This window comes from Brienomyrus brachyistius, chromosome 15, assembly GCF_023856365.1.
Source record: "Brienomyrus brachyistius isolate T26 chromosome 15, BBRACH_0.4, whole genome shotgun sequence".
Classification (NCBI taxonomy): Eukaryota; Metazoa; Chordata; class Actinopteri; order Osteoglossiformes; family Mormyridae; genus Brienomyrus; species Brienomyrus brachyistius.
In genome coordinates this window covers 23688080-23976437 of record NC_064547.1, presented here as the reverse complement: position 1 = coordinate 23976437, position 288358 = coordinate 23688080, and the positions used below count along the sequence as shown (strand labels likewise).

The following is a 288358-nucleotide window of genomic DNA, read 5'->3' as shown; positions in this document are numbered from 1 at the left end:
GACCCGTTTTCGGGCAGGTATTTGATTAGTGATAAACAACCAAGGAGCTTGTTTGAAAAGACTCCACCTGAAGATCTCAAGATTTATAATACTCTCAAGTCCTTAGTGGATGTCCATGTTATCATCCTCTCTCCTGGTGTAGTGGTCATTACTTATCCTGTTCCCAGACTTTCGTTTTTCATGCATAAAAAGACTTTCTTGAAATAAAACCTTTTGAGGACTAAATATAAGCTAGTGTGAGCAATTTTTAATTTCTGCTTATTATTTTTCAGCACCTCCAAGATGTTTTTGTGCTTCTGATATACAGGTTTTGAAATCTCTCTGTGCCAGATTTATGGGTCTCTCTGGGGAACACACACACACGGACTTACAAAGGTAATATGCAAAGAAAAGCCCAGTCAGGAAATCAGGCGAAAAGTAAACAAAATGAAATTAGAAACCAGTATCTTTGGGAGACTTTAAGCAGAATTACTTCATTTTTATTGAAATTCAAGATTTATCATTTTTTATAGCAGGTGTGAACATGTTGATCTTCAGCTTTGCCAAGACCAATTACTTTTGTTTCAGGTGCAACATTGTTAATAATTTCAAAATATTTGAATTCTAATTTCTCAGTATTCACCTTAGCGAAGTTACCTATTCTGCATGATACTGGCTATGCATTTTCAGTTTCCCTTACCAACATAATAAAAGGACATGTGTCCCAAATGCCTAAAACCTAATAATATAAATCTTAAAACCTTCATTTGATTTACAGCATATCATTTGTGATAAATCGATTCATAAATCGATATAGTGAATTTTGGTTTCTAGACATGACAGAAGACTGCCACATGACAGAACACTGCCAGTTTAATCAAATTTATTATTCTAATGACAAAAAAATCACTCGAAAAATGCTGCCTAAACTGACCAATGGGAGATCTTGTGGAGACACCAAATGGCCCCCTGCCATGCTTTTGTGGTTTAATGTCAAGCCGGAAAAGTCCTAGCTATAGCTGACTGAAAAGTGCATGAAACCCAGTTACGATAGAATTGTTAGACAGGTCATTTGTCACTTTGGGCCACAGGTTCTTTTCTCTGAATGACCATAAGGGGTTTACCCCCCATTGTCTGCTATAGTACATAAATAACTGAAATGAAATACAGGAACCAGGGGGTCCTTGTAACCACATGTTAAAAATAATTATCACAACCTAATTCACATGCCGAACAAGGAATATATCTGCAGCAGGAGAACACCCCAGCCCCCCATCCCTGTGCTTCGGGTCTTTAGCGCTTAATCCTTGAATGGTTTTTAACTGCTGTGAAAATCACAAAAACTATTTGCAATGTTGTTGATGTAAAATTTTAAGTCTGAATATGCACTAATAGTATTCCTTCACAAAATAACAGAATTCCCTTTAAAATGTAACCTATTATTAAGAATTTTAATGTGAGAGTAATGCATAGGTCAAAACCTGGTTTCTGTAAGTATTAATATTTTTGTCTGGAAGGATTCTAGTAGGCAATTCAAACATGCACACACAGTAATTAAATGAGCATTTATTAGTGACATAAAAGTCATTTAGCTTTAAGAAATATATCCAGCCTCACCGGAGGTGCTTAACACTAAATGGATGCCTTTCAGTGGTCCAAAGATCTGACTCAAATCCAATCGGTATTCTACAGCAATAGAATCCTGGAAACCTCACTTCTCAAATAATGTGGTATGATTCTGCCTTGTGTTGGTCAAGAAAAATCAGGCAAAAATTACACCAAGGCGATAGAATATATATATATATATATATTTTTTTTAACACATTTTTTATTTCTTTTATTCATCCATATTTCATCCATACATTATCCATAATCTTATTTAAATTCTGCATGCAATAAGATTGCCTGCTGATGCACTTATCCTGATCAGGGCTGTTGGGAGGCTCCGTACGATGGCCCAAGGTAGGGGCACATATACACATCGCAACTAGAGGAAGAGTGCCTTGCAGCCTAGGGTGAACACACAAACTCCGTGCATTTATATTTCAGGGAGTGCAGTCAGTGACTGGTTATTTCATATACATACTGGTCCAGATATAGACCACTCTTTGCCTATTCATAGAACTGATAATGGCAAACTGAGTCTTTCAGGACTGGAAATGTATAGGAAGGATCCTGCCATTTAATTTAAATGTCACAGTATAAAATTGCTCTTGCTCACAAAAGGTTAATCATATCGATAGACAGAAGACAATCTGGAAAATGTGACAGCACCTCTCACTGACACCAAGATCAGAAAAGCACCGTTTAATAGCAGGGCACCTACCGTCACGGAACGGGGCGGTTCGGGCACAAGAACGAGGCATGATGCCGACAGAAATGGTGGACAACCCACTTGAAGCTCACAATCCAAAAACTGGGTTTATTAAATGAACTTCAAACACAAAAACACACTGACAAAACAAAGGACCACGAGGGGTCAAAAGTAAATAGGAATAAACAAAGACTAATAACAAAAAAACAGGTAAGCAGAGTATACATCTAACACCGAGAATCACAATCGACAGAATCATAACAATCAACGAACCACTAGGGAACAAGCTGGGGCACGAGGAACAAAACCAAAACCTAATACAAAATCACCAGACACAGGAACTAGAAAAACTCATACAAATGAAACACTTGTTAATTGAGTAAAATACAAAAAACAGAGGAAGTGGGATTTTACAGAGGGGGTACAGAGAGGGGTACAGAGAACCGTGCGCTCAGCAAGTTGACCCCTGTGCCTGACAGGGAACAGAGTAAACACTACAGACTGACAACAGGGGAGGACAGGAAAGACACGTGGGATGGGATGACCAACGACCCCTGCTGGCCAAACGGGAAAGGGACACAGAATGGGACAACGGGGGCTGACCCTGACACCTACCTTTCTCCACGGACTTCCAGCACAAACTGCAACATCACTGCAGTGTAATTAGATGATTATATTCCATATCCAAAATTCTAATCAGTTCCACTCATTAAATTATTGTCTTAGGTTTAAAACATTGATTTATCATTTGTAACTGTCCCCTATAAGAAACTGTACAGGGATGATGAATGTAGCAACCAAAACGCCATCTAGCTAAAGTCTTGTTAAGACTTGCTATGATTGTTGATACAGAGAAAGAAATGCTGTCCTTAACCACTCCCCACTGTGGCTTCTTTTCCTACCTCTAACACTGATGCATTAGCTCAACTGCAAGCAGCCCATGTTTAGACTCAAACCCTAATCTTTTATGACAAATATAGGAAGCCTACTGTAACTGCACCACCAATAGGCCAAAACTTTGTTATACGCCTTCCAGGATTGCTGGAATATGTCGCTGGGTCAAATGGTATTTCCTCCCTCCTGCTCCACACAACCCGTACAACAGGAAAAAACACAACCTCATGCATTTCCATTTTATCCGTCTGCCTATCTAGTATGGGGCCTATTTGATGAAGCACAGAGCAAGGGCTTTCACTAAATAGGATGACAGTCCTTTATAGGGTTCACATACATCGTGCTCTACGGGCAACAAAAAACTCATAGAACCTGAAAACCCCACACAACGAGGCCTGGACTGGCCATCTGGCATACCTACAAAAGTTAGTGCGTGGGGGACCCCCGTCCAACTCAGCAAAATTCATCCAAAATTCATTATGGGACACAATCAGCAAAATGTATCAGGAGGATGAATGTATGGTAGGCCTGTCTGGACAAAAATTCTAGGACCAATTTTTAATCCCAGTCCAGCCCTGCACTCAACCCAGGAGGGACATGCAAAATCCCTGTCTGCATCAAGAGAAATGTAGGTGGACATTCATGGATGGACTGCATGGTCTGATGTGAACCTCTGAGACCCAGAAAACCACTGCAATCTCAACATTCTAGAACTGGTATAAATAAGTTACTCTCAAAATCTGATGCAATTGTTACGCATGTTCAAAGGAAGAGTATAGGCATTATCTGTAGGCATTGCCTTGGGTGCATCTCTAGTAAATGTCTGAACAAAGTATCTTATTTCATAATCAATAGCATGCATGTGGTAAAGGTCGATATTTTAATACTTCTACTGTTTTCAATTTAGGTTTTTTTTTTATTCAGATCATTTTAACCTGCTCCCTTCACATGCGGTGCTATTAGTGGCTGTAGTACAAATTCTGGAAGTTTTCTTTATGAAAATACATCATGTTTCTTTTATCCTCTTCATTATCATTACGTGGCGTCTGAGCAAAATTACTAAGATATGCTTTTCATTGATGTAAAACAATCTTTATTTTTATATGCTTTGATCATTATAGCTTTATGAATATGTACATTCATTTTTTCCCTTAAAATGTTTAACTGAATTTTTTTTACAGAAAACAAAAGAAAAATCTCAAATTATATCACTTTTATTGTCACAGTACTATAATGGGTGAACTAGTGAGTGAAATTCTTAGGTCACGAGTTCCTATTTGCCTACATTAAATAAAACAAGCTGTAAGTAAAAGTAAATCAACAGCGTACTGTACATAAAGACTGTACATAAAACAACTGTACAACAATATACAACTCTACATATACACAAATGCAACAGTGTCATACACATACAATACAGCATACATACAGTATGCATACAATATGCCATGGGGCAGACAGACAGACTGTAGGTGTAATGCAATACAATGTAATGAACAAGAATCATTCACTAGTGCAGTGGGGACCAGGGGATGGCTGACATCAGTTGGAGTTTGGCATCCTGGTGACCTGGTGTAGAAGTTGTTCCGGAGCCTGCTTGTCTGGCTGTTCATGCTGCGGTACCATCTGCCTGATGGTAGCAGGGTGGGGCAGGGTGGGGCTGGGTGGGGCTGGGTCGCTGGGGTCCCCCATGATTTCTGCAGCTTTCCTCCAGCACCGGGTGGTGTAGTCGGCCTTCAGGGGGCAGTAGCTCCCCTCCAATTACCTGTTTGACTGAACACACCACCCTCTGAGAGGCTTTGTGGTTGAGGGCAATGCAGTTCCCATAACCAGGCACTGATACATCTGGTTAGGAGGCTCTCAATATTGCATCTGTAGAATGTCCTGAGGATATGGGAAGTCAGGCCAAACCTTTTCAGCGTCCTGAGGTAGAAGAGGCACTACTGTGCCTTCTTCAGTGCCTCAGTGCTGTGCACTGTCCATGTGAGGTCTTCTGTGATGTAGACTCCGAGGAACTTAAAGCTGCTGACCTTCTCCATGGTGGTCCCATTGATGGATATGGGTGTGTGTACTCCTCCCTGCCTCCTGAAGTCCACTATCAGCTCCATGATAGTGAGGCAGTTCTCTTGGCACCAGTGGGTCAGCACTCGGACCTCCCCTCCTCTTTGTAATGTAGAAACGTTGTTTGGTAAAACATATCAGTGATGTGTGTGGGCCGCCAAGTAGTCAAAAAAAGTGAAAGACGGGCCACTCAACGTTGGGATCATGAGGAAGTTGTGTGCCTTGGAGAGTAACTTAGTTTCACTGAGGCTCACACATCTGGGTCAGGTCAACAGTTTCTGTGCCAGACCATCAGGCATATAAGATGGCTGGGTTAGCTGTAAATTTACAGTGTTTATACAGAAGATAATCTTCTAGGTCAGTGGTCCTGAACCAAATGATGAGATCTAGATGGTCTCTCATTCTTCCTCGGAGACTCAGGGTATCAAATGAACTTCTGCTTATTTCCATTATAGGACTCATTGTTCTGTTTGTTTATTTTGTTTTCCAAAAGAATGAAATGTTTGCCGGTCATCAATAGCTCTGTCCTTCCCTCTGTCTCCTGGGGGGGTCACATACTCCCTCATCCTGCTAGTGTTACATGACTTTGGTGACGATTTTACAATCGTTTTATGAAATTTTCCATTGACCGAAATGCTTTGAGACTTTGAATATAATAAAATATCTGTTCTCCTGAAAATACTGGAAAAGAATGAATTATAAACAAAAATTGTTTAGCTGAAAATGCCTATTTAGCAATCAAGTACCAACCTGGGTCGACACACTTGCAAACTTGTATGCTGAATATCACATTAAGTTACGATTCTAAGCAGAAATGTCTATGCAATAAAGCAACAGGATGGTTCAAATATACAGAGACTTTGTGAACTATATGAGCCCTGAATGCCTTCAAAACCAATTCTAACAAGGCTACAATCGAAGTCACCCAAGTACCAAACACCAAGCAGCCATCATTACCACAGAGACACACTGCGGACGAGTAGGGATTGGTAACCTACTTTTAAGTCTCAGTCCATCCATCTTACAAAATTGCTTATCCAGTAGAGGGTCGCGGTGAAGCCTAGAGTCTATTCCAGAAAGCACAGGGCATGTGACAAGAAACTCCTTGGATGGGACAGCAGGCTATTGCAGGGCATCAAATCTCAAAAAAGAAAGAGATAAAATAAAAGAATAAAAAAGGAAAATGCCCATTATAATGTGTGATATTTAGTTTAAACTGATGGGATGATGCTCTCAAACTTTCTGCAAGATGACTGTGTAATCGATGTTTACCACATTTTTCCGGTTGATTACAGAATTATTGGTCACTATTTGATTAAACCAGGCCATTCATTTTGGGCTTGATGCTGCCGTTCTGAAGTTTGAATGGCAAAAACATTGGGAAATCGGGAAACAATAAGGCTTCCCATTAAAAGATTAATTTGGCTTTTTGTGGATAGAAGCAAAATATACTGCGCAATTCAATTAAAAGGAAAAACACTGTGTCCCACTTCAAATAACGTTGCATTTATAAAAATGATTTTAAATTACCAGAATCCATCAACGCTAACAATATTAAACTAATTACAGCTGGGTTCCTGAGCATTGCTATTAAGTAAACAGCTTGATAATACATTAAAATTAAATAACAACTAAAATAAATTTGAAAGGAATAACTTTCCTATCACTAGTTTATTTCCTGTCACTAGCAGGTCAGTTTAAAATGTCCCTTAAAAATTAGCTGAATTTCCTCATAGGCATCATATATGCACCATTGGCCTGTAACAGATATCATGTGTAGCTGAGATGCAAAGGAATGCAACAGCCCAAGTGGGAGCAGTGAACAAGTACAGCCTGCTTATGTAAGAGAGTCAGCCCACTTTGTACCTGCATGACACCTTATAAAGTAATAAAAAAATAGTAAAAGGTGTTATATAGTGTGGGTGGCAGGGTGGCCTTACGACTCCCGAGTTCAGGCTCTGTTTAACATCCCTAGATGCCTTCCAGGATGTCCCCTGCCTTGTGGCCTGCACTTCTTGTGACGTGCATTGCATCCCTGTACTGGATACGCAGAACGTTATATAACGTTATGAATTTTACACCTCCTCTTCAACGCAATTAAGTTCCTGTTCCTCACACTTCGTACACATCATCAAACCACATGTACACAATATATATACGCCCATTTCCAGCTTGTTGGGGTTGACAGCATGTATGATTTGTCCTAGAAACTTGTGTCCCAAAAGCATCGGCAAATCATGCCATAACATTTAGACAGGAATTTGTTAAAGTGATACATTCCCGTGAAGTTTGTGTGGAGATTCTGCAACCCAGAAAATCCTACTTACTGTATTTCCAGATCTTACCTGTAGTAAGTAATATCAGTTAAACTATAGTTTTAAGTTATTAAACCATATACCCTTAATAAACAAAAATGCCTGGGTGCAGAAAAACAAGAACCCATGAGATTTTTGCATCCTTCTTACACGCACAATAACGTTGGTTTAAATATTTTTAAATATATACATTGCATCGCAGTCACTCACTTTCAGTTCTGAGTGGACTGGCAAACAACAGCATCATGCTGGGCTGCAGCAGTCATATCCAGTGAAAGGAGCCTGTTGAGCTGCACTGCTATGGAGTTTCCTATACAAGTCGTCCGGACAATGCTATTGGTTCTTTACGATTTCTTGTTCCTTTGCATTTGATTGCAGGTGTTTGGGAAGGGAGGAAGAGCAAGATAACCATATGGCGGTATGGCATTATAACAAATCCACCAGTAGTAATGGCCAGAGGCATGTTATCTCAATAAGGAGGGCCACCACACACTCTGCATAAACACCCTATGTGATTGTATCCGGGCCACAGCAGGATATTTTATCAGCTTTTACATGTTCCCCAAAGTATGCAATTTAACAGTAATGCACTTACACCCACACTAAAATCACTCTGCATTCATCCATCCATTTCCATAACTGCTTATCTAGTGAAGAGTTGTGGTAAGTCTGGACCCTATTCTAAGAAGGCAGAGGACATAATCACACACTACCCACACTACAGCCATCTATTCACCTCACCTGCATGTCTTCTGACCTGTGCATATATACAGTACAGCTAGGGTATTAGGTATACCTCCTTGCCGCTTCCTACTCCTCCAAACAGCAAATCTTTTGGCAGAACTGAATGCATGCAGCACACAGACAGGGTCAAGAGGTTCACCTACTGTTCAGCTAAGCATTAAAATGGCCACGATTTCTGATCTGAGCTACTTTGAATGTGGTGTGATCGCTGGTGTCATACGCGGTGGATCCAACATCTCAGAAACAGTCGCCCTCCTGGGATTTTCACGCGCAACAGTATCTAGATTTTACCGCGAATGGTGTGATGAACAAAAAGAAACATCCAGTGAATTTCTGTGGGCGAAAATATCCTGTTAATGAGAGAGGTCAGATGAAAATGGCCAGACTCGTTAAAACTAACAGGAAGAGCACAACTGCAAAAATAGAACATACCCTTAAAACAGCTATAGAGGCGGACATGGGTCTTACCCAGTACTAGCTAGATGCCAGAAGTAATGAAGTGGCCACTAACTGCATATTGCACCACAAGTTTACTTTAGTGCTTACGGGTCTGAGCAAAGTCCACATGGCCTGGCCCTGAACTGGAAGTAAGGGTGCCAAGTCCTATTTAGAATGAGTGGCGAGCTCTTGTCCGAATTTGTCACTTATTGAACGGAAAACACCATGCTTTGTTCTGTTTGCTGTTTCGATGTTCTATTAGCCAACATCTTGTTTTGCGGCTTTATTCTGCCAGCATTCCGTAAGTGTTGTGTCAGTTTTCAGGAGTCTTTTATAAGGTGGACGGTATTATGTGTTTGTTGATTTTTTGTATTTTAGATTCTCTAATCCCAGTGCCCTGGTTCCCATTCCTATGTTCTTCAAGATCCCTGTATCTGAGTTCTCCTCTTTGCACCCCATGGATGCATATCACTGTGGTGTCCTACCCAGCAGATCGCTAGGTGGATAATCTGGCCCTGTGGGTGTGAGGGTGTAGGCTAGTCTTTGCTTATACTAATATATACTGTACATATTCCATTTTATATGAGGTGCAGAGTATAGAGCAGACAGAGCTGTAATAGAGCTTTACATCTGCTGTCATGGAGAGTGATTCGCCGACATAATACACTACACTAACAATGCGTGAATATAGAGCAATGGAGTTTCATTAAAGAGAACGCTGAGGTGAACGTTTCTGAACGCTGAGGTGTCGCCAAAAAAGGAGGAGGGAATGAGAAGATGCCAGCAGTACAATCATGCAGCAGAGTGGCTCTACTGTCCACCTAAACTATATAAATTGGAAAATAAGATTCATGCATGACGTCTGTTTTTTGTCATGCGCACACATACAGCTACTATGGCAGCCTTGCAATTTCACTATGAAATGATTCTGCCAAGTATAAGCATCCCGGTTTTGTCAATGTCTGCATCAATTTTGGGAACGTCTGGCACATCCAAGCGTCATTTGGAAAAGCAGAGCAGCTATGTTCTGTAAAATAATTACGAAACACTGCTGAGGGCTTCACAATTGAGCGTCCTATTTTAATCATGTAGACTTCCGAAGCCACCGAAAATGACGCCATATGCCAAACATCTGCCCTTTGAGTCCCTCTTGCCACAAAATCATCGTTGCTCATCTCCTCCAAAGTAGAAGATTTGGGTCAGTATCATAATACAATTCCTCTGTAGTGTCGTCTCTCAAGCCGACAGGGTTTCTTTTAGAAATGTGTTCTGGTACAAGTACTAAAAACCTTTTAAAATCGTAGCCAGTAACCTAGTCCAAGAATCACAGTATTTAAGTAACATTACCCGACTACTTTCCATTACTTTAGGATTGTCTAAATTCCAAATGTGCACAAAAAGATAAATAGGATGACTTTTACTTATGTAGGTATTTTTTAAAACAGCAGAACAATGTAAGATGACCTCGGGAAAGCAAATGGAGGCAGGCATCAGACATTTTAATGCCTCTATAGGTATATGGCCTCAGAGCACCCTTAGTCTTTACTTAAGAAAACAGATAGTGAACAGAACTTTCACAGCTCTTTCATTTCTTAGACCTGTATTATATCTGCAGTGTTTATAATTATGGACAAGGCCTCTGATGTTGTTTAAGACCAAATCAATGCAAAACAAAAACATTACTGCAAAAAAATAGACATGAGATTGCTGAATAGTTTACCTGTGCAAAAGCAGGTAGCGAACTAGCTAGCTGTAGCTAGCTGAATAAGAAAACATTGGCTTGCATAACATTGGGACACTTTGCCTTTTATATCACGTAGCAATCAGTTATTGAAACCACAGGGCATAACTGGCAGTCACAGTAATTTATAATGCCTTTGAGTAATTTAATTAGAAACCCGTTAAATTCAGAGATTTTGTGTGTTACTGTCAATTCCATTTTAATATCTGGATTCCATGATTTGATCCCTGTTTTCCTCATTGCCATCATAGGGCTTTATATGATCTTCTTATACCATTACAAGTGGTACAAGAAACACTGCAACAGAAACATTGCATATGCGCTCACACACATGCGCACACACACACACAGGTATGCAATTATATCTTTGTGGCGACTCCATTCATTTCTATAGTGAAAACTCTAATCCCAACCTGACGACCTACTGTAACCCCTACCCAGCCCTAACCTTAAACATAAATAACATTTTTTCTTAATTTTTGATTGCATTCACAGATCTTTGTGGGGACCTGAAAAATGGTTTTTATCACATTGTGGGGTACATTTGGTCCCCACAATGCAATGCAATATAATGCAAACAGTGCCAAAATTTCCAGGCACTGAAAGCACTATTTACAGCAGCTGACATGGAATGTTTCACTTGAGAAGAGAGCAATGTCTTGAGAGAAGCGTTGAGTGCATGTTGTGTCTACAGAAAATCGTTCATTGTTTTAAAAACTTACTGCAATAATTATCATCCCAATTTTTTGTAAATATATTCATTCTTTGTGTCTTCTGACACTTGATCAGCATATGACATCATCTGTCCAGACTATTATTTCTGGAATGTTCCCAGACTCACTTTTTACCTTTCATTGCCTTCTGGTTCTCACAAAGCTTTGAAGTCTGAGGTATTCTGTATACTGGTGATTAATTTCCCTATAAAAGGTTCCTTGTGCAAAAACATAGATATATAGAGAGTCGACTTGGCTACAAATGAAAGTGCTGAGCAGTTGCCTGGAGATGTTCATCTCTGCATTCTTCTTTCTGCATATGATGGGTGACAGCTCACCTGCATGGCCTCCCAGGTGGGTGTTGATATTCATTGACATATTTCAGATATTCTATTAACTTCATTCAAGCTGACCTGAATCCAGATTTAAACGGACATTTAGTGAAATACTAGGGCTAACCTGGGCGCAGAAAAGAACTCCTGAGAGATTTTAAATAATTTTAAAAATAATTCCATCTTCAAAAAAAGTAAAAGGAAGTTTTTATATATATTTCAATTTATAGATCATGCACTTCCCAAGAAATAACAGGTTGTTAGCAATAAATTCTGCTTTCTTGTCCCCTTTTTGCATTCTACAGCATAAGGACGACTTAATGGTACCATTCAATGTGCTGTAGAGCCATGTCCTGCTCGTTATCACTGAAGACTGTCAGGTTCACATAACCCAGTAAAAAATAAATTAATAAGCAAGCTGACTGTCTGCAGCTTTAGAAAAACAAAGCTATAAACATTGCTTATGACAAGATATTCAGATGAAAGCATTCAGTAAAACACCGTATTGGGTTTATTCCATGAGATGAGCATAAAAACTGCACTATACCGACAGCTATAAAACTTTGCAGACACAGAAATAGTTTCCCAGCTATACATTATTTAAATGCTGAACTGCACTGAGTAGGGGTTGACATGCCAATTATATGTGTATAAAAAAAGATAAGTAATAGGTATATTAGAAAAATACATATATACGTTCATAAGTAAGAAAACTACTCTGTAATTCAAAGCAGTGTTAATTTTGACAGCAAATATTTATTTAGTTTTATTTAGTCTTTTCCTTATGTTGAACACAGAAAAAACAGAAGTACTGGTAATTGGACCCAAGGCTGCAAGAGTTTCACCATCTCAACATTGATGGCCTTCCTACACAACCTAACACGGTGGTTAGAAATCTTGGCCTTCTTGTCGATTCAGATCTATGCTTTGATGCTCACATAAGAAGTATTACTAGAACTGCGTTTTATCATCTACGGAACATAGCCAAGCTTCGTAAGATGCTCTCACTCCATGATGCAGAAAAACTAATACATGCCTTTGTAAGTTCCAGACTGGATTACTGTAATGTCCTCCTTTCTGGTTGCCCGTCTGGATCCTTGCATAAACTTCAGCTGGTACAGAATGCAGCAGCCAGAGTTCTAACAAACACTAAAAAATTTGATCGCATCTTATCCTCCCTTCATTGGCTACCAGTTAAGTCTCGGATTGACTATAAAATACTGCTATTAACCTATAAAGCACTGAATGGCCTTGCACCAGAATACCTTAGTGATCTGCTGACCTCATGCAACCCTTCACGCCTGCTTTGCTCTCAAGCCATGGGATATCTGTTAGTACCCAGGGTAGAAAGAGCTACGGCAGGCTGCAGAGCTTTCTCCTATAGAGCTCCTCAGCTGTGGAATGGTCTTCCACCGGATGTGCGGAATTCAGGCTGACTCTCGGTATTCAAGTTTAAATTAGAAATGCACCTGTTTAGTTTATCTTATAGGGACACTAGTTCTAGCTCTAACTAACTCCTCACTCCCAGTCAGACCTATAGTGTGAGGTATAGAGCTGGGTGGGGATCGGTGCCATTGGCTTTGGATAAACTGAACTGTCAGTGCTGTCACTCTAGCTTCACAATCCCTTGTGGAATTGGAGTGCTGACATTTCAGGGACTCCCCATGCCTGCATTCCCACTTGTCTCTCCCTCCTACTTATGCTGCCATAGCCATATCTGCCGGAGCTTGTACATTGCACTTCATATTGCACTAACCTAACTGTTAGCACTGTGGAAAACTTATGGCAAATCTATATTATTCCATTATAAACCTATAATTAGCTACGTCAAAAGTGTATTTACATGGTTAAATACAGAAGCAGACTATTTACAAGGTAAGAACTGTTACATACAGTATGCGTGCAGCAACTCGAACTGAAAATCCTACTCCAGTCAGCTGGCCGAAGTTGGCAACCCCACGTTTTATATGAAATGAAAAGTAAAATGGGCTGTTTTCCCCGAAACAGCCCCTCATTGCCTTTGCGTTGTTACTCCGACAAATACAAAGCTAATATGAGAAAAACATAACATATGTCACGTTTTATATCTTTTCAAAATAATATGATCGCCCATATCCTACTGTAATAGCGACTGAAGTGATAAATTTATATGTATTTATATTAAAACGAGACTTTAATTTTATTACCGATGTGGGATTATCGTAACCAATACAGAAATCCATGAACATTGAAATATATGACATAAACGCAACTGTATTAGGGTTTTACAGCTTAAGTTAAGAACTTTATTTAAACATGCACAATCTTCACATTTTATTTATTTTCTCTTACATTGAAATGCAGCCCTACTTTTGAAATGTCCTTTTAAAACTAGTAAATGAGGAAACATTATATATATATATACATACATATCGGCAGTCATACATATATATGTTCAGCTCTATTTCATGTGACAATAAATAAATAAATATTTTCAAAAAGTTTTTGAATTGTACTGAATTAATTTGATTTGACAGTCAGGTATTGATTACATGCAATGTTGATATATATATATATACATATATATATATATATATATATATATATATATATATAATCACACTAAATAGTTAGACATAATGATTTTCCAGACCTTTGCTTCAAGAAATTTTCTCTAACTACAAATGTTAGTTGATTTACTACATTAGATCTGATTGTATCTCATCTCTGGCAAACATTTTCGTCTCGTTTTTATTCACTGACGAAAGTGTTAATAAACTTTATCATAGTCTTATACCTGGCAAAATCATTTTTATTTAGTTATCGTCTCATTTTAGTCTGAAAATAATGGTCGTTGACGATAACGTTTTTTGAACAAAATTAACACTGATTCAAAGCCTCAATATAACAAACAAGAAAAACATAAATGGATTTAACCATTAAGGAGTAAATATCCATTTGCAATATATACAACTAAAAAACAATCACCTGCAAACAGCTGATTACTGAAAATTATTCTCTAAATCAAAATATTATTGTTAATGGGGAGATTCAGCATTCCTGGTGAATAAGAAAGCAGTTTTGAATATGGATTCGTAGAAAATAGAAAAATAATATTAGCAGAACATAAACAGATAAATCTTTTGTATCTTATTGAGCACATTTTTACATTTATATTTCTGCATTGTAGTGAAGAAGATGATACAGTATATATAAACAATGTAAAATATGAACTAACCAGCTTATTAGCTGATATCTTTGTCTTATGGCTCAATAGGTTACCATCAAGGAACTCCAGGAGAAATGAGAGGATAGCCGGCACATCACACATCATCAGATCGATAACACCTGGGGGAATGAAGTTGCTTTCACTCTTTCCTGTGCTGCAGAAAGCGTTTTGTACATGGGGCCACATAGTTCTTCAGTCTCAAGTTGCGGGTTACAGATTGATCTGTTTATTTGAGTCTCCTAGTCTGCCTTGCAAATAGTGCCTTTTGTGTGTTAATGGAGAAAGATTTCTGGGTTTGAAAAGACACTGTGTTCTCTCATTACAAACCACGGGAGCACAGCAGAGTGATGCTGTATTCCAGCAGAGACATGGATTCCCAAAACCATTTACTCCCAGATTCCTGAGCTGATATCCACAGGGGCTAACAAATGGTCTTATGGGACGTAAAAGGAGGGTAATATCTGCCACAGAGCAGCATCTGCAGATGGCCTTCTTCGCCTCTGGGTGGAAAGACTCCAACCCCAAGCAGACTTGATGTACGACCTGGCTGGTAGCATGACACTAAAGTCCTACCGTCCATCTGGACTAACACATGCCCCTACTGCATCATTGTGAGTCAACATCTCAGGGCAAAGTAAGTCCAGGTGATTTATGTAGTTACGTTGACAAAAGGGGTCCCAATGACCCCAATCTACTTGGTACTGATCATCCATATATTTCATGCGTTTCAGTACCAGGGTTCGAGATGACTGATGGACGACACACAAAACCAGAGGCCCCTGGGTGCCAAAAAGGTGCCTTCATCCAGTTGGTATGTACACCTTCTTTTTTGGGGATCTTTTTTTTTGACTAATCAATCATTAGTCTTGTAGAATGTAATCTGTTTTAATGGTATATTCATATTAATATCCTAAATGTTACACTCATTATTGTAATATAATAACAATAATGGAACAGTAAAAGATAAGGCAAAAATTATTTTAAAAAACGAATAGAGATAAGAGAACTTTGTCAGCCTTCCGAAGCAGCGCACAGGCAGCAAAGTAAACTTTCAATGGAGTTCCGGGATAATCACTGTAGCTAGAAATGTACTTTGCTACAGACATGTAATTTTCTTTAAGTTCTGTCGGATATGCTTAAATTAAAGGTTTATGGCGGCAACCTCTTCGAAGATGATGTGATATAAACGAGGAAAGGCAACTATGTGAAACAAAAGCGTTTGAGGAAATATTAAGATTCACACTTGCGTCAGAAGCGGTTCCAGGCGGGCAGAATAAAGGAGTGATAGAGGCCTCGTTTCCAGCTTCCCGTCTCCAAAGCTTTCATTTTCTTCAAATTGTAGATATGAAGTGCATGAAGAATGGACGCTTTACATAGAATTTAGCTGAATGCAGTGACTGTCATTCCCATAACCTTTCATCTGTTTTCAATAGCCACTGCCCAGTCACTGTCACGGAGAGCTAATCCCAGTCGGACTGGGACTCTGGGCAGGGCAGCGGTCACAGGACACATACTGTACACACAGCAATATAAACACATCAGTTTGGCTGAGAAGCCTTTTCATGCAAGAAGCCTGGAGGAAACCTGGAGGCCTGATCTGAACCTGCAACCTCGGAGGGCTGAATCAGCCGCTGTATTCACTAAAGCAACCCACCCCAATCCACAAACAATCCACGAAATTGTCCACAGTGGCTAGTGGGTTTTAGTGAGCTTGCTTGTACAAATGTTCCAATCAATATTGCTTTATAGTAATGGTATCATAGCAACAGGGGGTGATTCCATGGGTTACTTGGTTGATTCAAGGTATCTGTTACATGTATCGGGACTTTTCCATTAAATCTTTAGGTGTCATGTAAGTAAAATGCTTGCAGAAAATTTCAGTAAAATACTAGAGGGAGATTTTTGAAAATTGAGTTTTTTGAACCATTTTGACAGAGTTGTGTGTAAGTTGCTGCCTAATGAAAGCACGTATAATGTGAGTGAAGATGTTATAACAGGAGTTTGTCTTTGAGATTTGCTGGAGAACTTAATCTGTGGTGCTTCCCTGAGAAAAAGGGGAAGGTGCAAAGTCTGTGAGGCCGAATGGAGTGTAAGCAGGGAAAAGGGATGGGAATAGCTCTCAATTCATCAGAGCTTGTTGGGGGGGGTGACCCGAGGAGCCTGAAAAAGCCGGTACCGAGATCCCCAGATGCGTGCAGCAGCAGGGCAAGGGAGGAACCGCAAGACAAACTGCTGACAGGTTATCCTCAGGTGAGCCTGCAGAGATCGCCTCAGTGTCACGCACAGAGCAGCGAGACAGCAGATTCTTCAGAAAGATGCAGCAGTAGACAAGCAGTGGCACACTCACACTTTTACATTATCACTGACATGATTTAAAGCGGGAAAGTCGGTAACTGCGATCTGTTAAAGAAACGGAAGTTCTCAGGCTTCAAAACGACTGAGCTGGGAGGAGAACGCAGCCAGCTGCCAGTCTGACCTGAGAGTGTCACAGCCTGTGCATTCACCTCACGTCCAGCATAGTACAGCAAGCAGCAGGCCTGCCTCTCATTTTCCTGAGATGGAAATATAAATAGAAAATCATGAGTTCCAGCAGAACAAGCTGCTAGATAAAGATGTCATGCAGTAGTTAAGGGGTGAAGCGGGTGAGGAATAAGGTCTGCTCTCTGATTGGCAGCTGGGTTCTGATGCCTGGAATAAGGTCTGCTCTCTGATTGGCAGCTGGGTTCTGATGCCTGGAATAAGGTCTGCTCTCTGATTGGCAGCTGGGTTCTGATGCCTGGAATAAGGTCTGCTCTCTGATTGGCAGCTGGGTTCTGATGCCTGGAATAATGTCTGCTCTCTGATTGGCAGCTGGGTTCTGATGCCTGGAATAAGGTCTGCTCTCTGATTGGCAGCTGGGTTCTGATGCCTGGAATAAGGTCTGCTCTCTCATTGGCAGCTGGGTTCTGATGCCTGGAATAATGTCTGCTCTCTGATTGGCAGCTGGGTTCTGATGCCTGGAATAAGGTCTGCTCTCTGATTGGCAGCTGGGTTCTGATGCCTGGAATAAGGTCTGCTCTCTCATTGGCAGCTGGGTTCTGATGCCTGGAATAAGGTCTGCTTTCTGATTGGCGACTGGGCTCTGATGCCAGGAGTGTCGGACAGCAAGGTCCCGAGAGAAGAGCTGCTCAAGATCAGAACAAGACTGCAGTACGCAGTACAGTTTCACGAGACCCACAGCTCTGACCTCCCTCCCCCCCCCCCCCCCCACACACAAACACACACACACACACACACAGCCAGGGGAGGGGCATAAGAACTCTACAATGCAGGATGGAGGGGGGGGGCAAGCAGCACTGACACATGTGCTCAGACAGACAAACAAGCAACAGAGACACATAAGCACATGAAACACATGCCAACATTTCAGCTCAGGATTCACTTTGAAAGGTGCATATGCAGTATTGCAGTGACAGTACTTCATTCCTACTTTTGAAAATATACATCAGAAATAACTATATATACTCTGGTTTCCATCTGTAGTCATGCAGGCAAACTGGTGTCTCATGATCGACAGGCATGCTGTCCAGTGTATCCAGTGTGTCCTGCGTGCCCAGTGTGTCCTGTGTGCCTTCTATGTCCAGTGTGTCCTGTGTGCCCAGTGTCTCCTGTGTGCCCAGTGTGTCCCGTGTGCCCAGTGTGTCCAGTGTGCCCAGTGTATCCCATATGCCCAGTGTGTCCTGTGTGCCCAGTGTGTCCCGTGTGCCCAGTGTGTCCCGTGTGCCCAGTGTGTCCTGTGTGCCCTGTGTGCCCAGTGTCTCCTGTATGCCCAGTGTGTCCTGTGTGCCCAGTGTGTCCCGTGTGTCCTGTGTGTCCTGTGTGCCCAGTGTGTCCCGTGTGTCCTGTGTGTCCTGTGTGCCCAGTGTGTCCTGTGTGTCCTGTGTGCCCAGTGTGCCCAGTGTGTCCTGTGTGCCCTGTGTGCCCAGTGTGTCCTGTGTGCCCAGTGTGTCCTGTGTGTCCTGTGTGCCCAGTGTGTCCTGTGTGCCCAGTGTGTTCTGTGTGTCCTATGTGCCCAGTGTGTCCTGTGTGTCCTATGTGCCCAGTGTGTCCCGTGTGCCCAGTGTGTCTTGTGTGCCCTGTGTGCCCAGTGTGTCCTGTGTGCCCAGTGTATCCCGTGTGCCCAGTGTGTCCTGTGTGCCCAGTGTGTCCCGTGTGCCCAGTGTGTCCCGTGTGCCCAGTGTGTTCTGTGTGTACTACAATAGGCTCCAAGCCCACTGTACCCCTTTTCTTTATAAGTCACAGAAGTCAGATGGAAATTTTCCTCATAAGCATCTAACAAATGTAGAAATGCACATTTTGATCCTTGGCAAAATGTTTTGTACATTACTGTATTACATATGCTTCCCTACCTTACTACAAACACTACACTTTGTTACTATGCTACATCATACGCTACTCAATGTTATTACACCATGGTGTAAACTTCTCTAGGTTAAATAGTTGCCAACTTTGGGCAGCTGGCTGGAGTGAAAATTTTCAATTGGAGACAAGTCTGGGTTAGCACAGTGGCGGAGTGGTTAGCTGTACGAGCTGTAGGTTAAAAACTGTGTGTATGCACTTTATTTTCTCTGCCTGTAAAGAACATATCCTATGACCTACTGTGGCTGGTGTTTACTGCAGTAAGTTTTAATCATTAAAGGCAAAAATGATGGACAGACATGGACTTGACTTGGACTTGAGGGCAAATGACTTGAGACTTGACTCAGTCTGCAATGTTTTAACTTGAGAATTGACCCAGACCCAGGAATGACTTGTTCGCATCCCTGGTACATAGTCTGTAGGGTTTGCAAACTACCCTTATGCTTTTGATGTAACTAATTTTAGATTTATAATAGAATAATATAGGTATATATTAAAATATAGATTTTTTGTGTGAGCCTGAGAACTTGAAAGCATGGGTTTCACACCAGATGCATGAGAGATGGCAACCCTGAGGTTACCATACCACATCATACGCCTCTTTACATTACGGCACTACATCATACGCTACTCTACATTACCACATTGCATCATATGCTACTCTACATCTCTGCACTACATGGTATGTTTTTCTGTTACTATGCTACTGTACATCATATGCTTCTGTGTAACTATGGTATATCGCACATTTCTCTGCGTTACTATGCTGCGTTGTATGCTTCACTGTTAGAACATTACGTCAGATGCTTTTCTGCGTTACTACACCACGTCTTCACTCCTGTACAATAATGCATCACATCATGTGCTTCTCTGCCTACATCATGCATTTCCATACATTGTTATGTTATGGCGTGCATTTCTTTAAGTTACTAAGCTACTTGGTAAGCGTCTCTGCCTTCCCATGCTATATCATATGCTTTTCTACATTACTATGCTGCATTGTATGCTTCTCTCCATTAATTCATTACATCATGTGCTTCTATATGTTACTTCATTGCTTCATAGGCTTCTCTATATTACCACGCTATGTTATGCACTTCCATACGTTTCTATGCCTGCATTACTTTGTTACATTGTAAGCTTCTCTACATTACTGCATGATGTCATGCACTCCTCTACATTACTATGCTACGGTGTACACTTCGCTACGGTGGTCGTTGATAGGGCTGCCTCAAAACTGTGACGTTTTATTTTTGCCATGCATTTCATCAGTGGTCCTAAACTTGGAGACATAAACCTTAAGAGCACTAAGATACTCATTCTCCAAAACATGTGCGATATATTTCGAGTCACAAAAATATGTCAGCCTTTTAGCAGAATATGACACATGTGTCTGTTAACAGGTAGATAGATGATACCTCAATCTCTACCATTTCTCAATAGTATATCTGCTGTAGATTTTATAAGTGTCATTGCGTTATATTTTTTTAAAGCAGTTCGTATAGGATCTGTCACATCTTAAATCTAAACTAGCAATTTTAAAAACTTGCATGTAACAAAAATATCCATGTCACCCAGAGGCAAGGACTTGACAGCACTCTGTGCTTGGGAAATTAGAAGCGAGATTTAAACTTAAATATAAACAGATCATTTGTGTGTGCTGTCATACACAGGTTATTTGATTATTTATAGAAAACAGTCAGATTATCACCTGAATTATTTTTTTCTGCCATTGCATTCAAGGAATGCGAGTATAATTAATTAATAGTGCGTGAAAGTCTACAGATTGTCACAAATTACAGGTTAAAGTATATCACATTATGAATTGGGGTGCTGATATCTCAGAAACAGAAAGCATTAATATATTGTCATTGCCTGTGTAATACCTTGAACACATTCTTTTTCAGTGTGGTTGCAAGGCTCATTACGTGAGAAAAAGTTTGTCATCGTTGTGGTATCGTTATTTGGCATGTTTGGAAAGTCAGAGGTAAAAGACATCACCAGTCAATAATTAATAAACCGGAATGTACTGGTTTACTTACATCACCAGTTCAAAGTCCTTCCCTGGTATGTCTTAAAGGTGAGGATGGTCAGGACTGATATCCTGTAGGCATTCCACAGCTTCTCTTTTTCAGATAACCTTTCAATCAAGTTACGTCCTTCTGTTTTGTTCATCTTTGCAGTTCTCCCAAGCTCTCTGTCAGAAGGGGTCTCTTTCGTGAAGGTGACAATGGCCGAGCATAATGTCCTGTTGGCCTACTGCGGCTTCTCCTTCTCAGAAAGCCTTTCAATCAGTTGACCTCTTTGAATTTTGATCATCATCATCTCTTTGGTTCTTCTGAGCTCTCTGACTCAAGGGCTCTCTTTCTTAAAGGTGAGGATGCCCAGACACAATGTCCTGTCGGCCTAGTGCAGCTTCTAAGACAGCCTTTCAGTCTCTTGAACCTCTTACTTTTTGATCATCATCTCTTCAGCTCTCCCCAGTTCCTCTGTTTGCTCACTCACCTATCTTTTCTTTGACTGACTCTTGGCTTCTTCCCATTTTGGTTAGTCTCTTTCTTCCGCTTTCTTGGGCATTCTGTCGCCCTTTGTCTCTCTTATCTTTTTGCCTCCGGTCTCTCCTCTCAGCCTATTTTTCCATTTTCATTTTACGACTGTAAAGCTTGATCTGTAAATAGCTCCATTACGGCGCATGGCCTTCAGCTTTTCTTAATTGAATGTTTTCCGAGATGGTCACTGAAGCTTTGTATAAATAATATTTGCATCCGATATTGTTTTTCTTTGATTTTTACGTTTTCATGGTTTGTTGACTTATTTGTAGAAGCATTTATTGTGATACATTGATGAATCCCAACTGCTCTGTCTTGCATATTACATACAGTAATTCAGAAACTTTTGGATGGATTAAACTGTAAGAACATTTGCTATGCTCGCGCCCTGTTGCACATAATTATTTAAATCTATGGTTAATGAAGAGTTATTAAGGATCTCCCTGAACGCCATGTTCGCAGTAGTGAGTGACACGCAGGGAATCTTATGATTCATGCAGGATTCACTGGTAAGCTGTTCAGGTAAATTGAAATCTCACTAGAGGTGTAATCTGTAACTTGGCATTCATTAATTTTGCCTGACACATATACTACAAATTAGAAAATTAAGCAACCTTATGATGGGGGACAAAATGAACTCAAATTCCACGATAGTGTGAAAAATTTATATTTTATTACACTATTGTGCTTGCAAGCTAATTTTATAGACTGCAATCTGTACAGAGGATGCACCTTTATCACATTAATTAAAGCAAGTCCATGTCCAGATAACAGTAATTTAGCTGCTACTGTACATTCAACTAAATGTATCTATTTCTTTGAGACATCTTTATTCATGCAAATAATTGCCATTTGTGCTTATTTATTTGTGTATTTGCTGTGAATTGTATTATGCAGTGTTATCCACAGGGACATTCCTTGCTTGTGAGTGAACTTCCAGCACATATGTGAAGGAGCCGGTTTCGGGGATTTTAAATTCTCACTTGCTGATTCTATCAGCACGCTCTGCAAATCGCACGGGTGAAACGCTTTTGTTTTTCTCTTTCGGGAAGCTGCAGAGGAAAGTGGCAGAGTCATCACCCTGCCAGGGATCGTTTGCCTTCCTTCAGCGTGATGCAATGAAGCCCAAAATTTGCAGCTGATTTATTCTTTTCTTTTTGCATTTTGAACCTTGGAGATGATGACAGCAGGTGCCCTCACTCACTCGAGACAAATCGCCACAATTAACGCCCCGTGCCTCCCTACACACTGTATATTTAAGGTAATCTCCATGTTATACCCTGAAAAGCCCAGGTCAGGGGGTCAGACCTTAATCTGCTGCTGTGCTGTTTGCCAGACACTAAACCTCATTTATTGATTAGGATCATGCGCAATGGGTCGCCTGTAAAATCAGGCTCTGAGGGGGGTCATTTTTATCTGACACCCCCTAAAAACCATCTTGAAATGTGTGACCTAGACGATGCAGAGCATTCTCAAAATTAATATGATGCCATTCACAGCCCTCCCTGCGGAAAAGCTAATCATATAAAATGCAGAAACACAATTATATGTATTAATACATAAATAAGATATACGCCTAGGGTGCTTAAGTACGTAAGGTTTAAAATGCAGACATGCGGCACATAACGAGGTTTTGGTTAACGATGGACGGCATATATGATGGTCGTCCCATAGGATTATAATGGAGCTGAAAAATTACTATCGCCTAGCTGTCGTGGCCGTAGTAACATCGTAGCTCAATTACTCATGTGTTTATGGTGATGGTGTGAACAAACTTACTGTACTGCCAGTTGCATAAAAGTATAGCACATACAATTATGTACAGTACATACTACTTGATGATGATAACTAAACTACGTTACTGATACTGTGCTTTTTATCGCTATGCGGGCGATACCTTATACCCTAGGTGTGCAGTAGGCTGTACCATCTAGGTTTGTGTAACTACAATCTATGATGTTTTCACAATGGCAAAATCGCCTAACGACACATTTATCACAATGCATCCTCGTCGTTAAGTGACACATGACTGAAGTGGCTTTCAATTTTATTCAGTATAAAAAATGTCAACTGCATCTACTCATCGTACAGTATGTCTTCTTTACCAAAGTGAAGCTCTTTGTCAACCTAGATGTATGTTTATAAATGGAAAGAGTATAATTTTCTATGTCAAACATCTGCACAACGTTGCCGATCTGAGTGTCACCTGAGAGCATCAGACTCACAATGAGTATTAAATATTTTAATGATCATTCTTTCATTGTTTGGAAAGAAGGGTAAGGGGGGCATCCTTTGTTACCACTGATGATTAAAAGGCTTCAGGAAGCTCACTTGGGATATCAATGCAGTAACGATGTTCCTTACTTCTGACAACTCTACAAATGTCCTGTTAATAATGAATTTTTGGCTACTTTCTCTGTCATAAGGAGAAATCAAAAGACTCCCAAAGCAAGAAAAAAAGGTATTATCACAGCGTCGTCACAGAAGAGCTGCGATATCCCTACAGGGAACTGAATTTAAACCTTTTTCTGCAAAATAGCTTTATTTCACCCCGCAGACCGATAAGCATAACAGGAAATACCCAGGGATGCAGTAGCAGTCGCTGTGACGTTTTCCCCAAATTTATTTCAGATTCTACACAAAAGTAATTTAAAGGCAGGAGGCAGGTGGTGAAATAGGCATGTAAGCTAATGGTTGCTTGGTTTCTTAGTCCCCTTGGCGTAGATGTTTTTTCTGTAACTGCTACACTAACTGGTCTTGGTGTGGCATGTGGTAAATAGCTTTGGTACAGATCTCGGCGGTGAATAAAGGCGAAGACCTGCTGGCATCTTAGAAGGATGGGTGTGTATTTAGTTCTGGGCCCTATTATGCAAAGCACAATGCCATAAATCATCCACTTTGCTATTAGCACACTATGGGTGTCTATAAATTGCCCATAGTGTGAGAGCGTGTGCATGTTGTGTTTGCCTGTCATGCCACCCAGAGTGTCTCCTGCCTCGTGCCACGTGCTTCTAGGCCCATGTTACGCCACAGGCCTGTACTGAATAAGTGCTCTGGTAGACGGATGGCTTAATGTATGGATGTCATAATCAAGAATTGGAGCAATGGAGCAAGAGAAAATGAGAATTAATCTTAATTTTAAAGCATTCAATGCTTAGTTATGCTTAGTCAGAGCTGCTGCACTGTATGCAAAATTAGTTTTATTTTGGAAAGTTTTCTAATTCACAGGCCAGGAAATCCAGCTACAGGTCCTTAAGTAGAAAACAAAATATGTCAGAAATTCTACAGAAACCTGCTATGTGACGTATTGTTTCATGCGGCTTCAAACTAGCACTTATTCACTTCAAGTAAGTATTTCCAAACCTACAGCGGAGGACACGATAGCAAATATAAATCGATAGATACAAATGTTTTTTATTGATGTGAGAGGCTCTATCTAATCGCTTCGGGGCTTGTGCATGGATTCGCTATTTGCCGAGAGATTCTCTTTCCTGCATTACAGTGGTTGGGAACCGGACCCCCTTGCAGTTGGCAGTTAAATAGGTGTTGATAAATGACGGGGGCCCAACACAGATACGTTAAACAGGCCGACCTCCCACTGGGTTTGTTTATCGCAAACTGGGGTGAATAAGCAGTGTGATACAAAGACACAACTGCCTTGTTTAAACACTTAACACTCAACATAATCTCCGTGAAATAGATGGAAGGATGAAGCATCAACTTAATATGCTTTCTTCATATTTAAAGCTTTTAGAGTGAAATCCCTTTAGGTTTTTCTTTCCGTAAGAAAAAGAAAGTTGTTTTTCTTGGGTTACGCAAATTACTTAATTAATAATTAAAATTAATAATAATAATAATAATAATAGTATTGCAGTGGTTAGCACTGTCGCCTCACACCTCTGGGACCCGGGTTCGAATCTCCGCCTGAGTCACATGTGTGTGGAGTTTGCATGTTCTCCCCATGTCGTCGTGGGGTTTCCTCCGGGTACTCCGGTTTCCCCCCCACAGTCCAAAGACATGCTGAGGCTAATTGGAGTTGCTAAATTGCCCATAGGAGTGCATGTGAGAGTGAATGGTGTGTGAGTGTGCCCTGCGATGGGCTGGCCCCCCATCCTGGGTTGTTCCCTGCCTCATGCCCATTGCTTCTGGGATAGGCTCCGGACCCCCCGCGACCCAGTAGGATAAGCGGTTTGGATGGATGGATGGATAATAATAATAATAATAATAATAATAATAATAAATGTACTCTTCTATACAGTATTAACGTGAAAACATTTATGTCAGTGACATTACAATATTATAGTCATGGTAGAGATTTTGGGCCCCATGAATAAATACCATATTGGGCCCCCCAGTCCAGACCAATCCAGTTATTTTCCAAATTTTATAGGCCCCCTGTTACCCAGAGGCTCTTGGAATAGTCCTAACTTTCCCCCGCCTTACAGCGCCCCAGAGGGCCATGGTCACTCATGGTTGTCTAGGGTCTCGATCAGGTGAAACTCTTTCCATGGATGCCAGTGATTTTCATCATTTCTTCTTGGCGTGTATTGAATCTTGGTGAGCTGTGCATTACATCTGCTCCTGCATCTTTCCCCTTGGTCTTTCTGCCCACACGTAACCCCCGCTGCTGCCACAGTATGTAGTAATCGCTTGTCTCTTCTCTGTCTTTTTTTCACTTTTGGATGTTTTAATCATCCTCCCTGATTTTCCTCTAAGTGGCTTCTCCAGCATCTCTGTGAGACCTCTTTCTTTCTTCCTCTCTTTCTGTCAGAGACGCACTGTACTGTGTTTGTTATCATGTTCATAATTGATTCCAAGAATAAAAAAACGAGGGGAATGGCAGGCAAGTGTGTTAGGTTTATTTGTTAGCAATGATGGGCACAGTGAAGGCTTCTTATTTTTAAAAAAGTATAAATAACCTAGAACACACCAGCTTGACTGCCTCCAAAAGTCTCTTTAAGAGAGTCAGTGAAGGACAAAGTTTGTAAGTCAGGGCTGTGGACTATAAATATTTATAAAAAGCAGTGGTCATATGAAGCCCTGGGCAGTTGGAAAAGTGAAATGGCACCTTAGCTTGTTGTACAGAATCAGGTCCTACTTATTAGCAAATCTCCAAGTGCTGGCGGTTTTTTATTATTTATTTGTTTGGGACGGCAAACCTTTGCCGATGCAGTGGCCCCTTTGACTTGCTAAGCATGGGAGGGGTGGGTGTTGACAGTTATGTTGCCGTTTTACCGAACGTCTTTGAAGCCTACCAGGTGACCTGTCATCCCACGTGGCTGCATAACCATCAAGCTTCAGTCCTGTCGGATGGACAAGTAAGCGGCTTAGCGGTCTGACCCTTTTTTGTTTCGATTGTTATAGATGCATGGATTTGTTTGCGGGAAGCGGTGTTATGAAACCTAATATATGTATGTCACCAAGCAGTCAGAAATGGAAAAAGCGAAGCAAACAGGGAGAAAAAAAGAGTTGACATGTTCTGTTCTATTCTATTCCAATATAGACTTCAGCCATTTTTTTGGTAATATAGCTGACAGAAATAAGCATTTCAAAGAAGATTTTCTGCAAACAAAGCATAACTGCTTGCAATCATGATTAAATACAGTCAACTGATCCACGGGGGCACTGCAACATACGTCACCCTCAATGGTCAAATGGTTCATGAGCCTGATTTATTCTTGATACCAAAGACTGGCAGCATAAACACCAGCATATCTTGCCACAGATCATGTACTGTGAAGCTGAGTGCCCTGGGCCAACCCCATGCCAGTTAACAGCAGAATAAGACCTCCTTCAGGTCTTCAGACCACCTAAGTCTATAGCACATTTATTGCTATAACACTTACTGTACATTTGCATCCATTTATTTAGCAAACGCTTTTGTCCAAAGCAATGTATGAGTGAGGCAAATAGCACACTGCAAACATACAGCTGTCAAGGAGCCAACTGGGCAAAAATGCAGCCAAGGCGAGCTTCCAGTGAATACCCAGTGAAAAGTGCTTGATTACGTTTATGTGCCACACAGTGATTCAATGTGCTCCAATTGGAGCATAACTTGTAAAAATGCACTATTTCGGTCCCTGTGAAGTGTCCTGAAATGTAGAGAAGGAAGTCACTTTGCCATGGAAGTTACTGTAGTCAAAGCTCCTGATAAAATGCACAGGGCTACCCTTGACAGCAAAACCCCTATTTAATGCATGTGTGGTTTTACTGTTGCCCCATGTGCCCATTTCAATTATTCACTAAATAAATTCAGTGATGCCAGAGCTTAGGTGCTACAATAGATGGTCTCCTAACCTTAAGTCCTGGTACCAAGCTTCTCATTTGTGTTTTTTTGAATTGTCTGGCCTCCCCCCCCCCCTCCACCCCAGAGCTTCAGAAGTCCATGAATTTAATTTCCCTGTGAAGTCCAAAGCCAGCAAACCCCTTTTCCCTCACGTTTGCCTCTCCAATGATACTTAGCAATTTCACAGTGTGTGCCCTAAGGCCCTACCTAGGGCCCAGCAGAATGATTACCCAGCCATCCCTGCCCTGCTCTTGTCACTTCACTGGGCTCTTTGTTCGATTGAAAAAACCCTTAAAGAACATTCACTTTTATTCTTTTTCTGTAATTTCAGCAATATAACTTTTTCTTTGTTTTCTTAGCCAATAATTTTATCCCGCAGAATTTTATACAGACCTCCATTTTACCCATTTACACATCTGGGTGAGACAGTAGCCTGACTCACTTTTCATACCTTTACCCGCACTGTGGCCCAGTGGGTAACACTCCTGCCTCACACCTTCACGGTCGGGCATTCACACTCTGGCTGTGTATGTGTGCAGTTTACATGTTCTTCTTCAATTTGTGAGGCTCTCCTCTGGAAACTCTGGTTTCCACCTGCACTCTAAGATCATGCAGGCAATTTGGGGACTATAAATTGCCCATAGTGTGGCTCTGCATTGGACTGACATTCCATGCAACCTGTCCCTGGGTATCCTGAGATAGACCAAAGTCTTATATCAATCCTGTGTTGGGTACGTGATACGGACACTGGAAACCTTCCTCAAGCTTACAACAGCGTTGATCCTCTGTGAACTTGACCTAACAAACTTCAGGTTAATCTCCAATCTTATCCACTATAGCATATGTGTATAACTGACAAAATAAAAAAGCCATTGATTTTTTTAACCGGTAATGCAAATCAAAAACAGGATGTCCAGCTGGTCAAGATATCGAGATGAGTATGGGTATGTGTATGAGTAAGATGTTGTGATGTGTATGGGTATGTATATGAGTAAGGTGATTTGTATACTGTAGGTATGTGTATGAGTAAGATGTTTGTATTTTGTACGTTTTATTGGTGAACCTGTGATGCTATAATGAAATGTCTTATGATTATGCTACAAATCAATCTCTCCATGGGGATAAATAAAGAATGTATGCATGTAAGTATGTACTGTACAGTATCAGTCAAAAGTCGGGATACACCTACTGAAAATCAATTGTTTTTCAATGAGGTAGTGACCCCAAGCATGCCTCAAGGTTAGGTACTATCTTGTGAACAAAAACAAAGATGCTATGACAGATGACCTGGCTCCCACAATCCCCCGACCTAAACCCTGTAGAGCTGGTCTGGGATCAGTTTCAGGACTGTTGGAGAAGCATTCCAGGTGGCTACATCTGGAAGCTGGATGAAAGAACGCCAAGGGTCTGCAATGCTGCCATCGAAGCAAAAGGGAACTATTTGTAAGAGTGTAAAATATGAGAAAATGTTAAGATGCTGAAGTCTTCTCTTGGACATCGCAATATTTGACTTTTGACTGGTCCTGAATGTATGCATGTATGTATACACATATACATGTACATTTCCAGTCAAAGGTTTTTGCATACACTGAGATTTTCTACATTTGCATGTCATTCACTTAACATTTACTAAACTCTACACTCAATATTCTTTGCTAACAAATAAATTTACAGTATGTTCACCATCTTAGTACCTTTATTAGCAAGAAAATGTCCATTTTTTCATTCTAATCACTGCAAACAAATAATAATTTCATAACTAGACACCTTTCCAATCCAAGTCCCATTAAACAGCAAGTTGCCATCTTGCTCCTGCTCCACCTGAGTTTTCATGGAGCGGATTTCACAGAATGGATTCCGCTTCCCTGAAGCTGGGCTTGTGTGTCATTCGAACTTCAGTCACTCACACCTCACACATTATATACTCAGCGAGAACGAGGGCTATTGCAGTAACTGTATTTCACTGCTAATACACTTTCTATCAATGAAAATGACTCATACAACTGGATGTTTTCTCTTCAACCTTTTATGGTACATACTTCTCTAAGCTGTCAGAGCCAAAATGTTCAGCGCATGGCATTGCTAGGTCATCCTATCAGTTAAAAGTTACCTCAAAACATTTCCTAGTGAGCTAATGCATTCATATGACACACTGCGTTGTGAGGATTTATTACAGATCATTACTTTAGCAATGTTTATGATTTGCTAATATTCATGCGTGTAGATCGGATGCTTCTGATGGATTACAGCCATCATTCATATTAAACCAACATATTTTTAGATCAGATGAGATAAATTGATACTTTGCAACATTTTTTTTTATTGTTTACATATATTCATGCTTTTAATTTATGTTCTTTGCAGGCTCTACCAATAGTGATCTATAAAGCTTATATCTTAAAAGTGTATACCCATTTATTAAGCCTGATATTGGCTGTTATAATTAAAAAGTAGTTACATTTCATAGACATTCAACAGCAACTTCTATCTGTAAATCTGAGCCTTCAAATTTAGAAATTTAAATATTAACCCACTTGCTCCTCTCAGCTCTGCTACACGGAGGCTGAGAATGTTTTTTTGTGTGTAAATGAGACTGTTTCGTAACTCTGGCTACAGTGTAGTTGTCTGTCCTGTGTTGGACTCTGCTGTCGGTGGCAGCTCTCTGCATGGCAGGATGCATCAAAGTCAGGACTTTCGTTTAGTTTTGTCTTCCCTGCCAGGATGATAGAGTTATAGGTTACAATAACACAGGACTTGGGCTACGACACAGTGCAGCTAACTCTGACGGTCTGAGCAGCATATGTCTTGGTGGCCCCCACCCCACTCCCACAAACCTACAGGAGGAGGATGAGTGTCTCCAGCTGAGATGTTCAAGCTGACTTGCATCCCCGTGCCTGACGCAATTATCACAGTTATGTTTCACTTCTGTGTAACTGGTGATAGAGTTCTGAACTTTTCCTTCAGTAAAAATCAGTTATATGCCTACCTTTTAAACAGGGACAACTTCCAATCTAGGTCTTGCACAATTCTATGCACAATCAATAATAAATATAACTGAATTCCTAGTTTGGTATGGGGAAGTCTTTAGTAGATGATAATACAGATATATGTAAGTGAGGCTCAGAGAGCAGGATCAGCCGGTGTCAATTGACCTATTGGGGTTAAGGGCATTAGTCAAGAGCCAAAAGGTGACATCAATGTGCCAGCCCTGGGATTTGATCCAACAATCTACTGATCACAAGCAGAGAGCCACGCATAGTCCCAAGATATATGCCGTATATACTGAATACAGTGGGAGGGGAGTAATAATTTTCTATTGAGCTAATAGTATCCACATTGTGAGGCTTCCTAGGATACAAACAGTTGGTGAGTGTTGTGATTTTGAGCAAATTGCTTGTCCGCTACTATATTTAAATTCAACTAGATAACCATTACTACAGTACATTGCTGTGGAAGTTATGGCCATTGTAGGAGCAAGGCCTCTTTCGACTTGTGCCATACAGGGTCATCGGTCAGCTCGCCTGCTGCTAGCTTTGGAGGCTGTGTGAGGAGTTATGGCTGCCTTCTGAAGAGGGGCAATAAGAAGTACCCTTTCTTTACGTTTCATCAAGCCAGAGGTAAGCTTTAAGATGACATACATGCAATGGCATAACTCTTAAAACATATTGAATCACTTTGCATGTTTTAACTCAGTTTTCCCATCCCGCTCCTCAGGGACCCCCAGACAGTCCACGTTTGTGCTCCCTCCCAAAAATGTGGACAGTCTGGCAGGGAGCAAAACTGTGGACTATCTGCGAGTCCCCAAGGACCAGATTGGGAAACGCTCTTCTAACCAAAGCTGAAGAACGTGAATACATCAAATCTTAAAGCTGCTTGGCTCCTTCTAAAATGTTCTTAATGCCCTCAAATTAAGAAAAATACAGCTAAGTATGACTAAATGTTAATCCCCACTGTTCAAGCGGTGTCGGGTTGTGGCTGTGCTGCTCAATGACCCCAACCTCGCATTGCATTGGATAAAAGCAAGGGCTAAATAAATGCTAACAAACCCGTGAAGACCTATGAAGGTTTGTACGCAAATAAAAAGACACTAAATTTGGTTGCAAAAAAAAGTATAAAATAAAGTCATATTTAAAGATATTTTTTAGTTCATTCTTTTGTTTAATTGTGAGATTTTTTTTTACCAATTTACATAGAACTCTGATTTGAGCATTAACAAGCAGAAAAATAGGCCATTCTGCTTCTATCTGTAATACCTATGACCCTATTCTAAGCAGTAGTGTTCTGTGCAAAACCAGGAAGTTCATGCACATTTATCATTGATTATTGGGATTTGCGGGGCTTACTGTAACCACACAGGTTAATCTTTCATTCAGACAAATGCTCTTGCATTCTGCCTAATCCTTTGACGGTTTCAAAATGAAAAGTGCTTCCGATGCAATACAATGATAATCACAACAATATTTCTCAGAAGAGCTATCCCCGAGCATCCGTGTGACTCATCTTTTTCATTTGTTTTGAGTTTTTTTTTTTTAAAAGAGTGATTCCTTCTCACTTTCCAGATGCCAGTAATGAAAGTAGTTACACCGATAGAGTAGGTGTTAATCTGTCTCAGGGGCGACGGAGTTCGCGTTAGACGTTTCCGTTTTCCACGATAGCTGTTGACTGACTGTCTGTACTCACAGATGCCCCACTGAGAGTTAAAATTCACCTCCTCTTGCTGTGTACAGCTCATATTTCCAGTGCTGATTCTTGCCAAATGCCAACAAACTAACCATAGCACTGGAATTTTAGTTCACTGGTAATAATTAACAATAGTAACTGCAAATAGACACAAGCAGTGGTAGGTTTGATTAAAGTTAGCGTGAAGGTGGGTGGGTCTGTGGAGCCTGATAATGAGTCTAAAATATGGCTCCGATGCCCAGGGACTTCATGATACACAGTGCTGCAATTGTACATCAAATAAAACTTATTTAAATTTTTATAAGTAATAAAATTATTCTTAGTCTAGTTTGCTTCCTGTCGAGCCGATCACACCCACCCATTTCCTGTGACCGTTTTTTGCATCATCTGAAGCACTTCGGATCTTTTCATAGCACCGAAGATGCATGTGAAGCAGCATTTCCAACCACACGGAGGCTTTTTAATGTCATTCTAGCAGCTCGGGATCTGCTCCCCTGTGTAACTCCCTTAAGTGTTCGTGTACAGATGTGGAAACAGGCTCTGCCAGGCCGCACATCGTGTGAGCAGATGGGAATAAAGGAGGCTGAGATTTTGGCTCAGCAAGCCCTGCATTTGCTGATGAATCTTTCTGCATAACATATGTAAGTGATCTAAAGATAGTTTTAAGGTAGAATTTCCCCAAAGTTTTGAACAAATACTGGCTGGGTGCATAATTGTTTTTAGCAAAATGTTAGTGCTTGAAAACCATTAAATTCAAGGGAACAGGTGACATAGACATGGAAGCCCGTGGAGATGCAGAACTATCCCATAGGAGTCTCCCTTACACATTCAACAGTGTTTTCACATGTCATTTTTGGGTAAATTTATACTTCTAAACTAGCAAATTATACTAAAATTAGTAGTTGACTGTATGGCAATTAAACTTTTATATTGTACTTAAATTCGTACACGTTATAGTCATCTTACTGTATTCCAGTACTCTTGACAGAGTTTGGTTTCCACTCTCAGATTATTTTGCTAATCCAAATATGTAACAGTGTGAAATAAACAGGCATCAACGTTGCTAAACCTCGAAGCACCTAGGAGAGTGACAGCAGTTAAAGAAGAAAGGCAAAGCAAAATAACAAGGACTGCAACGATTATAAGCTGACAGCTTGACACCTTTAAACAAAGTAACAGCTGACATTAAATCTTAAAGTCTCACATAGAGGGCAACAGTTCAGCTCAGATTCACGTAATGCCACAGTATTAAACTGGTTAGTGAACAGCAGGAAAATATAAGACCTACAACAACATAAACAAGGACTTTGGAAAAACAGAACTGCACAAAAACAACATATAGCAGAAATCTCTGAAGGAGCCATACTTTAATATGGGATCCTCAAAATTTCTTTTCCCACAATAAGATGCACCTGGGTTTATGATCAAAACAACAGTGTCTGATGTCCCATGTAGCCTGTTAGCTGAAAAACAGGCAACTGCATAACGGCAAGTAACACTCTAAAAGGATCACTTTCACATGCATAAAAAAAAGCCTTTGCAGTATATAATTATCAATTTTCCATGCTAATTGCGTGGCTGATACAGAGATAAACACACTACAGTACATCTTCATTCATCTTCGCTAAGTTTTCAGAAGAAAGTTATTTAAAACTTTCGAACCTAACTCTGATTCAGTCTCTAATCATGAAAATGAGGCGAGAGAGACTCTTATGTAAGAGTTTTAAATTTGAATAAACCGTGCCTGCTTCAGGCAGATAACCAGGCAATTTTCAGCTGTGGAACAATGGCCATATATAATTGTGTTGTGATAGGATGCCAGGAAAAGCCAATAGGAGAGTTTGTTGTCCGCAGCTTTGCTGAAACTCCTTGAGGTTCAAAGGATACAATTTATTTTGTTAGAAATTTATAGCGGCACATAGTTTTACTGATGTTCACATCCACTGATGATATCAGATAACTGTGTGGCTAGTTAAATAATATGCCATTAGCATGCAACTACATATTTGTTAGAAATGTCCAGTACAGCCTTGACTTGCTTCACACACATATCTGGTTCTCTACATGTACCTGGCAACTTTCTTTCTGCCACTAACAACTTTAGATAAAAGAAAGTGATGAAACATAAACAAGCAAATGAAGATAATAATGCAGTAATTAGTTAATTGGATTTAATTTGTCACTTGAGCCGAGAAATCAGAGGCCCTTTAATTCCCTTTCCCTACGCTCTCACTTCCACAGTGCACGCAATTTCGATAGTCTCTACGTGGCGTTTCTACTTTGAAGGGTGCCGTGCGTCACAGCACACGATAGATGCTCTCTCTCCCTCACCGCCGTCATTTCATGATAAATGATGAGCACACCATTGTTAAAGCCACTCTCTAAACTCAACTTTGCACCCATGTCTTCATGATTAAAAGACATAGCTTCCTTTGCTTCTTCTGCTGTCCCCAGTGTGTCATCAGTTATCATTTTTTCTTCTGGGCCAGAAACATCATGCTCATACCATCTCGTCTGTCATATGTACGTCCACTTTAAAACAGCTCATCCTGATCATCTACATTTGTGGCCGTGGAATATGTAGGCATGTCATCGCGCTCGTTTACCATCGAACACGAGGTCATCTTGATCACGCAGTAGCTTAGCAACTTGCAGAGGAAATCACATTTGCGTCATTGTTAACATCTTAAGTTGCATGGCACGATAAAACGTGAGAGCTGAAAAATCACATTTGAATGGCACTTAGCCCAGATGCTGCCACGTGAAAGAGACCACAGCTCTCCTTTAATAACTATGGCACCCTGTCTTTACATATCAAATATCAACAGATTACTGGAATACTGCAAAAGCTGTGGCTACCTGCAACTGTTGTATTGGATCTGTGAGTCAGCCTGAAGAAGAGTGAGAGGTGCTGCACCCCCATAGTATGTCAAACACCATATGTAAGCACTGTTGGTCAAATTACAACAGGATTTTATTCATAAATATTGCTTCCTCCTCCGCATCATAAGAAAAAACTAATAAAAAAGTACTATGCAGTGGGATATAAGACTTTTAGATTTTTCACAAAACAACCCCATTTTAACCTCCATTCTTCTCCTTCTTCTTCGTGAATCAATTAAGGATGTGAATTAATCGCACCCAATATTTAAACTTACAGCCAATTTTTTTTTTTTTACATTGAATCCCCAAAAGAATTTAGAATTAACACAAATGGGAGGTTCTCACATTGTTTGTTTTGTTACATTTTTGTAAAGTGATCTTGAGCTGTGGAAAGGTGCTATATACTGTAAATTAAACCTATTGCTATTATTACTATAGCAGATTAATGTTCTCTAAATTTTAAAATAAGTTTGAAGACTCAAATCATATAACTTCATTTTCTAAAATTTTGATTTTGCTGTTACCCCTATGTTCCTCGTATCGCATAATGATGGTGTTCTTATTGCTTCATGGTTATTAATAGCCCACACCCATACCTCATTAGTCCTCGTGATTAGTGTGTGTGTGTGTGTGTGTATATATATATATATATATATATATATATATATATATATATATATATGGCAGCTCTTGTCCTCTTCCTTTTTCGGTCATCGTAGGTGTACGTTCTGTACATACTTGTTGGTCATTGCTCTCCGCTGTTTGTCTATCTTTAAGCCAATTCCTCTATCTTTCTTCTATCCTCAATTCCTCTATCTTTCTACTTCTAGTTTTCATTAGTTCATGTTTTGTCATCCTACTTTTGTTAGACCTCTTGTGGGCTCTTGGTTCTCGCTCCTGTGAGTCCAATAGAAAATAAAGTTTCCTTGTTTCGTGAGCTAAAACTGCATCATGATCCTCATATCGACATGACGCATCCAAAAAGAGCTGAAGGATTTAACTACATTTTAAGTATTTTGTTACAGATTTTTTTGGATACCTATTGGGGGAAATGGTTAAATCAAATTAAAACAGAGGAACAATTGATAAAATTTTAATATACCTAAAAAGTGAAGGTAATATCAAGTGCTCTACACAAAAACCAAACACTGAATTTCAAAATCACTTTTTTAAAAATAATTCTCAAGTTGTTGATAATGTTTGATTTACGTTGTTTGCGTAATGGTTTAACTTAAACGTCTGATGTACAGATTATTTATTCTTAAGCCTATTTGGCAAATTGCTTTAAAACAGTAGCATGACAACCACTGAGAGCACACTTTATAACATGAAAGATCCTAAAATTTTAAGGTATGTCTTCAATAAAAATGAAACTAATTACGATGTTCTTATCTTATGTACGCCTCTGTCTAGGGATTTTGTGCAACGTCACAACCCAGAATCCTATGTTGTTTACAAGCGGGAAGGAATACTGTTGGTCTCTAATTCAAAATCTTTAAAAGAGCCCTAATGTTAACACGGTAAAATTATATTGATATAAATGGTATTCAGAGTTCTAGTCATTTTATACTGAACAAAAATATAAATGCAACACTCTTGTTTCTGCTCCCATTTTTCATGAGATGGACTTAAAGATCTACAATTCATTCCAGATACACAATATTACCATTTCTCTCAAACATTTCTCACAAATCAGTCTAAATGTGTGATAGTGAGCACTTCTGCTTTGCTGAGATAATCCATCCCACCTCACAGGTGTGCCACATCAAGATGCTGATCTGACATCATGGGTAGTGCACAGGTGTACCTTATACTGCCCACAATAAAAGGCCACCCTGGAATGTGCAGTTTTTTGCTTTATTGGGGGTCTGGGGACTCAGAACCGGTCAGTATCTGGTGTGACCACCATTTGCCTCATGCAATGCAACACATCTTCTTCGCATAGAGTTTATCAGATTGTCAATTGTGGCCTGTGGAATGTTGGTCCACTCCTCTTCAATGGCTGTGCGAAGTTGTTGGATATTAGTGGGAACTGGTACACGCTGTCGTATACGCCGGTCAAGCACATCCCAAACATGCTCAACGGGTGACATGTCCGGTGAAAACTGCACATTCCAGGGTGGCCTTTTATTGTGGGCAGTATAAGGTACACCTGTGCACTACCCATGATGTCAGATCAGCATCTTGATGTGGCACACCTGTGAGGTGGGATGGATTATCTCAGCAAAGCAGAAGTGCTCACTATCACACATTTAGACTGATTTGTGAGAAATGTTTGAGAGAAATGGTAATATTGTGTATCTGGAATGAATTGTAGATCTTTAAGTCCATCTCATGAAAAATGGGAGCAAAAACAAAAGTGTTGCGTTTATATTTTTGTTCAGTGTATATTTCGTTTTGAAAATGTATCAGTCATTGACCCCAGAAACCTTTTGTTGTGTTGTGAGCAGATTTGAAGAGTTTTTTTTTTTTAATTTTATTTATTTTGCATGTGTTTTCAGAATTTGCAGCGCTTTGGAACTTACTGGCCACTTTTGGTTAACAAAATGTGACATACGTTCATGTGATCAAAGAAATAAATTACATAATAATACGTTATAACTTTAAAAGTTATACAATGCAATATTTCTATTGTCCATCCATCCATCCATCTTCCAAACCACTTACCCAACTGGGTTGCGGGGGGTCTGGAGCCTATCCCGGAAACAATGGGCATGAGACAGTGAACAGCCCAGGATGGGGGGCCAGCCCATCGCAGGGTACACTCACATGCCATTCACACCTACGGGCAATATAGGAACTCCAATTAGTCTCAGCATGTTCTTGGACTGTGGGGGAAACCAGAGTACCCGGTGCAAACCCCACAACAACATGGGGAGAACATACAATCTCCACTTCGGAGACTCGAACCTGGGTCCCAGAGGTGTGAGGCAACAGTGCTAACCACTGCACCACCATGCCACCCCCTATATCTATTGTTATTATTATTATTATTTGTAGAAGTAGTAGTGGTTGTAATATTATTGTTGTTCATGCTGTTGATGGTTGTCATACTGGTCTCACACATTCTGGGTTGAGGATTTGACTTGCCTCTCTAAATCGCCTATAGAATGCGATTACGCGTGTGTGTGTGTGTGTTGTATATATCCTGAAATGCATGTGTTCCCTGATGCATGCCCTGTTCTTCATCATTTCATCTGCAGTTGACATGATCTTTAGCTGTAGATGCTGAGAGGACAATGCATAGGTAGACAGGTGTACCTTTAAGAATGTAATATAGGTGAGCCTTAATTACCCTATTCATCACTGTTCTGGTATGTAAAAGGTCACACTAATGTTAAAGTTGACTGACTGATTTGCTTTCAATAAGATTTATCCTCAGTGTCATAGTCTCACATTTTAATAAATATAGAAAAGTTTGCAAACTAGCAATTAGAGTTATTATACATCTGGCTGTCTGAGGATAAGCACAGAAAATGGTAGGACCTTGTTATAAGTAATATGGAAGCGCTCTTTATCATAAACCATAATTTTAAAACTCTTGGAATGTTCTGTAATGAAACAATTCTTGATATCGAGGCTTGTGGGTTAATAACAGTCATTACTGGGAGCCCTTCTATAACAAATAAGCCTTCCAAGAGCAACGTAAATCAAACCACCAAAGCTCTGTTGAAATACGCTTTCCACCAAATTATACATTATTCATTCACACACTTCAAGCATGTAGCCATTAATAGCTTATCCTCCAAATAACTGTCAGTCAGGGTCCCAGTCTCACTCTCTGTGCCACCAACAATCTGATTGTTTGATTCATCCCATCCTTGCATATTTTGTAGGTTTGTGTTTTTAATTCACATGCTATGTTGGAAAGTGTTTCACATCTTATCGTCATAGTTGGATATTGATACATTTACAACCAAGAAATGAGTTTACATAAGAGTGTCACACATGTTGAAGGACTCTGAATTCAGCTTTATTATAGCACAAAAAACAACTTTTTAAATTTATTATAAATTATTATAGCTTTTAGAAAGTGTCTGGATGCTTTCCTGATTCATTATCTAGCATCCATCCATCTGTAAGGGGTCGTTGTAGTCTCTAATAAGTCCATCCATCCATCCATCCCTCCATCCTCGAAACAACAGGTTCAAGGCAGGGAATAACCTAGGACAGGGTTAGGGTTAGGGTTAGGGTTGGGGTCGACATCTAACAAACCTTTTGTGGCAGACATTCCTCTTGATCGTCCAATTGCCATCAATACTGTATCAATCGATTAAGTACATACACTGGTAGTCATGTTTATATCGGGTGACAGTTATGGTGACAGTCAGACAGTATAAGATGCATGTAGAGACAGACAGATGATAAAGAGCTGCAGAGAAGGAATAAAATAACTAAATGTGGAGTTATAGCTTTGGCCTCACTTTAAAAGCAATCTGTTTGTGACTGCCACGCTAACGGTAGGTCGACGTTCGGGGGAGTGTTCCAGAAAGCGGGTTAGGAATTTAACCTGAACGCTGACTTAAATGAGACATAAACAATCAGGTTCCAGAAATTTTGTTTATGATTTCGGGGATTGAGTTTACTAAAGACCGAATACGTTAATGTTAACTGAAGCTCGACCTCCCAGAACAACAAAAAGCCATCATCAGTGGATGGCTGAAGAAAGAAGTTGCCATGGAAACCCACTGGAATGGAATGCAAGCCCATTATGAAGATATTCCTCATGTCCTGTGCATAAGTGAAAGTACGATATTTAGAGACTCAGGATTAACAATGTTAATGTTTGCTTCCTAGTTGCCTTTTAAGGAACTACGCTTGGAGAAGCAAATAAAATGTGCAGCACATTAATCTTTTAAAGAGAAAAACTACTTTGGAAATTGAACTGCTGTGATATCAGTTAAAAGTGAATTTTGTGGTTTTCTAAAATTGAATGATTTTTAATTGCTTTGAAATGATCAGTAAACTTGCGTGTGTCATTTTTATGTTTAGGCAATAAAGATGACAAACATGAATAACACTGCAGTGCATTTGTCTTTATTTCATTTATCTTGGTCATAAATGATTACTAAGAAAAATGGTTAATTGTACTGGCGTCCCTGAGAACTCTGCCATCTTTGAGGACTGCAGGGCGAAGGGGTTGTTCCTCCTCTGGGTCAGTGTGTGGGACAGCTGGATGGGACCCTCAATTTAAGCTACAAATAAAAACTCTACGTTCCCTGTACAAATTTGATGTACAATGTTCATTCCCTATTAAGCCATGAACCATACACAGTGCCTGGCCATTTTGCCTGTACACTGACTACCATTTGTATGATCTTGATAGTGGACACTGGTAGGCCCAAATAAGCCACAGTACATTGGTAAATAAAGCCTTGAATCGGAATAACGTGATCTGACACGACCTGCACCTTAATCCTATGTAATAGTTGCCTGTTCACATAATCTCCTTCATGTAGTTGTGAATTCCATCAAGGCATTCATGGCATTAGTGAATCCTGCAACATTGAGACAATTATAATTATGCTTTGTGATACATCATTAAATGCTGTCACCAATAAACATTTTTGGAATTACTGATGAATCTGCCATTTGGTGGAATTATTATTATTTATTATTATTCTTGGAGGTTTTTGTCTGGGAAAAATATGCAGTAGCCTTTTGAATACTTTGTGGGCAACCTGCTAATGTGTTTGGCATGTCCTATATAATATTGAAGGCTCCAATAGGAGGGCAAAAAAGGGGGGATTACATAAGGTTTGTACGTAAAGCTGCTCGGTGTGTGATGTTTCAAATGAAAGGCTGAAAATGGGTGTTTGCTGGTCCCAGAGGAACATTAAGCTCTTGAAATGGTAGCGTTTGTGAAGATATTCACTTAGGAAAGACAAAGTCCAGATGGAGAAGAAATGGGTAACCAATCAAATCGCTGAACTCTGCTGACGTAACCGCAGCCCTGCCCTTTAAATCAGGGGTGGCCGGTCCTATCCGCAAAGGGTGGGTGTGTGTGCAGGTTTTTGGGATAACCTTTAGGTCAGCTGTTCAAGCCCAGGAGTGAGGACCCTTCAGCCAGTCAGTCATCTAATTAGGGAGTTGCAGTGAAACCCCACATACACAGTGGCCAATTCTGTATAAGATTGCCACCATTTTAAATCCTGAATTTCATTTAGCTAAATTGCTATCGAGTCAGTTAAGTCGCAAGCTTTTGTTACCATGGAGATTGCCTGATGCTCAGTCTAATCTAAACCCGCTTTGTGGAATAATCCCCTGGGGGAATCCTGAATCTGTGGTTGCAAGGAGTCAACATCAAATTGAAGGAACCTAGTAGTAGAAGTAAAAATAATAATAATAATAATAATAAACTAACTTTCCCCACTAAACAGATAAGCCAGAAGATGCTTATCTGTTGTATCCAGGCAGCAGGCCCTCAGTTTGGTTCAGGACATGGACTTGAACCTGAACTTAGCTAATTCGAGTCCCCAGAGAGGTCCTGCTTCAGTGCCCTTGTACCAGGCGCCTAACCTAAATTGCGTCATTAAAAATATACAGACATGTAAATGGGTAAAAGTGAAAAATCACTTTGGTCTAAAGTGTTGGCTAAGCAACTACATGTAATGCAATCTGTAGATTTGTGAGTAAAAAGGGACCCGTTGCCTTACTGTGTCTTTTGTTCCCTGCAGATACATACTTTTCCCCATGATTGCTGATGTTGAAATTGCTCTTCTGTTAGTTATATGAGAATAAATAAAGATCACATATTTTACCTGGCCTCATTTTGCATGTGACCATCGAGAACCACCACTTTTCACACAAATGAATGTCTTTGCCCCGGAAGAGACCCATGTCATATGGTGAGAACATGTAAATTCCGGAAATACAGAGCAGGGGACGGATTGGAACTGCCAGCGCTGGGGCTGTGAGGCAAGCTGTCCTTGTGAATGGAAAAGTCTGATAAATGTGACCCATCACCACGAAATGAGTCTTATGGGTGAAGTTCTACCAGTGCGACTTAAGACCCATTTAGTGGCGACGGGTCACATATTTGAGCTGCACTGGAATCTTGTTTCGACCGGATGACAAACTCTGCTTTAATTGACTCCATCCTTAAAACCAAACCCTCGTTCTTAGGCCTTTGGGCATCACTGCTGTAATCTGCAATCTGGTCTCCACCGAACTCCAAAAACAAGCCGCAATTTTTAGTCTTTTGAAGTCCTCGCCTTTTCCATTGCCCATGTCTGTCAGTGATTTCTGTATACGGCTGTTTCCTGGCCTCCTGGCTAAATTCATTGGTTTTTCAGATAACTTTTATGGTTTTGGTCTGATTGGCATCACAGATGATCATACTACACTTTAACACTCATATGAAAAACACAACGGATGGTGAAAGGGCCACTTTTGCGAATGTTTGTGAATCTGTTGGTTCTGCTCAAATTGTAATAGGTCCAATTCATTATCATACTCTTGCTCTAAATATTGTACGAACCTGTAGATTGAATATTCAAAGAATTTTTATCCTTCTGCATAGGACTGTCCAACCAGACTGTTTTCTCGTTACAATGGAACTGCAACTGAGACTATTTTGGGTGCCTGATTACCTCTGCACATAGTTCTTACAGATTTGATTTCTGATGCTTTCTTCTTGAATCGTAAAGCCCATAATTTGAATAATGCCTCATCAAGCACAACACCAGATGAATCTGGTGAAATAACTTATGAATTTCCTGCCACTGTAAGTGCTACAATGAATACGATAACTCCCTAAAAAATAAACTAAATGCAAAAACGTATGCCTTCTGGCATAATGACCACACTCAGGCTTTCAAAGATTAGGTTGCAAATGGTGTTCTACTAAATTAGCGATATTTCATCCTGCCTAGAATATAGCCAAGTCATCTATTAAAAAAATCTGCATTGCAAGATAAGCATACTTCTTCCGTCAAACTGACGATAATAAGGACAAGGTTTGTCTAACTTTGCTGAACTGACAAAGAATCCCACAGCTAATATTCAACAAACATATGTGTTGTTTAAGTGCAGACTTCAGGACTTTCTGTGACAAAAAAATACCATTGACAAGATCTTGAGCTATGAGTGTCTTATATTTCATTTATTGCTTGTTTATCCTTACACTAATTCAAACAGCTTTTCTGGTTTTAAAATGTAATTTTTTTTGTCCTGAGTCCTCACAGACATAATGTAGGAGTTACTGCCACATTCTGTATTCTCCATCTAGTCAAGCCCGTATAAGGGAATCCTAATGTGTATCTCAGTGATCTGCATAGCTAAAGACCTACCTCAGAACATGCACCGTTTCCTAAGGCCTTAGAGAGACGTGCTCCCCAGCAGCTGTCAGTCTTCTTGTAATCCAGAAACGCCTATGATATGTTCCCATCTGGGCTGAAACAACAAGCACTTTGATATAGTTATTCACTTGTCAGAGTAATGAATGACTTACTTCTCTGTCCTCTGACTATGGTAATGTCTGTTGTTGTGCTTTTGGACTGACTTGGCACTTCTCAGCACCATGGATCGCTGTATCTCTCTGGGGCAGACCAGGAAATGCTGTTGGTCTCGGTGGACAGGTGCTTTTTCAGTTGGCATGTCGGTCTTAGCTTCCCTGTCAGAGTGTTGCAGTTTGTTTGAGTTAAAGATGAAAAGGTGAAGGATCTAGGTCCCACAGTGACTGGTGTTAGTCTGCTCCTCTCCCTATACATGTTTCCCCTCGAAGATATTATTCACAAACATGCTGTTTGATTACCTCTGCTATGCTATGCTAATGACATATAGCGCGATATATCAGTTGGACAGGGTGAAATATTTCTCAAAGCCTGAAAATTCTACAAGCATCTGTGTCAATGTGGATGACTCAATAAAAGACCTTGATAGTACTATTGACAAGGGTAGTTGGCTCTCACATTTGAAATATATCTAAAGTGTCTTTTTTTCCATCTGCAAAATAGAGTCAAGGTCAGAAACACACTGTCCATGAATGATGCAGAAAAGTCTATGCATTTATTGGCCCTTATTAAAGAGATGCTTTTCTGACTGGCTGCACAATTGCTTCTCTAAATTATGTACAACTGCTACAGCATACAGCTCGTGACTCGCTGGCTTTTTACTGGTACTGTGAGTTAATAGTTAATTTTCTCCCCCTAACGATGCATGTGATTACCAGCGTTAGCTCTTCCATGCTGTGTCCCGGTGCTGACTCTCACAGATCGCCCCCATGCGTATGTATATCCAGTATAACCTATTTTTCAACCCGACTCGTGGCTGTTTTGGCAGCTCTCCTTCCTGCCTGGCTCTCAGGTCACCTAGGCCTTACGTCCATCAGCTGGGTCACTGAACTGTGATTGCTTACCATGAGTTGCTGCCTTCCATCATCAAGATGTTTTTATATACACTTTACAATTGCATTTGTTATTTTTGCCTTCTGTGAGTGCTGTTTACCACGTGTAATACTTGAATTTTCACCCAGTTGGTATTTTTTTAGGTTCAAGATTCCCTCTACTGGACATCTCTATAAAATACTTTGCAAATCCTTCCTTGTAAAATCGTGCTCTGCTAAATAATATTGGACTGATTGATAAAATGAGTACAGCAGAGATACAACATATATTCAGTTCAATGTTCAATATTACCATTATTATCTCTTCTCATGAGTTACCACTTATTGCTGGTCCACTAAAAGGGTTACAGTTAATCCAGAGCCTGCCCAGGAAAGGTGAGGAACCAGCCTGGAAGAGATGACACTCCACTGCAGGGCATAACCACATGACACACCATATCTGTGAGAGTAAGAGCTCGCAGGGCGATGCAGCATGAGCCGGCAAACTCCACCAGCACAAAGACCAGGCAGCAATCAAACCCGCAACCCTGAAGGTGTGAGGCCACAGAACAGCCCACAGAGGCACCACATGGCCTGTTTGCATTCATATTTCTGACAGGATTATTGCCGAACTGAGCTGAAAATAAGTCCTCTTGGGGCTTTCTCTCTCTTTGTTGTCTGATGCATCGCTAGGGTGTTGCGTTACTTTGGTAAGTCTGTCACGCTTTGATCTTTGTTTACCTAATTGGTGCCCCATGTGAGGAGCTTCTCCAGCATACGTTGCACCTACATTTATCATTTTCATAAAGCTTAGCCAGTGTTTCATACAGATGCAAGTTTTAACCGTATACCTGATTTCCTCTGATCGCTCATACGTTACCATTTACAGGAACTGCAGACCATATCCCAGATGGTGGGGCAGCTGTTTTAATTTCCATGTAGGCTGGATGAATGTGAAAGGCATTAAAACATTTATGCTATTTACAAAGTAATGTCTTATATTGTGCATTACTTCATGGCACAGTTTTAAAAACAATATCAAAGAAAGAGACGCTGTTACGCCAACCCAGACGAGCAGGATCGACCGGCAGCACTGGCCAGCAATATGTCCAAGCACTTTAATAAATATGGACACAGGAAAGTAACCCAAACAAACAAAAGCGGACTAACAAGCGGCCTGCTCCGGGTTGCCACCTGCTGAGGAGGCCAGCCTTCCTGTCTGCAACAGACGCCTCTCTCAGACAGCGGACAGGGGTGGTTAGTTTGGACGGGACTGGGACCGCTGACAGGCAGCTTTCTCAACCCTAGACAAATTGTGCGGGACCCAGGTGCGCTGGGAGGAAGACAAAAGAGGAGCACGGCAAACAAAGGAACAGACCGACTGAGCTGAGGGTCAAAGTAACCGACTAGCCAATCAGACAAGCCAAGCGCTCGCTGCATAGCGACACAAGCAAAGATGGAGCAGCGAGCTCCAGTGGCTCCCTTCTTATATATAGACACTGGATCTCATTAACGGCTGGTGTCTAAGGGCTGCTGGATTGCGTTCCCTCCTGGAATTCCCGACCCCAAACACTGCACTATATAACATATAGTGTATATGCACACACACATACACACACAAATATTTATTATTTTTTTCTGTATGTGGGTGTGTGTCTACATGTATGGCATAGCTTAATAATTTAAATACAAACGATGCATGTAAATCTGAATATGAAACATAAAATTACAAATGCTCAATTAGGCCATCGTGTCTCTGACACTGCTGGAGATTATACACACACACACACGCACACACACATTTTTCAAAAGAACATTGTGCAGCCTTGGAGCCCCTTTAGTCATACGGGGGATTGTTCACAGCAGCCACCATCCGGTACAACCAGGCCTCACCAGACGTCACTGTTTTATTGATACTTACAGTATTAATCTTTTTCCGAATGTTACATCTGTGTACAGTGGACATTTTAAACTTTATTCTATGTCTACACCTTGTGTACCGTCATGAATGTTACCTAATTTAGCACTATTTCTTTGTTTGTCTGCACTTCAGCTACCTTGCTGCTGTATGCAAAAGAATCCCCCATGGGATCAATAAAGTACATTTTATCTTATGTCTTATCTTACAGAATATGTGACTTACAGACACGGAAGAAATTTAGAGGCTGCAGAACAATTATTTGTTTCACGCACTTAATTTATTGGTATGTGTCTGTGAGTAATACAGTACATATACGTGCGTGTGTGCATATACAGTACATATATATATCCAGCAATTATCCAAACCACTTAGTCCAAACTGGGGTCGCCCTGAGCCGATCCCGAGAGCATCAGGCACAGGTGGGAACCAACACACCACAGGGCGCACACACACGCACACTCACATTCACATAACAACAGGGCCAATTTAGACACGCCAATCAGCCCTGCACGCTTTTTGGACTGTGGGAGGAAACCGGAGCCCCTGGCGAAAACCCACACGAACACGGGGAGAGCGTGCAAACTCTACGCAGGAAGGACTCAGGATCGAACTCAGGCCTCAGAACCTTCTTGCTGTGAGGCAGCAGTGCTAAACATATATATATATATATATATATATATATATATATATGTGTGTGTGTGTGTGTGTGTGTGTGTGTGTATACAATATATATCTGTATATACATATGTGTGTGTATATATATCTGTATATATAACTTATTTTATTTTTTTTCCCAAACTGCAGCCTGGTTTTTCTCGGTTTCTCATTCATGAAGGGCTTCTTCCTTGCTTTATGGAACTTCATTCCTACTTCTAGGAGATACTTGCAATGCACTTCACACCACTTAATGTTTCCCAATTCCTTTTGAAGGTCACTTGATGTCATCTTTTGAGTCATGAGAAACTGTCGGGTAAGTTAACGGTCATCTCTGGCATTAGAGAGTCGCTTCCGCCTTTTACCTGGCTGGTTTCTGGTCGTTCCCAGTGTCTCCTGCTTCACCTTAATCTTGTGTACTGCTGTCTTACAAATTTTGAACCTTGCAGCATCCTGCAGCTCATTTTAACCTTCTGGCAGCAGAACCAGGATTAAACCAGGATTAAAAATGCAAATTTTTAAAAATATATAGAGTGGTTTCTTAATTTTGTCCTCGGCCATATATGTATGTATACCTTACAGTACAGCATGTATACAACCATCCTAGCTTTCAGAAAAATATCCATTCCACTCACTTCTAACCTTGCAGGTTTAAATGTGAATAATAACGTTTTAGATAGATAATGAAATGAAAAATACAAGCTACTAAATCAAAGCAGTGGATAGCTGAAATGGAGCGATACCATACAGCTCCATCTACTCTAATACAGCGAGTGAATTGACACAAACAAGCATATTATTCTTCAAAAAATAATCTACAGCAAATGCATGCTTGAAAACCAAACTGCACAAACAATGGCACACAAAGACTTGTGCTGTTATTTGATGAGTAAATAAAGGCTGTTTAATTGGTATCTGTTGGGTGAATGCATCAACATTCTTTGCTACCTTCAAGGATACCGTACCTTTCTTAGCTTCACACATGACACGCTAAAAATGAGCCTAACATTGACAGCATCCCTCATCGTACTATGATCTCTTACAGAAGGAGACAACATAATGAAAAATGTCAGGCATGAGAAAATGTGACTTTAAATAAAGGTTCAAAGCAAAGGCTTGTTTCTGGTTTAAATGGAAAGTAAAAGCTTACATAATTAGGTGTAACATTTTGACTTTAACTTTCATAAAATGTAATCCGCACTTCTACATTTTCATATTTGTCATGCCCGGCTCGTACGATCCTCGTGTGTGCCACGCCCCCTGATTATCCACGTGTGCCTCCCCGATCTTGCCCAGCTGTGTCCACTTATTTTCGCCCAGTCTCGTCTATTTCAGTCCATGACTTGCCTTAGTTTCTTGTCCGTCATCGATGTTAGATGTCAGTGCTGTCCTGAAAATAAATCCCAGTTTTTCCTCGTATTTCGCCTCCTTGCCCGCTTCCTGCCCGCTTCCTTGCCCGCTTCCTGCCCGCCTCCTTGCCCGCTTCCCGCCCGCTTCCTTGTCCACTTCCTGCCCGCCTCCTTGCCCGCTTCCCGCCCGCCTCCTTGCCCGCTTCCTACCCGCCTCCTTGCCCGCCTCCTTGCCTGCTTCCTGCCCACCTCCCTGTCCGCCTCCTTGCACGCTTCCTGCCTGCCTCCTTGCCCGCTTCCTTGCCCGCTTCCTACCCACTTCCTTGCCCGCTTCCTGCCCGCTTCCTTGCCCGCCTCCTTGCACGCTTCCTGCCCGCCTCCTTGCCCGCTTCCTTGCCCGCTTCCTACCCGCTTCCTTGCCCGCTTCCTGCCCGCTTCCTTGCCCGCCTCCTTGCCCGCTTCCTTGCCTGCTTCCTACCCGCTTCCTGCCCGCTTCCTGCCCGCTTCCTTGCCCGCCTCCTTGCCCGCTTCCTGCCTGCCTCCTTGCCTGCCTCCTTGCCCGCCTCCTTGCCCGCTTCCTTGCCCGCTTCCTGCATGCCTCCTTGCCTGCCTCCTTGCCTGCTTCCTTGCCCGCTTCCTTGCCCACTTCCTGCCTGCCTCCTTGCTTGCCTCCTTGCCCGCCTCCTTGCCCGCTTCCTTGCCCGCTTCCTGCCCGCCTCCTTGCCTGCCTCCTTGCCCGCTTCCTACCCGCTTCCTTGCCCACTTCCTGCCCGCCTCCTTGCCTGCCTCCTTGCCCGCCTCCTTGCCCGCTTCCTTGCCCGCTTCCTGCCCGCCTCCTTGCCTGCCTCCTTGCCTGCTTCCTTGCCCGCTTCCTACCCGCTTCCTTGCCCGCTTCCTGCCCCTCGCTTACCCGCTTACCCAGTGACCCTAACAATATTCCTGTCTTATTTTAAATTTATAAATTTATTTTTTTTTTTGCTAGCTATTATAACATCAAGGGCGTCTCCTGCCTTCTGCCCTGTCTTTCCATTGGAGAGTCTTCATGCCCTCTGTGTCTGTCTGTACAGGATCATGTGGTTATCAAAGATGGATACTGGATATACTGTTTCTTCTTTGTTTCAAATGACTACAGTGTTTAAGCAATGACACAAAACAATGGTAAATTAATCTGGATGCTTTGGTTTTAGTATGTTAATCTATTTAAAATGGTATAAGATCCCTTGTGGTAACATCATAAAGAAAATTTGTCAGACAATAAAAACTAATGGCAATAACCACAAACTTTAATATAAGGAGCATTCATATTTCAATTATTTATTTTCCCTTCACAAACTTCACCCTGGAAGCAACTCCGTTACATTCTAACTATTGTTGCTTTAATGGGATTTACGTCATGTGACTCATTAAGCGTACAGCTGCAGTTTGGCATGCTTGGGCCAAAGGGATGTGTTTGAAATGCATAGGCCTACTTATGCCAGCCTCCTTCGATTGCTGAAAGCTAAGCAGAGTAGGGGGCTTGGCAGGACTTAGATGAGATGATTAATACTGTTGAGTCGCTACGGCTGCTTGTCTTGTCTTGGAAAAGAGCATTAAAATGCCCATAAGCAATAACAGAACATCAGACCAGAAAGACTTCTTGTGCTGAGGTGTAGAAATGGCTAACAGATGCCTTATTAGCTGTAAGAATTTCACGTTATTTCTATAATATAAACTTAATTTAGAAAATATTATTTGAATCAGGAATAAATTAGTTTTAGTTGCTTCTAACAGTTTCCCAGTCATGCCTGGTCACTGTCAACCAGCTTGTTAATTGCCATCCACTCATAAAAAACAGATACCTGTGAGATAAGGATTTAAACATTTGTTATATTGCATACTAAACTCGAGACCTTTCGGGGAAAACCTCTGTGTCATCTCTTTATTTAATAAAACTATATTATATTTAATTGATTACATCTGCCATGTAATATTTTAAAAGTTTAAGCAACCTTCTACATTCACATAACAAAGCAAGTTCTTAGCATAAACCCCCACCCCCATATCTGCGGGTTTAAGCCCCCCCGCCATATCTGCAGGTTTAAGCCCACCCCCATATCTGCGGGTTCCACAGATTCAGCCAACTGTGGGCGTAAAAAAGAAAAAAAAAACATAAACGCGTAATTGTATTTTAAATATTCTGTGTGGAAAGAAAGAGAATGTTATTGCTGATGTGTACCATATGTCTGTACTGAACATATCTTATCACTATTCCCTAAACGATGCAGTATAACAAGTATTTAAACAGTATTTACATTTAATTTGTTATTATAAATAATCCAGAGATTTAAAGTATACAGGAGGATGTGGGTTGGTTATATATGCTAATTGTATACCTTTTATATGGGGGCTTCTGTGGACTTTGGTATCTGCATGGGGTCCTGAAGACAATCCCCTGGGGAAACAGAGGGCTGACTGTGTATGAAAATGCATATAAAACTATTTTTGTAATACTGCCTTCATTCACATGTAAGTGTGACAAAATATAGCCCTCAACTAATAAAGAAATGTAGTGCTCACTTGACCTCGACCCTGTCTATTCCACTCCAAGATTTCACATGCTTCAGTTGAAGATTTGGATTTTCAATTCACATCCTGTCTGAGAATCGCCTATCTGGTCTTGTAGGTGTTTGACTTGGGGCTGCCAAAGGTGAGTCCAAGGGATTATGCTTTAGGATTGCGATGAACTAAGATGAAGGAATTCCCAGCACCACATACATGCAAGTCCATCTCATTTCTCAGCCTGAGTGGGCGATCTTCATGCAAATATTACAATACCAATGAGTTCTACTTTGTGTTTCACTGTGCCAGTATTGCACTAACACAGAGAGAGCTTGCGTCAACAATAAACTCCAGTTCCTCTTATGATAAAATTGGATATTACTGGTTCAGTTATTGGTGCTCTTTATGCCATCAGAGGGATTCATTGTGCACTGATGACCTGAACTCTTGGATATTTTTCTTTGCAAGGTCACATAGAGGATGAGTGATTTTTGAGCAGTTCAGAATGAAATGCCTAATAATGTCTTATTCTCAGGAAGCTGCATTTCAGACTTTTCATGGATTCACATGCTTCTGATGTCCTTTATTTTCGTTCCATCAGCGTGAAAATACACATTTGGCAAAACACAAGCATATAGTCCAAGAACGCTTTGTGGCCATCACAGTGGATTGAGGGTTAGGTTGCTCTGATTGAAACTTTACGGAAAATATGAAGATTTAAAGTGCATCTAGTGCAGGAATGCCATTCACTGTAAGGCTTGATATCAAGAACTCTTGAGTGAAGATTTTATAACCCACACAATCAGACTGTAAGGATGGGTTTATGTAGGTTTTCATTCTTCTTATTTATTTCTCTTAAAAATATTTCAACTATGGGTCCTCATTTTTGGTAAATATTCATCCATCACTCTCCCACCACTGCTTATCTAATGCAGGTGTGCAGCGAGGTTGGAGCTAATCCCAGGAATAGCAGGATGCACGGAGGAATAATGCCCAGATGGGACATCAGTCTTTGCTCTAAGGAGAAAAGGGGGTGTGGTCATCAGAGAAGTTCGAGTCACATGACCAGGGTTTTTTGTGTTGATTGGTTCCACATCACCTTCCGTACCACAAAGGTATAAATTGGCATGTTGTGTTCGTTTCACCTCACTAACCCCTAACTCAAAGGCAACACCTTTGTTTGCGTGTGCTATTTTCGTCCCTGACTCTCCTCTCCGAGTTTCTGCTTTCTATTTTTTGTTATTTTGGTTCTGTTTACCAAAATAGCTTCTATATTTTTTGTGTTTGCGTTTTTGTAGTTTTGAAACTATCCCCACTGTGCCCAGAAAACCCATTTACCCTAATAAATCATTATTCCCTATTCAGTCCCAGTGCCACACTAGACTGTTTGCCAAAAGGCTGCTCGGAATGTGCAAAAAGATTTGACACTTAGTCTGGACTGAACATCGGATTGATGCTCTTTTGCACAGAAGAATCATTTATCCATTTTCCAAACATCATCATCTGCGCTAACAGTTAAAATGCTGCTGGTTAAATATGGCAAACTCCACATATCCGCCTCACGGTTTAGCTTTTGTTTCAGTTAATGTCAAAGTAAACATGTTGGGAAGGCGAGCTTGGCTCAGGCACAGAAGCACATGACACGGAGGCCGGGGGAGCTGGGGGAGCGCTCGCAGGGCTTATTAATAGGGCAGTTTGCCTTTGTCAGGGTGACGGGCGTGGGGGCGGGACAACAGAAGAGAAAATGCAAAAACGACATTAAAATCAGAAAGAGGAAAAGTTCCGGGTCAATGTGGACGAAACTGAACATTTGTCTTCGGTATGGGCAATCAGAATTCAAATACTTCTCTTTTGGGCTTCCTTGAAAAAAAAATTTTTGCCTGGACAGAGAGACAGAGCCCCCCCTCGCACACACCAACACACACACACCTGACGTTAGCCTTAAAACAAGATCCCTTTACTTGATACCTGCAGTCTTTTTAAATTCCAAATAATCTTCCAAATAGTCCACATTGGTACAATGTAAAAATACACGTCATATATATATCTAATGTGGACACTAACTATTAAAGCACACATTCTAAGAGTTCTTCCTATATTGTAAAAGTATTAACATAACCACTGATCTATAATGCACTGTTGTACCTATGTAGTGTGTACATACTATTATTCCATGACACAACGATTTAACCAGTAATTCCCTTTTTATGAAAAGAGTTCTGCAGCATATTGTTGTGTTTAAAACAAAGCTTGGGAAGAGCAGCATCTGCTTGTCACTTAAACATACTTTGATGGTACCAACTGTGCAATGCTTTGTGCAACAGCTGTGTTTATCAAGTAGATTTTTGCAGAAAGGTCATTGGCAATATTTGGGTTTTTTTACCAGCAATAATTTGAATCATATTCAGCATGCTAACTAAGCACAAGTAATTAAACCAGACTATAAACGTACATATTAACCCTATATATATATGTGAATTTGTATTAAATATATATTTCATATATATTTCCATTTTATACTTATATACAGGTGTGTGTTTGTGTGTGTGTGTGTGTGTGTATATATATATATATATATATATATATATATATATATATAGTATTTATATATCTTTACAGTATGTGTGCGTGTGTGTGTCCAGGTATACCTTACCTTGTGGGGACCAAATGTCTGTACAATGTGATGAATACCCATTAACCTTATGAAGACCAGTTTCCTGGTCCCTATATGGGAAAACCCAATTTTATACAAATCCGTGACTGCAATGAAAAAACTAAAAATGCAAAAACTCTTTTATTTTGTTTGGTTACTTATGGCTACAGTTAGGGCTGGGTAGGGGTTAAGGTTGTCATGTCATAGTTAGCATTAGCATTTTTCCCATAGAAATGAATGAGCACTAATTCTATATTTAGATTAATTGGACCTCTCTAAACTGTTTCTGAAGTGTGCTCTCTTCAATTCACCACTATTATACTATGTGTTTTTACTATGTATTTTGCATTGACTGAGAGATCTGTATAAGAATTCCAGTGTCTTGTACCCGAGCAAATGGCAATTAAAGTTTTGAATCCTTGAATCCACTGGTGTCAGTGGCCAATGCTTGTCAAGTCTTTTCTTTGAGGTGTGTCCGCAAATTCATTGCTTCATATCTCGTTCTGTTGCTTTGAATAACATTGTGTTGAATCGCACTGCATCACAAGGGGGGTGAATCATATCAAACCGTATCGCATTAGTAGTTGCTTCATATGCATCTTATTATAATTTATTGGATCGCTGGCAATGCATGGAGATGTGTATCGCATTGGCCTCGCTGATGGAGACGAGATCAGAACTGTCCATAGTTTATCAACGTATGAACAATCATTTACTATAAAAATAAGTGCTTGGTGTTTAACTGCAAGACAATGGTCATGATCGTGAAGAGGAGGACGACCAGGTAGAAAAAAATGGCCCAATATTTTCCTGGGAAAGTCACATTTCCATAGATTTCACACTTACCTCGTACCACGAAATGACATCCACGCATATCTGTGCGTCAACAAAGAGAAGCCAATTTCTCCGTTCGTACTTAGTGTTGGAATTTACAAAAAAAGCATCTAGCCATGGAGTACCTGCAACTCAAGAGCGATACAACCCTCTGGAAGATTTTCTGAAGAATTATGCAGCTTTTTGTTGGATATCCGCCACGGTACATGTCTGTTTGGGCTGGATGGACTGTACAGTTTCATGGCCATTTGGAGAATCATGTTTGTAGTCTGTAGCCAGTGTGACACCACATGTGATCCTGAGTGCTGGTTATATGGGAAAATTGGCATGAAGCTCATGCCGACTGTGTCACCCGCTTGAGTGAGAGGCAGTAATAATCCAGTGCCCTTGATTATAGCAGTGCTGTAATGCTGCATTCTGTTTTGGTAATGAGAGAGAACGTTCTCATTTTTGTGATTTTTTTTTTTCCCCAACATTTTCACTTGCATCGACAATCATGGCAATTAAAATTCAGCGCGACTGTAGAGGTATTTGCATTCTTTGCTACTCCGGTTGCGTAATGGCTCTGTTGACAGTCTGTCTGCTCGCTTCTCTCAGAAATATTACAGGAGATTCATTATTTTGGAGGGGGGGGGAGTGTCTGCCTTTCAGGGCTGTTAATGTACAAAAGAGAAATCTGTTCCTTTGATTATGCGACCGCCTATGTCACTTTACTGCCTTAAGTAAAGAAATAACTAAAACATTAAGCCAAAGCCTGGCAAAAATAAATTGCTTTCAGGTGGATCATGTGCAAGTCTTACAATATATGTCTGCACAGCAGGAATGGATTTTGATTATTTACTGTAGATGTGAAATTTCCCAAAATGGGGCCAAAACAATGTGTTATTAGATGCATCTTGCTGCTATGTGCAGTGGGGTGGCAGCTACACAAAGCTAGCCCTTACTCCACCTCTAGCTTTCTGTACAGGGCTAAGTAAGCACTAAAGCCCACTCAAACACCAGGTCATGATCAATACTTGTCACCCAGGTTTGGAAGACGAGGAAAGGTCTCAATTTCTGGGATCTCCGCTGGAAACGTTATGCCATGAAACATTATGCATTCTCACACCTGCAGCTTCCTAGGAGAATGCCTGTGAGTGTTAATGCTTAATTTAAAAATTGCAAACTAGTGCTGTGAATAGTAGTTATTTAAAAAAATAAACACAAACTCAATAAATTTAACATATTTTTGAAAACACTTTCATCCAACTCAACAGCTGAAACCACAATTTTCTTCTAAACGTCCGTCCATCCATCCATCCATCCATCCATCCATCGTTCAGCTGCTTATCCTGGGTCAGACACAGTCCTCTCCCAGGTACCACAGGGCACATAGCAGGATGGCACCTGGGACTGGATGCCAGTACATGACAGGGCGTATACACACACGAGGTAGTTAGACATGGGAGTTACTCTCCGTGTCATTTCCCTTTGGAAGTACCCAGGCCCCCGTTTAAGCCCACGGGACACAGGCAGCCCCCCCAGATCCTGAAGGTGTGAGACGGGAGTGTTGCCCCCCGAGCTGCCACCCACATTTTAGGTATTCAGTTCTTATTCAGATAATAATTGAGGCAGTCAAATCCATACACCTCTGCCAAATCGCCTGATCTGAATGTGTGCTTGTAAAAGGAAAAATGGCCCATCTATAATTACTTTTTTTTTTTCCATTTTTTATCACATTGTAGCGTTCGCTGCCAGCCTTTGGTGATACGCACTGTTAGCAGGCACCCTTTTCCCGCCCACTCCAGCGCGGCACAAACAGGGACATCAATGGCCATGGAGAATCAGAGGAGGCTGTTCCCATGTCATCTCACCCAAAAACAAAATGAAAAGCCGGCGGCTTTGGGTCACGCAAAATCTTTACCAGGGTGTGGGTGAGCATGGTAGGGTCTGTGTACTGTGATTCATTATCATATAAGTGGGATTAAGGAGCAGGTTAACTCAGGCAGCATGTACTCATTCAGACTTCAGGCTGCCTCTCCCCTGGGGCAAGGGGCAGAGCAGGGGGCAGAATAGGGGCAGCATCAGCAAAACTCAGAAAGTAAACACAAAAGAAAATGGGGCTAGTGATGCCGAAGAAAATATCATCCTAGGCATGTCAGGCACACCTTGTTACTACAGCTGTCCGTGACATTAGTGGGACCTGGATCACAGCTATTGCAGCAAATCAAAGGGCAACACAATCATTTACACATTTTCCTGAGAATGAGGGAGACTGATGTCACCGGTACATCATGAAACGGTCAGATGCCCACCCCATCCCTAAAGACCCCCCATTCCTCAGATCTCCTTTAGCTACCTGTATTTTTTATTTGGAGAGCACAGGGCCAATTTTTTCCATTTAATTTTTGCTTTGTCTTTTTTTCACTTGCTTAGACAGTTGTCTTTATTGTATTATTTAATGGTAAGTATAAGAATCTTATAATTATTTCACAATATTGCAGAAAAGGTACTAATAAAATGACTTAAAATCACTTTCCTTTTGTATTTCCATAATCCATGACAATATGTACAAACACAAGCAGGGCACCCATTGCAGTGATCCTCCTCACTGCAGTGATCATCCTCACTGCAACGATCGTCCTCACTGCACTGCAGCCCTCCTTTCACTGTGTGCGTACACTCGGACCCCCCTGTTAGCCATGTGTTTGTCTTTGCCTTTTCTTGCTAAAGAAAGGTCTTGCCTACACATCTTCACGCTGCAAGGTCTGATTGCAACAGATGTCAGTTATTCTCAGGCTTTATATGCTTTTTTTGCTCACATAAACTGTCAATTTTTATACTCAAGAGTATAAAGCCCATGACCTTTGGTCCAATAACGCAGTTCTTATATTTAGTGTATATATAGAGATGTCAGCACAATTCTGATGAAAGAGGATGATGGGTTTAGATCAGCTATTGTTCAGAGGATATCAAGGGAAGATATATATTTCTGGAATTTACACACGCGCACACAGAGCGATAAAGAGTAATACTCAGGTTTAAGTGCTGACATATTCTGCATTATTTCTGATGGATGCGAAAACAGTTTTTGTGGGCTGGGACTGTGGTTGCCGTGCACGTTCGAGGGTGACAGGACACAGTCCAATTTGAAACGGATCACATCAGTATAGCCGTCAGAGCTAAGGACGCCTCCCAAGGAAGACACGGAGTCATTTGTTGATATTTGGCCGACGGGAAACCATAGCTCAGCCACTAACGATGAAAAAGCACTAGTGAAATAACAAATATTTATTGGGATGTCATAACACGGGACACTTCATAGAGCAAATGGCCTTGTATATCATTCTTTTAACAATGATTTGTTTCTCACTTGTAACCCCTTCGGATCATGATTCACAGCTTGTAACGCATGAGACCGTTTTTGCTTTGCTGTAATTATGGAATTATTATTTATCAAGCAATGTATTCCATTTATATATATATATAGCACCTTTGCCAACAGTGACTTCAGTGCAGTTTGTTTGTGATTTAGACATGGCATTGATGTCTGTAACAGGATTACAGACATATGTGAAATTACAAATTGCAATCGATGTTAAACAGTATTAAAAGGCAAAGGGCAGAGAAAACTCCCAGAGTAGGAACGAGAAAACACTGACCTGCGACGAGATTCACTCTGCATGCAGACTTCAAAGAAGTCACTAAAGAAATAGACGAACTAAATGCGAAATGGTCGCCAGCATTTGAGTGCAGCGGGGGGGGGGGGGGGGGGGGGGTCGGTCAGCGGTAGCATCGCATCCGCCATCTGGACAAAATGACTTGGAAAGTCTGCAGATCCATGTAGGATGTGTACACATGGGCTTTATTAGCAGAAACAGAATGTTCAACGTAGGCGCGGAGGCGTCTGGGGAGGCGAGGGCAGCAATGAAAGACATAGAGGATTCGTCTGCAGGTAGCAATCTGACAGCACTGCGCTCCAGCAGCCTGAGCTAACCTTTGCTGGACTAGATATTTGGGTCGTCATGAAGATTTAAGCAATGAAAGTGAAGCAGCTTCCCTCACATAAGTGGGTGGACCTCCTCACTGTTTAAAGACCCTACATGCCAGGCTTTATCGCCTACAGCCCTTTGTTTTATTCTAGAAATTACAGGAGAGACTGAGTGCAGTGACTTGAGAAGATGGTCTGGCTTGTACATGCTATTAACCACAGCTAGATAACTGGGAGCTATATCTTTTTATGTCTTCCAAATAGAAAACAAAAAAGAATTTTGGAAGCATATGTGAGATTGAGAAATAACAATTTAAGTCCCTGTAAACACAGATGAAGAATATTTCCCAAGACCCCCAGAAATACTGAGTTCAGAGACTAAACTATTTTCTTGATTCAAGCAGTTTTCCAGGAAATAACTTATTTTGAGTTGTATTAATAATAAAGATTTTTTTTTTCATGTGTCGTATATTGGAATAAGAAACATATGCTTGTTCATGCCACAGTTATGACCTCCGTGAATCCTAACATCTAAGAATGCTTATTATATCAGGAAAGCTGTAAAGTACACTTATCAGATTTTGGTTTGTACTACAAATGATTAGTTAAACAACAGAGTAAGTGACATGGAGATACCCTCAAAGAAGAAATGAGAATAAAGAATATTTGCAGATGAAATTGCATTTATTTATTTATTCGTTCTGTTTCAAACAAACATGAAATATAGCGAATTCATCTGTCCAGCTTTATCTCATTTTCCTCTGACCAGCTGGTTTGTCATAATACTGATTTGAATGATATTGAAGGTCAGATGGATGGATGGTTTTTAATTGGCAAAGCACATAATATTTATATTAAAGACTACCTCTCTATAGTAGAAATATTGTTTTGCTTGTACAGTTGACCCTTCTCCACTGCAACTTTCCCCATCGCAGTTTCGATATTTCATAGGATCGGCATATGATTTTTTTTTGGGAGTTTTGCAAAAGCTGTAGATGACACACAAAACATTTAGTAACTCATAAATACATATATACTGTATGTGCAGTGCTGATTTTGAGGATGCCAAGAATGTTGACATGATATCTCACAATGATCTCACAGTGATCTCGCAGTGATCTCGCAGTAATGTTTATATCTCTCGTTTTTCGTATCTTTTCATTTTACTTTGCTTTGCACGCCAAGTGGACCAAAACATTTTACATGGTTTTTACAGATCTCGGTAGGCCTGCACCCCTTAGCCCACCATGTGGTGGGTCGACTGTAATCATCCATCCATCCATCCATCCATCTTCTCATGCTGTTCTGGGTCATAGTGACGCCTGGAGTCTACCCCAGGCAGCACAGGACCAGTTTGAACGGGTCGACGTAATTTCACTTTTAGAATTAAAAATCCGAACTTCAGAGAACACAAGAATCCCAGCAACTCTTTGTACCTTCCATTTAAATATCACTCTGCAGCTAAGAATTACGTCCATGTGGATACAGTTCTACTTCTGAGACTTCAGTGAAATTGCCTTCTGAACTTTAGATATAAGAGGAATTACAGGTGATTTCCAAGCTGCAACGATGTTACTGGAGATTGCTCCTATTAAATTTGTTATTCTTGGCCTTCCTGGAAAACTGGGTATTGTCTTAAACAGGCACGCCACCAGGTCATTAATTGACCAGTTCATTCTGCATATAATGATGTTCATGCTGGCTTCCCCTACGTATCAAACTGGCTTTAAGCCCAGGACCTGGTCCAAACAGCTGTGTTACATCTAAGTCATGACGTCAGTTTTCAGAAAGCCCTGAACAATGAAACTGAAACTGTTCTTCATCTCAGCAGTGCAATACTTTATACCAACACGCCTTGCTACCCAAATCAATAAATGTAATAAAGCAGTCATTTTTTTTGCTGCATCGCTGTAAATCCCATTGAAAAGACCGGATGTAGGTTTATGGCAAAAATGGAAACGTCGCAACATGAAGACTCACCAGGCTCTGGAAATTTAGACCTGGCTTGTGTGTCCAAGCAGAGACACAGTGCTTTATTAAATACTGAAAGGTAGTGCTAGCTCCATAATTATATGGGTTAGACTTCATAAATTATTATTTAATTTACTCATTCATTACAGAGTGTGGTCAATTCAACTGGCTTTTACACACTTCTGAGTGATTACACGCACTCCATGGTGTAGCAGTGGTGTTCTGCTGGGAAAAAATAGTCTACCGCAATTATTTTTCTACAGGTCGAAATTCCCTAGCTGTTATTGATTAGTTTTATGATTTAGGACCATTGTGCTTTGTTTTTTTTTCCCAAAGTTTGCAGAGTAGCCTTGAGAGGATCATATTAGAATGGTTTCCATGCCTTTGAAAGAAAATTGTATATCAATTTTTTTTGGTTCACTAAGTGCCGCTTTTCTTCTTCTAAGAGATCCTCTGCTCAGTGCTGGCTTCCTCACTGATAAACTATGGAAAAGTCTCTCAGCAAGTAAGAATTATTTATGACTCATTGTTAGTCTTATCTTCAACCAGATTTCAGAACACGACTGCAAAAAATGTCAGAAATAAATTGCTGTCCCCGGTGGATACATCAAACACTGCTGTTAATAAAAATATGATTCATCTGCGTTATAAATGTGCATTTAGAGTCAGACAGCTAGGCCGCATCTGAAAAAATGCTTTGCTTTAAGTCATACCCAGCTATTAAAATGTATTGTATTGGGGTTTCATGTCTTTTATAGGGAACATAGGAATTACAGGTATCAGAGCCACTGTGATTTTACCATAACATTTTTAAAAGACGACAAAAAACTCCTACCGATTAAACATTTTGAGACAGTGCGATTTTATCACTTCTGTTTGAAACTACATTTATCAATCCAATCACTTAAATGGCAGCTAGCATTCCATTAACAATTCATGAAAAGTATCTGCGTGTTGTCATGAAGTTGCATTGAAAATAGAATGTAATATTTCTCTTTATTAAGTTCATTAAGTTAAAGTTGTTTACAGCTGTAATCCAGTGCTATAAGTAATTTCTATCACGTACAAGGTGAATTGTTCTTGCTGAGAGCTGAATATAATAACAAATGTTTAATTTTCCTCCCTCCCAGATGAGTTGCAAATCAATCAGGTATAAAATATGGCAGGGTAAGGGGCATATCCATGCATAATTCTGATTATAAAACAACAAAGCCTATTTCACAATTGTGTTCATGTTGTCCAGACTGTAAGCTAACCTTGAACTGGTTTGCCACAGGTGTGGTAGAACGTGCAATATTTATGTCCGTAACATGTACTTGTCTGTGTTTCATGTACTATATTTCCCACAGGCTTGAAACTCTGGGAATTTAGCGGCTGATAAAAAGTAGAATTTCAGATGACAGTTACTGATTGCGCCGACATCTGACCAGACATGTATGGGCAAATCAAACAGATGGGAAAAGATTATATCATTTTCAGCATTAGCAGCCAGCTAGCATAACTCATTTCATGTCAGTGTTCACTAATTTCTGTTAATTGCTAATTAGAACTTAGCCATTGCTGCAGTACGGAATGCAGCTGACTATCCAATCCTGGTGCTCATATATGTAAATGGGATTTCAGTGTCATTTATATTTCTGTGTTTTATATGAATATTTATATGCTTTTCAAGTGCAACAACTCTCAGTTCTTTTGGATTATCCTGCACCATTTCTTCCCATTATAAAAACATACATATGATGCTTCTTGAAACAAAGACTCTGATTCTTTCCTATGTTATTGCAAAATATACTGTATTTTTAGACCATGATATGTGTGTCTGTTGTATGGTTTTAGTTTTAACACTGGAGCTCTTCCAGCATTAATAGACGGCTTACTAATAGATGCGCAGACTGGATAGAAATGTCATCTGTCAGTACTCCCCGCGTCTCTACCTGAACAGTGCCTGCTGGCTAAAAGCTACATTTTACACACTTTACCGTTCCTCTGTTAAAATGCATTTATTTGTGATGCGTTGTAATTAGGAATGTAAAAATGCAGCCGCGTGGTCTTTCAAGCAGTGATTTACCCGAGTGCGGTTCCCGCAGAGGTGTGCAGAGGGAAGCCATCGCCTTTTCCATTATGCTGCGTAATTTCCTTTTCCGAAGCCAGCCTTCTTCTTTTTTAGTACCTATTACCAGATTTAACCTCTAGCCGCCCCTCACATTCTCAAAAAACGCCCTTAAACTTCCCAGCTCCTCATTTTCCACCAAACCTTTCCTGAAACATGCTCATCGCCTGTCTCCAGAGCCCCCCCTCCATCCTACACCGTCTCGCTCACAAACCTTTAGTCCTTTATGTGTCACTGATTTCGCTACCCTGCCTTGTCTTTGACTACCTCTCTATTCCCATGCCTTGGAAGCTCTGATATCCAATCTTGCTTTTCACTACATCTTAACCCCCAGTAGCATATCTGCCAATCTTCCTCCTCACCTCCGTGTTGCCGTGCTGATCCCCTGAAGCCGTCACAGCCCCACTCCCTCCCTTCACTCACATAACGCTCCTTCCATAACAAAGTCTATCGCCAGTTAAGTCCCGTCATGGCAGGTCTGTATTCATTCCCAGTCCTATTCTATAATTACTTGCCGTTTTCCACCATCGTGGCTACAAACCTCTGTTCTTTGCACATTTTTTAATTTACTTTCAGTTTAATAGAAGCTTATTTTAATTTTGTGCGATTGTCAAGTGTTTGGTGCCTCTCCTTCACTTTCTGATGTCTGTCTGCGTCAAACGGCCTTTTCCCCCTCAGGTCCCCCCCAGTCTCACCTGCCTCACAAGCTCAAACATTAATATTTATCTGCAGCTGAAAAGCACAGCTCAATAGCTCCGCTAAGCTGCCTTGATTTTGATGAACTTCTTCAAATTAACTGCCCCTGATAAGGCCTGGAGTCTCATTAAAGATCTGGGACATCTTGGCATCTTCCTTCAATTACATTTAAAAGTCAGCTGGTTCCCTACTTGCTTTCTGCTCTCTACCTATTCTTTACCTGCATAATTTTGCTTTATTTTATCCACTGTCACCAAATGGACCAAATCACAAACTTCTTGCATTTGCATTTATTTCATCCCTGCCAGAGTTATTAATTTCCATTCTTGCCCAAAGCCCTTATTATTCCCAGGTTTAATCTTACGCCTCTTTCCTTGTTACTCATAATCCCATATGATCCATGCATCCATCTTCTATAACTTATCTAATACGGGGTCATTGACGTGACAGGCTGTCATCAACAGGAACAGAGCCAATGACAGGTGGTGCAGGGCTGTAGGCAGCGGACACTATGGGTGGGGCTCCATTCCATCATTCCGACTCCTCGGACATCCAGGACCTGTGTGGTACTATTCACTTGATGAGTACTGTAGCTTTCCTGTGGTTGAATTCTCCTTTTTGATTTTCAATAAAATCAGTATTATGCATAGATGGGATATTTTTTTTTTGTCCATAGATTTTCATTGTTCATGTTCATCCATTTCATTCACTTTCACCCAAAGCAACTGAAATTTCGTGATAAACATAAAGTATGCAAATGTAAATCGTACTAATGTGCAGCTTTCCAGTCTGTCTTTCAAAGAACGAAGTTCATTACTACTCAGTTGGGTAAAGGATATGAGGAGATGGGGCTGTGACTTCACAGCGGGAGGACAGTCAGATCTCTTGATCTCAACAAGCGTATGGGCATTAAGGAGGGGAGAGGAATGATGCAATTTTGGAGGTAACACAGAACAGCTCTGCATGTAGGCTTTTCTCAAAAGATGTTAAAGTCTTAGGTGACTCCAAAAACATGCTTAAATATATCTATGCATAAAACACTTTTTTACCAGGGGGTCTGGAGTTTCCCTGGGTCGTACTGGAGCCTCATAACTGCAGACATGTGGGTCACTTGCAGTACCGGTGTGTTTGGAGTTTGCATGTGTTTCCTCTCGGAGTCCAAATCCATGTAGTCCCTAAATGACGCATAGGGTGTGAGTGTATGTGTGAGCACACTCTGTGATGGGCCAGCACCCCATACAGTGTGTCCTCTGCTCCGTGATCCCTGGGGTAGCTTCCAAGCTCAGTATAATACTATGCTGGATAAAATGGATAAACAGTATGAGGATGTAAGAAAGCATAAAGGATATAAGAATGTATGCTTATAGGGGAAGGGAATTTCACTTAATGTCCAGACAAACAAGTCAAAGTCAACATCATTGTAACTGTATCGTCAACACAATGCACAAAAGAATGAGATAACTTCACAAAGCAAAAACTATCATACAGATCAGAATGTTATAAGGCTACTTCATGGCCAGAAAGTTACAGATACATTTATTAACTCATTTGTTTGTACTTCAGACCCAAGGTTATTGATTCCATTCCTCAATAAAAACAGTAAATGGTATAAATATTTGGTGATATTTCTCTAGTGACCCATACTCAATTTAATTGTACAATATATGTACAGACATCTTAACAGTAGGTTACGAAGTTAGATGAGAGGTGAATTGTATGGTCTATGGAGAATGACCTCGACACATTAAATTGAGGATATAAAAATCCTACATGAGGTTTCTGCAGATGTGCCACTTCACACGACGTTCCTCCAGTCTTGCATCTTCAGCCCTAAGTGCTTTTCCCCTTTTCCTATCCAAGCGCACCTAAGAGTGAAACACAACAGGCAAAGAAATGGCGACTCATTCCATTCCTCTGTACTTCATGTTAAACTGCCAGGATCACCAAAGCCAGTGTTTCCCAAACCAGACTTCAGGGACCTCCAGACAGTCCATGTTTTTGCTCCCTGTCTAGGGTTGTGGTTCTCCACCTTTTTTGCACCGCGACCCAATGTTTACCATGCCAGCTCACGATCAAGTGTTATGATCAAGCACGCAGTGCACTCTGCAATTTACGTCAATCAATGCCTATCACACAAATCTGATCAGTGAATTTTAAATTAAGCATCTGTGGTTTCGCGTCGTGGATTGGTTGAGTGTTCACTCGCCTTGCACTAAGCATTTGTAGACCTAAGACCCATTTATATAGGTTAAATCTAGGATTGGGGCCAGGAAATCTGATCCTGGATCAGCATTGGAGCTTGCTGGTTTTAAAATGTTTACATTTCCAACTCTGTCTCGCCACCCTTTCAGAACTTGCCATGACCCAAATTTGGGCCGTGACCCATGGGTTGAGAATCGCTGCTTTGAGGGGGGTGCCCAATGACCGGGTTGGGAAACACTAAAGGCACCTAGGGAATGAAACAATGACATTGAGTCAGTAAAACGGAAACACAATGGCAAGCTCACTATTCCCCTATGAATATCACCCAAAAAGCAATATACATTGGCTCAAATACATTTCAGATCTGAACTACAAAACAAGTTAATCTTTTAAAAACAAAATACTTCATCTTCAAGTTGCTTACGGTTTCCTTCTATATAGTACGCAATTTTTAAATACGAAACCAAACTGCTGCATTGCTTTATTTTCTTTTCATGCCCCACCCTTAACAGCATGGTTGCCTCGAAATGTTCAATATGAAAAACATGAGCAAGATCAGCGGCAGAAATAGCATTGGACATATGCATAAAAATGCAATAATTAATGTCACAATATTTCAAAATATGGCAGACTAAAACCTGAGATGGTGACAGGGGAGAGATAATTCCTAGTAGGTAGGACCGGGACAAAATACAACCTTATCCAAGGACAAGGCATGTGTGCATGTTTTTGAGTGAAATTAGCATAAATAAGATTGAGTTTTAGGTCAGCTGATGAGATTCAGCCAATGGCAGCATTCCATCTGCAGCAGGTCAGGGTCTGTGAGGCTACTTAGCCAACGTTTTCACGGCTTCAGGAAATATGCATATTTTATATATATATATATATATATATATATATATATATATATATATATATATATATATATATATATATATATATATATATATATATATATAAATGTGTGTATGTGAATAAAACAGCAGCAGATATACAGCTTTTACTAAACTAAAGTACTGAATTTTCAGTCTAGATCAGTTGTGGCCAATCTTATCCACCAAGGGCCAGTGTGTAGGTGATTACTGGGATAACCTTCACGTGTAAGAACTCTTCAACTAATCAGTCCTCTAATTAGCAATTAACTAAGGAGCTGAAGCGAAAATCTGCACACACAACGGTGCTTTTTAGATAAGATTAGCCACCCCTGGTCTAGATACTTAGATGCTATCACCTAAACTCTGTTTTTCACCTAGGAACTACAATCCAAGCTGTGCCATTTGAAAGTTTACAGGGGTTTTGCTCATTCGCTTTTAATTGAACCTGTTTTTAACTCATCCACTCATTAGCTCAGTTGCTCATTTCATCCACTACTTACTGCTAATAACGGACGGCCAAGTGTGTCAAGCATCAATGCAGCTAAGAGCACTGTGTCTTAACAATGAATAGGTTTGTCACCTGTAGTCAGCAATGGGAAGAACCTTGCTATGTTTATTATATATATATTATATAATAGAAATTATAATCTAATTTACATTATTAGAAGATTTAAAAAAAAAAAATCTTCTTTCTAGACATTGAGGGCTGTATAAATGTCATTTATCTTTTGTGTTTAAAAATATATGGATACTGAAATGTCACTAAATAGCCAGAAGACAAGGGTAACATGACCACAAACGGCGGCAAACAACTTCTTGCAAACACAGGAGTGAGAGAAACACATCCATAGATGCTTAAACTGTCTATCAAATGCAATCCAATGACCACTGAAACAACGATGCCCAACATAGTTATGCATACGCCCATCTTCAGGCTTCTAGGGCAATGGTCCTACTACAAAGAGAGATTAAACCCTACAGACGACAAGATAATGGACAAAAGACACTGTTAATGCTAATATGTTGTGAATATCTGAAAGCGAAAATGCTAAAACTTTTACAATGACAAATAAAATGCAGAGGACGTTGCGCACATATAAGGTAATAAATAACCCTGAGCAAAATACAAAACTTTGCATCCAAATCATTTCATCAAAATACAAAACAATCAGCACCTTAAACTCCACAATAAATGGACCCCATTGGCAGCTGTCTCAGGTAACCTGTTCCCATTCTCTCATTCCCTCAACTTCAAGGAAGTTATAGTGACTGAATGAATTATGCACTTTGTTCATAATTCATGATTTATAAAAGAATCTGACAAAAGCTGGGCTTGTTGCGGCAAGTGGCAGAATGCAGTTACAAAAGACAATTCAATGTGTTTTAGATAGAAAGCCACCCACTGGATTCCATTAAAAATATTTTTGCCTTGACACGCATGTAGGCTTACCTTTTATCCTTTTGAGACTGCCGGATGACACTGGCCACCTGGCTCCACAGCTTTTGTAATAGTTTCTAGGATGATGTTCAACAACTGCCAGGTTCCTGGATCCTAAAGCACATCCATGTAGTGCCCTCCCTAGTGCATACTACCTTTTGGCATGAAATGAAACGATGCTTTTTTTATTTGCCTTTTGGACAAGTATGAGTACAGTTACATTGAAATGCTTCTTTCCGTATACCCTGTCTTGCTTTCCTTTGAGACATACACACACATCAAGGTGAGTGCGGACCTTGGGGTCTGAGCCCTGCATCTGCCGGCATGCAGCGTGCCTGGAGCAATCAGGGGTTAAAGGCCTTGCTCAGGGCCCCAGAAGTGGCATCAGTCTGCCAGACCTGGTATATGAACTGGCAACCTTCAGTCCCCAATGCTCTGAGGCAGCGGCCAGTTCAGAAGCCACCCTGCACCAGTAGAGGGAAATCAGCATCACGCAGGCTAGCGGTAACCGTTGGTTTTTCTCGCCATCACCCCCAACAAAAGCCCATGGGACATGGCTGGCCACTGATGATTGCCCCAGCCAAGGGATGGGGCAGTCACTCTTTGCTGGGCTTAAAACCTGTGCTGGGAAGATGCCACAGAGAGGGGAAAAGGAAGCCAGTCATGTCTGTGTGCTCCTGCAGACGGATATTGGAGGATAAGCATCTTGAACGGACCATCATCTCGTAACAGACCCCTTTTGAGTGATGTTCCCTTGGGAGGACACTAGTCTGTACCCTTATTTCCTGGGTCTCCTATGCCTGCCACAATATATTTTTGACTCCTGTGCAAGTAAAAGAAGGCAGCGTTTTGATCTTTATCACCAAAAACCTGCACACATGCCACACACACATACATCAACAAAAGAGCAAGAAGAAATTGTTTTCTGATGGTTTGTGTCAAGTAGCCATTACTAAAACGTTTATAAACTTGGGAATTACACCAATGAACATGCCTCAGTATGTTTATACTCAGGACAGGATGGTAATATTAGCTTAGCTTCTCCGATTCTGCCATTTGGTTCATTTAGTTCTGTAAATATAAAATTTTTCATTTTTTTATTTATATCATTCAGTGTTGACGTTTATCTCAACGTGATTCACTATTTATTTACTTCAATGCTTCACTTTTACTTAAAATTCCCTCATTATTGCTCATAAACAGATTCATTAATTTATTGAAAAATAAAATACTGTATCCCATTTTTACCCAAAATGGTATACAATTTGTCCTGTATATTTTCAGATTGAAAGCAGAAACCCTACTTTGTAGTGTCTGTGACTGTAAGCGCTCGCATCCTGTATGTTCTACTGGATGGCAATGCTTCCTGTGGTGAAATAAGTTTGGAATATTTCCAGGTTGGAACAAGTTCTCAACTGAGTTTACAGTACTCAGATTCAGTTTACAGTACTCAGATTCAGTTTACAGTACAGTACTCAGAATCAATCTGTCGCGTGTCGAACTTTAAACTGCAAAAGGTACCACCACGCCTCAAAAGTCTTTTTTTCCCCTTGTTTATGCTGAACTGTCGTTTTCTTTACCGACACTTCAAGCATCCTCTAATGAAATGCTCATGCTCATTAGCATATAGCATGCTCTGCTAACTCAATCAATCTCGCTGTGTATTTGCTTGGCATAGGTTACCCATCCTTAAGAGCCTACAATACGATTGGTTAGAATCACTTTTGTTTCTGTGATATGATAGGCTGACGTGTCTTACCAAGTTATATTCCTTATTGACGGTTTATTGAAGTTTCTCACTTTTTGTGTACATGTGTAGCTAATACGCGGTGGACGTAAAATGGTCGACATATTTCCATTATCAAAATATTACGATGTCTCTCCGCTGAATTACACTGAATGTATTGACAGATGTAATCTGTTTCACTCCACACTGCAATTTGTCTTTGGACCAGGCAGAAGATGACAGAATGATGCCATAAAATATGGGACATGATGACCTTCCCTGGGATGCAGTTCAAAATCTCAGGGGCAAGAGAGCAGAGTTTGGGGAAGTACGTTCATTAGTGATCTATTTCTGGAATTTAAAAGAAATTATTTTTCATCACACATTTTATAAAATAGGGAACACAGTCATGTACGCTGAACACCTCCTATCACAAAGCTGTCAGACCATGGAGAAGGTCCCTGCAAGACTGACTCTCCAAATTCTCATAACTGATTCTTACTGCTAAAGAAGTCAAGTGTGCAAAAAGCGTAAGTGGCCAAGAAGATTCTGCAAGCATTTTGATTTTGCTGCAAGTCAGCTGTCTGGGTAAAGACTTCCTGCAAAAAAGTCGGAAAATCATTCCCCAATTTCTGTTCTATTTCCTACATTTCTGTGTCCCAGACGCTAAAAAATTGGTTTTCATTGTATAAAGTTTTTTGAATATAGACCAACCCTTTTAGAAGCTGCTTAAAGACAAACTGCTGTATAGGCTATATAGACCTATGCTATGTGGGTGGACATCCTTTCCATTCAGATTAGGCTGTATTAAGCTATGTGGCTGGATATCCTTTCCATTCAGATTAGGCTGTATTAAGCTATGTGGCTGGATATCCTTTCCATTGAGATTAGGTTGTATTAAACTATGTGGGTGGAAATCCTTTCCATTCAGATTAGGTTGTATTAAACTATGTGGCTGGACATCCTTTCCATTCAGACTAGGCCTGTACTAAGCTGTGTGGCTGGACATCCTTTCCATTCAGACTAGGCCTGTACTAAGCTATGTGGCTGGACATCCTTTCCATTCAGACTAGGCCTGTACTAAGCTATGTGGCTGGACATCCTTTCCATTCAGACTAGGCCTGTACTAAGCTATGTGGCTGGACATCCTTTCCATTCAGACTAGGCCTGTACTAAGCTATGTGGCTGGACATCCTTTCCATTCAGACTAGGCCTGTACTAAGCTATGTGGCTGGATATCCTTTCCATTCAGGCTTGGCATATATTAAGGCATGGCGGTGGTTAGCCTTTAGCTCCTTGGTGAATTGTGCACTGAACTGATTTTTTAATGATAATATTTTTTTTCTCCATGTATAAGAAGGAGTCATGTTGTGGTAACAGAAGTACGAACAGAATTATGAATGATGGTTCCCACAAACTCCCCTTTTTCTCTATATTTATATAGCAGCTATTTTGGGAACCTGCTTTTCACTTTGCTGAAAAAAAATGCTAAAATGTCAATCCATTATAACCTTTTTCCATGACTTTTTTTTCAATCTGGACCTCAGTGATTTATTTTAAGATAATAGCAGGATGACAACACCCACCCATTTCCCATAAGAACACTGTGTACAGCGCATAGGATGCTCTGAACAGACATGCATTCTCATCCACTGTAGGTCAGACACACGAGCACAAGCTAAGGGTAATTCTGGCAAAGCCATGGAGAGATTTTGTTTTAACTTTTAAACATTTATCTGTATATTTCTTTGCATATTTGTCTATTTATTTATTATAGGAAAGTTACTTTTGAAATATAATATGCTACAGATTACCATGTTAAAAACATAATAATAAGGTAAGTATTTTTGATTTCGTTATCAAAGTAATGTAATTTGTTTGATTACGTTTTGATTACTTTTCTATCAAACGTTTTAATACGGCAGTAAAGCTGAAAATCTCAATGGCTTTGCTGACCTGCTTTGTCTGAAAATATGCCAAAGGTGGCATTTCTGCGTGGTAAAAAGATGCAAGCAACAATAAATGTTGTACTTCACATATAAGCTTTTTACAAAAAGGAATATATTCAGATGTAACTCCCTTGTAGTTTCTAACCTCACCTATTTTCATGAGCTGTGGGTAGTGACCGAAAGAATGAGATTGTGGATACAGATGGCCGAAATGAGGTTTCTCCGCAGGGTGTCTGGACTCTCCCTTAGAGATAAGTTGAGAAGTTCAGATATCCGGGAGAGTCTCAGAGTAGAACCGCTGCTTCTCCACATCGAAAGGAGCCAGTTGAGGTGGTTTGGACACCTGCCGCAGATGCCTCTTGGGCGGCTACCCGGAGAGGTTTTCCGTGCATGTCCTACAGGGAGGAGGCCCCGGGGCAGATCCAGGACACACTGGAGGGATTATATCTCTCAGTTGGCCTGGAAACACCTCAGCATCCCCACCGAAGAGCTGGTAGAGGTAGCTGCAGAGAGGGAGGTCTGGGTATCTCTCCTGAAGTTGCTACCCCCACGACCCGGATCCTGGACAAGTGAGTGGTGATGGATGGATGGTAACTCCTTTGTAATCATCAACATTTTAATTAGTAACTAATATAATTACATATTTTCCTCATAAACTGTAATGGATTACAATTTTCTTTGTTTTGTAATCAAATTACATAACTCAGTTACATGTAAGTTGTTGCTCCGTAACTCTTATCATAGTGCATATTTTGTTCTTGTTTACTTATTAGGAAGCCAGGACTGAATCCTGTCTTTATAGCATTTGAAGTTTCTTATTTTCCACCATATATTTCCTGTAACAGTTTGTTCTGTTCAGGGTTGCTACAGGTGCAAGGCAGGGAAAAACCCAGGATGGGGCTCCAACCCATCACAGGGCACACTCGCACACCATTTTCTCACACAAGGACATCAACGAAAAATTTCCTACCTTCATTTAACCTCACCATGTTTTTGGACTGCTGAGGGAGACCAGAGTACACAACAACATGGGGAGAACATGCAAACTCCACTCACTTGGAACCATCAAACCCTGGTCTGAACCCACTGCACCACTGTGCCTCCCCTTCTGTTATGCCCTAAAAACTAATTGCTAGTAGATATCATGGTTGCTATGGGCATAGTAATTTGAGGGTTGCCAAAGGTCTGATTCCACCCCTCAGACCGGTGCTTATATGTTTATATGCATTTTAGCTCAGTTAAGAAGCTTTGCGGCTAGTGGCTCTATCAGCTGCCCTCTGTACACTTTAGGGAACAATTTGTTTGGCCAGAGAGCAAAGAATTCCTGTAATCTGCTTTTGGGATTATAAATGCAAGGACCATTTTTTCTGCATTATTCATAGGCAGTATTTTTCTCTTGATTGCTATGTTCCATTGGTGAAAAGATGTTTTACAGTAGATGTACTTCTAATATATTTGTTGACTGTTTTGTGTAACAGCAATATCTTTTATTGAGGTCATCCAGATTCGGCAAGAAGTCCAAGTGACTTACACAATTACACAATTTCCATCTTATCGAGGCAGTAGCAGAAGGAAATTCTGTGTCGTCCAGTTCAGCAACGTTAGCAGCAGGTGTATCACAAACCTGCTACTTTCTGTAAGAACCCTGCAGAATATATTGAATCTTATCTCTGATATTAAGAAATTTGCAGGAGGTGAATTAAGTAGTCATCACTTTTATATAATGTATTTGTTGATTATTATCTGTGAGAATACCTGCTAGTTCAGCAAATCTATGAAAAAAAAATATTTAGGGTGGTTTCCATTACTATACATTTTTAATGCCTACATTTTTCCAGGAGATTAAACATTTACAGGAGTGCTATTTTTCTTCAACAAACCTGATTTTCACCTGAATACACGAGTTTAGATTTAAATAGATACATAAGAGTTGCGGCAAATTTATCAGTTAATTTTTCAGGCACAGCTTGTGCTGTGCTTGATGAGAGATTATACAAATTAAGGGCTTTATGCTTCATGGAGAACATATCAGCTAAGCAAATCTGCAAGGATTCTAATGGTAGCAGAGGTAATCATGCACCTAAATACTATATACATACATATATATATATATATATATATATATATATATATATATATATATATATATATGTATGTATATACAGGGCTGGACATCTTACAGGGTTTTGCAGTTGCCTTGTATAAAGAAAGTGGTCTAACAGAACAGAGTTATTAAGACATATAGAAACACTGAGTCCATCAGTTATATTGGTTAAAATCTAAAGGTGTAATTATGCTAATGAGGAAAAGCCTACTACATTTTGAACAAAGCTGACACATTTTATAATTCTCAAATGAAAAACTAATCTGAAAAGATTTGATCCTTTCTAAACTACATTAAGTTTAAACAAAGCATAATTTCCTGGTGTGCAATAACTAAAGGGCCATTGGGCTTGGATATGATTATTAAGCATTCTGCCATGATGAAAGGATTTATAGGTAAGGAGTTCCTATAAAAATAAGGATATTACTGAATAATTTAAATAAAGGTAAAATTCTGCTATATGTGATAGATATATCAGCATCTGGTGATCAACAGAAAATACCTAGCTAACAGTCACAGTACTGACATATTACTTCTAAAAGCACCATGTACATTTTCCCTCCTTTGGAAAAATGGAGTGAATAAATGTAATCGAACAGTTTCACTGCATAATAGATTTACCTGCAAGTTGTGATTAAAATGAAATACATCAAAAATAAATTCTCACATTTTCTTGGTCTGAATTAGGGAACAAATTTAAAAACATGTTTACAATTAAAATCTAATTCACGGTGTACATGGCAAATAATACGCGTAGGAATGAAATGCGGTTGCCACAACAATTAATCAGTGAGATTCTCGGCATCCATCTTTCTGGTGCTTTTATAACCTCACTTAAATATGTGTTTATATAAATATTGGATATTGATGGTGGCTAATCAGATAATTTGTTTGTGTACATGTATGTGTGAAGCCCATCACAAATGAAGAATGAGGTTATTCAGAGCATGGGGTTGCAAGCAGCTCAGTCCAGGATGGGTAGACGTTCAGATACTCAGATGCTGAGTTTCAACCATGCGGAGGTTGAGGAACAGCTCAGAGAGCTTGACTGAGCTCTTGCCAGTTACTAGAGCTTTTTAATTTCCCAAACTGTACTTACTACTATGTAGTTTCAGGCCATTGGAAAGTCTCATTATTATTGATATGGGTTTATTTGCAAGTGTTTCTCCATTTGTAAATGACTGCAATAAAACAGAATCAATTTCTTGTGTTGAAACACAGATAGATGCAAAATAGCTTATAGTTCACAATAGTTTATATTGTATGGAAGAAATATTGCATCCATGAGTCCATGGTTTTATGATATTTTATAGAAATAAATTCTGAGAAATCAGTTTCAGGTAGAGCCAGAAGGCTATATCTACTCATTATAGTACTTCGAAGTACCCGAAGTGTATCAGCACAACAGATTTTGATGGAACCCATTAGTTGTTAGTGGTTGTTGTGTAGACCAGTGTTTCCCAATTCGGTCCTCAGGGACTTGCTGATAGCCCATGCTCCCTCCTACAGTAGCTCCCGGTAAAAACGTGGACGATGCACATCCCTGAGGACCAAGTTGGGAAAGACTGATGTAAACATCCCTGATGGAATTCACTGAAAAGACATTAATTACTGCATAATATCACAACAATGCATGTTATTTGCATTGTCTGGGCATACCATGATTTACAAAAAATTGTTCAGAGGGATGCATAAAGTGCAATTACTTGACACGAAATGACCATTATGTGCATGAAATTTGACTTCTGCTGGACTGTTATATGCATGAAAATCCAATTTCATGGCATTAAATAAATCATAACATGATCTTTGCGTGCACAAAATGATCAAATTGTATACTAAATAATTACTGCATGTAATAAAACCCAATTTTATGTCTTGGAAAGTAAATAAGTATGACAAGGGTTTGTGGTGAAAAATTTCTGGTCACAAAGTGATCACACTAGATATTTGAGTAGAGATTACTGGTTATTTGTACTTTTGTGGATGTAAAATACATTATGAATTTTACTGTGATCACAATAGCAAAGTAAAACAAAGCTCTTCTGCTTCAAAAGAGTGACCAGATGCTAAAATCAAAGCCTACAAAATCCTTCATTCAGCGTACAATGGTGATTAGTTACAATCCAAACTTAATGATGCATTATTATTAAAATATGCACTATTATTAAAATATTTGTCTTAATAATCCTTTTCAGCAAGCATCATTGATAAAGGTTGCCAGTTTATTTTCTAGAATAGACCCAAGCACATTTTGTGAATTGATTCAACTCCATTTCCACTTGTGTATCTGGATTAAAATAGTAAACGATTCTGTCTTTCATTCTGTTGCATGCCTGCATGTTACTGAGTGTAACCAGCTTCAAGACAGCCATCTCAAGGTAGCACAAAGATATGGCTGCTATTCCACATGGCTTTTTCTTCTGAGAAAGACTCTAATGAGCCACATTCAGAATGCGGCTATCGGTTTTAGTGCATTCTCAGCAGTTGCTGTCCTTTCTACTAGGGATCATGTCAACAGCATAAGTAATTGATCTGCAGTCTAACACAATCGAACTTCCTCTCTGCCCAGTAATTGCTGAAAAGCACATGAATGTCACTGTCACATCTGTCTACAAAACCATCTCTGAGCTAAATAAATGTCTCATACACTGTACATAAAACTGTAGTCATTAAATTACATTATAAATACAAATAGTGTATGCAAACCACACAGTGAATTACTTTTGCCTGTGCAGGTCATTGATAACATTTTCCCCATAATCGAATGAGAATTCAGCAAAAAGTGAATCTGCTAACAGAATTTTTCTTGTCTGTATTCTGTTGTCTTCATTGTTTGTATGAGTTAAATAATACTACAAATTGCACAATTGCAGTAAAAATGCTTTGTAATATTCATGTGTTAAGATCTCAGTGTAAGCTTACCAGTATGTTAGTTAGGTACTTTTACTGGTAAACCTGCTCTTAATAATCATTTAATTCTTGTGTTTTGTTCTATTGTAGACCCCATCTACTGTATGATGTCTAAGGAGAGAATTAAAACAGCCAACAAATGAGTTGGGAGTCCACAACATTTTGTAGTTTTTTTGTTTTTTTTTAAACTTTGATAGTATCTTTCTTTGATTTACATCAGTCTGTCAAGACACACTGCCATTCACATTAGAAGAATTATTTTGAAAATGACAGGTATTGAACTGTGCTGAACTGTAAAATACCAGCCTGGAATAGACTCATTAGAAGAGCAGTATCGTTTGTGGTATTTAACGAAATTTGCTGGTACATTTTTTTACGTCTTTCCTTCATTCTTTGCAATGAACTATGAGCTTTGTTTGATACTTTGGCTGTTTTAAAATGTTGATGAGTTCTTGTAATGTCTGTTCTTTGGAAACAATGTTTAAAAACTTCCTTTAAAGAAGTAAACAAACAGAATTTGCAAGTTCATCAAATTAAATCCTTGTATGTGCACTGTGACACTGTCATACTGTTTTATTCTAATGTGCCGTGACATTTAAAGATAATAAATGGAGCTAAAAATTAGAATATGCAAAACAGACTCACTGCTTTAATTATCAACAGGGGGGCTCTCCTCTTCTCCTGGTAGCAGCAAAGCCTTCTTTAAGAGCCTGTTTTGTCTTTTCAAATTTTGAGCACACCAAAATAATTTATGAATTTTTTGCCACGAAGACACTTTCATCCAAACCAGTTTTCACAGCTTACAAATTTCCCATTTGTTGAGCGACTTAATTTTAAGTCTCCAACAAAATCCCATTTAACCTTTTAATTCGCATCCATAATCGTTGTGCTACCTGCTGCCTTGTATAATACAAAAAAAAAATAATAAAAAATTTCAGTCATTCAAATAACCTAAGACAACTTCTGCTCTAAAAGGGTGTATTTATTTTCAATTGTTACCTAATACTTTCAGGTAATTACACGTTCTATTCCAGGAAGAAAAGCTAACAGAAGGCTGCATTCAATGCACCGGGAAGATTAGCACTGTACCAACCTGTAATTCTTTGCTCTTCAAACAGGAAATATGGCATTATGACTTATAGAATTGCTCCTCTATACAGACTTTCCCATCAGACTTCCCTAGCAACCAATCACATTTAAGTGTTGGGTACAAAGACTGCACTGCTGCCCTTATATACCACCAATTGTGATACACAGCAAAGATACAGGACACTTAGATGGATTACCATGGCGCCCTGCCAGTAACTAAATACTAAGAAGGCAGAACACAATCAAGTTATGCCAAAAGGATGTATGACCATGTGTGTTATAAAATGGATCCCCAGCAATGTGGACTTTTCAGTCAAAACCAGGGGGAAAAAAAATAGCTGAGGATGTGCTTTTTCTGTATGAAGGTGTGTTTAAAAATGTTCACCCTGTCTACACTGTTTCTTAGGCATTCTGCTTCTGCTCATCTTTTACCAGGAAGAACCACTTATCACCATGCGAGAGGCTCTGAATTACTGCTCCACAGATGATCTACATGACTCTTCAACTGCGGTACAGTTCTCATTTATCCTACAAATGGCGATGTCGTTCTTCTATTATTTATGCTGGCCAGGATTGGGGTCAGAGGATTAATTTATATACAGAGACAGGAAGTTATCTTAAAAGCAGCTTATCTTTGCATAGCCAGTAACAGCACTGGGTACTGGAACAGTAATGCTGTTGATAGTTGATTCCTCCATCAATCCATCCATCCATCTTCCAAACAGGTGAATGTGTTGCTCATTCTTTTGTTGCCGCCTTCATACTGCTCTGTGACAGAAACTGACTGTAAAATTAATGGGAAACATCAATAGCAAAAAAAAACTGCTGAGTTATCGTGGGAGATCATATTTATATGCTAATCAGTTGTATTTTGTTGATAGTAACGCAGCGTTCACATATGACTAACACAGCATAACACTATACTAACCCCAACAAACCAAACATTCGTTTGGCTAAAGGACTTTAATTTGCACTGTGTGAAGGCGTGGCAGAGAGCTGCAGCTGAAGTGCCATTTGGGGCTGACTCATAAATTCAGGCCTTGGAGTTATTAGTCAAATGAGGGCTGTGCAGGGTCAGGGAAGTTCATGGGATTACCAAAAGACCAGAAAATTACATTTATTCGTATGACTTTAAAAGCGGCAGTATAATAGGTACAGACTCTACAATTTTTTCAGATTATGACCTGACATCATAAAAAGAAAATACGTAGGTGACAAAAACAAATGGAAGAGACCAGTCTAAACACCTCTGCTCAGATTAGGGTGTTGAAATGAATGGAGTCCCCACAAAGATAGAAATGTATGAACTGTGCGTGTGTGTGTGTGGATCTGTGTGGTTCCCTATGCTGCATGGGATAGACTCCAAGCTCCTGTCCAGGATAAGTGGTCGGAAGTTTGAGGGAACCCTCCGAAGAGAAACTGCCACCTCCCCGCTGCTCAGAATCCCCTTGGTTCTTCCAGAATCTCTGCATGAGATTCATAGTATGTTTAATCTGCAGGATGCCTTCTGCAGCAGTGAAAGCCCTCCCTGCCTTCCATCACCATACTGCAGCAGTCTTTACCACGGTGAAATGAAGGTGCTTAATTAAACTGAACCGGCTTTGCTTTTCCCAACACCACTTACGAGTTTAGATTAATTACTTCAATACTGTACATAATGACACTTTTGCTAATTCACTTAATCAGTTTCTGTCTATCCTGAATAGTAGCTATTTCTCATATATCATGCTAAGGAAAGAATGCCAGCTGACACAGATGATGGAAAATGAATTAATGTATAATCAGATTTAAATCTGCTAAATGAGATGTAGAGATATGAACTTCTACTATTATGGCACTCAATGAGGGGAACATGGAAAGAGCTAGAGAAGAGATAGAATAGACAGATCAAGGAGGACAAGTGCAACCATCCGGGCAGCAAAACTGCAGAACAGCAGGAGGAACTGAAAGGAGAGAAGAGAGGAGCCAAAATCAAAAGCATAAGAGGCTCAGAATAAACCAACCAACCATCCATCCATCCATCCATCCATCCATCCATCCATCCATCCATCCATCCATCCATTTTCTCTATCTACTTGTGCTATGCAGAGTTGCAGGGGTTCAGAACCCATCCCAGCAGAGTATAACCTATGTATCGAATTTCTTACACGTTTGCATGTTGTGTGAAAAAAAAATGGTTAAACTTGAATTCTCTTATTGACCTTCCGGGAAGACCCCCCCCCCCCCCCCCCCCCCCACCACCACCCCTGACCATTTTATTGGTCTGTGACATAAACTGGTCTGCGAGCATCGAAAGGTTGGGAGCCCCCTGCTCCAGACAGCCGTAATTAACGTGTCCCTCTTGACCCCATCCCACGGTCTTCTTCACCGGATCAGCAATCGTCTTCATTAGTTCAGTTGTATAGTTTGTTAATCAACTCATACGTGAGCTCAGTCCTCTTTTCACTTAGTGCCAGTCTAGAATCCAGGAGCGCTATTTGAATCAATTACGATTTGAACGTGATTCCTTTCCATTAAAGGAACAAACTAAATACTTAATGAAACTTAGAAGCTGTAGCATTAACCTCAATTTAAGGACATCTTTGTAATGCATTAGTGACAGTAAAAAGCATTTGTCCATAGACAGTACAGTGTATGATCATAAATGTGTAAATATTTATGTAGGTTTTATCACTACAAACTAGACACTGAAAGCAGGTTGTAGCTATGTGAAAATTAACCGGAAGGTCTAACATCTGGTCAGACATTCACTGGGTAGGCACTGATGAACGATGTATGCAAATATGCCGCAACGGCCTCAGGTTTGTCTTTGAAAATCCCCATGTATAGGAATAAATCAAGTCAATGACTAGAAAGATTCCACCCCATAGTTTAAAAAAATCCCTGCTGCAGCTCAGGCTGTTTAAACAAGCTGTGGAAGGTCATTCCCTACAGCTTTTATCCTCATTTGACCACAGCATCATTTTTCACATCCGTCGCCTCGTTTGTAGCGTAAACATCTTGTAGTAGAATCAGTAGCTGACTGCCACATTATAGGAGAAAAATCTGTTTTTTGTTTTTAAACATTTTTTCTGCTATAGAAAAATATTATTCAGGTTATTTTTCTTGCTTTGGCACTTGAACAGTTGATTTTAATGTTTGTTGATGGTCCTTTTAATATTTTTATTTGCGTTTGCATGGGTCTTCTACGTAACCTTCGATAGTGAAATCAGAAGTAGTGAGGCAGAGTTACTCATTCGAATCCCAGCAGCTCGTGTCGCTGCTGGTCACGTGAAGCACCTTCCTTTTAACGTCCTTCAGTTTTCAAATAAATTGAGCATCCTGTGATTCTCTATCGAACCAGATAGGAGAAATTGGTGCATCCGCCCCATATTAACACCCCTGTCGTCCTTCTTTCTTTTTCCCACTGTGAGTCAAATAGCATCATATGGTAAAGCTAACGCCCAAATGGAGGATTGTGCATCCCTGATTGGAAGAACTGCAGTGACCATTTGAGGAAATTTACCAGGCCTGACTTGTGTTCAGCGTCTACAGGATCCTTCTCCACTGAAGAAGATCGCAAACTGTGGGATACACACTGCACCTGGGAGGAGACCCTGTGGGATACACACTGCACCTGGGAGGAGACCCTGTGGGATACACACTGCACCTGGGAGGAGACCCTGTGGGATACACACTGCACCTGGGAAGAGACTCTGTGGGATACACACTGCACCTGGGAGGAGACCCTGTGGGATACACACTGCACCTGGGAGGAGACCCTGTGGGATACACACTGCACCTGGGAGGAGACCCTGTGGGATACACACTGCACCTGGGAGGAGACCCTGTGGGATACACACTGCACCTGGGAGGAGACCCTTTACTTGCTAGACCAGCATGAATGATGCCTTGTAAAACTGTTAATAAGACATACAGCCAAGGAACATTTTGTTATCCATATATATATATATATATATATATATATATATATATATATATATATATATATATATATATATATATATATATATATGTCACTCAATCGCACAAGCCGCTCCTGCGAGTGTTCGGTTTTGATGTCAATGGCCACGTTCTCCTTCTGCATGTGTGCATCCTGTGCTTTCCTGCTCTGATACACAGGTCCACTCTTTAGTTACACAACCAAGGCCTTTTCGCAGACTAGAGCCTCTGGGGTTTTCGACGGTGTGTGTGAAGTGTGGAGAAGCGGCAGGGATACAGACATTGGCTGCAGTACATCAATAGGCTGTCTGATCTCAGCTGATCGATATGCCTCATATGGCCATTTCTCATATTCATATAATTTTTCATAATTATACATGAGTAATGGTACAGAGCAACAAAAAAATACATTTTTAAAATATTGGATTATTAATGCTTCTGAGGCAGAAACAGCTGAATGTCTTCGATGACCCAAATACAGCATCTCACTGGCCCTTACATATTTATTACAGCAACGATTCTACAGTGTTCGTTATATGTCTCCCAAAGACATTTAGTTTATAAGGTCAGCTCCTGTAGCTGATGTGGGTTGAACAACCTGAGAATAGTTACGTTTAATCTGCACTGTCATATGTGGTTTCTAATCCTGTAATGCATGCTATGCTTAACATTGTCAGGGATTTATAGCTTAACCAAGGTTACAAGTGAAAGTACTTTTTACCTGCATTTAAACTAACCAAATAAATAAACAAACAATATATGCAGTTATTTTGTTCTGGTTTAGATTTACTAATGGTTTGCTTTCCGGCTTGCATTTAATTTGTACTGTGCCTCTCAAGAAAATGCCCATTTTCTGCACAGGCTTTTAATGACATTCACCTTTAATCCTGCTTCCTCGGAAATGATTAAGGTTGCTGGTTTGAAAAGTTTGTTTGATGTTATTCTGGTAAGTTTAATGGCATAAATCGACAGCAGTTAGTGCTCTTATAATAAGCTCTATCTGAAAACATGTGGAGGTGCAGATAAAAAGTTATTTTATCATATTATTTTTCTTTTATCATGTTTCTGTTTCTCAGAGAAACAGACCAGCACTGTTCTTTCAGATACAAAGGAGCCTTTTTATATTGGAGACAGAGACTTAATAAACAATGCTTCAGTGTCCCTGACCTTTCCTTTCCCTCAAGGTTGTGTTAAGCTGTGCCTGAACAGACAAGTGTAGTTAAAAACAGAAAGACGTAGTTACTGCTACTATGGAGGAGCAAAAGCTTTCGGTTCTTTAAATTTTTCATTTAAATCGATTTAGCAGTTTTGTCAAACATCACAAACCTCTTTCACCACTGAGTTCGGATAGCAGAGAATGTGTTCTGGGGAGGGAATTCTGGGAATTAGCGCCCATTTCAGGCCTGCCAATTGTAACGAAGGGCAGTGCTGTAGGTCCTGATGATGTCACCCAGATAATTCAGTGCTAAGCCTTTTTGTGGTGGATAGGCCCAACTTTGATCTTAGTCATGAATGGCAGGAAATGGCAGGCCATCAAGTGGATGGTCGAAAACCAGATCGACAGCTGTTTTTTATCAGGAAAACGACATGGAGTAAGACCAAAGAGTTCAGAAAACTTTAAGTTTAAGTTTAAGCACTGCTAATTCATAGGACAGACACACATTCATAGGAGAAAACATTCATAATATGGATTCCTGAACAAAACTCAGATTTACTGCAGCCTCCTGAAGTAGATGTTCCTCATTTATGTAGTAAGGTTTACATAAACATTTATTTCATTATATTCCAAACATTGGAGATATAATTCAATTCATTGCTGTAAAGAAGGCAAAGAGATCCATGTGAGATGGGCAGTGGCTATGATACAGCCCCTTTATGTACACCAGTGTTTTCCAATCCAGTCCCAGGGGACCCTGAAACAGTCCAGGATTTTGTTCCCTCCCAGTTCCCTGCCAGACAGTCCACATTACTGTACAAGGAGTTGGGAGATAGCAAAAGCCTGGACTGTTTGCACTAATCTACACTATTAAATGCTTTGTTTTTCAAAACTCTCTACGGAATATGTAGATACCATTGACTGAAGCTATTGGGTCCCTAAGCTGTATAATGAGCCTCCCCCACCCCCGAAAAAGATGCACTCATACACATTTTTATATTAAAAAATGAAATAGTGAAAGCGTGATCGCCCACACCATCTGCATGGTAGCTTGGAACACATTCATGTCAGAACATAAGTGTACTTTCGCATATATATTTAATTAATTACTAGGCCACAAATATCTTTCGCGTGACATGAAATTCACAATTTCTTCTTGCCTGTATATAAGCACATTAACACCATGTACGTGACAACTTAAGATGAAGTGGCAGCAACCTAAAAAAAATATAAAAATCTTTCTTTTTTTAATTACTTCTGATGCTTTATATGAAGTTTCTATTCATATTTCTGGACAGCAAAGAAACTTCGACACATAATGATGGGTTATTCTTAAGTATATCAGTTCAAATGTCCTCAAATGGGGAGCTCTAACAGTCAATTAAGAACCATCATTTCCACAATATTACATTTTGTCTTTTCATTTGGAGTATTCTTACAAATTGCTTCTTAATCTGAATAAATTACTTCTTCTAATGGCAAGACTAGCCTGATTTGCATTATCTCTATACTAGTTTGCCCAGTGCAATTCAGTATTATAGCATCCAATCAAGTTTCAAACTAATTTTGGTTATGAAAATTAAGGTATTCAAACTAATTGTCACCAGTTTGTTGCAATTAACCATTTATCCTCTTGATAGTCTTGCTCCTTTTTGTATATCTCTTCCTCAGGAATTGAAACTGCAAATATTAAGAAAAACAGTAAATATCCTGAAAATTTGCTAATGAAAGGTAAATCAAGCTTATTAAAGAGTCCAGTAGAGTCCTTGGGAATTGGATTTGTTGTTGACATACTGCAAAAGGAGCCCTACCAAATATTTTTTTACTGATATAAAACCACTGTGTAAAAAAATATCGTGAACCTTGACCCTTGAACTTGGGCATACACAAAATACTACAATTTGATAACAGCCTGCTAGTGATATGTCTAGACCGCATGTTATGGCCTTTTCTGTAATTACAGCCGTATTTTGGTGGGTTCTTGCTAATGATGGTGCTGTGTTGAACACTGTTATTCCCTGTCGTTGATACTCTCAGTGGCACTCGCACCTACGTCTAGTCAAAAGTGTGCCGTGTAATTTCACCTTTCACCAAACATTCGTTAAAACAGCCTTTTCTTTACAACATCGTGAAATGTTTATCTCCTAAAATACTGCATGTCATTAAAAAGAGTAATTTTGGAATTACCATAACCAATGTTAACTAACATAGAAATGTTGCATTTTAACTCTAATTATACTTTAACACTTTTTTTTCTGCCAGTACCTTGATGGCCCCCCCACCCACATCTCCACCATTGAGGGTGGAGTTTATATGCTTATCTGAGCTTCCACCAGGAATTCTGGCTTCCCCTGTAGCCCAAAGACAGAGAGTTCGGCTAAATACATTTTTAAATTGCCTGTAGTGTATGTGCCCAGTAATGGACGAGCACCGTGCCCAGGGTGTACCTGGGCTTCCGGGAAAAGGTTCCAGGCCTCCTTAAGAATCTGTTCTGGATAAGAGGTCTGAAGAGGATAGGTTAATAAAAATAATAAGCTTTATTACTGCATATTGCCTCACATCTCCTGCTACCACTCTGTTTGCATGAAGTTCCCATGTTCTCTCCATCTTCTCAGGCTTCCCTCTGAACACTTCAGTTCCTGGCCCAACAACATGCAATTAGGCTGACTGGAATCCTTATATTGCCCATAGTGTACGTATGTACAGTTAGATCCATATATATTTGGACACTGACACAAGTTTTACTATTTTACCTGTTTACTAAAATATATTCCAACTGAAGTTATACGATGGTCATGGACATAAAGTGCAGACTCTCAGATGTCATTTTAGGGTATCCACGGTCAAACTGGATGGAGGGTTTAGGGGTTTCAGCTCGTTAACATGTGCCACCCTCTTTTTAAAGGGGACAAAAGGAATTGGACAATTCACTTAAAAGCTATTTTATGGACAGATGTGGGCAGTGCTTTCATTCTTTCATTATGAATTAAGCAGATTAAAGGCCTGGAGTTGATTTGAGGTGTCTTGTTTGCATTTGGAAGATTGAGGTGTGAACATACAACATGTGGTCAAAGGAACTCAGTATGCAGGTGAAACAGGCCATCCTTAGGCTGCGAAAACAGAAAAAAACTATTCGAGAAATTGCCGCAACATTAGGAGTGACAAAATCCACAGTTTGGTTCATCCTGTAAGAGAAAGAAAGCTTTGATGAACTCAGCAATGCAAAAAGGCCTGGACGTCCACGGACGACAACTGTGGTGGATGATCGCAGAATCATTTCCATGGTGAAGAGAAACCCCTTCGTAACAGCCAAGCAAGTGAACAACACTCTCCAGGAGGTCGGTGTATCAATATCCAAGTCTACCATAAAGAGAAGACTGCATGAAAGCAAATAGAGGGTTCACCGCAAGAAGCAAGCCACTCATAAGCCTTAAGAATAGAAAGGCTAGATTGGACTTTGCTAGAAAACATCTAAAGAAGCCAGCACTGTTCTGGAACAGCATTCATTGGACAGATGAAACCAAGATCAACCTGTATCAGAATGACGGAAAGAATAAAGTATGGAGAAGGGTTGGAACAGCTTATGATCCAAAGAACACCACATCTTCTGTAAAACATGGTGGAGGCAGTGTGATGGCCTGGGCGTGCATGGCTGCCAGTGGCACTGGGTCTTTAGTGTCTCTTGATGATGTGACACAGGATGGAAGCAGCTGAATGAATGCTGAGGTGTTCAGAGACATCATGTCTGCTCAAATCCAGCCAAATGCAGCCAAATTGATTGGCCAGTGTTTCATAATACAGGTGGACAATGACCCAAAACACACAGGGAAAGCAACCAAGGACTTCATTGGGGCAATGAAGTGGAATATTCTCGAATGGCCAAGTCAGTCACATGATCTCAACCCCATTGAGCATGTATTTCACTCGCTAACGACTAAACTACAGAAAGAAAAACCCTCAAACAAACAGCAACTGAAAGCTGCTGAAGTAAAGGCCTGGCAGAGCATTAAAAAGGAGGAAACCCAGGGTCTGGTCATGACCATGAGTTCAAGACTTCAGGCAGTCATTGCCTGCAAAGGGGTTTTCAACTAAGTATTAGAATCTAACATTTTATTTGCCGTTATTTTAATTTGTCCAATTACTTATGAGCCCCTGAAATGAGGGGATTGTGATTTCTATGCAAAGTTAGAACAATAACTTCAACTGCATCTGACTTGTTTCTTTTAAAATGTATTGTGGTGATGTACAGAACTTAAGAATTGAAAAACTTGGTCTCTGTCCAGATATTTATTGTCCTGACTGTATCTGCGTGTGTAGATTATGTTTATATTACATTGTGGGGACCAAATGTTCCCCACAATCTAATAAAAACCTGTTATTTTGATGTCGTGGGGACCATTCTTCAGGTTAAGGCAGGGTTGGGGACATGGTCGTCATGTTGGGAACAGAGTTTTCCCCATTGATATGAATGAAGAGCCTCCAATAAGATATAATTACAAACCTGTGTGTGTGTGTGTAATGTATATATTACATTGCGGGGACCTTTAAAACCTATTATTTTGATGTTGTAGGGACCACCTTTTCGGTCATCACAATGAGAAACTCAATTTTATAAAAAGCTGTAACTGCAATCAAAAAACTAAAAAAGGAAAAAGTCCATTTTGTTCAGTTACTTATGGTTAAGGTTAGGGCTGGGTAGGGATTAAGGTTGTCAGTGGTGGGATTAGCGTTTTCCCCATACAAATAAATGGAGAGTCCCCACAAAGATATAATTACAAACCTGTGTGTGTGACTACGTGAGTCCTGCCATAGACTGGATAGTCTCGAATCTCCACTACTCCCCCAAGAAGATGGATGGCCACATGGGTACTGTTATGATTTAGCATACGATCTTATGCAATAGTGTTATATAACAGTATGACTACTGAAACAATTCAGGTTAGAGTACAAAGGAAGGGGAACAAAGCAGGAACCTTTTTTTTACACAGCATGACATTTCCCACCTGCATTAAGCAGTTTAAGCAATTCTGTTTTAGGATGCGACCTAAAGTTATCCTGCGAATTTAACTGACAACATATTGATCTCATTTTCAGATCCCTCAACCGCTATTCTACCCCATGCCTGCTGTCACTAAGCACCTCATTTGTACTCTCACCTCTTAGCACCTCTTACCCAAAAACTAGGATTTAAAAAATATTGTTTCTCTTTTACAACATTATTTTCACAGTCATTGCAGAATTTTCACCTATTGTTTGGAACAGACTTTTAAACAGATATAAATAACAAGATGCAATACACTAAAATAATATAAAACAGTGTGAATGCAGATCTACCGTGACATTATGAAATAAAGGATATTGGTTAGAATTCAGGAATGGTAGATTGTAGGCGGGCAGCTATGGCATGGGTCTGTCTTCACATGTTCATCAGGTTTCCTGTATGTACTTCACTATTGAATTTTGCCATCTTCTGCATTTACTTCACTGCATGAATGTGGAGGGGAGCCTGGATACTAAAGTGGGAATCAGCCCTTTTGGGAGGGTTTGGCGTATGATGGCTCCTCCACCCAGAGCTGATAGATGTTTTGCTGCAATGAAATAGGCAGAAATGTGAGTGTGATGTGGTTACTGGGAAAAGGGATAATCCCAATCCTCCTTAACAGTGCAAAACTGAAATAAACTAAATGTTGGCAAAGAAAAAAGTATCAAAATCTAGGTAACAGTATTTAGGATGGAGAGTTATTTCCTGGAATGACTTTGTTACAATAATTTTTACAGTAATATTCATGCACATTTCCATGACTATAAAACAGCCTGTATTGTATCTATTTCAGGATGTTACGAATTTAAGCATGAAATTTTTATTGAATAGTGTCATTGTTATACCTGTAATTGAATCACCATGAATGCTGCCATTTTGCCCATTCTGGGGGTGATGAATATGGTCGCTGTGACCTCAACCTGACCTGGAAATAAAATGTCTATGTGCTATACAATGATGCCAGAAATCCTTGTTCAGGGCTCAGCCTTATTGGTCGTCCTCCAGACACGGTGCCCAATGGATAACTTGCACAGATTTGTTGTGCACATGTTTTATTACAGAGCTTTCTCACCGGTCAGTAACCCTCCATCCCAATGGTTACCTGTCTCCCCCAGTGCGTTTCCCTCTGGACCACTGGGCAGAAAATTGGGCATGATTAAGAACCCCTGTTTCATTTTGTCTCTGCTTCTCATCAGATATTAGATTTGATAAAAACAAGTTGCATCATGTTCTCTCGGCCCAGTGTAGCAGTACATAGACTGCTTACATGAATCAAATAGCAAAATCTGAAAATGAAACAGAGAAAATATTTATTTATTTATACGATTAGTACATATACATCCTTAGGAAGAGCTGGTACGAAACTTAAGTAATCAGTTATACAGTGTTTGCATAAAATACATGGTTTGCTAGCTTAACTTATTATGTGAAGGAATTATAAAACTATAAACAATAAATTACACATAATGCCTTTTTTTTGTTTTTAATTGACACACCAGGGATTTACAAAACAATGGAGGCACAAACACATACAGATGTACCAAGAGTCAAATGTGGGGTTAAGGTACTAATGACACGATATACTGTATGCATAAGCCAGAATAAGGGAGAGAAGGAAAGAGGTTGAATGAAGTAAGTGTGTATGTTGATTGTGAGCTTAAATACTTGTGTGTGTGTCCGTAATAAACCGGTTATTTTGACATTGTGGGGACCATTTTTCTGGTTCCCACAAAGATCCGTGAATGCAATCAAAATGCCAAAAGTCTTATATTTTGTTTGGTTACTTATGGTTAGGGCTGGGTTGGCGTTAAGGTCATCATGCTGTGATTAGCGTTTTCCACAATAAAAATGAATGGAGTGTCCCCACAAATATATAATTACAAACCTGTGTGTGTGTGTGTCTGTGTGTGTGTGTGTGTGTGGGTTGGGGGGTGGGTGGTCAGGGATATATGGGCAATGGTAACTAAATCTGTCTTACGGTGACATAAATATAAACCCAACAGAATCAGAGTGAAATGAAGACACCGAGAGGGACGCAAAATATGAGAGTAGCATAGATTATGTATATAAAAGCAGGGCCCAGGTGCGGTTATAGACCAGGGATTTGGTTTTATTTGAGGTGGGAAAACATTCCAAGCTGAGAAAATCAGTTAGGAGCTTTTTTCCAATGTAGGATCTTTCCTTTCTTGATTGTTTTCCAGTTCAGAAGAACAGTTTTCTTAGCAACAGCTACAGCTAAGACAGGAAGGTGGATTCTTCATTCAGAATGACTGCTGATGTATCCCCTAGCAGACAGAGTACAGATGACAGAGGGATAGGGCATCCCAGGAAAAGTGATCATGAGTTTAAGATTTTTTCCCAAAAAAGATGAATGGTTGTACAGAGCCAGAAGGCGTGTAGGGGTGTAAGTAAGTGTCCTGAGTGTTAAGAGAGCATATACCACACTGTGTCAGTCTTATTCTGAACAATTCATTACCGGTGAGGTGAACTATGTGAGGGAGCTTGTATTGTATAAGCTGAATGTTTGTGTTGGTACTTATTCGAAAGGTGTTTTTATGTTGCTCCAGTAGTCGAGGTTTCCATAAAAGAGAGATCTTGGTCCCACTTAAAGGTAGGGAGGGAGATCGATAAAGTGTGATGTAATAGATCTTATAGATTTTAGATTGCAGTTTAATTCTTGAAGTGATATTGAGAAAGCTTGAGATCCGTGTTCTAAATTGGTGTCACTAATATTTATTTAATATTGCTTGCTAGCTTAATTTATTATCTGAAGGAATTATAAGACTATAATTAACAAACAACACATAATGCCTTTGTAGACAAACACTCAGCATATGTACAAAGGATACATTAAGGATGAACTGAATGATTGCTGTATTTCCTAGCTAATGAAGGAATTTGTATTCTTCACAATTTCCTGCATGAAAAGGTGTTATGTGTTGGGATGTGTCCAGCTGATCTGCATTAAATGAAAAAAATCCCTGTTGTGGGGGTCAGAAAATGACCTAGAAATATTTGGAATTTGAATTTTGCATGATATTCAAGTTTTACTCTGCTCTACCATATCGTTTTATGGCTATGTTTTGTGTATACAAACCATATAAGGATAATTTTTGGAAATTACAAATGGCACAGCCACAAGTGCAGTACAGCATTATGAGAGACAGAATTTTAGATTGAGCCTAATCCCTCCTTTGGCAGTGTAGCGGGGGTGTTTAGCTTACTGGCTATACTTCCGTAGTTCTGGGGTTCATTCCTACATGTTTGTTTCTGTGGTCAGGCTCGAGTTTCCTCGCAAAAACTGCTTACGAGTGTGTGGCCTGTGATGGACTGGGAGAGGTTCCAAGCTCACTGTGAGCGGTTACAGGAAGCAGATGAGCCAGTAAGACAGCCCAGCACCCAAGGTTCAGATCAGATACAGGAACACCAGCTAACCTAGCTTAGCTCCATCTGCCAGATCACCGACAGCAGTCTCCTGTGTGCTTGTTAAGATGCCTTTTAAATATTAGCATCTGGGATATATGAGGCAGTTGGACGTTGGAAACTTCACAGGAAGTCTAGACCCTTATGCCTTGCAGAGAGACAGCTGGCCTGGCAAACGAAGGCACACCAGTATCGTTCATTTTCATTAGCTTTTCCCCCCATCGATAAAGTGTCTCTGCTCTACTTTTAATCTTATTTTTTGTTAATAAGACTTTTTTTGCTCCCCCTGTCTGTTTTTACGCATCCTGCTCTGGCCCATGCACTAATTTAATGCATTCGTCATCAACAGTGCTAAATCCTCCATGTTCCATGAGAGAGATTAGTGTCTACTCTTCCCCTTATGATGTACAATCGATACTTCGCCTTGCTGTTCTATCCGTGGCCTTCAGACAGGTCCGAGTGCACCATGCTTTCAAGTCCATTCTGCTAAAATAGTCCTTTTCAGACGGCTAACTCGTTTCCCTGAGTGCTATAGCCTGTAACCATCCTTACACTGTGGCGCTGTCCTGCAGATAGAGGAGCAATAATTATCTGCTTCACCCCAGAATACAGTACATTTTAAGGCCACAGAAAATGAAAGATGAGGCGTGAAATTGGAGTACACACTCTAGAGCTGTCAACAATTTTCATAGAATAATTTTCCTCCAAAACAAAATAAGTAGTTTAAAGTAGGAGAATCTAAAATCCTTATATTTCACATATTTTTGCCCAACATAATGTACATATAAAAAACAACTTATCTTGTATGAGCAAAATAAATATATCCTTTTTTTTATTATCCTACAAAGGAACAAACTGGTGCTATACACTGCATGCCCTTCCACATGTAGTAAATTACTACATTTCATCTATAACAGAATACAATTGCAAATGCAAAAATGTACCATAGAGGTATCCCTTTAAAGAATTACCCAGTTCTCTCCCAGTCCTATACATTCACTCCTAACAATGTGAATATTGTCCAGCTGCTTATCCAGATCAGGGTGGTGGTGTTTGGCAAGGGAGCCTGGAGCCTATCACAGGCAGCATAGGGCAAAAGGCTGAGGTACACATTGGAATGGATGCCAGTCCATCACGGGTTACACACACATGTGCAGTTACAGTGCTTTATAGATAGCCTATCTGTATGTCTCAGGAGGAAACTGGAGAATTCTGAGGAACTGCACATGTAATGGGGAAACATGTGAACTCCACACAAGCAGGGAGGCAAGGCAACAGTGCTACTGCACACAAATAGATTTTAAAATACTTCTTACTGTTGCTTTGACTTTCACAGACTCTGAATTTAAGATTCTTTTATTTCTGGTATCTTTTATGCATATGGCTTTGCATTGTATCTATATATGTATATATTTTTATTCATTATTTCTGAATGTGGTAGAAGTGCTTCACGAGTGTGTGTGTGTATAACAGGCCTAAAATAAAATGTTTATTACTGGTGAAGCAATTATTTTACATTCAGAAATAATGAATAAAAAATCCCACAGTCACAAAATGTCTTTTTTCCGGATGAAAAACAGCTTAACAGTGTAACAATAAAAATTGTTGCACTGCCGAAAATAACTTTGTTTTCTTTTGGAATTTTTGCTTAGTCTGGTGACCCTGAAAACGTATTGGATTCAAAGAAATAAAAGTGCAAACTCTTGCCTTGCATGTGTTTAATTGTAGTTTTAATCTTCTGCATTCCATACCTGGCTTAATGGCTTATATTTAAAAAGTTACCCCCAGTGTCCACTCAATAGCGGATAAACACGGATGACGTCACTGACGTCGATTAAACAGGGGTAGTTTTTGCCATGTTTGCCCAATTTAGCTTATTTTTTGGATAAAATACTATGACGGATATCGATCAATGTTGTACGAACAGTGTTGCCTGGTCTAGCAAAAATCTCCAGCCCAAGGTCTGCTTAAAATCTGCCCAATAGAAGCTGAAACTAGCCCAATAACTGAAATCCCAGTATACTTTATCGTAAAGAAATAAACCAGCATTTTGCATGCTGATCAAATTCAAATGTTCAACATCTTAAAAATCAGTTAAACATAATGACGGACACGTCTTCTTCCCAGGTTTGACAACTTTGGTCAGCTAGCTGGAGTGAGATTTTCATTTCGAGGCTAATCTGCACACGCATTCACATGTGCAAATAGTTGTGAATAGAATGCAAACTACCCAAACGCTTCTGGTGTAGCTAATTTTATGTTTATGATGGAATAATATAGATTTGTCGTAAGGGTTCTTTTAACAGATTCATCGCTCGCACTGTTAAGTCCTTATTCGGGTGATGCTTTTCTACTAAATTTTGATTATACGAGTGAGGCATGCCGACTGAGACCGAGCATGGGAAACGATTACCCACAATCCCACAGCGAGAGAGTGAGAGAAGAACCATCGGCTCAGTAATTACGTGACATTACGCAGGCAAAGCGTATACTGTATGTAATACTCGTATTGCAAGATCTCGCAGGTTTATCAAGTTAAAATTTATTTCAAATTTTTGCTCGTCTTGCAAAACACTCGCAAACCAAGTTACTCCCAATAGAGGTTTGATTGTATTTAAAAATAAGCATGAAAAATTATTTTGCTTCAATTTCTTGTGAGTTTTGGAAGGAGTAAAATGGATAGTAAATTGAGGTAAATGGACTGAACTGATATAATACAGATTACAGTTTCCATCCATCCATCCATTTTCCAAACCGCTTATCCTATTGGGTCGCGGGAGATTACAGTTTCATTACTCAAAATAGAATTATAATGGATACGTAAACAAAGAACAAAACGTATTGAGCCAGCCTTTGCCTCGTCCTTCCCTGCCTCCTACCCGCCTACCTGCCCGTCTACACCCGCGAACCCTGACACACAGTGTATAGTTTGGGTTTTATTTCAGCCTGCAGTCTAATCACATATGTCTGCTTCGGATTTTCAAGGCAGGTAGCCCCAGAATGACCCTGTTTCCTCCAACACTTCAGGTGCCTTAGTGACTTGACTCGCAATAGCCCCTAAGCTGAGATTTTGTGATTGTGTGTATGTGTGCTCGTGTGTGTGTGTGTGTGTGTGTACAACAACGCCCTGTGATGGCCTGATCCTTCACCTCGCATCTGACTGACTTCCCAAACCTCCTACTATACACTCTGGCCACCGCAAACCTAATTAGATGAATGGTTACTGCAAATGGATGGAAGTCATATATCACCATAAAATTAACAGCAACAGGCTTCCAACTATGGATATTTTTGGAGGAGCTTCTCAAGGCTGCCAATAATCATAAAAAAGTCCTATCAAATTACTTATAAATTATGCATCTGAGTACGGCTGATTCTGATAATGTGATGTGCAGTTTTGACAGGCTTTGTATAGAAATCTTTATTGCTTGGCAGAAATGCCTATAATTACAGAAGGTCATGGTAGAAAGTAGAAGCTGATTGACTTTAGAAGACATTAGCCTGTGATGGGTGGGCATCCTGTGCAGGGTGTTCCCAGCCTGACATATAGGGACCCTATATCAGACCCCCCCATGGACTGGTACTGGATAAATGAATGGAAGAGGGATGAGCTTTTGGAAATTTGGTAACGCTTTACATTAACTACATTAACGCTTTACATAATGCCTTTAAAATGCATTCAAAGAACATTCCTAAGCAGTATGTAAGTATACCTTAACACCGTAACATACCTTAACAGTTTTAGTATAAATTAATAACAAGCATTATATGATTCTATTATCATATAAATATGTACATTCAAGCTGTTACGGTATGTTAACATGTGAAGGTGTACTTATATGCTGCTTATGAATGTTCTATGACTGCATTATGAATGTGCACTGAATGTTCTACGAATGCATAATGAATGTACTATGGAGGTGCAATTAATGTAAAGCGTTACTAGAATTTTTGTATCTAATGTATTTTTTTCATAAAATTATAGGTTTAACTTGAAACTAAATGTAACCTGTCATAAAAGTCCTACATTTTCTTGTTTGACAGGATGAATTTGTTTGATCTGTAGTCAGACCATAAAGAGCCTCAGCGAATACAATTCAAGACAAATGTAGCTCCAGCCTTGTCTGCACATTCTGTACCAATTCTAATATGTTTTGAGAGACATGGTGTTCATGTAAATTGATCACTTTATGAGATATGTGCACATGTGACTGAGAGTGAGACAGTCTTTAACACTGGAGCCTATGGGTGCAAAGTAGGAAGTAACCCAGGATGGGGCACCAGTCCATCACCACACTCCCAGTCACTCACATACACAGGCCATTTCATAACTCCAGTTCACCTTAACATGATTTAGACTGTGGAGGGAAACCAGAAGACTTGGGGGAAACTCCACGATGATACGAGCAGAACGTGCAAACTCCACACACAGAGCCAGGGCAGAAACTCAAACCCTGGTTCCAGAGGTGTGAGGCAACAGCGCTAACCACTGTGCCGTCGTGCTGCTGGAATTTTTTACACTTATCACGCCGAATTATAGGGATTGTTCGAGTCAAATTTTCCCTCGCGCATTTGTAGGGTAGTGCTTGTTGTCACTGTATTATGACGCTTCGTCTTGTGCTTGCAAAACATTCTGTGAAACAAATCAGATGCAGCATTTTACCAAGGTCTCCTTCAGGAGGCACAGTGAATCTTGTGCTTCAGTACCAGGAAAGCACAGTCACTGTGACAATGCGTGAGGCTTCATAAATACCTACCGCCTTGCTTATCTTTCTCCTCTTACATGCAATCAAGGTGAAGGTGGCTATATAGTCCCTCGCTGTAGTAATCATGCCATTCCCTAGATGCTGTGTAGATCTCTCCGTGCATAACAGGCCAATGGCCGCCAGCATTGGGTCGAATGGCGTTTAGAAAAACAGCTAAAGTCCTTAGACTGGGCTTTCTGTTGTACTATTGACTTCACTCGCATATACTGAGGGAAAGTACTGTAGTCTGCTTTGGATAAAAGTACCTGCTTTCGTTTTCCTGCCTAATGCTGAACAGATTGTGTGTCAGTAAAAAGGGGAATATGGATGAGCTGTTTTAGCCTCTGTCTGCCCTTCCTCTTCTCTTTATCCGGCTTCATTTGCTGGAAATGCACTAGCGAACAGCATGTTCAGATTGTTCCACTGAAGGTGAATTTACCGCCCCCCCCACCCCGCTCTGTTTGCATTTCCACTCATTTCAAAGGTATTCTGGGAAAAGTCCAGGCACTTAGGCAGACGTTTCTCAAATCGAATCAGAAAAGAAAGTAGCGTCTGCAGACAGTCCCCTTGTTCCTAAAACCTTTAACTTGCAAATTCCAGCGAAAATGAACGTCAAGAACACAGTATAACACTCCAGTTCAGTGAGGAAGCGGCTGAGACTCATCACATCTCGGACGTATAAATGAGTGTGATTCCCGTGTGTGTCCAAAAAAGTGAGTCCATCCGAGGGAAATTGTATACTGTATTTTTGCCAGCGTATATTGAGATGTATCGAATTTCCGCTTCTCATCTTCTCAACAGTAAGCCTTTTGCTAAACATTCAAGAAAGCATTCTGTGAGTAGAAGCTTCCTGGATTGGAGTGCATCTGATGAGATGTTCCTTTAAGCATGTGTCAAGGCAATCAGGAACTGTCTGTTTCGTTACAACACACCGCAAATTGCTGCATACCTGAGAACTGTCCAATTTTATCGCTTTCAAAATGCAAATCCCCATGTGTAAGTCATTTTCCATGCAATGCTAATGAAGAGCACTTTGTGTCAGCTCAAGTCTAAATGCATTCATGTGAGTTTATCATATATGTGGTATATTCCACAATAAATACACAAAGATGCTATTCGTCAGCCATGATTTAGCCAAAAATTGTGTGTTTTTTTTTTTTAAATATATATTAAAGGGAAGGAAATCTTGTTTTGGAGCCTCAAGCAGTGGCAAAAATGATGTAATAGTAGGCTTAGGCATAAATTATGGGGTGGATGGGGGAGTTGTAGTCCAGCAGGACCAGCAAATACAACCCCCTGGACCCCTTCAAATGGATGGAGATCTCACCCTCCCCAATGTTCAATCCAAAGCTATACCCTTTAGTAAGTGTTCATCTTTGACTCAGATCTGTACATGCGGTTGAAAGAAACAAGACAATTTAAGGCACAGGACACGATTAACTTATATTGAGTGCATCTGTCGGACTGATGCATTTGTTTTCAAGAAGATCTTTTCAAAGATGGACATACTTTTATTTGTAACCAGAAGAAGTGTCCTGTAAAAATTAAGAATGGTGAGGCCCAATCTTTTAACATTTAACGCATCTCATTACCTATGTAAAGGCAGCAGTAAACATTGTCTGAGTAAACTGGTATTAATTCATAATAAGACACATTATGCTGAACCCAGATTAGACTATATTATTGTCTGTGCATTCTTTAAATTGGCTAACTTGCACTAAATTTAATATGTAATGGTTGTGATGCAAATAAAACACTGTGTGACCTTCAGTTGACCCGGTTTTGGAACTGCACCTCACATTCTAAAAAATCACTGCTCAATATGCAGAGCTGCGTTATGCCTAGTAACTCCCTCTGTCATACCCGATTTCTGTTCTGCACTTTGGGGGCGACTATTGTCATGTAGCTACAAAGTATCTCACAGGTTTCGCAGAAGCTGATGTAACGAGTCAGCACTGCAGTTGAAAAAATGAAATATATGCTGATAGAGTTGACAAAGAAGGCAACGGAAATGATCTCTACACCAATCACGTGCTTGGTAACTACCCTATTACGACTGATCACATCTGCCACAGGTCTGGGGTCATAAGTGCTAAGAAGGGAAAATATCTCGTGAGCATTTGTGTTTTCAATGCTGGAATAAAAGTGAAAAAGTGGAATTTTCTTCTTACCATCCAGTTAAGGCCAAGTGGCTTCAATTTCATAGCACTGTAATTTGATATCCCCCCTGGTTTTCACATTTACGGGTTGTGAGAAAAACCACAGGGAGACAGTAGCGAAATGTCAGTCAGACGACCGCGAGGCTGGTGAGAGCTGCCAGGGCAGAATGGGGACAATTCTGGCCAAAGCCCCTTTCCAGATCAATTTTTATGACATTGCATTTGTCATATTAATGTCATCTGACTTTTCCCGTTACCACCGTAATAGTTATGCATAGAAAATTCTATAATTCCTTAATTCCTGTCACTCATGTTTAGACAATATTCTTGTGAAATACCTACCTAAACCTTTCTGACACTGAAGCAATATTAAATTTACTGGAAAATGCAATCTAAGGCAACAAAAAGGCAAATGCCTAATAAAACATATTCAGCTAAGCAGATACATTTCTACATTTATTACCACTTTCACACTGTAAACCATTTTAACCAGTGAAACATTTACCAAAATGGCATCTTTATCAAAATTAGAGTTCCTTCAAGATTCCTTCAAACAAAGTCTTCATCTCTTGCATCAGGATGCACTCAGGTGCTGATTCCTTAATTATTAGGTGTATTTTTATAATTAATCATATGAGAAGTCCTTATTGTGAAAGTAATTTAGGAATGCACATAATGATGCAATGTTGTTCATTTATTAATTGCATATTATTGTATAATCATTGATTTAGTACTGTTGTAAATAGACTCATATAGCCTATAATACACTTTTACCAGTGTGATCTGAGAGGAAATTCACTTCATGGTCAATATCAGCTTTACACTTTGTGCTGTACACTACTACACTTGAAAAGGAAAAGACCTTCGGACATTATTTCCAATGCAGTTCATAACTCATCCTGACAGAAAATAGCCTTCTGAATATAACATGTAAGTGGCTAAGCATTGTACAAAATCCACTTTTCATAATTGGGTCATATTCACATTGCTTTAAATCAATGTGCTTCCTATTTCTTATATGCAATCAAATGATTATGATATAATCTTCATCAAAATATGGCCTGAAAACATATCAAAGACAGCAAGACAATCATTCTTTGTTTAAAAGAATGGAGCCTAATGAATCACTCAATGGCCCCAATGCAGAAAGATAAGATAATATATAGTACAAATCAAATTATGTGAAATTTTCTACCACAAATAGTAAGATGAAAAATTCCAGTCTGTCAAAGACTAAAAAAATTAGCAGGTGGGGTCATTCTAGGAGCGACATGTCATAGAACACGGCTCTATGTGGTGACATCAAGCAGAAGCTGAAAAACAGCAAACATAAGATCAAGGCAATATTAGGACTAATCAGTGACAAAGTCACTGAGCAAATGTGGGAAGCAAGTCTCAAGCTTCCTAATCTTTGCAGAATAATCCTGGCTGACCGTGTTTATCCTTAAATAGTTAATAAATCTGAACAGGACTTGAGCTGAGTTTCATTAAGTCAAGCTAGCATTAGCACGAAGTTCTGGCTTTAAAAAGTAATTAAAAAGTGATTTAAAATGTAATATAGAAGCAGTTAGTTTTATTTTGTCGCGATATCACCGGTTAATGGTGTTACAAAATATTTCACTCCAGGGGCAGTTAAAAAGAAAAGTATCAAACTCTATAATTTCATATGTTACACAAATTGTATTCCGTATATTCTGGGCCGCACTGAGGCACAAGGTTATCTACAGAAATATGACTTTATACTCTATCAATGATAATGTCTAGCATTGTTCTGCTGAAAGTGCCTGCAGATATCAGAGAAATTGTGTGGTGTCTGATGAAAGCAATACATATTCCAAGGGCTAATTGTGCTTCGGAAAAATCTCTGACACATAAAATTAGGGGAAACTATCCAAGTGCACTAAATGACTGTTCTAAATATAGAATATATTATACATTTCCACTTAACCGTAAGACTGCATATCAGCTTGACTAAGCAACATCTACAGCTATAAACACGGGGAGCTTTTAGAGAACTATGCAAAACGGTCATTGTTATTAACTTCCATTCTGTAAAAGATTATGTGTGTGGAATATAAAATAATGCATTATAAAAAAGTTATACTGCAGTTCATTGTCTTTCAATTTGTTCATTAGTTTTTTCAGCTACAATGTGAAATAAGCTGCCATTCCTTACATTTATATATTATGCTGCCCAAAAAGGGAGTCAGAGTAATTATAACTCTTTCATGCATGGCTAGGCAATTTGAAGGTCTTCTAAATGCCCCTTCATTCCTTAAGACAAGTAAAGATGACATCTGCCGGGGAAAATGAATAATAATCACAAAGTCCTTTATTACTTCTAATACTATAACCTTAATACTATAAGCGTTTTCATAAACGCTGCCGTTTAACTAACAACAATAATAATAAATAATAATTATTATTATTGGTTGGATAATAATAATTATTATTATTGGTTGGCACAACACTGTTGTCTGACACTACAGGGTAGTGGGTTTAAATCCCGCCTCCGCCCTATCTCTGTGTGTGGATCTCGTGGGTTTCCTCCGAGTACTTCGCTTTACTCCAACATTCCTAAGATATGCAGATATGCTAATTAGAATCTATGTTTTGCCCGTATTGTGTGTGTGTGTCGCCTACGATGGACGTACGTCCCTGCATTGCATCCTGTCTGCCTTAATGTGCTATTATATTTTTTAAATCGAATAGAGAAAACCAAAACTAACCGATCCAACTCTTTGTATACTATTAACTGTGTAACATAATTTTACCAATGTTTTGGTCTGAGTTAAAGAATAAATTTTGATTTTTAAAAAGATACAATATAAGTACGATGCTCGCACGTACATGACACGCCAGAGAACACAAACAGGTCATTTGCATATATCCCAGCATTCCACACGGCGATTACGTCGTTACAGTTTTACTCTCCGTATTATCATGTCGTCCAACGCGTTCATATTTAACAAATTTTAATTTTGTCGAAGAGGTGTGTTTTAGCCATATAAACAGATACACGTTTAAGTAAAATGAAATACAAAGTTGAAAAAAAAACCAAGTTGGATTTATAAAATGTAAAAAGTGAATTACATAATATTAAATTGATCCAAACGTAGGCCTAATATTTATTCGTTATTTAAACGACTTAAGCAGAAACCAAGTCTATAACATATTTTTCAGTGTTAAAATTATGACTTAAGGAAATTGAGCTTAAGAATATGCTAACGTTGTTATTAATTTTAATTAATTCAAATAAGTCGAATTTTAAATAGCAGCCTACTTCACAAAGTAATATACGACGTGCTAAACTAAACTGGTTTTGAGTATAATATCTTCAGTATACCTAAAATGTCGATAATTTATTATAACAGCAATGCACTCGAAAATTCAATTATGCCACATGCTCTGCAATCACAATATTTGCGATTGGTAGATTATGCTGCATATTTAAATTGATTGATGCAGAAGCCATTTAACATTTTGTCATTCTTGGGAGATAAACAAAAAAGCTCTTCCCATCTTGGCAGGTAGCTATAGGGTCGGGACGGTCCTCGATCCGTTGCTGTCGTTAGCTGGTCTTGTGCTGGTTCGTTGTATCAATAGCTACCAGTTTTAACAGCTCCATCACCAGCTACTGGGAGCCGGTTGCCTGGGAAACGGCCGCATGGCAACGGGATCAGAGCCCGGGGGTTGTGTCTGCCGCGCGGTCCGCTCTCATTTTACATCACATTTCCTCACTAGATGGTGTGCAAGTCACTGGAGAGTAGACTTCTTCGCGTAGTACACCTCCGACCAAACAAAGCTGGAAAACTCTCCCGGAACGCCATTTCGTTAGCTTTTCAAAGGGAGTAAGAGCTGGAATAAAACCTTTGCGTACGGGGTTTTTTCTGTTGTGGTTGTTGAGGACAAGAGACACGTTGCAGCTGTGATGGACATGATGATGATGGCGCAGGATGCGTGTGCCTCCGGTCAGTGGCTTACCGCTATATTTCTCAGTCTCTGCTGCTTTCTGCCCTCGTGTTTACCTGCTGGGCAAACGGTGGACTATGCCTGGATGGGGTTGGAAAACGTGGTCAGCAGGCAAGGGGACACGGCTCTTCTTAGGTAGGAGAAATACACCCCGAACGACGTTGCATTGACTTACAGCAGACTGCACAATGTGCGGATCCGCTTTATGTATACATGCATGTAAAGAGTGGCGGCGTGCAGGGTGTTGTTACGATCGCTACTCTTCACAAGTTGTTTCAAGCACTCTAACGGGATGATCCCTTGCAAGAAGCAAGCCCGATGCAACCTACAACTCTGTTTGCCAGTTGAAATACTTCGTATTTAGTCTGTGAATCTGTGATTCGTGTGCAGCCTATACATCTCATTGAGAATAACGGGGGCATGTGCAGGGCGCGATACAACTACTGAGGGTTTCTTTTCCAGTTAAGTACAAGAGTAAACGCTGAAAAGCCTTCAAAGGAAACGTATGGCAACTGCTAATCATACTCTTTCGCACACTTCGGTTACTTCGACGCACAAAAGAAAGAAACTGTGCATGTTGGCTTGATTTTTAAGTTAGTTTATCTTTATTTGTTTTCAGTCCTATCATAAACTCAGCACTTGTATATCAAACATATTTTGAAAACATGCGCGCATGTGATACAGAAGCAAGTCTAAACTTGGCTCCTTTATACTGAAATTCATTCAGCAAAAAGCACACCACCCTTTAGTCCTGGGGGGGGGGGGGGGGATCGTCAACACTTGTAAAAAAGAATCACGATCAACGGATTCATCAAATCCTACTTATGAAAATGTGCAATTTTATTGATTACATAATACTGCTGTACCGTTACTTTCAAGCATATTTCTCTGTATTGGTGTTTAAATCTCTGGGTATGTATCGATATCCATATTCGCGTTTGAATATTTATCACTTTTAAATAACATATGCAGTAAATGAGATTTAATGAAACAAGGCAGTTTAATAGTCCCCGGTAATCATTTGTGCGCCGTCCAGAAATTCATGAAGTGTTGAGCTGTGAAAACAGCCGGGATACAGTTTTAACACATTGACATGCTCGGTTCATAAGAGGGTCTATCAAGTTATTTCGTGATAAGGAAATTACAAGGGCTCGATCATTTGGAAATGAAGGCTCCACTCTGCTTAAGAATAATGGAGACGGTGCTGAAGGGTGTTGGCTCACCGAGGCTTAAGTAAATCTCTGCAAGAAATGTTTTTTTTCTTTCTTTCCCATTCACCTCACTGTGACAGTACTGATGAGGCTTGTGGGATAATTACTTTAAACGATTATTTGGCCTCCATACATCTGGCGCAAGAACAATTCCACTTTAATTAATCGTGTTTTTTTTCAGGGGTGAGGAGGTTGTCTCAGACTGAGCAAATGAGTAAAAGTAACCTGTTTCACAGGACAGGCATTTCTTTTCTTGTTTTTTCTTTTGACAGACGCTTGATATGCAAGAATATCTTGTGATCAGGGCACCGGTCAGCAGCCCTGTCCATCCCAGCAGCACTTAATGCCAAGTTTCAATGGTCAGACTTGGCTGAAGATTCAGTGCTAACTACAAGGCCATTGAAGCAGTGCAGGATCATTGTTCTGTAATTAGCACAGCAGTGCCTGTGTGCGCATTGAAGGTGGTGCTTGTTGCTAGTTTGCGCTTCATCCCACGCTAAGTGTGGCCTTTATGGTGGATGAACAGTAGTGAATCCAACATTTTCAGAAAAAAAACAGGAATATTAGTTTTACCAATATGACAACGACATATGAATTTACGAATGTCTGCCAAGCCTAATATTCCTTCCAATTATTTGCTTTGGGGTCATTGCTTACATTTCAGTGGCTTTAGGGGCTCGAAATTGTGTCCCGCACATTTTTTGCTGTTTTGTGACTATATTCCCAGCTTCTAAAGGCAGTAATTAGTGGCTTTTTATGTCATCTTCCCTGCTATTAAAAAAGAGCTTCCAGCGGAAGACGATTTGTGTGATGCATCATTTTATCTTTCTCTGCAACTGCATCATTATTTTATCTGCACATCATAATCCGTCTGATTTTAGATCCCAGCAGGGCAGAAGCGGCTAGAGTGAAAATAATTGTCGAGGTGCACATGATCGTCCATATAAATGGTCAATTTGTGTATTGTATTCAATTTAGTCCATTTCAATTAGCATTAATAGAGGTTATGCAAACACTTGAGGTGGTTAAAAAAAAAAAAAACAAAACTAACTGCCATGACTTCAGTATGAGTTTTCCGACTGATTAAACATTGAGAATGCAGTGGCATATGTTTGTAATGGCGAGAGCTGAATGTCCTCCTGATTTTGCAGGGGTGGGGGGGGGGGGCATGTTCGCTTCATGAAAAGAATTAAATACTTTGATTACTGTGCCCAGAATTATCTATGATATAACACCAGAAGTATTATACTGAAACTGCTTCTGACTAAATGGCTAAATGAGTGAATGAACTGGATACAGATCAAGAATAAAGCAAGTTGTGTTTTAAATATTATTCAGCTTCAATATTCTCACTATGTATCCTGAGGAAATAAACATGGGATGTATCATCAAATGATGATGCAGGTACCACCCCAGCAAAAGCTGTGGTGTAAACGCAGTGAGTGATGGGGCCAGTGTGTGTGTGTGTGTGTGTGTGTGTGTTTGTGGCGGCGAGGGGGGGGAGTGTTAAAGCAGATGCGGCAGCAGAAATCTGTCTGGCCGACGTGAAAATATGCGCTTCCAAGGAGTGGGGCGCAGCTGAGGGGAAGTGATGAATAATCATTAATTCATTTCACAGACAACTTCATCCAGGGCAACTTAAATTATTGGTGGATTGAAGTGTGGCGCACAGTGCAGAGCACGTGGCAAAATTTGAATGGAAACTGTAAATAAAATGACAGCGTGGAGAGTAGGTTTGGCAGCATTGTAATTCAGAGAGAGAGAGAGAGCACAAGCACTCTTGATAGACTTTTAAATCTGATGAGACTATGAGACCAGTGTTGTTCTTTCCAAGGGTTCACATTGATGGGCCATAAACATACTTGAGAAGGGTAAATGATAGTAACCTTGGACTAAGGATGGCACATCAAGCGAAAATGTGCAGTTCCAGTGCATGCTGAAGAGCCTCTAGATGCAGCATCAGGCCCACGTGTTTGCGGTGCGTGAGAGTGGCTCCTGCTTTTCCTAATGAGAGCCACAGAGTGAGTTCATCCGTGCACTCCGTGAGTCCGTCATTCAGAATGCCCAGTGGAAAGCGGACGCACTTCCAGTTAGTAGCTTCAGAGTCTGGCAACTGCAAGGAGCTGACTGCAAAATAACATCTTAAATATCAGTATTTGGAATCACCTTTAAAGTGCATATGCTCTGAGGATTTATCACACCTAAGCACCTCCCAGACTTGGCCTGCTGAAGGCATTCATAGGTTTTGCCAAAATGAAGGAGCATCTCATTATTTAAGTGGATCCAAAGAGACTTAATTCAATATTTCCTGCACTGTGTTTTATGTGCAAACAAAAGGTGGAATAAACATGAGTACAATATAGCAGGACCAGAGAAAATGATCTAATGCAGTAGTTTGTCAACTCAGTATGTGGGCTTTCATAAGCCAGAACACATTTTTATTCTGTTAAACAACTCACAGCCAAAAGACTGGGTTACAAAACAGCCAGTTAGTCCTGATGATGTGTGTTTGGTCAGTAATTACAGATTTGTATACATAAAATATATAACCAGGTACAGGTGTCATATTTTAGAGATCAACAACAAGTAATTATTATATTCTTCTGCATGTAGAATAACCTCCAACCTCAGCATTTTGCATATAGAGAGCTGCAGTTTAATTTTAGCAGTGCCATTTTGCAGACAAATATATTTGTTGCATGCGCTTTAACAAGCGTAACTCATGCATAAAAGAAGAATTTCACACCACCTATAAATATAATCACATCGGTGGTGTTTGGCTGAACTTGCAGCGTTATTTGTTATCGCGTTGTATGTTTTCTCGGCCCTCTCTGTATCTTGAGAAAAAAAGCCCTTACTACTGTAAGTGCCACAGCAATTCCTGACAGGCCTTAATGTCTTCACAGGCTTCTTCCATGGCCTCGAGAAACGTTGCCCTTTCTGAGATTTGCAGTTATACTCTTTCTAGCTTCAGGATTAAAAAAAAAAAAAAATCAATGGGGTTCAAATCGGGAGTGTGAGAGGGGGGGCGGCGGAACAGCATTACGAAGTGTGGACAGGCTTCAAGACCACGCACACTAACGCTGCATAGTAGAAATGGGCATTGTCCCACGCAGAAACGAAGCCAGTCAATCCTGGCAAGTGTAACTCTTCTCGCTTCTCAAGAAGAATGAGGTTCCCATTTAAAGGCTCCAGAAAGGTTGAAAACGCCATTCCAGCCCATTTCTTAAAATAGCTGTACATATGATTATCTTCCATCTGCACTGACCGGGGACCTGCACCATGGCAACGCTGACTAATAATGTTTTTTTGCCCTTTTGCTTTTTTTTTGTAAGATTAAATCCAGTCGCATCTACATAAATACACTGCTGTCAAGCCATGTTATCTCCTAGGAGAACATATGGTATAGGTTTGCATTACAGTGGTAACATCACACTTCAAAAAAATTTTTATGGTACATTGATTATATGGTATCATGTATAGGAAGATCCGAGCGAATGTCTTACCCAAAAGAACGTCTGTACTTCAGTGGTTGGTTTCAGATGACTGTGGCCCTGCTTAATTTAGATGCCAGTATTTTTTCAGGACACGATCAATCACATCTAAACTGCTTTGATGAATGTTGCCGAAACCTTCCTCGCCCGGCTTGATTCTCTGTGGTAGGGCATGTCTTTCAAAAAGATGGCATAACTAAATGAACTGTAAGTGCTCGATGGTGTTGTTAAAGAACCATCACAGAAATGCCCCCCAGAATATTTCATAAATAGGTGTATAGACATCTCATAATCTTTGGGCAGTGTAATGTGCTGAAATGCAAAATATGCTCACCTTGTAAAGGCCAATGACCTATTTTTAATCTTGATTGTACAAATAATCAAAGCTAGTTTTAATCCGTTTAAATTTGACTGCCCCCTCTGGCCAGCCGCTGCCAAGGTTACAGCATGATTGATGACATAATCAATTACAGCTGCTTTCAGACTTCCTTGAAATCCCTCTTCTGAATATATTCTCTGCTCTCTCTTTCTTCAGCTTGGTCATGCTCCATTGCTTAACAAAAAAGTTCAGCTCACAGATGACTCTTCTACACAAAGTACAGAGCTGCTCCTCGGATGCATTAATATCTGCCTTTATCAACGTTCTGTAGATTTATCTACCTGAAACAAAAATAAAGCCAAGCTTAACGTGGAGTTTTGTAGTATTTTTCAAGAAGTACAGGTTTTTTACCTTTTTTTTTTAGTGCAAAGGCAATAGCAGTATATTAATAGCTTGTAAAAGATATACTTTCTTCTGCTAAATGTTCTGAGAAGATGGCACTTAGTTAAGAATTCATTAAATGTACTGAGAACTTGGAGCTTAAAGAATACTGAAATGTGTGCCAAATCAATTGAAAAGACTGTGAATGTATAATCAGTTTCAGACTGAGTGAACACAACTATACTTAATAAGTGTCTAGTGCTGTGAGTCTGTTTAAGTCACCTTAATCCCTTGAATAGCCAGCGATTATAATAGGCCTGTGAAAATGTGCCGACAAGACAATTAACAAGTTCTTCTAATTGCCAGTTGTCATGTATTACCTTTCACTATGAGTTAGATTTATATAGTTATTGAGTGAAAAACTATTGCTGTTGTAACTATTTTTGCCATTATGTTTGAAAAGTTCTCATGCAGGAAGCTCTTTTTGGTGTGATTCTGCTTAGTAGCAAGCAGTTCCTTTAATTGTCGACAGAAGTTGACCGAGTGTTTGTGTTGGATAGAATATTATTAATACATATTTACTGTGTTGAACATACAGTCCAATTGTGGATGTATGCAAAATATTGTCAGGGAATTGGCAGCACGAAAACTACTTTTTCTTCTCTACTCTCTTTATATGTCTAAGATGTTCCTGGTAATTGCTTAGTCTGATTTTTCTTTTGCTTTGTAACATCACTACAGAGAAATCTAATGCAGCTTGTGTCTTATATTTTATTGCAAACACGATTTCTACTGTGTCATGAACTTTGTTTTTAAGAAAACACAGGAGCTGATGAAAATGAAGGCGATATTCATCTTCCATAACTGCTTATACGGTAGAGGGTTATGAAGGGCCTGGAGCCTGTCCCAGGATGCACTGGGCAGCAGGCAGGGGATGCCCTCGACAAGATGGCAGTCCATCACAGGGCACACGCACAGTGTGGGCAATTATAAACACCAGGTTCATCTAAACTCATGTGTTAGGGATGTGGCAGGAACCTAGAAGTGAATCCAAAGCTCTGGGGGTGTGGGGTTAAGGTCCTAAGCACTTACCGGGAGCTTATGGATGGATGGATGAATGGATGGATGGATGGAATGTCTTCATTCAGTCGATCAATTTAATTCAGCCAGAATGCTCATTTTTTTCCAGTCTCATTGGAATTGGAAGAAGATGCACACATGTTGGCACACATGTTGTCAGGAAGGATGCCAACAGCGTTGGCATGGATGAGCATGAGTCATACAGTGCATGCTGGGTATTTAAATGGAAGACAGCTAACTGTATTCATAGCTGCTGGAAATGCATGTAGTTCACCACTTAGCTACTACAAACTGCCTACAGAGCGTTTGGATTTACAGTTGGTTATGTTCAAATCGAACAAGCATACAGTGTGATTTACAGTGTGATGCTCACTCATTAGGGCGTTAAAGTAATGTCTTCTACTCTGCCATCGCCCATTTCGTTGTGATTATTGTCTTGAGAGACAACCTTTCACACTGTGGTTTGAGTACTGTATCTGTAGAATGTCTCTGTAAATAAATATCGGAATATCCATCCATCCATCCATTTCCCAAACCGCTTATCCTACTGGGTCGCGGGGGGTCCAGAGCCTATCCCGGAAGTAAAGGGCACGAGGCAGGGAACAGCCCAGGATGGGATGCCAGCCCATCGCAGGGCACACTCACACACCATTCACTCACACATGCACACCTATGGGCAATTTAGCAACTCCCAATTAGCCTCAGCATGTTTTTGGACTGTGAGGGGGAAACCGGAGTACCCGGAGGAAACCCCACGACGACATGGGGAGAACATGCAAACGCCACACACATGCAACCCAGGCGGAGACTTGAACCCGGGTCCCAGAGGCAACAGTGCTAACTACTGCACCACCCCTATTGGAATATTAATTAGCTAAAAGATACCAGTTCAGATTGGGTTAGTGCTGCAGTAGAATGATGAGCTTGTAACTTATATTATTTTGTATATACCTAGCCTCCCTCTTTGATGGAGAAACCCTTATCTCACTGAAAGTATGAAGGATATAGTAATACACAAAAATGTGACGGTAATGAAAGATAATATACAGCAATGTTTAACTGATGGCAGTATTCAGGAAAAATATTAATTGTATACCTGAGCAGTACACGTTTTGATTTGCAATGATAAAGATAAGCTGAATCCCTTTCAAATTTCTAGTTTTTAAATATTTCCATATACATCCAAAGCCAGTTAAGCAGGAAATGTTTCCATGCAGGTATATTTTTTTCAGACTTATTGCTTCTGTGTGTCCTTATGTTAAAGACACCATTTTCCTTCAGCTTTGACAATGGGTGATAGTCTGAGGGTAGCTGTGTTACCTGTTAAGTGTCCCTGTCAAACACTGGGCAGTGTATGCTGTGCAGGTCACTGAATCGGCCGGCCTGGGAATATAGGAGGACACACCTCATTCTGTCAGTGCTGATTAATTGGTGCACTCTCCCAACATGCTGTTCCAACTGTAGGATTAATGGGATTAGTGTTTCTGTCAACATATTCCTGTAGCCATGTTTAATGGCCTTTAATCTTCATTTTGCTTCCCTTAATCATGCCGAGGTCATTGGATGTGATCTCAGATATGCTGAGTGTAAAACTTCAGCATGCTAGAAACTCCAGCTTTATCCGTAGGTGCTTGGGAGGAGGGGACATGTTGCATAATCACGTGTCCTGGATTTGCAGAATAAAATGTATATTTATATCATAAATATCATAAATACACATACATTTCATTGCTGGCTTTGGGTGTTTTTAAGGTCACTGAGATTTATATTTTCAGATTAGATCTATTTAAGTTAGTATGTATGTATAGCAGATAGTATTTAATGATGGCTGTATCAACCCGAAAAAATCTTCATGATACTGATGCATGCTGGGTAATAAACATGGCAGAAGCAGATGTGTGCCTGCTGGTAGTAGCATCTCTGCATGACGACAGAGCTGTTCGTGCTGGATTTCATTTTCAAAGCTTACATGCTGTAGATTCGTCCCATTATTTATTAGTGCAACAGTTATGCAACATACGTGTACATAGGGGTGAGCGATATGGCCAGAATGTTACATCAAAATGTTTTGGTTAGAGTCACAATCCACGATATACATCAAGATTTTTTGGTATTTGTTTGTACTGCTTATAGCATTATGCTAATAAAATGCATTAATTATCAATGTATGTAATATTCTGTACATATAACGAAATGACTCATTATTGCAAAAGTGCTTTTTGATGTTTCATACAAACGAACTTTACAAACGATTCTTTACAAACGAACATTTCATAATTTGGTCAATAATTGTGCACTTCTAAAATCAGTTCATAATAAATACAATCAGATAATAATATATACATTTAAAAAAAAGTTGGTGTTTCCACCCGTTGTGCGAACCATACCTTTAATTTTATTTATTATGTTTTAGTTCAAGAGCTAAGTCGCCTTGGACAAAAGCAAATAAAAGTACATGTACAATAGTGTTGTTTTGTGATTCTTGCAATAACTAATCGTCACTATAAAGTATCGTTATATCGGCCAGCACTATATAAGCTATTCATCACACAAGTGGCATTAGATGATAAGCACATGTGGCATGGTACTGTTCCGCCTGTCTGCAAGATAAAAAAAAAGTGTGTGTGTGTGTATATATATGTAATTTTTAATGGAGGATTATTACCATACAAGTCTTAACATTTAGCACATGATTTATTGAGGCTACAGCTTCTTAACCCGCATTTTCGTTTTAGGTGCCAGTGTCCAAAATATCACGGGCATTAACCGTCTTACCTTTCCTGACAGTTCTCTCCGAAATGCAATGAATAAATTAATACCAGAGTATCATTAAATCCCTTGCGTTCTATCATTTATGCTTTCTTGTATGGATATCTATACCAGTGCCTCCCAAACTCCATGACCATCACCAGTCATTCTATATCTCTCTGTAGTCGACGGCACCGTCGGCTATGCCGTGTATCTTTCTCGTGTATTTCCGTTCATAACATTAAGAAAGCGCTTACTAAATCCGTAATCTGTCTTCTTTTTAAAACGTCAATTGTCGGAAGTATTCAAGTTTTAAAAATTGTGTTAAATCGGCAAAAAAGTAAACCATGTCACCTTTCTTTGTTTTACCTGCGTCGGGGGCGTGTAGTGCCGCCCCCATCTGAAGATCGTTATTCACATTATAAACAGCCGCATTTCCGCATATTCAAATCGCATTCGCATGGTAATTATAGATGAACAACGCAGCAGTGAAACGCGAGCCAGATGCATCCCCATCAGTACCATAAAGGGGTGGCCAGGTGCGAATGGCTCATTTAAACACACGAAAGTCGCAACATATTCTATGAAAGGAGGCCAGAAATAGTACATGAGTTAGGTTTATTTATTTATTTATCCAACTGAACGTTGCAACTACACCATTTAGTCATCTTCATGTAGCCAAGACTTTGGTGATCAGATATCTGGGATCAAAACAAACTGCCACCATTGCTTACTATGTACTTTTATAATGTTTCTGCAAGTGTTCCAAACTGCATTTTGCAATGTCTATACTTTGATGTCAAATTACAAACTTCGCTTAAATCTTACATATTTACAAAGTACACTAAGATTAAGATGGGTTTAATGCCAAAACAAATATATAAGAAATAATTTATTTGCCATGAATTAAGTTTATGATATTGAATGAAATGTATGACCATGCCCCAGTCAGTGAAAGTGTGTTCCCCACCCTAGACCTATTCTATACACCTATAGGTAGTTCTACATTGATAACAACAGGGGTGAGCTTGGGAGGTTATCAGAACCTGGACTCTATATAAATATATAGATATAACGTTTTTTGCATACATTTTTTCAATCTACACTCAATAATTGTCACATTACTGAGCCTTACCTATAGTATATATACTTTCAAACTAATGTTGGCTATAGTGGGGTGGAAGGCTAAATGATTTGATGTGGATACCACTGACCTTTTATTTAAGCTTATTATTATTCCTGCGACTTGCAAACATTTTTCCCCTTTGTATTTGATCATTTAACAAAGTGTTTTGGATGTCTCGTACCGGTTACATAAATAATTGAGTACAATACCAAATGAATACAGTAAAAAATATTTCAGTATCGGCATTCTGAGAGTAGTATTGAGAGGTGAATTTCTCTCATTACAAGAAAAAAAAATCAGAATTGTAAAAGGACCTTAAAATTATCAACAACTGGATGTAGTAACATTATCATGTCAACCTGACTGATGAAAAGGAGAGCAAACAGACCCACAGCAATTTAAACTTATTATGAATAGTTGTGCTCCGTCAATCTGAGGCCAGTGTTGCAGGTACTGACAGTGCGATCCTGAACATAGTAAGGCGGTAAGAGGATGTTACAGCCACCTCCTGCCCTACCTGTCTTCAGTGGAAGCGAAGTACGTCAGACATACGGGAAGCGCATAAAAAATTGAAACGCACATTCATATTGCCGATGTGCAACCCTGGAGGCGTAGCAGCAGCTGCAGATCGATGATGAGGCAACAGCGGTTAAATTTTTTTTGGGGTACATAACTAAATAAAGCATAAATAACTAAAAAACAATATTACCAATATCCAATGAAAAAAACAAGCATAATATTTAAAACACTGCTTGCATCAATTACTCATTTGGTAAGTTGTTATTAAAGTCTCAATCTTTTGGGAAACGCATTCATTTAGTGGCATTTTGAAAAATCTGAGTTTCGTTTAAGCTTCACCCTGCCATCCTCCTATTTCGGGGCCGCCAGCTCAGTGTACAGGACCCCCCCTGTATGGGCGATGGCCGTGCCAGCCAAGCCGAAGGCTAGCACACACCCCTAGTGTCAGCCACCTGCTTCTCGCTGCTCAGTAGGCTGCAGGCTTCATTGCTTAATGTGATGCATCTGAAAGGAGATGCTCTTTGCTCCATGCAGCCCGCAGCCTCGCTGGAGCGCAGGCGACAGCAGACGTCGCTCTGCAGCGGCGAGACGGGGAGGAAGCCAGCTGTCTGATATTACTCTCCGTGCCTCTGTGCCTCAACAGACACCTACTGCAGCACAGTGTAGTAATTTAATGTTCGATGCAATAGAAGAGGAATATTCCTGGCAAGCGATTTGGTTTCTCGATTTTGTACTAGCTGCTTGTGGGCCTGACAAGGCTGCATGGCTTTCTCTGTTGAGAAATCACACCAATCATAGCTATCAGGTAGAAACAGTTTTATCGAGAGGATGTCTTCTAAAATTGTTGTTTCTCTGAAGTATTTTTGAGTTTTTTTAAAAAAATAAAGGGTTATATGAAATGACTATACTAAACAGAAGGGTTTTATGTTGCACATACTGGCACTTGAATGATCTTATTAGGTCCTTACTTTGTAATAATAGTCATTGTACTGTAATATCACTCGTGCCAATGCCAAATGTCGGTTTCAATGATGCCAACAGCGCAACTCTTGGGCTGTGGAAAATGTGAAACATGTATCGTTCTCTGATGAGTCCACCTTCACTGTCTTTCCAACATCAGGGAGAGCTGTGGTGTGGAGAAGCTGCTAAGAGGCTTACCACCCAGTCTGCTGTGTCCCCAGAGTGCAGCATGGGGGTGGATCAGTGATGGTTTGGGCTCCAATATCATGGAATTCCCTAGACCCGCTACTTATTATTAATGGGTGCATAGCTGCCAAGGACTACCAAGCCATCCTGGAAGATCATGTTCACCCAGTGGTTCAAACATTGTACCCCGAAGGTGGTGTCATGTGTCAGGATGATGATGATGCACCAATACACAGAGCAAGACTAGTGACAGAGTGGTTTGATGAACAGGAAAGTATAGTTGAACATCTCCCATGGTCTGCCCAGTTACCACAGTTTGCACAGTTGGGGTATTTTGGAGGAGCAAATCAGGAAACATTTTCCGCTACCAGCATCAGATAGTGACCTGGCCACTGTTCTGCAAGAGGAATGACTCAAAATCTCTCTGGCCACTGTGCAGGACTTGTATCTGTCAATTCTGAAGATGAATTGATGCTGTATTGGCCAAATAAGGATTGCCTAGACCATACTCATAAATTATTATGGTATAAAACCAGGTGTTACAGTTTCATTGTCCCACCTCTGTATATGTTTCAAACATTGAACCTACAATTTCCATGTAATATTTCACAAATATTCAGATTTTTTTTTATAATATAATGCATTCATCTTGATGTTATTATTACATGACGTGATCTGTGCCATAGTAGGTTATGCCCCTGCACTTATGATTCAACGTCTGATCCAAATCCCTGGGTTTGCCCCCGATTGCCCCAGAGACTGGCTGACCCTCTCTCAGCATGTCACTTAGGAGAAAAGCATCTGCTAAACAATAATATAGTAAAACGCAAACCATTGGGACGGGGTTCGAGTCTCCTCCCTGGCTCCATGTGTGTGGAGTGTGCATGTTCTCCCCGTGTCATTGTGGGGATTCCTCTGGGGTCCCCCCACAGTCCAAAAACATGCTGAGGTGCCAAATGATGTTTGTGTGCATGTGTGTGTGTGTTGGTTATGTATATATATCCCATTGTGAGAACCCAATGTACCCAAAATGTGATAAAATCCTGTCATTTAGATGTTGTGGGGATCACCTTTCAGTCCCCATGTGGAGAAACTCAATTTAATTAGAAATCTAACTGCAATCAAAAAAATTAAACACACCAAAAGACTTGTTCCTTGTGGCTAAGGTATAAGGCTGGGTTGGGGTTAAGGTTGTCAAAGCTGGGATTAGGGTTTTACCCATAGAAATCAATGGCTGGTCCCCACAAAGATATGAATACAAAATTGTGTGTGTGTGTGTGTGTGTGTGTATGTGTGTGTGTGTGTGCACGCGGGCACCCAGCTACGGTTTGGCACCCTGTCCTGGGTTATTCCCAGCCTTGCACCGTAGCTTCCTGAATTGGCTCCAGACCCCCACAACCCCACAAGCGCAGGACCTGCAACTGCTGAAAATAGGTGGAGTACAAATTCCATTTTAGAATAGCTAATTTATACTGCAGAATAATATCTGCAATACAGTGATGCAGTAAATAATACAGTAAATTCATTTGAAACTACTTTTATGCACAAAAATACAGTTATTTACCAGTCTTATATCTCTGTAAACAACCTCTATCATAAAATAGAGAGCTCAGGTCCTTTTAAATCATTTATAAATTCAGCACTCCAGCCTTCTCATACTTATGTAATGTAATCTTATCAGCGGCCTCTAAAACATGTACTTTTTAAAATATCTTTAATGAAAGTTTGGCTTTAGTGTTGTTTTAAGAATATAGTGGCCATTTAATGGAAGCGAAAATGTACTTGCGACTGTAATATATCGAAAATATATAATAACATAATGAGGCTGTTTGGCACAAGGCAGATATATTGCTTTAATAATTAACGCAATAAACTTTGCTAAAATAATTTCCATTGTATCTACAAAAATGTAACTTAGCATGCCATTTGAATTACTGGTTAACTGTTATATCACGACGTAGATCTATTGCATAAAAATCCTGTCATTCAAAAAATAACAGCCTTTTTTCTCATAACAATTATTATTTTGTGTTATATTTTATCATAGCAGCTTGGGTAGTGAGCTCTAAAAATGCAAAAAACAGAAAACCCCAAAATCTTTCCCCCAACTATATTTCACACAGAGGATTGATTAGGTAAGTGTCTTAATATTCAATGTGAAGATTAAGAAATGAAAGAAACATAGCATAATGAAGACTAACATAGTCTTGTCTATTGATTGGTCACATCTAATTCAGTCACAGCAGCCTCCTGTCAGCACTCCATGCAGCGAAATCCAGCCAGATGGCATGGCATTTCACCTGCATATTAGGCACCATGGTGATGAAATAAGGAGCTCCCTGAGTGACGTATTAGGCCTGTTTGCTGCTCACTCGCTATGCTTCTCATTGACTTCTGTTGGCTTTTGAACTCCTCACCTGCTTCCTTTGACCTGCTCTGCTGAAAGTGGTTGAACCCGTTATTTGGACTCAGTATCTGCATCGCCCTGGATCTGTTTCCCGACTTGGCTACTGTTCTCACCCTGATCCCAGTACTGGTCATTCCTTGTTGTGAATCATTAAACCTGCTTTATCTGCACTTGGATCAGAAGTCCTTCATTACAAATGTTGCAGTATCAGAATATCACAGTCTCTTATTCAGCGATGAGCGACCTATATTTTAAATTGGCTTCATTTTAATTGTCTGGATAAAGTTTAAAGTAATCTTTTGGAAAGCCTGGGCGGCTTGGCAAGCGACAAGACACAGAGACTTTCCAATGGATAGCAGTTTTATTTCCTTATGTTGCTTTTCAGGGACAGATGGGAGGAGGGGAGATGGCCAGTTTAATGGGGGGAAATACAAACAAGATACCTGACTCTGGGATCTACCTGTCTGAATGTGATTGTGGTGTGTACTGATTTGAATGTGACTGTAGAATATACCTGTCTGAATGTGATTGTGGTGTGTACTGATTTGAATGTGACTGTAGAATGGACCTGTCAGAATGTGATTGTGGTGTGTACTGATTTGAATGTGACTGTAGAATGTACCTGTCTGAATGTGATTGTGGTGTGTACTGATTTGAATGTGACTGTAGAATGTACCTGTCTGAATGTGATTGTGGTGTGTACTGATTTGAATGTGACTGTAGAATGTACCTGTCTGAATGTGATTGTGGTGTGTACTGATTTGAATGTGACTGTAGAATGTACCTGTCAGAATGTGACCTGAGAATGCTGCTCTGGAGTCAGGGGGTGGGGGTGTATACAAGTGAGACAGTAATTTGGGATACTGTAAGAAAAGAAACATTTTCAAACCTCCTGGGGTGAGGGCAGGTGGAATAAACCATCCTGAACGACTGGGATCACCTTCCGAAACGGACAGTGGGCCTACACATCCTTCTCCCCGTTTTTATGTGACCACGCTGAACTTTTATTATTAATTTATCTAATGTAATCATTTCCCCAATATTCCATAAACAGCTTTAAAGTTCAAAAGAGGTTTTTGTGTGTGGTTGCTGTTTCATTCTGTATCAGATTAACCTCACAGAGTGTCATGCCTCCAGGAGCTCAGAAATATAAAGAATTTAAGCTTTGCCTGAGTGGCTGATAAATCCAAGCCTGGTTTTTGACCTGCTTTTTTCCTAGATAGTGATTTTGTATTATTTCCACGTGGCCCTTAGATGGTCCTTGCAAGACTGAATAGCTCCAAAGCTTTTTGAGACTAAAGGTCCCACCAAGAAGAATTGTGTGAATTTTCTTTGAAGGTTTAAAGTTAATTAAGAAGTACATGAGAAATTAAGCAGCGCGGAGGAGAAAAGAGGCATATTTTGCAAGGAGCTGTATAATATGGGGGGTGGCGAGTAGCTGGTGGAGAAGAGATCTAGTAAGCTGGTTATGCTGTAAGCTTCCGGACAGCTCATTGATTGCTCTGGCCTTTGTAGGTAATCTGTAATAACCATGTGCCCTTTTTCGTTTACAGAATTAAGCGACCAAGTTTATTGTTCATGGTGACAAAACTATTTCAGGTTTAAATTACTGTAAAGTCCTGCTCAGATTACAGCCTGGGTTGGGCCCTGGATTTCCTAGGATGGGCTCCAGGCTCATTGTGACACTGTATGTAGTGTGGGAGCTGGATGGATCTAGGGATGGATGGATGGACAGTTATACCATATGAAGGATTCTGGGTATATACCATACAATCATTACGGCTCTCGATAGTTTGAATAATTGTACAAAAACAGGAAACCCTGTGTTTTAGAGGTGCTACACTATGCAGTTCCCAGGTTAAAAATGTCTGGCTTGCAGTCAACTCATACTTATGAGCCTATTATATAAAAAATTTGAGTTAAATACAGCGGATTGTAATGATGAACGTATGCATGTACTACGTTGTGACATTCCTGAAAACATTGTGCGGCTCGGGGTGCAGTACAGTACAGCACAATATTTACTACACTTTCGCTATTGCTGTATAATAATAATTATTATTATAATATACTGTATTATTAGTTTTCTGACTTGCCTAGACAGACTTACGCCACGGATCTTGATTGTAACCTGGGGACTGCTTGTATTTGTATTGACATGTGATTAGTACCTGGACACGAAGTTGAATGTTGAATTAGTTTCAGAACGAAACCATGAGATTCTCTTTTCTTATGTAAACTTACAAGACTGTGCCCAGGCCGCCGTGAATGTACTTACACAGCCGATTTTAATGTCAATAACACGAGGCTGCTTTGCTGAAGTCCTTGATCTCTTTTGGAGCCTGTGAAGCTGGTAAAACGAGCAGTTGAGGTCCATTTTACTAGGAGAGCACAATGGGATTTACACATGTTAAGTGTGAAAGACACCCAGGCTGTGGATTAATAGATATGTAAATCAGGGCATTCTTAAAAGACCCCCTAAACTGTGGGAAAACTGTGGTTCATATGTGCTTGAAGAACAGCATTACGCTCTAGATGTATTTTGGAGTGGAGTGAAAAACATCATGAATACTTATTTTAGTGATTAACTGTCATTGCTGACACACCACAGCACACAACAACGAAATGTGTTCTCTGCATTTAACCCATACTGTATGTGACAATGTGACATAGCAGGGGAGCAGCTAATTCAGCACCCAGGGTGCCGTACCTTGCTCAGGGTCCCTCAGTGGTGTCTTGCTGGTCAGGGATTCGAACCTGCAATTTTTCAATTACACATGCGCTTCCCTAACCAGCAAGCCAACACTGCATGCAAAACACAGACGGCAACCTTAATTAATGGCATTGACTTCTAATGCCTGCAAGAATTTCAAAATTTTATGAGTTGTGTCATGAATATGGAAACCACCACCTCTTCCTAGAGCAGGCTGTTCTCCAAAAACGAACTACATTGCAAAAAAGACATTAGTGGGAACTGACCACGGCCCCAGGGATTACTCTGACAGGCAGTAAGGAGCTGCGTGGCTGAGAGCAGGAACCTGTCTGGTGGAGAACAACATGCAGATAAACGGGAGCCTGTGAGAAAACCCCTTAAAGGCAGACCTAGAACCTGCAAGAAACCACTCTGGCCAGTTTACAGTTACATAAAAGTGCATCCTGTGAAGTGATGAGACCAAGACGGGGGTGAGGATGGACATTGCAGTAAGACTGTAGCCTCAGACACGCAGCCAAAGCAAGAGGAGGAAGCACGCCGAACCTGCAGATGCATGCTGTACCCAGATGGCAGTCCGTGGATTGATTTTAAGTTCACCAGGGGTCGCAAACCTGTATGGGAGAATGGGCAGCAGTCCCCAAATCCATATGGGCGAAACGAGAGGAAAAAATACCCAGCATCTGAGTGTTTTTCCATTGCTAGTACACTAGTCTCTAAACATATCAACCAACTGAAACACGGCAGAGCTGCATCCTTTAATTAAAGGCCGATATACAGTTCTGCGTAGAATCTACGCTGTCAGTAAGGTGTAAGTACAGCATAGCCATGTACCCTACGCTCTGTCCCAAGCTGTAGCCTCCCCAGAACTGTTCCTAACACGGTGCAGTGATGCACATTGTGTACAAGTATAAATGCTCACAATGGCGTGGGCCACTTGCATAGGGCACGGAGTAAACTCGGCATAGACTTGATGCAGAAGCATATATCAGCCTTAAGGAGGAACATGGACTGAAGCTCCTCCCACTGGGGTCTCAGTTGATTGCAGTAAGGGAGAAGACCAATGAACAACAAATTCAAAAAAGGTCTTTCCTCCACAAAAGCAGGTGTATTTGATTAAAAGAAAACTACAGAAATTAACGATCACAGCTGTGAATGAGATTATTTTAAAATATAGCTCGTACCCCCTACCCTTCATGCAGTAGCCCTTGCTGCCCCGCTGGTTCCCGTTCAGCCCGATTTGATTAATTGATCTGGGAGCAGGTGAAAGTCTATTTTTGTATGCACACCCATGTCTGCACACACAGAGTGATTATTTAGCAGTACAACATTAGAACTAGTTCCGAGACATATTTAGCATTTTGTCATAATTTCAGCATTTTATCCTTTTTTTATATCTGTGAATATCCACTCGTCTTAGAAGTGAAGATGTCATTGAGGCTGATGTATTTTGTATTGTATATAAATATGTGTCTTTTATTTGTCGTGGGTTTGATTGATTGCCTACTTTGCAGTTCCTCATGCGAATTGTTGCTCAGAATCCCAGACCAGCAGAGATATTTTCCAGTTCCTCTGTTATGACAAGTTGCCTTCAAAAGCAAATTAATTGTTAGCAGACCATAATTAATCACTCCTACCACAGCCGTGACCCAGAATAGACTCACTTGGGTTGTGCTTCTATTAAAGATTTCTTGCATTTATCCCGTACTTGTGACGAGAGAGATGCATCAGCATGTGTGTCACATGTGTTGGGAAGAATTAAAAGGTAAAGTACGTTCCTCACAAACCGTTGAAAATAGTTAATTAGAAAAATAATTATCAGTACAAATGCATCAGTTATTTTTGTATTTTTGCAGCACATTTTTATCTCATTAGCTCTCAGAATGTGCATTAGCAATCGTTAGTATAGGACTCAGCTGTTATTTTTTAACATACCCCAAGTATTTTTGAAATACATGTATTTTACTTAAGAATTTCTTTCTGAAATGGACAAGTCAGGTTCCAATTTCATTCGACTTTGTAAAACCTTTTTTACTGTAAAAACTTAAAATACTCTTGAAAAGTAATTATCTCCCAGCTCCTTAAACCTATGGAGGCTAAGCTGGGGTGAATTCAGACACATTTTATATGCAGACTATCGTGGAGCTTTGACTCACGAGAGGGAGTCAGGTAGCATACGGCTTGATTCCTTCTAGTTGTCGCTCACTCCTGACTAAATAAGCTGATGTCTTCCCTTCTGTCTTCTTGTCACTTGTTCTTTTTTATTTTCTTGATACATACATCTGAGTTTGTTGTTCTTAATTTATTTCATCTTTCATATTCTCTGACCTGCTCCTGCTCCGTCAGATGTGTCCCCCTGCCGAATTCTCACACCCCATGGTTCCCAGCTGGAGTACCTGCCTCTCCGTGATTTACACTGTCCCTCTGTCCATTATTGCAGTTCTGTGCTGTGACCAGTGCCCAGTTACATCCATCTCAAATGGCACGTTTCGTTTATGTAGCCCTGACTTAATGAGCATAAATAAGGTTTAAAAAACAATTACACATCATATAATCAGTTACATGCACTCTCTGGCTTGGTGGGTATATGAAGTATTACCTCTCCTTCCTCAGATTTCCTTCTAATGCTCCACTTTTCTGCCATAGTTCCGAGAAACATGCAGTCTAAGCAAATAAGTAACTTTATCTTACCTCTGGTGGTCTGAGTGTGTGACCCATGATGGAGTAACCAGGCTCATGGCGAACCCGTACTCGCTACCCAGGATCAGGGCAACCCCGTACTCGCTACCCAGGATCAGGGCAACCCCGTACTCGCTACCCAGGCTAACTGCCATCCTGTACTCGCTACCCAGGCTCACGACGACCCCGTACTCGCTACCCAGGCTCAGTGCGACCCCGTACTCGCTACCCAGGCTCACGACGACCCCGTACTCGCTACCCAGGCTCAGGGCGACCCTGTACTTGCTACCCAGGCTCACGGCGACCCCATAGTCGCTACCCAGGCTCACGGCGACCCCATAGTCACTACCCAGGCTCACGGCGACCCCATAGTCGCTACCCAGGCTCACGCCGACCCTGTACTTGCCAGGTGTCCATGGGAAAAGAATGAGTGAATACTGTACTGTGAAGCTCGTTGGAATTTCATCTATGTAGAATTTTTGTGGTGTCATTCTTCTAAATGCATGGCTTTCACATAAGAATACTGATTTAATTATACGGGAACATCACATCGTTTTGGTTTCTTGGAATTCTTTTCCATGAAATATGTCCTTTATGTTTTCATGTTCCAGGAAACGAAAACATTCCATTTTGACCATTGTTTCATTTTGTTTCATTGACAAATCCAGTAAACAATCCATTTAACTTTTTATATGGGATAACAGTTTTTCCCCTTTTTATTGTCTAATTGCATACCAGTCCTGCAGATATCTCCCACAGTTTAGTAATAGACAGTGTGGTTGAATGAACAGTAGTTCTGCTATGCCAAGCATGCTAGAGGGCCTGTTTCGTTTCAGAATATGACTGAGAGAGGAGGAAACAAAGCAGATCCTTTACAAAGACAGTTTTTAGGAACTGAATCACTGTGCCTCAGGGGCACACTCATTGGTATCTCCCAGCGTTGGGTTTGTGAGGTTCGACTTTGGTCAGCTTTGTGTCTGTTGCTGCCACAGATGTGAATATACTTGATGTTCCATGGTTCCGACATTTTGTTACTGTCAGTAAGGTCACTGGTGTGCTGTAAGAAAATTTCCTTTCATTTCAAATACTTTGGCCAGGTTTGGTAGCAGGCAAGGTGTACAGGTATGTGTATTTATATTTGTGTGTGGCCCAGGTATAGAACAAATGTCCTCACAATGTTATGAATACCTGTTTTTTTTTTTTTTTTTAACCTTGGGTTTCCTGGTCCCCATATGAGAAAACTATATTTTATAAAAATCCATCACTGCAATGGAAAAACTAAAAATGCAAGAACTCCTGTGTTTTGTTTGGTAACTTATGGTTATGGTTAGGGCTGGGTAGGGGTTAAGGTTGTCATAGTTAGCATTAGCATTTTTCCCATAGAAATGAATGAGCGGTCCCCAAAAAGATATGATTGTGTGTGTGTGTGTGTGTGTGTGTATGTGTGTAGGCATACAGTACTGTGCAAACTTAGGCAGTCAAAGTAAATGTTGAAGACTATTTATCTGAGTAGCAAGGTTATGTGTGCTCTGGACAAGAAAACGCAATTTAACCTTAAAACATGTGAAAATTAGGAGTAACAACAAACAAAATTTTTCTCTGCTCTCCAAAAAGGTTCCTGATATGTTGTTGGATGGCTAGATGAACACAGTTTCAGATCCCAAACCTCTCCTCAGGGGCACCTCAGACATTCCATGTATTTGTTACATTTCCACATATCCATCTTAATTAAATAATGAACTGAATTAGTTTTAAAAAGTCGATGAGGTATTGATTAGTCATATTATGTTGGGTGGTGGTGGAGTCAGAAAGTGCATGGGGGTGTTGGATGGTTGCTGTAAACACTGGGTGACTTTGGTAGAGGTTCTTTGAAGGAAAAGCTGACACAGTTGGAAAGACATATGGTGAATCTCAATATGCGTACTTGACCGTACTTGTGTTCTCGTCTACCTGATTCACTTCGTCTTCAATTGTTGAAGACCAGTTTCAATACTAAGGATACAAGAACATGACGACGGTAAAAATCCCCGGATGTTGATATTGCCGTGTCGCAGATATTAAGGATACATCGATTGCATCCTCGCCAAGCGAGAACAATCCCGTGAGTCACTGCGACCCAAGTTCATTCTCGAAAGGCAAGTTCGCAAGACCGGTCTCACCAAAACCACAAGGTCTTTGCGTTCTTGGTGTTGAGTTTCACCCATAATATCATATTTTATACCAACATAAAGGTTATTTGAACATAATTTTCTTAGACTGCCAATACTATGTATATAAGTAATATACCTGTTGTACAGTAAAAGGATTACCAAATACCTGATTTGCTAATTTTTTTTTTTTTTGCATTTATTTGCAAAAGCCTTTAATATATCTACATAATTTGTTACCTAGCAAGCCAATAAAGCTTAAATTCATTAATGTCGCAGTTGAAAATTTAAAGAATGACTGTGCATTTTGTATGAATGACTGCATAATGACATGATAAACGACAAAATACAGCGTCATGTTTTTGAGGGTGGACGTTAGGTTTGATGTAGGTAATTCAAAACAAATCTGGTCAAGATTAAAAATTAACATTAACTCAATTCTACCAGATATCCTATCACAAAATATCATTACTATCATATCACAAATCACCATTAATGTCCTATTACATAGCCGCATTACTTTATATCCTGAAGTGTCCTTATGACTGGAATTTCATTTGAAGTCTTTGAATAATATAATTAGATGCAACTTCCATTAATTTGTGTGTGTACATTTTTCCAAGCAACGTTTCCCCCTCGTTCTGATATCCGATCTTCATTATCCTAGGAATTTCTTGTATATTATTAAGAGTAAATGTGAACTGTGAATTGAATGTGACATGCTAGCTAATGGCTGGATCTAGATGCCAGAAAATGAAATAAGGCAATGCATGTTGCAAATGTAAGAATCATTTTTCTTCCATTAAACACAAGGTATAAAATGAAATTATAGATTTTTTGCCAACACTATAATGACGATGTATGTCAGAACATTTGACTTTATGGGTTAAACATATAAAAATGCATAAATACGTTTGACATTAAGTATAGCTTTAACATCAACCTTCTCAAAGTTCTGTGCTTTCTTTCAGAATGTTTCTTTTGCCTTAGATACATGGATTTAATTAGTGCTCATGTTTAACACCAAATTCATCACATAATTTTTAAGGGAATCCGTAACTGTATGGATGAGTGGACAGTTGCTTTGGTTGGCAACTTTTAACTGACCTTCATTGTACTACTAACTAATTTTTATCATTCATATTTTGTATTGATATTTATAGAACTTGGACTTCCTTCACTGAATCTTGAGTCTTTATCTGGGCATCGGCATCGTGAGTTTGTCAGGTGCCCATGTCTGCTTGGAGATAATCCAAAGGCTTTTCTCCATTCCAGATGCTTTCTGTTTATTCTGAAACAACGTTATGGGAAGCACTCCGTTTTCTTGTAGTTGACTTATTGTGTCTGATCAAAGGAATCGCTTTCAGTGACAGGTGAGAGGAACATGATCAAATCAGTATTAAAACACCATAAATACCAAAAGGTTTGCTTCAGAATTAAGTTTGCTTAGAATGGCATCCCGACATAAAAGAAAGATTTGCAAAAAAGACCATGACATTTCTAGGGTAAGATAGCCACATGCACAGACTGCACATTCCGGAATGAGGAACTTTTTTAGTACAAAAACTTGAGGAGAAACTCAATGAAGTTGTTCCATCCATCCATCCATCCATCCGTTTATCCACCCATCCATCCATTTTCTGTAATGCTTGTCTTATTTATGGTCACCTATCCTGGAGGCTACCGGCACGAGGCAGGGAACAACTCAGGATAGGGCACCAACTTCCCCGACTCCCTGAATTATACGACGCGACTCCCTGACTTCTCTGGTAGAAGAAACGTTGGTTCTTATTTCAGTCCTCGTTCACTTTATTTCCATTCTTAAGCTCACATAGTTCATTCTCTCAGTTAAGGGAAGAAAATAATAGAGGTGAGCAGCCTGAACTGTGTCTCAGTTCAAAGTATGAGAATTAAGGTGATACCTGCCTGTCAAACCACAAAGTCTCACGGTCGGTGTTTCCTTGGCTGAGACAGGTGAGAACCAAGATAAACCAATGACATCTCTTGCTCTCTTTCTCTCTGTCTGTCTTTCATCTTCTATCTCTTTCATTGCCAAGGCAACAGCTAATAAAGACAAACTATGTTTGCATACATATGTAATGAAACATAAAAATAATAATGTAATTGGATTATGCCTATCATACATACTCAGAGGATAGCCATATTAGGAATAGGTTATTACATTGCTTCTCAACATCCATCTAATAATTGATACATTTATTGAGGGGTTCCTAGTAGTGATCCTCAATAAGGTCTAAATGTCTTAGCTACACTCATGATACAAATAGAATGGTTCACCATGGAAACCATTCAGCCATACTGTATCAAGTTCTGTCATATTTTGTTCAGTGGATGGAGTCCAACCAAGACGCGAGTGAGATCTTGGTGCCATTTTCTGCACTAAAATCAAATTATGTGCCCCATCAATATCTGCGTGAATCTCTTTAGCCAATCCAGGTCGACCTTTGACGCAAACATTAACGTCAGACGTTTGTATGTCTTGGATCTTACTATGCATATTTCCTACTAGCAAAGTCTGTTGCTGTTACAGCTTTGAGACAGAAGTCAGTGGGGCGATGAATGGGTAACTTCTATGGAACAGTGCCTTTATGACTTAACACATGCCGGCTGATGTCATGCATTATGCCATCATTGAGAGAAAGCTCGTTCACATCCCTGGCTATACAAAAGCTCATTCTGTAATTATGTCAACATTTGGAATGTCGAAAATGCAGTTCAGATGTAAGTGAGGAGGCATATTACCAACAGTGCCTTTTTGTGATAGTACAGGAGGTATTCTAGAAGCATTTTACGGATTATTTCTAATTTTTATTCGTCGTTTGTATGTTTATATTTTTAGTATTATAATGACTGTCTTGCAAATGCTTTTAGTTTAATTAAGTCATAAGAACAGTGTGGTCTCTTGCTTAAAAACAGAAGAAGATAATGAGGTGAGATCGGCAGTTTGATTTTTAGCAAATGGCACATTTCATTTCCCAAAAGCAGCCAACGGTTATAAACCACCCTTCACAGCATCAGTATATTCCATAACATGTTGTGTTTTGCACTGTAATGCTGAACCTAATGGATGTGACACCCGACAGTGGAAAGATGGTTTGATTGAACGCAGAGTTGGGCTTCATGAGTAGAAGGAGGAAACCCTAAAACAGACTCGGAACCCAAAGCGTGGAAGGTGACTGGTTGAACCTGCTCCTTGAGATCCAACAGTCGTAGAAATTTTAATTAGGACTTGATGTATCAGCTCAAGGGCCAGGTGTGCTGACTTGCTTTCCAAATTATTATTAAATAAAGCCGAGAGCTGAGGCTGATTTAGGACGATCATACTGAGTGGCTTCAAGAGGGCCGCGGTTCATCTGCACTTCTTAAAAATGAATTAGCAAATGAAACTTTTGTCACATTTTATTACACGTGTCAGTTGGACCCCGCATGTGGTACGCTGAAGTACCCAATAAAACAGTCTATAATTAATACCAGGATATTCATGCCTGCTCTCTGTGAGTCTAGGCCTAGCTTGGTTTCTCTATTACCCTCAATGTCCCATTGATTACGAAGTTCAGCCACCTGTTCGACGGTTATAATTGAGCCAATCTGCTCTTACAGGATAAGCACAGTTTACGGTGGTTTATGTTTCAGTTTAATCCAGATGTCATGACAAAGACTAATTTAGTCAAACTCAACAGGAAGCCTAGTTTCCTAATTTCAAAATTACATTCACATTTTAGTCTGTCGCATGTCATGTTCGCAACATTTAACAGGTGATTCAGTGCACTCTGGTACATAAACAACGTTTTCAGCTAGAAACTTGTATTTTATGAGGTGGGGCAGTTAGATGACTTTAACATTTTGAGAATGACTGCAACACTTCACAAAGCAAAGTGTATTCAAGCAAGCATTACAGCAACAACCCTTTAGTTCAAAGACCGATGAATTTTTTTTTTCTGGTGGGTGTCTCCAATCCAGGCCTTATCAAAGAGTTCAGAGTAATTCATACAGCAGCTAATTGTCTTACCGGGGAAATTCTGGTCCATGGATACATTGTAAAATACAATTCTGCTTTTCAAAAGAGGTGTTCTACATATTCAGATCCATACTATGTTTAATGAATTAATATGTTCCGTGAGTAGTGTGTCGTCTGTAAGTCATGATTCTGTAAATTATCCTGAGGTGCATTTCAAGATTTTTAAATAACATTATATGTTGCAGGGCTGCCTCTACAAGCTGTATACTGAGACAAAGCTGGTGGTTAATAGCATACATGTCAGACGAAACCCCCCCAAAGGTGCTGTCTGTCAAGAACGACACCTACTTAAAGGCGGAGGTTTCATTTTCTCTGTTTTTTCTTATTTCCCTTGGGAATGGACCCACTAAACTTGACAGCACGTGTTTAACAGCGTACCTGTGGCTCTGGACACGTCACTGTACAGTACCTCCAACGCTTTTGAAGTCTTTCGGTTGAATGGAATTAATTAATAAGGAAAAACTATGGACATTTTAGCTTTGTCTGTGTTTGTGTATATATAAAACTGTGCTTTTTTTTTTTTGCTAAACAGCGTGTGGTGTATGGTTTACTGTTTTTATGGGGGAAGCATGTGGAGCAGTGGGCTAAGCCTCTGTGCCTCTGATCGCGAGCTCGCCGGTTCAAGTGTGGCTTCAGCACATCTGTGGATGCTGGAGCATGACCTGTGACCCCCACCTCCCTGGGTGCTGCTATGGGTGGTTGCCCTTCACAGCTAGCTTGCTCTCACCTGCAAAGGGGGGGGGGGGGAGGCATAAAACAGAGAATTTCCCCACAGGGATCAATAAAATATCCATTAGCGTTGTTATTACTGAACTTATTTATTTTTTGTTATATCGTACTGACACACATTGTGATAAATAATCTGCAGTTCAAACATTACAACAATTGTTAGGGCATGTATACTTCCTGTAATGGAAATGCTGGTAATTCTGTGGGGAGACAGCAGGAACTGGGGCTCGATCCTATGAGTGCTAATGATGTCAGATGGCTTTTTCTTATGTGTTCTGCCGTTTGCTTACAGAATGTATTTTGTAACAATGGACTCCTTTAAAACATTGTATTAGTATTCCAACAGTGGTGGTATAATTCAAGTATAAATGCATCACTGAGATCCCGCTTGTATGATGCTGTAGCGTCACCAATCTGAACTGGATGCTCCGGCTCCTCTAAAGAGTTCCTGTCTGAGAAGATATAGGGCATGCTTTGCATTGTGAGCTGTGTGCCCCTTTCTTTCAACAACACGTCATTATGCAGGAATTTGGGGTTAAGGGTTCAGAAGGTCTGCTGGAGACATCCACTGTCTTAAAGTGCCGGCATGCAATCACAGTTTACAGCAGTCTCATTTAAGGACAAGTGACGCATTTTGTTAAAGGTTCGCAGGGGGCTGCTTTATGCGGCTGCTGTCCCCATAGCCGTTAAGTTAAGCTGGTTAATGGAAGCCTGTGTTCACACTCGTGGTGCCTGTGTAACAGCACAGCTGCCTATATAATAGTCACAAAACTCTTTCACCATGGATTCATCTGTGATAAGTGTTTGCAGCTAATCTGTTCGTCTTTGGCATAACGTCTGAGGGCTTTTTCGGATATTATAAGAACTCAGAGAAGGAGTTGAAATATTCCTTAAAGCACAAAATTACACTAAATTCCATCATTTATATAATAATGCTTTTCATTATAGCCTGGTATGCTATACTTGCAATATAACAGTTTTCATTCCACTCATAACAATTTTAACACAATTCCCTCTCTAAGAAAACTTAAATTGTGTTTTTGTTTCAAGTACTGAAGTGTTCGCCACTGTGGATTTTGAATAATCATACTGTTATGTAGACAGTAACTGAGAATTGTAATAGCATCATTTGCCTGGTAGCTCTGCGTGTGTCATTTTCTCTGCCCCTTCTGAACAGAAGGAGCCATTATACATCACTGATTTCATCGCTAATAAGCCCCTGACATCTTGAATATCTTGGCAAGCATATAGATTCCAGCTTAGTAAGTCAGAAATTTTGTCAGTGAGGGGTATTTATGCCATATCTTAATATACATATATCTTACTGTCTTCGTATTCAATACTTAATTTTCACTTGATCCTCAAGAGCACTATAGTATAGGAGTTTAACTAATGTGCTTTCTGTTAGTAATGAGTTAGTCCCTTGATGAAAATGAGCCCTATTACAGTAATAATGGCCTGTCAGCTGAAAATTGTGTATTATATGACTGTCACTCTGATAAGGTTTAATAGTCTTAAAACGGTTCTGTAGAATTTTGTAAGTTATTTTTGGAGTATTTGTATTTCCTTTGGAGAATAATTCAGTAAGTCTGTATGTTTGTTTTTTTTTTTTTTTTTACCATCCGTATCACAGAAACCAGTCCTTAAGTGATACGCGAAATATGCAGATTATCTCAATATATGGCTGTATTTTGTGAATGTGCCATCACTCATGCCTGAAACCTATTTTTAAACCATCGCTGCTGGTGTACAAGGGTTAGGCTGCACCTGAGAGGCACCACAGATGAAATAACTGCACTTTTCTTCACAATCTACCTTAAAGGTGACATCAGCCCGGGAAGCAGCAGGAAACTGCACAGAAGGTTAACATTTTCAAAAAAAGCGTTGCCACATAGGCACATTAGGCCTGTCTCAGAGGGGAGATGTGCACACAGTCCTAGACAGTGATAGCTGAACGCAGTTTCAGTGGGTATTGCACCATTTGATATTTGCTATAACTTAGTGTTCACAGTTGTCCGCACCTATCCTGTGTTAGCCTTGGTGGCTCTATAAAATATCTCCCAATACAATATTTGTTGCAGTCTGACAAGGTATCTCTCATTATTTTCCTCGACATATTCATGTGCTGAAAGTCAGTTCCACTGCCCTGAGTGCCTGTTCGAACAATAGAAGGTCCTAGTGAATTTTCATAATGATATAATTTTCTGGCCTGGGCAGGGTGTCCTCGTTCCATTGAAAACTGAGACTTAAAAATGCACGGTGGCCTATTATTCTGCAATTACCTGCACCTTTGATGCAATACATTCACCTTAATGGAAAGTCTGCCTGGATGCCAGTGCTTCAGTCCACAAAGAAAGGAAATTTTGTATCTTTACTAGTAGGTTTGAGGACTATGACCGTGAAGACATTTCATCATTCATATCCCTCCCAAACCTAAGCCCTCGGTACCACGGAGCAGATTTTTTCCAGAAAGCCGTCTATGACATGTGAGTAAAATTGGCGCAAATTGCAGGGTTCCTGAAAAGAATAATGTGACATTTTGCGAAAACGACTTGCTAGTGCCGTCTGTAAAGGTCTAGAACCTCATCTCAATGCCACTTTGTTGTTCCGGTGCCCCCCACTGTCTGTGCTGATTAAGCCAATCAAATAAGAGCCGTTTGATCTCAGTTTGTAAATTAACGTCACTGAACTAATGCAGATGACACTGAAGAGAGAAGCACATCAGAGAGAGGCACTAGCTGAATTATTTGGGTCTCAAAATAGCCGTTGGACAGCAGAAGTGTCCATGGCTGTTTCGTGTTGCCTTTGGCAGTTTCAGCAGCACAATTTTTAATTGTCAAAACAACTTCCACTGAAACACTTGTATCAGTAATTTTAATTAAGCTAACATTACTAAGAATGCTTTAGATATAATAGAAGTCAATGGCCTTTGAGAGTTATAAACCTTCTTATTCTATTTATTATACAAGCAGTACAAGGATTGTCGCAGTCTCTCATGGTCTGTGTATTTTTTAAATTATTATTTTCAGTTATTCCATAGTGGGCACCTTTTTTATTTTATTATTATGTTTTTTTTTTCTTTCCTGTTGCAAAAATGCATGTTTGAAATGGAAATTAGTTCACAGCCACTTGCAAAATGGTTATTAGCATCACTGAAGTTCATTGTGCAGGAATCCAAGACTGATTTCTGTACACTGAAAAAAAATGAGCAGGGATTAGAAATCCAATGAAGTAGGATCTAGTTAGTATGCAGCTTTAGGAAATCCAGAATTAATGGATTTGTAGATAAAAAGGCTGTTTAATGGTGACAGCGCAGCCTGTAAAGAAATCAGCTGAAATTCAGAACAAAATCTCTGTCAAATCAAATTCAGGTTTTCTTTCATTCTTTATCAGATACTTGTGAGGCAGAATTTGATATCAACTTTATTAAATATGTATAATGTACACATAGGCCTCCCTCAGCCTAAGCCACTTCTGTCCTTGATTAGTTTGTTGTGATGCTTAGATCAGTAAAATAAAATTTAAAAACAATTAAAATAATAAAGCAAAGAAACTAGGAGTACTGATTATGAGGTTTACAGCAATGGTCTGACGATTACGAAGGTCATAGCCATGTAAATGTGAATAACGCTGAAATCACTCAGGTTTCAGTAAATCACAATTATTGATTTGTACTATACTGCATAACCAGTTCTGTCGGCCCAGAGAATCTGGGCATTTTAATAATGTGTGAGGTTTTTGATCTGTGTTTCCTAGTTCATGAATGATATCATACATCAGAATGATAATATGACATTATCTGATATTTCTTATATTTTTTGACAGTCGCAGCAGTCGGCTCTAAAAAAAAATCAATGTCTGAATTTTAGATAATGTTTATCACATCTCCATGTGTTTCAGAACATCTTAAAATGAAATTGATCACATCTCAGATTATCTCAAGGCCTGTTATGTATATCGCAGAATAACATCTTCAATATTTTACTGATATCTCAGTTTAAGTTTTGCACTCTTTCCCTAGACAAAAAAGAAACATAATGTGCTCACTTCATCAGCAAACAGACCATGCAGCTCTGTAGTAGTTAAAATTTTATCTGGGCATTGAAGTGTGTTGCAATAAACTCTTTCTGAATACAGTCCTTTAGCCTGTCATTGCTCTGGGTCACATTTAAGGCATGATAGAATACAGGCTGATTACTTTAAGAGTCTAATCAAGACCTTTGACTTGTTGTAAGCTCTTCCAGGCATTGTGTTGAACAGTAGTTAAAGTAGTTAGTAGTTGCTGCTTAAGTTGCAGGACTGATCTTGCTGGTGTTCTCATGGTGGTGTCCATGATGGAGGTAAACATAAGTAGCTGAAACTGTAGACTATTGGTTTCACCGTCATCTGCTAGGGATGCTTAAGAGGCACTTTAAAAAAGAGATGTGTGAGTTTAACTAAAAAATGCAATATAAAAACATGTAAAAAATGTAATATTTATATATCGGAGTGGGTATTGTCAGCATCCGTTACCAACAGTGAGGGTCATAAGGGGATTTTAATGCTAGGGATTAATACTGAAGCTTCCGCAAGCCGATTAGAACATTTACCCTGGATGCGTTTTCCATTTCATGGCTCCGCCTCATCACGGTGCGGTCTGAGTGTGTCAGTGTCACAGCGTAAGCTGGGTGTGTGTAGCTCGTTTTGAGGCTGAAGAAAAACCAAAGTTGAATCCTGAAGAAGCAAGTTGTTTGTAGGTATTATGACCAAAACTCTCCCTTTGCTACCTCTGATGCTGAGATCAAGATGAGAGAGATGGTAGAGAATATTATAAGCAACCAGAACTGGATCAGAGATGGGTCTGCATCTAGGTGTGGCTCGGGGTTAATGTTCTGGGGGATGAGAGGAAACAAAAAAAAACATCTTAAATGACTTCACCATGCCCTGACAGTTCCAAGCCCCCTCAGGACATTACAGTGATCTTCATGTTTTGCAGCAGGCCACAAAGATGTCTGCCAGGCCTGGTTTTGTCCACTAATGGCTTCATAAGAATTGCACACATTTTTTAGGCATGGCCCAGAGTCTACTCATTCTCTGTATGTTACTGCTGTAAGTAACCTAGAGGGTGCTGCAAACTGTCAGCCATTTTTACAGGTGTTGCTTTGAGGAATAATGTTTCCTGCATCCTGCGACTCTCTCAGTCAGTAGCGCTCAGTCTCATGCAGCATATTTTGGTCTGCAGAAGGCTGTGACAGCGGTTTGGCTCTTCGTCAATCGGCATGTATAGAATTCCTCGAAGAAAAATGTTAGCAAATTCATTTCAGGACACGTTAAAATCCCTGATAACTTCTTGCCACACTGTAACAACGTTGTTTTGGTTGAGGCCCTGCACTGGAAGAAATTAATGGGTTCTGCCTGGCAACTACGTTTCACAGCCAAAACCATTCATCACGTTTAGAGTTTAAATCTTTAAAATTAAGATTTAGTGCAATATAAACATTTATAACTGTAAACCTGCTACAAAAAGCTTTTTCTTTTAAATGGTTTCAGCTGAGTAGCAGGTAGCAGTGCAGCAATTAAGGACAAGGACATTCAAACCAAAGGTGATTGGTTCAAGTCATAGAAGTAGCTATACTCTAGTACCCTTGAGAAAAGTACTTATCCTGAATTGCACCAGTAAAGTATCTGGATATAAAAAGTGCAACTTTGTATTGAAAGAAATCTTTTGCCAATTAAGTCGACGATATCTGAGAAACAGCCTGCAAACCTAGTTGGATTGTGATAATGACATTTTGTTTTTAAAAGCTAATTATCATCATCTGGAGGTGTTGGCCATCCCTGAACTGTGCATAATCCTGAGTCCTGTGATTACAATTTACATTCTCCACAACAGGGATAAAGGCACAGAAATGTATATAATTGTTACTCTTCTAAACTCTGCATAATAACCGAATTAATTCTTGTGAAAATAATGTTTGCTCACGAAACACTGCTTTAATCATCTCTATTTATTCAAATTTAGAAAGATTTTACATGATACCTATACAACAGGATAACTTACTACTACAATAAGAGTAACAGCAGCAACAACATCAACAATAATGATGGTAGCAGTAATAATATAAATGCTCATCATCATCGTCATCTTGTGCGCATGTTATGTTTATACCTTTGAGAAATGCTGTTTTTTTCCCCAGCCATACCTGTGTATTATTCTCCAGAATTAGAGTGCATTACGAGTGATTTGTTTCTTCCATGTGGCAGATTTGAGAATGCTGTAGCGTTCCGCTCAGGGCCACATGGTAGCATTGAGGTTAGCTGGGTCATCACGTGTCACCAGTCAGAAGCTCCCATCACCACAGCTCCATCGGAGAGTGAGGCTTAGTGCACACGCTGGATGTGTTTATTCACTTCATGATGAGCATGTCATTCCTGCTCTTTGTTAGTTCAGAATTTATATTTACAATTATAGACCATGGAATCCCATGAATATCTGCACAACTGTCTCAATAAAGGAAAGATTAATACTGTAGGTGAAACCGCAGGCTCTCCCCCCCCAAGATAATGCCTTGCCTGTCACCATGTATTTTCGTTCATTAAACACCTGTTTTGAGCAAGCGAGCGAGACAATCTAGCTGTGTGGAAATAAATAAATAAAACTCCTCGGCTTGTTGAAATTTCGATTTTCATCAGTGCATTGTCTGTCAAATGCGCAGAATAAAGTGCAAGGCCTGGGAAACAAAGGATTTCTGGTTCCACAATGTCATTAGGTGACATCAAACTGGAAAAAGCAAAAAATTGATACCGTTCACTTTTTTTTTTTTTTTTTTTAGCTATGGGCTGTAATAAAATAATCCATATCCGTCTTTTCGAAAATATGCATCTCCATCAGTAATCAGTACCTACCGGAACTCTGCCTACTGTATGTAATAGTGTAACCACAAAATTATAAGATCTGTGGAACGTTGCCTCTTAATTTGCTGGGTCCTAAAGCTCATGCATTAAAGACTACTTATAGTGCTTACTGGTAATTACTGGTTCCAATTTGTAATACCACTAAACGAAATGTCACAGATACCCTTGAGAATATTGACAGCGGTGGTTCAACAGAGTGAGATGAAATGATCTGAGTCCCTTCTGGCCAGTCAGCTGTTCAAGAAGGACTCATTAAGACAGCAGGCTATGCGCGAGATTTCATATGAATCAGTTTATATATATATATATGTATATGGTAATTTTCTACTTAGCAGTCGTACATATACTTCTACTTTACAGCCACTGAGCAAAGGTATGAATAATATTTGATACATTTCTGATACTTTCTGTTCAAGAATGGTGCAGCATTGAACTGTTTAGGTATCTGTAATATGTAGTTTTGGCCTAGAAGGTAATATTCAATGTCATTTTTATTATTACAAGTATTATAGTATTATGCAGCATTAAAGTATTATGTTGACAATATGCAAATTAACAGATACTCTATTGTTAAATTACATACAGACCATAAATGACTGGGTGTCAAATATCATCCTGTTCTGACAGCTCAGATTGATGGGTATGATATAACATTCACGTCTGCCTAAAACAGATGGATATAATTGTTTCACAAGGGTCTAAGATTGAAAAACGCAAGAGGTAATCATTCTGGTGAATAACATTTTTATTTGTAATTTCTGTAGACCAGGAAATCAAGTTCTGGGCATCCAGTGCACAGACTATGCCAAATATTTTTCAGTGACAGTTTAACAATATGATGGTTCCTATTACACATAATTCGGATTAGTTATATGAATTCTAGAAGGTAATAGAATAGAGCTGGTCATGAAAGGAGAAATTTGTTTCCACAACACTTGCTTGCTTTATTTTTCCTTGATTTTTTTGCTCACAGTAGCTGATGAGGAGCTGATGTTCACTGCAGAAAGTAACTTGCGTACAGGCTCTGGTTTTTCAGTTCCATGTCAGAACATGATGAATTAGCTAGGAGTAAATAAAGAATCAGCCTCATTTAAAAGTGGAGTTAAACGGTGTATATACAGTACTGGAACCTGTAACCTTATAAAAATAAAAGTTTTGTTAGCAAAAGCGGTTTGTTTTACATTTGGATGACATCATTATCTTAGAAACCAGAAAAAAAAACAATAGCAGGAAATTATGTGTTTATGTTTCATGTTTGAATAAATGCTTCAAAATCTTCGATGTTACGAAAATGCAGAATATGAACGTCAGCATACAAACATGTAGGAAAAAATATTTTTCTTTGGGTCAGGCTAATTCTGCGTAGCAGTTTTAATGATAATGGTTTAGTTGAATTTGGCTGTTCGGGTTCGCCGTTTGCCCTTGGAGTTAAATGCAGTATGAAGATTTGGGAAAGGCAGAGAGCAGTTGTACAGTATAGAGAATGCTTTTGTACAAATGTCCTTAAAAACACTGATTACTCCACAATATGTGTAAGTTTCCTGTGGATAACCAAGCTTATACAATATAATAATGTGCATACTCAACTTCTCAGATACGTGACTAATTTGTTAATTTGTTATTCTGCGTTGTGTAAAAGGATTATAAAACTAAATTTCTTTTTCCATAGGCTATTTTTTCCCTTTGTAATTCCTACCCTTGTAATATCTCAAAACATTAATACATTCTCATAAGACCTATTCAGTGATGATTAAGGGCTGTTATATGAAAACTGTCCGTATGTTATATATATATATATATAGATTTGAGATTTGTGAACATTTATTGCACATATAAATGGCAAAACAGAAATAGATCACATTGGAGTTAATGAAGGGGACATCAATATTTCAGGATAATGTATAAGGCAACGCATTAGTATAGATAATAATGAGTAGATAATGTATAGCCTCATTTTCCTTATTAATGTATTTTAGTAATGACTCGGCCAGGTGACTGCTAGCTAGGTTAGTATGTCTGACGATGGTTGAAATGCCGTACTCTGATAGATAATTGATCATTTTGACCTTCCTGGCTATCCATTTGAAAACTGTTTTCTTAGGGAGATATGTGATGTTTGTCTGCTTACCACTAGCCTTGCTGATTCACAGGTAAGTTAGGGTGGCGGCAGAGCTGAAGTTGAAACACCGAAACACTTTCAGTAGTGATGAACCTTGCCAAGAACATGCCACGAAAACTACGATTTTTGCAACTTCTACGTAATAAGCAGCTGTGGCCCATTACACGTCTCATGAACTTTTAATAGACGGATGTTTTATTCAAGTCAGATTACGACTAGAATTGACTTATGTAAGCTGTATAGCCTCCCAAAAGCAATGGGAAGTGCTGCATGGACGCCTCTTACGTTCAGTCATTAAAACACACTGACGTATGACTGCTTAAGTGCAAAGCAGCTAATCTATATTCAGCTGAGACTTGCCTGGAAACGTCACATGCTGAGTCTCTGTCAGCGAAGAAGTGACCTCACATAATTAAACAATGAAGGCCACAGAATTAATCAGCACCAGGCGCTGCTTTTAAAGGAAAGTGGCAGATTAGAGGAAGTGAATGAAGAAAAAAGGCAGGGCTCAGACATGCAAAAAAATATTACGTTGTTATATGCAGCTGGGTTCATAGGGATTGCAGGTAATAATTGGAAAGAGTTTAGACTGAGGGGTTAACTGAGTGTAACACTGAAAATGGCCCGTGTTTAGCAAATTAATTCACTTTTTGTAAAAAAAGCACTTTTTAATGAATGACTGTTTTTTCCCCCCTTTTTTACTGTTTTGCCTATCTTTGCACTGTGCCCTTATTTCCCTAACGATAATTAGGAAGTTTCAGGGCATGTTTCGTACAAATTAATTGAGTGCATCATGGATTCCTTAGTAATGAGCAAGAGTTCAAACCAAAGGAATGTCAGGCCGCTGGTGTGTGACAGGCTGTGTGCTGGGACATCGGAATGAGGTAATCAACAGACACCGGTGCATTGTGAACTGCAGAAACCCGGCAGTAATGGAGTGAGTGATTCTCAAGGAGACTGTGACCTGCCACCGTTGATGTTCATGATTTTCTCCTGGCAGCCGGAGGGGCATTAAGCCAAAAGGTATTGGTTCCTCTATTTAAAAGTGAGAGAAATAAAGGGTCAAACATGTCAAACAACCCGCGGAGAGAATTCAGATATACCCTAAAACTATTATATCTCTCATAAAAAGTTGCATTCAAACGTGAACACAGAGTCATGTCAAGTCAACACTCCGCTGACAAAATGGCATTAAATAATTCTTTATATTTAAGGCATCTGTTACAAAGGGCAACAGTTTGAAAGACTGAGGACCCAGAGTGCTGTAGCTACTGAAAGCCTAATATCCTTTTCGGTTCCTTTTTGGCTCCTTTGGTTGTTTGCCCACGTTATTCCAGTTTAAAGAGGCAAGTTAGGGATGCATTCAGTTCTCATATGGAAGGAAATGTCTTCAAAGGAAAGGGCTCCATTTCGGCGCTGTGTGAAATGTGAAACAGAATTATTTTGCTTTTTTAAGATAAAAATGTGATATATTTTGAATAAATATATTTTTGGCATGGTTCTGGTATTACCCTCTTCTGCATTGTTATTTTTTTAAGGTGGTGTTAGGGCAGCTATTCTGAAATGGATAATTAAAGGCAGCAATGCTCGATTTTACCGGTGGTGAAATAACTATCTCCATTTGAAAGTACCATTTCGCAGCGTACAGCTTCGTTAAAGTACCAGCATTTGAATTTTGTGATTTTGATTCAACAACCGAAAATATCCACAATGTTGTTGTTGTGCCGTGGTGTTCAGTTCTGGGATGGAAAATTATACATTTATGCACTGTTATTGTGTTCCTTTATGAACCTCAAGAATGTCAGCAGTGTGGTGACATGTTTAGATATTAGATCAAGAACTCTACCACCCTTTACTAAATGGCACACCCTTTAGTCAAATCAATTCATTCGCTCAATATACAGATGGAGAACTTGATTAAGGGGTGTATATGGTATACGTGCCTGTTTTTTTTTCTTATAATAAAACATCAGCTTCCTTTAAATAAAGCAAAGGGGTTACAAATACTGCCAGCTATCTTCACTCTGGGTATCATACTGGCTTTGCTCTCAGTCAATGCCCTTCTGTCACAGACCACTTGCTTGTGCACCTCTCACTTGGCAGTACGCGTTGTTTCCTGTTCATGAATGCGCTTGCGTTCCCTCACAAACTGCTCCTCCCTTACTCAAGCTGCAAGCCCCGATCATTCTTTCTTAGTGGAAGCACGATCAGTTTATCTCCTCCTAATCTCCCAAGCTGTTAGTGAGTGAGCTCACTCGGTACTTACATTATATTTGTTTTCACATCTGATAGAATGGCTTCAAATTTTTCAAGTTGTATCAACTGTGGTCAAGAGCTTAGCTTGGTGATGTTTAATCTTGTTGTTATTTGTAGAAGCTGATCCCTTATAGTTACTTGTTTATTATTGTTTTGAATTATTACTAAATCTTAGTCTGACTCGGACTTTCTGTAGTTTCTTTTCGGTATCAGTATTTATTGATACACCTTCTTATGAAACCCTGAATGTACATTACAGGAACATTTTATTGATTCCTCCAGCACATTTGCCTTTATTTTGTCAACATGTACAGTACAGTATGACTGGCAATGGTTTAAAAATTAGATCAGAAGGTTGCAGGTTTAAAAGCCATATTGGTATGAAAGCAATATAGCAGAACCTAAGTCTATTTTTGGTGAAACCTTCACAGCCACATTCACTTTATTCCAATTTTATTAAGAAAAAAAACTGATGACCTGAATTTGGGCTTACATACATGTCGCACAGAAGGACAAACACTTTAAAATGCCTTCTTTAGATTTTTCCTTTTTTCATTTAGTCTTTCCTTTTGCAAACAATTTCATATATACATTTGTAGAAAATATTTCCAGGCAGGGAGTACTGTACAATGGAAAATTACTTGCCACTACATAGCATGCATGTTAAGCAGATGCAGTAGATGTTATGGGTGTCAACATGCCTTCTTGGAGGATACCTTTTCCGTTCCCATAAGCAGTCTAGTCTACAGGCCAACTTAGAGCAAATGGAGTGGTCTCAGCGGTTTCCACGAGGGGACCTTCAGTGTTGCCCAATTAGCAGTGAAAAGTATTTTGTTGATAGTGTCTGTCAGCAAGGGAGCCCAGGCCAGTCGAGGCAAGTCATCAATCATGGATGGTCTGATTCGGTGTCCCCCTTGGCTGGGGTGGGAGAGCAGTCTGTTTCTGCAGGTGGGGTGCAAGCAAGGCAAACATAAAGGGCAGTGTTTGTAATAAAGGCTTTCTTGGGTAGAACAAGATACTCATGATTTTTGTTGATATGCATGTTTTTTTTACTTAATAGACTGAGCATGACTGTAAAAATTAATACAGTTTATACCTTCGAAATTACGGGGCTGTGATCACACCGACTATTTAGCATGACTGGCTGTATTTGTGTTTTACTCCCTTTGTATTTTAGCAATATAGAAAGCAGGCTTGGTTATTTACTGCTTGCATTGTTACATGAATGCACTGTCACAGACTAACTAAAGGGTCTTTATTGTGTATCATGAAATATGATTCTATGTGTGGGATTTGCATTGTTTCCAATAGACAGTTTTTTGCGCTTATAAATGGAGCCAATATTAGTTGCAATAAGTCTTCATCAGGGAGAATGTTCCTCCGTTAATAAGGGCTCACTTTGTCTTTCACTGACATGGTTTAATAATAGAATGATATGTGTCACTGTCATTATAGCAGCATTCAAAGCCTATTAATATCCTTGGTAGGTTATTTTTGTAAATGCAACCAGCATAAATAAATTTAAATTAGTCCACTCAGTACCATATAAACCCTCCTATGTTAAAGCTGGAACACTTTATTCTGTAATTAAGTTAAGGACCTAAATGAAGTGTACCTTCATCATAAAGGCTCACAGAAAATAACTCATCAAAATATTTTTCGCAAAGTCCAATTAAAAATAATTAGGCTACTTATTAAACATCTTTAAAATCTAAATCTAGTCTTTACATTGAGAATACTCTTGTACTTTGGTCTTGAAAATGAGGTACATCTATAAAATAATAATTTTTGGCAAATAATTTCAACACACGACATGTAGCAAGTACAAAAAAGGTTACTATGGTTCCATGTCTCTCCAAAAAAGTAGTGAAAATAGTGCATTCTCGTGTTTTTTCATGAAACACTCAGTAGTTGAGTGAAGTACAGTATGTGTTCTTTATTGTGGTAGCAAATTACTCCTCAGTATTCATTTTCATCCATGTGTTATTATCATTATATCTATACGTCAGCATTTACGTGACCATTTAATTCGTTCCAAAAATGAGAACCATATACATGACATGGAAGGCGGCTCTTATTTATAACCTAACCGGTGTTAGTCTTGGAGAGGACTGTACTGCTCTAATTGGATAAGCAATTTTGGATACTAGCATCGGCTCGGCATGAATAGCCACGAATTACAATTATTCGTGATTAGCCAGGTCCCGAAATTTTCAAATGATCCACTAAAGTTTAAGTAAATGAGCTGGCAGTTTGGTATCTGAAAAATAACAAAAATAAACAACTGAACACTGCCTGGATAGCAAGGTCACTGCTGCACTGGGCACGGGATGCAGCTAGATGCAGTTGTGTCACTTGCCATATGGTTAGAAACTACAATGCTAAACTTATTACAACTTTGCGACCCCAATTACATTTCCCTGACTGACTACAGCATTATCTGACAGTGGCTATGGTTGAACACTGTATTAATGTCTGAAACTGTAACCCCGATAAGAAGCATTAAAGTACTTTTTTTTTATTAAGTGCAGCTTATCAGGTTGAAAATTCATTGAACGCTTTAACATCCTGCAGCTTTCCAGATCTGCCCATCTGCAGAGCGCTTTTTATTCTCTATCTTTTCTTTTTCCTTTTTACCGGTGATAGAGGTTGTGGGGTAAGATAATGTCCTAAATACATTTTGATCCCATATGAAATCATGCAGTCTACTTCACATCTAGAACCGTAATGCTAGTAATGCTAACTTTTATTAAGAATTATGTGATTGGTTGAACTGAGGAAAGATTCCAATACATAGTCCAATGAAAATTGGACTATGTATTGGAATCATCTGGCTTGTTTACTATAAAATAAATTGCGGTACGGGAACCCAACTTTCCATAGGCAACATCCACTTCTTAATCCAGTAGCCTGGATTCTTCTTCGAACTGCATAGTACTGTAATATAGCAGGATTTACATGACAAAAGTGTGTATTTTTAAACATTTAAGCCTCTTGTTTGGATATATTTAAACTACTGTCATTTTTATAAGAAGTTGTGTGCAAAACTTCATAAAATGTGGTCTGCTATACAAATTTCTTATGCTTATGTGACATATTTCCATAAGCAATATGTTAAAATTTGGTAGTTAAAGCCAGTAATGCCATAAGTAGAACATTTTTACAAAGGCTTTTGCCCAGTTATCATATTTAGTGCGTTCAGACAATGCTTTGTATAGGACATGCTTGAAATATCTGATAAGAATGATTGCCTGAAGTACTTAGTCCAGCTTCACTTGTGAGTACCGAAATTGCACGTGGATTTGTTGTGAACATCGCACTACATAACAAAAGCTTGTTATGGCCCACCAGCCATGAATCATTTATTATTGTGGATGTCAGGTTTTCAGTGGTAAAACACCGCCTGCAAATTGGTAAGAAATCTAAGACTGCAGCATGAATTATTGATGATCAGCTATGCCGCTGAGCCTTCTGTCACACGCTTGCCCTGTTTTACTAGTGTAAAACCCAGTTAATCTATGGCGTTGCGTGTTGTACATAGTGAAGTAAAGAAAAGCAAAAATATACTCAGACTGCCTAAGGAATTAGTGTCAAACGCAGGCAGAAATGTAAAAGAAACGTCTTTATGTTGTGGCCTGTTTGTCTGTATGTGGTGATGCAGTTTTTTGTTGACTGCTACTTCTCAGAATCTTAATAACACGTCAGGCTGATGTGCACAGGGTTTTCATTCATTCATTCATTCATTCATTCATTCACTCACTCACTCACTCATTCCGTCATTCATTTGTTTTCTCTCTTTTGGAAAGTTGATAAGGGCAGAAAGAGAAAGATGCAGAAGTTTTGATACTGAGAGTTAAAACATAGAAAGGAAAATTCTGGTCTTATTTGCTACATCTTGTGAATATAAGTGAGCGAGATTTGCCGAGTAAATATGTATGAGTGTGTAGCTGCCTTGTGAAAGTTTGTGCTTAAACTCGTGTTTATCATCGCTGTACATGTAAGTCAGACGGGGTCTTGATGGTGGTCATTTTATTTCTGGTATTTCTACTTAATATATATGAGAATAAATTACATGCATTATTTGTTTTTCATCGACATTAAGCCCCTTGTTTAAAATGATTTACATTACAACTGAGAGAAATTTGTTTTCTAGCCGTGGTTTTTCTGTTCTTACTGTCTTGCGATTAAAGACAAAAATATGTATAGAAAAAAGCTATTTCTTAAAATCAGAATGCCTGATTTGAGAATAAATCATACATTTATTTTTACAAAATATATCAAATGATACACTTTGGTCCTCAGGAGCTTCAGAGGAGAAGATTTAAATGGTTGTACTGTAGGTCTCCAGGGTAGAGTTTGTTCCAGGGTAGAGTTTGTTCCAGGGTAGAGTTTGTTAAACAACAGTGTCATTCAGTTCGAGAACCCAGTCATAGACAGTACTCTAAACAGGCTGATCTAAACATCAAAAATGCATCTAATCTTGTTGATATAGCTCAGTCAAGCACCTGGATCTAAATTACAGCTTCCCAACAGCAAACTAGAGGGAGATCGTGTGTGTTTTATCAGTCAGTCTCTCTGATGAGGTATTGTTCAGATTTATGGACTTGAGATGGTTCACTTAGCCCTCTGAATTTGTTATGAATGTTTGGATGCTAAAATGTGTCAATTTGCTTTTACTCCTTAACCAGCCATCCTTCTTCAACCATTACAAATATTGAGATAAAGCAATAACACAAGCTGAAATTTAATCTTTTGTATGTGAGAAACCATAACAGTTGTTGTTGACTCTATTGAAACACATACCAAGTAAACTTATGAAAAAATGTTTTCTTCGGCTTAAATGCTCTTTTACGTGGAGAAAGAGAACATTATATATATTACCTATGCATAATACTACACTTTATACTATCAGCTACATCCATTTTATCGTACATTAGCTGAATAGCGTGAATGTAATTATATTTAGAATTGCATTTATGCTGCTGTGGTGGATTCTGCATATTTTCAGTACACAAACGTCAATTGCGATATATAATTGAACTCAGGTTAAGGGGCATTATCATTATATGTGAATGTTATGGTATTTATACTGTTACAGATTTTCAGTTAAAGTGTAATCTGTCTGTTTTCCTTGTCTCTGACTAAAACACATACCTGCAGCCTGTCCCAGGAGGAGAGGGCATGAAGCAAATCCATCAGAGTGCACGCATGCATTCAGGCATATTTACACGCTATGTGTGCTTTAGAACAGTGATTCTCAACCTATGCTGATCCACGATCAGATTTCCCAGCCCCAGTCCTAGAATTAACCTATATAAACTGGTCTTGAGTCTGCAATTACTTAGCGCAAGACTAGTGAACACTCAGCCAATCCACGAAGTCAAACCACAAATGCCTAATTTAAAATTCATTGGCACATCCAATCAGATTTGTGCGATAGGCATCGATTGGTGCAAATTGCAGAGTGCTCTGCATGCTCGATCATAGCATTGATTTAGACCTATACTTGATAGAGGGTTGTGGGCATGGAAAAATTGGGGCATATTGAGAAAAGGTTGACAATCACTACTTTAGAAACCCTGATTCACCCAACTACACAGAAACCCACCCATACAGTGGCAAAACCTAGGTACGTTTGTTGGTAATAAAAACTGATATTGCTTTGGTACAACTGTACATTAAGAAGTAGGCATTTTTTTCAGCCTGCTCTGGTGATGTGTGTGGTAGGTTACAGGTGTAGAGTACATTCTGTTGCTCATCCTGAGGAGACTGAATAACGCAGTATTTTTAATTCCTGAGATAAGGTTCGACCCAAGAGAACTGGGTGTACAACTTTTTTCCCTTCTGCGATCAAAGACTCGTGTAAAAATATTTGCCAGAGGCAAGAATTTCCGTATTAAACGCTAGCTGCATGTTCATTTCCCCACTGGAACCCCCAATTATCAAAGGAGTACCTACTCACGTTCACAGGAGCTGCGTCCCTGCCTAGAATACCTTTCCGCCTAGACTGAGAACTTTATCAGTAAAGTGGAAATAAGTCAATAGCATGTCAGAAACCGGAGCTTTAGCAAGACATGAAGACAGACTTCACGTCGTTTTTGTAGAGGCATTTAAGTAGGTTTCTGGGGCTCTTCATAAAGCCTATTTGCAATTTGGGAATGAATATTTTGTTTCCGTTTAACTTGTTTTGTCCCATGGGACGTAAACCTGGCCAAACGGCAGGATTTTGAGTTTATTTTTCCTGTTTTTTTTTGCCGAGTTTCTGTACCACATGGATATTACATCTTGCATTTCAGGGGTTATCAGTATATCTCAGTATTGAATTGCTTTTAGTTTAGCTGCCTTTTTTTTTACCATAGTAATTGACTTGCCATGCTGTCTGTTTCTGATTCGTCACGCCTGAAGCATGTCAAGGTTGGTGGGTCACAGTTCTCTACCCTCCGAGAGCTGTTGCTTTCTTTTTTTTTTTTTAATTGAGGTTCTAGGTTTTTCTAGTACACGGTCTCAGCCATGTGGCCCTGTTTACAACTCCAGTAAACCCCTGTGAGCATTAGATCCCAGCATCCATCCATCAATCTTCCAACCGCTTATCCTGCATACAGTGGCAGGGGGCTTGGAGCCCGTCCAAGGTAGCATAGGGCACAAAGCAGGGGGACACTCTCGAATGGATGCTAGTCCATCACAGGGAACCAATGCACACACAAGCAATATCACACTATTGGCACTTTATTTACAACCCACCGACATGCAGCTAAACTTTGGACTGCAGAAGGAGGTCAGAGTGCCCAGAGAGGATAACTTGCCAACATGCGCTGTGTAATCTGTAAATCCCTGTAACTGTCAAATTCCAACACACACTATATAGTCTCGACATCACTTATCACACCTAGTCTTCTGAAATAACTCCAACCCTTTGTTAAAATAGTGCAAATTCATTACCGCAAATTACTTTAGCAAAACAATAGACCCTGATCCTTTCAGCTATTTCTTTTCTCCACGAAAAACTTGAATATTACAGCGTTAAATTGCTCGTTGGAACCTGTAATAATTTCAGGTTAGTATCTGAATGTTGCATTAGTGTTTATTACCTGCACTCCACGGCAACCTTTGCATGTGCATTGCATCATACTTCATTTGCTGTGGGAAGAGATTTCCAGCAATGTCACAATCTCTCCTGCAGCATCATGTTTATTGCAGCAAGACTACTATTACGACTGCTAGTAGTAGTAAAAGTAGTAGTGGTAGTGGTGGTAGCAGTAGTAGTAGTAGTAGTGGTGGTAGTAGTAGTAGCAGTTTACTACAACACCTGGCCCTATTTAGACTCTTCGTGTACAGCTTTACTGTTGCTGACCCCTGTAATATATTCATTTTCACAGCGTAGTTATAAATTAATGATTAATTTTGTCCATGCAGGATGTACCCAGTGCCAGCTGTATGACAGGATGTCCGAATTTAGTCGTTTACGGTGTAAGAACGATAGATCTCATTTGATTATCATGCATTGCTTTTTTTTTTGGGGGGGGGTGAGACTTAGGGGTGAAATACAAGCCACCCATCTGGCTCATAATCAGTAAATGTGTCCTTGTTGGCATATGAGAATCGGTGCATTATAAACGGTCGCATCAGTGTGTGTGTGTGTGTTTATGTGTATGTGCGCACTCACACACATTGAACCGCCATTCCCCTTTTAGTTGCTGATGATAATGCCCCAATTAGCAATCAGAATGCATCAATCAATTACCTGTCCGTGGGGTGCTCCCAAATGATTATTGACATTTGATTAGAGAGGATTACAATGCAAGGAGATAAGAGATGACGTCTGTGTTGTGGGGATTGCGGAGGAGCAGCTGTTTTCCCTCTGGGAGGAATACTAGATTTGAACAATAGAGGCAATGTGACCCCCCCCTGCCTCCCTACCACATATATTCTTGATGGGTCCATCTTGCGTTTAGAGACCGCCGCGGGGCTCAGAAAGTGGGAGCGCCTGCGGATATTGGCAGCAATGCTGCAGGAGTCGCTGGGGCTGCTCAGGTTTGAGCACATGCAGCCTCCGTATTCATCGTCACCCGACAGAACAGGCACAGGAAGCAGTGCACAGGCCAGGCCGCTCACTGGGATAATTCTGCTTCATCACTCTGCCTGCAGTTACCACGGCCATTTCCATTCATTGGGAAGAAGCCGAGGCTGGACTTATGCACAGGCTAACCTGGGCTGCAGCCCAAGGTCCGGCACTGTAGGGGGCGCCATTTGTCTCATTGTTTATTTTCTGGTTGTTATAGCAGCATTTAATGCCATAGGTAGGGCCCCAACTATGACTTTAGTTCAGGGGTCCCCATCCCTCTTAATCTAGCCCTGGAATTAGCTATTAGTCCTAATGCAGAAAAAAAAACATATACAATTATCATTTTAAGAGTACAGTTATTAAAAATCACATTGCAGTGTACAGAGGAACAACATTGCAGATTTTTTACATAGTGCATGCTCATGCTTGAAAGTACGTCATTAACTGCTGGCAAGGGAATTATTAATGAGCCTTTAAATAGCTCCTCCTTCAGGTGTGCAGCAAGCTGTTACATTGGTAATAAAGAACCGAATGTGTTTTCACACAAATTATTTACACTTATACGATTAACTAGCTTATCAGATTCATCCTGCAAAGGGTTGGCATCCCGTCCAGAATGTACCCCAGCCTTGTGCCCTGTGCCGCCTTGGATCGACTCCATGTCACCCTGCAACCATGAACCCAGCTGGTGTCACCCTGCAGCACAGGTTTTCACCCCTGACTCACAGTGGATAAGCGACAGGCCTGAAATCCAACTTCCATCCATATATCTCCCATAAGCACTCTGTCAGTGCAGAGTCACCGTGAGCCTGGCGTGTTACCAAACCACACTAAAAGTGACAGTAAGGAGACGTCACTGTACCAAGCCACAAATCTATAGCCAAAATGCCACCCACCCAATAGCAACCTAATCCATAAAATAGTATAAGCAGATTGATTTTACTACCTGAAACTTTGAAAATTGAGAATGGCAGACAGACTGAGTTGCTTTTTGCTTTTTTTCCTCCTGATAAATGCATCGTCCTGTAACCTGTTAATTAACGTCAGTGGATCGTCATCCTCTCGGAACGTGCTGCTGTCATGATCTTCGCGTACGATTCGAAAATATCTCGTCCTCCCGCTGCTTCCCCCTTTCCAGCATTGTTTTTGCGGCCGGCAGTATGGCTATACTATGTTATTTCCAGCGTCACTTCATGGTTTCCAGTGGCAGGGCCGAACCGAGACATGTGCACTGGGACTTGCTATACATTCTCAAGTGCATCCCTACTGGGTCCGTTTCCATGGTTACCAAGCTGGACTGGAGTACGTGTGTCTCCAGGGAGCAAGGAAGCATGATTTGGAGGCTGGGTTGTGAACGCAACTTACTCAGATGATGTAAATCACTGGAAATCTGATTGGTTGTCATTTGTGTGAAAGCTTTTCAGGGCCATGTTTGACAGTGATAACTCAGTGAATTCTCCAAACAATTATTGAGTGTTGAGATACGAATCGCCTATTACATATTGTTTTTTTTTCTGAATATCTACAGTTTTTCCTGAATTTTTACAATTTTAGATATGAAAATACTGCTTTTGCCAAATAGCTTTTTTTTTCCGGTACACATAGTAGTGATATTTTAGATTGAATACTATGATTCTTATACAATAAAAACCGCTGTCGGTAATCCTTCTGTGTTATTAAACACAAGCTCAGTGCTGAGATAACGATGCTGATTCCGTAAGTGTTACTTTTGGGAAACGGCCCCTGTACAGGGAGGGAACCGTGCAGTTCCTGCTGATGTGAAGTGTAATTTGCTGCTGGTATACTACCGGTCTGATGTATTTTCTGGAAGTTCACATCTCGTCTGATGTGAACGTGGCTTGACATGGTACAGGGGAATGTCGAACAAGGCAGCCTGTCTGATCTCTTGTATAAATCGCAGGCTTTTGTTTTTTTTTTTTTCATACCTTTTCAGAACTTTTACCTCCAGAATGGTCCCTCCTGTTGGTTCTCATCAAGGCATGAAATTCTTTGCCTTTTCCAATGTCTGTCTGAGTCCTAGCATGACAGACATGCCTGAGTGTCTGGTCGGCGCGTCGAGGCTCTGCTGCTGCACTCTGTGACCTGTGGTGGGCTTACTGCTGCTGTTTAATCTATGAATATTCAGCAATCATAAATGGACCAAAGTCAACGTGTTGGCCTGTGTTCAGGACAATTAGAATTGGTTTTTGATGGATATTAAACCAGTATGTAAAGCAGCCCACTCTGTTCCTTTGTGCTGTACAGATATGCTGGGTGTGGTGGCATTTTATGAATTTCAATTTAACCATAGCTCTTCAGCATCGTCTGGCTGGAAGTCTGAATTTATATACTGACTTTTGGATTTCTAATATTTCTACTTAGTGCTATTATTATTATTATTATTATTATTATTATTATTATTATTTGTAGTAGTACTAGTAGTAATCATATAAACAATAATAATGTGTTCATGCATATCAAACGTCAGATGCTTTTCCAGGCTCGCCAAACACAATAAATTTATATAACTAAATATATTTTTCAGCAAGCAAAACTGTCCTCGCACTCTTTTGTGGTCAGCACAGTGGATTAGGTATGTGAGATATTTGCAAATGTAAGAGGAAGCCATATCAGCTAAGTGAACGGTTTGCCACTACTCAGCAGCCTCAATTTTGTGCTTTAAAAAGTAATAATAATAATTAAAAAGACTAGGAACGTGTCTGTAGATGGTCGACACACTGTACCTGCAGTCGTCGCTATCACAATGCAACATCGCAGCAGGCCACCAAAGACCGGACGCTGTTTTTTAACTGGCTGTTTTTAATGGAATGTCAAGTGCTTGCATCATCGGACTGATGTTTATTCCCTGTGTCCTGTTTTCTGAATGTGTTTCTTAGATTTCCAGTGCGGAAATCCAGTACTTCTATAAAGATGTTTCATTGTTGCCAGTTGGTTTCCACCGTGTCCCTGCTTCTTAAAATTCTTACATGCATCTGATGTTGCAGTGACAGTAACATTGAAACCTGATGGAATAAAATAATAACAATTATACATTTATTATTATTTATTTATCAAGTAATCAAAAAGCAAACATTTAACAGAACTTGATTGTATTATAGTTGTTCAGCACCGCAGGGCAATTGCGTGGGACAGAGAATAATAGCGGTAAAAATTTTCAGCACAGATAATTCTGTCATTCAGCATTCTGTATAATTAATCAAGGGCTTATCAAAGGTTTTTATTAGATTTAGAATCATAATGCAGGCCACATGAGGAACTGCACGTGGGATGGTTGTCACTTAGGAATCTGAGAGCACCTGATTGTTTGCTTTTATGCTATTCCCACGCTCGTTTGGCTGAATGATGTAATCCGATGTCTTACGTATAATTCGAATGGTAACAATTAGCGTAATAAGAATCATTCGAAAGCATATCCATATATGAATGATTAGCTTTTTATGCTTGCATTTCTGCATTTATTGCACGTTTGAGCGATCATCTATATATTAACATATTATTAATTATTGTTAATACATGCTAGCAGCAAATTACGTAGTTTTTTTTTTTGTTAAACTCCATGTAAAATCCAAAAAATCCGAAAAAGCAAAATGCAGATTAACTAGTAAACAAGTGCACACTGGAACTTGGTCTTTAATTGAATGAGTGCAGGCACAGTTCGTAATTAACAGCAGTTTAATGAGAGTAACACAAACAAAAACCTGGAATTATTAACTTCTTAATGAATCTGAATGTGCATTTTCCAGTCAATGGCTGGGATTAAATGTGCTCAGTCCACTCTCCCTTTAATAAGCTTGAAGTGATTTAATGAGCCTCATTAAAATACAGTGGTTTTACTGTAAGTAATATAGTGACAGATTCATGGGGTGCTTGTGTAACAATAGATACATTAATTAAAAATTATTAATGCATGTAATATACTTGTTAAATGATTTTGACAGATTGTGGGACATTGTATGTTGAAAACAATCTTCCCAGGATTGTATAAAACGATACAAAAAACACAATATATAGTCTGTTTGGTAGCATTCTGGATGTGGTAGAGTTACTGCATGTTAGGATAAAGGCTCATTCGCATTAGCTTCATTTACTTCATGCTATGAGTTTTCTTATTCTATGTTTTCTTTGAATCAAAAACAGTCAAGACGTGGAGTTGGATCTTGTTTTGCCTTTATGAAGCTTAATGTTTGAGTAAATCAATGTCCACTTATCCAGTGCTGGGTCACAGTGAGTATGGTGTGTGGACATCACGAAGCAGAAGGTTGGAATCAGGGGGCATCCTGGACTAAATCCCACCACTCCACAGAAACCACATGCCGTTGAACCGTAGGTGGGATCCCACGCAAAATCTACACACGCAGAATCAGGATGGGAATCAAGGAAACAACCTTGGAGGTGTCAGGCTTCAATGCTACCCACTGCGCCTCCACACAAACATGGCATGCAATGCTGTCGAAAGCACCCTGCACACCCCACATAGTGAGTAGGGTCTGCTTGAGGAACAGGTGGGAGGTACCTCTGTAGTCAACGGTGACAAAGGAGAACGAATTCTCTCGGTGCTAGTGAAATAAAGCAAGGAGAGATTATTTTAATTCCACAAGTTATTTATATACATGTAAAATTTAAAAATTAATATTAACTCATATACCAAACAAAGGGCACTCAAATCTAATAACAAGATTTAACATGTGAAAATCCATCATTAGATGTGCAATGAATATGTGTTTTAGTCCATAAAGTCCAATTGACAAAACAAATAAGCAAAAATATGGTAGTGATCCATCCATCCATCCATCTATCCATCCATCCATCCATCCATTTTCCAAACCGCTTATCTGCCTGTGTCGCGGTATATGGTACTGGTAAGGAGTAAAATGAATGATGCCTTTTCATCGGGGTCATTTAATGAGGGATGTTGGAGTGACAGACATCTTGAGGAAGGTGGCACACAAATGACAAGTTAAATGTTTTTGCTCATCAGATTGTTTACCACACAGCCTTATTACATTTGCCTTTCTCATACTTTTCGTCTTATTTGCAATGAGTTTTTGAAGAAATGGTACATGGTGAAATATTACAACATATTTTCCAAAGTTCTGTCAATGTATCGTAAATTGAGGTGTCATTCCATATTTTCATCCGAATTCAGTTAATGTTGACTTTTTATGAATGACTTCATATGAAGTTAAACTGATAGTAAAACAGCAAAGGAAGATGACAGTAACGATGACATATGCAGTAACATCTCAGTAAAGCTGTTCATGTTTGCGAATAAAGACGCATAACATTGAGAAATGCAGGAATATCATAACACGGACATTCTGCACAATTTGGCCTATTTGGAACCGTGGTTATGCCATCAATATCACTCCCAGGAACAAATTGGATTGCTTTGGAGGTTTCCAGCATGATCAGGAACAAGCCTTAGCCTTAAGTTCAATGCCTATGGAATCACTTACCTGGGAATTTCTTCGTAATATTGCCTGCCACATCGTATATTATTTTATCCATCAAGTGGACACTTATATTTGACATTTTCTGGCTGAGTGTGTGTCAGTTGACAGTACCTTAGAGGAAATAGAGATTTCATAGTTAAAGCTTAAATATTTTAGACTTTTCTTGTTAAGCACCTCTGTATGCTTACTTATAAGAAAAAGTGTGACCGCTGTCACACAGTGTAACATACATACTGCCTTGTTCCAAGCAATTAATTGTTGTTATCAAGAAATACTTTCACCATTTTCCTTGATAAAAAAGAGGTTTATGAGTGCTTAAAAGATAGCATTGAGCGGTTTATTCAAAAAGTGTATCTCAATAAAGTATGGCTGCTATAACAGAAAGGGTTACTATAATATTTACTACAAATTATCTTTCTCTTCTACTTATCTATTGTGTGACGGTACATTTTCTCCAAGTTCACTGACAAGCATGAATAAATACCTACTTTCATCCTATTTTTTTGGAAAGAACTTCTGATATATTCGTTCAGATGAAATTTATTTTTCAGCACAATATTACCTTGATATTTTGAGTCACGGCCATAGCAAACAAGTTTGGAAAGTTTTTGCAAAATTAGATAAGAATTATGTGAATTTGAAAACACGTTTACAGTAGTGTTTCCGAAGAAGAAGAGTTTGAGAATTTCCTTATGACAATTTTCTTATGCCATGACAGGTCAAAAGAAATGATAGATTAAATAATAATAATAATACATAAATAATTCATATGGAGAATATTTCAGTGTTTAAACAATACACTGTAAATTATGCTGGTTTTATAATTCAGAAATGCATCATTTTCATTCATTTCCTTTATGTAAACATAAACGTGTTGCACATGCAGTAAATGAACGAGCGTTCGGCAGACCTTATTCTTCCTCTGTCTGAATGAGCACGATGTCTCCAGCACTTATGTTCACAGATGCTCTGCGTGATGTGTTTCAGTCAGTCAGCCAGAACTAGTTGTGCTGAATGTTCACTGGGGAGGAAAAATACCCCATTGCTGTGATGCCGAGTGAAGCCGTGATTCTTCACGAGAGCGATATAGATTTCTGAAAATGATGCTTTTAGGCTCAGGTGTGGGGTGATGCTTCTACATTTACTACACTGAGTGAATTTTTGGGAATGTGCATACCTGTCTTCAGTTGGTTGTAACTATACTGAAGTTTAAAGGCAAAATCCAGAAAAAAAAGAATAATATTTCATACCATTGCTCTGGTGTATTTTGGTACGACTCTGCTCCACACAGCACTTGCTTTTGCAAGTAAAATCAACGTTTTATTTATTTATTTATTTTTTTTTTCTGGTGTGTGCATCATAACTGGTAACGCTCATGCGTCATAGCACCAAAGATTCATGGGAATGAAATTGCTTACAAAATAAAATCAAATTTTGGGGCTGTGAATAGGAATACTGTTTTAATAACATTTATCGACAATCAGGAATGCACATGGTACACTGGCCATCCATCCATCTCCTAATCGCTCTTCCTGATCAGAGTCACAGATGCCTTGGAGCCTATGCCAGGCGACATAGGGCACAAGGTTTGTGTACAACCTGAATGGGATGCCTGTTGGCAAGCGGATATTCATTTAAAATTAGGGCCCTGGAGGCCCCCTGCGTGTCACTGCAGCCTTGCAGGGTAAATGGATGGATGCATAGATTCTTTTATTTACCGAAACCAAGAAATTAATGCACCGTCCATATTTAATAGGGCTTAATGTGAATTAATTCAGCTAAACTCTACCAACGCATCAACATCCAAAGTTTTAACAACATCCTTTTACACCTAAATGAGTCAGAGTAGCTTGACAATTTGCCCAATTAAAAGAAAGGTTATACTGTTGATAATTAGTTTTTTCATTGAAGGAAAACTCTTCATGGAGAGCGATACTTGATAATTAGAAATTCGGTGAATTTATATTGATAGCGGAGTAAATGATTGTCCTGAACATTCCACCTCAAAGACTGCCGGATTGAATCTCATTTGCGCTGTTTACTGTGGGAATTACGCCTGCGAAACTACAGATATGGCCCACAAGTCACACGGGGCAGGATTAGCAAGGGATTATGATGCTGGCCCCTGCCTCCACTCGGCATCCTCACCTCTCTTCTGTGTCTGCCCTTGTTGTCAAGGAGGCATACACTCGTACACTCTTTGTTTTGTCGCATTAAAATCAGTTAAGGGCGCAGGAATAACTGTGGTTCTTTAGAGACTTACAAAGGGGACACTGTCTTACTTATTGTTCACTTGTCTTCATTTATTTGCCTATTGTCTAGGGCTTTGTTAATAACATACTGAACACTGATTTGCATGTTTTTTTTTTTTTTACTTAAAACAGATAAAAACAAAGAAATGTGCTAATGAAAAGGACACATTTAAAACATCTTACAGCGTCTGATGCAGAGGACACAGCAGAAGAGACAGCACTCTTTGAGCTGGTAGTTTTCTTATCTGGACAGCATATTCAGCTGCCTTAGCCCGTTACTGAAAGACTATCAGTCATTCATGGAATGTCCAGACCGACATATGTGAGGCTTTTATGATCAACACAGCATACAATCATGCTAGCAGCATACAGTATGGTAATTTGACAATAATTAAAGTCACACTTTGTATCCATCAATCATCTACTGGCAAAAAAGCAGTAGAAGGTTCTAGGGATTTCCACTTTTTTGGTACTCATCCGATCCATTAAATACTTATATCTGATGTTTCTCAGTCCCTATCCAATTTTCATATAAATCTTTAAGTATGCATGCACATACAGTAAGTGTGGGTTACCATGCACATCCTTATGATGGTTACGCAAGTGCCTAATTAGCTTTGTTGTAGTAGAAGATGCTCCATCGCTAACTCATCAAAAGGATGGCATTGCCAACATTGCAGATAGCTGTCGGGCTATTTTGAGTTTAAAGAATTTCCACACAGCTGACATCTCCATCTCTGAGGCAATGCGACACACATCTCGATGCGTTGCCAATGATCCGATACATTAAAGATACATATGAAGCAACTACTATTGCAATGCAATACAATTTATCCCAATACAATTTATTGTGATGCAGTGCAATTCGACACAATACGCTGCGATGCATCAATGGCCACACCGCCTACTCCTGAGATTTGCCAAGTAACTTGCAGAGAATTGGCCACTAACGGCATTTGAGAAACAGTTTAGAGAGGGGGACACTCCCGTCAGGGCACTTTGTGTTGTTTTGGTATGTTGGTGATGTCACATGACATGGTGATGGGAGTGCAGGCCCAGTTATGGCACAGCAGCAGTAACCATGGTGACAGTCTGACTTCAGGTGTTTTGGTATGTTGGTGATGTCACATGACGCGGTGATGACAGCGGCAGTAACCACGGTGACTTCAGGTTCTCTGACATGGCTGGGTCAGAGTGCAGTATGATGGGAGAGGTAAATACAGCCTGGAGGTGAATATGACTTAAACAACAAAATAAAACTAGATTATGTGCAGGCCTCAATATTTCAATGTGGGCTCCATAAGAGATGGGCAAATATAAAATTATAGTAGGTAATATGTAACCAGTTATTGGCTTAGTTATGCTTATTTGCCCCAAAAGAAGTCACTGCTAACTAACTTTACTATGGTGAGCACCGCGACTTGCTGAGATCTATATCATTTTGAAAACGGCTAAACATACCGCATTTAATCAAAATCTTTTAAATTCAACAAACTTCCACCAACTCCTTACCAAACATACTTCAACATATAAACATACGGATGGCTCAGTTTTACCCCTCTAACAGTCGGATGAACCAGGCACCATAGTTCAACTTCTAAAACACTGACAAAAATAAAGCTTGGCTTTTGCGTGCATCATCTTACACACGCAAGCAGGTTGGCAATACAATACATGGTCTCCTGTGGTCTGGAAGCATAATGACCCCCGAAAACATTAATAACACCAGTTGCGAGCTCACTAAACAAAACTAAATTAACAAGGCAAAATGATTAATTAATCGGATCATAGCGATACAAATACGTTAGAAACGTTGCGCCCCGAGTTCATCTCGAACTGCATCCAGTGCACACTTCTTAAATCGGGCAGTCGCATCGTGAACTTTTATTCCACTTCACCGATACGGATCTTATCATCCCTAATCTCGACAGTCTGTAGTTACAAGCCATGTGCCTCAGGCTTACTGTGGTGTGAGAAGCATCTGACGCAGGTGACACCTATGGATCAGACCCTAGATCAGGCATTGGATCGGGTTGCGCTAACCCATGCTGATCAGGTAAAAAATGCCTAGATTGGCCCGCGATTCCTATCTTTGAAATGGGCTAAGGAGGTCACTGGTAGGTTTCGCAGTACCATACATACTGCGATAAAATGTGGTATAAAGTGAGTTACTTAAAGGATTTGCATATATAAAAATTAATGTATTCCGCACTGAGGATTTTAATTTAATTTATTAAGTCTTAATATGGCACCAAGTATATGCAAATCTCATTTTCTCTAATCTCTAAAGTATATAAATGCGTCTTAATGTGAATATTAATATGAAATCCAGTTTATAATCTGAATAAAAAGGAACGTGTCATGTGGGGCACTCTTACAGTTTTTACCCGCTAAGGAATTGTACACATCGGACATTTCTATATATCGGAGCAATAGTGCAGCCTGCAGCTGGCACCATTAATTAGACTGCTTTGGCTCCTAAATTACAGCAGGACATGTAATTCAAAAACTACTTTCTGAAAACATATAACTTTAATGTATTTATATCCACCCAATGTCCGTGACTACTTATCCAGTATACCAGGGGTACTCATTTTTCCCCCCCCCGAGGTCCACATTCCATCAGCCACACTAAAAGCCAAACTCTGTGGGGAAGGTCCCCTCGCTAAATTTTGCCAAATGGGGAAGGCCCTCTTCAATGGATTTGGAGCGGTCCAGATCACATTATGTTTTGGTAGAGATTCAGAACGGAGTACAGCATTTGGGTAATCCCTGCAGTACAGAGTCTATACGAGCCTGAAGCCTTTTCCACTGCGGCACAGGGCCTGAGGCGGGGGACACCCTAGGTAGATGGTAACCCATCAAGGGGCAGGTACGGACACACATATTAGGTCATTTTCAAGTGGCAGGTCGTCAAACCAAATGACTGCAGCAAGAAAGTACAGTACAGGAAACTCACATAAACACATAGAGAATATATTACACACACACACACACACACACACACACACTCTAATTATAACATGACAACCTTAACCCCTACCCAGTCCTGACCTTAAGAATAAGTAACCAAGCAAAATATGAGACATTTGGCATTTTTAGTTTTTTTGATTGCATTTGCAAACCATTGCAGAACGTCAAAATAACATGTTTTTATCACATTGCGAGGAACATTTGGTCCCCACAATGTAATATAAACATAATCCACACACACAGACACGCAGAGACACACACAGACACACACACACACAGCCAGGGTCAGAATTCAATCTCCAGATAATGGTAGTATGAGGCTGAAGTGATCATCACTAGACTTTCCTGCCATCTATATACATACCTATAAGTATGTCCTCACTTGCATTCATATAAACTATATTTATCTATTTAAATATTAATAATACACAACTTTGAAGCTCAATATTTAATGTGTACCAGTGTGTATCACTTTTGACAGTGTACCTTAAACCTTAAATTTCTGGTGCAATTTCAAGTGAATATATTCATCTTTGAGCTGGAGGAGAGAACCGTAAGGGATGCTTTCATTCTCAGACGCATTTTAAAGACAGATTACATCAGGCTAAATACCAAACCCTGGCTGGAAGGGAAAATAGTTCAAGTGATCATTCCAAGAAATATTTCGTGTTGGTGTGAACTATGCAAGTGAATAGATGAGTTTCAAAAGAGGAGGGAAATCTGGGTCAGACCTATGCCCCAGCTATAATTATGGCTCAGTCATGAAACGCCTAAATGAGTTTGGATAAAAGGATTAGAGCCTGCTTTGCTTAATGACTGCCATATTGTAATTAATGGTGGTATTTAATCATTTTTGATTCATAGAATGTGCTCTACATGCTCATACTGTTTTTTCTCTTCTAGATAATTACAGAAGTGAATAGAGTATGTAAAACCTATGAGGAAAAAAGTACAAATGCTTGCAATGAGCTAAGATTTCATGAGAAATATGATGGAATTATTAGAGAATGAGGATTTCATAAAAAAATATCCGGTAACACTTTACTTGAGGAGGTGCAAATAATGTTGTAGTAAACTCTTCCTTTATGTATTAATTAACCAGTAACTAAGTGTTAGTTACGCACTGATCCCATGTTTATTCATCATCATCAGTCAGTCATACTAGTTAATATATTTCAAGCAGCTGCTATATTTGTTCATGACTTGTACTTTGTACTTTAGTAGTAACTCAAATGATCAAGTTACTTGTGCCCCATTAAGTGTTACTAAATATTACAATAAGTTGTAGAATTAATAAACAACGAATGACGTTTCATGATAAGAAGCCTGATCTCCGGTGAGTGGCCAGATGACCAAGTCTGGTGAGCTTTTGGTCGAAGGCTTGTTCGATAAGAGCAAAGTCCCAAGGATTACATGAATCTAACAGCATTAAAATGAAGTACTATCATTATCTGATGTCTTCACTTTCGATTCAAACGAAATGACAGGTTTAGTTTTTGTTTTGTTTATCATACCAAATTTCCATTGTATACCAAAAATCACATGAAGAAATATATTGTTGGTTGTCAGGACAACATAGTAATCATTCTCCTCATTTTTACATGCACTAGATGTCACGGGAATTTTGATTGCAATTTGGATGTAGTTGAATTACTCCCTTAAAATGAAATCTTTGACAATAGGCTGGATACATTTCATATCATTCCTTAAGACAGACGAGTTTGCTCTGCTAAGCTATTCCGTTATGATCAGTCCAGTGTATTTTTCTGTTTAATATTCTTTCTTTTTGAGCCTAGACATCCTCTTTGTTACTCACTGTTTTTCTGTGCATGTGTACTGCCTAATAAAGTTTTGTCTCTTTAGTTCGGCTTATTATATTTCATAGAGTATTCATGGATTAGCGCTTTAATTGAATGTTTTGTTGTTCCTGTTTGGCGTTTCAGATGCTACCTGTTAGACGGATTGTCAAAAGGGGCTTGGCTAAACCGCTCGAGCATCATCTTCGCAGGGGACGATAAGTGGTCAGTGGACCCTCGAGTGTCCATCGTCACGAGCGTCGGCGACAAACACGAATACAGCCTGCAGATAAAGAAGGTGGACGTTACTGATGACGGCCAGTACACCTGCTCCGTACAGAATGAACACAACCCTCGATCAAAGCACATTCAGCTAACGGTTAAAGGTATGTGGATTATCACATTTATCGGCTTAAAATTGTGTCACCGAATTAATAGCTGATGTTTTTGGAATTCTGTGATATAGTACTGTTTAATTAAGATGGATTTTTATCTTTGGAAATCAATTTCCATGTTTTTACTTGTTACATTACAATTGAAATGTAAGTTATTTATAATGTTTGTCTCTGGCCAATATAATCCTAGAAATATTATCAATTGTAAAATAAAATAGAAAGTATTAATTTTATCAGTGCAGAATGTCTGGTCAGCTTCATGATGTTGTGTACACTCGTGGATTTAACTATTGTTTGTTTATAATTATCTTGCCCTTGTTAATTCTTTTCTATTGAAGTATTATCTATAAAATAATTTCACGAAGATAATGGATTGATGGCTCTGCGCAAAACTTAATTTAGGTTTAATTACAAGTTAACTGTAGCTATTTACATTAAACAAAAAGTGCACGACACTCCTTCCGTGTAATGATACTCACTGGATAACATGTTAGTAACATTTTGACCTGAAAAACAAAATAAAATTACCTACATGTACTGCTATTTACCTCTGACATTCTAATTCAAATTCCCCATCTGCTAAGAATTGAAATCCTTTTCTCTTCAGTTTAGAATTGACCCCAACTCTGATTCCCATCTGTGTTGGTAATAAAAAAAAATCTAAACTAAGATTTGGTTAACAATGAATAAAGGGGGGGTGCGGTGGTTAGCACTGTTGCCTCACACCTCTGCGGCCCGGGTTCGAGTCTCTGCCTGGGTCACATGTGTGCGGAGTTTGCATGTTCTCCCCATGTTTCCTCCGGGTACTCCGGTTTCCCCCCACAGTCCAAAAACATGCTGAGGCTAATTGGAGTTGCTAAATTGCCTGTAGGAATGCGAGTGTGAGTGACTGGTGTGTGAGTGTGCCCTGCGATGGGCTGGCCCCCCATCCTGGGATGTTCCCTGCCTCATGCCCATTGCTTCCGGGATAGGCTCCGGACCCCCCGCGACCCAGTAGGATAAGTGGTTTGGAAAATGGATGGATGGATGGATGAATATATGGGCCAGGATAGAGGCTGGTTGTTTAGCCAAAGTCTTGGGTACAGAGGAGATTTTCATTTTGATTGAGCTTTTTCAGAGGCTCAGTAGGGCACTGGACAGCAGGGCCAGGGAACAGGGAAGCTCGTTTTCCTTTATAAGGCCTCGTGTTGCTCACTGCTGGACAGAAGGTGCCTTGTGCACTTCCCTGTTTATTTTGGTTCCTGTTTCATCATTATTTGTTAAATGGCCAGATCCTTTTCATCCTCACTTTTGTTGACCAAGTTCTCTCCTTATTCACTTCAGTGACACTCTCCTGTAGTTTTTGGCCAACTTCCCCCATATTTGTAATAACTATAATTGTAAATCAGTTCCAAATACAAATGTCTTTCCAGGAAATTAAAGACTGTGCTAAACAAGATCTCAATTTTCAATGTTCTGGCTTAGTATTTAATGCTCAGGCTTATTATAAGCCCAAAGTGGAGCAGATAAAATAAAATGGTTGCCCCCACTGTAAGTGGGCACATGCACACACACACACACACACACACACACACACACACACACACACACACACACACACACACACAAAGTTGTAATCATATCTTTTTGGGGACCACTCATTCGTTTGTATGGGAAAATGCTAATGCTAACTATGTTTTTAGCTTTTTCATTGGGGAAAAGTTGGGGAAAAATTGGGGAAATTTAGTCTGCACAAGGAAAGGTATACCTGGACCCCCCCCCCCCCCCCCCCCCCCACACACACACACACACGCACGCGCGCACACACACACACGCCTCAGCACTAATAACAAGAACAAGTTTTCCCAGATACTTTACCCTGAACATCCTGTTAAGTTTTATTTTCATATATTTGCTGTCTCTACTTAATGTGCTTGTTTGTTACTTTTCAGTATCTGAACTACATTTACAATCAGTTTATATAAATGTAAGCTAATTAAAAACTTCCTATTGGGAAGCATATCTAGTGTACTATTAAAGGCGTCACTATGGAATATATATAAGAAACTTATCTAAAATTGATTATGCATATGAAATCATATAATACAAATTACACTTTAATGTAATACAGATGGATTTATTTTTCACAAAAATGTGTACTAGTGTACTAACATTTTAATTATTATATTCCAGTTTTATATGCATTACAATATGCTGTGTTCTAAAATAAAACACATTAAAGCTGAAAATAAAAGTTGCAAGGATTCTGAATATATTAGAATCTGAACTATGCCCTAAATAATCAGTCATAGTCCTTCTCCCTACACTATACATTGGTAAACATTGTAGCACTATTATGGGAAATATGATATATGCGATATTGTTGAACAGAACAGCGAGCCGTTGCATTAGAATGCATTTGTGTTTAAATTGTCCTAATGCCCATATATATGATGCAAATTTGGACTTATGGGACAGATGGCATTTGCCTGTGAGCCATAACTAAGCTGTATGATTCATCACAGTGGAATATACAAGAGTATGGCAGGAAGAAAAACCTCATTTACCCAGCGGGGTTAATTAGTTGAGGAACTTGTGTAATAACATAATTTAGAGAACTTTTAAATGCACAGTGGCACCAGGTCTTAATGGGAACCCTGTAGTTATAAGTCATGTATGGGGTGAATATATAGCTATGGCGTTCTGTTGCATCTGTACATAGATTGTTTGGCGCATATGAAGAGATAAGTTACTTTGACAATAATACACTGAGAATCCATTGTTAAAACCTGTATTTTTTCCACAGAGGTTGGAAAAAATGACAATAGACAAGAAACCTCTGCTTGAGGTTTTGTATCATGCACATATCCCATCCCAAAACCACAAGCACGACTACAATGAAAAACACCTTCTTATATCTTTATTGTGTTGATTTCGAATTTCACACTACATTGCATTATAAGGCCGAAACATTGCATCTGACAAATTGGATTTATGAATGAAACCCCTGGAAAAATAGACATATTTTTGCTCCAGTTTATTTCTGCTAAAGTCATTCTTGGTGTGTTATGGCTGATCTCAAGTTGCAGATCCAAGAAATGCAGCAATATTGCAGTCAAAAATCAGCTATTTGTCTAGTACATAAAGCATTTTAAAGCTTTTATTAAAATGCTTTACCATGTAAGGTATTGTTATAATGGATGCTATTGCATTGTCACTCAAAAAACAATTCTCTGTTGATCCTCTTCCTAGAATTTACTGCCGTAATGAATTTTATGATAGATCCAACCATTCTCATTTGAAAAACTTACGGTGTTGTTAAATTATTAAAGTAAGTTTTGCAGTTGAGCGTGAGAATCCAGTTATTTTGTTTATATATACAGCCAGTGCTTTTATTGGGATTTTACTGGTGCACCATAACACTTTGGCAGAGCTGCAAAATTACGTTGTCGCCCTGAACATGACACATTACCTTCTCGCTCTCTTTATATATTCCCATCATGCAGGTTACTGTATGGCGCAGCCACAATTCCATGTATTTCCCCCCAAAATAAAGCGTCAAAATATTAGTGTAAATTGGGTCCAAATTACTTGCTTGTATTCAGCTCGCATGTGGGTTGGCGATTTTTCCAGGAGTTCAGATTAAAAAAAAATTCAAATAATTCATGGTTGAATTGGAGTACATAAAATTTCTCTTCATGTATGAATGTGCCCTGTGACGGAATAGCATCCCCTTCAGACTGCATTCTTGCTATTGGGCTGTTATACACCAAAACTGCTGTGACCCTGCAGTGGATGAGGAATTATGGAAAATGGACTCTAAAAATAGACAGATAATTAGAGTTCACCTTAGTGTCAGTGGTGTAGGAATCACAGCAAAGATATAAGGATTTTGTTGCAAAGGACATTGTCATCAAAATAAGTTTTTTTTATTCAGTTATGGTGTTAACATCTTGCGTGCATGTTTGCGTTCTCTTGATTACCCTTGAATTGACTATACTGTGAATGGCACTCGACATTCTACATTCAATAGATATTCAATCCATTCATGTTAAAAAAGGAATACTTGGGTTTATGAGAACATACCCGTATCTTTAGTCACCAAAAATAAATCATTATTTTTTTCCTAAATTAAACTTGAAAACTGGAACAGGTACATTTAAGCTAATAAAGTAGCCTTCATTTCCATTAATTGATCATTTGTGAAACAGACAAAACAGAATTAATTAGTATTGACTTTTTCTTTAATCAAGCTTTTACTTGATTATTCAATATAAAAATTACTGAAGCACAACTGAAAATTTTAAGTAGTCCTTAACTGACATGTTGTTTTTGATTTGAATTGTTGAATTAATTTAAATTGAACTAACAGCTCAATGAAGACTAATTAATTAAGATCACAGTTAATATGGGAAGAGCTTAGTTGGAAGAAAAGCCCAGAATACAGATTGGAGCATCAAGACCGGAGCAGAATAGATAAAATGGCACTTTAAATAATCCTGAAAAGCATATTACCTGGGGGTAGTAAAGAATCTGCATACTAACAACTGAGAATTACACAGCTTGTGATTGTAAATTCTTAATTTAGAATCAAGTTTCTACTAAGGTGAGGATTGTATTTTAGCATACACTATAGACATACATTACAGAAAATACATAATGATTAGCACAGGTGGACATTTTAGGTCCCGAAAGTCAAAAACCAACCAATTGAGTATAAAGAGTCACAGTCACAGAGACTCAACTGGTTGGTTTAAATCCTGGTTTGGACTTTTGCTTTCTGGACCTGGATTGTCTGCCTCTGATGATTAGAGATACCATTGATAATATGGGCTGCATTCTGTAACCGTGCTGTTAATGATTCACTGAAAGTGAAAATCAGATGCCATCCAATCTGAACAGCATTCATTGGCTTTTAAGCCGAAATTTAATAACGTGCAATTTATTGTTTTCATTCAACCTGTGTGAGAAATCGGTTGGATCCTTTACTTCATATCAGTCTCTAAAGATAGATGCAGTGGAGACTTTTTTCAGGATTAAAAAAATAGAAATCAGAAAAGAGCAAGTACAGCATCTGTAGAAGTTCTCCAACGCTACTCCTCAAAAACGCTTTGCTGGAACTTCGTAAAGCAGGAAAAAAAAAACTGATCACTCTCTACCACAGATCGTCCCTCTAAACTTAAGCTACTAGACAAGTAAGGGAAGCACTTTTGAGGCCAGCACTGGCTCCATTAGTTGCAAAAGAAGATGGTGTTTATGCATCAACAATCTTCAAGAGGCTTTTTGGGAGAGCAGCAAGAAAGAAAGCCAGTCTTTCACAAAATGTGACTTTAAAGATATGTGACAGGCAGTATTGTGGTTTCACAAGGCAAAAACGGAATTTTCTAGCCCTGATCAGTACACACTAAGGGGTCCATTGTCTCTTTTAGCTATAAATACTTTACTTTTTTGACTTAAACGTATTCTCCCATCAACTCAAGTGTGGTGTTTAAATGCACTTACTCCATGTTTTGCTTGTTGCCAAAATCATTGAGGGCGTAACCCCCTTCTTACTTGATGAATTAATTATACGTCTTGCTTGGCCACACCGTCTTTTTCTGGTTAACCACAGTGGGCGGGTCCCCGCTGATGATAGGAAAATATGCTCAATAGTGCGTGACATTTTAAGCACTTTTTTTTTTTTTTTACTTAAGCACTTGATGGGGAAATCGAGTCCTATTTGTGGTGTAACTTAAACATCCTTCACATTAAACCATCTTCAAAAAAATTATGCCCATAGTAGCATCGTGTGATGGTGACAGTAGGGAATGCTTGCATTGATGGAAAAATGAATGTTGCACAAAACAGAGTAATCCTGGATAAAAATCTATGCCCCTTGTTCAGAGATTTCAAACTGGGAAAGAATTCTGTCTTTCAACAGGACTCTGATCCAGCGCACACAGGGAGGAGAGCACTAAAGTGACTCAAATAAAGAAATAAGATGTTCTTGGCAAACCAATCTGAGTCCCGACCTTAATCATATTGAAAATCTGTGACCAGACCTCCAAGTTGCTGTCCATCACCATTCCTCAACTACCCTGACACAGCGTGAATAAATGTGCAAGAAGAAACTGCAAAATACTGCCCAGTCACAATGTGGTGACTTTTCCAATGAGCACTGACTTTAAAAGTGACAGATAGTTTAACAAAGCACTAACCCCATGAGATAAATCACACTGTAAATATTATCAGTCTTTATTTATTTATTAGTTTGTTAGTTTGTTTAATTTGGGGAGACATTCAAGAACAATGAGGGACTCACAAATAAAACGTCCGAACATAATATATCAAAGCCCACATGACCAAAATTATGAACTGGTAAACATTTTTTTCCCCCAAAATAACAGAATGGTGATCGAAACTAACATTTCCTTAAAGAATTGTTGTTTCTTTATCTTCTTCTTCTTATTATTATTATTATTTTTATTGTTATTATTATAAAATTATAGATTTAAAAAACCTAAATTAATGTGAGCTGTTGCAAAAAGAAAATCTGCTTTTCGCATCTCTATAGATCATACCTAATATTCTGTTGTTAAGGTGGCATACATTCCAAACATATTTTGATTTGCAATGAGGCATCTAGCAGTTGCTTTGACATTATTTAATTTGTTTTGCAGTACTATCGAATGTTCGGTACACAATGTAGTCCAAATGATGTTTTCTTAGGCTATTAGACTGCATAATGCTAATAAAAGGCATTTGTGGGGAAAGACGGAATTGCTTGTGTGGGCTCTATGGCCTTTCACAATCCTTTCATCCCAGTGTGACATTTATCGTCATTAAACACCTTATGACAAATTCCCTGTTAAATTATAGCTTTGCATCTGCACTCTTCTCCATTAGGTTCATTGCCATGGAGTGGTACCCTCGAGACTGAGGAAACCATTTAATTTTAAATGCTTTATTGCTTATGTATGACAGCTGAGAGCATTCTCTTCAAATAAAGGGCACGATATTTCAATATTTCTCTTGTCGCAAAAATATGTGTTATTGCCATTTATGTGGTTTGGAATAATAAACTGTAGATGCTAGCTGGTATCTGACTGCTTTCATTCCATGAAACTGCGCCTAATTCACAATATTTAATAGCACTTAGATTAAATATGTAGAAAGACCTTATTGTATCTGATTTATGTTCATATTTTATATTCTTCATGGTACGTACATAACAATGAAATATGTATCAATGGACCTGGGAAAACCAGAGGGCTCTCGTTACATCCTCTGTGATTTCCAGTGACCCATATAATGCTGCTTCTAAAAGGCATTTAGCACTGGATTCCTACCAGATCTGTTACAGCCAAAACACAAATATTTAAGTACTTGGTGACTCCAAGGGTCTGCTAGTTAGGAGTAAGAATATCAAAGAAAACACAATATCTCTTCAGCCCCTAATCTGCTGTTAACTAGAGCTATGGGACAGAAGAAATATTTTAATATTTCTGAAATACCTCATGCAGTTCTCTTGAGCAGACTAATCTACAGTCAGATTGTCTTGTCAAGGGATATAACTTTCAAAAAATATTTCAGCCCAAAACAGATTGTGGATTTGAAACAAAAATTCAGCCTAATTGGACGTCTTGACTTCCACATTATATAGAGAAACAATGTAAAAAATATGAAATGTAAAATAATATGAAATGCTAAAAAACAGCTTGATTAAATGCTGAAAATACTAAGACACCAGTGTAATATTTGCTCTTATATTAAGTCATGGCCATTTTAAACTATGATTTGTCCTTTGACGGTGAGACTGAAGCTCTGCTCTCTTGCCAATAACAGTAACCCAGGGCCCTATTGTGAGGCATTTCTGCAGTATTTACTAATGTGCTATATAATTAGAATTAATGTTGTAATTAATGTTTATTGAATAAACCTGGCAGCATGTAGGCTCAGTGGGTAGCCACACTTTTCCAGGGTTGGGGGGCAAAACCTCCCTCTGCTCTGAGGAGCTTGAATGTCCTGTGGTTTCCTCCAGGTGCAGTTATGTTCACTGGTGTCTTGTACTACATGCGTGTGTGTGTCTACCATGTGCCCTCCCCACAAAAAGAAAAAACACTACAGTTATGTGTCGCATAGCGACGGGTATACGTTGTGTTATGATTTCGTCATGCGCACATCATAGTGTTCTTATACAAACCTAGATGGTATGGCCTACTACACACTCAGGCTACAATAAACTTTTTTATAAGTAGGAAAAGTACACTCTAAAATAATGATAAAAAGTAAACTATAGTAAATACATAAACCAGTGACATAGTTGTGTATTATACCAGCATCGCCATGAGTAATGCGGCGCACAGAAGCCTTATGACGGGTACGATATCAATCAGCGATAGAACTTTTTCAGCTCCATTATAATCTCATGGGACCACCGTCGTATATGTGATCCATCGTTGACTGAAACATCGTTATAGGGTGCATGACTGTGCAATGTGGGCATGACATTTTTGAAGGTCACATGAATAGTAGTCTAACAAGTCGTCACTGTCCAATGAAAACTGCACGTATGTCCATTTATGATGATTGTGACTTATTACTATAGATGGAATACAGGTTTATTGGTAGCATTTCACATCTAATTGACCAATGAAAATTTGTTTCGTGAAATAACCTGTTTGACTAATTAGTTCCGGAAACATGCTTGTAATCCAAAGCACTCGTATATCAAAGCGAATTTTCCCATTAGAAGTAATGGAATCTCAGATGATTCGTTCCACAACCCAAAAATTTTTATACAAAAATGATTAATGCTAAATATAAAGTAAAAGTACATAAAACAAATTGACCTGCACTTTACCTTTGAAAAGAATCATGGATGGTGTGAGGGAGATGACTGAGAGGAGAAGAGGAGGGTTATTTTGTAGGACAACTCACTATAACTAACAGATTTTGTTGGCTCACTGGAATCTTTTTCTTTTTATGCGACTTTAACAAGGAACCTATCCAATGCTGGCCGCTTTTGCCTCCTTTTCGATTTTGTGGAAATGGGGACATTCCATTGCCGTTAAACAGATTCATTGCTCTTACTGCTACGCCCTTATTCGGGTGGTGCTTCTCTACAAAATTTTGACTATACGAGTGAGGCACGCTGACTGAGACCGAGCAAGGAAAACGATTACCCACAATCCCGCAGTGAAAGAGAGAGAGATCCATCGGTTCAGTCATGATCACATAATGCTCAGCGGGCAAAGCATACACATAATACTCATGTTGCAAGACCTTGCTTGTTTATCAAGTTAAAAATTATTTTTAAATTTTGCTCGTCTTTCAAAACACTCACAAAGCAAGTTACTCACAATCTGAGGTTTTACTGTATCTCCACTGGATGTCAGAAGTGTCAATCTCCCACCCCTTGTTTGGAAGATCATCAGTGTTGAGATACATTGCTCAAGAATCGTGAGATAAAATTGTATTTCGAGTTGTATTATTATTATTATTATTATTATTATTATTATTATTATTACACTATGCGGATGGATCTTGATCGCTCTCTGCCACCATGCCCCTTCACTCGGCTGTTTTCACTTGCAGTCCTGCCAGCTGAAGATTACTGAGCATTATTCGCTCCTGCCGTTCCCCCACTACTTGATTTCCCTCTTGTGTGGTTAGGTGTGAGTATACATCCTGATCCCCACATGAGTGAGTGTGTGTGTCCTGATCCCCTTCTCAGTATTTCTGCTTGTACTGATATCCCTGTGTCTGCATGAATGCCTCGTTCTCCCTTCACTCCCCAGGAAAGACTCCCTGGCTTTTCCACCTTAGAATCTGTCCCCCAACCTTGGTTCTTGTTTAATGTTCTGGCTATGTTTGCTCAGCATTTGGGTTCCTGTTGCTGATTTGTCCCTTGACATATACAAGCTCGCCAAGTTTCACACCTGATTTACCCCAAAAGCATCGAAAGTGGACATACATGCAATTTTCATCTGATAGCAACAGTTTGTTGTATTATCAGTCATTAGAACCCCAAAATGTAGGTTATCAGTAATTTCCATATCGGTGTACCACTAACAATATGATCGTCACTGAAACAGGACTGTCAAATAAACAGAAAGGACACAGTCCTGGTTTTAAACAAACAACTCTTTTCTAAATGAAAGAAACGCTAAACATTAGCTTCATTCTAGTCTGTTATTTATTATAACGTGTTTGTGGGGTAACAGAGTCCTGTGATTTATTGATACTGCTTAGGGACAAAAAGGGAGCGCTAGGTTTGATGCGATGCATCTCCCTGCTAATACCAGCACAGAAATCATTGTCATGTAAGAATGAGGGCACATGGGGAATCGAGAACATGATTTCAGCCCTTGAATTAGGTGGCATAGGAATGTGAATCGAGATTAATTCATTAACAATTAATTTTGCAGTCTTTCAGCATCACCTACTTTATCTCAGCTGATAGCTGTCACTTGAAAGCAGAAACCGCAGCATAAACTTGAAAGTTTATGTTGAAGTTTGTTTGTCAGTTACCACTGTCAAGGTAAAGTAACACCCCTAAACTTCTTGTTTGAACACAGTATTTGTGTTTTTGCTAGTTAACATTTTCATTCATGGTGGTTGCTTGTGATGATTGTTAATTTTAACAACTCAACATAGTTAGTTAAAATAGTAACACAAAGCTCTGGTTATGTGGAAACATTTAGACCAGCTGTCAGTAACTTACCAAGTTCCAATAATACAAAGACCAGTGGCCTGTACTACGAAGTGGGGTTACTGGCTTATCGGGGGAACTTGTGGGATTTAAGGTTGTCTGGGGAAAATGTAAGTGAACGAATATGAAGTCCATTTAAAATGTGGTACCTTAAATCCGACAAGTTACCCCGATAAGCCAGTAACCCCGCTTCGTAGTGCAGGCCACAGGGCAACAAGGCTCTAACTAACTATTTGAACTAACTGGAATGTAGTATAAGAAAACCAAGTAAGTCTCTGTTTGGGGACAATTGTCCATGTAAGTCTATTTAAAACATTAAACCACTGCTGTGTAAAGTTAGATTCTTATTTTTGGTGCTAAGGGTGATTTATTACATTGTTTTAGGTTTATTATGTAAAGTTGTTTCAGAGGAAACACTTCTGGAATATTAGATTTTCGAGATACATGTTTTTCATTGGATAGTGACAAAATTGCTTTAATAAGAATCGGTGCATCTACATGATTATGACAGTTCACTGTAATTTAACTGAGTGCATTATTACTTACCAAGAGAAATACTGTTAACAATCGAGTTTAAATGAGATAACACAGAGATGGATTAATTAATCATCCTGCTGAAAAATAACAAAGGGGGGTTGGTTTGCCTGCCACCCTGTTGAAAATGCTCCTGAGTGCAGACTGGGGAGCCAGCTGGGGTCTCCGAACACCGAAACATCAGTACCCAGATAGACGTTCACTGGTGGGACTGGCAGGGTGCAATATTTGATCCCACCATTAGGGCAGAATAACTGGGAAGAGATGAAGATGGGGTGGAGTGTGGGTGCTGTGAGCAGCTGATGTGACACTCCAAGGCTACCCAGGGTTCTTTATGTTCCTGGAATAAACCAGTTTGCCTAAATTTGACAGGTTGCATATGGTCTAAAATCGTTTAAAAATGTACCTCTCAAATCCGGGCTGGAGACTTCATTTCAGGACCCCGCTGCTTATTCAATTTCTTATGCGGGCGGTATCTATTATTTGCACTGTCAAAGGGATTCAGCTCGTGCTGAGGACGATTCTACTTTGTACCGCCTCCAGGTTTTGGCACGCGTCTTAAAAGTTCCATGGAAGTCTTCAAGCCGCCACTTGAGTGCATGACGTGATCAAAGTGGCCTTGGGATGCGAGTGGCATGCTAAAATGCTTTCACGCCGAAGCTATGTGACGAGGAGTCTGCACATGTTACTTTGTCATGTGCAGCCATATTATGGAGTGCAGACAGCACTGGGGGCAATTCCACCCCCCCGAGTGGCTATTTAGTGTGCTTGGAAAGTGCCCTCGACAGAGCTCTCTTCTTCGGCTTCTAAATGTCGGCAAAATTTCCCCCATGTCTGCCATCAAGTGGTTCACCAAATCACCATCTTTGCACAATACAGTCCCAATACCCTTCAGTCCATTTGTAAAAAACAAAAGATATAATACATTACTTCATTTCTTCACCTGTAAAATTCTAAAATCAATATTTAATTTTAATTCCTATTGTCCCAGCCTTTCTCCTGATTACTGTCATCACATTTTTTTGTGATTACTATATCCAGGAGACAGTATAGCCAGGAGAGATTCTCTATTTTCCAAATCTTGAATTTTGAAAGTCCTATCTCATATATAAACTAGATATATATGTAGATTTAGCATTATTCAAATTTTTTTCTAAGTGGTATCTAATTGGCATTTTTAATTTGATTTCTTACGATGAAATGTACAAGTATGCAAAACAAAGTTAAATATGGCGCCCTAAATCAGCACATGCACGATGGAAGCCTGATCAAAATTCATTTCACCATAGTGGAGTTTTTCAACCCAGTCATCATGCTGTGCCTGATTCTACAAGTAAACGACTTATCTAGCTGTTAATTACCTGGCTCAGGTGTCATGGCAATGAAATTACACAAAAAATGAGAACTGCCTGAGCGAGTTGAGAACCACTGGTAGATGTGACCAAAATTTGGATTAATATTCTTAGCATCTTAAGTCATCTTGATGCTTTTAATGATAAGATTTAAGATGTGTGGCCCTCCTGGCCTGTATGCATGACCACTAGGATGCTCCCAGCATGTGGAATTAGGCACAATAGAAGCAGCTCTGCTGTTCCATAAGAAAAGCAAATCAAATCATGACTGGATAATGGAGCTGGAAATATCCCATAAATTCTTGATTGGGTTTAGAATTGGTGAGTGACAAGGCCGTGGCAAGTGGATCACATCAGTTGTCACGCTCATGAAAGCACTGAACAACCACACACGAACGAAAGACAGCCTTTCCTGGCAATGCTAAAGTGATGGATTCTGGGAAGGTAATTGCTCGGTGCCATTAAGTAGCAATTAGCATTAGTCATGCATCTTCAGGGAACTCGTGCAGAAAAAGCATCTCGTCTCATCCTAGTAAGAAAACTAGAAATCTCGCACTCAGGAGCGTACTCATCATTAGGCAGCAGCTACACAAGGTGCGGTACAGGACACATCTGACTATTTCCTATTTCAGCCTGATATTTCATATTTCTGCACCTTGAGGTTGGGTGAGTGGTTTGCACACTGCAACCTGACAACAGTAACTTGCTTAAAGTCCTCTATAAATGACTATATATGTCTGGAAGCCAAAATTTTATAAATATTTGCTAAAGTATTTCCTAAAGTATTTATAGTTTATGTCCATTACATGTACCAATGTCAAAAACTATACAGCCCCAAATCTTCTATTTACTGTGACATACAGAATTAAGCCAAATGTATATCATCAGTAATGCAAGAAGGTTTACATATATATTATGCATTTATTAAAGCTATGTTCCCAAAACTCTTAATTCCAAATATGGATTGCAACTACTTTATCATTTATCATTTTAAATATAATTTCATTTTAATTATACATACAGACCTTTAATCCAATCCAATTCAATCCAATTTTGACCCCCTCAACCTCTGAGACAAAATTAAAGTATATATTTTGCCAGTTTGCTGAGAAAAATAGTACAATAGTTCATAATTCATCAGGCTACTCATAATTCATCACCTGGGGTGTTTGTAAATTTAAAGTGACATTTGTTGACCAGCTCTTCATGTAAGAGAAACTTAACCAATTTTGAAAGATCCAGTCACACCTAAGCAGCTCCCAGCGTCCCTCCTGCAGCTCATCTTCAGCTTTTCCAGGTGGAGGATGGACAATCCGTCTTGACAGCCAGATGCGATCTTTCCTGTGGACTCCTAGTCAAAGCCAAGCAAGAAGCAAGCAGATCCTACCACTTACTGCCTGCTCTGAAAAACACCTAAATTCTGAATTATTCCCAGGAAGTACAGAAGGAAGCATGTAGGGCTCTGGAACAGCTATAATACTGTCTGCAATATATCATTTTTGAGTACAACTCTAGAACAACATAAAGAATTTAAACAAAATTTGGATTGTAAGTGAAATAATATAACCTCACAAAAAGCCTAATGAAATGATATACTGTTTTATATTAAAAATTATACTTTGTAACAATAACCGTGTGATAATGATTGCTGAAATGGGTCTTTGAATGATCACTGTGCAAATATAACACAAACAAAAGCATCGTTTCTCTGAATTAAATTTGAAACATAAATAAGCAAAAGCACTGCATTTGTTCCTTGCTTTGCCAACGTTGTACTCAGAGCTCTGCATGATGACTGGAAGTCTTATTCCTCCAGGCTCATAATTGGTATGTGGTCTGTAGGTGTAAAGTAATGGGGTCTCGCAATTTGGTGGCAGAAATCAACCTTGGAGAACTTGTCAGAATTCATATAAGGGCAAGCTATGTGCTGCACTTCAAGCTGAGACCCCCTGAATTTTAATAGTGCAGTTGTAAGCGTTTCTGTAATTCAAGGTAGTGCCATTAGATGTTTATTTATTCATTCGGAACCTACAAGAGGACAGCATCTCCCCAGCAGCAGCTCCTGTAGGGAAATCATAACAAGACTGGCAAACATTACGGCTTTGCAGCGGTCAATTAGAAAGCACCAACGATCCCTTGGCGGAGTTTTACAGGGGTTAAAAATGAAATTATTTATTTACTGTGATTGTGCAATAGTCTCAAAACTACTGACAAGCTGCAACTTTCAGTTTAGCTTGTTTAATCTCAGAATGTATGGGGCTTAAATACTAACAGTCACTTCTTTCATTAATTGGCAGTTCTGCATTACTTGTGTGTAATGGGATTTGACAAACATTCAAAACAAAAGAAACAGCAGCAAAATAATTAGAGATGGGTGGATCCTCAGGGTTGGGGATTAAATAACGTTTGCTATCATTAGAAGCTCGATAAAAGGTGAAGGAGTGCTTTCTGCATGGGCGTTGACCTGTGTCTGTTGAGGGAATGGCTGAGCCTCACGAAAGCTCAGAGCTCTACTTATTCCCGTTTGGGCAGTCTGCGGATATCCCAAACAACGGCGGGATCGCTCGATTATCCGCGCACTGCAAACACACACTGCACACATAGAGGGGAAACCAAAGCCCAATATCAAAACGACAGCTTCTTCCGTAGGTCTCAGGGAGTGAAATGGCACTCAAGCCATGGTGGAAACGAAAAATAAAATAAAGACAAGAAAAATACGCCCCAAATCCAAACTTAAAGCTTGCAGTCTGAATGAAATTTTAATCTTGAACCTGAAGTAAGTCTCGTTTTGTTCTTTTCTTTTGCAGTTCCACCCAAGATATATGACATTTCTAATGACATCACTTTGAACGAGGGCAGCAACGTCTCACTCATCTGCATGGCCAGTGGGAAACCAGAGCCTACTATCTCTTGGAGGCATATAACCCCATTAGGTAAGTATTGCTTGTGATAACAGTCAGGATGTACATCTTTACTAAATGGCCACCTCGTCCAACTTTGAATTGTGCCACTCGTTGCATATTCCTTTAAGAGCCGATCAAAGGGGTGACCACCCCCCTGAGCTGGGGGCATTCGTATCTGGAGCTCTTTGAAGAATGCATATGTTAATTTCCTGCATGTAGCCATGCAATTCAGGCTTCGCATTTCCACAATTGCGGCAAGAATTCTGGCTCTCTTAAAATACGCCTTTATGCTGAATTATAGAGCGGCTGTTTTCCATGTAGGCTGCAGCATTAAGAAATAATGGCATCCATTGTCCTTCTGTACCTTCCAAAGTCAATGGGCCGTATCAGTGTGCCGTCACAAGTGATGCGAACGTAGATGCACATCTGAATGTTAAACAATAGAAACGGTCTCCGTCGCTCGGGGGCATGGGACCACAATATGATTGTGTAGTCTAAATGTTGGAATAATGCACAATTGTTTAACCTTAGGGAATTATGCGATGATGTCTTTAACACCAGACTTCAGTACATTGATAAAAAATAATTGTACTTTTAACAAAGATTAAAAGTACAGTTAACAGAGCAAGTTAAAACCTATGACTGTCGCAAAAGTATAAATAGCTGCTTCTTAAACGCAAATAGTACATTTTTTTGAAGGAAAGTATTATTAGTATTTTATATTAAAGCAATACATAAAGCATACAGATACACATACTAGAATAAATAAACCCTAGTTATATGTGAAGGGACAAAGAATCATAACAGTACTTGTATGTACAGTACAGTGCAGACTTACTGTACGTGTAAAACCGTTTGAGGGAGTATTTTCTGTTCATTTTTCTGTTTTCAAACTGGAGCCTGAGGGCACTGCACGAGTGTTAAATGGCAGTGCAGCAGCAATATTTACTTTACAATAAAAAATAAAAACACTGTATGCATACTGCATACTATATATTCACACTTTCTGGAAAGGTTCATTGAAGTTTTGTTTACTTAATGGTGTGTTAATATAGAGATTGATCAAGAGAGTGCAGTTGTTGCATAGTTGCTGAACAAGAGGTGAAATAGTTGGTATTTAATGCCTTTCTTTGGGACATTAACCGCTATCTGAGACTGCGAGGTTCTTTCCCGAACAATTGGCTAGATGTTGGTAATGGTAATAATGTGGAGTGTCTGGAATTTGCCATGTATATAGTTTATTGAGAACATTGCATTTGTTTTTCAGCCCTCCGATGGCCTTCTTTCCTCATTGGACCTTTTATACTCTCCATATAAATAAACATTATTAAAAACTCCTATTGCATACTCAAATCTCTTTGGAACTTATTTGCAAAGGCATTTGTGAAACAGGCATTTTGTACAACAATTATGTCAAACAATTGGATGTTATTTTGATTTAATATTACTCTCATTTATCATATGAGGAAGGATAATGCATTCATTCATGCTTGAATATTTGTTTAGTTATTATAAATAACAAAATGTGTAAACTGAGGTTCTGTCCGGGGTGTACACCAGCTGTGTGTACCATGCTGCCTGGGACGGGCTTCATGCCTCCACCCCCTCCCGGCCACCCCCACCCGTGACCTGGAACAGTGGGTAAAGGATGGATGGATGGAATGTATAATTGCCTCCTTCAGTCTTTTTTTCTGAAAAGAAAATGAACCATTTCATGGCAATGAACCATCAGGTGCCATCTTGAATATCATAAACAATTAGAAAAAAATAACCCATTTAGGACGGTGAGACCGTGCGCAGTTTACGGTGTGAGGGCACCGTGCGAGGAGGCCTTCAAATGTAGACATACAACTGCGGAATTCAAATGGACAAACTGTGAGAGATCAGTTTTTTGCTTTTTATACTGAAGCAACATATACAGGGCGGCCATGGAGACGCAGGAGAGAATTTGGGAAGATTGGATTTAAATTTGGTTGTTTGTGTTGGTGGGCCTCGTGGATTTCGTGAAAAACGTATGACTCAAAAATCAGAGTGCCGTAACACTTCGGAACTTTCTTTTCATCTGCTAGATTACTAGAATTATTTTGTGGGCTTTTAGATCATTCCTCAGTATCGGTCCTTCATAGATGCATATTGTCAGCAGCCTCTACAGTATCATTAGTGTTGCAGTTGTATTTTTGGCTCCCTTTCAAGTTGCAGGTGGGTAATTTCCATGTAGCTGAAACTTGCATGTAGCTATTCAAAGTCTTTGCATGGGTTGCATACAGGAGAATAAAAGGCTGATGCCTTTACTCAGTGTTCTTTGCCCAGCATAGATATAGAATGTTAGCTGTTACTTTTTTAATAATACGGTTTTAAGCACTCAGTTTCATATTGAAATTCTGGATACTTTTTGCAAATCAGTCTTGTCACTTTTTTTATTGCCATGTTTCTTTTGATGTCAGCATGCAGTTTGATTTCTAATAATATTCTCCATGTTATTCAAAAACTAGCTACAAGTTGAAGAAGGGATGGAGAGGACAGGCATCCTCAACAGGGTTGGAAATTTTGGGCGTGGCCACAGGAGAACTGTTCCCCAGCTTAAAGCTGATTGGCCCCCGGAGTGACTCCTCACTGTCACTAACCAATTCATAACATACCATTCGCTAGTGATAAGATTGGCCCCTCTGTGTGAATCGTGCCCCCCTGCTTTAAAAACAAATCACAGAATCACTCCGGATCCACAATAATCTGACAATAAGCTCTTTTTTAATGTTAAAATTTGTATTTAAATGTGAAACACTTAATGTTGTGGACACATTCCTGTTTTCAGCTCATTTCCATCTTACTTGTAGGTCTTTCATGTTTCACCAGCAGTTTTTTTGACCAGCACTCTCATATATCCATATTCAACGTTTCACATGTTACAATGTGTCCACCGAAGCAGGATCTATTTAATATGTAACTTGGTCAATGATATGTAGTCTTTATAAATACCCCGAAAGATGCACCCCTGTCACAGCAAATGCTGACATTATAATATTATGATTGTCTGCAGCCTTCATACTGTACATCATATCAAAATGTCGAGAATCCTACCTGGGCAAGGTGAGAAGGGTGAAAGAGTTTAGAAACTTTAAATAAGCCTTTTTCAGTCAGATCAAAGTGAGGAGCTGAGAAAAGACTAAGAGTGTCGCCATAAAAAAGCACTTTGATAAGCTTTTTTCAATTGTGAGCCAAAGCCTTGGGTTATACTTGTGACCTTTGAAAGAGTTGAATAGAATACTTCATATTCCATTGTTACATGTTATTTTAATAGAAGTGCAGGGAGACGATTCTATTTTTTTGGAGAAGGGGCTGAATTCAGGCTTTGATGGAATTTTTATTTCACATGACTTTTCTTTTGTATTCAGTGCATATTTCAACAAAGTACTGGTTTTTCGAGGGTGGCTGGTCTAGAGGCAATACTGTATTATACTGTAGTATACTTTGCACTAACTTGTTTTAATAAACGTATCAAATAAGAACCATCGATGGCCTCCTGGAATCCTTTAGGTATACCATATGCACTTCTGTTAATGTCGGAGTACTTAGCAGATTCTGTTGTTCAAAGCAGCTTAGATGTAGGTGGAAGTCAAGCGTGCTGTAAAAGCATCTTGGGCTCCTCAAAGTATATTCACATTAAGATTCTCAAGCAGCAACGTGACAGTTAAGGGTCTAGAGAAGAGATCTGCCTAAATGAGAGCATGCTTGTAAGTGAGCAGGTGATATACTGCATCCAATTATGGAAGCGAAAAGGTTTAATTTCCGCGTTGGTAGTCCAAAATTGCAATCCGAAACAGAGGCAATATGTCAAAGAAGCAGCAAAGGCATTCCAAAGACAAACCAAGTCTAAATCAAGATCCCATAATCCACTCATAACACAGGTAATAGATAATAGATCTGATCAGTGCATAGAAAGAAAACTCAAGATAAGAGTGTAACGGTGTACATTCTAGGCCAGGGGTGTCAAACTCCAGTCCTGGAGGGCCAGAGCTCTGTGTAGCTCAGCTATTTTCCTATTCCACCACAAATGATTCAGCTCAAGTGCTGTGCTGTAATTAGCACAAGGAGTTGAATCTGGTGCGCTAAATGAGGGGAAACCCAAAAATGTGCAGGACTCCGGCCCTCCAGGACTGGAGTCTGACATGCCTGCTCTAGGCGATCGGTACTGTGCAAAGGGATCACTTTGGTCTACAGCAGAGGTACGGGATTTGCTGGAAAATTGGGCTGATGAACGTATCCAGGAACAAACAGATGCAACAGACGAAAACTCTAAAATGTTTGGTGCAATACGGGAGCATCTTCTTATACATGCAACAGGACTGAATACAAATAGCTGGGTTGCATACCGGATAAATGTATAAGAGGGCCGTGTGTCACCGCACCCAAAAGTACTCCAAATAAGGCACAAAATAAGGACGTTAATCAAGAAGTCCGCCCTGCTGTGCGGCAGCGCTTTCATTTCCTTATTTTCTTCCACACAGGACAGTGGCACGGTAATGAGGAAAGCATGTTCAGGCTCAATGTGTCAACATTAAGCACCATGTGAGTGCAGACCAGTGGGGGAGGGGGGGCCGTCGTGCTCGCTCATGGAATAAGGCAACCAGGTCAAATGTGAGTATGCCCTGAGTGCAATAAAACCAGGAGTTCAGGTGAAGGTTGAACACAAACAGCCATACGGGGAGAACAAAGAAATCGGTCTGAAATCGCCAACCTGTTACCAAGCTCATGAACCATTGGGGTACTAAAATCCAGCAAGGCGGAGCATGACTGGACTGGGGCGTGAGCCGATGAAGGCACTTAAAATACCTAACAAGATGCTCCCTCTTTTATAAATTCTGTAATAAATACGTTATGGCTGAGAGCTATAAGATTTAAGAAAATTCCATGTATGGTTTACTGAATAAAGTCAAGGTTATGGGGGCAAAATGGCAAATGGTTGCGTCTAGCTGTGTGTATGTGTGTGTGGTTATGCATATATTATAGCATGGGGACCAAGTGTCCCCACAATGTGATAAACACCCCACAAGGGATAAAGTCCCCACAAGGATAACTTCAATTTTCAAAAAATCTGTGACTGCAATCAAAAACTAAAAACGCTAAAGCTGCTGAATTTTGTTTGGTTACTTATGGTTAACAATAGGGCTGTGTAGGGTTAGGGTGAGGGTTAGGGTTAGAGTTAGGGTTAGGGTTAGGGCTGTGTAGGGTTTAAGAAGGGTGTCATTGTTCGTATTAGGGTCATGCCCATTGAAATTAATGGAGGGTGCCCATGAAGATATGAAACAAGGACTCTGTGTGTGTGTGTGTGTGTGTGTGTGTGTGTGTATGTGTGTGTGCGTGTGCACGTGTGTGTGTGTGTATGTGTGTGCGTGTGTGTGTGTGTGTGTGTGCATGTGTGTGTGCGTGTGTGTATGTGTGTGTGCATGTGCGTGTGTGTGTGTGTGTATGTGTGTGTGTGTGTGTGTGTATGTGTGTGTGTGTGTGTATGTGTGTGTGTATGTGTGTGTGCGTGTGCCCTATCATGTGCAGCATTCAGGGTCTTCCCTGCTCTGGGCTCAACATGACCCTGCACTGAATGAACAGTTTGGCATGATGGATCATCTACCATGAAGCAACTGAGTTTCCATTTTTAGCATCCAGAATAATATTGGGCTTGTATTCGTGGTACAAAAATGCAAGTTCATTCAGTTGATATGCTGCAGTTCTGGATTTTACAGAGACAAACACATTATAATTACAATAAGTAAGGTAACAACATTGTGAAGAGCAATAAAATGCTCAGCAACAGCAATGCTTACACCTGGTCCTGCCTATCACCTCCAGCAAACCAAAGGAAATTGCAGCAAGGTTAATTTGGTATTCAGCTCCTCTTGGGTTTTGCTAAACACATGCACAGTATGCAATTTTCCACGATTGCAGTGAGACATAGAGATTGAAGAGGGGGAAAAAAACATTAAGTTGTGCAGTACTCTAATTACAGAAAAATAACGAGAAGCGCTGTGCCTAAGTTTAGCTATTTATATAATATATTTAATTAGATTTTAAAAGTATATGTACAAGGGGTTGTATGAAATGTGAGGGAAAACATTTGTAAGAGTGTAGGTATATCGTACTCTCTAATCTTTTTTTTCATTAACTTTGTGCCATTCATCATATATTTAATACAGTAGAAATATCTATATTATCCTGTTATGCAGCTAATGATCCATAAATAGCCTTTTGCATCAGTTTCAATATATGCATAATTACAGGTGGAAGAACTGTGTGAATAACGATGGCTATATCTGAATATTTCCTCACTGTTTGGGAATGGTAACATGCACTTTTCTGCTTTATACAGTAGTACACTCACCAAAGAATGATGCTACCTCCAGTGATTTTTCTAGAAGGCCTAAAAACCTCATTCTGGTAATAATTGTGCCTTCCAAACCAGTTTTGAACCAGTTTGGACACATGCAGGAGAATTTAGACCTTTCAAGAGCCTTCATCAGACTTCTCTTGGTTTTTCCTCACTGGACAGCAGTTAAAGCCAGATTAAGTTCAGGATCTGGTGTGTAAGCCCTCCAGAGACACAACTCCAGCCCTCCTGCAGACCCTTCCCAAACCAAACACCTCATGGTATCTTCCATCCGCATTATCTGCATCCTCTGTATGTTGGACCGTCTAATATCTGAAAGGTCATAAAATAGATCACAGACCCTCAGAGGTGGAGAACCCCCCCACTCCACCTTGTCAAAAAACTGGAACTGATTAAATTTTGAGACAGATTGCCCAAAAATTGAAGCGATGTTGCTTAGTGGCATCAAAGGGAAGAGTGAAAGCAGATGGCATTTGACCTTGTGAATATAAGTCAGAACGTATTTGATGGATCTTATTACTGCTTAAAAAAATATTACAAGGATGAAGATCTACACATATTTTCATTTTCAGACAAATTGCTCCAAAAAAGAATTGCTGTGTGGCTACAAAGAAAGGAAATGACAGCTGTAGAAGACACTTAGTCTTGTGAAAACAGTATTTCTGGCTACTTTGTGACACAATGTTCGACTGCCCAGTCAAAGGTGGCAGCCTTGTTCCTGTTCGTCCTGTGTCTCGGAATCCTGTTCCTGTTCATTCCATGTCTCAGAGCCCTGTTTCTGTTAATCCCGCATTTTAGAGCCCTGTCCCTGTTCATGCCACATCTTGGAATCCTTTTCCTGTTTGTACCGCCTGTTGGAGCCCTTTTCCTGTTTGTACCACGGGTTGATGCCCTTTTCCTGTTTGTACCGCCTGTTGGAGCCCTTTTCCTGTTTGTACCACGGGTTGATGCCCTGTTCCTGTTCATCTCAGAGCCCCAGCCTCCTCTCCAGTTTTGGTCTTCCTAAGTCCAGTCCTATTCTCAGTCATGGGGAAACCAGGGAGATGCCAACCGTGACCCGACCAGCTCACACCATCTAGAGAGGGGTGCCAGCCTAGCAGTGGAGCCCTGACTCCAGTCTTGTTTCTAGTCTCCTCCAGTCCAATCTCTAGTCCTGTCTGCCAGTTCTGTCCTGTTCAATCCACCAGTCCTGTCCTGCCTTCAGTGTCATTCACGGACTTGTTTTTTCCCAGTTCTGAGGCCTCTGCAGGCCAGTAATGCCGGATTAGTATGTTAACTCAAAAAGTATTTTAAAGATCTTTTTCAACCTTTGCAGACATGGTATAAGGTTGAAGACCTGGACCTGTTCAAATTTTCAGAAAAATTGCACCAAAATTTAAGCAAAAGTGTGTAGTGACAGCAAACTGGAGGTTAAGTTGATAAGAAGTTTAACCTTGTGGACAGGGTAATGTTTGATCTTTGAAGGACCTTTACCATCTCAGGACCCCCCCCCTTGTTTAGCGAAGTCAGTGGTGGTAAATGAAAGCTAACTGGTGTCAGGATTGGTCCCCGTTCTGCCTCTCCGGTATATCTGCTGCCTGTTTGGCCAGCAGGTGTCTGGCCATCCTCTGTCCTTAACTTCTAGTGTTTCCCCATCACCTGGCTGCTGCGTGGCTTAATGGGCTAAGCTGGTTATCATCTAGACTCCCCTCTTGTACTGGGATTGAGGCTGGTTGCACATGTTTAGGTACTTTGGAATCTGGTTCTTCTGGGTTGTCTCACCCCGGAACGTTTGCAGCTCCTAGCTACTTTCACACCACACAACAGGAACTGGGACCTTTATGCTACATAAGCATGGGAGATGCAAAAACGTTTGTAAATGAAACTTCACACAGAAACTACATCATCACACCAAAACCACGGAGGAGAAATGCGTCTTTTTGTTCGCATTTTGTCAGTTATTGAGAGGATTGGATCACGATCAAAATGGGACCCAGCCTTTTATTTATATTTTACTTATATGACCTGCGACATGTTTATGATTCTTATTAGATCTGACCAGCAGATGGATTTTTCGTTTTTTACAGAATAAAAAAATCATGTAACGTTATCCCGCTAATAAGCACCGGCAAGTTTCACTGCCAGTACCGGCGATATTAGACAAAAGTATATGGGTTAGCGATTACATATTCCGATGCGTGAATATAGAGGCGCAAGCAAAACATATATTAATTGACGCATTATATGTAATTAGGGTACTAAAATTATTACATATGCTCAAGTTTTGCTCCACTACATTTCTTTTTCTGAATTTTCATGTAATTTCCATGTTTGCCCCATTGGTTCCATGTTTGCCCCAACCAATCAGCAAGCTATCGCTGTAAGCCCCTTCCCAGTAGCTTATATTTGGACGAAAAGTACCTGGTCTTTATTTAGATTATTCCTGCTTGCGCCCCAGTTTTGAAAGTCCTGTTATCCTAGTTTCTCCTAGTGTTTAAACCCTTATTTATTTGTTTATAACCCTCACCTTTGTCTTGTTCCCAGCTGTAGTGTTTGGTTAATTGTCGTGGTCGGCTTCTGCTCCCATGCAGTCATGTAGTCCTTCTTATCTGTGTATTACATGCCTGCCCTCATTCTTTTCCATAACTGGTCATTGTGTGTTTGTGACTGATGTTGCCCTGTGTTCATTTACCTGCTTTGTTTTTTTTTTTGTTTACCCTATTTTACCCCTTTTAATCATGGATTTTGGTTTTCTTTGAGCTCAATAAAGCTCAGTTTTTTGTGAGCCACAGCATGGATCGAGAATCGTTCATCATACCCATCCATAACAAATTGCATTAGGACAAGTCACAAAAAAATTCTGCCTGGGTACCAGATAAATAGCACTCGGACCATTCAATTTGAGTTCATAGGAACATCGCAGTTACTGTTCACAAAAAAAAACTTGTGATGGCCACTGCTGTGCTCCTTATATTGCTGGGTTCCTCATATGTCATTAGTGTATCTGTTACTGTCCTTACTGTTATGTCATGGAAAATGTTGGTCATAGGCAAAATGAGAAATAAGCAAAAAAAGTATATATTTAGACTTAAAAATATGAATAACATCAAAGTGCCTGCTTTTCCTGTGCCACCAACCCGGATCTGGAAAATATACTGAATGGCCCCCCAGGCCAGCCACCTCCCTGTCTGAGTACCTGCCCCTCAAAAAGTCTGTGCAAGTCACCGAACAGTGTAAATGACATTTTAAGACATGGACATTAAGACATAATCCCAGAAATACAGGTAACCACCTAATTGTTGGAGAAATACTGTGCAAATTGACATTTAAGTGGAATGTGCATTGATTATCCAGGTAGATGTTGACCTGGGGGGTGGCATGGCGGTGTGGTGGTTAGCACTGTATGGGGCGGCATGGTGGTGCAGTGGTTAGCACTGTATGGGGCGGCATGGTGGTGCAGTGGTTAGCACTGTTGCCTCACGCCTCTGGGTCCCGGGTTCGAGTCTCCGCCTGGGTCACATGTGTGTGGAGTTTGCATGTTTGTCGTGGGGTTTCCTCCGGGTACTCCGGTTTCCCCCCCACAGTCCAAAAACATGCTGAGGCTAATTGGAGTTGCTAAATTGCCCGTAGGTGTGCATGTGTGAGTGAATGGTGTGTGAGTGTGCTCTGCGATGGACTGGCCGCCCATCCTGGGATGTTCCCTGCCTCGTGCCCATTGCTTCCGGGATAGGCTCCGGACCCCAAGCGACCCAGTAGGATAAGCGGTTTGGAAAACGGATGGATGGATGGATGTTGACCTGCTTTGGCAGTTCTGCCTGTCGCACCTCCTCCGGTGCCCATACGTCAGTTTAAGGTTCATCAGACAGGTACCACCGAACATTTCACTCCATTCACCCCATATCAATAAATCAATAGGTGTAATCTCAGTGTTACATGTCACAACTAGGACACAGCATTCAGTTAAAAGCACATTTACTGGCTTTCACATTTAAAGTTGATCCATTCAGTACTTCTAGAAATTGTACAGGTTGGTTAGAGTGGGAAGAGTACAGATTAGATGGGTGGAGCAGGTGACTGATCTGTCCGGGGAATGCAATGCTGTCGTTCTGACTGCCTCCCTTCTAGTTCTTTGTTACGATGTCAGTATGTGATGTAGGATATTTACTCTATTGCTATTTTTCTTGTACATCGGTGCACTCTGAGATGCTTAGTTGCAGTTGCATTTACAGGAACCCTTAGTGCTTTTGACCTTTTTTGTAATTTTTTTTATTTTTTTGATGCGCTTACTATGTTATCTATAAGTCACCTTCAACAAGAGCATCCTTAGATAAATGCAAATGTTTGCCACAATATGCAGCTTAAATACTTTCCTTATTAAACATGCAATGATATATGAATATAGCCTGTTAAGAATTATCTGCTTTCTGTGTGCTTCCACTTACTGGTTGCATTTAATTAGATGCAGCCCCTGACAGAGACTGAAAGAACCGTAAAAGGAATATGAAATTCTTTTGTAAAGACCAGAGAATAATTTGCATTCCTGCTAAATCAATGTCTTTTTTATTATTTTAATGTGGTTTTTGTCCAAAATGGTATTGAAGATACAAAAAAGAAAGAAACCGTAACTCATTTTGGGGGAAACAGAAAATTCTCTGACTGCATAAAAATGCAGCAGGATGAAGACAATAATGGAAGAGAAAATGAAGAGTGGGGAGAAGATAATTATCCACTGAGCAGTAATCTGCTTCGTGGTTTTCAGGCTTTGCTGTTAGCCTGACAGTCATGGGCAGACTGCTGCAGCCCGTAGTGAGGACTCCTGATTCAGAGTATTTTTAACGTGGATATGCATGATTCGAGGTGTCTTTTTACGAGAACCTCATTGTCACTGCAGCAGCCAGCTGTAGGCCTCATTCAAATGACAGGTGAAAAGATCAGCGTGTGGGGAGACACGTGAAAGCAGTGCTGACAGGTGAGGAGGGGCTTTGTAATTAAGTCAATCCATTTCAGGGTGCGGGAGGCGGGAAAGGTGGGCCAAGCAAGGGAGAGGACAAACAATTGGGAAGAATAGCTAATCGAGTTGAAAAATTCAAAATGTGTTTCAGATTGTTTTATTTTATTTGGTTTTATGAACAGAAATGCAATGAACTTTGGCCACAGAGAATTAAATACACACACACACACACACACAGTCGTGCAATCATATCTTTTTGGGGACCACTCATTCATTTCTATGGGAAAAATGCTAACGCTAATTATGACAACCTTAACCTACCCAGCCCTAACCGTAACCATAAGTAACCAAACAAAATACAAAAGTGTTTGAATTTTTATTTTCTTCATTGCAGTCACTGATTTTTTAAAAATAGAGTTTTCCCATAAGGTAGAAAAAAAATGGATATTCATCACGCTGTGAGGACATTTGGTCCCCACAATGTAAGGTACTGTATACCTGGACACACACACACACACACACACACACACACACACACACATACATCTTTGTGGGAATTCTCAATTTATTTTTATAGGCATAACCCTAATCCCATCTATAACATAAGTAACTAAAATAAAATAATAATAAACAAATATTAAAAATTTTATATTTCATTTTTAGCTTTTTATTGCAGTCACAGATGTTTTATAAAATTTAGGTTATCTTTGTGGGGACTGAGAAAATGTCTCTACAAGGCCAAAATCTGCAGGTTTTTATCACACTGTAGGGAAACCTGGTCCCCACAGTGTAATATTTACAAAAACACATGCACACACAGATACACACAGAGACACATGCATGTATTACAGCAACCTTGGTAACTGAGAGATATATTATTGATGAGATAAATCTATAGGATTTTGACCTGACTGCCTCTGCCTTGGGATTGGAAGTGGCCACATCCCCTTTCTTGGTGAAAGGGAGCAAATCAGCCAATCAGCACATAGAAAGTGAAGTGCAACATTAATGAGGAGTAATGATGCTTATCCCATGGTGCCCAATCCCATTAACCAGAGCAGAACCAGACCAAAACAGATACTACTGATAACCGAGTGGCAGCAGGAGCACATCCTCTGGAATCCTAGATAACCACAAGCCGACATTTGTCTCAGTCCCAAACAGGACCAGCTTAACACAAAGATAAATTATAGGTTACACATTTTTAATCTTACCTCAAGACTGAAAGTTTTCCAATTTTAAAAATAAGCATAACAGAAATTCTTTAATGGAGGTTGGCATCTTCAAGTTTTTTTTTTTGGTCTTTTTCAAGCAGGAAAACTTCACATGCATTAGTGGCAGTAAATAGTTAACAGGGGGGAAATGTCATTAATTGCAGGTTCCAGTGTTTTTATTGGAATGAAGGCTATTGCTTGCGGAAGGTATCTACTGTATGTGTTTGTACAGAGCTGGATGACTGGATAAGAGCGATATTTCAGTTGATGTTTTTATTATCATTTTAGGGAAAGGGATAGACAAAAGAAATCTATTGTATGTATAATTTTTATTGAATGGAATTGAATATGAAAACCGAGTTGGTATATTTAGATGCTTTTTGACACAAGAATGGAAAAAAGGTTCCATTTATGTAGCTTAGTTGACTGTCATTACATGTTTCCAAGTGGTGGACTGGAAGTAGGTAATGTAACAGTGCTGAGTTCTGCTCCAGCCCTCCTACGTGCCTCGAGTCTTTCAGAGCTATTTTTTTAGCATTTGGAAGTAGCAGGCCACATATATAACATATTGGAACAGCAAAAATACAACAAAAGACGTAACATCTGGTACTGCTGCATCGCCAGCAATACTCTGTGTACCAACATACTTTATCGACCAGCTAGAATAAAGAAGCCTGTCTTTCCTTCTAGCCTTCATCGATTCTGGCTTTAATGTTTTATTTTAATAATGTTTTACATGGTGTGCATGCCACAAAGATTCAGTGATAATGTATTTATTAAATATGCATATAAATTACATACTTGTGTACATGTGCATTTGTGTTCATGAACATTGTTGTTTCTAAATGAGTTCTTTCAAAACTACTATTAAGAATTAATATCCTTTCTGTGAGAGGGGTTTGTGTTTGTCTCCGTTACTCCTGTTAATTTTGCCATTTATGAGTATTTTACACGGTAATATTCATCACAGATATTGTATAGACCAGCCAGACGAGGGACCCTGAGGAAACTGCATTATGTTCCATGCAGTGCTGAATTCTGGACACAGGAAGCTAATGACATTATCCGGCCTCTAATTGGTAACTAGTCTCTAGGATGCAATCTATGACTGAGCCACTTGGGAGCCTGTTTGAGTATTTGAAATTAATTACGCATTGTTTCTAAACTGCAGCTCTTATGTGGTCCTGGATTATTACGTTACAGGGTAGAGGCTCAGCTCAGATGGGTGAGAAGCAGAGTTTTAGGCTCCGCTCTCCTGTGGCATATTTCTGCTTGCTTCTTTACTTTGCGCTACAAATCAAATGCAGTTCCTGGAAAGAAATCATGACCCAGAACTAAATGTGGACTTTTCAGCAAAGGTCATAAACACTGGGGTGCCACGCACTGTAAGAGGATGCACTTTTGGATCGATTTTAAAGTAGCCAGGTTTCCTCGCGCAGCTGAATCCCGTAGGACATATCAGTTATGTCTTTCTGTTAAACTATTTATTAAACCACTGCAATGGAGTTTATTTTTATTGCTAAGCGTAACTGACATCTCAACATCAAGAAAAATGAAAATCCTGTTATCGGATTATTTTTTTACCTTACTACATTCTCCAGTGAAATCCGTGCTTTCATCTTACCCGCACTGGTCAATTAAATCAGCAGTGCAGTCCTTCCTCTCAGTGCATGATGTTCGCTTCACCTCAGGAAGGGTGGCGAGTCCCTCACAGCTCTGATGCGTATGATGTCGTCTGCACACCCACCACCAGCCTCATCAGGTGATGTAACGCGGTTGGAGCACCGCCCACTCATACACCCACATACAGCTTTTAAAGATGAAAAGTACATTTAAAATGACATGTGTGGTCACACCAAAGGCTGAAGAAAGTACTACCATGGTTGTCATCTTACGTTGATTTGGAAATTGGCTCGTGTAGGTCATATAACATCAGTAAATGAGTCTGATAAATTAACAAAACGTTTAGTTAGATAGCGACAACATGGATCCTTCCACAACACTGAGCCCATTCACTAGTTCACTTTTACGCATATATATTTCTTATTAGTTATGTACTAATATTTATCTGTTGAACTTAATGAGATGCTAAAAAAATCCAAAAGAGTCAACCTGGACATAAAATAGGACTGGTATAAAATAATAGTTTGCAGTTCATACAGCAAAGCTCATATTTTATTTGTTTATTGGCATTAACCATAGACCATTCCATGCCTGCGAGGTTAACTCGAGTGTCGTTAATGCAGAGAGAAAGCATGTGCAGTGCGACATGTGGGAATGTGGTGGTTTCGCAGTGGCGAGGTGCAGGGGAAGTCAAAATTTCAGTTGTGTGCCCTTCCAGTGTTGCTTTGGTCCCTGACTGGAGCTGCACTTCGGGTCTCATTATCATCTCTGTGCAGTGTTCTGCTCTTGTTTTAGCTCTTCCAGCTACGTCAGAAATCTTGATCTGCCTTCTTATCAGGATTCCTGAAGAGAACTTGCCACATTTTGCCTTGAGGAGATTTCCACTGCAGAACATTATATAATGTTTGACCCGGTGCGCATTAATATGTAAGAGAGAAGTTCTTGCAAGGAAATTTAAAGTGGGAAATTTCTGCTAAGCTTTGTTTAATGCTGCTCCAGTCATACTTTCTAGGATTTATTTTTTTTTAGGGTTTTAGTCTCTAAAACAAGGCCGCTCCCGTAAATCGCTCCATTATCACATCTATTGTTCTTATTGCTTCTATGTACTAATTTAATGTTGATGACTGAACTGTGAGCATATTAAACACAGTTTATCATCAAATGACTTTGGTAATATTCCTTTATTGGTAGTATTATGGGAGGTAATATGACTATATAAAAAAGCTGTCCTGAACTCAGCTAATTAAAAATGTTTTACTATTTACACATGTGCATGTTTTTTTTTCTCTTGCAGCCAAGAAGTATGAAAGTGGAGAGTATTTGATTATCAACGGTATCACCAGGGATCAGGCTGGAGACTATGAATGCAGTGCTCAAAACGACATCTCCTTCCCTGACATGAAGACCGTCAAAATCATAGTTAACTGTGAGTACAGTACCACCCCCTTTCCATTATGCGTTGTAGAGGAGTACACTATGCCATCTCTCTGCTATTTTATCACCATTTTCACTTCCATCTCATTAGTTGCCTAATTCCACGAGCACCTCTACCACAAGAAAGCAAGTTTTTAAATATCTCCTTGATGGAAGTTTCTGAATATTTTACAGGAGAATTCCCCTTTTGTCTAGGCAGAGATGATTAATTCTCTGTAAGGAAAGATTTCAATGTTATAAGGACTCTTCCATTATGCAGGTAATGACTCTTTCAAAAGTGTGAAAAGACAGTAATGAGTATTCCCCGCAATAATGAATTATAGTGGCTTTGCTCATCATGGTTAAATGAAGCTAAGGGGAAAGATTTTAAAAACATTTTTTTCTGTGCCTCTTCTCATTCTGTAACATTAATGTCATATATTGTAATGGGTAACATTAATCCTTTTGGGTAGGTAGGGGGTGAAGATTTTTTGTGTGTTGTCTTTGTTTTTAGCTCTTCAGTTGCAATGAATGCTTTGTGTCGTAATATATACAAGCCTGCTGAAGAACAATGAGTAAGAATTTACAACGGAAGCAGCTAAACTCACAATAAACTCATAAAATCACAGCCTCCAGGATATTTTAGTGCATCCTAGATTTGCCCATTCGTTCCCTAGTTCAATTAAAAATGCAATCAAAACTTCCGAAAAGATGCTCCCGTTATGTTTTTACGTCTTCACGCTTTCTGTTGCACATATAGTCTTGTTGTACATGTAGCTTGCCAATGCTTGTAATTATAGGGAATAATTAATCAGAAGACAGTAAAATATCACAATCATTCACAGGGCTATATTCCAGAGTATTAGTATATGCAGACGGTAAATCAGTATCAAAGGTAATTACAGTATTACGGAAGTGGATTTAGGGAGGGACAATTGTAGCATCTCAGAAGGAGTGGACCACCTTAAACCATTTAAAATGCACACAGACATCATGAATCACCATTACAGCACATAGTATATACTGTAGCCACCATTCAGAGCATCTCTAACTAAACATGGACCGAGGTATATCCATATATTCATCAGTGACACAAGGCATGCAGTATGATTCTGTGACCAATTCTTTGACTTTAGCTTAATATCAACAGCATGTGATAAGTATCGTGGAGTTGACTAGACAAGGGAATCAGTATATTTGTGAATCAAAATGCATGTTTATATTTGAAGAGCTTGCAAATTGATTATTTTGACTGATACCTTACTTATATCGAATACGATAAAATCTTTATCCCACAAAGTGTTCCTCTGAATTACAAGTATTATATTATGTGAACCATTTCTCATCTATTGCCTTCAGTCATTGAACCTCCCGGCTCACAGACTGCATGTCTGGTCGATTTAATTCAGTTGAATCAATTTTAAATTGAACTTCAGCTGCTTGGAGCAAAAACGTCAGAGGGACATTTAGTGTTGCCCCCTTTGGCCCCCCAGGCCGACAGTTACAGCCACCTTCCACAATCCCAAGCATGCTGTGAACAAATTAGGAGAAACAGGTTGCTTATGACTCTGGGCACAGCCGACATCAACACATGCTCATTTATTAAATGAGTATATAAATTATTTAGTTTGCAAGAACAACAACAATAAATAAATGTGTGTGTGTGTGTGTGTTTGTGTGTATAATATATATTCCACACTGATATGTCTGTCGTGTTTAATCAGCTGTAATTACTGCGAAAATTGTTCGATGAACATCTTCATTTTGTATAATGTTATTTCTATGGTCTCTGATTATCTTAAACACTGCACCAAACATGGCTTCTTAGTGCTTAATACTGGTATGGTTGCAGAAATATAAAAATTAATCATATGGAAGATTCTTCCTATTTAATTAAGTGCTTCATTTAGATATCATGTCTTCCAGAAGCCATTAACATGAAGCAAACACTAGTTAAAATATTATTACGACTATAAGTATATGCAGGAAATATACATAAGTTGATTAACATTTTAGTTATAGCAGACCCAGCCTGAAAGGCAACAAACTATGTTTACACTTTGCACAAAATCTTTTAGAATGTCTTATGTCAACACAGGATTTTTCTCTGATTCCAAATTAAGTTCCTACACCAACTGCATGAACATGTCAACTTCATTGTGAATTGAGCATAGCTCTGATGAAGAATGACTGTTGGGTTAGACAATTGACATCCATTAATTGACATCCACTAATGTCCCTGATGAAATAAGTAACACTGGAATTTCAAGGATAAACAGCATAATTGAAATGAATCCAAAATAATCACTTTCCCCTTTAAATATAATTACTGCTTTTAGGTAAGTACAAAGTTGACCTCCAGGCTAATTGGACATTAGGAATGCTAATTAAAAATAATCAATGGAAAGTAATGAAAACAAAATTGAGCTTATGCAGGTTTAGATTTTCAATCATGCAAAATACGATTTACATTTCTTTACCATTCTAATTTTTAAAGGCTTAAATGTATATTTACTGTTTATACTTTTCTACTGTTAAAAAATGTGGTATCAAAGTCATCAGCTGCATGTGATTTCACAGTTACTTTTGGCCTTTGTTATACACTCTCCCACTCATGAGATGTGGCCCCTTTACTGTACAAAGCATTTTGACATTTGCAGAAACAATATTTTAACTAGAAAAATCAGTTTTTCATCTTACTCTGACATTTTCATCCGTGCCATGTTATTTACAATGCAATTTATGCAACACATACCCTAGAACTACCACAGAGGATTTCACAGTGTTTTAAAGCCACTGAGTAACATTCCGACATTGGAAAGTTTTCAGCACAATGTGTTCAACAATGGTTTTTAGCACAACAATCAGTCTGACCTGGCAGACACCAAAAACAAAATTAAGAGACCACTCTATATTTGTAAACAAATTTCTAAATTTCTAAGACAGCAGTATACAAGAATAAGGTGAAGCAGGAGACACTGGGAACGACCAGAAACCAGCCAGGTAAAAGGTGGAAGCGACTCTCTAATGCCAGAGATGACCGTGAACTTATCTGACAGTTTCTCATGACTCAAAGGATGACATCAAGTGACCTTCAAAAGGAATGGGAACATTGCAACATTACTGTAAGTGCAGGTCTGAGGTGCACTGCTAGGAGAGTTTGTATCAGGCTCCTAGAAGCAGGACTGAGGTTCCATAAAGCAAGGAAGAAGCCCTTCATTAATGAGAAACGGGGGAACCAGACTGCAGTTTGCAGAAATATATATATTGTTCACAGACGCGCAGCCATAAATTTTAGAAATGAGTGAAACAAAAATTTGTGCTGTGGTCTCTTCATTTTTTTTGCGGCTGTATATCTTACCTATTTATGGTTTGTACTTCCACTAATTTAACTTTTTTTTTCATAATGCTAAAGCTATTAAAGAATATCACCACACATAATTGGGTTACAGAAAGAAAATTTGATTTGATGCAATCAAATAACTTGTTAGTAGCCTTAAAAAAACACCAGTATTGAAATGAATGTCTTTGACTGATAAGCTATTTTTGTTGAATTTCTCTCCTATCAGCCACGCCTTGTTGTCACTAGTCAAGGTCTATAAACCATTAAATACTCACAAATGTATTGTAGTGCATGTGATTTCATTTTAAAGTTCATTTTGAGGTATCTACCAGAAGGTGTGCTTTGTAGGCTAGGAGAGAGCAGCGGTTTGTGAATCTGAGGAACCAGAGTCGTACTCCTTCTAATATGAAGACAGTTTATTTTATGTGTGCTGCTCTTAGCCACAGCAGGTTTTGTCTGCAGTTATCAGTTTGGTGTCACTTGCCTGATTTGTTACACAACTACAGCTCTTATATTTGTATATACAGCACTGTGTTTTGTTTGTTATACAACGTAGCCGAATTTGCAATTTGTTTTTTCCCTTGTTGCTTGGACCTTGCCAGATATAGCTAATGCTGGAATTACACGTATCCTTAAAAAGAAATAATTGCATTCCACCTTAAATTGCTTACTGTTTTAGATAATTCTGGATTTTATTTAATACATTGCAGTCTACATACACTCTCCCTTCTCAACCTGGAAAGAACTATCCCTTGCTTTCCTAGCTAGCCAGTGGTCATCCTACGCAGCATGGGTCACAGAGGAGTCAGCGGGGGGTGTCAGGAGAACATTTGCAGTGCTGCATTTGTAACTGTGGGTGACGGGTAACCTGCAGACCCCTGACAGGTTCCTAGAAGGCTGTGATGTGGCGGCTACCTGAGAAAGCCTGCCAGGAATTTCCCACATAAAGCCCAACAGGAGAATGCCAATTATGTTCCAATACTTATGCTGCGTTCCATTTGAACTTGTACCTCGGAAATCCCGAGTTCCTAGTCAGAAACTTCAACTGGAACGCCTCCTGAAGTCGGAATTCCGACTCGTGAACTCGGAGGAATCCACCTCAGAATGCAAGATGGCTGCGCCCTTTATCAACATTAGTTAAAGCTGTAGTTTTATACTGTTTCTTGGCACTTACATCTTACTTGTGGCTCCTTAAATTGGGTGAACACACAGTACTGTCCAACTGCTATATGTGGAGTTGTTGCTATGGTGTTTTTATGTGGAAAATACTGCATAATGTGTTGTTATCAACTGGTATTGCTAACAATGGCTAACCGGACTAGAGGGGGCCCGTTGCAGAAAGCAGAGTTTCTTGCTTAAGTGGACAGCTTGCCTGATTTAAGTTAGTTTGGGCTAAATATAAGTGAACAAAGATAAAGGCTATTTAAACTAGGGTAAATTAAATCTGACAAATTATCCAGCTAAGCAAGAAATCTTGCTTTTTGAAACACTTCGCTGGTATTGCTGAATGGCTTTCTGACTTGCTGTTATGGAACGCAGTTAACTCGAGTGTGATGTAATTCACAACACCTTCTTCCGACCTCAGAAGTACTCGGAAATGGAATGCAGAATTAGACACAGTTAACTAATGACAACACGTATAGTCCAGACAGGGCCTAGCCTATAACTCCCAGCATGCACTTGCATTTAGCATCTTTAGACGTACAGCCATTTATCCCAGCCAAAGGACTGCTCTGCTTTAGTGTTAGAATAATGCTTGGCAACTAAAAAAATTGTTTGGTGTTAGAGTGAGCTACCTGTTCTTTGATCTAAAAGGCATTTTCCTGTATTAGAATAATTTACATTTGCTTGTTATCTTCTGCGTTTTAAAGGTTAAGGACTCAGCAGCTATAGGAAAAAAAAAATCCAATCTACTTACATATGCATCTTATCTGACAGGAAAAATCATTATAGATATTGTAGTGCTGTTTTCAACACTCTCAGTCCCATTTTATTATGATGTGTTTCACAAATGTCTGTTAGCCTGAAGCAAGGTTCTTTGGGAATATATCATTATTTTTGTATTGGCAAGTGATCAATGTGAACTGATTAAGGTTAGTTTATTAACCAATATCTGTCTTGTTGTAGTAGTGTTTTATTTACTGAAGTATTTATGTATGGCTGGCATGAATGAGGGGATATAGTTTGTACGCCTAGACAATTTGATAAAGTAATATTCAATGTCTTATTTAACCAATAAACTGAAACAAACTGCATGCTCTTATTAGGGAGCATAAGTTATTTCTTTTATGTGCAGTTACCGGTGTCATTGTTTCTCTCATGTAAACATTTTACATGTTATATGCTACGGTAATTTTTCTTTGAGGGCTGCATCTTTTTTCCATAGATAATCAGAATTGATAAATATGAGGTACTATAGTAATTATTTAACAGATTTATGTGAAGGATTACATAAAGGCCATAGTGTACAGGCATAATTCCTCCTATTTATATAGTCCAATGGTTGTGTTTGCACCATATTGTACAATGGCCATCGATTCCATTTGGTGCAGCCTAGATCTCTTAGGTTGTCATGGATAAAAGTCTCAGCCAAACAAACAAAGAAATAAATAAGTGATCGTAATAAACCCCTGGAAGGCCACGTATCATGCATAGGGCTGTTTTACGTATGTGTTCACATTCTGGGACGAATTGGCCAGGCCCCACTCTAAGATACACTGAATTAACTGGTTCTATAGAGCTATCCTGCTTTCAGCCATGATGATGTTTATTTGAAACTAATGGGAATATGTGGTCCAATGAATGGCAAGACAAAAGTATAGCTGGACCTAGTCAATGTAGATCACATTACATTATTCTATCACATTATTCTTATATATCTTCACCCAAAATGCACCTTATCTAATGCCAGCTCGATTAATCAATGGAAGCCAAAATTCTGCTCTCTAAAAGTTGAACAAAGCAAACATGATTTTATGCACTTTATAAATAACTAGAAATTCTGTATAATAACTAAATACACAATGTGCATAGTAACGTTGGAATTTAAGAAGTGGTCCAGCAACGTAGGTAGAGGTAAGCTACCTCTGTTAAAGTGGATTTTGTTTTCACTCTTGTTGTTTGTTTTCATCTCTCATTTCGTCTTAATTGTTGCATTTTTGCACTTTACTCTTTTTTTAGGTTACTTTTTTAGAGTAATTTGCGAGCGTAAATCCATGAATAAAATAGACATTTTGACTTGGAAATAAGTACACAGAATTAATTCTTGTCTAAAGCTACTTTCGGTAACACTTTACTTAAAGCTGTAATCTGTAATTCTCTATAGACACATTTATAATGCATTACATTGTTTGTTATATGAATTAAAATATTACAGTGTCTTCCATTGACAGTCAAAAGTCGTAATTAATTTGTAACTCAAAAGGTGCCAGAATGTAAAGGCTATAGCAGAGGGCCGTTGCAGCCGATTTTCAGTAACTACCATAAGCCAACCATCCATGGAGTCCGTCAGTTTCTTGATCTTCCAGCCTCCCAGGTGCTGTTCAAAGAAGTTTATTTCCCCCCCACAGTAAATCTCACATTTGAGAAAGGCCCACAAGTTCTCAATGGGGTCTAAGTCAGGTGAAGAAGGCAGGCCAAGCAGTAAAGTACTTGAATGTATGATATGGAAGCTCATGGCCTTCTTGAATACTACAGACTTCTTCCTGTACCACTGATTGTTGAAAGCATCTTCCAGAAACTGGCAGTAGGTTTGGGAGTTGATTTTAGTCCAACTTGAAAAGGTCCAAATAGCTCATCCTTAATGATAGCGGCCCATAGAAGTATCCCTCCTCCACCTTGTTGGCGCCTGACTCGTAGTGGTGCCGTATCCATTAGTGATCCAGCCTCAGGCCCATCTATCTGGTCCACCCTCATTTCATCTGTCCATAACACCTTTGAAGAATCTGTCTTTAAGTATTCCTTGGCCCAAGCTAGGTACTTCAATCTGTGAATCTTATTCAGTGGTGGCTGTATTCCAGCCTCCTTACCACAGCCACGTCTCTTAGCACGTTACACCTTGTACTTCTTGGCCCTCCAGGTAGGTTGCAGTTCTGGAACATGGTTGCACTGGAAGCTAATGGGTTTCTGGTAATTTCACATCTAATCCTTCTTAAGGCTTGTGCAGTTAATTTGCGACTCATCTTCTCTGTACGTTTTTTTGCAAGCCTGTTGACCATTCCCAACAGAATGGTTGATTGTCTGGTGGTCACACCTCAGTAATTTAGCTGTTTCAAGACTACTGCACCCATCTGAAAGGAATTGTACAATTTCAGATTTTTCAACGTCAGTTGAATCTCTTCATTTTCATTTTCTCCATCTTATGTGACCCATTTCACCTGAGGTAATGAAGATGCTTAATTATTATGTGCACCATATATCAGGTGTTAATCGCTTAGGGTCCCGCCCTCCCTTATTACACAAATGTATATCACCTGACTATGATTCAGTACATGTATTCAGGTGTACATGGATTTTCTTTGGAAAATGTGAACAGAAATAAAAAGGTCAGAATAGTCACTTGCCTAGCAATTGTGCACACAGAGTAAACATGACATTCATAGAATGTGCTACTCTACTTTCTGTGTATTGTTGTGGAATTTATTTATTTGTTTGTTTGTTGTATTTTTGTAATAGCTTTAGAGGTATAGCATAATTTTGAAATTTTTCAGTGCACACTGCCATTGTGCTTGAAAATATGCAAGATATACTCCTCTGTCAGCCATTCATGTTAGTAATAAAAATCCTCTTTCTGAAATTAATTGCAATTAACAGGCATTCATGTTAGTAATAAAAATCCTCTTTCTGGAATTAATTGTAAAATCTACAGTAAACAAAAGATCACACTGCTAATTGAGCACCTCTCCCATTCATTTACAATCCCTTGCATCAATTAAACCGAATTTGCTGCAAAATTAAGAAGTAGAAATAAACTGTTCACTTTTAAAGAGATTCGGCAAGCACTACTGAGTGTGTGTTATTGTTGCCAAATGAAGATAGTGTGTGTGCTATTGTAATATATTCAGAGAGCTTTTTTCAGGCAATCTGCATAAATGCAGGAACAGATAGGAGGCCTTCAGACTGAATAAGACCAGTGATTATACTCAACATCCAGATTCAAGATGAAAGAAGCAGCTCATGAGTTAAAATATAATGTACAGAAAAACACTCAGCAGCCTATCCATCTTTTTTGTGAGGAACAGATTTCTGCGGTTAATAACTCAGTGATTAGGTTCCTTTAAAAATACTATGTTATCCATAGAGCTGACAATCTCTATTTCCTGGGTACAGCGACTGTTATTAAGGGCTGTGTGCAAGAGAGAAAGAACATGGTGTTATGCCTGAAAATTTAAATAGGAAACTTAATGAATTAATAAATCTTGGCTGGAAACCTGCTGCTGGATGACAAAAAAGAACAATGACACACTGAGAGCATTACTGAACGGCCTCCCTGTTTATAAGCTGATAAGTCACAGACTGATGAGTCCATTTCTTAATTGTACAGAAAGCACAAATTTTTCAAAGATTATTAATAGATCTTTTATTTAAAAAAAAAAAAAAAAACTCCCACTTTCCAAAGGAAAAACAAGGCAAATATTATAAGGTAAAAGTGAGTCATTTAGGAATTTAACCAGAAAAATACACTTTCATAATCTTTAATATTATCGTCTGCAAAATAGCGTTTCTTTGTTTCATAAATTACCTCTTTGGTTGTGTGCAAAGGTTCTTTGTCCTTCAATCAACCTGTAATAATCTCTATAAAATGGCACCTTCTTTCACTTGGTAATTTCTGTACATATATGGCTATTTCCGGAGCCCACCATCTGCTAATGCCATTAGAATATAGGGGTGATTTACAGTGCTGCTCTGTGCTCGTGATTCCCGGAAATTACTAAGATTATTGAGTTTCTAATGATTTCTAGTACGTGCTGTGTTACACACTGACCAGACATTGCACAGTACAGTACATGGTTATAAAACAAAGCAGCAACTTATCAGCTTATAAACATGTTCTGATTATGTATAGATGTTTCAGTGTCGATAAATACATGCAATAAGATGATTAGCATGACATTATGTCAGTAATATCTCGTCATCGTGGTACTCTACAATGTACCATTTTATTGGAATAATTAGAATACTGGCATTTACAAATGACATGTTTGTCAGTTTGTACTAATAGTAATATTTGTTTTCAGCAAATATAAAGTGCTCAATTTTTGACGTTTGTAATGTGACTTCTGAAAAGGCTTAACTGTGTATTGTCTTAACTATCGGCATTCTACAAGTCAGCATCAGGGTGCAAATCTCACAGGTGCACCAAGGTCCTGTTGGCATGCTGTTGGGGTATTGAGATTTACTGCCACCTTTTGGTTACAGCATATGCATCCAGAATGTGTTATGAAGGTGACATATCTTTCTGAGGGTTGTGTACTCTTGTGCAGTGCCAGAATGGATCCACCCAGTCCTGAGACTGCAGGATCTCGAAATTCTCTCACACATCTTGTAACATCTTGAAATCATCCTGTGTGCAGCGTAAAGGAACCATTACTGAGCAAGAATTCTCTAGGCTGTTTTGATTTTTCCTTCAATCAACCTTCAGGCAAAGTGCCTTGATATATTCATTCTGCTTCGGGTAAATATATGACAGATAATTTTTGCAAATTTCAATGAAGGTTTTGAGGTAAGTGGCACGGATTAGTGCACTTTATTGCATTGCAGTATAGCAACAATTTTAGTGGCTCAAGACAGGATCAACCTATGACATTTGGGATAATTGTGCTTCAGTATTTCTTACCCATGGCTACGGTGTTTGTAGAGTCTAAGACTGAGTGTTTTTACTTAAATTAAAGATTTTAAATACGTATGCATGTGTGTGTGTGTGGATTAGGTTTATATTGCATTGTAGAAACCAAATGTCCACCACAATGTAATAAAAACCTGATTCTTTAGATGTTGTGGGGCCCATTATTTGGGTCCCCACAAAGGTCTGAGAATGCAATGAAAAAAAGTAAAGCTGCCTACAGTCTATTTTGTATTTTGCTACAGTATTTTACTTATGGTTACTTAAGGTTAGGGCCGGGTAGGGTTAGCGGTAGGGTTATGTTGTGATTAGAGTTTTACCCATAGAAATGAATGGAGAGTCCCCACAAAGATATAATTACAATTATGTGTCTGTGTGAGTCTGTGTGTTTGTATTTTTTTTTCTTTGATTTTCTCTGGACTACTATATACAACAGAATGTTATTGTTAGCCCACGATGACTTTGAAACTTGCACATATGTTTTAAATGAACACAGGAAACGTCAAATCACAGGCTGTCTGTTACTTGTGTAATGATTACTGTGTTCAGAAAGAATCTGCCTTTTTCCATAACCCTAACCCTAACCACTCTCTATGTTTATACCCAAATACAATGTTTGGGGGCAGTTATTCACAGTGTTTGACTGTTTCTAGAGGAAGCACCATTTACCCTGATGCTCCCCGGGGACACTCACACAGCAGCAACACGCAGTTTCCGACAAGGAAAAAACTGATACATGTGATATTTTTTGCAGCCCATCTAACATCCCCGTTTTTGCCAATGATATGTACAGATGCTCCTCTACTTAAAAACTTTCAACTTACGAACTTTTAGAAATACGAAGAGAACTGCAAGTCCAAATTGTGTTCCTTAGGCTCCTGTTTCCTGTCCGCAACATCAAGTTTTGTTTTCTCCCGCCGCCACTCCCGGCGCGCTGCAGTGTAGCGTAGCGTAGCGTACTGCCAGCATCCTAGTTCTTTGTACTTGCGTATACCCTTAAAATAATGTTGAATAACGACTTACGAACATTTCAAGTTACGGACAGCCGTTTTAAACGTATCTCGTTCGCAAGTAGAGGAGCATCTGTATATTACTTAAGTGATAGATGTTTAACTGGTCTATCAGAGAATAGGGGCATGAAAGAACATGCCAAATCCACCACTTGCAATAAATCACAATCCAAGTTACAATACAAGTTTCAGTTCTGACTTCCCCTACATATTCTGTTCTATAACCTTAGAAATTACAATATCAATCAAAATAAGCAATATATTTCATCTAGTGCATTTTTACAAGGAAAATGTCACAAACATTCCAGTAGGAATCCCACTGAAAGGGATTATAGAAAAATCTCATTAGATAATATATGGAAAATTATTCTCTGACTCCCTAAAACAATGTAATCACATGATACGTTTGGAAAGTACTATCTACTATTTTTCAAATCAAAAATGCAAGTATTGAGAGAAAAGAAAGACTTCCTGCTGAATTATGGCTACATGAACTGTGTTGCAGCTAAAACGTGGTCAGGTGATCACATAACCTGGCTTCTGTTTCAAAGCATTGATGGATGGCCAATGATGTTGACCATGTCGGTATAATGATTCACGCCAAAACATAGATCCTTTTTCCAGGCAGTCTTTCAAGCTCAGTGCCAGTGCTCTTTCCCTGAAGGGTATACTGGGAAGAGTGAATGGTTAAATCTTTTGTCAAATAATAATTCAACTATACATTAGTAGTACAGCAGTAGTGAGTAGTAGGGCAGCTGAACTCAATATGGAATAACCCCAGTGGGGTAATCTGTGTCAGCATAATAAAGAGGAAAGGAAGACAATATATGTACTCACAAGGGACACCTGAGACAGCCAACACTGAATCATTGCATAGCACGACTAATAGGGGTGATCACATACAATGTTAGGGTGATAGCACTGACTGCTCGGCTCAAAAACAGCTTTGTACTGAGGTCTAATCCTCACCTCAGCACCTGTAGTAGCAGGAGAGACTAGATAGAGCCAGCGTCTTGTGAAGATAGTAAATCGAGGAGAAAAAGATGACTAGGGCATGTGACGGTGTGTCCTCTTAAGGCTGTGAAGGTGAGAAGACAAAAATTGACAAGAAGCCGAAATAGTGAACCAAGTAAAAGAGTAACATGTTTATAAATATTAGGTGGAATGAAAAATAAATACTAGGAGCATCATAATGTACTAGAGGTGGGAATTGGCAAGGACCTCCTGATCAGTGTTGTTTTCATTGACAAAAACGGTAATAAAAAAAATTAATTTGTGATGCAAACAACTATGACAAAATGTACTGACATTTTGATTAAGGAATAAAAATGAGATGAAATTGTCAGGAAGAGACGTATGTATCTTTAGTTAGTGTTAATTGAGGTTGTGCATGGCAGAATAATGTTTATCTAACCAGCTTTAAGCGCATTAAAAATGCAATTCTTTCTCTACAGTCTGTATGTACCAAGTCTTGTACCATTATGTCTGTGCTAGGGTTGGTGGGGGTCCCCTCCCAGCTCTATGAATATTATCAATTGGTTTTGAAAATACCGTCAAAATAGCAATATGCAGATGCTCCTCTTTCACGTCAAATGCAAAATTTATTTAAATATTTGTCTTACATTTTCTCCTACCTGAAGCCAATTGTGGCACAAATTACATTAGGGCGGTATCTAGTTTTTCATACTGTCATACCATCTAGAGATTACATAGCAGTACAGGCGCTCCTCTACTTACGAACTTTCAACTTACGAACTTTCAGACATATGAACGAAAAGGACAGTAAGTCCAAATTGTGTTCATTGGGCTCCCGTTTCCTGTCCGCAACATAATTTTTTATTTTTTATTTTGCACGCCAATTCCACAGCAGCATACAGTGCATACTTCCAACACCCTAGTTCTTTGTACTTGCGCATACCCTTAAAATGACTTACGGACATTTCAAATTACGAACGGCCGTTTGGAACGTTTCTCATTCGTAAGTAGAGGAGCGTCTGTATTGTTAATATGTGTATGTTTAATAGTTTTGCTGAACATTTGGTGACGCTACGTAAGGTAATGTTTTTAGTAATATATAGTAATATATAAACATATAAATATATATATATTTTAACAAAAACATGCATTCATAAACCATTATGAACATGGCTATAAATATTTATCAAAAGGCATAACACGTTATAGCCATGTGTATTATGGCAGTATGAATGTTTTATGAAGCTCTCATCTGTAATGCCTCCCTCTCATCTGTAATGACTCCCTCCAAAAAAAATGAATACCGTGATATTTTGTAATACTGTTGAAGCCTCACTGAGATCACAAAGGAGCTAAAATAGTCACTAAATCATTTTTATTCAGTGATAAGAAACAATGCTTGGCAAGCTTTGCACTTTAATGATTGCCCCTCTTCAAGTTTTCCTAGTATTTGTTTAAAACAGTACAAAGTTTACCAACACTTAATTTGCATGAGCTCTGCATCCACAGTCCAAGCCAATCAAAATAATTTTAGTTCTTGCTGCTGGACTCACTCATGGACAGTGTGGCATGTTTGTGAGAAAACTAACAAAATGAGTGTGAAGGAGATAAACAAACAAGAATATGTGACCAAACAGCACTCGCCGTCCACTCTATGGAAACATTTTGGATTCCATAGCGATGATAAAAGCAAGTGATTTTTGGTGCTACTTTGTGTTGGCACAACTCATGGCAATGCCACCAACTTATTTGACAGAATTAGTTGATAATAGCAAGTTCTATTTAGCTGTAGTTTATTTTGGGTAAATTTACAACTCATTTTGGCTGTATTAACCCAACAATATTTTTAACAACAAATACACATAGCATATTTGAAATTTTTCCAATATCAGGCCGTCTTAGACATGGATTTAACGTGTGCTTTTCAGCTAAATAATTTTCAGGTGTGTTTCGAATGCAGCAAATTTAAAGAAATTCTTAACAAGGCAAAATAATAAATGTTCAACATGGAAAACATTATGCTAACTGGCCGTGTGTTGGTTATGGCAAGCTGAGAGACCTGAAACACCCTCCCATGTCACTCAAATCGGCCGTTTGGGAACAGTTTGGTTTCCCAATAAATTAAAACAACACTGGAGATAAGTAGTTTATAAGACTGACATTGTCTGTTGGCTGTGTAACTCCAAACTCGGATTTGTTGCTGGAAACACATCCAACATGCTAACTCGTTTGAGGCGACACCAGTGCGTGTACGACCAGAGCAAGGCAGAAACAGTCTATGCAAGATAGTCTCTCTGTGGCAATTAATGTTCTTTTGCCAGGAAATTCAGGCCAGGGTAAAAAAAAAAAATTCAATTTATTTTGTATATTTATTTTCACTGTGCTCATGAGCACACTTCTATTAAAGTCTGTACCTTCTTGCGTTAATGAGCCTTTGTTGAGCTGTGGTTTGAAGTTCTGTCAATTGTTCCTGTCTTGTACACATAGCTGCGGGTTTGCGGTTGTACAACTTGAAGTGTTAGTGATATTACCACAGCATTTAATTGCTGAAAATGTTGCAGATTACCGTTCGCATGTCCAGGTGTCCCTTTACTTTATAAAATCCAAGTTTTGCCCAAACTATAGAAGTAAATTGAAACAGTATCTGCGCACACTTGCTCATTCATGATAGCGCTGTGCCAGACCGGGCCAAAATCGGGCAACAGTATCAAATGTCACCAACATAGTTACAGTGACCTATATTTAAACTGATAGTTTGAAAATGATTCTTAACTCCTGTAGGAAAATAAAAATCACTGCCGCAGTGGATCGCAATTGAATCGATTTCTCCTCACCCCCTAATATACCAGCATAATAGACAACAAAGAAGCACGTCAACAGCTGGATCACAGATCACAGCATTAGAATAATTTAATTTAGAGGTCCACATACATGTAGTGGTTTTGTTTTCAACATACAGAAACGTCATGTCTGACTGGCAGTATTCCAAGATGGAAGAAAGACATTCTAGGCTTAAGACTGAGTTTGTCAGTCACTCATAACACCCAGGTTTCAGCATAAGGAGAAAGTCACTGAAATTGGAAGACTGGAACTAGAACAGAACTTTCTAACTGCATTCTGTATATTAATGTATAGCCCTCATTGTCAGAGCACAGTAATTAAAGCAAAGCATGCATATGTATTGACTGCATTGTGACTTTAGAAGGCCATCGGGCTCATTGACTGCACTGGCAGCTGGCCAGCCGGCCTAGAGCTGCCAGTGCTGCAGTGCAGCTCACATCCAAATGATGAATGAGCAGCAGAGTCACTGCCACCCATGTGCAGGGCCGCTTGGTGCGGCTTTTACTGCACAGCAGCACAGTCACAAGCGGCGTGTACTGAAACGGGTGGGTTAGGCTGCTGCTCACGCACAAACACCAGGCACTTTGCAGGAGCACTGCGGCCACCAGTAACGCCAGTTACTCAAATTAATCTTTGCACGATTATATCCACATAAAGTAATTCTACCCTCCGAGATTTTGAGCAACGAATGCAAACCCAAAGTTCTATTGAAGTATTATAAATTGAGTAAACTTGGAAAAAAAAGAGGATGCGTTATCTAAGTCACCGGTACTTCACTTTGGACAAAGTATCTGTGGTGTAAAGTAAACATAAAAAAATATTTTCAAGATTCAGACCTGGATGGTCATTATTCTTTCCCAGTTTAAAGAAAGTTGAGTTCAGCTTAAATTGATAAATAAAATGATGCTTCAGTGAGACAATACATACGATTTTCTTAATAAACTCTATATAATAGGTGGCTCCTCTGTATAATTTACCGCTTTGACTCATTTCTCTTTTGGGAAACACTAAGTTCTTAAAGCATATTGCTAAGACTAGGCTACCTGTCACTATACCAATGCATGTATGTATCATTTTACACCATGTCATTAGAGATGTTTTTTTTTAAATATAAGTAAAAGGTGGGAAAATTGGAAAAAAAAAACAAAAAACGTCAGATCAGAAAAAAGATTTCTGGTGTACTTATTCATTTTCAATTTTGAGTGGCATGCAAGACATCACCCTGGTGAGAAGACGAGCAGCTACAAACATTCACCATTATGCTGGAGGTCGTAGTGGGGCACTTCACAGATAGCACTCGAAATGAAGGCCTCGGGGCTTCCTGCCAGAACTTTCCTGAACACAGACTCGCAGTGACTGGCAGCTGAATTACAAAGACTTGCTAGCCTGGAACATAAATAAAATCTCACTCAAATTCAGATTGAGCTAGTGGGTTAAGGCCTGTCACTCGTTCTTCAGGGACGCGTAACATTTCTTATTTCCCAGTAAAACGGTTCCACCGCCAATTTCTTTTTAAACTAGACTTTTAAATTTGTTCTGAATTAAAATACCACCTGTGTGCATCTGACTTAACTGAAATGAAAGGGTAGCTAATGCTTTGCTAATATTTCACTTCATCAATGGACTGATTGATGAAATAGTTGGAATTAAACATCAAGCAAAAGAAATAATTTAATTAGGATCCAAATTGAAACAAAAGGGAAAGGCATGGCATGCATGGGTGATTTTAGAGTTTGTTGCAGTCTCTTCTTTTGGTGTGACTGTTTATACAAAAGAATCACATGCAGAACAGCCTGTGGTTTTTCAACATGGAAAATGACAGCCCTTCCTTCAACTTTACTCTGACAGCAGCTGCTCAGCTGCCGGCAGGGGATATTTTTACAGAGTAGAGGAAGAGGGCATTAGCCATCGCTGAAAATGTCACTGACAAGCAGCTCCATTTGATGGGGCGTGGGGCACTACCCCGCCGAGGGTTAACATTTGAGAGCTGGGGGGAGTTGTCAAGATTACAAGACAAACCGAAACTGTTTTTAATGTCACATAAAACTCCTTCAGGATTTTTTTGACTTTGGATGTGAAATCAATGTAATATGTGATATGATAGGCCAGAATTATTGATAGAAGCAAATTTTGATTACAACTATTCTTTTTTGATGTGTAAATTATCTTTTGTCATTTATTTTGATGCTGAAACAAACCCTGAAGAATGAAAATGTGTTTTTTTTCTATTAACTGTCTATCACATGCTTTACGGTAGTCACTAAGAAGTCATTAAAGGTTGATTCATTCTTCAGAAACCGCTGGTAATGATGGCAATGAGTGTAACTAACAACTTCATACAGGACTGTTTCCTACCACAACCTTGAATGTAAATCTTCCTTCTTTAGTCCTTTAAAAAGCATGTAACAGTAAAAAAATATGAAATATTTATCAATAGCATTCTCACTTTTATATTTTGTGTATTTTCATACTGGTTTGCTGTAGAAAGATGTTAAGTAAATAGCTTTTATAGGCACCTAAATATCTTTTTTAAAGATTTAATTTATTTCTATTGTCACTCTGACTTTCCAGTTTAAATTGAGTTCATGGAAAGGGAACTTTAAGGATTTTGATAAGACAAAACTACTTTTGCTGGATTTATACGTCATTAAGAAAAACTCATTAAATGTCATTGTATATGCAGAATGTCTGGTCAAAACATGGCATTAATAATAGATAGCTGTAATCCCCCTATCTAAAGGTGTGAATGGAAAACAGTTAATTATGTAAAATTTTACCTAATATGATGTGATAAAAGACAATAAAGAGCTCCATCTCTCTGTAAAAAACTTTTTTTTTTTTTGCGGAATAAAACTGAGTGAATAGCAAGATCATTTCTGGAACCAAGAACTACGTAAAAATCCAAAATGATCACAAAAATATACTTGGGACATATTTTGGAAACATTAAATAAACATTTGGTTTCATTTTCCACTAATCAGAGGCTTTTGGCACATTTTCAGGACGAGAAGCTTCACCGAGGAGCATATGTGCAGTGCTACAGGAATACAAACAGATTTTTCAGGCATATTTACTTGGGTACAAAAATATCATACTTGCAGGCGTAATTAGCATTGCTGAAAGTCTAATCTATCTAGTGGCTTTGGAAGGTCCATAAACATGGAATCTGCACATCAAGGTTCAGTCAGAGGTCAGTGCTGTGTATGCCAGTCCTGTTCCTGCGAGCTCTGGGGGAAACACTTTTCTTTCCTTAAGCACATGAAAATAGAAGAAATTTAGAAATAGGTTGCTGTGTTAGCTTGTGCTGAACAGAATTTTAAAACATTGATCTGTGTGTAGTGTTTTTATGCTGCTGGTACAACTGCATGCGAAACAAGACCAAGAGCAGTGTTTTAGATGAGGGGCTTTCAGCCTGGGGTCCGCGCCCCCCCCCCCCGCGGGGTCTGTAGTCACAGGGGACACCACAGAGACGTGTCATAAATTGACAAAATGCTGGCATCATCATCCTATTCATGCAACCGGAAAATTATTCAAGGTGAACCCCTATTTGGATAGAGCCAAAATGACTAAGGGGTGACTCCCGGCCCAGTTGGAGCCCGGGGTATTCAAGGGACACACCCCCACCCCCCAACTGGAAAATGAGGCATTAAAGCCACCATTCAGTCTTTATTCTCAGGCATTTATGAGATTATACATTTGTGGTAGGGTGTCCCCTGGATCTGGCCTACTTTCCTGGTCCCTTGTTCAAAAAGCCTGGTTTTATGCAACACATTTGATGCAAATTAATAAAAAATAAAATAGGTCATACAGATTCAAAAACAGTATAGACCTAATAATTCTAATTTTCTGAATAAGTGTTTTTGGTAACACTTTCTATGAATGCCATGTCTTTCAGAATCTATGAACACTTTTCTAACACATTATAATGCCTTCATAAAGCATTATAAACATGGTAATAAATATCAACAGGCATAATACATTATAGCCATATTTAGTATGCTTTATGAATGCAGTATGAAAGCTGTCATCTATACTGTATTATAGATCCCTTCATAAGGCAGTACAAAACCTCCTTATAACGCATTCATAGAACATTCATAAACAACATGTAAGTACACTTTAACATGCTAACATACCTTAACAGCTTTAGTATACATTAATAAGAACCCTTATATAATTATGCTGTTCTTTATCTTTTGAAGAATTGTGAAATTAATATTACTGTATTTCCCAGCTGTAATTGATGATGAACATAGGATGATTATAGCGTAACAGCTGGTTTGCACTATTTCTATGCATAATTTCATAGTGATTGAATAAAGCTCTTGATTCTAACAGTATCAATGTTTAAGTATCATGTATATGTGTGTTTTGACATATTTATGAATTATTGTTATCAAATATAATATCTGTTTAAATTAATGTCTAAAACGAATTATTACATTGTATTAGAAATCAGTATTATGTTGCCCAGCAGTCCATCCACTTATCAGGGTCACAGGATAATTAAACATGCTATAAATAAAGGTAGGGGCAAATGAGTATGTGCTCTTTATGCCTCCATTGTTCTGTACCTGATTAATACTTGAATGTCTGTGTTCTTCAGTCTTGTTCAATTTAGTGTAGACCTGCTGTAGTGTCATTTCAGTAATACTCTTACAAGGAATAACAGCTTTGTTCCATACATAATAATCATTCATGCTAAGTCAAGGGCAGCTTATTGCAACTTTTAGAAAGGACGTGAAGTTGATGGTGTCGATGCTCCGCTGTGGTGTTTTAAAAGGTGACATCAAAATCGTGCCGCGTGAAGATGCTGTGAACTGCGGATCTGCCTATGCCTCCGTATGACGGCTAACACTTTTATTGCAGTTCCCCCCATAATACATGAAATGAAGTCTACTGGAGTGGGCCTGGGACGCACTGCTCTGCTAAGGTGTGAGACGGCAGCTGTACCATCACCCACGTTCGAGTGGTACAAGGGAGAGAAAAGGTGAGTTTCTGCCTCTGCCAATGTCACCCTGCGCACCGCGTCCCCGTACATCGTTATATATGAAGCCTGGGAAAAAGGTCTCATTTTTACTTTTTAAACCACAATGCATTCACATGCCCAGTCTAAAGCCACACGTATCATTAGTTTTGCGATAAATATTTTCAAATACAACGTTGTCCTATCCTTTCTCTAAATTTATCTTTTAATCTACAAGATTAGAACTTGAGAACAAACGATGAATAACAACCTATAGAGAGAAACCACTGTTATCTGCAATGTCATTGCCACTATGGATTATTACTCTTTTAGCTGCTTCATTAGTTTCTTCTATGTCAAATACTAAAGAAAAAATTAAACGCTACAATTAAACAATAAATTCATAAATAGCAATATAAAATAGCTTTGATTATTGTGTATTCACTCAACCAATGGAACTTATTTTTTTTCAATACAACAGAAATCTGCTTCCTGTTACAATACATATATATTTTCATATATTGCATTTATAATGTGTTTAAGTTCAATTCTAAATAGAATAAATAAAGTCTGGATTCTTCTCACTCTAGCATTGTGTGCATAACCTGTGTATTACCTGATGGAGATTGAAGGCCATGGTCAATAACACACCTGTGTGAAGATGAGCTGCTTTGGAGGGACTTTTAATGAGATGAGCAGCCAATTAACAGCAAAGGCTTTTTAACAAGATTACCAGCTAATTGGCGGCTAGGGCATTTTGAAGAGATGACCAGCCAATAGACAGCTTGGACTTTTTAACAAGATGATCAGGCAATAGACAGTTAGGACCTTTTAATGAGATGGCCAGCCAATAGACCACTTGGACTTTTTAATGAGATAACCAGGCAGTAAATGGCTAGGACATTTTAACAAGATAACCAACCAATAGATGGCTAGGACATTTTAACAAGATGACCAATCAATAGACAGCTAGGACTTTTAGAGCTGTTTGTTCATTTTTCATTTACTAAATGAAACACTGTTCCTTGAGTAACCTTTCCTGCCACATCCGTGAACAGCTAGGGGGAGGTTCATCTATGTGAAAAATATAAATAAATATTAAACAATAATTCGGCAGATTATTAATTTTCCAGATTGTAGTAATGTTTGTAGGCAGCATTTTCTTGCTAGTCCCAGAAGTAAAATCTACCCAGAAATATGTTCCCAAGCAACTATTTACCTTGTTCAGCAAATACGTTCTTTTGAGGAAACATGACAGATGCATCACAGGACCACACAGTTAAGGCAGTTGTTGTCATGCATTGTTAATCCTGCATCTTGAAGAATAGCTGAGCAGACATTTAGATGTTTTCAGATGCTTTCAAAAATTAAAAAGAAGGGAAAGAAGAAACTAGAATCTAATATGGTCTTCAGTTATTTAGAGTGATCCTGTTAGCTTGTTAATTAATTTATTTTATAGTAGAGTAAAAATAATGGAAAACGACTTCTGTTAAACATGGAGACTTTATTCCACAGCATTAGCATCAATATGTGCTTTTATCTTTGTTAATGAGTCGCTAGTTCATTAGATTTAATTTAGCAAAAAAGCACTCTCTTTTTATTTAATGTATGCAAGGCTCTACTTAGCAATTCCTACCAGAGTAGGAACAGTACTTATGAGTCTCCTAATCAAACAAGAATTGTTTGCGAACGTGAAATATGCCTCGTGCAGCCACTTCGTCCCAAGTGGTATAAACAGCTTTTAGCTGTACTTCAGGAACGTCTGATGTGATGCGCTTCACAACGAATGGACAGTTATTTTGTTCATAACTAGCCCAGGGTTCCATGACAGATAACTATGCATGAAGTACTATGTATTCTACGAACTCATATTGGCATGTAAAAGAATTTGGGTAAAAATCACTATTATTATCATCATTATCATTCTAACTATTATTATTGATCATAATAACAACTACAAGAAAAACAACAACATAATCCATCCATCCATTTTCCAAACCGCTTATCCTACTGGGTCGCGGGGGGTCCGGAGCCTATCCCGGAAGCAATGGGCACGAGGCAGGGAACAACGCAGGATGGGGGGGCCAGCCCATCGCAGGGCACACTCACACATCATTCACACCTACGGGCAATTTAGCAACTCCAATCAGCCTCAGCATGTCTTTGGACTGTGGGGGGGAAACCGGAGTACCCGGAGGAAACCCCACGACGACATTGGGAGAACATGCAAACTCCACACACATGTGACCCAGGCGGAGACTCGAACCCGGGTCCCAGAGGTGTGAGGCAACAGTGCTAATCACTGCACCTCCATGCCGCCCGCCAACAACATAATAATGATAATAATAATGAGTATTATTGTTGTTGTTATTATTATTATTATTATTATTATTATTATTATTATTATTAATAATAATAATAATAAGAAGAAGTTTAAGACATTTTCTCTGAATCAACGTATTTACTGATCATGTTGTTTTAGCAGCACCTGATTATTAAATATTCATGAGTGTGGAGGCTCCATTTGAAAAGAAGAACGTTCTAGCAAACAGGCCATTAGCACACCCAGCTTAGGCAGCACATTTAAGACAAGAGGCACAGATGCATCTGCAACATGTTGCAAATGCCATATTGGGAAGGCAGTGGGTGAGGAGTGCTGAGTCACCACAGCCCCCGCCCCCCCCCAGATAGAAACAAAGTGGTCCAACTCAACACCGAGAAGCCACAGTGTCTGCAGTGAACACGTAAAAACCAGCAAAACAACGGCCATGTTAAATAACACTTTGAATCTCCTGAGCGCTATAATCCGAACATTTAGTGCCCTGCTTAACACTGCATGAGGGGTTACATTCAGAAAATCTTTAAAACACTTAGCTAGCTTAAACGCTTTGCCTTCAATGAATCCAAAAGTAAATGCAATATGGATTCGGCACTTAAAATGTGGTACATAGGTGCAATACTACAGTACCTCAACCTTTATTATTGAATTTGCGGTTTTAACGGTTCCATATTTAATAATTCCTGGTATACTTAGGGCGATTTAAAATCAGAAATTCACATAATCACCACGTGTCTTGATTGTAGAAGGAAAATCGAGCAACTGATGTCCTCAGAGAAATGAGGAGAACAAGCGAATGGTGCAAACAGGCCTTTGGCCATAACTGGCAATTCCACAGCTGTAGTCCTGTAATGAAAAAGGACTCATTCCTTATATCTGTGGAACCTTAAGAAATACATATATACGCTGTGAATTATGTCATTCAATAATCTTTTTCAGCATTTGTTCGTTTGTTTGTTTGTTAGCACACAATGGCCCGATATCAAAAATGATCATGGCACGTATTGTATGTGCCACACAATCCTGCAAAAACATCAAACTCAGAAGCCAGCACAACCTTCATTCAGGTAATTGTATTTCACTTGAGAGAAAGAGTGGAGTAACAGGGGAAGGAATGACCTTCTATCCATAGTAACAGGTGACTCACTTACCTCCTTTTAACAAATGTCAAAAAGTCTATTTAGGACATACACATGGTCCCATAGCTCTGAAATGACTTTGTAATTAAGCCTTTTTTGGACATAGTAAAATGATCATCGTTATGAATGCACACATTTGCCTGTAACTGACATTCACTGACTTGCAGAGTGTTTCCTAACTCCACGCCTAACATATCTGGAAGACATAAAGAGGCATGTTAATAAACGAAACCGGAAACAACGACGTTAACCTCAACAGGGTCAAAAATAGACCTTTTCTTCCCTGGAATTAGGAAATCACCCACTCAGACAAAGACACACGTATTTTTTAAGTTACTATTTTTATTAATTTATTTTTTAATCCTTAATGTTGCTATACGGGGATTGCTCTGCTCTGCTCTGCTCTGGCCATGAATCATTCAGACCATTGCTTATATTTTGCATTTACTGTAGCTACTGTGAGTCTCACTGAATTTTTTATTAAAATGTTCATTCTTTTTTCAAAGCTAATTCTATGAAGCTTCCTATCATCATTTATGAAAGAGTCTGTTTACCGTTAGCACTGGCACCATATATTGACACATTTCCTTATACTGTAATTTGCTGTTATATCAATGCTGCTCTATACAGAATATGGAAATATGAAAATTAACATTCACAACAACAAAGATTAGAGCTACCTCTCTACCATAGCACATATGGAAATAGATGGGCACTTCAGGTTGGTTGCCTGTTTTTTTTTTTTAACGCGAACCATAATAGACCATACAGTATGTTTACTTCCAGTGACTGCAGGGATTTTCAGGCCTATGTTCAAATATGACACACTGAACCATCCCAGCTACTAGTAGACAGTAATAGCAGCAATGACTCCTTACCAAGAAAAAAACACTGCATAACAAAAACATATGAAATTATATTTTTTGCAGCATTTTTGACGAATAAAAACCACTAGCATAATGCAGCAAAACATGTTTGTTAGCTAATTGGTTTGTTGCTGAAAGATGCCAAATGTTACTAAATTCACTGGATTGGGCAAGGTTCCACGAATTCTGAGATCATCGAAAAACGTGTTTGTGCAGATTTAGCATCAAAGTTTTGTAGGCAACACATTGAGATTAGAGAATGTTTCATAGTTGTCATGACACTTTGAAGTATTATTTCATTTTTGTGTTATTTACAGCCTTTTACAGACATTCAAAGCTAAACACAAAAAGAGGGGGGTTATAATTAATATGGAAAAGTCACAATTCATATATAATTTCACAAAACGCACAAAATTACTTTAATTACTGAGTGTTTGTGGCTTTTGATTGTGCCGTTTTTGATCATTTAAATAATTAAATTAAAGAAAATACCCAAGAACACATAGTGAGGAAAATGATGAACTTTATATGGAAGACTCTGGGTCGTACCACCAGAAATGTTTTAAACTCTAAGCTACACAACAGTAGGTACTATCTTAACAACAGGCAGTAGTTAGGTTGCTGGAGTGGAGCAGAGATATATAGTACAGCAGATGTATCTAATGGCACGGCAAAAGGTATAGATTTAGTATAAACACAGCACAGTCATTTAATCAGTACTGCACTTAATGTCAGGCATGGTGATGATGACATCATTTTATGGCAAATAATTTCTTTTGCAAAAGACCTCTGGATTCAGTAAAAAAAAATAAAAATCACAACATACATGCAAAGCACCCAGAACAACACCTTCTCATCCACAAGTTCTCTGTCCAACTGCCCAGGAGTCTGTTGGGTGGAGCAATGCTCTAAACAGGCAACCAGGGTGTTTTCTAATAAGGAACTTTTGACTGGGACTCAGCTTCTGACTGATGGACACAGGAGATGGGAATCAAAAGACGGGGTCCTGGAGAACAGGACTGGAAGACAAAACCAGGCCAGTGCATCACTGAACTAAGATTGCAAATGCGGAAAGGAGCCTCTGACAGAAAGGATGGGAGTGCAAAGGTGTGCTCTCTGAGAGAGTTGGAAGAGCGACCCTGTTTAGAAAGGCTTGCTGTTTAGAACATCACTGAGTTCAGCGCTTTGGGTTTCTATTAAAGGCTTAAGGTCCAACCCAAACATCACTGAATCAAACCAGATGGCACATGGGTAGAGTGCTCTGGAGAGACTGGCCTGGGAATAGCAGGATCTAAGAAACGCTAAAACACTTTTCAGCAAAACAAGTGATGATCTATCAAATGAATCAATTTATCAATGAAGCAAAAGCAGACCTACACTGGATTGACAAGTCTTTGAGTGGCCTGGTCCTGCCAGTGTTACTGGGAATAGTAAAAAGCACTGAATAGTGCTGGTAAGTGATCCCCAAGCAATCTGACACAGCTTGGGCTGAAAAGGAAGAACAAAATTGTACCACTTCACCGCACAAAGATTTTTCTTTTCACCCAATACTGGGTGTACAATCCTAGCCTTTTTTGAAATGAACATAATTGAGTTTTCTTCATTTAATATTACCTGACATTTACTTAAACTTATTCTGCTGTCAATCGGAGATTGTAGGTTTTTAATTAAATGTAAAAGAACACACACAAAAAAAAAAAAAACACATAATTTTCTTATTTCACAAAACAGGACACAACCGGAAGGGTTTCATTCTTTTGCAAATATCGCCACACATCAGTCAGTCAATGGACCGGCTAGCTTTCAGCTCTGTGGCACGTTATTACACAACTGTTATTATATCGACTACTTGTGTCTGCTCATACTTATTAACCCCTTAGTTCTTGTTGCTTTGTATGTTACACACTAGGCTTCAATGTGCTGTGCCCTTTTCTTTGGAAAAGGGTATCTGATACGTATGAAAATAAATCAATCAAAATGCAAATGGTTACTGTCAGCCCCGGAACACGAATATATCTTGACCCTGCCAGTCAGATTGAGGCTTTTTGGAAATTGTCATTTCATACCAAGGCTGCAGGGCCCTGTGTGAAGGTTCGCCTGCATTAACCTATATTACCTTATTTTCATGCGGCCAACTGATTCAGCTCCTTCCTTTTAGCCCGGGTGAGCAAATCGAAATCGGAGTTTCCCGCAGGCAAGTGATGTCCAGCTGGTACTTTATTTTATGTATTTGTGCATAGGTCACCCCCCCCCCCCCCCCCCCAAAAAAAAAAAAAATAAAACCGTATATTCACCTTGCATTTTAATGAAATGTTTGAATAACTTCATCAGCCCACTAAGAACATTCTCTACATAATGTAATCAGGGAAGACTCAAATAGTGGTTCTTGAATTTAAATACCAAATTATCCCCATTAACCATCATTTACCCACTCCCAGTGAGCACAAGCCAAACCATCAATCCGTTCAGAACTAATTGAAATTACAGGGTGCATCCAATTTTTTCAAATTGCTAAGGAGGTCCATAACCATGATTCCAGCTTTTACTTAATTTGAGACCTGGACCTTCTCGTGATGTTGTATATGTATATGAGGCCAAAAGATGTGATGTGATGTTTTTATCAGATTTTTCTTTCTTTTTTTTTTGAGGCTGGTATCTCTGCTGGAAACCTTCACAAGTAGCACTTCACTATTTAAATTGATGGTCTGTATTGAGATAATAACATTGAATTTCACGCTGAAGTACTCACTGAGTGAAGCTTCTCCAGCACCCGGAAAGGTCACATTCAGGGAGAGCACAGTGGGGCAGGTCGTCATACTTAGAGATAAAATTAAATTGCAAGAAGGTCAATTGCCGCAGTTACCTGAACAATCGAATATGTGCCTTATTAATATAGCAGTTTTACTATAATATTCAGTCTAACAGTCATTACTTTAATGGTTTTTAATAATAATCTATTAGTGACAGTTAATGTATTTATCAGTATTATTATGTATAACAGTATATCAGTGTTATGGTATTTGGTGTTCTTTACCAATATTAATATTTGCAAAAAAATTTTGATCAGCTCATAAAATCGGCCATATTTAGACTGATGTTACGCTGACACATAATTATGCGCCGGATATTCGTAATTGTTGTCTCTGTCGCATAAACAAACACTAGAATGTTGCTGTTTTTGGATAAATACACATTATATTGGCATATGTCTTCACAATGTTGAAATAAAAATGAAACAAAACTTTATAGCAGAAATCTGTGCGCATATAACTTTAATGAGTCAGTTTATTGGTGCGGCATGGTGGTGCAGTGGTTAGCACTGTCGCCTCACACCTCTGGGACCCGGGTTCGAGTCTCCGCCTGGGTCACATGTGTGCAGAGTTTGCATGTTCTCCCCATGTCGTCGTGGGGTTTCCTCCGGGTACTCCGGTTTCCCCCCACAGTCCAAAAACATGCTGAGGCTAATTGGAGTTGCTGAATTGCCCGTAGGTGTGCATGTGTGAGTGAATGGTGTGTGAGTGTGCCCTGCGATGGGCTGGCCCCCCATCCTGGGTTGTTCCCTGCCTCGTGCCCATTGATTCCGGGATAGGCTCCGGACCCCCCGCGACCCAATAGGATAAGCGGTTTGGAAAATGGATGGATGGATGGAGTCAGTTTATTTTACATACACAATATTGTTGCGTACCTTAATAGTTAAGTTTATTATTATATTACTGCAAGGATAAACTTGCTGGTCAAGAGGTTAAATGGTTCATTAACATTACTATATACATTCCAAAATGTCGGGACCTACAGTATATTGTGGATAGTGATTATAACCAAAAGTATCAGGATAATACATTTTGGCTATTTCTCCCACCCCGACTCTCAACTCCCTTCACCTTCCCCTCTTCCACTAATGTGGTGAAGGGAAACATTTCTGTTATTTGGAGATTCTTCACAGCGAGGAATGATGATTTTAAATTCGCAGTTTGTAAGACATGAAACAGAAAGTTGCCCGTGGCAGAACTCCCCTAAAAAACAATTTAATTTGACACTTGCGGAGCCAATTTTATTTGAAAAGATTATTTAAAATATTGTTCTTGCAGAAAGCTTAGTTCATTAAAGAAGCGTTAAAAAGTGTTTTAAAAAAAATTACTAAATGAAGAAAATCCTGATACGTAGGATTGGTATCAGCAGGTAAGACTTAAAAAAAAAATGGGTCGACCAAGGAAAATGTTTTCTTGTGTTATTATGATTTATAAGAATAGTTAGAATGATAATAATGATAATAATAGTGATTTTATACCCAATATGAGTTCGTAGAATACATAGTACTTCATGCATAGTTATCTGTCATGGAACCCTGGGTTAGTTATGAACAAAATAACTGTCCATTCATTGTGATGCGCATCACATCAGACGTTCCTGAAGTACAGCTAAAAGCTGTTTATACCACTTGGGACGAAGTGGCTGCACGAGGCATATTTCACGTTTGCAAACAATTCTTGTTTGATTAGGAGACTCATAAGTACTGTTCCTACTCTGGTAGGAATTGCTAAGTAGAGCCCTGCATACATTAAGTACATTTTTTCGCTAAATTAAAATATAATGAACTAGCGACTCATTAACAAAGATAAAAGCACATATTGATGCTAATGCTGTGGAATAAAGCATGTGTGGGTCTTGCCCTACTGAAAAATTTTATTATTATTATTATTATTATTATTATTATTGTTGTATGTAAAAAGCCAGAAGCTGCTTTGGGGGATTGTTTGCTCACTGCACAGACACTGTAGGATACACTGGCTGAACCTCGGCTCTCCCCATTGTGATTATGTTTGGAAATGTTCCAGCAACATTTAAAAAATCTCAGCGGGAATTAGAGACAAGCTGGTAAAGAGGTCATACATATCTGCTCTAGTAATAAACAGAGACAACAATCCCCCACCGTATGGGAAGGTAATTTGCCAAAAAATGGACCACTTTGCAGTGTGTATGTCTATCATTATAACTTATCGCAAAGGATGACTTAATAAAATGTTAAGTCTCTTGAAAATGTCACAGTGCCTTCTGCATCTGCGTCGGTTATGACGGCTGTCACAGATCACCATTTCTGTCCCTTTTGGAAATCGCCTTTGTCTTTTCTCAACAGCACGCATACATTTTCATGCTTAGATTGTCTTTCTCCTGTAATCTCCCTGCCTTTGAGAAAACTGAAGTATTCCTTTGCCATTTTTAAGTGATAGGAAAGTCTATGGACTGATCTTATCGTCATTAACTGATGATTTTATAACCTAAGCATCAGTGATTAAAACGTCTTAAAAATACAAATAAAAGCGGAAAAGGCTGATGTGAAATATGCAGGTGGATTAAGATTTGAGTGTGGCATTACAACAGGATAATATCACATGTTCTGCCGTGTAATAAATATGCTTTATGTGTAAATGCCAACCATACATAAGAGGAAACATTCACATTCAAATTCTTCGAAAATTTTTGGGTTGATGTGAGGAGAATAAATTCTACAAAGGCCGTAATTTATTCCTCCCTTAAAGGTTACAGGGTCCAAAGAATCCTTGCATGCGGCCCTCTCGCATCATGTGCAGTAATTTAGGTGATATTTGGCTTCATTTACCATATATACAAACAAGGCAAGTTTCCTAAATAGGCAGAAACTCACAGGCATGCGCACATGCAAATGCAGAGGTATCTATTAACATATGGCTGCGCATGTCACATGTTTATAAAAACCCGATACTCACAAATCGACTACAGAAATACGGGACACTATGAACATAATTTCACTTTCAACATTCGATCTAATTTGAAATGTTACACTAGACCCCTCTGACTTGAGAATTCAGTCAAGCCTTTGCTCCTCAAACATAACACTCCGCCTCCAAGGTATAAATTATGAATGATGCGTATTATTTCTCTTGCTTGGCATCAGCAGTGTGAGGCGTAGCCTGTTCTATCCATGCTGTTTTTAATGCGTTAGTGTCTATATCTAACGAAGCCTATGGTCCTGCTATCAGCATAGGCCACCAACAGTCTCTCCAGGTGACTCGATCCTGTTAGCATGTGGGACAAACATTATACTCCTTCTCCACAGCGGCACAGAATAAGCACAGTTTACTTGTAAATTCCAAAAAAGTACATAAAGAGACAAAAGAAAAATAACAATAATTAGGTCTCACACACACCAGGGTGCCAGTCATTTCTGTCTGTAATTATTCTCAGAAGAGCTACTTCTCCTAAAGCAGAGCATGTGGTGCCATTAAAGATATTTTCTGTCTTACCTCCGTTATCAGAACTGATGGGCCAGTCATTATGCAAAGCACCTCAAGAAGATTCTTTTTAACTACAAAAAAAGTAGAAGTACTTTCTTAATAAGAGGAAGTGGAACTGTGCAAAAAGAATACGCACAGCTCTCTGTAGAGCAGATTCAACTTTGTTGTCATTGCTTAAAGTACAAGTGCTCAGACAGAAAATACGGTTTGGCATCTAACCTTCAATGCAAAACAGTGCAAATGTGCTGGAAAAAGCTGAACAATAAATACATGTGTGATGAATAAAGAGACGAATACACATTTATACAGTGTTATATATGATTTGTGATGGGTTCTAAATGGTTAGTGTGTGTGATTGCAACATAATGTAATGGTATAGTTTATATATATTTATTCATGTATTTGATACAGTACATTTCCTCTGTACAAGATCCACCATTTGTTTACTTGCCTTTATGTAACAAAATGTTCTTCATACTCTGTTCTAGGCTTACCAAAAGTCACGGAATAGAAATCCAGAACCTTAACTCCAGATCAGTTCTCTCCATATCTAACATGACGGAGGATCGTTATGGTAACTACACATGCGTGGCTAGCAACAAGCTAGGAACAGCCAACGCCAGTATGCTTCTGAGTCGTAAGTAATGAATGAATTTACAACCTGCTGAATTGTTTGGATGGAGGGGGGCGTCGCCAGCGATATTTTTTCCTGCCCTTTCTGTGTGAAAATTGACTCTTCCTCCGAGCACCCAAACTGTTGTTTGGTAAATAAAAATCTGCAATGGATTCCTGGTTAAAGTAACGTTTAAGGTGATTTGTCTGCATATGTTTTTCAGATGTTTGCATTGTAACAACACATGTTCATTGTCTCATGCCTTTTTGTTAGAAGTTCTTAAATGTTCCACAAATCGAAGGAATGGGCTACAAAATAGTTAATGGTAAGGGATGAAGTATTTCTCAAAAGAAACTTTAGATTTTTAAGAAACAGAAACATCTCTAGAATTTGCCTTTTTAAAATTAAAGTCCAGCGTCCTATGGATATCTATTTTTAGATCCAAGTAAGTTTTTTGGAAATGTCTCACAGGAAAATTCAGAGAAATGTCAATCTAAATTGTAAGTCTTGTATTTGTATTGCAGTGATCTTGCTTGGATCTAATGGAAACAGAACAGAAAAAGCAGAGAATCTCATTACAATGTTCCCCCTCCTCTGGGGCTCCTTTTTTATGACAACAATAAACTATATTGGATTTTTTTTAATAGTGTGGTTTCAAAGGCTATGCAGGCAGTTTCTTGAATTCTCTGGAAGTGAACTGTTAAGCACCTCCTCTTCCCATCAGAGATTCACTGCCTCTCACTATATGACACAGTGTAATGAAAAAGAAACCCATTTTAACATCTTCTAATGAAAAATGATGGAGATTTTGGCAAAATCAACACCCACACACACACAGATAGAAAAGGATGGAAAACTCTGAGGTTTCATATTATCATTATTATCATTATTATTATTGTTGTTGTTATTATTATTATTATTATTATTATTAATAATAATAATAATAATAATAATAATAATAATGTTACTATGTTATTCCATATACTGGCATCAAAAATTAAATTGACAAAAGAAATCTATGAAAAATTCAATGAAAACATTTCTTGAAAAATTCTATGAAAGAAATTCTTTTTAATGTCTTCAGAAGATGAATATTATGATTCAAATGCATGAATAAGTTAAACAAAATAAAATTTACGGATTTAAATACTCTTAGACAAATAAATTGCACATAACTTTCAAATTTTTTTAGATTAATTATTAATTGGAAATCTTCCCTAGCAATTTCTTCAGATGACTTAAATGATATCACACCTTTGTTTTGTTAGAAATCTGTTATTCTGTATTTTTAAATTACTTAATACAATAGTTGTATGATTTCAAGTGCTCTTCCATTTCATTTATATAGTTTTAGTTGTTGTAAAGAACATAAAAAGGTCCATTATTGTGGCCAATTTGAATTTATTTCTTTGTTTGTTTGTTTGTTTATTTAATTTGTTGGTATTCAAACATGCTGGCTTATCTGTGCAAATATCTCATTCTAGTGCTCCTTACTGTATATCGATATATGTGTAGCCTTAAAATATTTTCCTGTTATATTTCAGTGTTCTACATTACAATTGCCCAATTATTAAAAATAAGAACTGTATGACTTCTAAATCAATGTGCATCAGAAATAATTACAATGGACAATTTAATACTAAATTCAAATTGGACTTCAAAGCAAAATTATAATGAAATTATCTGTGTGTTAGCTCTCAGCCAATGAAGCAATAATGTGTATAATTAATATATCTTAATTAATGAAATTTTAAACTGTAGTGTGAGGCAAAACACAATTCCGTCAGAAAGATACAAGAGGCATATCATGTTCCTGAGTAGAGCACGAATATCATTTGTTCATTTATCAAATATAAAGTATCAGTTAATTATTTTAGAAATTATCAAACTGATGATTGATCAAGCCAGAAGAGAAGAAAACCTGAAAGTGTCATATGATATTGTGTTTATCTTTGTTGTTAAGGGGGGGAGTTATTTGCATTATATTAAATAAAAAATTTGTATTTCGAAGTTTGTGTCAGGATAAACCAGAGTTTCCACCCTATTGAATTGGCACAAACTTTCAAGTATGTATTTGGTTGGTGCTATAAAGTCAGGTAACTAGTTCTTTGTCCATTTTGTGTCGCACCACTATTACAAAATTATGGAGCATATTTAAACCTACCTTTTCTGTACTTTTAATAAACAGAATTTATTAAATGCAAGTTTTTCTTAAACCTATCATGAATATGATGTGCAGTCATATAAGCAAAATGGCATCAGGTAGGTGCTTTCCGCTCACAGAAGGACTTTGTATTGTCATCAACTGTAGGTCATCTGTGTGTCTCAGTCAACATCTCTGTTCGTTTCCTGGTTTCCCTGGAACTGCAGCTTCTGTTGCCTTGGACATGTTGTCATGGGACACCGGAGAAATTCCGGTTGATTTTGCCTTATTGGATTTTCTCTATTAATTAAGGTGTTTGTAATAGATTTACAGGTTTGACGCTATTCTGTTTGCACAGTGTTGGTGAATTCTGAACACACTGAGGGTCCCCAGAGTATCCGACAGTCTATTTCCACCTTTTCACTTGGTTTTGCACAGCTTTGCACTGTAAGGAATTAGAACAATGAAAGACATGTTGACAGAGAATTACGTAAGTGGTCACTGATGAAGGAGCTTGTATCATTACTATCTCTCCCGTGGTCCATGTCATCTTTTCCATCTGATGCTGCAACTCTGTCACCATTAAAATTCAAAAGATTAAATAGCAAATTAGTTGGCTAATATTCAGTCTCCTGCATTAGTAAGCAGAATGCAATATCACAGTCTGCTTTTTTTGTACCTATTTTTAAATTCAAAGCAAAGTTTTTCTTATAATGCTAAACAACCGTTTATATGGATTGCAATACATGCATGATATAAATAAATAAAAAATGTATTAATCTACTGATCCAGTGAATCCAATTAAAAGCATAGTTTGCCAAGAAATACAGCATGGTTTGTGAAGCACACAGATGCCAGGAGTCGAACCAGGTTTTAGTTTGTAATGACAGCTAGTATTGCACTAGTAAAGTTAGTAATCTGTATAGCCAGTCCTTATTTCTGAATATAATTAAAATAAAATCCTTGATTTTGCAGCAATATACTTGCATATGGTGCTTTTCCACTGTCATACAGGAACCAACCCATACCTGAGCCACACTGCGAAGAGAGTCACGCTTCCAGTTTGCTTTGGTTTTCCACTGTAGAAGGGTGGGCTTGGTAAAGGTGTTGCCAGGTTTGGAGAGTGACAGCAACGTTAAACTGTAGAGATGCTTATTTACAGTATGATTTACTATGTGGGGGCGGCATGGTGGTGCAGTGGTTAGCACTGTCGCCTCACACCTCTGGGACCCGGGTTCGAGTCTCCGCCTGGGTTACATGTGTGTGGAGTTTGCATGATCTCCCCATGTCGTCGTGGGGTTTCCTCCGAGTACTCCGGTTTCCCCCCCACAGCCCAAAAACATGCTGAGGCTAGTTGGAGTTACTAAATTGCCCGTGTGAGTGAATGGTGTGTGTGTGTGCCCTGCAATGGGCTGCCCCCCCGTCCTGGGTTGTTCTCTGCCTCGTGCCCATTGCTTCCGGGATAGGCTCCGGACCCCCCGCGACCCAGTAGGGTAAGTGGTTTGGAAAATGGATGGATTTACAGTTATTTTTTTTACTCTGTGCTAGTTTCCACAGGCACGTTTGTGAGAATCACCAGAAAGGGCACCATGAGTATCAAACGCTGGCGTAAATTCGCTTGTGTAAATTTGCTTTACAAATCCATTCCGTTCAGCTGTTCAAATGTACTTTCTTAAGTAGTTTGTTGGAAATCGAGTTTCGAGTTTTCGGGAATATATGGCTATGTCCGATAAGAATTCCTGTGCAGAACATCGGTATACCCATGCATTCCGATTAATCAGATGGTGGTGATGCAACCAGCTCAGTTTGGTCAGTGCAGTAACGGCTCAGGTACGGCTTGCATACTTCGCAATGGAGAAGCACCAGTAGACAGAACGGGTCAGGTAGGGTCAGTTCTTGGTGGCACTGGAAAAGCTCCAATAGATAGAAGTTGAAATAGATGTAATTAACACTAAATTATTAAAGCTGAGAAGAAAACAGATAATTTAACAACACAGATACTGTACAATACCTTCCAGGTCTTGTACTACAATACTTTAAATGAAATAGTGATATTTGCTTCCGCTAATTGAACTACCATTAAACCTTGTAGCAAGAAAAAAAAAGAATATGGTGCTCATTAGCCATAGATGTGTTTGTTATTCGTTGAATGACACTCATCTTTGATTTCCCTGAAAAATAAATTCTTTCATACATGCTTCTTGTAACAGTATTTCATTTTATTTGGTGGTCGTGATTCAATGAAGAAAAATGAAACCGCTCACAAACTACATAATGAAATTTCTGCCTGCATAATGCATTTGTCTTACAAGTAAAGACAGACGATGTCACACAAACACTAGAATAGTCTGTGATGGAAAGCTCTGCGGGATGTGAGCATTTCTTATGACTAATCTGGTATACAAGAATAGCTGCATGTACATTTTTCATACAGAAGGATTTAATGGAGGGTTTATGATCTTGCTTATATTGCTGGTATTAACATTCAGCTTTGCAGAATTAATAAGCAGGTAACACAGAGTCGACATATAGACGTTTTATCATTATTATTATTATGATCATATTTTATTATTTATTGTGTAGGACGTTAAGTCAAATAGGTTATTTAGGTTTTTTATACCCTGGTGAATGGGTCTCCTTTTAAATCTTTAGGAGGTTGAATATGTGCATTGTAATTATTGGGCTGATTATGTAAAATGTAATTAAATTTTTGATTAAAACGCTGCCCTTACTCAGTGAACTAAGGTAACAGAGCTATAGATCATTAAAATCAGTAAATATCTGAGTTTTGACTTTTGAAGTTTTATGACCCTGATGAGCTGGAGATGTGGACTGTTGAAAGCATGGAGCCTGTTAGGTGAAGAGCAGGCCGTCTGGGTGCCATTAGGGGGTCAGAATCACATGCAGATCTGTAATATTCATGCCACCGTACTGGCGTTTTGTCACAGGAGAACATTCGGTTGTATGCAGTGTAATTTAAAAGGGAGGTTTGGGTGCTGGAGGCATATTAATCAGAAAGTAACCGAAGCTGAACTCATGAATATTCATCAGTGTGCATTATTACCTTCAGAATGTCTGCACAGTACTTCAGTAAATCAACAGGATTTAAAGAACTTTTACCAGCCATTTTGACTTAACTAGAAAGTGTTCAGTGGACGGTGTTGAACTTGTTACGAGATATGCTCAACTGAAACGTATTTTTAAATTTTTTTTACGACAGAAAACGTATCCTACAGCAGCGGTGGTACTACCGCACAATCGCACGTAACGCTTCACATGTGTGTCAGAATGACCTGAGTAGGCACTTTATGGCTGCTTCACGGGACTCAGTGTGAAAATGTGAATGCCTTAAAGAGACCGTAAGAGCTGATACAGAAGCGATGATCAATCAGAGTTCTCCCCTCGCTGGCAGGAAACCGAGGTCTCCAGACACAAATGTGTTTTTTATGTTTTCATTCCCTGTCTTGTCTTTGCATGCATGGTTTTCTTTTGCGTCTCCATTATGTTAATAATACATGAATGTCCTCTTTTTTCCTTCTTCCCCCTTTTGTTTCCTATAGCAATTATTGAACCCACCCCAGCTAGTCCAGTCTCAAGCCCAGGTCAGTATATGGTAACATGCTGTACGCAAAAAAAAAAAAAAAAAGCAGTATTTTTGGGACCTCTGCACACTAACTTGGAAAAGCGACTTTCCTCTATTCTAATGTTCTTTCCTGATTGGCTGGGATGCCTGCTGGTGTACAGCTTTGTGTGCCCTTTATGAATTGATTTCCTCTTTTTCCCCCCTTTAAGTTCCTCTCCGTGTGGGCAGCCGTTCCATTGCACACTTCCCCACCGAATCCCTCTCCCACAGAGTTATGTGATGTAATCAGTGTGACTGTCATTTGTGGCTCTGAGACCGATGCTTTGTAAAGGCTGACAGCTTCCTCTGGCCTGTCCTCCTTTTTTTACGCTCCGTGCAATCTGCATGAAGGGCACCATATTGATACAAAGCTATTGTAATTCTGCTGTTTGTTCTGTTTAGTTGGTCTTGTGCAATTTTTCTTATAAATGCAGCTTTTGCTGCAGGTGAATCATTTTGTTCATTTTTTTTTTCTTTGCTGTTGTTGTTCACTGTTACACTGCTTTAAAAAAAATCCAGCTATTATCACTCTGTCGGGCACCTCTTTACTTGTTTTGTTTTGAGCACCTTGCAAAATGTAACCTCTAAACTCATTACATTGTTTTGCTTAATGCTCAATGTACACATAATGCACAAATCAACATAGCGAGCAACGATGAATGGAAATGCATCAGACACCATTATAAGATGTGTCATAGATTTACCAGCCTTTGCAGTGTCCTATTATAAGGACAGCCAGCTTTGTTTGAGCTTGTCCTCTTTGGTGTCTCTTACCTATTTATTTGAAATGAATATAATTATCCATGGGGGTTCTGTGAAATTGCAAGTGAAGAATCAGTTCCCTGGCAGTATGCAAACCTTGGCTTTCATTTGGTTTAATGCTTGCAGAACAAACGACAATTTCATGGTTTAACGCAACACTGCAGTATCAATTTTTGAGATACACTAACTCAACATGCCTCTGTTCTCCTTCTGTTTTCTTCCAAATGGCCTTTTTTGGCTAATTTTGTCCTTGCCAAGCTACTTTAGTAAGTAAAAGTATTAGTCTTGCCAGCAGACTTCACCCTCAGGGTAATCTGACAGCCAGTTACTGGTGGTTATATTATTACATTTATATGCAGCTCATATGTATCTGTTTATGCATGTGTTGATTATTAACATGTGGCAAACCTGTGAAATAGATGGTTTCTTAGTATGACTGATTTTTTGAAAAGGATGTACAGGAAACGTGTAATGTCGAATTATTATTTTAATATATATTTCATACTTTGATATTTAAAGTCACATTTACATAAACAGAAAAATATCCCTCCATTTTTGGAACAGTACTTTCATGTCAGCAGGACTGTACATATTGTCATGTAAATGACTATGTGTTTGTTAAACACAGTAATTGATCATTTGAAAAAAAAAACATTAGCATAATAAAAGCATTAGATAATTAATACTTAATAATTGATATACGTATGATGTTAAAATCATTGTCTGAAGCTGCCCTTACAAATCATGAACTAGCACTTAATGGTATTCTTCCTTGTATTATAATGTTATGCTGTTGCTGATTAATCTTTCATTACTGTATGCAAATATGGGAGTACTCTAGGATTTGCTATTGTCAGTATAGTATAAATTCTTAAGCTTAACAGATGCAGTATCATTTATATTGCAAGGGAGGACAAATAAAATAAGGATGTATGTAGAGATAGCTAGCTTTGGGTGCAAACGTCATTACCCTGCTAGGGAGACCTATCATAATTGGCAAGGTGAGCTACAACCGCTTACGGTGATGACCTTTAGCCAGCAGTGAATCACGCTGATGTACTCAGAGCACTGGATCACAATGCTGCAGAATCATTCCAGTGGTCTCAGTCACCACCTTCAAAACTGCCGCGTCATTCCCCTTTTCATTCTACCATTCCTTATAAATTGTGAGTTTATTCAATACCTGTTGTCATAAAATTACCATAAACTCACCCAGGGGGAAATTATTCTTACAGCAATATTGGTAGGTCTCACAGTTGTTTCTGATTTTGATTATTTTTCCTAAAAATATAACATGCCCATAAATATTTTTGAAAAAGATGCCCATGTAAAACTAAACGATTTATGTCACGCTGAAGGTTTGTGGCTTTTGTTCGTAAACAGGGATGACCCATGTTAATACATCTGTTGTCAAGGATAGGATGCCTGATATTGCACCATTTTAGAATGAAATGTTTCACTCGTGTCTCAGAACCATTTAGTCAAGCCATAACGTGACATCGTTGAGGGCTGCCATGACCCACGACTGTCTGCTTTAGACCGAAAATAGTGTCTTTGGCAGTCAAAATGGACCAATTGCAATAACCAATTTTACCCATGAAAAACCATTCAACAGAGGGACAAGGATCCATCAAATGAGTTCAGCTTGTAAATTGTCATTCAAATGAAAACGCTAAAATCTCTCACTTAACACTAGAACTGCCAAATCTACGCAAATTTGCGTAAATTCCCTGGGCCTAACATCTCGTGGTCCTTGGCAAAACAGAATGTGCAGCTTATTATTTCATACTTTGTTGATTTAGCTGTACTGATAATAATGTGGCACTTGTAAAATAAATGATTTCAGTTAATTACAGATAACTAATGCAGCCAAGACGACTAGTCGGGTCACATCAGCATTGCTGTATGGAGCAGTATGTAGATATTACAGAATCATGGTTTTAGATATATTTCTCAATTTTTTATGTAAAATGTTATCCTGCTCAACAGAGAATTGGGCTGGGACTTAATGAGTACATAGGGGTAAAACCCAATTTATCGATATCTGAGTCAAAACAAATAATGAAAGGAGAACAGAAGGTGAACTGTTACTGAAATGGTGCGTGCTTGGCATCCAGGCGAGCACACGCCCGTCAGAAGTTGCTCAAAGGCCATGAAGCAGCCTATACCAAATCCTCAAACTTCATTCGAAGCATATGGTGTAGCATATGTCATCTGTCCACATCACTTGCATTCTGATCATTACTACAGTTGCCGGCTTTTACATGCTCAAGCTTCGAAAATCAGCTCTTCTGTTCCTCTGCATTGCTGCTGCCCTGTGGATGGTCATTTCATCCACAAATTCAGTTCCTTTTCATCCACTGTCACATTGCATGTATATAATAATGTGCTTTTCAAGTCTCTGCACGTCCTTCACTCTGTCTCCTTCTAGAGCGTGAGCCTCACTATTAACGGATGACCAGTATGTCAGACAGCTGTTCGGAGAAATGTCGTTCTGAGGACAGGAACCTCTGTGTCGCTGTTTGGAGTGAACAGCGTGATTTTCTGCCAATGCACTGCTCCCTCATGCACTACTCTTCAGGATGTGCCCTTGCTGAAATGTCTGGCCAGTGCCAGCGGCTGTTAGCTAGTCACCTGGCTTCTGAAATCCAGCAGACTAGGTGACAGTGACAGGCGGACAGTGCAGGAAGAGCGGGGATTGAGTTTGAGCTGAATATCAGCACTTCATTACTCACGGTGCCTCTCGCCTACTCCGCATCTCCTGCTTTCGAGACAATCGTGGGAGAAAAGAGCTTTTACAGTGGTCACAGAAGGTGCCTCCTTTGTCTGCGGACTGGCTACGGAATTTGACGGTTTAGAGCAGTTGGCCATTTTGTTTCTCCATAAGAGGTCATTAGACTACAGCTCCGTTGTACATAGTCTGCAGTGATAACAGGCATCAATTTTTATCTGCTGAAAGTGAATTTTATCTTGCAGGATGACAAGCACACATTATACTGTCATTGCTATGCTTTCCTGATTCCAGTACTTAAAAAAAAAGCTCAGTGTAATATACTGCTTTCATAAAACAGATTATCTGTCAGTTAAAGAGTACAAAGCAATCTTAATTCTTATACAGACCATTATAATGCATTCTGAAGGTATTTATAGCACGTTATAGTCAAGAGCATCATGAAACATTCACAATATTTTAGGCATGTTTATAATGCTTTATTAATGTGTTATGAATGTGTTCATAGAATCTTATAGACATAGCATTCATAGAAAGTATCGCCACAGTATTTCCTTCTGTGCACTGCACAAAATTTATCATATAGTTGACCAACATACAGCATATTGCATGTTTCAATAAACGATGACCTAAATATGAATAAGTGATCGATGGCGAATGAATGTACAGATGGGTGTTTCAGCACTGAATAAGAAAATAGCCTGATAATATATGTGAGAATAAATATCAGCATCTTCATTGACTGATCATAAGCCACTGTAATTATTCAAACTGTATTTGACCTAAGATATGCATTTGCTGCAGAAGAATGTTTGAAAGTATTGCAGAGCTTGGGCTTAATTGAATCGTTCAGTGTTGTTCTATATTCCGTCCTCTGAGGCTGAGCATGGCAAGTATCCAGAGGCAGGTTTTGCTGTCAGAAGCCATCGGGTCTGTCAACTCTTCAATTGTCAAATATGATGTTCGAAAATTAGGGCCAATGCAAAGGAAGTGACTCAGACTGTGAGCACATTTATGTATAAAGGACACAGGTAGCCCTTGAAATGTTAGTCCTAAATAACCTTATACAGCATTTACATCACTTTAATTGTGAAGCTGAAATGGAAAAGCCCATGTTTGTGCTGCAGATTTCACGGCTTAATCCGAACCGATGCTGCACCCGCTGATTTTACTGACCTCCACGTGTCTTTTTGTACTTTTTTGAAACATTTGTTCCTTAATTCTGGGAGTTTACCGCTGGTCACATTCAATCTTTTACCCATAAATATGTAACAAAGATTGTTTTATGCTCAATATACTCTCGTGTACATGCAGTATGGAATAAAATCAGCACATATTCTTGGATTTGCCATGCTCCAAAATAGCCAGTTCTATTTAAGGCATGCATTTAAAAAGCACTAATAGTGATATGTGTTGCAAAATAGAACATTTAGGTCACCTCATTTCCTGTGTCAGAAATCTGTGGTAAATTGCCTTACTGACCTAGTATGCTGTCTAAATGTAAAAATTATACAATGTACGTAATGCATGCTGAAGAGAAAAAAAAGTTTTTTACATTTAATTTTTTATAATAATTAGGGCACAACTTAATGAACCAATGTATGAAAATAGTGCCTGTTACTGTACCAGCTTATTGTATACAGATTGGAAAGGTGCCACATACTGAACATGCAAAAAAACAGTACTTACGGCAGCAAAATCTGATTCAGTTAATGTACATTAAGCCCTTTCTGGTTTTACATATTCGTATATTTTGGTCAGCATTCAGTAAATGATGTAAGGATAATCATTTTCGCCAGTGATCCTGAAAAAGGTGCAAATCGAAGATATGAAATGGAAACTAGGGTTGCCTTTCTTGCGGTAGCTGTACGTTAGTACCTGCTCTCACTTTCAAAACAAAGAAGTGTCTGGCGCGGTCTGAACAGATGGCATGTCATACATCATAGCTGACCTCCAGATCCGCTGCAGGCAGAAGTAGGCCACTGTTTCTTACATTTACCCCAGTGAACCACTATAATCTCTGTTGCTTTGAAGAACTAATTTATGATAAAGTTCTGTTGTGAACACCAGCGTGTTTTTCTGAGACTGAGCAAGGTTAAAAAGATTAGTGCATTTGTGTTCTGCATAGTAAACACAAAGATATTTTTCTTCTCCATATAAAACACGGATTTTCCCTGATTTAGAAACACTTGTTTCTGGTACAGGGCCAGATTATTGCTGCTAAGTATACTGAGGCCACATGGAGGACTGTGACAGTTACATTCAAAATTGAGAGCAATGGGGACAATGCAGTTACTACTGTAGTTCAAATGGTATCCATTCTACACATGACAATATGAATGTGGTGCTTCCAAAATACTGAGGACAAACAGAATGGTTTAGTTATGATAGCACTCAGGTACTCGGGGCAATGATGCCGTATTTCTGTTGATTTAATGGCTTTGATATAGTCAATGGCAGCTGGGCCTTAAACTGCCAGCAGCTGGTTAATTATCAAGAAAAAAAAATAATAAAAAATGTAAAAATTATTAATGAAACAGGTCTAAACAGCAGGCTTCCATGGTGGCAACCCACAGAGGCACTCTCCTCCCTGTCTGCTTGATTTTATACGACATAAACCGTATTACAGAGGAATATGAAAAAGGGCTCCATTCCTCTTTGGAAATGTTATACAAACAAACTGGCAGAAGTTTCTTGAAGAAAACAAAAAACCTATTGCCATTCTTCAAAAAATATCACGCAGTGAGATTAAATAAAATCCATTTTAAGAATACATTTTAAAAATGATTTTGCATGTCATTGTATATACAGTTGAAGTTCACTGAATCACTTGCTCATTTCCCCTAGCTGTGAACCTACAGCCGAGAGCCCAGGCCTACAATGGATCACTGTGCAACATTAGCTAATGTTAAAAAGGAGAACACAGTGAAAAAGGCAGGCTCACAGAGGCACCAACTAATCATGTCATTTTAATTATGTGACTGTAGTCTCTGATATTGCAATAGTATTATCAGAAAAAAACAAAAATAAGCGAAAACAGAACAGTAGGCAAATAACCAGGTGTTCTAATATTGTGTGATTAAAATTTTTTATTAACTGTAAAAATAAAATTGGAGTGTTGTCTTATTGGTTAATTCTAATAAGTTTGCAACCAATCACAGCTGAGCTGAAAGACCACAATGTCTGTATCACTATGGTGACTGATACAGAATAATGACAACGTAATGCCACAACCCACAGCCTTATGGTCGGCATAAAGGGAACAGTTCATGTTTTCTGCTGTGTACCTCCTGTAATCAAAGATGATGACTGCACTTGTATTCATATTGTACTTATTATTAACTTGTCAAAAATGAGCTGAATATAAAGAATGAATTTGCTTGCTGTGGTATATTACTTGTAGTTGTAAATGAATGAGTATTTCCCTATGGAATCATTAAGGGCTGTTTTGAGCGATCAAAGGAAATTGGGAAAAAATTGCCTGTTCAGGAATTGTTGAGCGGAAATGGGGATTCTCACTTGTTTATGATGTGCGCTTGCTGATTTAGTGCATTACTTTGCAGCTTTGGATATTTTTTTTTCTTAATTTTTAATGAAAAGCAGATATTCTGCTAATTACACGGCATGAATATTAGATGACTTGCGGATTTGGGGAGGAGTGTAACACAGCTGACCTCCTTTTGTTCGTTACATAAGCCGGGTGCCTTTTCGCGTTTTAGGGCAGGTTGCCGGGTGCTTGTCTGCCGCAGCAGGGCTCCGACTCACTCAGCTGACAAAACCGAAACAGTGCTGGGTCATGGCTGCTTTAAACTGTGACCTCAAAGCTACTTCGGAATGAACTGAAGGGCACCTGAAAAATCATTGTGGCGCGAATAACTGAAAGCAGGACACCAACCAAGGCATGGGAGGTGCCCCAAATCCACCTGGAGACCCTATTTAAACCCCAGAAAGCCGGATCATCTTATGAGAAGCAGCTGGGTCCCGTTGACTGTGCAGCCTATAAGCAGGAGGGGACATTTAACGCCCACACTGTCCTCCCTCCCACTGCAGAATCACACCCTCTCCAGTGCCACTCCGTACCACAACGGCATTTACCGCAGCATCCCATATCCGCTATAAATGGCCACATCTTGGGACTGTCACTTTGACCGCAGCTATTTCATTTATCTCCTGCTCCGCATTATCTAAACATACCCACAATATGCCAGCCTTCTTTCAGAATGCCAATTACTGTACAAACAAACTACTGCGCGTGGTAACCTAGATACGTATAGCTTTGCTATTTAATGCTAATCTGCAGTTTTAGCATTTTGCAACAACAGATATTGGTATAAGGACACTATACGGGTCTAGGATGCCGTGTGGTGCCATTCAGATGATTTTCAAAATGGTGAAACTGTGGCTAATTTATGTTAGCATGCTCCCCCTCCCTCTCATCCTTCCCTTTCATTTCTCATTTTGCCTTGCTATGGATTTTATCGGGACTCTGCTACCCATGGACCGTATCAAACATTGCATCCTTTAACCTTTTTCTTGCATATTTTAAACCCTAAAATGAAAAAGGTCCTGTCAGTCTGTGAGAGATGCAGCGTTTTACATGCTCTGTGTTGGGTACTGACAACGATGGGTTTATTCCTTCTCTTTCAGAATCTTTGACCTCATTAACACTTTCCTGCTTCTTCACTCCACCTTTCTGAGGGTCTGAGTGCCATCTGCTTATCTGCACTGCATTGTAATGTTAAAAACTTTGTCTACAGCTGGGCAGCTGAAAAGACAGCACCGAGAATCTACCACTACAATATGGCCGGGATATTTCTTAAATGAATATTAAGAATTGTTTCTTTGTACTTGTTACATCCTTTCCCCCCCATTTTATACTTGTCAGACACTATTCTGAAAAATGCCATGGATCACAAAGTTATGAATGGAAATTAAAAGCGTGTTAGCTCTGACCCTAATGTGCTGTGAGAGGCTGCTCACTTCAGCCAGATCACCTGCATTTTTCTCTTACATTATTTTAATATGCACCACAATACGCATTAGTAATTTTCATTAAAGAGGAATGTCTCAGTCCTACCATAATTATATAATCCTGCTCCGATCAATGATGTTTACTCTCAGGCCTGGGTTGGCCATTGGGAGTACTGGGAGATTTCCTGATGCTCTGGTCTGCCAGCAGATCTTTAAATAATCATATGGTGAAACAAACTGGATGTTTTGGCGCAGCAGTATGGTCCCAGCCTGTGCCACAAAGTCCGTGGTATGACGTATCCAGTGTGATCCCATAGTGCTTTGAGATCCACGTATCTATTTCATTTCGACCTCATGCCCTGGAAAATGGAGCACTGTGTATAGTTTAACTAAATAGAGAGAGAGGAAAAGGAGCATCAATTAAGTGTGTAGTTAATATACAGAGGTACAGAGCGGCAACCGTCTGAGAGGCCGAAAATCTTAACTCTAAGCCTGGGGTGGTGGGTGTATGAAACAATGTTAGCTAGGAATGGGACACCGCTCTATATTTTTCAATAAAGGGAAGATATATACAGCACCAAAAAGCCCTCTTCCAAGTCTAGTCCTGTTAACTCAGTTAAGGCTGCAGTTCTGTGCTGCTACTGTATAGTGACTTAAGCATTTGTTTAGCTGCAAACTGATACTCAGTAGTTGCACCATATCCTGCATTCAGAATGCATTATTTATCATTGATTCATGGTAACCACACACTTAATTGATGTTAATAATGGGGTGGAGCTGAATCCGCATACGGCGTTCGGCAAAGCAGAAATAATACAAACATTCATTTCGTAAAAATATTTTAAGAATAATTTGTTTTTGGGAAGTGAAAAAAAATACATAAAATGGCTGGTGTTCCTCATAACTGAGTGTGGTGGGTATTTTTCTGCTCTGCCTGCTTGTGCTGACGTGACAGGAAGGAAATAGGACAATGGAGGGGAGAGAGTGCAGAAGGAGAAGGAGTAGTGCAGTCTAATCACAATATAGGCAAAACATAGTACATTGTTACGCAAAGGGGAAAAAAACTTAATTTTAACTTACTGTTTTTGTTTAGGTTGTATTTTGGCAGACAGTTTCGAAATTACATAACTTTCTAATAACAAGGCTGAATGTTTCTGTTTATAATAGTATTGATAACTAGAAACATTTATGCATTGCTTAATGTCCTTCCACACAACCGAAAATGGTTTATGAAGTGTTGTTTTGGCGATCACTGCTTTTTAGGGAGTACAGTAGTGATGGCCGAAGTGACCTTCATGAACCATTTGCTGTTTTTTCTGACACCACTACATGGTGACCTTGGATTACTTTGGGCATGCTTTGAGCCCTTTTTTGAATAGAGAGCACCATCTAGTGGTGTCAGAAAATACAGCAAATGGTTCATTGAACGTCTTTTTTTTAATGTACAGCCGTGGCCAAAAGTTTTGAGAATTACACAAATATTAATTTTCACAAAGTCTGCTTCCACAGTTTTTATGATGGCAATTTTCATGTACTCCATAGGAGAATGTTATGAAGAGTGATCAGAAGAATTGTACCTAAAGGCTTTAGATGTTGTGGGGCTGTCATGGCTGACATGCCTTCTCAACCGCGTGGAAGTCAGGGGCAGTACCGCTGGATTGGCAGACCAGGGTGGTGGTCCCCTTATTTAAGAAAGGGGACCGGAGGGTGTGTTCCAACTATAAGGTGATCACACTTCTTAGCCTTCCTGGGAAAGTTTATTCTGGGATACTGGAGAGGAGGGTGAGATCGATAGTAGAATCTCAGATTCAGGAGGAACAATGCGGTTTTCTTCCTGGCCATGGAACACTGGACCAGCAATATATCCTTGCGAGGATATGGAGGGGGCCATGGAGTTTGCCCATCCAGTCTACATGTGATTGTAGACTTGGAAAAGGCTTACGACCGGGTTCCTCGAGGTGCCCTGTGGGGGGGTGCTTCGGGAGTATGAGGTTCGGGGTCCACTATTGTGGGCGATTCGGTCCCTGTATGAAGGGAGCAGAGGTTTGGTCCGCATTGCCGGTAATAAGTCGGACGTGTTCCCAGTGCGGGTTGGGCTTCACCAGGGCTGCCCTTTGTCATCGGTCCTGTTTGTAATATTTATGGACATAATGTCTAGGCGCAGCCAGGGTGTTGAGGGTGTCCAGTTTGGTGGCCTCAGGATTTCCTCGCTGCTTTTTGCGGACGATGTTGTCCTGTTGGCTTCATCTGCTGGGGACCTCCAGCGAGCTCTGGGGTGGTTCACAGCCGAGTGCGAAGCGGCGGGATGAGGATTAGCACCTCCAAGTCTGAGACTGAAAATGGGTGGATTGCCCACTTCAGGTCAGGGAGGAGGTACTGCCTGAAATGGAGGAGTTCAAGTATCTCGGGGTCTTGTTCACGAGTGAGGGTAGGCGAGATCGAGAGATGGACAGATGAATCGGAGCGGTTCGTCGTGGCTAAGAAAGAACTGAGCCGGAAAGCAAAGCTCTCAATCTATTGGACTATCTTCATCCCTACCCTCACCTATGGTCATGATCTATGGTTAATGACCGAAATAATGAGATCGTGAATACAGGCAGCCGAAATGAGGTTTCTCCGCAGGGTGTCTGGGCTCTCCCTTAGAGATAAGGTGAGAAGTTTGGATATCCAAAAGAATCTCGGAGTAGAACTGTTGCTTCTCCACGTCGAAAGGAGCCAGTTGAGGTGGTTTGGACACCTGGTGCGGATGCCTCCTGGGCGGCTACCCAGAGAGGTTTTCCATGCATGTCCTACAGGGAGGAGGCCCCGGGGCAGACCCAGGACATGCTGGAGGGATTATATCTCTCAGTTTGCCTGGGAACGCCTCGGCATCCCCCCCGAAGAGCTGGTAGAGGTAGCTGGGGAGAGGGAGGTCTGGGTATCTCTCCTGAAGCTGCTACACTGGACAAGCAGAAAGTAATGGTTGGATGGATGGATGTGAAGTCCCTCTTTGCCATGAAAATGAACTTAATCCTAAAAACTCATTTCCATTGCACTGCAGCCATGTCACAAAAGGACCTGCTGTCATAATTTCAGTGATTCTCTCGTTAACATGGTGACAGTGTTGATGAGGACAAGGCTGGAGATCACTCTGTCATACTAATTTAGTTATAATAGCAGACTGGGTGCTTTACAAGGAGGGTGGTGTTTGAAATCATTGTTCTTCCTCTGTTAACCATGGTTACCTGGAAGGAAACATGTGTAGTCATCATTGCTTTGCACAAAAAGGGCCTTGCAGGAAAGAACTTTGCTTCTAGTAAGATTGCACCTAAATAAACCATTTATCGGGTCATCAAGACATTCAGAGACAGAGGTTCAGTTGTTGTGAAGAAGGTTTCAACATGGCCAAAAAAGTCCAGCAAGCACCAGGACCACCTCCTAAAGTTGATTCAGCTGTGGGATCAGGGCACCACCAGTGCAGAGCTTACTCAGGAATGGCAGCAGGTAGGTGTGACTGCATCTGGACACAGTAAGGCAAGGATGGCCTGGTGTCAAGAAGGGCAGCAAAGAAGCCACTTCTCTCCAAGAAAAATATCAGGAACGGACTGATGTTCAGCAAAAGGTATAGGGATTGGACTGCTCTTTCTGATTGTTTGGGGCATCTGGAGAAAAGATTGTCCAGAGAAGAAACGTTGAGCGCTACCATCAGCCCTGTCTCATGCCAACAGTAAAGCATCCTGAGAACATTCACATGTATGATTGCTACTCAGCATATGGAGTGGACTCACTCACAATTTTATTTAAGAACACAGCCATGAATAAAGAATGGTACCAAAACATCTTCCAGGAGCAACTTCTCCCAACCATACAAGAACAGTTTGGTGATGAACAATGCCTTTTCCAGCATGATGGAGCACCTTGCCGTAAGGCAAAAGTGTTAACTAAGTGGCTCAAGGAACAAAACATCGACATTTTGGGTCCATGGCCAGGAAACTCCCCAGACCTTCATCCCATTCAGAACTTGTGGTCAGTCCTGAAGGTGAACAAAAATCCCACAAATTCTGACAACCTCCAACCATTGATTATGCAAGAATGGGCTGCCATAAGTTAGGATTTGGCCCAGAGGTTGATTGACAGCAGCCAGGGCGAATTGAAAAACAAGGGTCAACACTGCAAATATTGATTCTTCGCATAAATGCAATGTAATTGTCAATAAAAGCTTTTGACAGTTATGGAATGCTGGTAATTATACTTCATTATACCACAGAAACATCTGGCTGTGTATGTTGCGTATGATATTTGCATAGTGTCCAAGTGTGATCTGGATTTATTTCGAATAAAATTTGGGTTCCCCCAGATCTCTCAGTCATGGGGTAATTAAGGTTTAGTTCTTTCGTATGATACTTGAGAGAGAAAGGTATTTATTTGTAATATTTTTTACATTTTATACAATCTGTTCAGCGTCCTCTAATCTGGGCAGGCGGTAGCTGGCTTACCGGTGATCACTTAGGTATTTCTTAGTTTAGAGTTTAGTTTATTCATTTGAATGTGATTTAGGATCAGAATGTTATAATGTTTTTCTCTTCAATGATGTTTACATGCTTATTATGATAATTATGAACAATTAAATATAATATTGGTTTATGGTTTTCATAACCTCAGCAATAGTTTATTGAAGAACACTTATTGAATTACCACTTTAATATCCTAAAAGTAGAAAACTACTGCATAAAAACAAAAACTGGATGGTTACTCCTAATTCCATTTTTATTCGAACAGAAGTACAGACAGTCTTGCTGCCCCAACAAATACATATAGAAATACAAACACTGGGCTCATGGCACTAACTCTGAGTCTTACTGTATGTGTCTTTTGTGTCTTTGTGTAAAGTGGTATCACTCGAGCTATAGCATGTAATGCAACTTCCTAAATTCCGCGGCTGTTTGGAATGATCACTGGGGTCGACTATCAAATCAAGAGCAAGAGTTCCACAAGAATGTACCACAAAACCATGCGCAAGTCATTAGTACATAATTTATGATTCTGATGTGAGCGGGTGTCATTAAATATTTATTCAATTAAAATTCTTGGTCAACAGTAAAGTGCCCAGTTAGGTGAAAAAAATATCGAAGACACATTATGGGAGCTGGGTTGAAATTTAAGCTTAATAATCTTAACACCCACTTTTTGTATTCTTACAGTGTTAAAACCCTAAAAAACTGTCTTGCATCCCGAGCTAAATTAAGCAAATCTACATCAAAATTGGACTGTCGATTCTGTTTTCACACAGGCGCTTTCAGCCTGAGGCAAAAAGCAGCTGTTTGTACGTCAGTTTCAAGCAATGGAAAAGGAGGAAAGTAGGTTCTGCTAAAGGACTATTTCGCTTATTTAGCTACATTGAGCTGAAATCTTGACCCTTGGGACAAAAGCTCAATCTGAAAAATCAGAAATGAGATCTCACAAAATACAAGCATGTCAAAATCTACATGCGGCAGTGCTTGGAACCAGATTCTGGTCTCAAGTATTTCAAAAAGGATTAAACGCCTAAAATCACAACAAATAGGGGAATTCTACTTGATATGTTGGAGAAATGATTATGCATTCTCTGTTTCTTTTTTTATGCCAAGCAGGAAGCTGAGATCCAGGCTGATAATATCTAACGATGGAAAAACTTAGTTACAGTACTAATTTCTGACCTTGGTGGAGTATGTGCAGCGGGAATCTTGTCCAGACGTGTAAATAACAATTTCATTACTAACACTCCAATTGCCACATGCAGGGTTCAACACATGTGTGAGTCACCTTAGTGCCGCCTCCGGTTCACTCGCCTCAGACTTGGCTAGTGCAGCTGTGAAAGCGGCTTATGTGGTGCTGGAGGCAGAGCGCAGGGAATTCTGTGAGATATTTACTCTTTGAGTTGTTTATTTCTTGGTTTGTACATGCCTACTGTGAGATTAGATTTTCATAGTCTGTCCTTTTCTTTGTATGTTGACATTTTAGTGATTGATGTGCAGTTGGAGATGAATAACAGAGCTTTTTTAGGGCTGAAATGAAACTGTCATTCAAACCATATGGGAAAATAAAGGAAAACCAGTTATTGAGCTGGACTCTCTTACTTTGCATTTATTACTTAAAAAAAAAACCCAGAAACTGATTTATAGGAAACCATTCATTTATAATTGTGGTGGTTATATTATGGGATACAAAAAATGTAATTCATTTAAGGCTATGGCAGTTGAAAATTTAGCTCTCATTTATTTAATTTTATTAAAGAAGTGTTTATCATATCAATTAAATTAAACACAAGGCTGTCCTTGTTTAAGACATGTGGTTGGTTAGGGTATCTCAGAGGCAGAGTCTATTGTACGACAACAATGCATCTTAGCAAAGGAAGCAATTATTTGCCACTTTTACAAAACATTGCGCAGCATTCATGGAGTTTAGAACACAATGGTGTTTTGTCTGAGCCCACAGGTTGCAGAGAGCTGACAAGAAAAGCCTCTACTTAGCGAAGACGCTTCGACGTTTCACTGAGCACGTTGGCAGCTAAATCACATAATTATCTCTTGCTACAAATAGAGGCGTGTTTGCTGCAGTGAAAGAAAATCTGCTCTGAATGGACCTGTCATATAGGAAGAAGTATAGCAAGAACCAGCAAGTAAATTTTAAATCGAGAGCATATTCCTTTCAGTCTGGCTTATAGCAGAGGCATTTCCGAAGAAGGAGGAACTGACATCAAGTACCAAAGCTAACTTAAAAAAATAAATATTTATGTTTTTTTGCTAGTGGGATCTGAAATGAAAAAGGAGATAAATTCCTCAACCTGAAGTTGTCTTCTGATAAAGACGTGACACCTAACTTCCAAATGATTAATTCGGTTTTCAGAGTGACAAATCATTCAATTAAAATTTACAAGTGCCTAAAGGCTGTCCGACCTGAAATAGCTGCACTTATCATGAATCTGTTTTGAAGAAAGTGCGTCAGCCCCCACACAGTGCGACAGCGTAGCCTTACAGTAGCTGCTGTTCCTTATACTCCACTTCAGTCATGTGTCTTCTACAGTGTCAAGTCCTTTTACGTCTAAGCAAAAGGAGAGACGCGTGGGCCTGTGTGTGAGAGAGATTTCAATCAAATTGAAAGGTGGAAGCAATTTTCATCTGGAAATTTTTTTTGAACTCTCTCCAAATCATGAATAGTCAATAAAGCCTGAAGTTCTGAAAACACTCTTGAGACAGAGCAGCTACTGGCAACAACACTGAAGTAGAGGAAGCTTTTCGTGGACTTTGATGGCTACTGAAAGATCTTGACATCTCTCACAGATGTACGTACCTAATCATAGCACAACTAGATGGTTTGAAAGAAAATGGAAAATGTTACTTTCAGCTAGGGACCTTCTTTGTGATTTTTTTTCTATGCTTTTGTCTTCAAATATCCTTTTTTTGAAAAGTATATAAAGCACATATTCATAATTTATTTCTATATGTTACACAATGCCTCACTTCCACTATTATATTTAACTTAATTTGCACATATTACTTTTTGTTGGTTTAGAACAAAAGTGGCCAGTCTTATACGCAAAGGGCCGGTGTGTGTGTGCAGGTTTTTGGAATAACCTTTAGGTCAGCTGTTCCAACCCAGGTGTGAGGACTCCAATCAGTCCTCTAATTAGTAATCTAATTAGGGAGTCGCAGCAAAGAATGATCACTTGATTTATGAATTATGAGTCATTAAAAATAAGGAAACAAATAACTAATAAAACTGGATTGGTTTAAGGGATGCATAAGTGGGCTATGAAAGACGTCCTGATATTTCTTTATATAAAACATGACCAAACTAAGTTGTCTTTGCCTTTAAATTGTTATGATTATGTAAATGTGCTGCAGGCCTCAGCATATACCACCATGCATTCCCCCACGTCCCAGATGTGCTTTTTCTTAAGAAGTGCTGATTATCTATTGAGTGTGGATGTGCCGCAGCTGTTTTCGAAGCCAGCTGATTAGTGGTTGTTTTGTCGTGTTCTAGAATGCATTTCTTGCCAGATTGTACCACTTCCTAAAAAATTCTTACAGGAGGAGCACATGTTTTCAATAATAATCACAACGTACTGTTACATAGTTAATTTTTCAATAAACTAAAAGGTGACTGTATGGAATAAGGTTATTTATGCAAAAGCCACAGTATAAGTGCATAATTGAAATTTCAAGGATTTTAAATCTAATGATTTTTTTTTCCTTGGAATTAATATTTCCATAATCATTATTTATGCTTGACCTCTGCCAGGCCCATTGAATTCTTTACAGTGCACCATACTGGAGATCCTGACTGCACTGCCAGCTGAGGAGCTTTCTAGCAGCTGGAAACTCTCATCTCGCAGTTGCCTTACCATCCTGTGAGAGCCGGGACTTAAACATATACCCCCACTGTAGCGGAATTAAACTGTTACCCCCTGCTGTGTAACAAAGCCAATTATGTCCTCGTGCCGTAGTCAGAATTAGCTAAGGACATCGCCCATGCTTAAAGCACCATCCCAGCTATGGGAGAATAAACATGGTTATGACGGGCGCCAAAAAACCGTTACTCTAAGCCAGACATTGGGACCCCTGGCAAGGAGATTGAACATAAAGGTAGGCAGCAGCTCCTGCCTGAAGTCACGGAGCTCGACAGCACTCATATCAAGGTAAAGTACATGTGTCACTGGCAGGGATGTGCTATTTATGCGATGGTGTCAGACACTGATAGTGTCAGTGTGCCTGAGAGGATAAGGCAGCAGAAGAAAAGACAGGATTTTGGAGCAATAAGGCTTTTTGTGTGAGCCCTGGAATCGTCGCTGCGACTCGATGGAGTTTTGTCACTTTTCCGTCCTTCTTCCGCTTATCTATAAGAATTGCATGTATTCACCCTTCTGTCAAAGCATATGCACAATATTAGCATACCACTCCCAGTTATCGTGAGTGTAGCGATCTTGTATTTTAGCATTCAGCTTGTAATTATCTTACTGTACAATCATTGTCTGAATTCATGGCGTTACTACAAATCTACTAATTTGGATTTTCTTTTACATTAATGGCTTTTGTAGTTAGAAAGGACTATAATGCTATATGTTCATGGCGCCAGCTGTAAGCCCACATCTGATGAATGTGATGAAGAGCATAGTTATTGGATTTTATGCAGCAAAGAAGTCGTCTTTGTGGAGAGCTACACGCCTGTTGAGATTACTTTATTACCGTCACTCTGAGCACCATCTGAAGGTGAGAATCGTTATACTATTGCAGCTGCAGGGGAATATCATATTCTGTTCTAGGAATGCTTTTATTCAGCAGTATATGAATTTGTTTTTCTATAATAAACTCCCATCATTTCAGGAAGCAGTTCTCAATTTTAAGATAAAGTGGAAGTTTAATAGTTTGCATATGGTTATCCAGAATGTTTTTTGCACTATTTTTAAAGTAACTATTATAGAAATATGAATATTTGTACTCTTGTCAGTTTTTCAAACATTTTACAATTGTTTTGAAACATAAGTTTAGTATTTAATACATTTATGTTAAAGAAAAAAACAAATATATCAGACATTCTTGGATTTGCTTTGTATTATTCTGGCAAAAGATTTTCTCCACCCAAGCACTGCAATATAAAATAAACACTTGAGTGGACATAACTTACTCCGAAACCCTTTTCTTATTTTTCCTGTTGATCCTCAGGGCTGCGACAACAAGGCAATGAACATAAAAAATGGAAGAAATTCTCTGACTTCCCCGATACGATAGAAAGGCACAAAGGGCCCAGATACAATATAACACAAACATATGGTAGGAACCTGTTAGCAATGAAATTAAAAAGGACGATGCGACACATCGGCTGAACCGCCCAACAGCCCGAGGAATTAACCATTAAAGTATTCCGAAATCGGAAAGCCATTATACCGGATCCTAAACATCAGTACCTAATAAAAATCTCGTCTAGGGTTGCGGTGTGACGGTAGCGATGGTTTAGTTACATATGTGGCCGGTGACAGTCAGGCATAAAATAAAATGATCATCTTTCAACAATCTTTCAATGGCTTATCCAGGGTCACGGGGAGCGTGTAGCCTGTCAAGGGAAGCACAAGGCGGGAGGTACCCTAGGTGGGGGAGCCGGTCCGTTTCAGGGCGTATCAGTAGAATAGCTAATGGGGTGGGAATGGGCTAGCGCTCTGGCTCACTGGGGGGTACGGTAAGCCTCACACTGCAGAGTTTGAATGTCCACTCTGTCCTCTTTGTGCATGGAGTTTGCATGTTCCCATGCACGTTCCCCACAGCTAGTCCAGTATCCTCCCGCGGTCTTAAAATAAAGCTAAACTGCATCTATAAATGACCCTGTGCTGGGCTCCAGGTTGGGCTCCAGCTGTCACCCTTATCAGAATGGATGGAAATATAAGAAATATTAATTCTGTTCAATATTATGATTTTTAATCCTACTGTGAATGTAGTAACTTCCATTATTCAGTTGCAAAAAAATCTGTGTCCATTTCCAGTTCAGTATGAATTAATTGCTCTCAGTAGCCAGTGTTTGCTAATTAAAAGATCAGTAACTTACTATGATCACCCTCTTTTTTGAGTTCAGGGCCCTGAATCGTGTGGGAGGAGGAACCTTTTAGTGTTCGGATTAGGCTCCTCCCATCCGCAAATTAACTTAGCGACGTTTTGCCCATTTCTCTTGAAATGTGTAGCTTATCTCTCTCCAGCTGCTTGGGAAGTGTGCATCGACAGCAACTTTAAAGTGCTACTAGGCAGCTTCAGCTTGTTTCATCTGCGACTTAGGTGACGGGGTCGTCACAGGCCGTCCATTCTCTTATTCTAGTAGTAAAACCAATGTCATACGACTCCAGTCACTCTCAGACTATTTGTGGTCCTACATTACGTTTACTTTTTTATTTTATTGGCCGAATTACTTGCTACTACAGTTAAGATAATTTTAAAGCATCTCTTTCATTGATATTTTAATGAATGGTTAATAATCCTGCATACAACAGAGACCATTTTAACGCTGAAAAAAGCATGGATGTGTGAAATACCACAATACTCAGTATTTACTATTCTTCAGTGCCACTCAACTGAATGCAGTTTAATCTTTGTCTTTCAGCTGTTCGTTTTCATTTTCTAGCAATTAACATTTTTTTTTGTTTTCTAGCAGATTATCTGCCGTTCCAGCTGTAATTCAAATGTTATACTGAGTGCTGAGATTGATGAGCACTGCTAACGCAAGGTTTTCGAATGCCTTGCGTCTGAAGTCCAAATAGGGAGAGACGTAAACAAACATAAACACTGACCCTCAATGACAAAGAGTAAAAACAGTGCATAGTGACAAAGACTAATCACACATATATCTGGCAGAAGGCATACTTGTGATGTATTAAGTGCAACACATTTTTCAGGGAAACATTTTGGTCTTATTCATATGCAGATCTCTGCAGCTATAGCGTTAAAGTGATAAATGGGAGGCGTTTGGTAATACGTGTAACGTGATGCGGATTTAGCTAGCAAAATCAATGTGATGACATTTCTATGTCACAGTTTCTTGTCTGTTTTATGTAGTCCGTCCATCCATCTTCCATAAACAACGTGTGTGCATAATTATCATGCAAAATATAATACAAAACCATTTCAGCTGCATCCCAATTTATAAAAAACGAAAAAGGAAGCCACATACTTCAAACATATATGACCTTTTAATCTTCCAGCCCTTTCGAGACACATTCTTTTAATTCCATTAATAGGATACATCACATCTATTTGTAAACCAAATACATGTCAAAGTAGAACACACTGTCAGGTGCATTTTTAAACATCTTATAGACACTATTCAGTATCTGTCGTAGAAGGAGAATATTTGCATGGCCTCTGCATCTTAAAGATATCAAGTGGAAAAATGTCTGTTATGACATTCCTGTCATATATGTGACATTTTCAAGTATGGAAGCAATTTTCTTTATATAAACTCAGGTATTTATATAACAAATAAACACATAGCTGTATAATTTTTGCGTTTTATTTCAATTTTTGTGCATGTACAATACTGTGCAAAAATATTATGCAGTGAAGAAAATGTTTAATGCTATTTATCTGGGTAGTAAGTGGAGATGCACCGGACGTCAATATCAGCCGATACAGCAAAGATCAGCCATCGGCCGAAGGTTAAAAATGATATTTACCACTGATAATTCCCTTTAAAATAGTGACCCATAGTGCTTTGCACACCCACACAAAACAGTCAGGAAAATGTGTGCTATGAGGAATTATTTCAATGTTAGCAGAAATGACGGTTTTGTTTTCATTTTTTACTTTTCCGAACATTGCTTTGCTAACATTTCATGAGGAGGATCTACTTCACCTTACGATGAGGCAATGAAGAGTATGAAGAGTTTCTGGAAAAACAAGTCCATTCTAGATATATAAGATGTACGGTATACAGTCATAAAATAGTAGTAGTGCAATGGGACTGCTGATGTAGTCCAGACATTTTCACATTTTTACAATGTAATTAATGTATTTTTTAATTTACTTAGGTGGATTGTCCCTTTAAACTTAAGCATAACTCCCCAAGCATTTGGTATCAGTATCAGTGTTAGTTTTCAGAATAATCAGCTATCAGTTTTGGCCATAAATGTCCTTATTGGTGCAGTACTAGTAGTATGTAGGTAGGCAGGCAGGCAGGTAGGTACGTAGGTAGGTAGACATATCTTGTCGCATAGTTAGATGAACTCAGCTTCAGTTCTCAAATTTCCCCTCAGAAGCAACCCGGGCATTTCATATTTTACTTTAATTTCACAACCAGCTCAGTTAATTCGGGAAATAACTTAATGAGGTATCGATTAGCCAAAAATGTCATACTGGTGGTCGAGCCAAAACATACATGGATGTATTGGATGGCCGCTGCAAACACTGGGATGACTTTAGGAGAGGTTTTAAAACGGCTATGCAGGCACAGTTTGACAGACATAATGTCATACTTTCACGCCAACATGAAGATCATTTAAACATTATTTTCTTTGACAGCCTAAGACATTTACACAGTATTCTACCAATTGATGCATATGCACAAATTTACCATAAAATGGTTTGAACTGTAGGTGCACAAAGCGTCTGAGGAGTATTCTAATAAACCTACTTATTTCTGTTTCCATGCTTCTCTTTTTAGTAACCATTTATCCAATTTGTTTTGAGATGGTCTGGAGGAAAACGGAGTGTGATAAGGTGGAGCTCAGTGTGAATAACCAGTATATTGCAAAGCATTCATAAACACACAGGGCTGTTCACACTCAGGCAGCTCACTGTCACCATTTTCACAGAACTCCATTACTGCACCGCCTTAGAAAAACTCAAACAAGATTCGTTTACCAGTGGAACTGCTAATCAAACCTGCAAGAAGGCAGGGCAACATTAAGCCAAGCCTAAACACTGCCAAACATCACAGGAGAGTTTTATGTCATACGGTAAAATAATTATAAATGTAATGAGTGAATAACAATATCTTGCTTAATTTCAATGGCCACACTTTAGTTTGTTCTGACAATGAAACATTTCATTCAACAAGGGATAAGATACATTATAAATGTATCATACAAAATATAAATGAATGTTACAGTTTGTAGACATGTTACATGAATGAATGTTACAGTTTGTTTATTTCCCATGTGCTGCACTGGGTGTAACTGGAACGGAAACTGTCAGAGTCCCAGAAAAAGCTTTATAATTGGAAACAATTGGTTGGAGTCTTTAAGAAGAATTAGTCCATGATATATAAACTTGGGAATTCTCCAGGCTCACTGTAATGTTTTAATTAGATGGTACATTTCTTTTCAATTTATTACATTTATTGAATATTTTGTTTTAATTTACCTTTTCTAAACATTCGGAAATTGATTTGGGCCTTTATTTGAATGACTGCAATTTTAATGGCAAGGATCGCATTATAATGAACTAAATATTTTGTACTTAAGTACCACAACTCTGTAGCTAACTTACTTTCCTTAAAGGGGAAAAGTGATCCGAATGTCCACTCTTTCTGTACTGATGTGTCTTTGTACTAATGTGAACAAGGCAGAATTTGAAATATTACAGTTAAGTTTCAATAACCTGCAAGGACACAGTATATGAGGGGTCAGTCTTGTTTTTACAGTTTGGTTTTGTTTAATGTTACTAATAGTTTTAATATGAGTTTAATATTTAATGTTACTAATAGTTTTAATTATGGTTTAATTAAAAATTAAATAAATATAATGACTATAATTTTGTAGCCATGTACTGCAGTGAGTTCCTCATGTTGGGAGAAGGTTTGTCCTGGTGAAGCAGAAGGTGGCAGCGAAGATGGTCTCTCAAATTACAGCCTCATTTAAAAATCCTCTGCTAGGGGATTCAGGAACGAGTTATTGACTTTTTAATCAGATTGGAAGGCATGCCGGTGTTTATGTCGGATTTGTCTTACTCCCTTCGAGCAGTTTGTGTATCCAGTGCTGAATATAAATAGAGATCATGCTTCATTTGTATCAGATGGTTAGAATAGCCGGTAGAGCTCCATAGGCAGATAAAGACATGGCATGACAAAATGTTGGTAATGAAGCATATTGGTAAGCTTGCATTTTAGTGCGATATTCAGATGCTGTGCTGTCGGTAGCGTTAGCAAATCCAGAGACGCGTCTTCATAACCCCACCTTCCATGGAGGACATAAGGTCACCAAATGACGATTACAGGCTCTGAGCTTCTCACTCAAAACCAGCAAAGAAGATCTGTCTGGGGGAAAGACAACATCACACGGTATATGTGCAAAGCGTATGTCACATTAGAAACTCCATTCACTGCTTGCAGGCACCTGCCAGAAGAAATATGCTTCAAAATATGGAGCTGAATGAACCCTGTACAAAAATATTTCATATAATCTATCTTAATTTAACAGAGAAGCAGCTTAAGTAATGAAAATCTTACAATGCGGCAGAATTCATAGGAAATGAAGGAAGCCAATTAATTGTTAATTTCACTTTTCAAATATAATTAATTGCAAATGAGTATTTATTTTAAAGTTTTTTTTTTTCATTTATTTTGTTTTGTTACCAGGTTACTGTTTGTTAATTTATATTAGTGCTAAAAGGTAACAGAACAACAACATCTGTTTCACAGAAGAGTGACCAATGAATGAATGTTTCGGCCTCAATGCATGATGAGAAAAATGGATGTTAAACTGTGGGTCATTCTAGATTCTGATAGATTCTGAGCACCAGAAATGACCTGTATACTTTTTTCAGTGTTTTTTTTTTTCAATTTTCTTTTTTTTTCTTGCTATGAAGATAAACTTACAAAACTCAGGAATAGCATAACAGGACATTTCTTAAATGCTGTATATGATTGTAGCATTTTCTATAACATTCTTCCCGAAACCTGATTTAACACAAATTTGAAAATGTGCTTCAGTCCCCTCCATCAGTACAAAGACATGCAGTTGGGCTGATTGGTATATCATTCCTTGTGATGTTCTGACATCTATGGCTCAGCAAACTCGAAGGGGCCGGAGCTCACTGGCAGACTGAAGCCGGGCTTCGGTCAATTTTTCACGCATCAGTAGAGTTTGGGTTTGCATAAGGTTTGTTGTAGCATCACACCTTTATTTTGTATTTGTTGTGCTAAGATACAAGAGAGAGGCCTTGTGCTTCTGTGCTGCCTGGGTTAGGCTCTGGATGATTAGTTAGAGGACGAAAGGATGGACAGATGGATGGAGTGGAGGGGTGAATCAGTAAGTGTGAGAATCAGTAAGTGTTACATGGAGAATTAAACTACGAGTACCAGCATGCTCATAACATCATGTGGTGCATTACCACGGTGTCGGTTCGCTGTTTAAGATCTTGTGGCAAACTTAGATTGCCATGTCACAGTCAGGCCGTTTGATATCTCCCTAAGGTAGTTAGCAAGACCAGCATAGTTGTGATTTTTCGGTTTAAGACATACTTTAAGTTGCATTGTAACAGGGTCACATCTGAAAGATACCAGTTCATGCCAGGGATGTGTAAGAGAAAAAGGCAGGTTCTTCTGCTTTGCTAACCCCTGTTCTCGGTCTTTAATTTGGCCAGATCCTACTGGAACACTTTCTGGAACCTCTCTGTTTCTGACTGCCTGTGTTCCAGGACATATTTGCACGGACCCATATTTTACTTTACATACCATTTTTCGCACAGTTTCCTTTATTAGTTTAGATTTATTCTTAAAAAATACATAGCATGTTTTCAGCACCGTGTTGTGTACACCTTCTGGGACCTGCTCCTGTCTTGTTATCCCTCTGCTCTCATGTGCCCTTGGCATTCCGACACCTTCTGATTTACCGATTAAGCACTGCCTGTTCTCTTCCTCTTATTGCCTTTCTTGGCCCCTGTCTTGAGAGTTTTCTGGTTTGTCCTTGTGGAAGTTTGGCCCATGCAGGATGGATTAATATGGGATCAGCTGGCAGAACACGCAAGCAGGAAGGACATGACAGATTATTATTATAACCTGACGAGTTCCATTTCTACTGCTATATATATTGCTGTTTTAAATAAAGTCTGGTGTCACTCTCAACTGCTACAGTCAATACTTCACCCGCATTAATATACTAGCTGTTTGGGCATCCCAGCATTCATCCTAAGGTCCATATGTGTTTAAACCACTTGTTGTTGACAGTTGATCTGAATAATGTTTGCCTCCTGCCTCTTTATTCCATTTCCAGTTACTTGGCAATAGCATTTCTGCTGAATTCAACCTCTAGAGAAACTTTCCGCGCCTGCATCTTGCTGCAATGCCCACATCTCCCCATGTGCTTCAGCTCCAGGGTTATTCCACGCTTCATATCTCCCACTCTGACAGCCACGTCATAGATCATTGGATCTTAGGATAACCACCTCTGAAATACCCTGCATTGTCTAATGTCTTGGGTTGGCTCGCTACTTTGAGCCATTGCACCAGCATATTCCACGATAGTCATGTAAGGCTTATCCCTTAGGTCTTTAGTGATAGAATTGCTGCTGGCTTCCTGTATCTGTTTCAAGCCAGCAAGGGTGTATCGTGCCGGTCTACACTGGTCCATGGTTCTCCTGGCTGGACTGCCAACTCATCAAGGTCTTAGGCTTTTCATAAATGTATTGATCCCTTTGGGTAGAATTAGGGTCACTCCAGAGACATTGTGCGCTAATTATTGACAGGCGTTCCTGTAAATTGTAAGTCACTGTTATGGCAAGATTGCAAGTACAGTATTGTAACTATTATATATGGGAAAATGTATATACTGTAGCTAACATTAGTTAAGATCTTTCAATGTCAAGTAGGCTAATTCTTAAGAAATAAATATTTAGCCAGAGTTGTGATATTAAGGTCTGGTCTCATGTCCACATATGAATGGCCTCAGTAATGTGATGCACTCATTTGAATATTTATTTGATTTAGACTCATGACTCGAAAAAACTTCCAAAGTCCATCTGAGCCCATAATGCAGCCTGTACACATATGCAGCCTGTACACATACGCAGCCTGTGCACATACGCAGCCTGTGCACATACGCAGCCTGTACACAGCTCAGCGAAGGTGACATCTTTCATTTGATTCATTTTTTTGTCTTTTTTTTATCTGATTTCTGTGTTAGACAAATCATTTATTTCTTATGAATAATTTTATTTATTTTAAATAAAGTTATTATTATAATTTATTAATTATTTAAAATGTAAATCCTTGAGGTATTTCTTTAGCGTTGTTTTTGAATTCAGGTTCATACTGTAGTCTACAGACTACAGTATGTCTGTAGAATGTCTGTAGTCTGTAGAATTGAACTTTGTTCACTGTTTTTATGGACTCAGACTTGGCTACTCAGCTCCAGTAATGGACACAGTCTCGTCTCGGAGTGCCCCCCCCCCCCCCCCCCCCCCCGGACTCGATTTTAACTTCGACTAAGGTCGACTCAATCACAAAACTGTATTTAGCAATTGGGAAATGATATGTGTTATCAGCATTAATTACTTAATTCTCACCAGTTCTCCCTAATTACTTAATTATTACCATGATATGCTAATGTAAGTAAGGCCACATTATCTGTGTTTATTGTGGTTTAGCTGAAATTGGCCATGTTAAGCTGGTATGAAGGGCCGGATACCTTGATTTGGCGAAAGGTTTAGGTGCTAGTTGTGTGACCACAATATGGCCTGGGACAGAGATTCTGCAGGCCTGATGGCTTTGTGACTAGATTCTGGCATTCAGTGCGTTTTTAGTTTTGGTTACAATTCATATAAGATATCAACTTCAAGCATTCAGATTTGCAGCCATATATAAGACAGGGAGAGCAAAAGAATGACAGAGATAAGGGAGGGAGGGAGAGAGTGAGGGAGGGGGAGAATGGCAGCAGATAAGGACTTCTCTGGGCACACTGGTACTGTACCCTGAAAATAATTTCCGCTGCTACAACGATTAAGTACTGAACTAAAAAGGGGCCTGTCAGTGTCTGTTGTAAAGAATGACAGTAAGAGATTAAAATCAATTATTTGAGTGTCACCAGAATCCAGTGCAGAACTTGGAACTGCATCGTGTTGCTGTTCAGCTCTCCTTTATATCAGAGCCTCATATTAAAATGTCCAAGTTGTCCGCAGTTTCTTCAGATGGATTTAATTAAAATGCCAAGCTATAACCACACACTGCCATAAACAGAGTATATAGGGATATTACAGCTAATGCGAAATGAAATGCTGTAAATAATTGAGCAATATACTATTCCCTTAATTCCTTCTGCTACCTAATTAGGTAGTGGTCGGCATATATTAAAAATAAATCTGCTTGTTACACAAGACGTCGAGACTTACAGCTAACCTGAAAAACTGAGGATATGTTCTTCTGTATATTCTGTATGCCCAGTACTAATTTTCCATGAGGGTAAATACATTTTTCTTCTAATAGGGACGTGAAATTTATAGATAAACCCCCTCAATGGCATCTTAAGGGTCGAATAATTTTGTTGCAGTAGTTACGCAGTGCATCCTCTGACTCCAGCAGAAGCATCGTAAAAGACGATCAGTTTCTATGGTTACTGTGCTTGCTCCCCCAGCTCAGTAAAATGTGTCATTATCCACTGCAACGGGTGGAAGCAGAATAAGGCTGGGAGAGTGGTCTGCAGCACACTGCGCAGTGCAGCTTCCATAAGGAGCTCGCAAGTGCACAACTGTAAAAAATTCCTCCCAGCCAGTGACCTTTTCTTATCTGTCAATCAGGCTTGAGGAAAAAAAATCACATAATTTTATAACCAGTGTTCAAATCTTACTAGTATACATGATCATGAAAAGCAATACATTTACAGATATTAAAGTTATTCATTATACCCAGGCATCTTTACACAGAGCAGACATTAAATCATTTCTGGGTGCAACCATTGAAAGCTTTGTTATACTGAGTTGGGTCGCTGTAGACAGTAGTAATGTCACAGGATTAAAAGGGTATAACTTATTCTTTCCTTTATAAAATGTACCTTTTTGATATTTCAATGTCAATATCTGTCTATCTACTGTATAAGCTGTCAAATTATAAAGGAAATATCTAAAAGTCATCATAAACAGAGGTACTGGAATATTGTGCATTTAATTGTCTGATTCTTTGCAGTGTGTTTGAAGTGTATCATCATCAGATATTCTTTCCTGTCCATTAATGTGCTAAGTTTTTTTTTAAAATGGGGGGGGGGGGTGTTCAGTATGACCACATTTATAATGCCAGTTTGGTCTTCTTAGTTCCAAGTGAATCTGAGGAGATTCTAAAATCAGATGCGAGGATATTGTCTGCAGAGTCTATATGGCCTGCGCTCTCTGACATACAACCATGTAGATAGTGCATGCACGCTCTGACCACTCCCTGCACACTCATGACCTCATGCTGACCACCCGAGTGGATGGCCCAGGAATTGTCGACATATTTTACGGGATAAAAAGAAGGGCTGACTTGACTTTTTGGTCAAGAAAGGGAGTGATTTTTTCAATTTTTTATTACTTCCATACGACATTCCCACGTTCACGCTGATCCGACAAGGTACGAACGTAATTACTGGTTCTAACAGTAGCAGCATGGGAAGCTTGGCCTGCCCCTTATTAATCCAGCATTTCCCCTGGTAGCTCTTGGTCTGAAGGTCAGGGTGCAAACAGACCAGCTCTGAACACACATCTCCTGTGCATCTGGCTGAGGCTCTGTTTGCTTTGCCAAACCAATCAAACCGGAGCCATTTGCACTCAGCCCTCAGGCCAGTATTGTTTGACTCTCAAGGCCAAGACAATAGGACGAGCACGTGGGCATTTGGTGGATATTGGTCTTTTTTTGGGATAGAAAATAGCAAAATTATGTCATAAAAACAAAGGAATATCAATCATCTATTTAAAAAAATGATTTAGTAACTGTGTGGATATCGTATGCTTTTACTATGCATCTCTCTTCAGGCATTGAAACACCATGATGTGGATGATCTGCATGCAGCATGAGGAATAGCACCTGGCTTTTCAAAGCAGATAATCAGTGTTGCTCTTGTCTTCCGCAGTACCGAACACGGCGCATTACGGGAGCAGCGGTGGCGCAGAGGCCCTGTCGTCCTGCTGGTACCTGGTCCTGGCTTTCTCCTCCCTCATGAGTGCGTACTAGCTGAGGACAACCACACTATCCATAATGACTGTAACGAACCCTCTAAAAGCATTTACGAATACTCTGGCATTGCTGGCGACTGGATATGATCTGGTACGATTTGTTAAACGCAACGTGGGAAATAATCAGCATTATAATGTGGGAATGGTCGTTTTTCTGTGGAATTTCTCATTATGTAAATACGGAAAAATTCTGCCTTTTTTTTCTTTCGATTGCCCACTTGATGAATCAGTAGACATTGTCCACTTTAATACACAAAAAGCTCTTTTTTTTTTCCTCAAAGGTGTGGGCGCATGGATAGACATTTTCATCATCGTTATTGTTAATGGGTTAAAAAAATGTCTGCCAAAAATAGCAGCATGTCCCTTATACAAAGAACAACGTAGCCAGTATTAAAAATAGGCCAAAAAACCCACACCAACACACATGCACAAAACGATTACAATTATGAATCACATTAAAGTCTTAATGAGTAAAAAAGGACAGAGAGGAGGGAAAACAATGCTGCAGATTTTAGTATTTCAACCACACAGCCCAGTGAAGGCATCTGAATGGGTACTGAACTGACACCCAGTAACCTTAATGTGTGACTATTCCGTTTAATTTGGCCACTCAGTTGCTAGTCATACATGTATTACCCTGTGAGATGCAGTGTAAGCACTGCACTGTTTCATCCATTCCTGGCACTCGATGGGCTTTGCCTATTAACATATGCATAGGTAGCTCAATATGTAGCATTTGGAGATATATTCTTCATTATGATACCTGAGATTCCAGTCCATTTCAGCTTAGATTTAAGTCAAATTCCACATTTATACCAAAATCATTAAAACGGTGTTTGCCTCAAAAAAACACAAACATATGACAGCAGTAACATATACAGTATATTAAGTGTTAATTTGTTTACCGAGGGAAGATAATGGCCCAGTGTACATTTTGCTAAAGGCTGCACAGTGAAGCCCCTCTGCGCTGTGAATGTGCCCATGTGCACAGCCTTTATCGCTAATTCATACCGCTGACCTGTATCCTTTATCTTTTAATAATGTAATTTTTTTCTGGCCACTGTGGTACACTGCACTTCTGCTATTACATTCAGCAAAATATACAAATTTCAGTTCATTATTGCCGCAAGTGACCCGCTTTAGCTATTCTGCTCTAAACTGAGACATGGACAATCATCATAGAAATGAAAAGATGCAAGTCATCTTATCAAAGAAAGAGAAATGCTGATATTTGTCATCTCAAATGCTTAAAGTCAGTTACTGTAGATTCAAATAAGAACCACAATACGCCATATGAAAATTTTCACTTAACTTGAAAAGTATGTGTATAGGGATTACGTGTTGAAATGAAAAAAAAGGTTTGATCATGGTGAGATGCAAGAGCTTTAGAAATCAAAATAAAACCAAACTAACAGTCTAGAAATGAAGAAAGCGAAACTGTATACAGTATTTACACAAATCCATGATCATGGGAAATGGTTAATAGATAAAATGTTTTTTGTTTTTTTTTTTTCAAAGGTTTGCTTTGTTACTATTAATAATAGTTTTGCCATTGTGTATATTAACCAAAAACTCATGAAGTCAGGAATTTGAAGCAGACAGATTTTGGTGTTTTACATGGGAGCGGACAGGCAACTGCTGTTATGATTCATGTATCGGCCACAATTTACGTCATTTGAGGTGATTTAACAGCTTCAGCTTTTGAAAATGAATATTTAAATGACAATATTGTAACTTTACATGTTTCTCTCCCTTTTTTGTAATCACCACTAACCCCCCCAAAATACTTTTGCTATAATTATTTCTCAGTTCAAATTCAGGGGTGATTTCTGAAAGTACAGTCAAAGAAAGAAGTCACAAGACCAGCACGGCAGATGGCCGTGCTCCTTACTGTGGTATCCGTCCTTTTTTATAAATTAAGAAGAACGATTAATATTAAGATGCTTTTACAGTAGGTCAACATAAAACAGAACAATATTTGATGCTTAATTTTGAAGCGGTTTGCTTACATTGTTTCACGTACTGTGCAAATACAGGTAATGTTTTAAAAACTTGAGTAGATTCAGGTAATGTGTTAATTTTATCTTAGTGTTTCATCGCTTAGACTATTTAATCCAAAGCTGTTTACATATCTTACATGTGTTACAATGTTAGTCACCTAAACAGCTGAATATTTTGATTCAGGCCTACCCAACAGCACAATATATTTGATCAATCAACGAGAACATGTGCTTTTTATATGCATTTATATTCAAAACAAGATTTTTCTTGGTTTTCACTAACATGTACTACGTTTTAATTGCTGCACATATAAATTTATCCTGTCTTATCTCAGTGTCATATACAGCTTGCTTACAGATTGATCTCATTAGTAAAACCTGTAGCAGAACTCACTGATTCAGCAGAAGATTCTGCCAGTTTTGTTTGCATTTTGCCTGATGTCAAATCCACTACTATATGCTCAAGTTTTTTTTTTTTATTTGTTTTTTTTTTTTTACTTAGCACATAGATGAATTATAAAATATGTATCTATTAACTGCCAGGTTAATCATTTGAAAAAGTTTAAAAGGGATCTTTTCCAGGGTTACACTTTTTTTTGATAAAGAAATTTTTCCCCCCAAAATTTTAAGAAGTATTGTATAGCACAGTTTACATTTTCAGATGCCATAATTGTACTTACCCCTGTGAAATGTATAGATAAAAATGTCTTCTATACAATTGTTAATTTATTCAGATTTATTCAAAGGGTGTGAACCAAGTAACTTGATGTTAAGTCATTAGCTTATATATTTTGGCGAAGTGGAGTTTTGTCTTTATAGCCAATTTTGATTAATCTTTGTGATTATCGAAAATATTAACAAACTTATTTCTTACACATGTGTGTATTATGGTGTGCTGAGATAATGGTGGTGCTGCATGTGAGATTACCTTGTATATTATTGTTAGATTTCCCCCTAAAATAAGAGGAGAGTACCAATACTAGTGAGTACCCTACAGTATGATTTTATTTTGTCTCAAATGAAGGTTGAATCATTATTTATTCGAAAGCAGGCTGCGTTCTTTACTTCCTTCTTACATACAGGTGGGAACATGCAATACATCGGTTTATCCTAGATTCAGTTCTTTGTTACTCTAAATACGTCTGCAAGTATTCGTAAGTCATCATTAATGTTTTGTGTGGAATTGACTATAAAGTAGGTACAGTATGATGTGAATATCATTCTCTCATCTGGCTAAGGCTCTTGTAACTGAACTAAATTCATCTAAAAGCACAAAAGCTATTCTACCTGATTCATTTAGAGACTTAATTTTTGGTTTATATATGAATTGTCCACATATTTCATTTAGTTTACTGTTTTTAAACGCCCCCAGCTTTGCTGACAGACTAATTAATAGCAAAAATCTCAATTCCATCTTTTGCATTACTGTTGGAGCAGTACGTATTCTTAAGCTGGTATGTTTTTAAAATCTAAACTAACAGCTGTCACTGCAGTGTTTAAACAAGGAGTACATTTGAAATTATTTATAATAACAAATGGCAGCATGAGATGGAAATCTCATTAAATAATGCACGAAGATTTGCAATTATAAATGGCATCAAATAGGTTAAATGTCTCCAGTTGTTTTTAATGTTGGTCTTTTATGGTTGATGGTATAATTTTTATATGTTGTGCAAAATGAGTTTTCAAATATACGTGACCATAATCTTTTGCCAAAATGTCTCCTTTACGTTGGATCCTCAGCTTATAGCCACTCATATGCCAAGGAATGCAATCTCCTGGAAAACAGTGTCAAATGCTTTTTTTTCCTTCTGCAACAATAACATAATTTCATTCTTTTATCTTCTCATTGATGGAACATGATTTCTGCTCTATAATGGTTCCTCACTACATAAGTGGAAGACACCTTTATGAAACTTAAACATTTATGAAATTTAAAAGAAAGTAAGTTACTTATTCATTTATTGACTTAGTTTGGGGGTGGGGGGTGGGGGTTTAAATCAATTAACATTACATCATTTTGGCTAGTCCAGATGGTTCCTTCCAGTGTTCTGACATCACAGTATTGGAAGTAACATCAAATTTGTCCCTTTACCTTCACACAATCACGCTAATTACTCATATTCAAAGTCTATATTTCATAGAGACCATAAAGGATTTGTTTTGAATAATCAATTAAAAGCCTTCAATGAATCCACTGGGGGAACAAGTACTGTATTGTATTGAATGTGCCTTTAAATTTAAATACCATATCCAAGCCTCATATATAAATATTGCTGAATTAGTTAAGGCCCTTTCTATATTCCAGGGTAAAGTTTTCAACTATTTTAAAATGTCACTTTTGCCAGGTTCTTGCATATGTCAAGTATTGTACATATAATGTAGTAAATGGAAACCCTCACAGTAAAATCAGTCAATTACACTAATAAAACAAATTGTCTTTCAGATGTATGATGTATGTTTCAGTCCACCTGGTATGAGTTGGTTAGTCCGATCTTTTATTTTGTCCTGTCATTTTCTTTACCCATCGTTGTGTGGAATATGTGGAGCATCTATGATTTTCTCAGAATTCATATAGTTACTATGGCAAATTCTGGCAAAAAGCACAGCCCTTTAATTACAATACTGTTCTAAATAATTCTGGAATGTGAAAATTACAAGCGTGGCACTGATCAGTGATAAAGACTAAATACAATTTTATGGCATTTAAAAATGATCAACAACAACTAGTAATCATTAACAATTAAAAAATGAAAGTCATTTATTTAAATGATATTTAACTCTAAATCTGCAACAACATTTTGAACAAGAGTGCAAACGATGTTCGGCAATGCATGCATTTCTTATGTGTTTTCATACTGTGTAAATTTCAGTCACATGACCGAAAGAGCAATATTGGTTTCTTTAGTGAACATCTTGATTGGCAAGACAAAAATCTCCCATTGTGTTGAATAGAATGCGCAATTTTCAAGGCTGTTAGCTGCATTAAAAAGTACAATAATACAAAAAAACCTTATAAAGATGATAAGAATGGTGACGTCTGTCCTTATGATTCTTAAATCAGTTATTTAAAAATAATGTAGGAGTTATGTTTACAGGTAGATATGAAGGAGGTGGAAGAAATGAAATAGGCCATTAGTTAAATAAATAGAAGTAATTTGATTCAGAAATAGAAGGTGAAGTCTTGGGAAACAGATAATTGTGACAATTTAGTGGAAATTAGCTAGGTGGACATAGCGTTTCTGTGGTTTTCCTCCTGGGGCCTTAGATATTAAGAGTAATTCATTTTCTGCCTGGTTGCAAGTGATTGGCCGCCTGCTCGTGAGACAGTTTGTCAGGGTGCGAGATGATCTGCTGCAACGATAAAAACACACAGTGGCTCCCATCACATTCTCGCCATGTCTTACTGAGACGTGATTCAAAAAACAAAAAAGTCGGAAGAAGAAGCCGTTTATAGCTCTTTTTCCTGTGACCCTTTTGTTAATTGAATTCTACCCGTGCCTTTGTCTTTCTTGACGATTTTATTGAACCTGGAAAGCATCTCCTCACTGAAGCTTTCAGACTCTGATCAGCACTGAATAATTCATGCAAAACTCGATTACTTAGCACCAAACAAATATTCCTGGATTACCACTGTACCTTCAGCTTGTATTCCTCACATTATGACCAGAATTATTGCAAATTTCTGACAGTAAAACAACACAATAAGCAGTAATATTTATCTCAGAGCTCAGATGTTACTAAAACAGTGTAGCTAAATCTTGATTTAGAGAAATAACCCTGCAGTTAATGCATTATCTGCAAGAAAAAAAATTTACAAATGAAACAAAATGAGCATGTTACTTTAAAACTTCTGATGAAGTATTTGTCAGCATGCTTTTTTATTATTTTCAGTGAGCTGGAAAATAAGTTAGCAGGGCAATGATGCAGAGTTCTAGATAATTCAACATGTATAACAGAGCTATCTAATCCTGGTTTCTGTGCGAAGCTGATTACAGAGTCATATTGGAAGTAGTGCTCATATAAGTGGCTTTGAATGCGGTTGCCAGTTTTAAAACGGAATTTAGAGGGTGTTACATTAGAGGGTGACTGTGTACTAGAGATGACAGTAACTGGCACCCCATTGTAATTTTCTTGCAATTCTTTACAGTGAGTGCGAACTGGTAATTATGTTTTCATGAAAGAATGTGTTTACATTGGTAAGGAACATGTTATTAAATATCTTTATCACTTTCCACTGGCTTTTTAAAAGAGCTGAATGTTTCATTTTATTTTTCTGTATATACAGTATGCTAATATATGTACATTTTTTTTTTACCTTTTTATAAGGCAGTGATTGTGCGGACTGAATGGTACACCTAATAAACTAAAACATATTTGCTGGATTTTTTTTATTATTATTGTTTAGTATTCAAAAGCATAATGCTAAGTTATATGTGATGAGAAATCTGAAATGGTTATCTTTACTCCAAATGTGTATGAAGGTCCTTTAGCCCCCAGGGAAATAGTTGTATATTTATCGGCTCTAGATCACTGGAATGACATTAATGGCTTTAAGTGGCATTGATATATATATACATATATACATATATATATTGATATTTGTTGAAAAAATGAATTGAAATTCATGTACTTTGGATTACTTAAAGCTTACATTGTGTATAGCACGTATGCAAGTCCATTTTCATTCTGTTCAACGTAATTTTGTAGCAGTGGTTTGATACTAATAAATGGCAGTTGATGATGGAACTGTAGAATGTTGATTTCAAATACTTTGCATACAGATGTACTACTTGAACCTTTATTATTGAGAGCATGTGTACACCAAGTTTTGTATGAAAAACACTTTAAATGTATATATTTGAAAGGCAATTATCATATAAAAAAAGGCAGGTCACCATAATCTCATACTTTATTTATCAGCAATATCTTTTGTACATGTGGGCCATCCGTTAGTTCAAGAGCTCGGGTATTTTCACCTTGCCTTAGAAACGTGTAATTTACAGTGACATTTTAATATGAAGTATGGGGGAAAAAATGTGCAAAGGTGTGCAATTATAGTGGACAGGGTTACAGATAATATCAGTGAGCAATGACAGAATCCGTATAGTGCATATAGTAAAATGGAGTATTGTTGTCTATCACATAGCATGAGCCTGTTTGTTTTTTTTTGCACATTTCTTCAGAGAGTGAAAAGCTGACAGGAGTTATTGTCATCATTGTACAAAGAACAAAGGATACTGGCAGCAAGGGTGAAGGAGAACCGAGGAAGGAGATGATGATGGCTGTGCCACTGTCTCCTTCATTCATTCCTCAGCCATCTGTTTAGAAAGCAGATACCATCGGCCCATTAGAAACACCAAATCCAATACACAGACAGACCAAGATTAGCTTTAAAAGGCACATATAGTGTATTAGCTTTGATTATTTACGCATTAGTGATTTGTCACCAAAATTCAGACCTAAGAAGTCTTTCACATCCTTCAGTTGCTTAGTGTAACCATTTAATAGTTTAGTCCTCAGGTCGCCTAGTAAAACCAAAAAAGTATAATCCAAGTATACAAATTAGATTATGATCTAAAATTATAATGCAAATGATGACCAGTCTGCATCGCACAGAATCCTGCCTCTCAGCCCGACATCGGAGACTCAGAGTGACGTTTCTTAGGTCATTTCTGGCCCTACAGTGATTCAATTTCAATAAATCCAATAAACCCTCCTAAACAGGCTATTTTGAAATTCTCATTATTAAGTGTTCATTCTAGTGAAAATAAAGCTGTTGTGTTGAGTTATATGACCTCTCTTTACAGGTGGATATTTGAAACCCATATAGACAATTTCACTTGACTTTACTGTAAGATGGACCTAATGTATTTAATGCTTAATGCACTGCTTGGATGCTTAGATAGTCCAGATATTCATTGGGTATCCATTACATACACACTGTTACTAAACTGTTACCACTACTAAAGTGGCTACTCTAAAGAGTAAAATGTCCAGGAGCCTAGATGCCATATGCTTAATTGTTCCTCACAGCTGAAAGGCGATACCTTTCACAGAACCTTGAATACTCTTCAACTTGCCAATGGGGAACTGCTGGGAGGCTGGCAAAAAGCAGGGCAGATATAAAGTTACTCAGGAACAAATCAAAGTAGTGATAACCGGCATATATTAACTGAAATGAAACACTGAGTTCAGGACTCACCAAAGAAGACTAAATACAAAAAAGAATAGAGGGTTTCTAGCTTTACGCAGATCGTTGAGACCCGCTGAAATTCAAAAAGTGGTGAAGCTGAACAGGGCTGTCCTCAAGCGACTCTTAGCTATGAAAAGTGGTAATTACATAATTATATAGAATAAGATTTATGAACATCTGTTAAATATTCATGTCAATGCACATGTATTCAAGGCACTAATGAAAAGGAATGCATTGCATTATTTATGCATATTAATTATGTTGCCTACTGTGCTTGCTCATTCATAATTACAGTGGCAGATAGTCACACAAAAATTTATTTTTGCAACTAAAACAACCGAGAATGTTATATGACAAACATTACACTTTGGCAATAACATTTTTACAGTTAGTTGGTGAATATTTCTCTAAACACTTGATTGTTTTGAAAAACCCATGACTCATTACCAAACTTGAAACAGCTATTTTAATGCTCCTTGCACAGTAGGTTAATAACACATTTAATTGCACAATTGGTACGGATGACTCAATATATATGGACAAAAATGCTGTTATCTACAGAAAATATCACAGTAACACAACTCATATATGCACAATTTGTCTTGTAGCTGAAGAACATCAAATACCTAAAAAAACCGAAGATGATGTTTGCACTAAAATGGCTGTCATGCTGCCGGCTGAACTGCCCACCAGAAACCAAAAAGGAAATAATAAAATCACTAAAGATCAGGCCATGTGCAGGCAAATGGTTTACGGCTCTCCTGTTCACACAAGCATTTGAATCACACTTTGGTTCCCTGAGCCTCATACTCCCTCCTCTGTATGAATATTTGGAGGCAGCTTTCATTTGTATTTGTTATTGACTGAAAGCTTGCGTTCGGAGGCATTTCTAGAAATTTCTCTGAAAATGTCACTTTGGGCTCCCCGCTTGGGATGGAAATTTCAGTATGAAGCAGTACGGTAAGTAGAAGTTACTGAGTGGGTGGGAGGGGGGTTCTTCCTCCATAGATTTTGTGGAGCAGGGGGGCCCTGACAGTAAATTCCGGAGCCCCCATGAAGTGCTGGGCCCCCTGACTCAGTGACGACACCTACGCCTCTACACCACCCCTGCTTGCATTATACATCGTCGTAGGGAAACACCAACAACATTTCATTAGTGAGAGATGATTTACTAACTGTGTTATACAGTGAGAAAAACCGACAGAAAATGGCCAAGGTTAAATCTTTTTTGTCCTAGCTATTAGAAATATACAACGGATTTTAACAAGTACCCCAGAATATGCATAAAAGAAGAAGAATAAAATTAGACTATATGTGTTGAAGCCTCTAAACAGATGGTGCTTGCTATTCACAATTAACACCCAAATACCGACATGCTTGCCAACACAGGCAAAAAAATCTGCAAGTTTCATATGTTTACAAACCAAGGCAAATAAGGTAAAGGTGAACTAACTGGAAACTTGTTGACATAAAGGCTACATAATTTCCTTTTATGATGCAAAATGCAACTTTCAAGCACAGAATTCATCATAGATCTGAAAGGAAATTTGAGAGCTATAAAGATGCTAAGTTTACTTTTAGCTAAGTTCTGATGTTCAGTTTTGCAAAAATTACAGACGTACATTACAGGTGCGACTTAGAATGCCTACAGACAAAGCTGCACAATGCGTTTTCCGTGGTGGACTTTTATTTTATAAGGGCTACAGTTTGATATATTTAGCTGAGGTACCATTTTCCACCAGTTTCACCAAAAAACAGGAATATATGTATTTGTCTTAATCACACATAGTAGCATTTCAGTAAATAACCACAGCCTGTGTTTGCCAGCCAGGTTTTCTGCCGATTATAAAGTCATCTGTTTTAATGGCTTTTGTTTTTCTTCTGCTAATCAGAAACATCCCAAAAAGTCAACCTTGAATTCAATGTCACTTGATTAAGGAATAATAAAGGCTTTACCTAGAATGAGGAAAAAAGAAAAATCAATCTCCCTGCCTAAAAAAATAGAACGATTACTTACAATGTAGAATAGAAAGATTTATATGATCTGGGTATCAAAGTAGCATTGTACCAAATATGGTAATACAGTTACTCTAATTATACACTCTGCCCTATTACTCAGAATATGTCTTCTGACTGTAAGATGCATGTCCGAAAGTGCATGTATTCAATTGTGCTCAAATATCATAACCACCAATGAAGTGAGGTTTGGATTCAAGACTGACATTTTGTATATTACTCATCCAAGCCCAAAGCAACAATGGATTCCCAAGGTCAATCCACCTGACTGTTAGGTAGGAGTTAGATATTTACTGTGCGAGCGAGGCACTGCTCAGGAAACATCAATGTGACCCCACTAACATAAAGGCATGTCAAAATCAATTTGCTGGCAAACTACCTCTCGGTGAAAAGTAATGCATCTGACCTGTCATGAGAGGGCTGTGTCGACACAAAATAAGCTCTCTATGGGAATTTCTGACCAAATCCATTAGCCAATTTATTATTTATTATCTTCTGTGGGATCGGGAGCCTAAATTCATTTTCTGCACATCAGTTTTAGCAGCAGCGTAATCTTTCGAGAAAACAAATACTTAAAAGGCAAAGACCTGGGATTGATGTGCACTGTACATTTTAGCAAGCCTGCCAGTAGTCATTTGAAATTTTTAGCATTGCTCCATCCATCCATCCATCCATCCATTTATCCATCTACCTATTCCAGGCAAGGAAGTCTATTTCTCTAATTTGCTCCTTAGGTGTGACTGTACCACCAATGGATTGTCATCCTGCCCAAGCTGGCATATATAAATAAATAAATGAATAAGTAAAGAAACAGACAAACAAATAAATAAATAAATATAGTTAAAGGAGAGTGGTTCTTGGAAAAATCTTTTGCTAGCTTTTTTTTTGCTGGTACTCATGACATTAGCTTAGGTAATATAATTAAAACTGGAGAACCACATTCTGATCAAGGGTTAATTTCATTTGACATTTACATATATACTTGATTAACCATAATTTTCATAGGTGTTTGTTAATGGGGGTCTAAAAGACTCAGAGAGCGTGACTGAATTATACATGCAGATAAGCCTTAAAGGAATGATCTTCCATTTTTATTCTTGTTTTGCCTCCAAAATATTTTGGATAACTTTGAAGGGTTTAGGTATTTGAAGATCTCCAGTGTTAGATATAACATATTGCTGAACAGATAATCAGCCCTCAGATCTCTATTCACATGCCTCAAGTGTTTTATCTGCCTTTGAAGGTTGTGATTGATAGCAGGAAGATTTCAGAAGTGATGTCCTGGTGCAGGTGAACGCTGTGTCCCACAAAGCATATCTCCATCATCAGTGCCAGCGTTTCGACTGCAGGACGGTCCATGTGTGATAGCCAGTAATTTAAGACACCACTTAAGTATCCTCCAGTGGATCTGCATCTCACAATGAAGAAGATGAAAGCTGAAGGTATTCTTTTAAGGTTTTTTGTCATATTGTACCTACAAGTTTTTTTATGTATCATTTTAACCGCAAGTACACAGTTTGTCACATGTACAGGACATGAATGTTCGACGCACACAAGTTGTTTTAAGACGATTCGAGAAACAATATAGGGATGACAGAGGAGAGAAAGGAGCCTATTAATCCCAGAAAGCGTAAGCCATCTTACAATTATCTGGAAAAAACACACAGGAAAGTCTCCGGCAACGGCACAAATGCTGGAATGCTGCCACAAATATTCGGCACGTTTAATTGGCTTTGAGGCTGCTTAATACGGATTTTTGTGCCTTGTACTCTGGCATATGTGTCTTCTGCCCTCCCTGGCCAGGTATATTAGGACCTTTACATTATACTAGTTTTTTTTTTTTTGCTTACACATGGAAATAAATATATATATCATTTTTGAATGACACACACACACAGTTTTTTATATATATATATATATATATTAAGTCAAGTCAAGTCAAGTCAAGTTGGTTTTATTGTCATTTCAACCATACACACAGTATATAGAGAAATGAGATAACGTTCCTCCAGGACCATGGTGCAACACAGAGCAGGACAAAGACAGAGCAACATCATAAGTCCAGACAGGACAGCATAGCAGTACAGTGTATATATATATATATGTGTGTGTGTGTGTGTGTGTGTGTGTGTATATTGGTTGGATTTTATTGTGTGTAATATATATTTGTGTGTGTGTGTATCACACATACTGTGAGTATATATAGATCTGTGAGTCTCCTAATCTTCATGCTGTAATGATGTTGTTTTTACTTGTAGAAATAGGATAGAGATCCTGATATGACTGCTCTTCTGCCTTTCTTCTAGCCGGCATCCATCTGGAACAGGTGCTGTCATGCTGATGGCAATAGGTGATAGATTTGTGCCAGTCACCGAGGCAGTCCTCTGACAAATATCCCATCTTCCGTGCGGGGTTGTATAACAGCAAGTTCTTCTTCATCTCTTCCTTCTGCTAAACACTGTGCCGTGAAGCGTGATATGCTACATTAATGATGATTTCCGTAGGAGTCTCCAACACATTTCAGAGATCACGACGGCGGTTGATTTACAGCATCTGATTAGTTCAGAATTTCAGGGGGGGATACAGGTAACAACGTTGTACCCAGAAAGGCAATTCATAAAACCTGCAATGTCCAAAGAGGTAAACATCGGTTTGAGAAACCATTTGTTTTCAAATACACATTATTAAATGATGAAGCTACTGTTGCACTGCAGTCATTATTGTATCAGTAGTCTGCAGATATGGATTCCACTTTATAAGCTTGTTATAGTATGACAGATCGCGGGATCATTTTCTAATATCTAGACATTACATGTCATTTACTTTCATTTGTTTAACATTTTGTATCACTCATTATGAAATGAATGGCTATAACTGGGATAGTTGCTATGGGCATATAAATGATGATCGGAACAGAAATGAAGGCTGGAGCAAAAAGAAAAACTTGAGAAGCAAAAAAAAATGGCTGTACATGTAATGTGTAGCATAAATGAATGTTAGTTGAGCTGACCGGTAAATATGAATAAACAAATGGAAACATGATGCCTGGTAAAACAAACAGGCCTTAGGCAAATTAAGTTTAATAATAGAACATCGCATTGTTGTATTAATTGTTATGAAGCAAAAAACAATGTCGTGATTATTTGTAGAGTACCTACGCTATGTCATACTGTACATAAAGTGCATTGGTGAATCTTGGTGAATTTGCATTTTCCATCTATCCATCCTGTACAGGTTTGGAGGCGGGGGGAGGGGGGGTATAATGTTACAGTGCTACTCACTGAGCCACAGTTCTGGCCAAATTAGCATTTTTATTTACACTAAAGGATTTTAATTGATAAAAGAAGTTTGTAATAATCAGGAGCTGACTTCATTACATACAAACGGCTATGGTTCGCACACTGTGATCTGGTCTGTGACATTCTCTTGGGCAACGACCTGCCTTGAGACGGGGAATATCTGTCAAGCACTTTGACCAGATTTTGTGGTGATTCATAACTTTTTCTATAGCTCAAGCACTTGTTGATCCAGGCACTCAACTTCGGCTTAGTTATCTGCCTATCAGGCCAGTCAAAACAGCTCTTTCTTTCTTAGACAATTTAACAAATGTGATTACGCAAAACAGTTCACATAGCTGAATATTCCATCTATTTCTGACATGGTTTGTACTGTTTATTAGAGCTGACCTATTTTTTATCATGCTGACACAACTGAAATGTGACAGATATGTATAAGTGCTATCCTGTGATGCGGGTCAAAGAGATAGTAGCATGACATTATAACTCCTGAAGTGGAATAGATCCCCTATTCGTCCATCACTAGTATGTGGAGCAATCTGCTTTGCTCACTGTGTTAATATACTCATTAAACGAAGGCCTGTCATTATTATAGATGAATTTTCTGACCCTTGATAGATCACTGAGGCATATTCTTAATCTTTCAATGAGATCATCTGCTAAACAGCTAAAGGGTATGATGTAGCATTTAATGTAACTTTGCTTAACCCTCTACCGCTTGAGTGGTCAAAATATGGATGCATAGAAAATTTAAGCTGAACTACCGGAACTTTGTGTCATGCTCATTATTTCAACACACATTCATTATAGATCAATATGTACTGTATCTTTCTTTGATTGTTCCTTATTTACTAGGGTGGATGCAATGAAAAAGAATGTAAAAGGACCAGACTGGGTCACAATCCATTGCTTACTTTTGTTTGTGTCATTTATTTGTCTACAAATCATAGCAGTTTTCCTGTAATGGTTGAATCAAAGTCACAGAGACCACTTAACGATTCCAAGGGGATATGAAGATAACGAAGGCCTCTGTCCTCACAAAGTGACTCACCGAAGAATTCCACCATAATAAGCAGCTAATCTGTGTTTGCAGCTTTTTTCATTTCTACGTTTTTGTACCTGGCTAAGATTACCTAGGGATAACAATGTGGTAGCACATGAAAAGAGCTAACCACTTTAAAGCCAGTGACAATATAATCCATGGTGCTAAAAGCTAATTGCTGTCACTCCCATCAAAGTTTAAATAATAAACCCTTTTATAAAGGCACAATGCTTCCTGCATGCAAAGTGAATTCATTGTACTACATATAACTGAAGAATTTGAAAACTCTCACTTTAGGACTGTGAAAAGCATTTTCCCTCTTAAAATGACTGCATTCACCTTGATCAGGGAACAGTAGACTGAAGTTCCAATGAAAATAAATTTTAATATATTAAATATATATAAAATTTTACGAATGACCTGTATGCCACAAAAACTACCGTCTACCTTCATTATGATTAAAAAAAAGAAAATTCCAGCTTAGATTGGATATAAAACTATACAGAGATAAAATTTCATAATAATTTTATAAGAATACGTTTATAAGAAAACTTGGCAACACTTTCTACAGTATGAATGCCATGTCCATACGAATAATTCATGACACATTATGATGCCTTCATAAAGCATTATAAACATCATTCATTCAGTTTTGCTTTTTTCTTTTGGGTAGAGTTAGTTCAGTAAAGCTTTACATTAAGTGCACCTTCATACTGTAATACATTCATTACGCATTTATAGAACATTCAGTGCACCTTTATAATGCATTCATAGAATATTCATAAGCAGCATACAAGTACACCTTAACATCCTAACATCCCTTAACAGCTTTAATATACATTAACAACAAACATTACATTATTATACAATTATGTTTGTTATTATTATATAATGTTTGTTATGTATATTACAGCTGAACTGAACGTTTTATGAATGTAATATAAAAGCATTATGAAGGTGCAGCTAATGTAAAGCGTTAACATTAGTTCTTCCATCCATCTATTTTCTATACCTGCTTGCCGATGCAGGATCACAGGGGTCCAGAGTCTAACCCAGGAACTTTGGGTACAAGGCAGGGAAGTACCCAAGATGTTCTCTAATTGATTTTAATAGGTATCATTATGATACATTGTTCAGAACATACGGTCTACTGTCTAACACTTTGTGAGTCTGAGATTGGCAACTGTATCTTCATTTAAAAAAATATCTTTCCAGTTAGCAAAATAGTTATAGAAAGTATGGTTCCAATTAGAAACAATTTATGAACTGAGGTTTCATGTCATTGAATAAAATAAGCAATTCCTTCCCTGGCCTCATAGGTAGCGTGGATTGAAATATATGTAGCATAACACATTCATATTGTAAGACGTGAAATAACATTCTTCATTTCATTTGCTATGCGGTACTTTGCTGTGGTGAAAACGTCACTCTGGAATAGATTCCTGATAATCCATAATTAAGTGTAATTAGCAGGCCAAGCCATGAATGTGTGTAGGTAATTATTTTGACTCTGCTCATTTTTTTACTTCCATGATATAATGACAGCAAAAGGAGAGTGAATTAATGCCTAAAACATGTATAATTTCAGCATACATAGAATTCCTATGTAATTTTTACCGAACGTACAATCATAAAAGGGTGTTTTGATTTTCAAAAGTAATTAATCGAAAATGATGAATTACATTGTAAAATACTAAAATATAAAGTACACATTTACAAAAAAAAAAAATGTAAAACCATTTTACCCTGAAAACCTATTAGAGAGTATAATCAGGCCCAGAAAGCAATATATAAATATTTGCTATTTATACTGACATGAAGCAAAGCAATGACATTCTGAACTCTGTTGTTTGGAAAATATTAAATATCTGGTGAGTGGGTGAGCTCTGGTCATCTGATATTTAATTCTTGGATTATGTTATTTGTGCTTAGTATCAGCAATAGTCTGTAATGGAGTTTCTCACATATGAGACAGTTTGAATTTAGTTTTGAATTTTTCCAGGAATAAAATCTCATCTCAATTTTAGACTGAAATGGGAATCTGAATTTCTACACAAAATCGAGATTGAGTCAAGGCTTCCTGCTTAAGTAGGTGCTAGAGCAGAATGATGAGCATTTAGTGGCTATACTGCTGCCTGGTCAGCCTGGGCATCACCTTCTCGCCCACTGCCTTTTACCCAGATGGACTGGCCGATGTGACTGGGAGACCATGGGTCCGGCTCACACTCATTTCTCTGTTAAGCTCATTTTCCAGCGGAGCAGTATTGCTTAGAAAGGTGCTAATTTGATCACATCAGCATTCAAAGCTGTATGTCTCCCTTACTTCCCCTGCAAGGACACCCCCGAACAGAGACGTTCCTCTGCCAGAACGCAAGGGTGAAAACAAATTGAAGTGGCACTAGGCCCCTACATCCCAGGCCACCACTGGCCAACTCTGCTCTTTGCAGGACCACTCTGGGACAGGCCTCAGTCTTGCACTGCTCACTACCACTCGCCCCGGGGTGTAACAGATGCTGCCGAAACCAGCTGGAATGACAAGTGGAGCAATGCTACAAAATCACATCATTCTTCACCTGCTCTCAGAGCTTTGATAAAGCTGGATGAGTTTTCGCTACTTTAATTTACGCTACTAATTATGAAAAAAAAAAACATATGGAGTATACAGTACGGATACCACTGTATGCCTGAAAAAATATATTTTTAATTTCAGGTTGTTTTTACTTATATGTTTTTCCATAAATTAGGAAGAGGAATAGATATATAAGTATTTATATACAACAAGCCTTCACCAAGCCTTGGATTGTAAGTTTTTAAATACACGGCTGCAGAGGTGAAGAGCCATCCGACGTGCAGTGGGTCACTGCACCCAGCAGCTTGCAGTGACCTGTTTACACCACAGTTAGCACACATCTGTACCTAAAGACTGGTCTTTGGGCTTAGAAATGGACCATATAACAATGATGGTAAGGGTCGTATAGAATGAAAATGTTTAGTCATTAGTGGAAGAAAGTGGTTCTACTGATAAATGAATTCAGTTCGTAAAACATGAAAACTGCGAATTAAATGTGTAGTAACTGCGGTATAAGCAGACTATTGAACTCCAAGCCGTGCATTTCATGTTTTTAATCACATTCCGTAGAGGTGCCTTCGCAGCCATGCATTTAAAAAAGTTTAATGCATGACAAGCCATACACGATTTATATTCCCAAACTGCTTAACTCTTTTGCCTAAATATTATTACACAAGAGTTTTAGGTTTTAAATTAAATAGCCCTTTTTTGTTCGGGAAAATGCAAACAAGAGAACATCAAAAGAAGATCAGAATACGTTTCACCATTACTATAGGTTTGGTTTGATCATATCCACAACTCCGGGAGATTGTTGTTGCTTCATGCTGTTTTTATTTTTGATGCTGCGAGACGGCCAAATCATAATACTGCTGCATTATTATTTTATTCTAATTAACTTTAGGCACCCAGGCAGCAAAATTTGCAGGATCCTTTGTTATTTTTTTAAGTAAAGGTATTTTATTTATTCATTCTGCCTCTAAAAGCATCAGTGGAACAAAAGCTGTACGGCTTTTACACTTGGCTGATATAACTGAAATCACCCCTCATCTCATGTTATTAAGGGGATGCAAATAGCAGTGCTGTACCTTGCCTAGCTTGTTTCTTATTTTATTTTTTATTTTAGGCTATTATTTTCAAGGCTTTCAATCTAGGGGAAAGACTCTTTATATGTAGAGTACTTTGTTTAAAACAGAAATATCCCATAGCCTCATACATTCTGGTCATTTTCTTATGCTACTTTGAAATTTGTCCAAAGCCCAGGCTGTTCATCCAACTGGCAGTATATTTACTGCACGCACTGCAGCAGAGGCACGACAGGGCTGGTCGTTTGGTTGAACTTCCCTAGCATCCTATCATTCCAGCAGCTGCAGGTTTGATATAGCAATATAAACACTTATGACAATTTTACACATTTATTATGTTATATAAAAAGACTGAATACTGAATAATTATTGCCAAAACAAAAGGAAAATAAAATATATACAGCAAAACAATTTATGATGAAATAAAATAATAGTAAAATGCAAATAAAATGCAATATGCTCTCAGGATATTTCTCGTATAACTAAATTAGTTTTCCAAGAAAGAACAACCAATGATAATAGTAAAATGCGAATAAAAAATGCCTGGCATGCCAGATGGTGAGTACAGCCCTGCCCATTACACAGGCTTAACAGTGGCTTTTGTTTATATAACTTTGTTTATATAACTTTGCAACTCTGTTTACCTCTACATTAATACTGCAAAATTCCAGTGCCTGTCTCCCGTTATTGAGTGTAACATATAATACAGAGTCTCTGGGCTGGTTGCAAATTAATTAATCCAAAGAAATATGCATTTATAACAAATACAGAGAACCTTCCTTTTACCGATGTATAAAATTTTCAATTAATTTAAATACTTTTGATTCTTTTGATAAATGAAAAGCAAGACTATATTTATATTCTTTATACAGTAGTAGCTATTGCACTATGACTCCGTAGCGTCACTAAAGTGCCTTTTTGTTAATTGACGGTTAATTACTTTGCCCTTTATGTTGTAAAAAAGTAATCTCCCACGACTGTCCAATTTGAGTAAACCTACTAAATGAATTCAAGACTCTGCATATATATTTTTCCAGTTGTTTGTTTTCTAGAAGCATTGACTGCCACTACAGTATTTTGGAATCTTGAATGGAGTTCAACCAGAAAGACACTCTTAAATTCATTCATATTTTATTTTGTTCAGTTGAATAGGGAATTAAATTCCAGAATTTAGGTCAGTATGTTACATTCAAAGCAGCTTGGATCATTAAAAGAAATTTGCTCCATCCATTTGTTTTAACCTGATGTTATGGGATAAAGGCAGCAGCTTTTAAAGTTTAGTTTTACAGTTTGTGAACGACAAAATACGCACAGATGCAAATGCAAAAAAAATGCAAATCAGTTTTATACATTTATTATATTACATAAAAAACACTGAATATTGAATAGGTATACATTTTGTGGCATCATTTCGAAAGAAAAGTAAGATACAAATATATCAAATAAAAAAAATATTTTGAAAAAACGTTTTGAAGAAAAGAGTTTTTCATGTTGGCATCAGATATACAAGACAAAGCAAATTTTAAGCAAGTCTGTAATGTCCAGAATACGCCCATAATTTCAGACCTTTCAAGAAAGAGGTCTGCTGCACTGCAGAAACATTGAGCCCATGTAAAAGTGAACAGTTACTAGATTTCTTCCCAACAAGATGAGCAGAACATCTCAAACAAAAGGTATCATTTTACTGGACTTTTATATGTTTTCACTGAACAAAACAGTCATAAAAACAAAAAGCAATAAAAGAGACACTGAACAAAATGCAATTAAAATACAGACCCCATACTCAGGGGCTGAGAGCAAGAGTGGTACGATAATAGCATATGAGGAGAAAAGCATAATGGCTAAACAGCAAAATAAGATCAAATTCTTTTCCATTTTAGGAGAGAACAAATATTTTTTTTCCAAGAAAGAGCAGCTAGAATAATAGTAAAATGCTAATTAAGTGCAATATGCTCTCAGTATATTTCTCATATTATTATAGTCACTTGTTAATCTCACAGGGATGTATAAACAAAGTTCAAATCTGAATTAAAGTGATGGTGTCGCAGTCTGTTTATCTTAAGTTTTACAACCACGGTTAATTAGTGCATGAGCAACATCCCAGAAATATCTGAATTCAGATTGCTACAGTATTTCGAGGCCTGAAAAACTCGCAAATATCGCTACACTGTACACACATGTCAGTGGCTGCACAGACAATACATGCCATATTGATCGATACCCCTGACTCACCTCTAACCACATGACCTCCTGACCTCCAGCCGTACAACAGAAGATGACATCTTGTTGTCAGCTTTCCCAGGCCAGTTTCATTCCCCAAGGTTATCAAATTGTCTCAAATTACAGCACCATTACCTGTTTATCTTGCCCCAAACAAGCTATTTTTTCCTGTTCTCAAAAGCGTGAAGGCATACTGAAGAACTATGGGGGCATGACTTTGTAAGCTGGTAGTCGTGAAACTGGAGACAGAGCTGGTGAAATTGCTCGACTTATATGAACCGCAACATCTACAGTATGACGTTATTCAGCTGGTGTAGGGTTATATCCTATTATTGCTTATATCTTACAAAAGCATGGTCATTTTTGAATAAAATATGTCATTGGTTTAACTAGAAGGCAGTTTACTTAGGAACAGCCAGGTTTAAAAAGTAAGGTGTTTCATTATCATTAATTCTCACACCTTTTTATATTCCGATGAAATTATAATTTTGTCCCAGTTTACAGAAAGAAATCATGTCTGACCGCTGAAAGCCCTTAGTAGTTTGCTGATTTCAATGTCAACATCCACCACAAGGGTTACTGATTGCTTCCATTCTGCTGATGTATGAACAATCACTTTTTTATATATACATACACAAAATGACGTCCCTATTACAGTAAAAAAAACATTGACTTGGAGCGCCTGGCATCCTGTCCAGGATGTACCCCTGTCATATAGGCTCTGGTCCTGCTCGTTACCCTAAGCACAATAAATGGCCAGACGATGGTTGGGATAAATCTACAGGGGAGTCTATATAAGGCAATATCATTAATTGTGTGATACTACTACTGTATGTACTGAGTATGATCCACACAGCAAACAAAAAACGAAAAGTATGTACAAGTGCCTTAGCAGATAATCTTTCTAGTAACCAACACCACATTTGTTGTGTGGGACGCCAATGCTATTAACTGGGTTGAGAGAAGTGCAATGAACAGCATTAAATCAATACTCCATAAATGCCTTCCATCTGCACATTTCGGCAATTTTTTTCCATTAAAAACCCAGTTAATCTATCGGATACGCTGTGGACATTAGATTCATCACAACTGGAGCATCACATGGATTTTAAAACAAGAAAAAAACATTTTCCCTAACAGACTGGGCGCATTAGCTGGTCTCCATTCCAAGCAAAAAGTTCAGACGATGATTTCAGGTTTTGCAGGTACAGGAGATGACTTGGAGGGGAAGAATCTAATCGCCATGTCTGACTCTTTAAAAGGACGTACAGGCATGTCTGCAGTTTTCAGCTTCCTTTATTCCAGGTATGGGGTAGGTGAGATTGTCAGGCACTATCAGGATGGGCCTTTGATCATGTGCTTGACTGTACTGTGTTGGCTGCTGCAGAAATCCCTCTGAAGTCATTCGAAGAACGGAGGAGAGAGCTTGCGCACGTTCCTAATGCCAAGGCAAATTTAAATTGCTGGGTTTCTGCAACAGGAAGAGGGAGCAGTCAGTCATTACTGGTAAGTCATCACAGGTACACCCAGACTAATAACCAGCTATACCATGCAACCAGACCTTACCAGAGCATTTGGTTCTGGTTAACCTACATCTTAAATTATTTCCATGGATACTTCTTCTGATGGACCTGTATCCCATCTATGCACTGTGCATCCTCTGGAAATATGGTCATGGATGGAAGGAAACATGGATGGAATGATTGATCACAATATGATTATTCGCCACCCAGCCAGGTGTCTGGACCCTGGGTGCAGGAGCCAACTTCGGTCTTTAAAGTGACCCATTACCTCATGTTAATCAGTCTCACCAGGCTTCTGAAAACACCTGTAATGTGTATCTACCTGCTGTCATTTCAGAGGTGGATATTTCCAGTCCAGAAAGTAGATATCCACAACAGGATTTTATTTCAACCAACCAATCGAACATAAAGAGTCACAGTCACAGAGTATTCAACTTGGTGGTTAAAACAAAACCTTGGTTTAGATTTTTACTTGCTGAACCTTTTATCATTTGAATATCCCTCGTACCCTCTGGCTCCTTATGAGGTATTGTGAGCTAATCTCCATACTAAGCGTTTCTAATCTTAGTCCCTCTGATGGTCTTACCTGTGTGTTTCTGCCCCATTGCCCTTTTGATCGATTTCAACTTTTGGATTACAGCTCTGCTATAGGTCCGCCCTGGTTTGGTTACTGACGTCTTGCTTGTTTTTACGTCCCTAAGTTTGAATCCTGTCTTTATTATTGGTAAAATAAATCACTGGCTCAACTGGATATCTGCGTGATTCATTGCATGCTGCAAAAATAATAAATGCTTTGATTGCCTTTGAATTTGCATGTGAGTATAAGCACATTCACAAATAAAAAAAAAAATCAACAAGAAATATTAGAGGTAAAATAATACTTGTTATTCAAGTATCAGGCATTTAAATGTCATTAACAATGAGCTTAAATAACATCAGGAAATTACAACTTCCTCCAGGACTGGGCTTCAGGGCATTATTCTAGGTCAGTGTTTCCCAATCCGGTCCTTGGGGACCCACAGCGGTCCATGTTTTTGTTCCATCCCAGCTGACTCTGCCAGACGGTTCACATTTGGAAGCTGCGAGGCAACAAAAATGTGGACTGTCTGCGGTCCCCGAGGTCTGGACTGGGAAACATCGCTTTAGGCGGCAGTGATGGGGCTCTTTGAACACACAATGGAAAAAATATATATGTATTAAAAATCTATTCCCACAATATAGTAATAGCAAGATAAACCACACCATAAGCCACATAACATTAACCTAGTGGCATTTACTTTTACCTTGCATTCCATTTCTTCTGACATTCAAAAATGTATGTAAGTACAACAATGAAAATAGCTATATGTTAAAAGCTTTCAACTGTAATAATGGCATTCACTCTTGTTGAACTACTGGCAACTGTGCTGCCAGATTGTTTCTGTCAAGATATTTTCCATTATTAAAAAATGAACTAAAAATTGTTATATATCCATCCATCTTCCATGGCTATTCATCCTGAAATGGGTCGCAGTGAGCCCATTTCCCGCCTCAGCCCATCGGGGAAATGACAGGGGACGCCCTAGATGAGGCAGCAGTCCATCACAGGGCATATACTAGCATATTGTTTGTAATTTAGAGACACCCATTAAACTGACTGAATGCTTTTGGGCTGTGGGAGTCAAGTATGGCCCCCGGGAGGAAACCTGAGAGATTGGAAGTGGTCATTTAAACCACACACACGTCAGGAGCCGGAATCACACTTACAAAATTTGTAAAATAATAAAATACCATTAAATAGAAACTTAACCTCTGCTGTAACTGTATCGTCATAATTTGAGATATTCCTGATTTAACTACAGATATGAACCACCTGTACTGCATTTGGCTATATGGTAAAAGGTTTAACATAATACAGAGATATGAAGGCATCCATTCTAAAATAACATTCGCTGCAATATCGTTAGTCCATTGTTGGGGGGGCAGAGAGAGCCACACCGAAAGTAAATGCTGGCAATCCAACATCCATTAGTGTTACACTAAATGCCATTTGAAAATGAAAAAATGGAGGGAGGGCTAAGCCGGGGGGTGGGAGTGGAGGGATGGGAGAATAAATGACAAATGATTGTGGGACAGAGTAACAGAAAGGGAAGATAAAAGGCAGGGATGAAAGAAAGAGATGTTTGTGATGACTTTAAATTTAAGCAGGTGTTCTTAAAATTCTGCTATGGAACACAGAACTCAGAATAGGAAATTGTTCTGTTGCTATAATGTTACCAATTTTACCATTTTCAGGTTCTTACGGCAGACTCTGTGAGGTCTTTGAATTTAGCACTTAAAAAAGAAATTAAAAATGAATATTTGGCTTAATGCATTCCATAGAGGAGGAGAAATCCAAAGGAACTTTACATTGCATAGGTTTGTTAGACAATCAGTGACAGTCCACTGCAGCTGTCCGGCTCTTCTGCTACGCCTGTTCCTCAATCTGGGTCTATTCTCAGCTCTAAAACCGCATACGTCACACAAACAAAAGGAAAATCATTGGACTTGATTTCCAGTATTGGCTTCACATAGAGAAGTCGACTTTCTGTGCGGTGTACATGCATTTATGTTCCATGTAACAAATTCACAAAGGTTGGCATCTGTCAGATAGACCAGAGGTGAATGTTAGTCAGTGAAGTTTCAGCGATTCCTGTCAATAATGGCAGCGCTGACCCTGGAGTAGCAGGCTGCCTTTAGCGGAAGTAAAACTCAAACAACTTTAGTCTCTGTCATACTGTTTAATATATAAAAATAAATACAATATGGCAAGAAAACCAAAGGAACCATGAAAAACAAAAACTCATCAAGAAATTAAAGAGCTTAATTACAAAACTAAAGCCCATGTTAAATTGTAACCCCCGCTTCACTGGTAAGGCTTCTTCCTCATATTTCCCATCTTTACCCTAACCTCAGCCCTCCCTTACCTCTCACCAGACTCTGAGGCTCATGAGACTGTAAAACCTGATTAAAACTTTTGCTTAGACTCGACGCCGTCGGTGGCCACGTACCCCACACTGTAGCCTGACACCTGTAGTTACGTTTTTGGGGAGGCACACATGGGCTACATCGTAGCATACGTGGCTATGCCACACCCACGGCATAAATTCTACACAGAAATGTAATTCGGCCCTAAGGCTTCATTATAATATGATTACTGGTAATAACTTGCGAAAGCAAAACACAAGATTACTAACCCTAAACCTAACCCCTAACCCCTAACCCTAAACCTAACCCCTAACCCCGCACTGTTTTTGGACACCTTGCTGTCTGACAGTGTACACAGAGCAGCATATTCAGCCCTCAGCGCATTCAATTCCACATGAGTTAAAATGTGAAGGTGCTGTTGTCATATGATGCCTAACTGAATATAAATTACTTTAATGCAGTTACTGAAGACGATACTGCAGGGTGCGGCAGGAAGGTCAAGCTGTCGTTTTCTGACAGACAGGCTTGTGCCTTCACCCTAGTGCAGTATCCTCTCCTCGTCTTCATCGGGGTTGTGCCAGCAGCACTAAAACTCCATTCGCTTTGATGCCTTCAGGTCAGATATGATCTTGGCTGTTCTGCTCTTTCCATCACAAAAGACTTGATGCAAGCTGCAGTTCTTTGGCATTTACTCGTCATTGGCTTTAAAGGTGTTTCATTTATGTCCACACCAGTAAGTGGGGGCTTCATCCTCTGTGTTTTGAAAAGGTTGGTCATTCTGTCAGGAAGACCCCTCACTCCCATTTCTCTCAATGCCGTGTTTTTTTTTCTCCATTAGTAAAGCATTCCAGTCTTTTGACATTGTCTTCATATCTACTTGGCCTTGTCTTTGAGTTGCAGCTGTTAAATTTTCCTGGCCAATGCTCTTGACGCATGCTTACAAATTCTGGTTTGTATATCTCTTTGTAGTCATACTGTCATCTAATCGTGGGATGTAGGTCTTGTAATTCTTCAAATAAATAAAAGAATTCTTGGCAGTGAAGTATTCGCCGTTATAGAGCTCAGATTGTGGAATGTATCTGCCAGTCAATGTAATGGCATCAGTACATCTAGACAAAGTACACACACTTAGTGTAGTTTATCCTAGTTTATCCTACCCTATTTGTAAAGTTTCTGGTCATGTTCATTGTACATTTTGTATCATGCCTTCGTGTATCTCTGTCACACCACAATGCCAGTTTAACCTACTGTTTCTTTTCATCCAGTCCGGGACAATTTCTGCAACCCAAAATGAACCAATTAAAAGAATTATGCCCGCAAAGCCTCCACCTAGAGCACAGTGCAGGGACACTGCAGGGTGGCCTCATGTTCTATTTTAGAGGAATATGAACTTCAGAACTGGGTAACACCAACGTACAGTAAGCTGTTGTATAACATTAATATGCCCGTGAGCTTATGTAGGCAGTTATGTTTTTGCTTTGCTTTTTTTTTTTAACCATTATGAGTTTTTTTTGGCCAAAATATTTAGTGAGGCAAACTCCTCACCCCCACAGTATAAAAAATGAGGCAAATTGCATTCCATATATTTATATATACATATATTCCAAAATGTGAAAAGTATTTCATTGCATAATATATGGAATGGGTGCAAACTCAAAAGGCTTCATTGCACAACTGCATTGTAATGTTCGTTTTGCACAATAAAAAAAAAAACAGTACCAGGCACAGCCAACCGAAAAGTTAGCTTAGATAACAGCTAATCTGCTAACTCCAAAGTTTAATTTGATAAGGGTAAACCCCTAATCATTATAAACCATACTGATATTTTGCCCTCAGTGAAGTCATTTGGGGACTACAAACATGATGTTGTTAATCTTGGAAGCAGGGTCTTAGCTTTTTATTGGTCTATAATTCTGTCAATCAGAACCCAGAAAACACAACCAGGGGCCTGTATCACGAAACAGGATTCTTTGCTTAGCCGGATAATTATTGGACAAACTATTAACCAATCATGTCTTATGTTTACACGTAGTCAGCCAACAGCATGCCAGACTGTTGCAGACACATTCACAACAAACAGGAACAAATATGTATGATTTTAGGGCTTACAAACGTTTTTGACCATTAAATTTTATTCATTTTACCTACAAAATATTTTAATGGATTTACAGTTAGTGAAACTACCGTAAATTTAGCAGAAGCTAATCGGTCCATTAACGGTTTTAAAAGTTAGTAGAATTGGCAATTTCCTATTGAAAAAGTTAACTTCACTAATTAGCGGTTAGTGGATTAGCAGAACACTGCCCACCACTGAGAAAACTAAAATTCTTATTTACAGTATATTCATGGGATTAGCTACAATATACAAACACAGCCAAAGTATTTCAAACTCTTGCCTCTTCCACGTAGAGTATACCAATTCTTTTTCCACAAAACAAGGAATACTGGCAAACAAGTGAATTTATCATGACTGAATAAATAGAAGGTACTGAGAAATATATTGAGATCTGTGAGCTTATGAGGCAGTAGATGTTTTACTTGCCCTTAACTTATCAATCTAAGGGCGGTGCCATTTTGCACAATACTTTTTAACATTTTTTGAACAGCAGCACTTTTTTGGTTTCACATGGAATTGGTCGTTGTGATTATACCTTGACATTAAAATGATGTTTTATGTAATATAAATGTTTTTTTTCTTTTATTTCTGCTTCAATACACCGCCACTGTGTATAAATCCATCCATTTTCCAAACCGCTCATCCTTCTGGGTCGCAGGAGGTCCAGAGCCTATCCCAGAAGCTATGGGCACGAGGCAGGGAATAACCCAGGATGGGGGGCAGCCCATCGCAGGGCACACTCACACACCATTCACTCACACATGCATTCCTACGGGCAATTTAGCAAGTCCAATTAGCCTCAGCATGTTTTTGGTCTGTGGGGGGAAACCGGAGTACCCAGAGGAAACCCCACGACGACATGGGGAGAACATGCAAACTCCACACACATGTAACCCAGGCGGAGACTCGAACCCGGGTCCCCTACCCGGGTCCCCTACTGTAACTGCTGCATCTATATAATTTTACATCCTACATTTTCAGCAATGAACTTTTGTGTTTATGTGCTTATCAGTCACATACGTGACGGAAAGATAAGCTTTATAGAGTATGCATATTAAACAAATATTTATGCAGCTGTACTTTGATGTTTAAAGTCTATATTGATGTGTTCAGCTGTTAAATTTTAGTTATTCGCTGTGTATTATTGTAGTGCTTTATACATTCTAAGTGACGTGATTTTGAAATCCTGTTTTTTATGTTTAATATCTATAAAAATGCACTACATTTTGAATTACTACCCTGATTATTTCGTCATCATCATCACTGTTCCAGTTAGGTTGGTCTGCTCAATGATGCATGTTTTCAGGCTTTGAGTAAGAGCAGTTTTTTCACTCCAGTGATTTCAGCCTCACACTCACCTTCACGCAGTACCTGAGTGCCATGCCCTCAATAATGCTTCACACTTAGAAGGATTTAACTTCATACATTCAAGTAGAGGGTTCTTCACGCTGACAGCTGTTGGCCCGCACTGACACATCACAGGCAGCTGCCTGTGTTTCAGGTACTGCGCTGCTTCTCACTCCAGCTTTTGCCGGGGCTTATGCTGAATTTAGCCTAGGGATGCATTTACCTGTTTGTTGCTAACTCTGGAGGAACAATTTACTAAATGTGGATCATGAATGTGACATTTTTCAGTTTTTTGTTTGTCATCTGCTGAGGAAAAGTTTTTATTTTAAAATACGAGCATGAGGGGAAGAGTACTGAGGAATTCTCTGCGCCTTCCCCTCACCTGCTCCTTTTTCCTCTCGCTATAGATAGTTATTTTTCTTTCTTCTCTTGTCCAGCGTCATCCCTGACAGCTGTCCTGTTCACTGTACCTGAGAATCACCCACAACCACACCTGGCTTAGTGTCACTCCCCCCCCCAGCCCCCCCCCACTCCCCCACATCACTGAAACTACTTTTCTCCTGGTTTGCTTGTGCCCTGCAAGATTTGAGTTAAAATAGTCCCTGTCCCATTTCCCGAAATGACAAGGAAGAACCAGTCCATGGGAAAATATCCGCATGTTTTCCGGTTCCTCTGTGTTACATGGTTCACTATCAAAACCTGCTTGATCTTCTTCTAATTTCCTACACTGTCAGAAAATAAATAGCCTTACTGCAGAGCAAGGTCATATTTAATAAAATTGGTATTAAAAATATTCTTACAGTAGCAATAATAATATTAATGTTTCCTTACTCCTACGCTCTAATGCAGGGGTGGGCAACTGGTGGCAAGTGGACTGTGTCTGGCTCCCTTCACAATTTTTTCTAGCCCACTCATTGTGCACAAATATTAAAAGTATATCTTTATAAATAAATGAAATAAATTAAATGAATTGTAGCATGTGTTGGTTCCCACCTGCACTCCTTGTTCCCGGGACAGTCTCCGCTCCCCTCCGCGACCCCAGTTGGTTTTAAGCAGTTACGGTGATGGATGAATACTAGCGCGTCATGCTGCCTGACCACTAGGAGGAGCTGGACATAGTTACCTGGAGAAATATACAATACTACGGGGGAGCCAAATATCTGGTCAATAAATATCAGGTACAAATACCGTGTTCTTTCCGAAGTAGGCTTGTCAACTGACTGGAGTGAGTTTTTCAATTCAAGACAAGTCTGCATACATATTTATATGTACATAATGCATTTAATACCTTGTAAATAGTTTATAGGGATTGCAGTACCCCATGTCTCTTGATGTAGCGAATTTTAGGTTTACATATAGTTGCCGTAATATTTCCCATGTGAGAGTCTAAAAGCATGTCACGCCAGATGCACGATTAGCTTTGATCTTATTGATCAATGCCCGTGTTTGACTTACAGTAAGTGCTTCACTTCATTTTCTGTTATACGTTGTATTGTGAGCTGTTTAAAATTGCTTGGTTAAACATTATTATATTTTTATTCTAAAATATTTTGGGTATACTGCCGTAAAATTAAATACCACTAAAACCTACTTAGATGGCTCGTACAATTTGCATAATTCATATTGTATTTACTCTTTCTCCCTTTTTTGCATTTTGAAAGTTTTTTGTGTTGTTT

At 39.1% G+C, this 288358-nt stretch overlaps 1 protein-coding gene and 1 long non-coding RNA gene across 5 annotated transcripts; one reads left to right on the top strand and one right to left on the bottom strand.

Moving 5' to 3' along the window:
• The first annotated feature begins 101959 nt into the window (after positions 1 to 101959).
• Positions 101960 to 265086, top strand: negr1 (neuronal growth regulator 1). Of its 4 annotated transcripts, none has more exons than XM_048977211.1 (8): positions 101960 to 102425; positions 160999 to 161237; positions 176612 to 176737; positions 192148 to 192279; positions 212146 to 212266; positions 223346 to 223494; positions 229174 to 229215; positions 229406 to 229533. In XM_048977211.1, exons 1-8 carry the CDS (start codon positions 102250 to 102252, stop codon positions 229474 to 229476), a joined length of 1056 nt encoding a protein of 351 aa, XP_048833168.1. In that variant the 5' UTR covers positions 101960 to 102249; the 3' UTR covers positions 229477 to 229533. The 4 variants fall into 4 exon arrangements, with proteins under 4 accessions (XP_048833168.1, XP_048833167.1, XP_048833170.1 ...); XM_048977210.1 differs by lacking the exon at positions 229406 to 229533 and adding an exon at positions 258227 to 265086 and having other exon boundaries at positions 101963 to 102425; XM_048977213.1 differs by lacking the exon at positions 229406 to 229533 and adding an exon at positions 254405 to 254433 and having other exon boundaries at positions 101971 to 102425.
• Positions 105570 to 111934, bottom strand: LOC125709120 (uncharacterized). The gene is made up of 4 exons (XR_007382614.1): positions 111893 to 111934; positions 110096 to 110158; positions 107008 to 107655; positions 105570 to 106889 (listed from the first exon to the last, which is right to left on the bottom strand). It is a non-coding gene; the product is annotated as an uncharacterized LOC125709120 (long non-coding RNA).
• Positions 265087 to 288358: the final 23272 nt, after the last annotated feature.

Coding starts and splice junctions, on each gene's coding strand:
- negr1 (XM_048977210.1), top strand. CDS start 102,250: ATGGACATGATGATGATGGCGCAGGATGCGTGTGCCTCCGGTCAGTGG. Junction 102,426..160,998: donor GGGGACACGGCTCTTCTTAG/GTAGGAGAAATA, acceptor TTGGCGTTTCAG/ATGCTACCTGTTAGACGGAT. Junction 192,280..212,145: donor CGTCAAAATCATAGTTAACT/GTGAGTACAGTA, acceptor CTTTTATTGCAG/TTCCCCCCATAATACATGAA.